Raw genomic sequence first — 234371 nt, 5'->3', positions numbered from 1 at the left:
ATTTTCTTCATTATGTTATGTGTGAGAGTAGTATTGTAGTTATTCAGGATATTATCATCTCTTGACAGATATATGGTAAAAATTTTTGGAAAAAGATGACATATTTGTGTTTTTCTTTAATTCACAAAAGCATTAATCAAATGGCAAAATATTAATTGTAGATGTCTGCACAGGCTATTCATTTGTAATAACTAAAAAATAAAAACAATCAAATGTCTACCTGTAGAGGGCTGATTGAATGAACTATTTCCACATAAGGGAGTACTATACTACCATAAAAAAGAAATGAGTAATATCTTATTTATTGTATGGCATGATGACTTCTAGAATATATTGTCAAGTAATAAAAAGGAAAGTAGAAAAAAGTGTACATATATATTTTTTTAATAGGCTAAATCAAAAACATTTTTTAAAAGGGTACCACTGAGAGAGAAGAGTATGAAAACAATAAGGATAAAAGCTAGATTTCTCAAAATATACCTTTTGGGGTGATTTAGTTTTGTTACCATGTAATCACTTTACATAATAATTAAACATTTGAAATTAAAAGCAGTTCTTAACAAATGAAAGCAAAATTAAATAAATGAATGTAACTACATATCGAATTAGTGGCATAGAGAGAACTAACTCAGGCGACTTTAAACACAGTAATTTGATTGTACAACCTTAAAGGATATACCTTAAGGACAAAAAGGAGCAGAAAAACAATAAAAATAAAAATCCTAAACTTCTCTCAGAAATCAAATTGTCTATGGCAGTGTTGGTGTCGTTATTTTGAGTCTTTTGGGTACGTATTGTGGTATAAAGAAATGGAGAGGCACCTGGGTGGCTCAGTCGGTTAAGCATCCAACTCTTGATTTTGGCTCAGGTCATGACCTCACACTTCGTGAGTTCGAGCCACACATCAGGCTCTGAGCTAACAGCACAGACCTGCTTAGGATTCTCTCTCTCTCCCTCTCTCTGCCCCTTCCCCACTCATGTGTGCTCTCTCTCTCTAAAAACAAAAACAAACAAAAAAACTTAAAAGAAATGTAGTAACAGTGTGGTTATTAGGACTTGGGGTTTTGGAAATGAGGAAAAAGAGACAAAAGGTCAGTTAGATAGAGTTAAATTTAATTTTTAAAAAGCCCTGTAGTCCAGAATTTGAATAGAAAACTATGAGTATATTTTTATTTAAAAAAAATCCAGATATGATACCAAAAACACAGGCAATAAAAAATAATAAATTGTAGTACATCAAAATTAAAAACTATGTGCATCAAAGGACACAACAGGGGTACCTGGGTGGCTCAGTTGGTTAAGCATCTGACTCTTGATTTCAGCTCAGGTCATGATCTCACAGTTCGTGAGTTCAAGCCCCAACTCGGGCTCTGTGCTAACAGTGTGGAGCCTGCCTGGGATTCTCTCTCTCCCTCTCTCTCTGCTCCCACCCCCCCCCCCAAATGAATATATAAACTTTAAAAATATGTATTTAAAAAGGACACAACAGAATGAAAAGGCACCCTATGGAATAGTACAAAATATTTGCAAATAATATATCTGATAAGGGGTTAACATCCAGAATATATGAAGAACTCCTACAGTTCAACACCAAAAAATAAACAACTCAATGAAAAAAGGAGGCAAATAACTTGAACATTTTTCCAGAAAGGATATACAAATGGCCACATGAAAAGATGCTCAACATCAAACCATTAGGGGAATGCAAATTAAAACTGCAATGAGATAACCACCTCACACTCATTAGGATGGCTATTACAAAACAAAAACAAAAACAAAAAAGCAAAAAACAAAACAAAACAGAAAATAACAAGTATGTTGAAGAGTCAAGAAATTAGAATCCTTGTGCACGCACTGTTAGTGGGACTATGAAATGGTGCAGCCCCATGGAAAACAGTGTGGTGATTCTTCAAAAAGTTAAAAATTGAACTAAAAATATGATCCAGCAATTCCATTTCTGGGTTCACACCCAAAAGAATCAAAAGCAAGACTTCAAAAAGATATATCTGTACATCCATGTTCACAGCAGCATTATTCACAATAACCAAAAAGTAGAAACAGCCCAAGTGTTCATCAAAGGATAAATGAATAAACAAAATGTGATATATACTTATAATGGAATATTATTCAGCCTTAAAAAGGAAGGAAATTCTGACAGAAGCTACAACATGGATGAACCTTCCATGAGGTACCTGGGGTAGTCAAATGCATAGAAACAGAAAATAGAATGGCAGTTGCCAGGGGCTGGGGAAAGGGGGTTTGGGGAGTCATTGTTTAATGAGTATGGAGTTTTGGTTCTGCAAGATGCTGAAAGTTCTGGAGATGGATGGTGGTGATGGTTACACAACATTGTGAAATACTTAGTACTACTAAGTACACTTAGTAATGGTTAAGACAGTAATTTTAACCACAATTAAAATTTTTCTAAGCAACGAATCAAATGACTAAAATAAAGAACTGATATTTTATTTTTTAATGTTTATTTATTTATGTTGAGAGAGAGAAAGAGAGAGAGAGAGAGGGAGTGAGCATGGGGGAGGGAAAGAGAGAGAGAGGGAGAGAATGCCAAGCAGGCTCTGCACCACCAGCACAGAGCCTGATGAGGGACTTGAACTCATGAACCATGAGATCATGACCTGAGCCAAAATCAAGAGCCAGACACTCAACTGACTGAGCCACCCAGGTGCCCTGAGAATTTATATTTTAAAAAAGACATTTAAGGGGCACACCAATTTTATAGTATATGGACCTTATTTGAATCCCAATTCAAACAAGTAATACTTTTATGAGGCAAGTAGGAACTTAAATACTGACTGGATACTTGATGATATTAAGAAATTATTGTTGTTTTTTAAGTGTGATAATGATATTGAGGACTTTGCTTTTTGGAGTCGTTTTTGTTTTAATTGAGACTTTGGTTTTATAGAGCAGTTTTAGGTTCACAGCAAAATTGGGGGAGAAGGTACAGAACTTTTCCCTTTATCCCTTGCCCCTACACATGCACAGCTTTCCCCATTACCAACATTCTCCACCAGAGCGGTATATGTTACAACTCACAAAGATATACTGACACATCATAATCACACGGAGTCTGTAGTTCACATAATGGTTCACTCTTGGTGGTGTACCTTCTGTGGATGTTTTACGTATTCTTTTCTAAAATATATACTTTACAGAAGGAATTGTATGACATTTGGGATGTGTCTCAACATAATCTGGGAATGGAGGGAAGTGTGTTGGAGAGTAGATAAGATTGGTAATGAGTTGATAATCGTTGAAACTGACTTAGAGGTACAAGAGGCTTCCTTATGTTATTTTCTCTACTTATGTTTATTCTTGAAATTTCCCATAATAAGCACTTTTTTAAAATGTTTACAATTCTGAAATCTATGTTTATAGTGGTTCATTACACAGAGAAACACATTTCTCTGTGTTTATATAATTTTCATAATATCTACTTTAAAAATCCTTCACCAGAATGATCCATCTATATCCAGTGGTATCACCAATTTTCTTACTACCTCTCCATTGTCTACAGGGCTAAGTGTAAGTTCCCTATGATGACAAATGAAGCCCTCGGTGAGTGGCCCTCTGCTTTGCTGTCCAGCCTGCATTCAGGGCAATGCTAAAGTAATTCGGTTCCTAAATACACAATGCTGTTCATGCCTCTGTGCCTTTTCACATGGTCTTCCTTGTTCCTGGAATGCTCTTCCCTGCTTGTACACCTGACAAACAATTCATCTTCCAAAAACCTCTTCAGGGCTCATGTTCTCTAAAACCTTCCTTTATCATCTCTCACAACTCTTTAGTCAGTTTATATCTTGCTTCATTCCATAAATATCCAATGCAGCTCCCAGAAAAATTATCACTCTACTATTTCTCGGACATGTATAAACATTAATAATCTTCACACAAATTTCATTGCATTATAGTTATTTGATTATGGGGTTGCCCCCCTCACTAGACTATGATAGTATAATGGATGCTTGATAAATATTTATTAAATCAAACTGGCTCCTGCTTCTAAAACTTTTGGGTGACATTGCAAAGAGAAGGCAAGGCTAAAATGAACAAAACCTATTCAATAATTAGAATATTGCTTTTCATACTGTACATCAACAGAGAAAACAAAATAGTCACAAGAACTGATTAAATAGGTAACAAAAGATCTTGTTTCATCTCAGAACACAAAAAAATTCTTCGCAAAGAGCAAATCACTAAGAGTCCAGTCATATTTTTAATGATTATTTAAGTGATTATTTTTAATCACTTCAGAAAACACGGAAAAATCTTAAGCAGAAGTTAATAAGTAGATATTCCTCTCTGTAGATGTGAGAACCTTATTTGGAGGACACCTGAAAGAGAATTTGGCACTCCAAAAGATGTAAAGCACCAATAGTAACATTGGTAACATTTGCAGATTCTCACCATACATTTTAATGATTATTTTAGTAATTCTCCTGTTTCTCTTTTCTTGTTAAGTTTTACTTTTTAAAAATGTATTCACACAAACAATTTAAAGAGCCAGATAAGAATATAAATCATTTCCTACCACCCCTTGACCTTCACCAGTGCTGCTTTCCACCATTTCCTGCTTCATATCAGCACCTCCTTTCTACTCTTGTCAACCGGTTCTTCTGGAATCTACTTCATTTTTGTCCATAATATGCTTATATAAGCACTTTCTTGATTTTTCAGTTTGAGGCACCATTTTTTTAAATTTCCACATAGAAATACAAGGCTTTCTCACACCCAGCCTTCATCCTAACCACACACATATACAAACTTCCTGACCCTCTTCCCTCTTATTATGTGGAATTGGACTTAGACCAGTATTCTGAGGTTCCACTACCATGACTGTGTAAACACTATAGACCACTGGACCATGTAGCATACCAAGACTAGATTTCCCTGGAGTTAACAATAGAATCATTTTCACATTTTCTGAGCTTTCTCTATTCTTATCACTAATCTTCAAACTCTTCTCCCATTTGAATATATCTTCTCTCAATATTATTCAGTACATTAACTTTTCTATCAATGTATCTTCTTAAAGAAGTCTCAAGCCTTCTGATGTTGTCTCCCTATTTAGCTGTTGCAGTGAGGGAAAAAAACTGACTCAAAATTTAAACTGAGATTTTAATATTGCTGAGAACTGCACACAGGAAGGAAGGAGAGGTTCTCCCTAGTCAGTGGCTGGGCATATTCAAATTCCATTTCCTTAACCCATCAAAGTTATAGCTCTTTTTACTCATGAGTACATTCTAAAACGCTCTTGAAAAATTGCCTCATGGCCAGCAGCAGAAGAGGAGCCTATGATGCTCAGGTGGAGAAAATGAGATGTAATGTCACTTAGGAACGTTAGGGAGGGTGGACCTTAGAGTAGTCGAGTTACCAAATTTCAGTAGGCTATGTATTAGTTACTTTTTGCTGTATAACCAATATCCTCAAAACTCAGCGACTTGTGACAATTTATTATCTCACAGTCTCTGTGGGCCATGAATTCAGGAACAGCTCGGCTGGGTGGTTCTGGTTCAGGGTTTCCCTCAAGGCTGCAATCGGGACATCACTGAAGTCTGCAGCCGTATGAAGACTTGAGGATTTTACTCTAAGACAGTCCACACCCGTGGCTGTGGGCAGGAGGTTTTAGTTTCTCCCCACAGGGGCCTCTCCAGGGGCTGCTTCATCATCCTCACAGCCTGGCAGTGAATTCCATCAAAAGGGCAGTCCAGGAGAGAGTGAGAGAAAGGAGGCTGCAACACCTTTTACGGTCCATTCTCTGAAGGCACATATCATCCTTTCCACTTTTTTTCTATTCTTCAGAAGTGAGTCAGTAAGTCCAGCATACAACCAAAGGAGAGAATTCATCTCTACCTCTTGATGGTAGGCATGTCACAGAATCTGGGGATCCATTGTAAAGCCACCACACATTATTTGAAAGAGGTTGCAGTGATTTTTTTTTTTAGCGAAATATTAAAAACTCATAATTTTGTCAAAAATTTGACTTTCTTCCTGTCTAACCCTTGACTAACCCACCCGGGGCTAATCTTGTTATGGAGGGCTGAATTGCCATCATATTTTTTTTTTTTTTTGCCTATTTATTTATTTTGAGGCAGGGGGAGGGACAGAGAGAGAGGGAGAGAGAGAATCCCACGCAGGCTCCGTGTGGTCAGCACAGAGCACAATCTCACAAGGACACCTGAACCCAGTGTTCCAAAATTGCACCATGATGCGCTTCATTGTGGGTCTGTATCCTTCCACTGTACTGATCACTCGATGGAACTCTTCAATCTGGAAATCCGTGTCCTTTCATCTGGGGAAAACATATCGAATTATTTCTTTGGTGATATCTTATTCTATCCTACCTCTTTCTCCTGTTTCTCCTAGAATCTTATTAGTAGGATGACAGATATCTTAGACTAGTTTTCTAATTTTTTTCTTACTTTTCTCTCTTGTCCATCTCTTTATCTCCATCCATACTTCCTGTGAGATTTCCTCCAAGTCTATCTTCCAATCCTTCTACTGAATTTTTAATTTCTGCTGTCATGTTAATCTCCAAGAACTCTTTTGTTCTCCAGTTGTTTTCTTAATACCATTCTATTCTCATTTCATATATGTAATGTCTCCTCTTATATCTCTAAAATCATTATGGTAAGGTTTTTTTTAAGTTTTCTAAAAAATATAATTTCTGCTTCTTCTAAGTAGCCTTTTTCTTTGTTTTGACTTCTGTCTTTCATACTTTTTTCAAATCTCTGCAGATCCTTGGTTAGCCTCTCAAATTGGATAAAATATGAACTTTGGTAGAGTTTGGAGGTTATGGACTACAACATAGGATAATAACTGGGGGGGGGCACTTAAATGTGAATCTTAAAATGTGTTGTTTTATTGAAATATCTTTTCTTGGGCAGTAAGATTTGCTAGATATAGATCCTCTGACCTACTGCCCAGAGAATAAAGGCCTGAATGCCAGTATTCTGGAAACCAGGTTGGGTAAGAAGGCTAGGGGGAAAAAAAATTCGGTATGTACATTTTAGCTTAATTCCCATTTGCTCAATATACTGACTCTGCCTTCAACTAGCCTAGTGTTCCCCAGTTCAGAAATCTCTTCTAGGGGCATCTGGGTAGCTCAGTTGGTTGAGCATCTGAATCTTGATTTCAACTCTCCTGGTTTGTGGGTTTGAGCCCTGTATCAGGCTCTGGGCCGGCAACAGAGCCTACTTCAGATCCTCTGTCTCCCTCTTTCTCTGGCTCTCCCCAGCTCACACTTTCTCTCTCCCAAAAGTAAATAAACATTTTCTTAAATAAATAAATAAACATAGAAATTAATAGAAAAAAATCTGCTCAAAAGACTGTATCTAGAGATTGAAATTGCCATCTTTCTCTAGGTTACAGAGAAGCAGTTGTCCAGCCACTTGGAATGGGGACAGAGATCTGAGGGACCAATTCTTAAAGAAGCTTTCAACCAATGCTGTTTTTTGCCCCCACCACCAGAGGTGACTGGTGCTGCTAATTCCTGAGCTTTTTTTTTTTTTTTTTGACAAATTCCATGGTAAAAATCATTTCATTTCTTTTTTTTTTTTTATTTTTTAAAAATGTTTATTTTCAAGAGAGAGACAGAGTGCAATCATGGGAGGGGCAGAGAGAAAGGGAGACAGAATCTGAAGCAGGCTCCAGACTCTGGGCTGTTAACACAGAGCCCAATGTGGGGCTTGAACTCATGAACTGTGAGATCATGACCTGAGCCGAAGTCAGACACTTAACCAACTGAGCCACCCAGGCACCCCAAAATCATTTCATTTCTTATCTTTCTCAAGTTCTGGCTTGGGATTTAGATTTTTCAGGTCCATTAGGAAAATTGCCATTTACCATCTGCTTTCTAACTTCTAAAAATTGTGTTACTTTCTTCTCTCCTGTTCCCTATTTGCTTTCTGATGTAAAAAAAGATCTCTATACTTTTGTTTTATTGTGGTGGAACACGTACTTTCAAACCAACAATTTTAACCAGAAGTACCTCTTTCAGTTGTCTTTCACTGCCAACAATCATCTTTACCAAGCACTGATTTTAATAAGTGTAAATTGTTCAACCTCAAGTTGGAGTGAGAACATAGAGGACCTGTAATAAAGGTTTAGATTTTAGGAAAATAAAAAACTTTGATAGAAGAGTTTCCTTGTGTACCTGCAGGGAGAGATAGGCAGTTTCTAGCTGGGATAGATGTGATCATGAGGCTGGAAAATTGTGGAATTCTGTTGGTATTAACAGTGGCAAACAGATTTAAAGTTAAAGAATGTGAACTCATTTAATGTTAGTCTTCTTAGGGGCACCTGGGTGACTCAGTTGGTTAAGCATCCGACTTCAGCTCAGGTCATGATCTCAAGGTTTGTGAATTTGAGCCCCACATTGGACTTTGTGCTGACAGCTCAGAGCCTAAAGCCTGCTTCTGATTCTGTGTCTCCCTCTCTGTCTGCCCCTCTCCCACTCACACTCTGTCTATCTCTCTCACTCTCTCTCAAAAGTAAACAAACATAAAAAAATAAAAAATAAATAAAGTTAGTCTTCTTGGATTGCATATGAACTGAATAGGAACAATCATCTCATCAAGAAATCTTGAGCAGAGCTGGGAGCTGAGAAAGGATTTAAGATTATTTTGATTTTTGAGAGGAAAAACATCTGGTTTTGATTTTATGCACTGCCCTCTCTCCAAGCGTTTTTAAGTACCTTTAAAGATGCCTAGACAGATGACGATCTTGTCTCTGTGAAATAAAGCGTCATTTAATGAATCCGGAATGTATCCATCTACTTGTTTGGCCACTGAAATAAGTTGCCCTACAGCTTGACCATGTCTCAGACTTGAGTTTATTCAAGCTGCTATTTTTGGATAGACCATGTGATTTAAGAATACTATGAAGTAAGCCAAACAACAGTTGATTTTCCATCTGCCTCTCATTATCTAAGGTAATGTTTCCCAAACTGTGTTCTGTAGAACATCAGAAACCCAAATTGTTGATGCGTACTCCTTGGAAAAAAATAAACAAACAAACAAACTTTTGTCTATTAAGTTTTGTTTCTTTACTATATGTAAGTAAAATATTAAATATATTTATACAATTATTTTTCTTACTCTATAATCAGCCTTTAAGAAATGCAGTGCCAGAGTGCCTGGGTGGCTCAGTCAGTTAAGCTTCCAACTCTTGATTTCAGCTCAGGTTATGATCTCATGGTTCCTGAGATCAACCCCACGTCAGGCTCTGCCCTGACAGCGTGGAGCTTGCTTGGGATTCTCTCTCTCTCTCTCTCTCTCAATGTCTCAATGTCTCTTTGCTCCTCCCCTGCTCATTCTCTCTCTCTCTCTCTCTCTCTCTCTCTCTCTCTCTATATATATATATATATATATATATATACATATATATATATATACATTAAAAAATAAGATGTTTTATCTCAATAAATTTTAAAAATATTTGGTCTTTCTCAGTTGTTTTTATCAGTTGTGTTGCTGTATTGTGACATTTGTAAGACAATCGGTTTTTTTTTTAAGTCTTCATAAGGCATAAAATCATGCTGAGGAGAGAAAACACAGTTCATATGACACAAAGAGGTATGTGACCACGTGCTACAGTGAGTTTCAGAGGTGAAGTCATTAAGAGTTCAGGGAAAGAAGTTATGTGGACGGATGTCATCGGGGAATGTTTTGAATAGAAAGCGTGATTTGAAAGAGGGCTTGAGGGCGCCTGGTGGCTCAGTTGGTTAAGCCTCTGACTCTTGGTTTCAGCTCAGGTCATGATCTCATGGTTTGTGAGTCTGAGCTCCATGTCAGGTTCTGGACTGCCAGTGCGGAGCCTGCTTGGGATTCTCTCTCTCTCCCTTTCTCTGCCCCTACTCTGAACTCTCTCCCCCGCCCCCCAAAATAAATAAACCTAAAAAAAAAAAAAAAAGAAAGGGGGCTTGAAAGACAGAAAATTATGTGCACGTTCCTACATGTCTCACTAGTATGCCAAGAATGCAAGGCTATGATTGCTTTTTACCCAGGCCATTTCTCAGAGTGTGTTTGCAGCAAGCAACATTGAGAGGTGAAATAGTTTCCCTCTTGGACAAAGAGCAGGCTTGATTACTATTTGTTACACGATGGTGGTACCCCAAGCTCTGTGTTCTCTCAAGTAACATAATCCACTCAGTGTGATGGAATTTGGAGGTGATTAGGTCATAAGGGCAGAGAACTCATTAATGGGATTAGTGCCCTTATATAAGAGACTCCAGAGAGCTCCCTTGTGCCCTCTACCATGTGAGAAGACCCCTATCTATGAAACAGGAAATGGGCACCCACCCGACACGGAATTTGATGATATCTTAATCTTGGACTTCCCAGCCTCCAGAACTGTGAGAAATAAGTTTCTATTGCTCATAAGCCACCCAGTCTACAGTACTTTGTCTCCAGTGACTAAGCTGTTAATCATGGTATTATGAAGACTCCCACACACAGTAGGTATCCTCAATATATGTTTGGATGTTTCTTGAATGACTGAAAATGAATATATTAAGAAGATGATGGTGACCATGAGGGGATTGGTTAATGAGGCCCAAAACTTGACAAGGAGAATTACTTTAAAGTGATTTGCAGAGTTTTAAAAGCAATTTGTAATTATACAATTTCTTTTGAGTATATAAGCTCATTTATCCCTATTAATAATCTTATCAAACCAAGTTTTCTTAAATTAATATTCTCCTAGCAAAAAGAAACGAAAAAAAAACTATCAAAAACGTACTAAAGGCACCATAAAAGAACTCATGTACATACTCACACACACACACATACACATATACTTTTCACCTGACTTTAATTCCACAGTAACATATGCTATTAAGTCTTGGGCATCATTTTTCTAATTCCAGGGCATCTATAGTCTTTTTTTTAAATGTTTTTTAACGTTTTTATTTATTTTTGAGACAGAGACAGAGCATGAGCAGGGGAGGGGCAGAGAGAGAGGGAGACACAGAATCTGAAGCAGGCTCCAGGCTTTGAGCTGTCAGCCCAGAGCCGGACGCGGGGCTCGACGCGGGGCTCGAACTCATGGACTGTGAGATCCTGACCTGAGCCAAAGTCAGACGCTTAACCAACTGAGCCACCCAGGCGCCCCCAGGCCATCTATAGTCTAAAAGGGAGTATCACTTCCTCTTTTTGGAATCAGCATGTTCTTGCCTTCCATTGATTACCCCGGTGTATCCAATGGTCTTGCTCAGTAATCAGTTGATTTAGGCTTTGTAGGGAATGTGTGAGGTGGTTATTCAGTTCATTTAGGGTAAAACCCAAAGCCCTTATTATGGCCCAAATGCTTTTTATGATCTACTGGCTAACTTCTCACCCCTTCCAGTCTCTGCCCAAAGGTGACTTCTCAGTGAGGACAACAACTCTCTAAATTCCAGCATTTCTAATGCCTCTTAGAGTGTTCTCCTTTTTCTTTTTTTCCTCACGGTATTCTTCTCTTCCTTACCTTCAATTATTTGCTTATTTATTATCGTTACTGTTTGTTATCTCTCTCTCCCCTTAGAATGTAAGCCTCACAAAGTCAGGGTCTTTGCTGTTGGTTCATTGATGTATCCCAAGTACCTAGTACATGCTGGAAGCAAAGCAGGCACTAAATAAATATTTGTTAGTCTAAATGAGTGAATAATAATGAAATCATAGAAATCAATAGGAAATATTTGCCCGAATCAATCAATATTTGGGCAAATCAATCAATCAATATTGGGCAAATCAATCAATATTTGCCCAAATATTAAAAAATGGGCAAAAGGCTTAAATAGGCATTTCATAAAAGAGGATATCCAAATGACTAGTAAACCTAGGAAAAGATGCCGAAAACCTTTAATGGTTAGGGAGATGACAATTAAACACACAATGAGAAATACCATTACATACTCACTAGAGTGACAAACAATAAATAATTGGAAATACCAAGTGTGGCAGAGGTGAGAAGCAGTGGGAACCCTCATAGTAGCGTACATTGGTATAACGCTTATGGCAAACATTTGATATTATCTAGCAAACTGGAATATATACATGACCTCATGCTTTCATCTATTCTAGGAACACACCTTGAAGCAACACTTGCACATACCTACCAGAATTCAAATACAGGAACGGTCACTCCAGCATTGCTCACAAGCGCGGGAAATTGGGAGCAAACCAAATGTCCATCAGCAGTTAAATGGATAACCAGATTGTGGTATATTCAGGTAGTAGAATACTATCCAGCAATCAAGACAAATAAGTTGTTCCAGGCATACTATGGATGAATCTATCAAATAAAAGCAAAAAAGATGATAAAACAATTCGTAGAGAACCAATTAGAAAGTGATTTCATTCATACAAAGTTCCAAAACAGACAAAAATAAACATTAATAATTTAGGAATGCGCACATAGGTGGTAAAACTATAAATAAAAATAAGGTAATGAGGGCGCCAGGGTGGCTTAGTTAAGCATCTGACTTCAGTTCAGGTAATGATCTCACAGTTCATGAATTCAAGTCCCACATCGGGCTCTCTACCATCAGCACAGAGCTTGCTTCAGGTCCTCTGTCCCCCTCTCTCTCTGCCCCTCCTCTGCTTGTTCTCTTTTCTCTCTCAAAACTAAATAAACTTAAAAAAAAAAAAAAGTAAGGGAATGATCTCCCCCGCGCCCCCGACCGCCTGCCGCCCACATTTAGGCAGAGAGAGTTCACCCTGTGAAGTGACACTCGGGCAGGTGTTTTCTGTGTTGCTGGAGATGTCCTCTCTCTTTCCCCTCTGTGGCGGTTACGTAGATGTTTACTGTGTAATTATTTTTTTAAATGTACACAAATGTTTCATATACTCTTCTCTATGTTTGATAACACACAATTTTTAAAATGACAATAAATTGCCCAATTTTATAGAGATTTCTTTCATTCAGAAGTTTTTCATGTTTTATTCCTTGTGGCAAAGGATCTTGATAGACAATACCCCTTTTTTGATACAGGTCTCTTTCTTTCGATAAGAATATAATATAATCACTTCCACAGCCCTTATATTGCAATTCACAGGAGATATTTCGTAAGGCGGCAATGAGGAGGAAGGGACAAAATAAGATCAACTACAGGCTTAGCTTTCAGGGCAGACCCAGTTTTGGACACATGGTAAGCACCCAATGGAAGCTTGCTGCTGACTAAATAGGCAGTGGCGGCTGGGGCTGACTCAGGGAGTATTTCTCAATCTTTGTTTTAGGAAGAATTCTTTACAATAGGCCACCTGGTAGGTAAGATGTTGTGAAACTTAGGGTTCCCAGATGTTTTCCAGCCAGAGACATTTGTGGGGACACTGTGTAGACATCTGTCTACAAATGTAGACAGTTGTATATAATTCTGTTTGCAGATGCTCCCTCAGGACTTGCTTCTTTAGTTTGTAGAGCATTGATATTTTGATCTATGGCTTTGGATGGAGCAAAGAGATCATGCCTAATCTTATGAGGCTCTGTAAACTGTATCGTCTTGCCTAACTCAATGCAGTGTGGAGTCATCTCTTAGAACAATATGGTTGTTTTGCAGCAAATATTATTAGCAGATGCTGTGTCTGAATCTCTTCTAAGCTGAAGCCTTTAGGGCAGCATAAAGCCAGGGTGATCATAAAGAATCAGTTGGTGAGCCAGCAAATAAATACAGTTGACCCGTGGACAACACAAATATGAACTGCACAGCTCCACTTGTACACAGATTTTTTCAATACAGTATAATACAGTAAATGTATTTTCTCTTCCTTATGATTTTCTCACTTTATGATTTTCTTTAGATACAGTAAATAATACATATAACATATAAAATGTGTGTTAATCAACTGTTTATGTTATCATGAATGCTTCCAGTCAACACTAGGCTATTCGTACTTAAGTTTTAGGGGAGTCAAGGGTTATACATGGATTTTCGACTGTACGAGGGTCAGCACTTTGAAGCCCCAATTGTTCAAGGATCAACTGTATACACCCAGTGGAGAAATGCTTCGTAAGCCCATGATGTGGCCTGTTTGTGGCTGGACTCCAAGGAGTAGTGTGTCCTACCAAATAGTGGTGACCATGTTCCCACCATGAAATAACTTCTGTGTCCTGATTCCCTATGTTTATTCAAAGTGGTCTCAGGTATCAAGAGTTGCCAAGTTCCTGGATGAGATGAAAAATAGTAGGGGTCACTAAGGACATCTGCATCTTTTCTGCTCACAAGGGCACATGGGCTAAAAAGGGACAAAACTGGCCCAGTAATAAGGACAACAGGTGGCCACTCTGAACCATACTATCCAGACAGGCTCAGTCCACTAACTTTAGTTCTGCCTGCCATTGACTGTATGACCTTGGTCTAGTAATGTAACAACTCCAACCTTCAATTCCTCACTTGTACGTGTGAGTGATGTGTTTTGTGGGTACCTACAACGTTGTAAAAATGAACTGAACAGAAAGATATAAAGCTTCCTGTTGACTGCAAAGCCCTACACCATTGTAAGGGTTCTTTTTAATCTTTTCTAACTACACAGTTAACATTTATTATTCATTACAAAAAACATCCAAAGATCAAAAACACATGAGGTTTTTGTTTGTTTGTTCTGGAGCGGGTTGTTTTTTTTGTTTTTGTTTTTGTTTTTTGGTTTTATGTGGGTTTTTTTGTTTTTTTGTTTTTGTTTTGAGAGAGAGAGAGAGAGCGGGGGAGAGGGGCATAGAAAGAGAGAGAAAGAGAGAGAGAGAGAGAGAGAGAGAGAGAGAGAGAGAGGATCCCAAGTAGGCTCCACACTCAGCATGGAGCCCAATGGGGGCTCAATCCATGACCCTGGAATCATGACTTAAGCCAAAATCAAGAATCAGACGCTCAACTGACTGAGCCACCCAGGTGCCCCCAAAACACATAAGACTTAAAGAAAAACTCCTCTGCCTTATTATTAGTCTTTTGCTTATCTTTATATACTTTATGAATGCATGTGTTTATATATATGTAGGTGTATTTTTTTTAACAAAAAAGGAAGCATAACTCATTTTCTAATTCTAAAAATTCTAATCGGCGGACTTTTTTATGAGAGAAAGTGTTATATAGGGACATGGAACAATGATATTTAATGTGAAAAAGTTGCAGAACCACATTTATAATACGATAATATTTGTGTAGACACAGAGCCTATGGCTTCCTCTGGTAAAACTATATTGCAAAGGAATGAGGTAAGAGTACGTTTTACTTCACATAGTTCTCTATTGTTATCATTTTTTTCTTAAGCATATATACTTGAACAATTAATAAAGACTGTTCAAGAGGAAGTAAACAAAATGGAGACAATATACTATAAGATGTAAGTGCCCATGTTAGACCAGAGGGGGGGAAAAACACTGAAAGAGAAGAATATACAAAAGAAATGGGAAGATGAAATAAAGGAAGCAAAAATAAAGTAAGGATGATACGATTTTCAAAATTATTCATTAGGGAATAGAAAATAAAACTGATCATGTAGTTTCTGCCACTAACCTTCTTATAATATAGACTCACTAACAGGATATTCAGTTCTGCTGACAAGTTCTTTTAAACGATCCTGTGCAACAAAGGGCAAATAGAGCCCAAGACAGAGATCTGTTCAGAGAGGAAGAAGGGCTAAATAGGCCCAGTGCTCAATTCTTTTACAGTTTAAAGTTTTCATATTTTATTTTTTTTAAATGCACAAAACAGCCATAAATTTGGGAGATGTGCAGGAATGACAAGCTAATGTCCCCTGATATTGTCAAGCACCCGACTCTTGATTTCAGCTCAGGTCATGATCTCACAGTTCATGAGTTCGAGCCCTGTATCGTGCAGAGCCTGCTTGGGATCCCCTCTTTCTCCCTCTCTCTCTCTGCCCCTTCCCCCTACCTCTCTTTCTTTCTCTCTCTCTCTCTCAAAAAGAAATAAACTTAAAAAAAATAATTTTGTGGGGTGCCTGGGTGGCTCAGTCGGTTAAGCGTCCGACTTCGGCTCAGGTCATGATGTTACCGCTTGTGGGTTTGAGCCCCGCGTCAGGCTCTGTGCTGATGGCTCAGAGCCTGGAGCCTGCTTCGGATTCTGTGTCTCCCCCTTTCTCTCTGCCCCTCCCCCGCTCACACGCTCTCTGTCTCTCAAAAAATAAATAAACATTAAAAAATAAATAATTTTGTCTACAGATACTGTGGCTCTCAATAAATGTTTCCCTTCTCTCCATTAACAAATCCTGTCATGTCTATGTTCAAAATTTACCTTGACTCTATCCACTTTTGCTATCTTCATCACCATCGACCCACTTCAAATTCACTCCTACCTATTTTCACTGCAGTGGCCTCCTGACGAATCTTTCTGTTTCCATGTTGGCTCTGTCTCTTCCCCCATGCCATTCCTTTTTCCACAAGAAAATCAGAACAGTCTTCCTAAAATGCTCATGGGATGAAAACCAAAACCCTTCGCATGAAATCGAGGACCCGCACCACCTGTCTCTTGCTCCTTTTTTCCAGTCACCTCTAAGGCTTTCAGCTGCGCTCAGATCTTTCTCACCTTAGCCTTTGCCATGCTGTTCCGCAAACTGAAATGCTCTTCCGTTCCTCAGGTTTCAGTTTCTCACAGAGTTCCCAGCCCCCTCCTGTACTCTAAATCAGGCCACAATTGGTATTTCTATATTTACTTGCATGCTATGGGTTTCATCTGACTTCCCTACACTGTCAAAACTGTATAATGACTATACAGGGGCTCAGAACATGATCCTTTCTACTTTTGTGCATATTTGAAATTTACCAAAATAAAGTTTTAAAATCTGCCCTCTGACCCTACAAACTCAAACCAACAGTTAGGCTTGCAATTATCGTTTTCCATATTTTGTATTTTTAAAAAATTGACTTTCCTGTTCATGATAATTTTTTGTTTGTTTAGTACCCACATTAGAGCCGTCAGAGGCGGTATTTTAAAGTTTGAAACGATGTATTATCTTCAAGAAAGTGAATTTGAAACTAACATCAGATAACCTAACAGAAAGGTCAAAAGTTCAATCATTCTTCCGCTGTTTCTGCTACTGTCTCTGCTACTAAAGTCTTTTATTTGACAGCATTCTTATTCAGTAAAAAGGACCCTAAACCAGGGGTGTAAAACTTTTGATCTAGTTCCAGTTTGCCCCTTGGACAGAGTCATTTGACTTTGCTTCCTTTTTCATAACTAATATAATAAATAGGTAAAGTTCTCAATTTTTTATTTGATTTAAAATTGTTTCCACAATTTGAAAAATCGGGAAAAAAAGTCACAAAAATACCAAAGTTTATTTTTTAAAAACGAAGCGATAACTCAAAAGAACTTTCCTCATATCCATTAATAAGGTCATAAGTCAGCAGTAGTGTGCATACCAGGTGTATCCACAAAGCCAAGAATGGGAATCACTGTATCTCCTTCTTTAGATTTGATGCTCTCACTCTTCTCTGTTCTATGAACATACTTGTGCAACATGCTATAGTACTGCTCCTTTGGATTGAAAGTATATAGTGATGAAATTTGCTGCCAGTCTCTAATGCTTGGGGTATTGTACTCCTTCGGATGTGAGCACTCAAAGAAACATTTAACATTCTGTTTGGCCAATTCTGTCGCATGCTCTGTGGCTTGACTCTTAAGGATCTGCTGCTCCTGTTCCAAATAGATTTTCCAAAATTTCAGCTGCAGAAAACTAACTGGAGATAGGCATCGGACGATAGATGTAAAAATCAAAAGGAAGATGATAACAACTGCGATTAGGATCCAGCCCAGCACCTGAGGAAAACACAACAAAACAGCAACTTAGTGACATTTTTTCATAACAAAATTTTAAATCCTTACATAAAGGTTGAACTACTCACAGTTATGCTGATGAACAAGCAACCGTTTTAGGTCTTAGTCTCTTAAGAGAAAGAAGAGACAACCTCCCAAAACGCCTCAACCACTTCACAGGTCATTTTCCAAGTCCCGTCGAGGGCCCAGGGAAAAGCCTACTTACTCGTCACTCGGCTAGAATTCAACACGTGGAATTTCGGCAAATCCAATGAAACAAGCATTCGTTTTCAAGAGTCTCCGGGCTTTATATGCCCAGAAGCAGTGTGGGGCGGGGGCTTTAGAGCCAGGGAGGCCCATTTTATTGTAACAATTCTGCCTTCTTCCGGCCGGACAAACAACTTGATCTGGACTTGGTGTACTGGCTAAAAAGAGAGTAAGCAAGGTAGGACGGGAGCTGAACGGCCAGGCGCGGTATCCGGCACAGAGCAGGTGCCTTCCCTCCTTTTCGTTCGTTTTACTGAAATTGTCGCCGTTCCAGCTTGTCGCCCGGGGTCCCGTGTCTGGGGCGAGGGCACCGGCCCAGCCGGCCCCGCTCCCATCCTCCCAACAGCGTCCAGCGCCCGCGCCTGACCTGAGACTGGGCCTTGAGCTCCTTCAGGAGGTCCTGCGCGTCGGGCGCCCGGGCCTGGTGGCAGGGCGCCAGCGGCAGCTGGGCCTCGCAGGCGGCGTCGCGGCCCCGGCACAGCAGCCGCGCCAGTGGGGCGCTCCCGCTGGCCGCGCACTCGTAGAAGGCGCCCCCGAGCAGCGCCACGGCCACCCAGGTGAGCGGCGCGACGGCGGCGGTGGCGCTGAGCTGCACGCACACCAGGGCGGCCCGCAGCCGCGGCCCGCAGCCCCCGGGGCGGGCGCCGCGCGCGCAGCAGCCGGTCAGCAGGCGCCAGGTGCGCGCGCTCAGCACGTAGCCCAGCAGGAAGAGCGCCAGCGCGGGCACCAGCAGGAAGACCAGGCCGTACGGCAGGTTCCAGGCGGCGCTGCAGGGGCACTGGAACACCGCGACGGAGAACAGGCGCTCCCCGCCCGCCGTCAGGAGCGTCACCAGGCCGTAGCCCAGCGCGCGGGGATGCTGCAGGTGCAAGTTTAGCACCGCCTGAAACTTATCCATGGGCCTCGTGCCGTGGACGGGGCGCCCTGGCCGGGCCCGGATGCTTCTGCCTCTTCACCGCCCTGCACTTTTCACTGCCCTGCGCTTGCAGTGGTTTGGGTGGACTGAGGTCTAGGGCTTCCCACTCTGCGAAGCAGCAGCTTCCGGACAGGGGGAAAGGTCCTCTCCAGGCTCCGTGAGCTTTCGCTTTCTTATTTCAGGCAGAACAGCTGTGGCCAACACACACCCTTGACGTCCGCAGGACCCCTGGTGACTTCTCTCTCGCAGTTCAGGAACCTGACTGAGGATAGACCCCATTCCATTGTTACCTTTGTTTCCCCCCAACTTATAAGAAACTAGGGGGCTTTCCTTGGCATCCTGATTCAATGCAGCTACCCAAATGAAAAGAATACACTTTATTTGGGCAGACAGGAAAACACTCCACCTTCCCTTATTGCAGCCACCCTACTTAGTTCCTAAGCCAACTCCAACTCAGATCAAATGATTACGAAAAAACCTGGTCATTTACAGGAAACATTACTCAAGGACAAATTTTCTAGTTTCTCTTTCATAAGCGAAATCACCACAAAGCCCAGCTCAAGTTCGAGTACCTCCGTGATCTTCTGTTCCCCTCCTGTTCTCCTTCTGGACAGAATCACCAGCATAATTCACAGGGACTTCTCCTCTCATCTCCCACAGGTCGTTAGACTGGATATATTGTATTGACTTCTGCCTCCATTATTCCCCCAGGTATGTGCTAGCATTGGCAGTACTTTGACAAATGTCCAATTTTTGCTCAGTGACCACCAAGTTGATCAGAAGTGGGTGGTGAGGCAGCAGAGACATGGTTATTCAAAAAACACGGATTGAACCCCCAAAATTCCAACTGCTGCCACATCCAACTAACATGTTTCTTCCACCTTTCTCAAAAAGCAGCATTGCTCTGACTCAAACTGTCACCATTTCGGTGAAATTGAGCCATTTTGGTGTGTGGCTCCAGAGTGAGGTGAGAGGTGCTTGAAAGAACATAGGCTTTGGGTCGGGTGCATCGTGTCTGTGCGTGTATTTAATAAGTGCGCCCCTCTGAGACTCTGCATCCCCATTTGTAAAAGCAGAATAGTCCTCACCTTTCAAGATTGTTGAGACAAGTAAATTGAGTAGCATATGTAAAACACCTTTATATATAAGGTGTGCCCGTTAAATGAATTTTTTTTTTTAAATTTTTTAATGTTTATTTATTTTTGAGAGAGAGAGAGAGATAGAGCATGAGTGGGGGGAGGGTCAGGGAGAGAGGGAGACACAGAATCCGAAGCAGGCTCCAGGCTCTGAGCTGTCAGCACAGAGCCCATCGCGGGGCTCGAACTCACGAACCGTGAGATCATGACCTGAGCTGAAGTTGGACGCTTAACCTACTGAGCCACCCAGGCGCCCCGAATGAATGTTTAATGTGAGGGATTGCCTCTTACATCGCAACGCTGGGAAGAGACAACAAATAACTGTGTTGTACATGATTTAAGAATGCGTATTAATGCTCAGTTTTAGACCAAGGATTGTATTCAGTGAGTCGATGATCTTCTCTTGCCTTAGGAGAATTGGTGTGCCCTTTGAGGTCCACCTCACTACAAGGAGGGTATTTGGTTATGGAGTCTGGGTGGACAGGTCATAGTGAACTGGTTACTGTCAGCACCCATCCACCAGGTTTGCCTTATTCACCTGGGAAGAGTAAGTAGGCTAAGGAACCATGTGGACTGTTAGAGAACAGAAAAGAAATGTATTATTCTTTTCTTAGTCCAGCGTGCCTTCTTAGCAACCTCCCAGTACCAGTGCCTGGCCCCAAATCACCATTCCCTAGCATTTTGATGAAGAGCTGTTCTCTCTGTGTGAGTCTTAAGAAGCTACCCCCAGATCACAGTCTAAACTGTCATGCAGGACAGTTGGGGACCATTTCTCTGAGATTAAACCAGGCACTGCTGGGCTCCCTGTAAACTTGCAGCTAAAGTCCGTATTTGAGGCACATCACTTCTTCTATGACTATCATCTCTTTATTCCTACATCTCAAAAAAATTTTTTTTCTCTCCCGTTGTCCTTCAGGTGATTCTTCCCTTTTACTGCTAGACTCTTCTTCACTCCCACCACATGTCTCCTAAAGATGTTGCCTTCCCCCTCCTCGCTTTCCATATATCACCATGAACAAATTCTTTTATATCCACCTTTATGCAGATGGCTTTATCCAAATCTCCCTTACTGTAACCAAACTAAAATGTGCCCCCTCTGTCCTCTTGAGTGAGGTTTATTCTCCCACATTTCTCAAAACAAGGAGGAGGGTTGGCTGGCATTCTCCCATTACAATGTCCAAACCCAGGCTTTTCTGTCATCTTCTAATACTTTATTCTCCACCGAGAGTCAAGCTATTCAGCACAACTTCCTCCTCCCACTTCACTCCTGCCACCCGTGCTCATTCCTTGCATTTATCAAGACTTTCGCATCTGGTGACAGCCTTCCTCGTCTCCCTAGCTCCTGTTATTTAGTCAAGGATTTGGTTTCATATCTTTTTAGTTATGGAAACTTTCATTTTGCTAGTCCCCTATCCGTCTAATTTGTTTATTAACAGTTTATTTGTTCATTTGTTCATTCAGTCGCTCATCTAAAATGTGTAATAAGTCCCCATGATATGATAGGAACTTATAAAAGTGCCTGGTATTATTGGGTACCACAAGGAATAACACAAATAGATACCTTCCTTTCATTGAGCTTATATTAGTGAGGAGATAGATAGAGGAGGCAAGTCTCAAGGGTATGCAAATAATTAAAATGGAATCATGTAGTAGAGAGTCTCCTGAAAAAGCCTTTGTAACGGGAGGACATTTAAGGGTCCATCTGAATGACCAAGGCTCTGGGGTTCAAGGGATCTTGGCATTCTGTGGTTGGAAAGAAAGCCAGAGTGATGGGACATTAAAGGTGAAAAGGAAGTTGGCACATTTTGAGGGCAGAGGTGCAGGTGAATGGTTGTTTACGGGCTTTATAGACCAGAGTATGTGGTTGAGAACCCTGCCCCTGAAACTCATTACAGACTGAGCTGCTTCCTGACCGATTATCCTATCAGCTTGTGTCTCCAAACACTACCTCCTGGGGTTGCCACCACCGTACTCCCCAACTCTGCACTTATTACAGGTTACCGTAATTGTGAGTCTGGGTTCTGCCTGCCAGTCTGAATTTTCTCCCAGAACCAGCAGATGAGTCTAGTACCCTGATATCTATCCCTGCCATCTCTGGAGCAGCGGGTGGTTCTAGTTCTGAGTCTATTGAAGATGGTTCAGCCCTTTATACCCAGTTCCGTTTGGAGAAAGTATTGCTGAGAAGTTCAGTGTTTAGTGGAAATAGAGTAACATCCTAATGGTGTGGAGAGGATTCAAGAATTTTCTCTTGAGAGTAGACTAAATAATATTTGAAAGACCTTTACACTTTGGAAAATCTGTAATTTAACACCAATTTACTTTAGCTTTTAAAAAAATGCATGAGAGATTCTCATGGTAAGCATGTTGGAAAACCAATGGTTATGGGGTTTGTTTTGTCTTGTTTTAACTGTCATACTTTCTTTCTCAGCACTTTCATTGCCACTGTCAGGAATGGGTTTCAGAAACCACAAAAAATTTCATGGAAGAGACAGGAAAAGAAACTCCTGAAAGAATTTCACACTGAATGGAAAAGTCCCTTCTAGTTGTCTTCGAGTGAGCTAGTTCACAAACATTATTCTCTGTAGTCTTCCTGAGAACTCAGACTACTGGTGTGACCCTGCTTGCAATATGACTGCTGGATTCTAGCAATGTGTTGATCCTGGCCCCAAGACCCACCCACGAAAGTAAAGTCAAATCAAAATTTGTCTATATTTTAAGTATCTACCATGTACAAGACAAAACTTTAGATGCCAAAAATAACAAGTAAATTTAGAAAAATCTGACAATCTTAGAGACTACCTTTCTGTGCGCTGTAATTTATGGATTTATTATTTATGTTATGTATTTGAAAATCTTAACCTGATATTATCTGAAGATTTTTGAATGTTTATAAAAGTTCTTCCAGTGGAAGTTTAAAGCAGAAGGAGGGAAAGATCATACCCTTCCCCAGATACAGGATGTCGTTTGTTAAATGGCAATCCCATGACGTTTCAAGTAACCTTTTTACAGATTCTCTTTTTCTTAGCATGAATTTTCTAAACCTGTTACAAAATTTTAAATATTCACAAAATTTTAAATATTCACTGATTCACACACTAAGAATACTTTTTTTTTTTTTTTACAAAAGATGATTATTTTAACCCTGAGGACCTAGATGTGGCCAGTCTTTGTTGGGACCACTGTTGTCATCGTCATCGTCACCATCTAACACCGTAAGTCTATTAAAAGTTCTAGTTTTCCCGCCGTGGTTCTTAGAACCTATGTCTATTAAGGATTTTGGTAAATTAAATTATGTTTTTCCTTTGACTCAAATTATTTCACAGGTGATTTTAATGTGTGCTAGAGTTTCATTGTCAATGGCCACTTACTTACACTTTGCTTCATCCCAAGCCTCAGTTCCCCTGCCATGCCGATTTGGTTTACCAGTTTGCAAACTATGATCAAAGGTTTGGATTTCCAAAGATAATAATGGTGAATCGCAAATAAGATTAAAGGACAAGAATAAAGAAGAAAAGTAATTTAATAGGAGGAAACTTGGGTTTCTTCAAATTATAAATAACATTATCGCAAAGTCTCAAAAAAATTTACGTTAACGGAGAACTTAAAAAGTGTTGTGGAAGGTCTTTCCTAAAAGAATATATCACATGAGGGGCACCTGGCTGGCTCAATTGGTAGAGCATGCTACTCTTGATCTGAGGGTCATGAGTTTAAGCCCCACATTGGGTATAGAGATTACTTAAAAATAATAAGATAGATAAGATAAAAAATAAGTCACATGAAATATGCCACATATTGAAAACACTCACATGTATGCAAATGGAATACCAAGTAAGTGCACATGATTGAGGTAGATCTGTATGTGCTAGTATGGTGAAAAGGCAGAGTTGACATGTTAATTGGGAAAGGTAAACCAAAATTCTGCCTGTCATACATTTGTGTAAAAAAAGGAAAGAAAAAGAAAATGTATATATGTCCCTTTCAGATGTGTACGCTATTCTGCAAGATTAAAAAAATACTGTCAAGGGATGCCTTGATGCCTCAGTTGGTTAAGCATCTGACTGGGGCTCAGGTCATGATCTCACGGTTCGTGGGTTTGAGCCTCACATGAGGCTCTGGGCGATCAGCACAGAGCTCGCTTCAGACCCTCTGTCCCCCTCTCTCTCTGCCCCTCCCCACATCTCTCTCTCTCTCTCAAAAATAAATAAACATTAAAAAAATACTGTCAAATGTTTACCTCTGAGAAGTAATGGAGAGGGTTGGGAATGAATGCAGGGAGAGAGATTGGTTGGATATCTTTCTTCACTGTTTGCCTTTTTTAAAACATGCATATGTTTCTTCTACAATTAAAAAACACTAACATGAAATGTCTTGATCTAATGGAGAATCTCTGAGGAACAAGTCTGGAAAGAGGCTTTTTCACAGGCTCTTCTTTGTCCTTCCTTCTCTGTACACAGGGCTTTTATCAAGGGTTGCTCCCTGAGCCTGGATGCCAATCATTCACCTCTCCTTGGCAAAAGTAATAAATCATAGCGAGAAACTGACTGCTTTTGAAGAATATAGAAGATAAAGAAACTGAGTGTTTGAGAACTGGAAGGTGGCAAAAAGCAGCAGGAGGCGAAGAGGAAAAGATCAAGTGGAAAGGTTGGGATTGGGTGACATTTGTCCAAATTCTGAGGGAAACAAGATGGAAAGACCCATCTGTCTCCTTCAGAGAGGGCTTCCTCTACTCTGTAGAGTCTCCTATGTATCCATTACTGTCACAGAAACAAGGCAGAGAGGAAAGCCAGGTGGTAAAGAAAGGAGGTGGGTGAGAGTTTAGATTGTGGAGCTTTTGAAGGGCAATAGGGAGTTCAGCTTCCAGCAGTTTAGAAACCACTATTGCTTCTTTTAAATGTTGATCCAGACAAGTTTTTCCTGGGTTTCCAGGAGCTACCTGTTTTGCTCTAGCTTCCTTAAAAACCACGTATGTACGGGGGAGAATCCAGAAAACGAATAGTGTTTGGTGAGTTAAGATATTGTTTAATGGAGGCTGGGGACTGCTCCTAACTGAGCAACAGATTTAAGGAAAGAGAAGTGATTCCTAGTAAAAAGAATTCCAATTTATCCCAGGATCTCTTTCCTGGGGGGCTATTATCAAGTTGCAAGAACAGTAAGAAAAGAAATACCATTAAAGCACAACTCTCTTTCCATGGAAGGAGAAGGAAGTTGGGGCAGATATTAGAAAGCACTCTGGGAATTCATTACTGAATTGAAATGGCTTCTCATCTGTACACACTGACAGATAATCTTCAGGGATACTAGAAAACCAGGTTGGAGGGACACCACTGTCTTCTAGATGGAGTCTTGGCTTCTTCCCAGGAACCCCACACTCTCCTTGCTCCAGCTCTGGGAGCTGCATACTCTGCTCCTTTAGGAAGCAACTCTCTCCTCTTTAGGGATTGCTTTTCAATGATGAACATATAGATCATCTTCTCTGTGTCTACATTCTTCTACTAGGCAGCATTTGCATCTTGGGAAATTTGGGTAATACCATAATATCCTGTCTCCAAGACATTTTCTGTTCCTTCGTCCTGTTCATTATAGACAGTGATGTGATCAGAATATGTCCCCCCAAATTCATACATTGAAACCCTAACCCCCAAAAGTGATGGTATTAGTAAGTAGGGCCATTCTGAGGTGTTTAAGTCATGAGAGGTTTTAAGAGTAGGATTAGTGCTCTTATAAAAGAGGCTCCAGAAAGATCCCTAGCTCCTGGGGGGTGGGGATCTCCCAATAGCTATTAAATACTTCAGTGAATTCTTGTGGTTCACTTTACTGTACGGGGACAAGTACATGTAATCTTTCCATTTGCCAGAAGGAAAGGAATGATCATTAGTTCTACTATAGGCTACTCTTTTGTTTCACTCCTCTTCCCACTCCAGAACTCACTAACCTTCTTTCCACCCCTTCTAACCACCCCCCCCCCGCCACAATAAAAACACAAAGAACAAAAAAGCAGAAGTCCAAACATGGAGCTCACAGTCCAGAGTTTGGGTAGTGCATGGTAGTCTCTACATTAGGTCTTCATGTGGCCCCTCTTGGGCTACAGACCCATGAACTCACAGTAATAGATTAATCTGTCCCTCCACAGACAATGTAGAGTGGAGGAACAGGGCCAAAACGAGAAATACTCCATTCTGAAAGGGAAAAATGGAAGCCAGAAGCAGGCACGGATTGACCTCTTATGTTTCTGGGCAAATACCAGAAAGGCCTCTACCCGAAACAAGGCTGTTGAAAAATGTTCCTTGAATCTTGACTCTACCCTCTGGAGAGTCTTCTTATGTTACTGTCCTTGGCCACATACTCAATGAGTATATGCTCTTCTGGGAGCAGACTAGTGTTCTTAGTTCATGTGCTACTTGTACAATGTTGGAAGACCACAAGTCCAGTTGGGTTTATGATTCCTTTGACTGTAAATGTCTCCCCAAATTATTTAGTAAGCTTCTTGTCTCTGATTTCAGTAAAATATGCTTGCCAATACTGTTACAGTTCTTTTCAAAACATAGTTCTCAGATATACTATATGCTTTTGCTTTCTTGCCCCATTCTCTCTCTTCTTCCCTCTGCCCCCACTAATTTGTACATACCTGTCTTTTTCTCTTGCCAGTACAGGTACTCTGAGTAAACATGAGACTATAGTTTTCTGTGGGAAAGCTACACCTTTATTTTGATCTTTCTGTGGCTCTTTGCCAATTGAATACCTTAATTTTATCTTTGCGCCAAAGTTCTGAACTTATTGAGAGGTATTGCCAATAGGTGTAGAAGCCACACTTAATTTGGCCTTTCCATGAGTTTATTTTAATGGACTTGGTCTTCCAAGGCTTTCCCAAATTCTCTCTTTGAGTTTGGTGTCTAAAACCTGTCAGGTTTTCCGGTTTTGCAAGTCCTCATTTTTCTGAAATATTTCTATTCGTTGTTATTTCTTCTTACAAATCAACCAGTTCTTTCTTAAGGTCATAAAGTCTTGCCAAAATGTAGCCAGCAGCCATCAACACACACTAGAAACATTGTTTTCTAATTTTTTCTCCTAGAGCCACATTTTCTTTAGCTATATGTATATATAATCTTTCCAAATTAATGCAGAAGTTCATTTTATCAGCAACCAAATAAGAACTGTGGCCTCACTAGCCTCCATTATCAGCTTCTATGCTGTTCACCACTGGCTTGCTAAACTAACATCACAAATTTTAGGATGGGAAGTGAAACTTTTTCAAGCAATCTAACAATAAGGCATAGAAAAAGTTATTTCCTTTTGGTTGTTGTCTACAGCTGAAGTAAAAAAGAAAAATGCCTCCCTTATTTCATCCTCTTCTGTTTGGGTTTGGGAAGACAGGGGAACAATGGGGCAGATAGCGAGGACGATGACCAATGATTTTTATCATGGAAGTGCCCCACGTCAAATACCAATATTTGGTCCAAACTGGTCATAAGGCTCCCCCAAACTGCAAGGGAAAGGGGGAGTATGGTCCTCTCCTGTGCCTTAAAGGTGAACAGAACTGCACAAACATGAATGCGTGAGGTCTACCGTGCGTTACACGATCAGTTTTTCTAAATTCCCCCATCCACCCCTGAATCTTATTACATATGACAGTTTTATCATCTTTTATTTGCTGCTTACGATTTTTTCCATCTCCCCAACTAGATTATAGGTTTCGTGATGGCGAGATCTAACTCCTCTTTGGTTACACAAGTCTTAGCACAGTACCCAGGACATTATAGGTGTTCAATAAATATCTGTGGGTATAAGGAGTGAATCAATGGATGAATGAATGAATGAATGAATGGGAAGCAGACTTGGATTTTTCTCTTCTCTTACTGCAGAGTCAGCACCATGTGTACTTTGCTCATCTCGGAACTTGAACCGTTCTACAGAGATCACGTCTGTCTGAGCCTGTTGAATTGCCAACCTTGTGATAAACAATAGGTAAACGTATCCAGGGAGAAACAGGGCAACACCAAGGAGACAACAGGGCCATAGGACAGGTTCCAGGTACAGCTGAAGGGCCATCTGGACACCCACTCCCACTCACTTTCGTCAGAGTCACCAAGCACAGTGGGGGGTCAGGGTGGAGCCACAGGCGCTGACAGAGTAGTGACTCCCCCACAACTTCCTCCTTCCTGCCCAGCTCAGCCTGTTTACTCAGCAGACTTGTCTGGTGTAAAGCTCTCATCTTCCCCACAACCGGCCCCATTTCTCCACCACCTTCCCATACCACACATAGCTGTATTTCTTAAGGGAGAGATTTTTCTTTTTACGTTAGCTGTAGACAGCAACCAAAGGTAAATAACAATTTGTCTATATTTTATTATTCGATTCCTTAAAGAGGTTTCACTTCCTTTCTTGGGAGCAGTGAGCCAAGCATGAATAGGTTTTGTGGACACTAAGTCTCAAGTTTGACTGTGACTCCACTTTGGCACTCTACCTGACCTTCTCCGGTAGTGCCGGGCACCTGACTTACCTTATTAAGTTAATTAAAGTTTGGCTACTAATGACACTCTTCCGGTTCTCCTCCTAACTTGGTGGCTGTCCATCTAAGTGTCCTTCCCAGGCTCCTCCTCCAATCATTAATATTGGTAGTCACTAGAATTCAATCCTTTCCACATACACTTCCCGAATAATCTCCTTTTGGTGCACCACTAGCTAGATGTGTGACCTGGGGCAAGTTATTGGCCTCTGTGTGCCTCAGTTCTTTCATCTGTGAAATGAAAATAATAGTATTATGTGCCTCCTTGGGTTGTTGTGAAGATTACATGGGTTGATATAAGTAACATTCTTGTTTTGAATTTTACTAAGTTTTTAATTTTAATTCCAGTGTAGTTAACATACAGTGTTCTATTAGTTTCAGTTGTATGACACAGTAATTTAGTAATTCTATACACTACTCAATACTTATCGTGATAAGGGTACTCTTAATCCTCATCACCTATTTTACTCATCTCCCCACCCACCTCCCATCTGGTAACCATCTGTTTGTTCCCTATAGTTAAGGGTCTGTTTCTTGGGGTACCTGGGTGGCTCAGTTGATTAAGTGTCTCACTCTTGGTTTTAGCTCAGGTCATGATCTCATGACTCGTGAATTCAAGTCCCACATTGGGCTCTGCGCTGACAGCACAGAGCCTGCTTGGGATTCTCTGTCTCCCTCTCTCTCTGCCCCTCCTACCCCCCTCACAGTCTCTCTCTATCTCAAAAATAAATAAACATTTTTTAAAAACTAAGTCTGTTTCTCGGTTTGTCTCTCTCCCTTTTTCCTTTGTTCATTTGTTTTGTTTCTTAAATTTCATGAGTGAAATCATAGGGTATTTGTCTTTCTCTGACTGACTTATTTCTCTTAGTATAATACTCTTTAACTCCATCCATGTCATTGCAAATGGCAAGATTTCATTCTTTTTTTTATGGCTGAATAATATATATTCTATTGTATATAAATATATCACCTCTTCTTTATCCATTCATCTATCAGTGGACACTCGGGCCACTTCCATAATTTGGTTATGGTAAATAATGCTGCAATAAACATAGGGGTGTATGTATCCTTTCAAATTAGGTTTTCATATTCTTTGGGTAAATACTTAGTAGTATGATTACTGGATCACAGTGTAGTCCTATTTTTAAATTTTTGAGGAAACTCCATACTGCTTTCCACAGTGGCTGTACCAGTTTGCATTCCCACCAATGTGCACAAGGGTTTCTTTTTCTCCACATCCTCACCAACACTTGTTGTTTCTTGAGATACATGTAACGTTCTCAGACTAGTGCCAGCCACATGGTAAATGCTCAGAACGTGCTGTCAATTACTTGTTACTCTCTTTTCCCATGGCTTTGACAACCAACTGTATGTTACCATTGCCAAATCCCCATCTCCAGTCCTCCCCTTTCCTAAGTTCTCTATGGGTATTTCTGATTTCCTATAGCAGACATTTTTGCTTATGTCCAGCAATCATCTCAAACCCAAAATAGAACTCATTTTCCCCCAAAACTTACTTTTCCTCCAGAATTCTGATGTCACTTAAGGATACCAGTCTTTCAAGCTGGAAAACTGAGGGTCACCTGTAAGTGCCACTCCATTTCCTGTGCAGCTCGGTGCTGCCCCAGGACCGTCCCTCATGTTGGACCTCTTCTCCACCCTCACTGAAAGTGGACCAGGCCCTTATTCCCTCACTCCACTCTAGCTGATGCCACACGGTCCTATCAGACAGAGTTAGCTTCCTGAAAGAAATCTGATTTAGGCTGGAGAAACTGTTGTGCACATGTGAAAAGTACAAAGTACAAAAGCTCATAGCAGTATTGTTTGTATTAGGAAAAAAACCGGTTTAAAAAAAGTCAATAAGTATCCAACATCGTCACACAGGAGAAATTGCAAAATATTCGAACAGGAGAATGCTATACAGCAGTGTAAATAAATAAACGCTGACACAGCGACAACCAACAAGGATGCATGTTAAAAACATTATGTTGTTGGGCTGTCTGGGTGGCTCAGTCAGTTAAACATCTGAGTTCAGTTCAGGTCATGATCTCGCAGATCGTGAGTTCAAGCCCCATGTCTGCCTCTGTGCTGACAGCTCAGAGCCTGGAGATTGCTTCAGGTTCTGTGTCTCCCTCTCTCTCTCTCTGCCCCTCCTCCCCGCTCTCAAGAAGTAAATATTAACAAAAAATATTTTAAAAAAAACATTATGTTGAGCAAGAAAAATCAAACACAAAGAAAAATTTAAGTATGACTCCATTTATAAAAAGTTCACAAACAGTTAAAATTTTATTTTCTGAGGATGTTTATAAAAGTCATGAAACAGTAAAGAAAAAGAAAGTGTTGAGGAAGAATCACAGACACAATGATTACTGTCTTTGGGGCTTGAACGGGATTATGACTGGGATAGAAAGAAGGGGGAGTGTTCACAAAGTTCTATTTCTATACCAGGGTGAGGGGCACAGAAGTATTTGCTTTATAACTATGCTTTATACAGTATATTTGTTTTACTAGTTTTCTGACTGTGGCTTATGTTTTCTTAACTTATCAGGCAGAAAAAGAAAGAAATACAGTCACATTATTTTCTGGTTGAATATCCTCAATATTCCCATTGTCAAGAGGACAAGTTCTGTATTCCCAGCTATATGGAATCTCTTCCCAGTCCTGTTCCAGACACCTCTGTCCCCTCCATCCCTTGCACCCCAGTTTCCCACAGCGCTGCCCCCTACATTACCTGTACTGACTTATCACAGTGTTCCTCAGTTGTGTCTTTTCATTAGCTCTGCTTGCTACTTGGAATGCCGTTTCTCTGTTCTTCACCTGGCAAACAACTCTCCTCCTTTAATACTTCGTCCAATGTCATGTTTTCATTGAGGCTATCCTTAAGACCCCCAAGTGGAGCTAGTGGTTCTGTTTCCTTGCTCCACACTATTAAATAAATAAATAAGTCTGCAACAGTCCTTACGGTGCCTACTGCAGCAATCCTTTCCAGAATTCTGTCTCCCCTACTAATCTGGGAGCTCCCAGAGGGCCAGGGCCTCTTCGTATTCATCACTGTGTCACTGAGCAAAGTCAGTCATTGCCTGTCCAGCGCTCTTCTCACTCCTGAGGGAGCTCTCACCACATATTAGCTGCCTCTCTTACTTGGCTGTCTCCATTGATCATACAATTTTTGTGAGAATTGAAGTGAGATAGTGGAAAGAACCCAGCACAGTACTTAGGTCATTTTGGTTTTACAGTTAGATTTTATAAAAGATTTTTTTTAGCAGTGGTGACTCAGAAATGTGCTAGAGGGCGCTAGTTCACTGCCATAATAGGCTCTTAGGCTCTATGGGGTGTTCACGTTTGACTTGATCATCTAACAGAGAATCAAAGACAGTTTAGTAAACAAATTATCAGCCATCTTTATTCAGGGAAATAAATGAATACAGTTCAAAAATTTAAGTCTGAAACTTGCTTGAAATTATTTGGGGGAAGAACAATCCAACAGCTGGATTGATGGCATCATAAACTTGTTTTCATCCCTGTTTTGTTTATTCTCCCCAACCAAGGGATGGTCTGACTTACAGTTGGAAATGTCAAAGCAGGCAATGTTGGTTTTGGTGACGCCTTCACCTGTACCAAAGTGAAGAAATGCCAAGCAAGGTGACTCCTTAACTGTGAAATGAAAGGATTGGGCTAGATCATCTGCAGAGTCCTTTCAACTCTAACATTTGGTAATCCACAATTCTGGTTCTGGAAGGAAACAGGCATGATCTCCAGAAATTACAAACATTCAACCAAAAAGTGCCAAAATTCAATCAAAAGTGAAAAAACAATTCTTTAAGTCTTCCAAAACAGGAAGATAAAACAAAACAAAACAAAAAAGTTTCATTCTTTCCTTCCATTGAATGCTGGAGTTTAAAAAGCAGTGTGAGTAACAAGTGATTGGCTGTCTCAAAGATGTATTGATTGTGAAGTATTTTCTAGCTTCTTTTATATCTCCACACCTGTTAATAATTATTTCAGACAAATATTTGTCTTTAAGAGAGGGAGATGAGGTAGACTTCTTTTATATAAAGTATTAGCCAGCCAATATAAGCCAGCATTATAGTTTTACAATGACTTCATTCATTTCAAACAACCTGAAAAACCCACAAACATTTATGAGTAAGAGCAAAATCCAGATAACAATATTAAGGGATGAATATGAAGAAATCAGTAAATAATTTGTTTTTATGTTTATGAAGCATTGCTACTTCATAAGAATCAAAGTGACTCGCAGTTTGGGTGTTAAGATGAGACCAGAAACAAAAAGCAGAAGTCTGATTCTGCACTGATGATATATCTGATGCCCTGTGTAAGCCGTGCTGCAGAATCTTAAACTACGACAAATAGTTGTAATTTCTAGAATATGGGGTTGTCTTTTAGAGGACAAGCCAGGCTGGGATCCGAGAACGTAACGGGGTAAAAATACTGCTCTGGTGGGCAGTGAGGTGCAGGTTCAGAAGGGCATTCGTTACAGTGTTGCTGAAGCATGGGGAAAATCCAACTGTGGCAGAAGATGGGAAAGAGCCCAAGACTGAGCCAGAAGTCAAGAAGAGTAAGGCAGGAGCAAAGGAAAATGGAAAAAAGGCAGCAGGAGAGGGGGAGTGTATACGAGGACCCCCATCCCCACAGATGGGAAAACCTTGCCCAGTGGCAAATCGGACACGTTCAAGATCTGCACCTGGAATGTGGGTGGGCTTCAAGTCTGGATTAAGAAGAAAGGTTGAGACTGGGTAAAGGAAGAAGCCCCAGATATCCTGTGCCTCCACCAGACCAAATGTTCAGAGAACAAACTACCAGCTGAACTTCAAGAGCTGCCTGAGCTATCCCATCAGTACTGGTCAGCGGCGTGAGACAAGGAAGGTACGGTGGCGTGGTCCTGCCCTCCCACCAGTGCCCACTAAAAGTCTCCAAGGGCATCGGTGGAGGAGCATGATCAGGAAGGCTGAGTGACTGGCTGAATTGGACACCTCTGTGCTGGTAACAGCCTAGGTACCTAACCCAGGCAAGGTCTAAGGCATCTGGAGTACCAGCCACGCAGGGGGGAAGCCTTTCACAACTTCCTGAAGGGCTTGGCTGCCCGTGAGCCCCTTGGGCTATGTGCGGCCTCACTGTGGCTCAGGAAGAAATGGACCTTTAAAACCCCAAGAGAAACAAAAAGAATGCTGGCTTCTCTCCACAAGAGCATCAAGACTTTGGGGGAATTGCTACAGGCCGTACCACTGACTGACAGTTGGGGGCACCTCTGGACCTACATGATGAATGCCTACCAAAATGTTGGTTGGCAATCTTGATTACATTTTTTGTTGTGTCACTCTCTGTTACCTTGCACTGTGTGACAGCAAGTTCTGTTCCACAATCCTGGGCTGTGACCAGTGTCCCATCACCCTATACCTAGCACTTTGACATCTTCCCTAAATTAAGCCTGGGAAGTAAGTTCCCCAAGCTAGCCTTAAAACATAACACCCATCCCCAACTTCTTTAAAAACTGCTCTCTGAAGAGGGGTGCCTGCGTGGCTCAGTTGGTTAAGCACCGGGCTCTTGATTTCCACTCAGGTCATGATCTCCTAGTTTGTGAGTTTTAGCCCCGTGTGGGGCTCTGTGCTGACAGTGGGGAGCCTGCTTGGGAATCTCTCTCGTGCACATGCTCTCTCTCTCTCTCTCTCTCTCTCTCTCTCTCTCAAAATAAACTTAAAAAAAAAAAAAAAACCCTGCTCTCTGGAGAAACCTGCACTGTATTTCCCTTCTAAAAATGTGAATCCTTCAACTAGGCTCTTAGAGATACTCAGGTTTCCTTTAAACCCAAAATTTCTCTCTATTTTGGTGGGTTTTTTCTCCTTCTCCTTCTCCTTTTCTCCTCCCCCTCCTCCTCCTCCTTCTTCTTCTCCTCCTCCTCCTCCTCCTCCTTCTCCTTCCCTTCCTCTCCCTTCTCCTTCTCCTCCTCCTCCTCCTTCTTCTACTTCTCCTTCTTCTTCTTTTTGCATTAAACAAAAGCTACTGATGACTTCCTCTGAATTGTCCACTTGAAAATAAAGAGCCATAGTTTAAAAAAATAAGTAAATAAAATACGGGGGTGTCTTTTAGTCTTTTTTTTTTTAATGTTTATTTATTTTTGAGAGAGAGCAAGCAGTGGAGGGACAGAGAGAGGGGGAGACAGAGGATCCAAAATGGGCTCTGCGCTGACAGCAGAGAGCCCGGTGCGGGGGCTCAAACTCTAGAACCTGTGAGATCATGACCTGAGCTGAAGTCACTTAACCTACTGAGCCATCCAGGTGCCCCAAGTCTATCTTATTTTTTAAAGTCTACTTTGACAAAAAAAAAAAAAAAAAAAAAAAAAAAAAAAAAAAAAAAAAAAAAAAAAAAAAAACCCTTTTGTTGCTGTTTTCAGTTTCACAAGATTAAAGGTAGAAACTGCAGTGACACTTTAGTAGTTTTCACATAATTATGCTCATAACTCAATTAATAGTTTAAATTGTTACAATGAGGCATTTTGAACATTTCAAGTATTAGAAGCAAATATTAAAATATTGTTTTACCTTTTTGATTTATTTGGAGAGAAAGAGACAGAGAGAGAGGGAGAGAGAGAGAGAGAGAGAGAGAGAGAGAGAGAGAGAGAGAGAGAATGAATCCCAAGCAGGCTCCTCACTATCAGCACAGAGCCCCATATGGGGCCTGAACTCACGAACCGCACAAGATCATGACCTGAGCCAAAATCAAGAGTTGCCATTTAAATGATGAACCACCCAGGTGCCCCAAAACATTGTTGTATTTTGAGGTTCATAAAATAGTCCATAATGATTTCTGTGCATCTCTAGTCCCATTTCTTAACTTTGCTGAGCCTAGCTTCCTAATTTATAAGATGGGGCTATAGCTTATATCTTTCTTACATCCTTACCGAAGTGGTGTGCAGATGTCTGCAAAATTCCTGCTCTACAGGTCTCAGTAAGATGGCTATTATTATCACTGCTCGCCCATATGCTTTAACATAGTAATGGTGTAAACATGGAGAGGACAGTGTTTTCATGAATTGTGGGCTCTTTATATCCTATTTAAAAATTTTTTTTTCAAATGATTATTTATTTGAGAGAGAGCGAGAGAGAGAGCAGAGGAGGGGCAGAGAGGGAGACACACAATCCGAAGCGGGCTCCAGGCTCTGAGCTGTCAGCACAGAGCCCGACACGGGGCTCAAAACCACGAACCGTGAGATCATGACCTGAGCCGAAGGCGGACACTGAACCGACTGAGCCACCCAGGCGCCCCTCTTTATATCTTATTTTAAAAACAAGACTTATTTTACAGAATTATCAAATGCCCTTTCATTCCCTATTTCTTCCCCTGGCATCCAAATTATTTTTTTAAATAAAAAAATGGCCTCTCCTAAGCAGTAAATTCACAAAGGTCCTCTCACCATCTATAAGACTTTTAAAACATCCACTAAGCAACACAGAAACTCTATTTAGAAGTAGAGAAAACATGCAGTAACTTATATGAGCTCCTCCGCTTGCCAGTTTTCTCCAGGAAGTCCGATGTTCTCCTAGGTGCCCTGGCGTGACTCTCCACGCGTGTAGGTGTGGCTGCAAAGCCAGCTGAATAATCAACCCTCCTGGCCACACTGCCTGCCCACATCCCCTGCACCCACACCACATTGTCCTGTGTTCTCTAGGAAGTCAGCTGTGCTGGCGTCGCCTTGCTTGCTGCATTGCACAATGTCGTGAACTCAAAAGGCATTCTCCTGGGCAATTCCTGAAGCTTAGCAACACTCTGTTGATTACTGGTGGTTTACAACATCCCACACAAATGGTGTGTTATTTTAAGTCGTGCTTTGGCATCTGGGCTTTCTATCCCACTTGGGACCACCACATGTATTACAGCCATAGCGCAGCAGTTCACATCTGTCTTTCTCATGTGGCTTGTCCTGGAGATTGCATTTTAGAACCACCGCATAGCCCAGAGATTTCAACGCTGAAACAGCTCTAGGATCTAGCTGGAGCATCTCTCAGGGCCAAAGTTCACCGCGATGTGGGAGGTTAGTGACGTTAGCTCATTGTACCAGCTGGAGTTCTATATGTTAAGGTCTTCTGAGACTACATTCCATTCATGTATTCCGTCAGTCAGTTCGTCAGATATTGTTTGAATACCATGGATGTGCCAGGCACTGTGTAAGAATCATGTATATACAATGAGCAGGAGGGGCACCTGGGTGGCTCAGCTGGTTGAACATCTGCTTCTTGATTTCAGCTCAGGTCATGATCCCAGGGTCGTGGGATTGAGCCCTGTGTTGGGCTCCCTGCTCAGCATGGGGCCCACTTGAGATTCTTTCTCTCTCTCCTTCTCTCTCTCCCTCTGCCCCTCTCCCCTGCCCCTCCTCTCTCTCTCTCTTTCAAAATAAAAAATAAATAAAAATTAAAAAATAAAAAACACAATGAGCAGGAGACCTAATCACTGCCCTTAAGGTTTGTAGTGTAGTGGGGAAGTCAGAGTAGTGATTTTTATGTTCTCTTTATGTCTTCTAAGTGTGAGGTACCCAAGGGCAATTTTCAGTAATAGTGATGTTTTCAGTTGTTATTTCAATTTATAGTTCAACTTTGATAAAAAGTTCTGTGAATTCATCTTTCAAAATAATCACATTTTCCTTCCTTCAGTCCTTTTTGTATAAGGAACAGAGCTTTAAATATATACAGTGCTCCAAGAATTCTCCTCAGAACTCGAATAAATGGCATGGATACGCTTTGTCACTAAAACAGATTCCTTAGAGAGTGGGGCGAGGGAACTAAGGAATCAAGATTATCTGCATAGGAAGGCAATAAATGAGAATTTCCTGTATTTTACCTGTGGTCTCTTACCCTGGACAAAATTAAAAAGTGGTAAACAACAAATGCTAAAAAGTGAAAAGGAGAAAAGACTGCTAGTATGTCCCCTTCACAGAGAAGGGTAATTCCAATATCCTGTTCTTACACTTTCTTTGAAAGGAAAAGAAGGTGCCTAAACCATTGGAAACTTTTTTTATTCAGAAAATAATTCCTAAATATATACTAAAATCACTTCTCCTTGTTTAATTTGGAAAGTGTGAGCTGACTGAAATGTTTTTAGAAGCTCTTGCCTTAAGAAAATCCACCTTGGGGCGCCTGGGTGGCTCAGTCGGTTAAGCAGCCGACTTCGGCTCAGGTCATGATCTCGCAGTCCGTGAGTTCGAGCGCCGCGTCGGGCTCTGTGCTGACAGCTCAGAGCCTGGAGCCTGTTTCAGATTCTATGTCTCCCTCTTTCTGACCCTCCCCCGTTCATGCTCTGTCTCTCTCTGTCTCAAAAATAAATAAATGTTAAAAAAAAATCCACCTTAAACCAAAGCTTCAAAAGCCCACCCCCAATCATTCGTGTTTCCTTTGGGGCTCACCATTAAAGTCACATGATCCTTCCATGACAAAGTTGCCCTATAACTTCCAGAGACAGCAGGAGGAGGAAGGGGCACCTCTAGTTTTCCCATTTAGAAGGTATTTCAACTGCCTACATTAATCAAAATGCCCATACAATTGGTACTATTTAAAAAATTAAGGGGAGAAATTAAAAAATTAAGGGGAGAGAAGGGGCATCTCCTCTACCCCACTGTCTAATGTTTTTAAATTTTTTTAATGTTTATTTATTTTTGAGAGAGAGAGAGAGAGAGAGAGCAAGCAGGGGAGGGGCAGAGAGAGGGAGACACCGAATCCAAAGCAGGCTCCAGGCTCTGAGCTGTCAGCACAGAGCCCGACGCGGGGCTCGAACTCACAAGCTGTGAGATCATGACCTGAGCCAAAGTTGGACGCTTAACCGGCTGAGCCACCCAGGCACCCATCCCTGTCTAATTTTTTAGTCTTGTTTTCCACTACCCTCCATCGTACACCCTCTACCCCAGCCACACCAATCTATGTGGAGTCACTGAAACAGGCAGGCTGAAAATAGAGGTGGCAGGAAGACTTGGACAATTTCCGAAGCTTATTAAGGGACAGTCAAGAGGATTGGAGCAGAGGTGTGCCAGGCAACTGCGCTCTTCTACAGTAAATGGGACGCAGAGACACATACATCCTGAGGGCCCCTGGACTTATCATCTTTTGACCTATCCTTCCACGAAATATATATCCCTTTGGTCACATGTTTTGCCTGTGAGCTGGATCTTAAATATTCCCTCTCTAGACTTAAAGAGCGAATTATCTCCTACCTATGGAAGGACTGTGCAAAAAACTTCCTATCTCTTCCCTATTGGGTCCATCCCGTGTTGAAGCTAAAGCTGTCTTTCTAAAATGCAAATCTGTGAGGTGTCTGGGTGGCTCAGTCGGTTGAGTGTACAACTTCAGCTCAGGTCATGATCTCACAGTCCGTGGGTTCAAGCCCTGCATTGGGCTCTGTGCTGACAGCTCAGAGCCTACAGCCTGCTTCTGATTCTGTCTCCTTCTTTCTCTGCCCCTCTCCTGCCCATGCTCTGTCTCTTTCTGTCTCTCAAAAAATAATAAATAAATGCTCAAAAAATTTAATGAAAATAAAATGCAAATCTGTCTATTTAAAAAGAAAATCTTTCAATGGTTCTCCATTGCTTGCAGTGATTTCCAACTAGAGGGAAAACTTCCACTAGAGGGAACGGATGGGAAATGGGGCATATGAGCACCACTTCAAGGATTTTTCAAAACCTCACACACACACACACATGCATGGATGTGTGCTATCATTACCTCCCTTCCTTCAAGTCCCCTTAGCCACCCTATCCACACATCCCACCTGGTGAAAATTACTGCCATGTTGGTTCAGTAATAGGCATTGTTTGTATCCCTCAGTTATGCTGAAGCATAAGAAAGGTTGAGGAGCCCTCACTGCAGAATGAAGTCCAAATTCCTTAACATGCCATACAAAGTCCTCTTTACTTCTTTATTTTTTCAAAGTCCACTTTAATATTCTCCCGGCTTTCCATTCCAGTCTCATCTTCAACCACTCCCCATTTCATGCCCTATGAGCCAACCACATCAATCTGCGTCAATTCTTGAAGAAGTCTTGGTTTTTCATACATCTGTTTATGCTATTCCACTTACCAAGAATGCATTTCTCCCCTTACACAGCTAGGGATTTTCCATTTAACCTTCAAAAAGATATCAACAACTGAGGCGCCTGGGCGGCTTAGTCAGTTAAGCGTCTGACTCTTGATTTTGGCTCAGGTCGTGATCTCATGGTTCGTGGGATTAAGCCCCACGTCTGGCTCTGTGCTGACAGCATGGAGCCGGCTTGGGATTCTCTCTCTCTCCCTCTCTCTCTGACCCTCCCCCACTCTCTCTCTCTCTCTCAAAATAAATAAACTTAAAAAAAAAAAGGCACCAACAACTCTATCTACAGCCACAGCCTCTTCCTGGATTCTAGGACCATTTGGGTGTCTAGAAAATATACAAGCTCCTGGACTCACCTCTCCCTGGTTATTTCTCCTGCAGCTGGCCACATCTCCCACTGACTTCTCCCCCTCAAAATCCAAGGCTTTGCTACAATCCGTGAGGGAATGTATAATCAGATCTTGCTTCCCAATATTCTCCCCTTTCCCATTCTGCTCCAGCCACACTGGCCTCCTGTTCTTGAAACACATCAAACACATAGTGACCTCAGGGCCTTTGTAACTTCTGTTCCATCTGGAACACACTTCTCCTAGAAATCTTCCTTTCTTTCAAGTGTCTGCTCATATGTATCACACATGAAACCACTTTTTATAGAATAGTACCAGCTCACCATCACTTTACATCCCTTCCCATTATTCTCCATAATGCTTACCCTACTTGACATATTATATTTTTATTGTGGTTGTTACTTGCCTCTCCCACTCACCCACTCATATCAGAACATAAACTACCCAAGGACCAGGTTCTATTTTGTTGTTCTCTACCAAATTTCTAGCTCCTAAAACAGTACCTGGAACATAGTAGGTGCTCAGTAAAAGTGTGCTGTTGTCATTCTTATTTACCAACTCTCTTAAAAAGTGATATGGTGCTTCCAGTTAAACATACTGGGTTCAATATCAATTTATATCTGTTTCTTTCTGAGACTCCACTAAACTGACAGTAAAAGGATTTTAAAAATGAAAAGGAGAACGGGAGTGGGGACATCAATGGAGCCTACCCTGACCACCCTATTTAAAATTACACCCTTCCCTTCTCAGTCTCAATTACATCCTCCAGCACCTATCATCCTTTAATAGGCTATGTAATTCACTTATAAATTATGCTAATTTGTCAGACCCATCCCTAGAACGTAAGCAACAAGAAGGCAGAATCTTTGTTTCACTAATGTAATATTCTAAGTAATAGAACAGTGCCTTGCACTAAGTGGGTTCTCAAAAAAATAAATAAAAAATAAAAAATAATATATACATATATATATATATATATATATATATATTTGTAGAATGAATTAATGAAAAATGGAATAAGACTGTGGAAGCTGAGAGAAGATGGATGGATGGATGGTAACTAAAGAGGAGGCTGGAATCCAAGCAAGCAAGAGAATGAGGTTGTCAACAGAAATAAGCCAGTTTGCTCTGCAGCACTGCAAGGAGGCTCAGGAATTGGCAGGAGGCACCCCTGATTTGGGGGGGGGGGGAGAAATGCAGTTGGAAGTGGAAAATCCAACCACAGAGCAGGCAGAGGCACACTTGGACTCCAGCAGAAGATGAGGCTTTGCCTCTCCAGAGAGACTGAGAAGAGGGATTCTGAATTAAAGACACAACACAGCTGAGAGTGGAGATGCTGAGCTTAATCAGAGAATAAGTGAGACTTCTAGCTCCCTTCCTCCATGACCTTGAGAACACAGGCAGTTAGGTTTATTAAGCGCTTCCTCCCCCCAGCATCCCTCCGCTGAAGTAACCAGGGAGGAGAGTGGAGACTTTGCTGAAAATTGCTCTGTCGAGGAGAAAACTCAGTAACATTTGGGAAGTCATGGAGCTACGCCATCACAATTTTGAGGAAAAGTTATTTCCAACCTACAGTAGTTGTTGGCCAAGTGATTGATCAAAAGGAGAGAATAAAAATTTTTTTCAGATATGCAAAGGGGCAAGATATTTACCACTCACGTGTTCTTCCTCAGAAATCTCAGGGAGGAGGGGCAACTGGGTGGCTCAGTTAGTTAAGCATCCAACTTCAGCTCAGGTCATGATCTTGTGGTCCTTGGGTTCGAGCCCCACACCAGGCTCTGTGCTGACAGCTCAGAGCCTGGACCCTGCTTCTGATTCTGTATCTCCCTCTCTCTCTGTCCCATCCCCACTTATGCTCTGGCTTTTGCTCTATCTCTAAATTCTCAAAAATGAATGTTAAAAAAAGATATTAATGAAGAAAAAGGAAGCATGAAGTTCAAGCAGCAGAAGATCTACACAGAAAAAGGCACACAGAATCCTCAGAATGATGGAGAAAAGAGATCTGAGCACAACTAACATGTAAGGAGGGCTGGTCCCAAGAACACAAAGGGCTATCCGAATACATAGAGGTGACTGAACATAGAGGGAGGAGAGTCCCACTCCTATTGGAGAAACTGGGAGATGAAATGAAATTGCTTGACAACTAAGCAAATGGAAAAAAGAAATAGTCATTAACCTTGGGGAAACCAAAGTTCTACATGGAAAGAAGCAAGATAGTGCTCCACATGGCTAACCCGCAGGTCCTACTTATCATGGTGGTAAGTATGGAAATGCTGAATGGTGACTTAACCAAAAATTATGATAACTCTGTTAGAAGGTTGGGGGTGAATGAAACAGGTGTGAAGAGAGAGGAGATGGACAAGGGAGCTAAATCCTCTTCTTCACTGGTAAGAAGTTTTAGACCTTATCATAAACAAGGACATAATGGACACAATAGCTAAGACAATCAGAAATTAGTTACTTCTGGAAAGCATGAACCTAGAGTGAAAAACGAGTGGGCAGGATGTGTTTAAAATTACATGCCTTTTGAGGCACCTGGATGGCTCAGCTGATTAAGAGTCTGCCTTTTTTTTTTTTAATTTTTAAAAAATGTTTATTTATTTAGGGAGAGAGAGAGAGAACACGTGTGGGGGAGGGGCAGAGACAGAAAGGAGAGATTCCCAAGCAGGCTCCTTACTGTCAGTGCAGAAGAGCCTGACACAGGGCTGGATCTCACGAACTGTAAGATCATGACTTGAGCTGAAATCAAGAGTCAGACGCTTAACCGATTGAGCCACCCAGGCTCCCCTAAGTGTCCAAGTCTTGATTTCAGCTCAGATCATGGTCTCATGATTCATGAGATCAAGCTCTGTGTTGGGCTCTACACTGACAGTTTGGAGCCTGCTTGGGATTCTTCCTCTCCATCTCTCCCTGCCCCTCCCCCTCTTGCGCTTTTCTGCACTCTCTCAAAATAAACATTTAAAAATAAATAAAAATGCAAGCCTCTTAGTACTATTTTACCTTTTTAATCATGTATGTTTATAACTTGAGGAAAAAATCTAAAACTGAAAAAGAAACCCCCAAAAACCTCTTTCCCCAAAAGAGAGGGAAACTATACAGCCCAGAAGAACAAGAAAGTCACAGTGCAACTTCGACCTTTGTTCTTCAAGTGGTGATGTGTCTGAACCTGTTAAAATAGAGGACCGAAAATTAACTATTTAGACTATGGAGTGGATTGCATGATTCCTTGCAGTCATTTCCTGAGAAATGTCAGCAGTTCATCTGTGTTACAGCATAAAGCAAATAGCTGAAACACTGCTGGGAAAGTATTTATCTTTGCCAGTAAGCTAAACAAGCTGCAGAAACTGACCTCTTCTCAATGTGATCCTAAAGACAGGAGAATCAAGCCAATGGACTTTGCCAACGGAAATGGAATGAGCGCAGGAATAAGCATGACAGGAAGTGAGAGAGAGGAAAGCCCCTTTGCTGAAGACTGTTTCCCCACCTGTAGAATTTGGAGGCACAATCAGATCATCTCAAGTCCCTTTTTTAGCACTAAAGTACAAGTGAGACATTTGCATGCACCTCCCTAACCTCTTTCATTTCCTGGATTAACTAATTGTCTATGGCATAGATGACCATATGTCCTAGTGTTCCCAGAACAGTCTTGGTTTATATCTGTAGTTTGCTCTTCCTTTAACTCTCCAAAGTGCCTAGTTCAGATGATAAATTACATGGGCCTATTCCCCATCATCATATCCATTTTAATCTTGTTTATATTTCTAAGGAAAAACATGAATGTAGTTTTTAACTTACAAATACAACATTTCACAACTTGCTTTCTCTGAAAAATTTGGAGAAATCTCAAATTCCTTTGTGGGCAGTTTTGTAAACTATCAAGATTTTTTTTTTAACAGATTAAATCATAATGTAAATTTTTCTTTCAAAAAAGCATTCAGTGTGCATGATATTCTGTTAAAACTATCAAACTTAGGACATTTGCTACTTCTTTAAAATCATGACTAAATATTCGTGGAAGAATTAATTCAATATTCTAGGCAATACAATAAGTTTTAATCATTAAAACAGTTCCAGAACAAGGCCTGCCACCGACTTTATTAACAATTATAACAATGATCTCAAAAGAATGTTCTTAGTAGATACGTCTCATCCATCTTCATGGCTGTTTGTAAGCTAATCAGTTAACAACCAGGGAATATGCATGTCCCTTCCACTGCACAAAATGTGTATGCTATTAATTCCCAAACTTTTTTTAAGGTTAAGGCTAGAGTCCTGCCAATCCCCTGAAAAACAGCTTACATATTATTCAGTGAACTTGAAATACTCCTTTCAGTGAGCAGCCCTGAAACAGATTCCATAATTGATTACTCCGTTACAAGGGAGATTTAACATTGCTTGGTTTTCTGGGACAAAGAGTTGCTTAGTTTTATTCAAATATGCACTATCCCTGATATAAAACATGTCTCACTATAAAGAGCTGTGATTTGTTTCAGCATTTTCTTTTTTACTTAACCACTTAAGACACTGCCTCTGGAAGTTTCTTTTAAGTGAAATATGAGGTCCAATTAGAAGGGGAAAAAAACCCAGTTAATGAATTTTGCTTCAAGGATGCATGATTACCATATTTTTAAAAATTGCTTAAAAAATGAGCTAATGTGTTAGACTGGGCCATGCTATGATGACTAATTCACTGTCTGCCCTAACCTAACGAAAACAAAAGGAGAGCTGAATCTGGCACTCACTTGCACTTTTAATCCGTATTAGAAAGTATGCCTTGAGTTTTTGGATCTGAGATCAGGTTTGCTTGGTAGCCTCAAAGAGCAATTTTCCCTTTTTTTTTTCTTCCTAAATTTGCTTTTGATCATTTCAGACAATTCATCCTTTTGAATGAAAAACAGAAGAGAGGAATCTTGAATGAGGTTAAGTAAACGGAGAAACTGTCACATAAAGCAAGTTTAAATCCCAGTAACAGCATCCATGCAGGACAAACGGAAGCATTATTCTTTTGAAAACATTATTCTTTTAAACAGTGTGTAATGACATCCTCCCTAGAGACTTCTTCCATGAAAGAAGGAAAAATACTTCCTCAGAAGTCATTTTCTAGATTCCAAGTGTAATGAGTGAAGCACAGTTAAAAGTTAAAACCTGGGTTTACTTTACGTAAGAAGGTTCAAAATTGAACCGCAAAAAAGGTGATTCTAAGAGTTTCTCCATTTCCTTGTTTTCTGTTACTTACTGATATGTCCATGAACAAAAGGGACAAGTAAAAAGACTGCCATTACGATTTTAAACCTACAAATCAGTGCATGCGTTCTTACTGTAAACTTTGAGCTAAGCATATTTTCTGTTTTCAAGGAGGAAATCTGCAAGACTCAACTATGTGGAACGTCAGATAATTTACTCTTAACTTCCCTGGAAGTAGATAATTTTCTTACGCTGAAATATAAACTGTGGAATATGTTTCAAGTACTCTGTGCTCCTGTTACCACCTGAGAACTTAACTAAAATAACTATAGCAAGTTTATGTTTTTAAGTTTGGTATTTAAGTATCAGAAGTTGGCTTTTGTTCCAAATGTTTAAAATAGGATTAGACAACAAAAAGGTACGTAGCAGAGAAAGTACTTCTTTCAATTCAAACACTACTTTATAAGTTTAAGTGATGCATGGTCCAAATAAACAGCTCTCTTCAAAGATTTCAAAACTGTTGCACACACATTTAATGTAATCCAACAATGAAGAAAGACACTATAGATAAATCATAATTATGATGTTTATTTAGCAAAATAAACTTAAAGTTTTCTATTAAAAAAACATAAGAATCATATCCAAACTTTAGCTTCCCCCATCTTCTTTGGTATTGAAATCAATGTTCGGTGTATAAAATATTTTATTCTGAAGTTGAGTCACTGGGTCTATAACAGTTTTCCATATAAGGAAAATAGAAAATTAAATTGCCTGTAACTGTCTTATTTATTGAACAACCAATGGATGCATTATGTGTGTGCAGAGACCAACATCAAGGAAATATTCATTCACTGATGTGTTTTCTACAGAAAAACATATTTCAATTTTTTAATGATCATCTGTCATCATTTTATTATGCTGTCCGAGTAGTAATCCAATATGCAGATCCTGCTGTCACTTCACTGATGAACTACCCTCCAAGGAAGTGAACAGTGCCATCCCAGGACTTAGCAATACTTATTTTTCAACATGATTCCACCATTAAAATTTTTCTGAATTTCTCATTATTGTGGGCTTCAGTCTTTGCCATAAAATAGTATCTGGAAACTGCTAAACATCATTAAATTAATATTAATAAAACCCAACTCTATCTAAATCTTTTTATCTCAAGAAAAAATATTACTTAAAATCAGACTTGTTGTTTCTTCTAAGGGTATTATTATATGCATTGCTAAATTAGCCAAGCCAGTTACTTCCAGAAACACCATGGGACAACCAAGCTACTCTTCTTCCTCTGATAAACCTTTGCCTTTCCAATTCCGATTTCTCCATATCCCTGCTTTCTTGTATGAAAAAATCTTCCCCTTAATTTGTTAAAATGAATCTGAGATAAAAAGTCCAGTAACAAACTAGGGCAATTTTTATTTTTATTTTTTTTTTTGCATAGACTCTTGTGACCACACAACGATCTGGCAACGCATGGCTTTAGCGCTAACACTGTGACTGGGAACAGGACGAGTACAACCACAGTAAAATACAGCTGTCTATGAGAAGGACTGCGTAAAGGCATCTTTGGCCATGCAGGCTCTGGGCCCTCTGGAAATAAGTCAGCTGCATTGCCAACATGACAAAGAAAATAGCGATGTTCAGGATCAGGAATAGTTTGGTATACGAAGCGGAAGGGGCTCTGCTGCGAGTTGTCATCATCCGCGTCTGTCCAAACCGGCCTTTCATCAAGCCCCCGTTTTTGTGTTTCTCATACGTTACATCTGCAAAATCTAAAAGGTCTTTCATCTCTTCATCTTCATCTATGGGCAGTTCTTTCTGTGCTAGAATCTGAGCTTTCTGTCGAATCTTTTTTTCATTGACCTCAATCTGTGCAAAAATATCAGGGACCGCGTCCACAAATTTGTAGCGTTTGCCTGCCCTTCGGTTTTTCTTTGACTTGCTCTGCTGCTGCTGCTGCTGCTGCGATATGGCAAAAATCCTATCAATGGCCTCCTCCGTCTGCCTCTTGTCTGAAAATCTCAGCAGGCGCTCAGCGGTCTTCCTAAAGCTAGCTGTGTTCCGGACTCGGGACAGGATCTGCTTCTCCAGCAGCTGGAACACTGGCTTAAAATGCTGCAGGTTCTGTTCCACAATAGCAGCGTAGTCCTTCACCTCGGGCACAGTGGTGCTCTTGATGGCTGAACTCCGGTCGAACAGAATTTTCTGACGATCTGCAATGACCTGTGCAAAGGCAGACTGTCCCGTGGTCTCTCCTGTCCAAAGGTAAGTGGCGTAGGCATGCTGGCTGGTGGCTACGAACACATCCAGTTGCTGGGAGTCCCCGTGGATGCTGAAACTCTGAACATCTACAGACGGCCCTATAAAGAGGTAAGCGGTCCTGGTGATGGGACTCCGGAGGTGCATGGTGACATTCACGTAGTTTGTCCCGTTGTAGGGATAGCCCCGAGGGTATGTCACTGAAGCAAAGGTTGCTTTCTCACTGTAGCCGGTATCATCCATCCAGTACATTTTGTACAGACCATCCCGTTGCCTGATAAAAGCCCCGTGGACCCCATCTACCACTGTTTCCTCAAAGGGAACATCCACATTGTGGAAGAAGCTTGCAGCGGTCTCCAAGGGGCTGTCCTCTCCCAGGTGTATTTGGTCCACGAGGAGAAGGAGCTGTGGATGAAGGAGGATCAGATTCCTCTGCACGCTCCTCAGATTAAGCTGGGGGTTATAAGCTCCCACACCTTCCCCTCGGATGAAAACCACTCCATTTTTCTCCACTGCTGCAACCACTCTCCCCTGGCAGCTGGCGGCCAGGTCATGCTTGTATTTAGACCATTTTGATGAGCAGTCTTCCGTGACCTGACCCTCCCAGGGAGAAAAGCAGCTCTTTGACACAGCTGGGGAAAACATCAAAACATTGTTGAAGAAGGTGTACTTTGGCCCATAGAGAGCCTCAGTGATGAAAGGCACACCATTGGGAGCAAAAGTAAATGAGTTTTGATCAGGATGCTCGTGCCCGGCATTAAAATTTCTCCATCCTTTGATCCAATCTTTGTATTTGTTTCTGTGGACAATGTCATATATTGCACGGCCCCCCAGTTTTCCTGACTTGAAGGAAAGAAACGATCTATTGATTTCTGCAGGCAGGGCACTTCCGTAAGTCACAACACCCCAGTCTTCAAAATAATGCAACGTAGGGGTGCCAAAATCCGGAGGAGGAACAGATTTCAAGCTGGCATCATACCTGAAAGGATTCATTTTTAAACAATGAAATGGGTTTCTGGTGGAAGTTAAAATAACACATCAGGACTGTGATGCCACTTTGTGACGTGGCTGGAGGAAACAACACAACACTCCCCAGAGGGCCGGCAGTGTATTCTGTATTGGGGACATTTCCGGAAACACCCGTGGATAAGCATGCACAGGGGAGCACCCTTGCTGAATGGGAGAGGAGTACTTCACACCGTGGGATCCTCGGGTTTGAGCCTGAAATGGCTGCTGCTGTTCATACTACAGGGACGTTCTTCACGTAACGATTTCAGAACTGCCATCCAAATGACCAGGGCTCACAGAATTAAGTTCCCATCTAAACTAGTCCAGGGGTGCCTATTCTAGAGAACCCCGTGTTAGGATCTAGACTCTAACAAGCCTCAAGTTGTTAGGAAGTACTGTTCTGTCATGGCTGATATTACTGAAAGTTTGGTAGAGTACTTTCACCCTCTAAAAAAATAGATTTAAATAGAATTGAATTTCACACACTAGATAAAATTTACTACCAATACCACACGTAAGAATGTAAGTGGATGACAGGCGCCTGGGTGGCCCAGCCGGTTAAGTATCTGACTCTGGATCTCAGCTCAGGTCATGATCTTGTGGTTCACGAGTTCGAGCCCCACATCGGGCTCTGTGCTGATGGGATGGAGCCTGCTTAGGATTCTGTCTTTCCTTCTCTCTGCCCCTCCTCCACTTCTGTGCACTCTCTCTCAAAATAAATAAATAAACTTAAAAAAAAAAAAAACGAATGCAAGTGGATGAAATTCAAGAAACTATTAATACCAGGAGATTTATAATTGTGGCTACTAGTGCCTACCTGGACCCACAGGTTTTGTTTTAATCTGCAGATGATGTCATGCATTTTGGACAATAAAAGGCCTCTCGTTTTTTTATTTATGACAAATGCTTATTGTCAAATTTATACAATAATTAACATTAAACTTTCACAGTGATTAAGAACACAGGTTTGTGGCTCAGAGAGGTCCCCAAAGTAATCATAAACAAGACTGTTTGCTTTTGATGATTTGAGATAACATTTCTGACAGGTCTGGATGATTTACTGCTCAAGGGAAGAAAGGCAGGCCTAGATTATTAGCTCTTAGATACTTTTCTCTGAAATGAATCAATCACCAATGGTAGAGTTAATCTTACTGGTGTTTGGTTTTGGCCGTTTTGTCTCTTGTTCTAGAATCTCAGGCCATCAGAAATTGTGTCTCTTTTTAGGTCTAGTTAATAATGTTGACTTAATTATTGTGATTTAACAAATCCAGATACAAGACAAACTGCTAATACTTCTCTGACTTTGGTCACTTTGCATATTCCTATAAATGGCAGAATTTGAACCAAGTGAGATTTAGCATTAATCTGACTCCTAGAGTCAGCTTTATAGGGTTCTCCTGGTCATATATTTAGGGTAAGTGAAATCACATCAAATTACTATTTTATCTGTGACAACAGTCTTTTAAAATGCTGGTTAAAGGATAACCAGTTTTAACTTTATTAATGTCTTTGTCCTCTCTTAATTTTTTAAATTAAAAAAAAAATAATGAAGAGAAGTAGAGCAAACCACAGAAGCTTATCTTGGAGTTGAAAACACATTTCAATAGCTCGAAAAGACATCAAGGATTAATGATTAACCAGTTCCCTGTAATTTTTATTTTAACTTATTGGATGCCAACAATATACTTGGCAGAACTTTAAACAGGAGGCCCTGGCTTCTCTTTCTGGGCTTAAAAGATTAAGGCAAAAAAAATTACATGGTTCTTTTATTATCAAAGTGAAACTGTCAAATACTGTCAAACACTTTTAAATAGTTTTGAAAATTTAGTAACAGCTTTGCTATTAGAAGATTATAATGCTCCATTTACTAAAACAAAACATTTTACTACCTTTATTTATTTATTTCTTTGGTGTGATTGTCGGAGTAAATCCCAGTCTAAATTTTGTGCTTTTCTCTTTATATGATTTCAAAAATGATGGAAATCAAAACATGCACATCTATTAAATATGTGAGCCTAAGACATCTCCCAGTGTGAGAAAATCAAAAACCGCAAACAGTGATGAGATCTTACATGTAAGGAACTGTTTCTAAATGTTTCTAGCAGTGTCAAAGGCTGTGATATGAATTGAAGCTGCAAGGCGGGAGGGGGCATGGAGAAAGGGTTACAAAGTACTTTAGACAGTTGTTCTTTTTAATTGCAATAAACTAGCACCCTGTATCCCCAGGGCCCAATTCCCCCCTCCCGGCCCCCGTAGACAGCCCCACGTGTCATAGCACAATTCCCCCCCTCCCTGCCCCCCTAGACCCACGTGTCATACCAGAGAAATTCTGTGTGAAGAGTGCACCAACGCTGGCCTTTGGATGGTGTTCCTGGACCTTCCACCACACGGTTCCTCCTGATTTGGTCAGCCAGCCAGTTACCACTGCCATTACGCATGACAAATTTATCCAGGAACACTAATTGGCTTTCTGGACCATAAAACCAGTTGTAATTGGAGTCTGCAATAGCCACAGTTCTTTGAAACCCTGGGGTAAGAGGTTTGACAGAATTAAGATAAATGTAAAACTGCATACTCCCATGAAGATCTAAACAATGATTTTTCAATCCTGGTTGCAAATTAGAATCAATTCTGTATCCCGGATTAAAAAACCAAAAACACAATGTCCAGGCTTTACTCCAGCCCAGTTAATCAGAATCCCTCTGAAGCCCTTCCACAAATCCTGTGTACAAGTTTGTGTCTGTTATGTGGCAGCTTATTATTGGTAACAGAAGTGCCATAGTTCCTAATGCGTATGTATACGGCCCCTTTCCTCATTTTCCAATGTCCATGCTACGTGTAATTATATTTGCGTAGACACACAGGCTATCTATCCTCTGGTGCATGGTGAGCTCCAGAACCTGGAATGAACATCAGCCCTCCTACCAACTCAACCCACGTTCTATGCCAAGATAATGACAGAAGGTGCTTCAATCTTGCATCCAATAAAGTGGAAGTGATAAGGTTTAAGGGAGAAACTCCATTTCTATAGGAAGAAAACAATTCCCATAGAAGAGCCTGCTAATACATAATGCTGGAAGTTAGAAAATGCAAAGATCGTACAGGAATAGGTCACCAAAACAAAAGCAGGTAAGACTGGATATGATCCAGGTGTTCCTGAAGAATGGGAGGCAACTCTGAGCCAGACAGGAATAATCGGTACTAGAACAGACATTGTAGAGGGAACAAAAAGAGAAATGCTGTTGAGAACAGACTGACTTTTAACACACAATCCCTTCTAAAAAAGATGCCATGACTGTATTTATATAATTTACAGCTAGTGTTTTCACTTCTACCAGCTTCATAGATGCTACTGCAAATAAGTCTTATGATAAAATGTGACTTCTGAATCTTCTATTAATCTGTGAATTCCCTGCAAGCAGATGATATGCTTTATTTCTCTCTGAATCCCCTGCCTTGTACAATGCCTGGCATGTAGATGTTTAATAAAGATTTGCTGGATTAATTGGCACAAATACATTAATCTTCCTCTTAGAGGTATTTATACTGTCTTCCAGTTTAGGATGCAGTCAGGGACACAGCTCACAGCAGTGATGTGGCTGGCTGTTAGATCTCAGCTCAAATTACAAAGCAGTGAGACCTCTTCAAGATCCCTTGCTTTAGATGGCCTTTGTTTATCAAGATAAACTACAAAACAGACCTCTCCTCCATCTAAGAATATGCAGTGAAACAATAGGGTTCTGAATGTTAAGTCTCAACTAAACTTTAAGAATCTTAGGGTTCTTTTGCTCTGTAGTGTTTTCTAGATGACTAATCCAATAATGGAAGTACTATTCAGTTCATGTGTAAACAACCAGAGCAAAAGATTTAAAGACTGGATTATTTACTAGAGGTCTAGAATCACCATCTAAAAATTGCATTTCACTGGGGTAAAAAAAATCCCCATCCTGATGAAAATCTACATCCTAAACTTTTTCAAACATCTTAGTCTTGTTTAGAAATGAGAGTTATAAGGCTGTCCTAGAAATGAATGCGTTCTTGAATCAAATACATCTGTTTTTAGAGCCAGTTCTCTTAGAAGCCTAAGCTACATAGCAACACAGAATTTAGAAGTTTTATAGCAATTCATTTTTTTTTTACTTTTCAAATGTTTATTTATTTTTGAGTCACACAGAGAGAGAGAGAGACACAGCATGAGCAGGGGAAGGGCAGAAAGAGAGAGAGAGAGAGAGCGAGACAGAATGCAAAGCAGGCTCTAGGCTCTGAGCTGTCAGCACAGAGTCCAACGTGAGGCTCGAACTCACAGACCGTGAGATCATGACCTGAGCCGAAGTCAGACCTGACTGAGTCACCCGGGTGCCCTTACAGCAATTCATTTTTTTATTTTTTATGTAATTTTTTTCAATAAACTGTTTAAAGAAAACACCAAAGCTCCAGCAAATACATAGGTGTAATCTTTCATTTTGAATATATATATATAGTTCGGAAATAAAAAACTAAAAACTAAAAAATGAAAGAGACTCAAGTTATGATCATTCGTCAAGGAAAATTACCATGTAATCATAAATGTTTATATTTTGTGAAGATTCATGAAAAGTAATTTGTATACGTACCCAAGTTTTACATCTACAAAAATAAAAGTACTATGGGGGCTATGAATTGTATCTGATCCATTATGCTCCAAGTTTTAGAGTATGTAAATCACAAATCCTCGCATTAATTCCCCGAATGTTCTGGTGATACATAACTCTTGAATTCTTTGTTTTTTTGACAAAAAGTCTAACCTCAGTATGACTCAAACCTCACATTTCTTCTCCTCATCTAGCCCATTTTCATAATCAGAAACAAACATAATTGCTAATGCTTTCCCACTTTCCCACTTCTGATTCCTCACTGTACCTGGTAGGATAGTTCTATACATAAACGCAAAGTGTTGTTTCAGCCATGGGTGGCCAAAGTGGTTGATATCAAAGTGCCTCTGAACGAGAAACATATACTGGAAGAGGGATCGAGTGGTGTAGCTGCCATAGGCAACTCCTTCATAGAGGGAGCCATCCGTCACCTCTCGGAGCAGGACCAGAGACTTCTCCATGATGGTCAGAACTTGTTTGGTCCATAAGTATGCTTCTTGGAGATACCCTGAAGAATGAAAACACACGGATACAATCACTATGGCTCTAATAAAGCATAAACAAAATTTGGCAAAATGATAGCCGAATAAAACCCTCTGAGTCATCTGGCTAGTTTATATTACAAATGGCATTTTGCAAAACTCATTTATCAACATTACAAACAGCATTCTGCTAATCTAGGTTTGGGTCAGGTCCATGATGTGGGTTAAAAAGTTCTTGAATACAAGTCCCTTATTAAATGAAGATAAACCTTGAAATGAGTACCGCTGTTAAATAAACTGAAACCTCATCACATCTAAGATAACTTTATGTCTATATGTAAAGATCTTGTATATTGAGATTTAATTCAATTTTTCTAAATTAAAAAAAAAAATTTTATTTGTTTTTGAGAGAGACAGAGCGTGAGCGGAGCAGGGGCAGAGAGAGAGGGAGACACAGAGTCCGAAGCAGGCTCCAGGCCCTGAGCTGTCAGCACAGAGCCTGACGTGGGGCTCGAACTCACTAAGTGAGAGATCATGACCTGAGTCGAAGTCGGACATTCAACGGACTGAGCCCCTTGGGCACTCCTTCAAGTTTTTTAAAAACTACTACTTGAAAATATTTTTGAAGCTTAATACTTCATACAACTTGCACCATTATTTTATAGGATTTTTAATAAGCTGCAAATACGATAAAGCCTAAGCAGATAGTCTTCAGTTTGTCCTGTCATTAAAGACAGTTTCTCATTCTTCATGTGCTTTTAGATTCCAGAGGATCTCAAAAGGCAGCACAGCGGGGTAGAGAGACCATTGGAGTGACAATCTAATGGTAAAAATAATCAACTTGGAGTTCTGAACCTACCTAAAATGAGGTCCAAAATTTGGTTCAAGCGCTCAAGCTGTCACATTTTTCAATTTCTGCAACTGAAAATTAAAGGCCTACAAACTTTATAAAATTCTTTTGACTCAAAAATGCTAGTTTTCTATAATTCTTGCAAGGCTAGCATTTTGGTAACAGTAACAACTCACATTTCTAAAACATTTATAATCTCCACAGCACTGAACACAATCTTACTTAATCCTTTTAACAATTCAATTAGGCATTGTTACTCCAAAATTACAGAAAGCTTGCCTTGTTCAAGACCTCTGACACATGACTAAAAGTGAACAGGACTTTGATCTGAACCTAGGTCTTTAGATTTCAGGTTTGTTTTGTTTGCTTATATTTAAAACATAGAACCAGTGAGGATAAAATTAAGCTCATTGCCTCCTGATGTGGATGGAGTTTTGTGGCTTCACCCCACAGACATGTGTGTGATCACCAGTGCCAAACACTGCCACAGCTTACTACATGTGCTGGGGGTGAGGGCTTCCAGGGGCCCCGGGACCACAGACCCCAGCCTAAATCCAAGGTCCCAGGCTATGCAGGACCGGGCTCCCATCTCATGAGGGCAGCACTGTTCTCAGGCTCAGCTTTGCAGAGGTGACTGTTAATTGTACACTGACTCCTCCTATCCAGCTCTACACCTGACATGCCAGTCTTCTGGAGAGTTTTCAGTTTCCATTCTCTAATCATTAGGGTTTAAAATTCCAGGGGTGTCCGGGTGGCTCAGTCAGTTGAGCATCCAACTTCAGCTCAGGTCATGATCTCACAGTTCGAGGACTGCTGGAGCCCCACATCAGGGGCAAAACACGACAGCACAGAGCCTGCTTCGGATTCTCTGTCTCCCTCTCTCTCTGCCCCTCCCCTGCTTGCGTGGTCTCTCTCAAAAATAAATACACATTAAAAAAATAAAAATTCCAGTCATCATCTTTTTCTTCTCCATATCTACCATCTCCAAGTGATGCTTAAAATCAGGCCTGCTAACTGATATCGCATTACCTAGCTTTTCCTTATTTTTTCCTTACAACAACCTTGTTCAGGAGACATGAGGCAATGTCTACCTTTGTAAACTTCAAATCTGTCAATATGAGGCACTGGGATTGTTATTGATGCTATGCTCTGTGTTTATCTACCATCCATATAGACCTTGCCTGGAATGTGCTTCATTATTTTCATTATCCATACACCCTGTCAATCTTTCAAAGTGCTATGAACCTTCTTTAACCCACCTAAAGAAGACTGTTTTCCTGAATTCAAACTTAATACACTCAATTGATATTTAACCATAGCTTCATGGTACCTCTTACTTTATTCTCTGTTGCTATTATAACTATTGCATAATCATTTAAACATTTCACATCTATCTTCTTTGCAACTGATGTGTAAACTGCTTATGTGTGATCTTGCGGTCCCTGTGCACCGAGTTCGAATTCTCCCACTTTTGAGATTTTATGTGAGTCTGCTGAGAACTACCAATACACTAAGCTACCTAGTCAGTATCTACGAGGCTGGTCTGGAGAACGCGGGATTGTTGAAACAGCCTGTGAGGTAGCCCCTAAAGGTAGTGGGTATGCCAACAAAGCCAGGACTGTAAGCCTGATTATTAACTGAGATGTGCAGGGCCAGAGATTTCACCTCTTCGTCTGTCCAATCGTCTCATAAATGTGTACACTGCTGGGGCACCTGAAAGGCTCAGTCGGTTAAGCTTCCGACTTCGGCTCAAGTCACGATCTCACAGTTTGTGAGTTCAAGCCCCGCATCGGGCTCTCTACTATCAGCACAGAGCCCACTTCAGATCCTCTGTCCCCTTCTCCTCTGCCCCTCCCCAGCTGTCTCTCTCTCAAAAATAAACTTAAAAAAAAAAAAAGCGTACACTGCCTATGTGGGGGTTCTGTAAGACTGTATCCCATAGTTCTGAGCAACCAGAACTGTAATCACAAAATAAATGCACAATGAAAACTCCTGCCAGGGGAGAACTACACATTTTGATCCAATCTGAACCAGTATTTTCGATGCCTGCATACTTTCTGGAACAATTTTATCTACCACAAAGAATGAAGAAGTAAGCTCTCTTCCTGCTACTAAAGAACTAAACATTTATATAAAGAAATAACACTATATTGGGCTAAAACCAAGGACCCGGGCTGAGACCTAGCTCATCTTGGGTTCCTTCCACCATTTCATGATGATGTCATTCCACAGGCATTGGGATTTATAAATACTTTGAAGGTTTGCATTTTAATCTTTCATTTTTTAATTAATTAATTAATTAATTAATTTGCATTTTCATCTTTTAAATCTTGTTTGTTTTTGTAAGAGTAGGGGACAAAGGGAGCTAGGATGAAACTCTACCCTCTTAAAGCTTTCCTTAAATTATTATAAATTGAATCTCTATTCCAAGAGAGGCAACAAAATGTAATGGAAAGAGAGTAAACTTTGAGTTTGGCCAGAACTAGGTCCAAATCCCAGCTACCTTATATGGCTAGTGCGATAATTAAATAAAACAGGGAAAAGGATTAGCACGTGTCATATGCTTAGGTAATGTTAGTTTCTTTTCCTCTAAGACTAATTAAAAGTGATGGCTGGTTGGTAAGACAAGGGAGAAAGCTAGACTTGAGGAAATCTGATGTTGGATAATCTACAAAATGCATACTAAATCTCATGGGGAAGTAGTCAAGAGTTCTGTTAGATTTGCCTATTCCAAGTATATATTTAGTATCCTAATAATTCACTGTGATCTTAGGGCTGCTTTTCTTAAATACAGTCTTATTTAATCATTTGTAGACTTTCACAGGTGTTGTAATTAAGTCAGAATTATACAAGCAGAGAAAATGTAATAGCAGCAATTACATAATACATTAATGCAAAGTAGCTATGTGATCCACAAAAGTCACTTCCAAATTTGAGCTAAATGATCTAGATTGGTTGTTTGCAGTCTTTAGAGAAAAAAAGTAGTGTTGTAATGATAGACATCTATTTGCAAAGAACAGTCATTTCAAATAATAAACCACCCACTTAGGTTTTAAAAAGATGAACATATGGGAAGGGAGAAAAATAAAAAGGGAGAGAGAGAAGGAAATCACAAGAGACTCTTAAAGACAGGGAACAAACTGAGGGTTGAAGGAGAGACGTATGTGGGAGACAGATAAGATGGGTGACGGGTATTATGGAAGACAGCACTGGGTGTTATGTTTAAGTGCTGAATCACTAGGTTCTACTCCTGAAACCAATATTATACTGCATGTTAACTAACTACAATTTAAATACAAATTTGAATGAATGAATGAATGAATGAATGAATAAAACTAAAAACTCCATTTATCCAGGATGGCTGTCTTCACTGTCAAAATTCTCTGGGAAAATGAATTTTCACCACTGACGGTGTGCTGTAAGGATATGGCTTGGCACAATCAGAAGCCTTACTTAAATAACCTGCAGGCTAACATAACTAGCAGAAATGAGGAAAGAGATGTGTCTCAATTCTCTAAGGGATGTCCTAGGTATTACTTCATCTCATGAACTTAGTTGGGATCTGACCATGAACATATATACTAAGGCTAGATACAAAAATGCTCTGCTCTCAAGGCAACTGTGACTGATATTGGCTTGGGCATCCCCTCGATTGTGTCCACACGCACCTTGATTCATCAGAACTAGGCTTCCCGTGAGCAAGGCCATGCAGTTGGTGGGTTGGTGATTGTGGAGGTACTGAAATCCCCATCCTCTTCGGTATGAAGTTTCATACATATATCCCGAGACATTGGCAATCACTTCAAGAAACTTCTCCTGCTGTGTCTTACTCAAGTAGTTGTACAAGAAGTCATAGGCAGTGGCAAAACCAACCAGGGAGTGAGCAAGCGGGACTTCATCCCAAGGAGCGTCTTTCACCAGCCTGCAGAGGAAAATCAACCACGTGACTGAGTGCAAGGGTCTTATAGCGTTCATCCCACTTTTCGAGTATCTGTTTCTTAGAAGGAAAGGGCACCACTGAAGACACAATCCAAGAGGTTTAGTGCCTCACAATTAGCTTCCTTCCACTGTAGACACAAGCATAAGGTTCATCTCATGGGAAAATTACAGAACAAATGATTTTTTTTCTCTCAGATTTCTGGCAACATCAAGATGTTGAGAATTTTTACTTTTGACTTTTTACTTTCGACGAGAGGTAGAAGGATATGGTCAAAGAGATCTAAAGCATATAACATGTAGTGGCAGGGCAAAATTCTCAGGAGTACCCATTTCACCAATACTCACCCTCCCCTTTTTACCTGTGTAAGAGGTTCTCAGTTTTATTCTTAGGGCTTCCTTGCCAAACCAGTGGAACATGTACATCCCATCTTATTTCCCATAGGCAGGTCAAGGTGAAGGTATCATAGCCTATGAAATCTAGTTAAAGTGAGTGAAATGAACTGATTCTAACTCAGATTTCTACATCTTGTTCTTTCTCTTAAGATGAACTGCACTGCCTTTAGGTCCTTTGAGTAATAACTTCCAGAGAAATGTAAAAGCTGACCTGTGAAATATGAAACCGTCACTTTCTAGGAAGCCAACTTTCTGCTTAACTTGCTACATTATTCTGCAAGTGTTTTAATACTGTGTGGCCTGCATTACAGAGGAAGCTTTTTAAAAGGGATCTTTCACAATCACAATTCTACAGAACTATCCAGAAAGCCCAAACCATCTCAAGATGTATGTGACTAATCTCTAGGAGAAGGACACAAGTGAAGGAAGTGCTGTACGGTTGGAAGGTTGAAGAAAATTCTTGATTGGGGATTAAATGAAAGCTTAATATTTCTATGCCAGGAACCTCCTGACCTCTTGGCAATCTGGTGAAGCCTCAGCCTCTTAACGCTCTAAAATTCATAAGATAGATTACGTAGGGATATAAGGAAAACTATTACTTTGACATCTAACTATTAATACAGAGTTTTTAAAAATTGTGATCTCTGTGCTTCTTTATTACGGCACTAAAAACCAAGATTTAACAGTAGAGATAGGAACTACCATAATTTATAAGTCGTGACAAGCATAAGCAAGAGTGTCTATAATACCTATAATGGGACACGAAAATATCTCTCTGCAACAAAGTTACAAGTTCTCCCAATATTACTATAGCGGTTACCTATGTACATCATTTGGAAGAAATGCTAAATTTCAGTCAGAGTCCGTGAAAACTAAGATGCAGTATTTCTCCCATGCAAACCCCAGAGATCCCAGGACAAGGATACTTAAAAATGTTCTGAAAGGGGCACCTGAGCAGCTCCGTCAGCTGAGCGGCCAACTCTTGATTTCGGCTCAGGTCATGATCCCAAGATGATGGGTTCAAGCCTCACATCAGGCTCTGGGCTGACCATGGAGCCTGCTTAAGATTCTCTCTCTCTTCACACACACACAAATGTCCTGAGAGACCACTTCCTCTAGACTATAGCCTTCTTTTAGGAGTTTGTATGAAAGACATGATCTTAATGTTGCCTTCTATGGTCACCCTGCAGAATTCCAACTAACAGTATCTCATTTCCCTTTGTCACTTTTTCTGTCCTCTTTGCATTTGTGTATGTATATATGTATGTATGTGTGATTAGGTATGTACATGTACATGTATATGTATGTATACATATACATATGTACATGTATCCTCTACCAGGTGTTAAGTTCTACAAGTGCAGGGTTTTATTTTTGCCTCTGTTGTATTCACTATAGGATCCCTAACCCTACAACAGTGTCTGACACACCGCAGATACTCAGTAAACATTTTTGGAAAAAAAGGAAAAAAGAAGGAATAGGCCTATAAGACCAGGCCACACTGTTAACAGTGAATATGCGATCATCATGAAATCAGGCATCCGGAGAAATCTCTTGGCATTTGATAATTTCAGTGTTTAGTTAGCTGTGGTGATATAGCCTGGTGCTAAACTAACTAAGGTTGATGAGTTTTTTAATCGTTTGGTCACAGACAAAGCAACTAGCATGTACTGGTTGTAAACACACTATGAAGAGTATGAATGAACCCTCCACTTCCAGGGAAAACAACTTATCCTGCAAGCTCACTGTTAGGGAGTTAGGAATACAGTCTTCACTGACTCCTGGTGGTTGCTAAGCAAGCCAGGCAGAGAGTCCAGGCCATTTGTTTCCCAGCCCCTGTCTCTGCGCCATGTCACGATGCATCTATAAACGACAGCATACGTACCTGGCCATGGGAGAGCTGACATCAGTGAACCGCTACCATCGCCCCAATCCTGACACATCTGATTGACCAGGGAACTTATTTTCGTAGATCAAAGAACACTTATTATTATAATTCTCATCCTTCAGGAAGTATTATTATGCAATTTATGAAATTAGGCGAACTATGAAATCTCCAAGATGCCCCCATATACTTGCTTATTCCAGGCAGTTCCCAACTCAACAAAATGCTAGTATACTGACTTTGAAAAAAAGCTGATACCATCCGGCTCATCACTGTATCATTATGAAATCTGACCTGTAAGATTATATTTCTAAAAGGCTGTCTAAATACTTTACCAATACAATTTGACCCAGCCACAGATTCAAAGTGCAATGATGGGAGAGAGCATATTTTACTGTCATGGAAACCAAAGGAAATTTGCTTCTAGCACATGGATAGCAGCAAAGTAACTATCTGATTCAATGTGACTCTCACTACTGGTCAGTAAATCTACTGGAAAAGTTGGTTAAGTGGTGAATCATTAAAAAAAAAAGATACAGGTATTAACTTATGAATTTTACTTCAGCTTAACATATCCATATGTACATACATTCATTAATCTTTTGAAGGTGAGATAAAAGCCTTTTTTTAAAAAACTGTGAGTCTAAAGATTGGTTTCATTGTTCTTTCCTGCAAAGAACACACACAACACATCATCACAATTGCAAGCTTTAGTTTCTTTATAATATAGAAATTAAAGATATTAGTGAAGGAATGCAGAATCCTTCCAGATTTGCATATTTTTCCCTAACCTTTTACAAATCTCATCCACAGTAAATTATATGATAGCAATCTTTTACAGTAAGTCATTCCAAAGCATTTAAGTTAGTTTTAGAAACACTAAGTTTTTTCTTTTTGAACTCCTACTTACTCACATAATATTAAAATTGTATAACTACAAGTATTGATGGCATTGGCATAAAGTCATTTGAGAATACAACTGGTATTTGCAAAAACACTTCACTCTGCTGGTGGGAACAGAGATGAATGGACATAGCAGAGGACAGCTGACCAACCTTGACATTCAGCATTTTGTGAGAGTTGCTGCCAGTTGACACAAGGAATGGAGGCTAATTTCACTGGCGAGTCAGTTAAGAGGAGGGTTAGAAAAATGTTTACTGTAGCCCTCTTGTTATAAACTATACCTTCTTCCCTTACGGGCCAATCTTAAAGTAAGGTCCATGGATCTCCAGGGCCTTAGAGACTCTTTGAGGGAATCCTCAAGTAAAAATTAGTTTCCTGATAATACAAATACGTTATATGCTGACATTTGCACTGATGGTGCCACAGCACTTACAGGTTAAAAACACTGGCACCTTAAGCAAGAGTCCAGCAGAGGTACCAAACTGCTCTAGCAATCCTTGCCTGATTCTGCATACTGTCATGAACTCTAAGCTACACACACAGACACACACACAAGCCAGTTTCACTTAAGAATATTCTTGATAAAGGGGGCACCTGGGCGGCTCAGTCAGTTAAGTGTTTGACTTAGGCTCAGGTCACGATCCCACAGTTTGCAAGTTTGAGCCCCGCTTTGGGCTCTGTGCTGACGGCTTGGAGCCTGCTTGGGATTCTCTGTCTCCCCCGCTCTCTGCCTCTCCCCTGCTTGTGCTCTCTCTCTCCCTCAAAAATAAATAAACATTGGGGCGCCTGGGTGGCGCAGTCGGTTAAGCGTCCGACTTCAGCCAGGTCACGATCTCGCGGTCCGTGAGTTCGAGCCCCGCGTCAGGCTCTGGGCTGATGGCTCGGAGCCTGGAGCCTGTTTCCAATTCTGTGTCTGCCTCTCTCTCTGCCCCTCCCCCGTTCATGCTCTGTCTCTCTCTGTCCCAAAAATAAATAAAAAACGTTGAAAAAAAAAATAAAAAAAAAAATAAATAAACATTAAAAAAAAAATTAAAGAAGGACAGAGAAGATGGCGGCGTAGGAGGACGCGGGGCTCACAGCGCGTCCTGCCGATCACTTAGATTCCACCTACACCTGCCTAAAGAACCCAGAAAACCGCCAGAGGATTAGCAGAAGGGAGTCTCCGGAGTCAAGCGCAGACTAGAGGCCCACGGAAGAGGGTAGGAAGGGCGGCGAGGCGGTGCGCGCTCCACGGACTGGCGGGAGGGAGCCGGGGCGGAGGGGCGGCTCGCCGGCCAAGCAGAGCCCCCGAGTCGGGCTGGCAAAAGCGGAGGGGCCGGACAGACTGTTCCGACAGCAAGCGCGACTTAGCGTCTGGGAGGTCATAAGTTAACAGCTCTGCGCGGAAAGGGGGAAGGCTGGAGGACAAAGGGAGGGAGAGCTGCTGAGCCCCCGGACGGCAGAGCTCAGCTTGGCGGGGAACAAAGGCGCCAGCGCCATCTCCCCCGCCCATCCCCCAGCCAAAATCCCAAAGAGAACCAGTTCCTGCCAGGGAACTTGCTCGCTCCGCGCAAACACCCAACTCTGTGCTTCTGCGGAGCCAAACCTCCGGCAGCGGATCTGACTCCCTCCCGCTGCCACAGGGCCCCTCCTGAAGTGGATCACCTAAGGAGAAGGGAGCTAAGCTGCCCCTCCACCCCCCGTGCACCTTGCCTACCCACCCCAGCTAATACGCCAGATCCCCAGCAACACAAGCCTGGCAGTGTGCAAGTAGCCCAGACGGGACACGCCACCCCACAGTGAATCCCGCCCCTAGGAGAGGGGAAGAGAAGGCACACACCAGTCTGACTGTGGCCCCAGCAGTGGGCTGGGGGCAGACATCGGGTCGGACTGCGGCCCCGCCCACTAACTCCAGTTATACACCACAGCACAGGGGAAGTGCACTGCAGGTCCTCACCACGTCAGGGACTCTCCAAAATGACCAAACGGAAGAATTCCCCTCAGAAGAATCTCCAGGAAATAACAACAGTTAATGAACTGATCCAAAAGGATTTAAATAATATAACAGAAAGTGAATTTAGAATAATAGTCATAAAATTAATCGCTGGGCTTGAAAACAGTATACAGGACAGCAGAGAATCTCTTGCCACAAAGATCGAGGGACTAAGGAACAGTCACGAGGAGTTGAAAAACGCTTTAAACGAAATGCAAAACAAAATGGAAACCACGATGGCTCGGCTTGAAGAGGCAGAGGAGAGAATAGGTGAACTAGAAGATAAAGTTATGGAGAAAGAGGAAGCTGAAAGAAAGAGAGATAAAAAAATCCAGGAGTATGAGGGGAAAATTAGAGAACTAAGTGATACACTAAAAAAAAATAATATACGCATAATTGGTATCCCAGAGGAGGAAGAGAGAGGGAAAGGTGCTGAAGGGGTACTTGAACAAATTATAGCTGAGAACTTCCCTGAACTGGGGAAGGAAAAAGGCATTGAAATCCAAGAGGCACAGAGAACTCCCTTCAGACGTAACTTGAATCGATCTTCTGCACAACATATCATAGTGAAACTGGCAAAATACAAGGATAAAGAGAGAATTCTGAAAGCAGCAAGGGATAAACGTGCCCTCACATATAAAGGGAGACCTATAAGACTCGTGACTGATCTCTCCTTTGAAACTTGGCAGGCCAGAAAGGCTTGGCACGATATCTACAGTGTGCTAAACAGAAAAAATATGCAGCCGAGAATCCTTTATCCAGCAAGTCTGTCATTTAGAATAGAAGGAGAGATAAAGGTCTTCCCAAACAAACAAAAACTGAAGGAATTTGTCACCACGAAACCAGCCCTACAAGAGATCCTAAGGGGGATCCTGTGAGACAAAGTACCAGAGACATCACTACAAGCATAAAACATACAGACATCACAATGACTCTAAACCCATATCTTTCTATAATAACACTGAATGTAAATGGATTAAATGCGCCAACTAAAAGACATAGGGTATCAGAATGGATAAAAAAACAAGACCCATCTATTTGCTGTCTACAAGAGACTCATTTTAGATCTGAGGACACCTTTAGATTGAGAGTGAGGGGATGGAGAACTATTTATCATGCTCCTGGAAGCCAAAAGAAAGCTGGAGTAGCCATACTTATATCAGACAAACTAGACTTTAAATTAAAGGCTGTAACAAGAGATGAAGAAGGGCATTATATAATAATCACAGGGTCTATCCACCAGGAAGAGCTAACTATTATAAATGTCTATGCGCCAAATACCCGAGCCCCCAGATATATAAAACAATTACTCATAAACATAAGCAACCTTATTGATAAGAATGTGGTCATTGCAGGGGACTTTAACACCCCACTTACAGAAATGGATAGATCATCTAGACACACAGTCAATAAAGAAACAAGGGCCCTGAAGGATACATTGGATCAGATGGACTTGACAGATATATTTAGAACTCTGCACCCCAAAGCAACAGAATATACTTTCTTCTCGAGTGCACATGGAACATTCTCCAAGATAGATCATATACTGGGTCACAAAACAGCCCTTCATAAGTTTACAAGAATTGAAATTATACCATGCATACTTTCAGACCACAATGCTATGAAGCTTGAATTCAACCACAGGAAAAAGTCTGGAAAACCTCCAAAAGCATGGAGGTTAAAGAACATCCTACTAACGAATGAGTGGGTCAACCAGGCAATTAGAGAAGAAATTAAAATATATATGGAAACAAACGAAAACGAAAATACAACAATCCAAACGCTTTGGGATGCAGCGAAGGCAGTCCTGAGAGGAAAATACATTGCAATCCAGGCCTATCTCAAGAAACAAGAAAAATCCCAAATACAAAATCTAACAGCACACCTAAAGGAAATAGAAGCAGAACAGCAAAGGCAGCCTAAACCCAGCAGAAGAAGAGAAATAATAAAGATCAGAGCAGAAATAAACAATATAGAATCTAAAAAAACTGTAGAGCAGATCAACGAAACCAAGAGTTGGTTTTTTGAAAAAATAAACAAAATTGACAAACCTCTAGCCAGGCTTCTCAAAAAGAAAAGGGAGATGACCCAAATAGATAAAATCATGAATGAAAATGGAATGATTACAACCAATCCCTCAGAGATACAAACAATTATCAGGGAATACTATGAAAAATTATATGCCAGCAAATTGGACAACCTGGAAGAAATGGACAAATTCCTAAACACCCACACTCTTCCAAAACTCAATCAGGAGGAAATAGAAAGCTTGAACAGACCCATAACCAGCGAAGAAATTGAATCGGTTATCAAAAATCTCCCCACAAATAAGAGTCCAGGACCAGATGGCTTCCCAGGGGAGTTCTACCAGACGTTTAAAGCAGAGATAATACCTATCCTTCTCAAGCTATTCCAAGAAATAGAAAGGGAAGGAAAACTTCCAGACTCATTCTATGAAGCCAGTATTACTTTGATTCCTAAACCAGACAGAGACCCAGTAAAAAAAGAGAACTACAGGCCAATATCCCTGATGAATATGGATGCAAAAATTCTTAATAAGATACTAGCAAATCGAATTCAACAGCATATAAAAAGAATTATTCACCATGATCAAGTGGGATTCATTCCTGGGATGCAGGGCTGGTTCAACATTCGCAAATCGATCAACGTGATACATCACATTAACAAAAAAAAAGAGAAGAACCATATGATCCTGTCAATCGATGCAGAAAAGGCCTTTGACAAAATCCAGCACCCTTTCTTAATAAAAACTCTTGAGAAAGTCGGGATAGAAGGAACATACTTAAAGATCATAAAGGCCATTTATGAAAAGCCCACAGCTAACATCATCCTCAATGGGGAAAAACTGAGAGCTTTTTCCCTGAGATCAGGAACACGACAGGGAATCCCACTCTCACCGCTGTTGTTTAATATAGTGCTGGAAGTTCTAGCATCAGCAATCAGACAACAAAAGGAAATCAAAGGCATCAAAATTGGCAAAGATGAAGTCAAGCTTTCGCTTTTTGCAGATGACATGATATTATACATGGAAAATCCGATAGACTCCACCAAAAGTCTGCTAGAACTGATACATGAATTCAGCAAAGTTGCAGGATACAAAATCAATGTGCAGAAATCAGTTGCATTCTTATACACTAACAATGAAGCAACAGAAAGACAAATGAAGAAACTGATCCCATTCACAATTGCACCAAGAAGCATAAAATACCTAGGAATAAATCTAACCAAAGATGTAAAAGATCTGTATGCTGAAAACTATAGAAAGCTTATGCAGGTAATTGAAGAAGATATAAAGAAATGGAAAGACATTCCCTGCTCATGGATTGGAAGAATAAATATTGTCAAAATGTCAATACTACCCAAAGCTATCTACACATTCAATGCAATCCCAATCAAAATTGCACCAGCATTCTTCTCGAAACTAGAACAAGCAATCCTAAAATTCATATGGAACCACAAAAGGCCCCGAATAGCCAAAGTAATTTTGAAGAAGAAGACCAAAGCAGGAGGCATCACAATCCCAGACTTTAGCCTCTACTACAAAGCTGTCATCATCAAGACAGCATGGTATTGGCATAAAAACAGACACATAGACCAATGGAATAGAATAGAAACCCCAGAACTAGACCCACAAACGTATGGCCAACTCATCTTTGACAAAGCAGGAAAGAACATCCAATGGAAAAAAGACAGTCTCTTTAACAAATGGTGCTGGGAGAACTGGACAGCCACATGCAGAAGGTTGAAACTAGACCACTTTCTCACACCATTCACAAAAATAAACTCAAAATGGATAAAGGACCTGAATGTGAGACAGGAAACCATCAAAACCTTAGAGGAGAAAGCAGGAAAAGACCTCTCTGACCTCAGCCGTAGCAATCTCTTACTCGGCACATCCCCAAAGGCAAGGGAATTAAAAGCAAAAGTGAATTACTGGGACCTTATGAAGATAAAAAGCTTCTGCACAGCAAAGGAAACAACCAACAAAACTAAAAGGCAACCAACGGAATGGGAAAAGATATTTGCAAATGACATATTGGACAAAGGGCTAGTATCCAAAATCTATAAAGAGCTCACCAAACTCCACACCCGAAAAACAAATAACCCAGTGAAGAAATGGGCAGAAAACATGAATAGACACTTCTCTAAAGAAGACATCCGGATGGCCAACAGGCACATGAAAAGATGTTCAACGTCGCTCCTTATCAGGGAAATACAAATCAAAACCACACTCAGATACCACCTCACGCCAGTCAGAGTGGCCAAAATGAAGAAATCAGGAGACTATAGATGCTGGAGAGGATGTGGAGAAACAGGAACCCTCTTGCACTGTTGGTGGGAATGCAAATTGGTGCAGACGCTCTGGAAAGCAGTGTGGAGGTTCCTCAGAAAATTAAAAATAGACCTACCCTATGACCCAGCAATAGCACTGCTAGGAATTTATCCAAGGGATACAGGAGTACTGATGCATAGGGGCACCTGTACCCCAATGTTTATAGCGGCACTCTCAACAATAGCCAAATTATGGAAAGAGCCTAAATGTCCATCAACTGATGAATGGATAAAGAAATTGTGGTTTATATACACAATGGAATACTACGTGGCAATGAGAAAAAATGAAATATGGCCTTTTGTAGCAACATGGATGGAACTGGAGAGTGTGATGCTAAGTGAAATAAGCCATACAGAGAAAGACAGATACCATATGGTTTCACTCTTATGTGGATCCTGAGAAACATAACAGAAACCCATGGGGGAGGGAAAAAAAAAAAAAAAAAAAAGAGGTTAGAGTGGGAGAGAGCCAAAGCATAAGAGACTGTTAAAAACTGAGAACAAACTGAGGGTTGATGGGGGGTGGGAGGGAGGGCAGGGTGGGTGATGGGTATTGAGGAGGGCACCTTTTGGGATGAGCACTGGGTGTTGTATGGAAACCAATTTGACAGTAAATTTCATATATTAAAAAATAAAAAAATTAAAATTAAAATTAAAATTAAAAAAAAATTAAAAAAAGAATATCCTTGATAAAGTGTGAAGATTATTAATTTTATCAAATCTCAAATCTTTGCGTATATCTCTTTTCCATATTCTGTGTGATGAAATGAAAACTATGTAAAAAGCACAGTGGACACCAAAGTGCAGTAACTATCACAATGAAAAGAAACTATGCATTAAGAGCTGAAGTAGCTCCTTTTTTTTTTCCCATGAAACATCATTTTTATGTGAGAAAATGACAAACTGACAAATTGCAATTATTTAGACTTAGGTATTTAAGTGGAAGTTTTCTTGAAGATGAAGAAGCCTGCCGGCTCAAAGAAAATTGAAAGCCTTTGCTGCCAATGACTAAATACGAGCTTCCAAGAGAAAATAAGAATTTTAGAAAACGTGTATCTACTACCATGTGCTTAAGAGTTTACCAATACATAAAAGTTTTTCTGATGAGGTCAGTAATAACAAATGTGATTTATTTTTATACTGTGTAACTAAATACATCAACACTTGGAAGACTGGAATAACTCAGCAAGCAAACATTCAAAATACAAAAGGCAAGATATTATAAAACCATGCACAGATAAAAGATCCCCTGGACGTGCAAAATCTACCAATGGATTATTCTACTAATTAAAAGATGGGAGCTCATTAACATGGCTTCAGATCCCGTACTTTTATGAATCAGAGTCCATTTAAAACCAACTTTTATGCAACGACTACTTGTCAAGTTCTAGTATAGAATCAAAGAATATCCATAATTTTCTGAAAAGATTCTTAAAAACTCTGTCCTTTTCAAGCACATATTGATATGAAGCGGTTGTATTTTCTTCATATATAGAAACCAAAACACCACACTGCGACAGACTGAATACAGTAGGCGTGCAAAATCTGCAAGAATGAGCAACAAAGATCTCTTGTGCTAAATGCTTTGTTTTAAAAAAGTATAGTTCTTTCTTCCTAAAAATATGTTAATGTTAATACAAAATGGACCTCTCACCCTAAAAGGAAAAAAAAATGAACCTTTAAAATGAATGCATACATGTTTTAAATATCTTTCAGCTTTAATTTTTAACATAGTAAATATCAATAGGTATAGTCTTCACAAAGCTCTTTGATGTTTTCATTAATTTTTAAGAGTGTAAAAGAGTTCTGACTCTAAAAAGTTTCTAAAAAGCTGCCTAGACCACTTTCAGAGATAAGTTTAAGTGAATTTATGTGAAACAGAAGGATATGAACACAAAAATGAACTATTAATGGCCTAGGTTGGGGGTATGGTGTTGGTGAGGAGAGGAATAGAGGTTATCAAGATGTGCTGCTTCCATGAATCAAGATGGCTACAAAAGGAAGAAAAGTGGCATAAAAATCTTTCCAAAATGCAATAGCTTCATTGATCCAAATTTTTATAATAGTTTTATATGAACAGACTGCCTCCATTATCATAAACGCCTTTTGAACCATCTATTATGTACAGAGTACAGTGGGCATCCTTAGAAGTCATACTTAAAATTGGACAGTTTACTTGATAAAACGAGTAAAAAGAAGCTTAACAATAATATTGGCATCTATTTTTATTTGTAAAGATTTATGATCAAATGACTGTATTTAAATTTTTTTCTTATAGCTCTAATAGATACATAGTCTTTCAAAATAACCATCTGTGAAAAGATTAACATTTAGTATTACAAGGTTTACAGAATACTCTACTTTTATGCTATTTCATTTACACAAACACTGTTAAGGTAAATGCTTGGAATAACAGAAGTTTGGTGTTTAAAATCTAAGAGGGGTCAAAAAATCACTGATATTTATTTAAATGAATCAATAGTATAGAAAAAATAAATACTAGAAACAATGGGACAACTCGTAACTCCCTTTACAATGTTATTATGGTTATTAGTCCTGTTTTCTAGCACATTTTACAGCCTAACAATTTTATGTCATACTTTTCCATATGTAACTATATCTTGAAGGTCATGATTTGATCCATGGTATAGGCAAATTTATACATTTTTATAAGCATGTTTAAATGAAGCTCTACTGCTTGTTTAGCTTTTACAAAAAGCAGAACTCAAAAACAATCCTTTTTCTCTGAGGTAACATTTAGTTTTATTAACCTATAAAATATTTAGTAAATTCATACAGAAGATTCATGTTAAAAAATCTGGCTTTAGGGGCTTTCGGGTGGCTCAGTCGGTTAAGCATCCAACTTCGGCTCAGGTCATGATCTCACAGTTCACGAGTTCGAGCCCCATGTCAGGCTCTGTGCTGACCCCTCAGAGCCTGGAGCCGGCTTTAGATTCTTTGCCCCTCCCCCGCTCCTGCTCTGTCTGTCTGTCTGTCTCTCTCTCAAAAATAAACATTAAAAAAATTTTCTTTTTATGTTAACAAAATCTGGTTTTAGACACTTGATATTTATAGCAATATAAATTTAAGAAAAATGAAAGAAGCTTTAAAATAATTAGGAATTTAAATGTAGAACATAGCAATGAACACTTCAGAAATTATTCCCAAGGGTAAACTTTACAGGCTGGAGCAGTACCAACTTCACTTTTACCAGCTTCACGGCTGTTGTGTCTACTGTATATTAGCCACACCTCTGCCCACTGTGTGCCCTGGGTCACACCACCCAAATATGCCAAAATAAGGTCAATTCTACCTTAAGATGTAAATTAGTCTATTCACTCTAAAAGCACCCTGAAGACAGTAATCTGACAGAAAGTCATTCAATTTTCAATCAATTGCCTTTGTGTGCTTAGAAACAGCTTCCAATAAGTTAGGAGAGTCATGTAGTACCACTGTTTTTAAAACATGACTAATGGCAGCTGTGATTCATCTTTTTTCCTTCCGTAAGTTAAACATGAAAACTAACTATGAATGTTAAATGTCAGTAATACATTAAATATCGTAAGTTATTCCTATAAAATTAAGCCAAAGGAAGTGGATTTCTAAGCTGTGTGGCCTTGCCTGTGAAGCACATTGGGGCCTCGACAGTGACTTTCCAAGGAGAGCAGAATAAACCTGGAATTTAGAGAGACTTGATGTGGGGGCCTCTGAGTGGGTGGCCAGGTATCCAAGGGGCATATTCAGCTAAATTCTGGCCTGCCTTGGTGTCCATATTCTAAGTGTTTGATCAGGTGGCTAAGAGTGGCATTTGCATCATCAAGCAAAATTCACTATTTATAACTGGGAGGAAACAGAGATGTTGTACTTCATATTAAGCGCATAGCATGTTCCAAGCCCTTTATGTACTTTATTTCATCTAATCTTCAAAACTCACATTAAGTATTACATGTCCATTTTATAAGCTGTAAAAGTAGTATTTAGAGACAGGAAAATTACATGCTTAAGATCACACAGTTAAGGTAAATGGTGGAGCCAAGAATGGCATCCAAGATCATCTGAATCTAGAATCATTTTACTTCTTTGTGAGGAAAAGCACAGTGCTTTTAAGAAAGTCACCAAGTTTGCAATAAGAACCCGGCCAGAAGAAAGTGCTAGTGTTAACACACCTACCAAGAGCCAGGCAGAAGGGCACTTAGGCTGAAACACATTACAGGGTTCCAAGTCCTGCCATTTTCATGACACCAAGGCAGATACAAGGTAAGAAATGTGGGGAAAAAAGGCAGACATTAGAAGAGATACCATGATTCTGTGTCCATATGGTTGCTCAACACCCACCCAAGGAACATGAGATACCAATCATGAAGAATGCCTGAAGCAACTCTTTCTCTCTCCACAGACATCCACTGAGCCTGGGGCTCCCAATATTCTACTCTAGGTACGGTTGGTGAAGGGGATAGTGGGCCTGAACTTGCATGCTCAGAACCTTTAGCCCCTTAAGCAGGACAGGGCTACAATAAACAGAAATGGTCAGTGAGCTTCCTTTTTAACATCTACTTTATTCCCTACTTGGTAAAAAGTATTGCTGGAAGGAATATATATACATTAAGAGATCTTCAGGAAAAATATCTTATCACCCCTAAAAAATAAAAGACATTTTCTCCCACTATCTGTATTTCTATATTCATTAAATTACTAGATTCAGTACAGCAAAACATTACCACTTAATTTCATTTTAAAGATGAGAATTCAGTATCCCAAATTTTAAAATCTAAAATACAAAAATTTAGTTTAGGTTGGCTTCACTCAAGCAGAATATTGAGGAATCACTTATGTGAAAGCAGAAATTAAAGAGAATATTCTTTTTTACTTAAAAAAATATTCTAAATAATGTGTAGAGAAAATTAATTAATTTGAATGTCAAAATATACTAAGCTAAATGAGTAGTGTTGTTAAATGGGAAAAGGCACTGCTATGCCATTATTCCAATGTTTAGTTCACTGACACAAGTCTTAACCAAACATCCAAGTGTGCCATCCAAGCATAATCTATTTAAATAGAATCAAATAGCTTTTATGATTGTAATCCCTTTTAGCTGACCAGTGGGCTAGTATCCAGCCTGGGCTAGTGTCCAGCCTGAAAAGATAAGGGGGAGAAACATGATAGGCAAGATGATTCGAATTTGATAACAAGACCTCTGTTTCATTGGAATGGCAGAGCTCAAAGGACCCTAGTCCTTACCTATCAAATTCTAATGAAAAACTATCAAAGAACCCATTATAATGGAAAAATTGGGAAACCTACAAAGACTAGGAGAGAATAACACAGACTTGCCTATATTGTTCACAAAGTTTATTCGAATGATTTTTGCACATTTAAAAAAGTATCTTTGTATTTTATAAGTAGAAACACACTTATATGTTACATACACATTTATACGTTAACAATGTAAAATATGTTTCAAAGGGTTCAGCAGGACAGCTTATTGCGTCATTGCTTCAGTCAATGACTATGCAAGCATACAATGATCATGTAAGAAACAATGCCTTAAAATTGTCAATTTGATTACAAAAATTAAGCATGCAAGAATAGCCAAGGAGGTCAATTAAAAGAACAATGATGGAGGGTAACTAGCTCTGCAGAGAAGAAAACATGCTCTAAAGCTTCACTAATCAAAACAGAGTGGTGCTGACATATGAACAGAAAGACACACAAATGAAGCAAAACAGAAATGTGGAAATTTGGCACATGATAAAGGTGGCATCAAAAATCAACAGGAAAAAGAAGTATCTTTAAACAAGTTTTTTGGAACAACTGGACAGTCATTTGAAAAAAGATAAAACTGAATCCAAACCTCATGGAATACAACAAAATAAACTCTAAATAAATTAGGCATCTAAATGTAAAATATGAAATCACAGTACTCTTAGAAGAAAAATGGATGAATTCCTTTGTGACCTAAGGAAGGAAAACCTTTCCAACCATGACTCAAAAACAGAAAGCACAGAAAAATAAAGTGATCGTTTTGGCCATATAAAACTTTAAAAAGAACTTTTGCATAGGGGAAAAAAATACCACAAGCAAAGTCAAACACAAATGACAAATTGGGAAAAAATACCTGCATCATATACCTTGAATACAACTACACTTATCCAAACATACAAAAAACTCTTAAAATTAAAAAAAAAAATCATGTCATTAGAAAAATGAACAGAAGACAAGACAGTTAACAAAAAAGAAAGGTAAATATATCTCCCCTCCCAAATTCTCATCTCATAATAAAAGAAATGTAAATGAAATCAACAATAAGGTAACATCCAGATTAGTAAAATATCAAACTATGACAAACACTCTAGTAAAAGCTGTAGAGAAATGAGGTCACTGTCAAAATGCTGTTAGAGGTGCAAAATAGTACAAATCCTATAGGATAGAGTTTAGCAATAATTTAACAAAATTATACAAACATTTTATCTTTTGACCTACTTCTATTACTTACAGAAATACAGCTCCACAAAGACAAAAGCACATATGTATAAGGTTGTTTTCTCAAGGATCGTATGTAATAGGATTCTGATATGGCACATTGTGAACTATGTAAATGTTTCAAATATTTCAAATTAAATATATGTCAAATAAATACTAAAGTGAAATGAATGTTTGGGATTTGATTCAAAACGAAATGAACAAACAGGGCAATATGTTCCCCAAAAGAATGAGATAAATCTCTAGGAAGCAATCTTAATGAAATACAGATGAATGCTTGCCTGATAGAGAGTTTAAAATAATAGTCATAAAGATGTTTACCAAAGTCAGGAGGGCAATGTATGAAATAAGTAAGCATTTCAACAAAAAGAAAATATTAAAAGTACCAAACGGAAATCACAGGGCTGAAAAATATAACAATGAAACTGAAAAATTTGATAGAAGGATTCATCACCAGACTAGCTCAAGTGGAAAAAAGGAACAGTAAACTTAGAGACAGGGTAGTGGAATTCATCCAGCCAGAGAAGAAAAAAAAGAAAAAAAGGAAAGATAGCTTAAGGGACTTAAAGGACACTATGAAGAGGACCAATAGAAACATTATAGGGGTATCAGAAAGAAAAAAGGGAGAAAGGGACAGAAGTTTATTCAAAGAAATAATGGCTAAATTGGGGGAGAAATGAACAGACATCCAGATACAGATAGCTCAAAGGGTTAAAAATGATGAATCTAAAGAGACCCACAAGATACATTTAAATTGTCAAAAATAAAAGATAAAGAAAGAATCAAAAAGCAGCAATAGAAAAGTAAGTCGTTAACATACTTAGGAACCCCCCTAAGACTATGAGCAGATTTATCTGCAGAAACCTTTCAGGTCAGAAGGGAGTGGGATGACATAGTCAAAATGTTTTAATAATAATACTAACAACAACAACAACAACAACAACAACAACAACAACAACAACAACAAAGACCCTGCCAATCAAAAAATACTCTACCCAGCAAAGTCGTCCTTCAGAAATGAAGAGATAAAGCTGACTAAAACAAAAGCTGAAGGAGCTCATCACCACTAACCAGCCTTACAGGAAGTATTAAAGGGAATTCTTCAAGTTGAAACGAATGGATGCTAATTACTAACACGAAGACATAGGAAAGTATAAAACTCACAGGTAAAAATAAATGTACACCCAAATTCAGAATACTCTAATGTTGTAATGGTTGTGAGTAAATCACTTAGAACTTTAGTATAAATTTTAAAAGAACATAAAAAATAATTATATAATAATTTTTTAATAGATGCACAATATTTAAAAATGTAAATGGGGGTAAAGAAATGTAAATTTTGACATCAAAAACATAAAATGTGGTGGGGAAGAGTGTAAAAATGTAGAGCTTTTGAATGTGTTAAAAGTAAAGTTATCAGGGGTGCCTGGGTGGCTCAGTTAAGTGTCCTGACTTCAGCTCAGGTCATAATCTCACTGTTTCAAGTTTGAGCCCACGTCAGGCTCTGTGCTGATGCCTCAAATGGTAACAAGAGACAAAGAAGGTCGATACATAATGATAAAGGAGTCAACTCACCAAGACGATATAACACTTATAAGTATGCACCTAACGTAGAAACACCTAAACGTATAAAGCAAATATTAACAGATCATTAGCAATACAGTAATCAGCAATGAACAGCAATACAGTAATAGTAGGAAATTTCAATACCCCACTTTCAACAATGAATAGATCATCCAGACAAAAAAAAAAATCAGTAAGGAAAATTGTACTTAAACTACACATTAGACCAGATGACTCCACATATGCATCTAGAAAACATTCCATCCAACAGTAACAGAATACACAGTCTTCTCAAGCCCATGTGGAACATTCTCCAGCATAGATCATATGTTAGGTCACAAAACAACTCTTAATAAATTTAAGAAAATTGAAATCATAGTAAGCATCTTTTCTTTTTTTAAATGTTTATTTTTGAAAGAGAGAGAGACAGAGTGTGCATGGGGGAGGGGTGGAGGGAGAGGGAGACACAGAATCCGAAGTGGGCTTCAGGCTCTGAGCTGTTAGCACAGAGCCCGACTCGGGGCTCGAACTCATGGACCATGAGATCATGACCTGAGCCCAAGTCAGATGCTTAAATGACTGAGCCACCCAGGAGCTGGACCAGTAAGCATCTTTTCCAACCACAATGGTATAAAACTGGAAATCAATTATAGATGGAAATTAAACAACATGCTCCTAAGTAACCAGTGAGTTAAAGATGAAAACAAAAGGAAAATAAAAAAACACCTTGAGACAAATAAAAATGGAAACAAAACATACCAAAACATATTGGATACAGCAAAAACTGTTCTAAGAGGGAAGTTCACAGAGGTGCCTAGGTGGCTCAGTTGGTTAAGTGGCCAACTCTTTATTTTGGCTCAGGTCATGATCTCATGGTTCATGAGTTTGAGCCCCACATCAGGCTCTACGCTGACAGTTGTGGGCCTGCTTGGGATTCCCTCTCTCCCTGTTTCTCTGTTCCTCCTCCACTTATGCTCTCTCTTACTCTCTCTTAAAATAAATAAACTTAAAACATTTTTTAAATAAAAATATAAGAGGGAAGTTCACAGCGATAAAAGCCTACACTAAGAAAAAAGAAAGCTCCCCAATAAACAAGCTAACTTTACATCTCAAGGAATTAGAAAAAGAACAAATTAAGTCCAAAATTAATGGACGGATGGAAATAATGAAGATGAGGCAGGAATAAATAAAACAATAAAAAGACCATAGAAAAGATCAATGAAACTAAGAGCCGTTTTTTTTTTTTTTTGAAAAGATAAACAATATTGTCCAACCTTTAGACTAATAAAAAGCAAGGAAGACTCAAAATCAGAAATGATAGATGTTACAACTGATGACACAAAAATACCAAGGCTCATAAGAAATTACTATGAACAGGGTGCCTGGGTGACTCAGTTGGTTAAACGTCAGACTTTGGCACTGGTCACGATCTCAGGGGTTCATGAGTTTGAGTCCCGCATTGGGCTCTGTGCTATACTGACAACTCTAAGCCTGGAGCCTATTCCAGATTCTGTGTGTGTCTCTGTCTCTCTCTGCCCCTCCCCCACCTTTGTCTCTCAAAAATAAACATTAAAGAAATTTTTTTTTAAAGAAATCACTATGAACTATTATACACCAACAAATTAGATAACCTAAAGGAATAGACAAATTCCTAGAAATACACAACCTACCAAGACTGAACCATGAAGAAACAGAAAACCTGAACAGACCAACTAGTAGCAAGGAGATTTAATTAGTAATCAAAAAGCTCTCAGCAAAGAAAAGTCCAGGACTAGATAGTTTCACTGATGAATGCTTCCAAACATTTAAAGAATTGAAACCAATTCTGTTCCAATTCTTTCAAAAAAAAATAAAAGAGAATGGAATACTTCCAAACTCATTTTATGAGGTCAGCGTTAGCCTGATACTAAGGGAAGACAAGAACGTTGTAAAAAAAAGAAAATTATAGTCCAATATCCCTGATGAACATAGATTCAAAAATCCTCAACAAAATATTGGCAAATTGAATCCAATGGCACATTAAAAAGATCATCACCATGACCAAGCAGGATTTATTTTAGGGATGTAGGGATGGCTCAATATGTAAAAATCAATAAATGTGATATACCACATTTACTAAAATGAAGGTAAAAATCATATGACCACTTCAACAGATGAAGAAAAAGCATTTGACTAAATTCAGTATCTTTTTATCATAAAAGTTCAACAAACTGGCTATAAAAGGAACATACCTAAACATAATAAGAGCCATATATGACAAGCCCACAGCTAACATTACACTCAACAGGGAAAAGTTAAAAGCTTTTCCTCTAAGATCAGGTACAAAACAATGATGCCGATTCTCACCATTTTTATTCAATGTAATGTCAGAAGTACTAGCCAGAGCAGGGGTGCCTGGGTGGCTCAGTCAGTTAAGCATCCAACTTCGGCTCAGGTCATGATCTGAGTTGGTGAGTTGGAGCCCCACATTGGGCTCTGTGCTGACTGCGCAGAGCCTGGAGCCAGCTTTGGATCTGTGTTTCCCTCTCTCAGCCCCTTACCCACTCACACTTTGTGTGTGTGTCTTTCTCTCTCAAAAATAAATAAACATTAAAAAAATTAAAAAAAAAAAAAAGAAGTACTAGCCAGAGCAATTAGGCAAACAAAAAAAAAAAAAAAAACAAAAAAAAAGAAGAAAAAGAAAAAAAGAAAGAGTATCCAAATCAGAAGGAAGTAAAGCTGCCTCTATTTAAAGATGACATGATATTATATAAAGGATACTTTATAGGTATCCTTTAGGGATACTTAAGATTCCACCAAAAAAAAAACCCCAAAAAAGCAAAAAAACAAAAAACAAAAAACAAACAAACAAAACAAAACAACCAAACAAATCTGTTAGAACTAATAAGTGAATTAAAGTTGCAAGATACAAAATCAATTTATAAAAATCAGCTGTGTTTCTGTACACTAACAACTATCAGAAAGAGAAATTAAGAAAAACATCTCATTTATAATAGCATCAAAAAATTCTTAGGAATAAATTTAATCAGGTAAGTGATCTCAACACTGAAAATTATAAAACATTGATGAAAGAAATTAAAGAACATACAAATACATGGAGAACTATCCTATGCTCATGAATTGAAATAACTAATATTGTTTAAAATGTCCAAAACCACTCATAGGTTCAATGCAATCCCCATCAAAATTCCAAAGGCATTTTTCACAGAAATAGAAAAAAAAAATCCTAAAATTCATAGGAAACCACAAAAGACTGAATAGACTAAGCAGTCTTGAGAAAGAACAACAAAGCTGGAGGCATCATCACACTTCCTGATTTCAAATAGTATTACAAAGCCACAGTAATCAGACAGTATTGTCCTGGCATAAAAACAGACATATAGACCAATGGAGAATAGAGAGCCCAGAAATAAACCCATGCGTATACAGCAAATTAGTTTCTGACAGAAGAGACAAGAAGATACAATAGGGAAAGAATAGGGTTGAGAAAAATGGATAGCTTCAATGGATGGTGTTGAGAAAACTGGATAGCTTCACGCAAAGGAACTATACTGAATCTCTGTCTTATACTGTACACAAAAATCAACTCAAAATGGATCAAACTTGAACATAAGAACTAACACCATAAAACTACTAGGAAAAAAACAGCAAAAATGCTCTCTGATACCGGTCTTAGTAAGGCTATTTTGGATTTGACACCAAAAGCACAAGCACATAGGACATCAAAACTAAACGCTTCAGAAAAAAAAAAAAAAAAATAGCAAAGGAAACCATCAGCAAAATGAAAAGGCAACCTATGGGATTCAAGAAAATATTTGCAAAATACTTATCTGATAATGGGTTAATATCCAAGATATATAAGGAACTCACACAACTTAAAAAAATAATAATAATAACCCAATTAATAAATGGGCAGAGGAACTGAACAGACATTTTCCCAAACAATGTATAAAAACAGGCAACATGTAAATGAAAAGGTACTCAAATCATTAACCACCAGGAAAATGCAAATCAAAACCACCACGAGACATCACCTTACACCTATTACAATGGCTGTTATCAAAAAGACAAGAGAAAAACGCTGGTGAGGATGTGGAGAAAAGGGAATTTTCCTACACTGCTGGTGGGAATGTAAACTGGTACAGACACATGGAAAATGGAATCGAGTTTCCTCAAAAAATTAAAAACAGAAGTACCCTATGATCTACCAATCCCACTTCTGGGTAAATATGCGAAGGAAACTAAATCAATATCTTGAAGAGATATCTGTACTCCCATGTTTATTGCAGCATTATTCACAATACCCAAGGTATGGAAGCAACCCATGTCCATCAGCAGAGGAATGGATAAAAAAAATTTGACACACACACACACACACACACAAACACACACACACACTCTCACACACAAGAATATTATTTTCAGCCATAAAAAGAAATTTATCATCTGTGACAAGATGGATGAACCTGGAGGACATTAAGTGAAATAATTCGCACAGAGAAAGACAAATACTACATAGTATAACTTATATGTAAAATCTTAAAAAAAAAAAAAGTCAAACTCACAGGAACAGGGTAGAATGATGGTTGCCAGGGTCTAGGGAGCAGGTGAAACAAGGAGAGACTAATAAACAGGTACAAATTTTCAGCTATAATATGAATAAGGTCTGAGGAATTAAAGTGTAACATAGTGACTATGGTTGACACAACTGTGTTGCATAATTGAAATTTGCTAAGAGCGTAGAACTCAAGTGTTCTCATTTTAAAAAAGGTAAATATGTGAGGTGATGGATGTGTTAATTAATTGGATGATGGGTATTTTTCCACAATATATACACATGTCAAATCATCATGTTGTACACCTTAAATACATTACAATTTTACTTTTCAATTATACCTCAATAAAGGTGAAAAATTGAATATGAAATAAAGAATTTTAAGATAAATTAAAAGGTGACAGAATTTGTTACCAGCAAACTTGTGCTAAATGAAATGGTAAAAGATTTCCTTCAGGCTGATGGAAATGATAAATGAAAACCAGACTCTATTCAGAGGAATCAAGAATACCAAAAAGGATAACCATGGGGGCAAATATAAAAAGACATTTTTCTCTAATATTTATATTTATATATGTGTATGGATATTCATTCATTCTAAACTTTTAAGAAAGATGAGTGTCTCTTTGAAGAGAATATAAGTAACAATGTAATGTGAAGTCTGCAACAAATGCAGAAGCATAATATATTATAGGAGCAAAAAGGGGAGGGGAAATAAATAGAATTATACTGCTGTAATGTTTCTACATTTTTTTCTGATGTATAATTTGTATCTTGTAAATAATGTAATTCATAGCAAGCACTGGGGTAACTCAAAGTAGTATAGCTAAAAGCCAAAAGAAACAATAGAATGAAATACTAAAAAATGCCTTACATAAAAGAGGACAGGAGAGGAAAAACAGAGGAACAAAAACAGAAGGGATAAATAGAAAACAAATACCAAGTTAGTACACTTGAACCCAATCATCAATGATTACAGTATATGTAAACAGACAAATCCACCATGTAAAAAGATTGCCAGGCTGTATTTAAAAAAAGCAAAATGGAAACTTACAGATACAACAAACAGATTTTAAGCAAAGGATGAGAAAAGATAAACACTGAGAAAAAATGTGGGAATGGTTATATTAATGTCAATGTAGGCTTTGAGATAAGGAATATGACCAGAAATTAAAAAATATGTTTTATAATGAAAATGTGTTGATTCGCCATGAAAATATAACAATCCCACGTTTATGCACCCTATGAATTGGCCTTCAGAAATATATAAAGCAAAAACTGGCAAAACTAAAGAAAGAAAAAATAGATCTGCAATTGTGGTTGGAGATATTAATACTCTTCTCCTACAGATTGATAGAACAAGAAGGAAAAAACTAGTAAGGATATAAAAGATTTGAACAGCATTACCAACCAACTTAACTGACTTTTTTTTTTTTTTTATTTTAAATAGGCTCCATGCCCAACATGGGGCTTGAAGTCAATACCCTGAGATTAAGAGTCACATGCTTACACTATCAACAATAGTCTAAGTATGGAAAGAGCCCAGATGTCCATTTACTGATGAACTGATACACACACACACACACACACACACACACACACACACACGTATGTATGTATACATACATACATACATACGATGGACTACTACTCGGCAATCAAAAAGAATGAAATCTTACCATTTGCAACAATGTGGATGAACTAGAGTATATTATGCTAAGCAAAATAAGTCAGTCAGAGAAGGACAAATATCATATGATTTCACTCATATGTAGAATTTAAGAAATAAAACAGGTGAACATAGGAGAAGGGAAGCAAAAATAAGACAAAATCAGAGGGAGACAAACCATAAGAGACTCTTTAATACAGAGAATAAACTGAGGGTTGCTGGAGGTGAGGTGAGGAGGGGATGGGCTAAATGGGTGATGGACATTAAGGAGGGCACTTGTTGACATGAGCATTGGGTGTTATATGTAAGTGATGAATCACTAAATTCTCCTCCTGAAGTCATTATTACACTATATGTTAACTAACTTGGATTTAAATTAAAAAATTAAGAAACTTTTTAAAAATGAGAAAGAGTCACATACTCTACCAACCAAGCCAGCAAGGTGCTCCTTAATTGACTTTTATAAAACACTACATCCAACAACTGTAGAAAGCACACACATTCTTTTTTTTTAATTTAATGAAGTTTTTTCATTTTAATTCCAGTATAGTTAACTGAAGTGTTATATTAGTTTCAGGTGTATAATATAGTGATTCAACAATTCTATACATTATTCAATGGTCATCATAACTGTACTCTTAATCCCTATCAACTATTTCACCCATCCCCCTGACCTACCTCCCCTCTGGTAACCTTCAGTTTACTCTCTACAGTTAAAATCTGTTTCTTGGTTTTTCTCTCTCTCTTTTCTTCTTTGCACATTAGTTTCTTAAATGCCACATATGAGTGAAATCATATGGTATTTGTCCTTCCTCACTGACTTATTTCACTAGCATTATACTCTTGAGCTCCATCCATGTTGTTGCAAATGACAAGACCCCACTTTTCTTATGGCTGAATAATATTCTATTTCATACACACACACACACACACACACACACACACACACACCCCACATCCTCCCCAACCGCTCATCCATCATCCATCAATGGACACTTGGGCTGCTTCCATAATTTGATTATTGTAAATATGCTGCAATAAACATCAGGGTGCATGAATTAGTGCTTTTGAACTTTGGGGTGCGATTACTAGGTCATAGGATAGTTTTACTTTTAACTTTTTGAGGAACTTCCATGCTGTTTTCCAGAGTGGCTGCACCAGTTTGCATTCCCACCAACAGTACAGGATGGTTCCTTTTTTCTCCACATCTTCACCAACACTTGTTTTTTCTTGTATTTTTAATTTTAGTCATTCTGACAGATTGAGGTGGTATCTTATTGCTGTTTTGATTTGCATTTCCCTGATGATGAGTGATGCCTAGCATCCTTTCATGTGTCTGTTGGCTATCTGGATGTCTTGTTTGGAGAAATGTTCATATCTTCTGCCCATTTTTTAATTGGATTATTTGGGGTGTTTTGGTGTTGAGTTGTGTAAGTCTGTTATATATTATGGATACTAACCCTTTATTGGATATGTCATTTGCAGTATCTTCTCCCATTCAGTAAATTGCCTTTCAGTTTTGTTGATTGTTTCCTTCAGCTGTGAAGAAGCTTTTTTATTTTGATGTGGTCCCAATTGTTTACTTTGACTTTTATTTCCCTGACCTCAGAAGACATATCTAGAAAACTGTTGCTACAGCCAATGTCAGAGAAATTACTGCCTGTGCTCTCTTTTAGGATTTTTATGGTTTCAGGTCTCACATTTTAGGTCCATGACCCATTTTGAATTTATTTTTGTGTATGGTGAAAGAAAGTGGTCCAGTTTCATTCTTTCACATGTTGCTGTCCAGTTTTCCTAACACCATTTGTTGAAGAGACGGTCTTTTTCCCATTGGATATTCATTCCTCCTTTGTCAAAGATTAATGGACCATATAACTGTAGGTTTATTTCTGGGTTTTCTGTTTTGTTCTATTGATCTGTGTGTCTAAGACCTGTGTGCCAGTATCACACTGTTTTGATGACCACAGCTTTGTAACATAACTTGAAGCCCAGAATTGTGGATTTCAAGCTTTGCTTGAATGCCTCCAGCTTTACTTTTCTTTCTCAAGACTGCTGTGGCTATTCGGGGTCTTCTGGGGCTCCATATAAATTTTAGGACTGTGTGTTCTAGTTCTGTGAAAAATGCTATTGGTATTTTGATAGGGATTGCGTTAAATGTGTTAGACTGCTTTGGGTAGTATAGACATTTTAACAATATTTGTTCTTCCAACCCATGAGCATGGAATGTCTCTCCATTTCTTTGTGTCGTCAATTTCTTTCATTAATATTTTATAGTTTTCAGAGTGCAGACCTTTGACCTCTTTGGTTAAGTTTATTCCTAGGCATTTTATTACTTTTGGTGCAATTGTAAATGGGATTGTTTTCTTAATTTCTCTTTCTGCTGCTTCATTATTAGTGTATAGAAATGCAACAGATTTCTGAACACTGATTTTGTATCCTGTGACTTTACTGAATTTATTTATCAGTTCTTGTAGTATTTTGAGCACACACATTCTTTTAAGGGTACATGGAGTATTCACCAAAACCTACTTAATGCCGGGCTATAAAAACAAGTCTCAATCAATATCAAAGGACTCAAATCATTTTAAGTATGCTTCTGCAACAAAGGCAATAAGAAGATAGCTAAAAGTTGAATGTATATAAAAATCAACCCACTTATTTTTTTTAATTTTTTTTAACATTTTTATTTATTTTTGAGAGAGAGAGAGCAACGAGCGGGGAAGGGACAGAGAGACAGGGAGACACAGAATCCAAAGCAGGCTCTAGGCTCCAAGCTGTCAGCACAGAGCCCGACATGGAGCTCGAACCCACAAACTGTGAGATCATGACCTGAGCCGAAGTCGGACACTCAACCGACTGAGCCTCCCAGGCGCCCCAAAATCAACTCACTTCTAAATAACTCATGGGTCAAAGAACAAATCACAGACAATTATAAATTAGTGCAAAAACAAATGATAATGAGAATAGAATGTATCTGAATTTGGGGGATGCAGCTAATGCAGTCCTTAGAATAAATTTTATGACACTATAAAGTTTATATTAGGAAACAAAAAGGTATAAAATCAATGATCTAAGCTTCCACATTAAGAAGCTAAAAAGGAATTAAATCCAACATTAATAGTAGTAAACAAATAATAAAGACAAAAATCTATGAAATACAAGAGACAAGTAGCAAGAGAAAATCAACCAAGGGAAAATTGACTCTAGAAATACAAATAATTGTTGAATATAGGAAATGAATATGTAAGTAGATATAACTACATAATTCCTTAACTTCTATGCATTTATGAAAGTTTTCAAATTAAGTTCAGAAAAAAACAAAAATTTATAAATGTTGGCTCTGACAGTGACTCATCAGTTATAATAATTGTGTTTATCTTTATATATTTATTTTTCTTCTAAAATTCAATATGAATTTCATGACATACAAAATTAAAAATGTCATCTATTGCAAACATAACATGATACATAACGCTTAAGTACTCCATGACCTAGATTAAAGATCTAAAGATTCTGACATCAAAGTTTCCAAAGGAAAGAGGTGGAACCAAATTGTTATCAACCTTATAGTACATGAAACTTCCTCCCCAACACAAACATAGAATGGATAATCAGCTGTTTAGAACCTGTGGTAGGCAGAACAATGGTCCCCTCAAAGATATCCACATCCTAACTCACAGATGGTGTGATTAAATTAAGGGCTGTGGTGGCAGATTATCCTAGTTTATCAAGATGAACCAAATCCAATCACATGAGTCTTCAAAAACAAAGAACCTTTCCTGGCTGTGGTCATAGAGACATGTGACCAGAGAAAAAAATCAGAGAGATGCGATGTTGCTGGCTTAGAAGATGTAGGAAGGGAGCCAAGAGCAAAGGAATTTATGTGGCCTCTAGAAGCTAGATAAAGCTCATCCCAGAGCCTCCAAAAAAAAATGGAGTCCTACTAACACCTAAATTTTATCCCTGTGAGACCTAAGTCAGAATCTAACCTTATATCTTGTCTTGTGTAAGATAAGTCTGTATTGTTTTAGTCACTATGTTTGTGATTTGTTTCAACCACAACAGGAAACTAATATAAAGCTCCACACATATGAATAGGCAGTCAATTACTACCAGAGACTTAAGGAAATCCCATAATAGGAAAGAAGAGGCCCAGATTAACAAAATGATAAATGCAGCTAGAAAAAATTTTAAAACAAAAAGGAATTCTTGAAAATGAAAAGTAACAGAAAGACAAGCTTAATTAGAAAGGTTAAATGAAAGTTGAAGAAATATCAAGAAACAGAGATATGAGACAATGACATAGAAAACAGAAAAGAACATCAGAGGATTGGTCCTAGAGGTTGAATATCTCACCAAGAAGAGAAGCAAGCAAGCAAGCAAGCAAGCAAGAAAGAGAGAGAGAAAGAAAGAAAAACAAAGAGGAAGAAATCAAACGTATCAAGAAAATTTCCTAGAGCTACAATGCAGGAGTTTCTAGACTGAAAGAGTCCGTCAGGTGCAACAGGACAGGGATGCAAAGAGAACCATTCCAAACCAACACCCAGAATTTCATAACAGTGGTGACAGAAAAGACCCAAAAAAGCCTCAGAGAGAAAAAAAAGTTTCGTTCAAACCATCAAGAATCAGAGTGACATCAGATATCTCAGCAGCACACTAAAAGTTCGAAGACAATGGAACAACACCTTCGAAACTCAGGGAGACAATTTCCAGAGTATAATTCCATACCCAGCCAAGTTACATTCAAGCTGGAGGACAGAATAAACACATGCAGATATGTGAGGCTTCAAAATCTACCTCTCGTGAACACTTTCTCTGGAAACCAATGGAGAATTGCTCCACTAAATGAGGATATGTACCCCAAAAGAAGACAGCACAAGGAATCCAACACAAGATAGAAAAGGAGAACAAATCAACAGCTTTACAGCAGAGCCACATCATCACAAGTCAAAAGGCTCTGGCGGCTACTTCTTCAAGATCAATGGTTAAGAATACAGGCTTCTCCCACCTTTCCAAAGTCTGGATTATGCAACTTTACTTTTACGAAATACCTACATTAGTACGCATTTTTTGCTAGCTGAAGGAAACTTCAAGATTTTCCCTTTGACAAAAAAAAAGTGGAAAAGCGAAAATAGCGTTCAGCACTTGTCTTGTAGCAAGCCATTAGAGGCAGCACACGCCCCAAGCAGCAAGAGTGGCACCACCAGGATCCTTCCCTGGGAACCACACTTGGTATCTCAGCATCCACATGCCAAAACTTGAACTGTGTCTGTGAGCATCTTTGCTTTATTTGGATGTCTTTTGCACATCATTAGCAAGACGTGCCCTAAGTTATCAGAACAGCCTAAGACAGGTTATTTTTTGGGTCTGGGAACACTAAAAAATATTTCCATATAAATTAATGGAACTGGTTCTTTGCTTTATGCCATTCCAGCATAAAGAATTCAGAATTTCATAAAGAATTTCAGATCCTTTTCTACCTGAACATGAGGTTACTCCCATTTATTTATAAACGTTTTTTTAAATTATGTTTATTTATTTTGGGGGGGGAGGGGCAGAGAGAGAGAGAGGGAGACACAGAGTCCAAAGCAGGCTCCAGGCTCTGAGCTGTCAGCACAGAGCCCGACGTGGGGCTCAAACCCACAATCTGTGCGATATGTCCTGAGCCAAAGTCAGATACTTAACTGACTGAACCACCCAGGCACTCCTAGTCCCATTTATTTTAAAGAGCAATCCCCTAATATTCTGGCAACACAACATGCAAAAAAGTAAAGAATTATTTGCAATAGAAAGTTTAAAAAGTAAAGGACACCTTAACAATGGCAAAAACTGTATTCAAATTGCTAAATCTTGTTGCCCTAATGGTAGGAAAATATCAAAACCAAAATGAGGCAGACTTTAAGGTGTTAGGATACATGAAAAGATATTTAACTTTCTCTTATGATTTCCTCAGTAAGGTTAATATTTACTCCAAGTTCCCATTTTTTAATGCTTTGTCAAAATTTTTCTATTTTACAGTATGCCTTTTTAAAGGTTTTATAACAGTAAATGAGCTGTGGCTGATTTTATTCTGGGCACCAATTGGAAACGTGTTGCAGAATTTATTCCACTTAGTGCTGGAAACCTGAAATGTAATCATTAATCACAGATTTGCACTCTTTCCTAATGAATAAAAGATCCTTCCTAATATATTTTAGGAACAAGTACTCTAAACACTCAAAATAAGGAATAAAGAGGCCACCTCACAGAGTGAAACAGTCCCCTCACTGGTGATATTTACGAAGAAGGATATTAAGAAAGGGTTCTCTGAAAAGGAATCATGTTTATCAGAATGTTAGGGAGAGTTTTCAAATCTTAAATCAGAAGCTATTAACAGATTATGAAGTAAATATAATGGGCTATGACCAACACATTTTAGTAGAATTTAATGAAATGGAACAGAATAGAAAACTGTAGAGTGCGAAGCATGACTTAAATGCAAGGGCCAATTCGTGCAACTTTCACTTACATATTTACAAATGTAGAGTTAAAGGTACCTGTGTATTGAGTTGTAATGCCAACATTTTTTTCTTCCTATGCGTCACAATCAGAAAGGTTTGCAAAGGTCTCAGAGGATAAACTCCACACCAAACAAGCAGCTGGCCAGATGCATCCTGCAGGCAGAGAGGACCTGGGCCCAGGGCCTGCTTCAATGGGTGGAGCTTGGTTGAGACCCAGCCTGCCCAGAACACTTTCCAGCACAGGGCCAAGCCAACACTGGGAAATCCCATCGTGAGATCACCAGGAAGGAACCCAGAACACTAGACAAGTTCAGTCGGATTCAAAGTAGAGGGCAGAAGGTACCGTAGGATAAAGGCGGACAGAATACACCACACAGGCACAGGCAGTCAATTCAGGAATGAAAAATAATTTATCACTATGTTTTTCTGCATAGCAAAATGCTTTGTTTTTCCCCAAAGCAATTGTGTTTTGCTTTGAAACCAATTACATTCAAGAGAGACAATGAAATAATGCCTATGAACAGCGGTCGGTACCAATGTTTATTTTATTTCATGTCCTCAAGACACAGTTTAAGTACTTCTTAAAAAGTAATCTGGCAGTAAAGTGGAAAAAGTCACTTTAAGATTTTTCTTTGTGAATCATAACAAATTTGGAAGATGTGCTAGTTCACATGTTGCCAGAAAACAAAATTAATGAATAAACTAAATTTCAATTGTGAGCCAAACTTGTAAACTATAGACAACATGCCATGAGCATTAAACACTCCCAAGTTTTAGATCTAGAGTTACATCATTTTGAAAATACAAGTTGACCCCACCCCAAATGTTGAAAGCAACCACATCCTCTCCATCTTCTGTGACCAGTGACAGGCCATAGTAGAAAAGTAAGAGGAAAAGATTCAAACTGTATTCAGTAATACTTCAAAATCTCTCCCAGGTCAACAAACTCTCTAAGGAAGGTAAAATAGTAAACTCCATCTTTTTCAAAATTATGGCCACAAGTTTAGGGCAGGAAGATATTCAAGTTAATATAAAGTTTTCAGAATATCTCTGGATTTATTCTTTTGTTTTGTTTTTAGTTATTTTCATTTCTTTGCGTGTATTTATTATCTTTTTCCTTTCCCCAGATTTTTTCTTCTAAGAGTGAATTTCCTGTAAATGAATCAACAAAAACGAACTCAAAATTGCTCACTCAATTGTTATAAGCCCAGTGGTTATCCACACGTCCTCAAGAATCTTTTCTTTTTGTTTCTTTAACTTAAAAGAAATTTTTTTTTTAATGTTTATTTATTTTTGAGAGAGAGAGAGACAGAGTGTGAGCTGGGGAAGGAGCAGAGAGAGGGAGACACAGAATCTGAAGCAGGCTCCAGGATCTGAGCTGTCCGCACAGAGCCTGACATGGGGCTCAAACCCATGAACCACGAGATCATGACCTGAGCCAAAATCAAACACTTAACCGACTGAGCCACCCAGGCGCCCCTCTTCCTTTAACTTTAGAACAAAGAGGCCAATCCGCTCCAACTGATGCTTTCCTCCTGCAGTGCCGCCTGTATGATGTTTCATTTTGGTTTCAGCTCCAAAAGAGCAACGTGAAGACACCCAAGTGGCTATAATTCTCCATTAGGGCCTTGCCTTTTCATTCTTCCAATTGTTATTCATTTATTTATTATGGTAGGCCTACTTTAATTACATCTGACCTTCTTTGAACTTTCCTTCTACATTTTTTCTATCATCAACAGAAACTGTATATTGTACTTGAAGCCCATTTTTCTCTTGGAAAAAATCTTTTTTTGTGGTGACATTTTTTTTTAAGTCACAACACTGACGATAAACAGGAAGTGGCTAAAAACATGCTTGAGAGGGGGCGCCTGGGTGGCTCAGTCGGTTGAGCGTCCGACTTCGGCTCAGGTCACGATCTCGCGGTCTGTGAGTTCCAGCCCCGCGTCGGGCTCTGGGCTGATGGCGCAGAGCCTGGAGCCTGCTTCCAATTCTGTGTCTCCCTCTCTCTCTGCCCCTCCCCCGTTCATGCTCTGTCTCTCTCTGTCTCAAAAATAAATAAACGTTAAAAAAAAAAAAAAACATGCTTGAGAGTGGCAAACTCGACTTCTCCTCTTGGGCTCACAGGTGCTTCATACTCAGTATATCTAGAACCAACCTTTTATTGGCATTCTCTAACAGTTCCAAATGTTGCAATCTCACTGAAAGGTCTGGCCATTCTCTCAGCATCCCAGAAAGAAATTCCCCTGTCCTGTCTTCCCATACAGTTGTCAAGTCTTATACACTTGAATTCTTGAGATTTTCTGGAGCCCAGCATTGCTTTCCATTCTCAGAGCCCCTATTCCAGGCTCTCATCTGGATAAACACAAAAGGCCTAACTGGTCTTTCTGGTCTGACCTCTGCAAGCTAGTCTCCACATGTGGCCAGACTCTTCCTAAAACACATATCTGTCACATGGAGAAAAGAGCAGCCCTTTTATGTCCCCTGATGAGAAAACAACCACCACCTACGCTTGTGTCACAGTGATCACAACAGTTGGCTCCAGCTCAGCACCCTGCCGTCAGTTTCAAGAAATACCCAGGGTGAAGGGACTCCTTGAGCATACAATCAGCAACATCCAGACTGCGGGAGGCTGCGTAGATCAAAGGGCCCAGGTTCTTCCACAGATAAATTGTAATAAAAGTAAAGAGATGGTGGAGAAACGGCACATAGAAAAAAGACGAAACCTTTAAAAAATGAGCAAGACTGAAGACTGAACTTGTACCTAGGGAGGCACAACTGAATGAAGTATAACAGAACACGAGTGCACGATGACTGAAGTCAGGGTAAGCTTTGTGGGGACAGCTATGACTTCTCAGCTGTGGAGGCAGCACAGTGCTGCCTTCTCAGGATGGCAGGCAAAGTGCTATTTCTGGGTCTGTGCTGTGGTTACCAGGTAAATTTCCTTCAGTTACCTTATGAAACTACGCACTTGTTCATATGGTATTCTCTTTTATTTTGCACTGAACAGGTTAAAACATGCACACACACAGATTGGACCATGTCACTGCCCTGTTAAAACCCTTCAACGGCCTCACAGTGCTTGTGAGGAAAAGTCCAAGCTCCTTCCTTCACATGGCAGAGGAGGCCTTGTAGCACCTGGCTTCCTACTCAAAGTCTCCACACATGCTAGTCTCCTCCCTACATGACATTTTCATTTCTTCAAAAGCATTCTGCTTTCTTATGTCATGGCCTCTGAACATCAGGGACTTCTGCTTGAAACAATCAAACACACTCTCTTTCCCCTTCACTTGGCTGATTCCTATTTGTCTGCCAGGCCCTAGTGCGAAAGTCTTCCCTGATGCTCTAATGTTGAGTGAAAGTACCTCTCTACCTACCCATTACACACTGTACTTTCCCAGTCACAGCATTTATCATCTGCATTCATATTTGTTCACTAGTGGCTATCTTCCATAGGTCAACAACAAGGCAAGATGTAGAACATGCCCTCAAATTTTCATATCGCCAATCCCTAGCACGATGCCTAGAACAGAATAAGTACACAGTACACATACATAAAATGAATATGTACATATATTTATTATAAATGAAAATTACCTCTGTTGGCATCAACTTATAAGAAAACAAAATATAAGCAAAGTAATAAAGGTAACAACCTTATGCTAGGTAATCTTTCATTAACTCATTTAATGCTCTACTATGACGTATTATATTTATCATCAATTCATAGGTGAGGAAACTGAACCATGAGAGGCCAACTAACATGCTACAGGTCACAGAATCCATAAATGGGATTAGAACACAGGCAGTCGGGCTCCCAGCCCTTGCTCTAATTCCAATAAATTATCACCTCCCACTGCCTAATATCACTACCAAACATTTAGAAGACTGAAGCGGGTGGCTTTAATGGGAAAACAGAAACAAAAACAAAATGCCTACTGAAGTTACCTGATAGGGAACACCCATGAATATTACATACATATTAAGATGCCAGATGCCAAAATTTGAGGACCTGGGGAGAAGAGAATACCAGGTTCGGGAGCACTTCAAAGACCAGGTAATCTGACTCTCCTGGTAAACTATCCACTGAGATGTCAAATCCTGACATACCTTCTACTGGCCTTCAACTGGGCCAAGGAACAATACCTCTGTGATTACAGGCTGATGACACGCAGGCCTGAGGAGCTAAAGTGAGGCAGACAAATAGGAGCACCCACGGTGTACAAGGTACCAAATCTGATGCAAAGATGTATACAGATCCAGGACTTCAGCTCTTGGTAAGCTCAGACTCTCAATAAAAATTCATTCATTCATTCCTTCAGTAGAATTTATTAGCATCTTGGTGATCATATTATAGCTCTCAGGACTCAAAAGTAAAACATGATGATGGTGCTACTCTCATTAAGCCTATGTGCCAGTAGGATAGGCAAACAAATAAAGCAAGAATTACTGGACAGACAAAACATCCTATAAGAAGTCTGCATGGCTCCCTTGGCATATCTGAATCAGTGGAGAAGGTATGGGTAGAAGCTACAGCCCGGGATGTTTCTGGAGAAACACTGTGAGTGGGCTGCATCTTGAAGATATATATTCCTGATCAGAGAACCAAGTAGTAAACAACCCACTTACCATTGCAAACCCACAAGTCACATGAAAATTAATAACTGTGGGATTTGAGAAGGATAACGGGCTAGAGAAAATGTTATGGAGAAAGGAGAAATTAAACTGGATTTTGAAGTCTGGGTAGGGTTGGAGGGGAAGGAGGAAGGAAAGGAACAGATACATCTTTCTGTAGGCAGAAAGACCAACTCAGAGCTGGTTTGTAAACTTACTGCCAGTAGACTAAGGGCAGAGTTGAAAATGCCGGTCCCGTATGATCCAAGTGGACCACGGGGGAGATGCACATCAATGCCTGTCAGTGAAAAGCTTAAAACACTAAAATCACAAAATTCTAGGAAAAATAAGACCAAAAATCTGTAAGCTCTGGACAGGGACATGTTTCATGATGACAATAGGCTGACCTTTTTTTTTTTTTTGACACCTAAAGATATTTTTTCCTGAGAAGCTTACCCACATTCAACAATGACACAAACAACGATAGCAAAATGCAATCACAGAGTGGCAAGAGTGAACAACAGAATAAACGAGGGAGGAGAAAAATGGTGGAGGTAGAGACTAGCAGCGGCAGTGCAGAAGCCACAGGACAGGTGAAAGTGTAAGACACTGAACTTACAGGAGGCCCAAGTATGTACAGTAATAAATACACACAAGATATCCACCAAGGGTATCTCTGAGCCTCTGTGCTGGTTAACCCAGGCAGAGGGCTTTGAAATGCATCTGTCCACATCATTGGCTGATATCAACAGAGACAAAGTGAGACAGATAAGGTAGACAGAAGAAACAGTAACGCCAGAAGACGTGAAAAAGTGAACGATCTTCTCTCTCCCATATTCCCTAACTCATCTGGGCATCGGTGTGCAACCATTTCACCCAAGACAAAAGCCAAGTACCATTTTTTAAAACGTCCCTTTCCTTCCCTTTTTAAATTTTAGTGTGTCTCAGAATCACATGGGGTTGGGGGTGGTTTGGCTGGCTCCAAGAGACGGTGATTCACGGAGTCTGTGTAGGGCCCAGGGATCTTTTTAAGAATACCTATATGTTACCTCATATCAGTCAGAATGGCTAGTGACAAAAAGACAAGAAATATTAAGTGTTGGTGAAGATATGGAGAAAAGAGAACCCTCATGCACTTTTGGTGAGAATGTAGTTTGCTACAGCCACTATGGTAACAGTATGGAGGTTCCTCAAAAAATGAAAAATAAAAATGCCATATGATCAAGTAATTCCACTTCTGGGTATTTACCCAAAGAAAACAAAAATACTTATTCAAAAAGATGTATGTACCTCATGTTTATTCCAGCATTATTTACAATAACCAAGATCGGGAAGCAACCTAAGCGTCCACTGATAGATAAATGGATAAAGAAGATGTGGTGTGTATAGAGACGGAATATTACTCAGCCATAAAAAGAATGAAATCTTGCCATTCTTGACAACATGGATGGATGTAGAGGCTATTATGCTAAGTGAAATAAATCAGACAAAAAAAGACACATGAATAAACAAACACACATACACAAAACAAAAACAGACTCATAAATACAGAGAACTGGTAGGTACCAGAGGGGAAGAATGTGGGGGGGATGGGCAAAATAGGTAAAGGGGATTAAGAGGTACAAACTTCTAGAAATAAAATAGTCACAGGGATGAAAAGTACAGCACAGGGAATATAGTCAATAATATTATAATAACTTCATATGGTGACAGATGGTAACTATACTCCTTGTGGTGAACATTTTATAACATATAGTTGTTATTTGTTGTACAGCTAAAACTAATATAATATTGTATGTCAACTGTACTTCAATTAAAAAAAAACTTGGGGCACCCGAGTGGCTCAGTTGGTTAAGCAGCTGACTTCAGCTCAGGTCATGATCTCACAGTTTGTGGGTTCAGGCCCCACATTAGGCTCTGTGCTGACAGCCTGGAGCCTGCTTCAGATTCTGTGTCTCCCTCTCTCTCTGCCACTCCCCTGGTTGCTCTGTCTCTCAAAAATAAATAAATGTTTAAAAAAAAAACCCTAATCTGTTTGTATATTTGTTATAAATGAATTGGACCTGTAGTATGATTTTTTACAGATATGAAATAGACCATTGTTTAATTTTTCATTTTTTAAGTAGGCTCTGTGTCCAATGTGATGCCCAAACTCATGACCCTAAGATTAAGAGGAAATAAAGACAATTTTTAACTCCCCCTGCCCAAAAAAAGGACATCTATAGAATTCTGATGAAAGAACTACATGGTGAGAAAGTATCTTGTATCCAATCAATCCCTGTGCAGCTTCTCTGTCCTAAGTGTCTTTTAAAATCATTCCTTCTTCTCTCCACCCTCACGGTCCTTTTTTTTTTTTTTTTTTTTTTTTGTTTATTTATTTTGCAAGAGAGGGTGGGGAGAGAGAAAGAGAGAGAGAGAGAGAGAGAGAGAGAAAGAGAAAGAGAGAGAGAGAGAGAGAGAGAAAGAGAAAGAGAAAGAGAAAGAGAAAGAGAAAGAGAAAGAGAAAGAGAAAGAGAAAGAGAAAGAGAAAGAGAAAGAGAAAGAGAAAAAGAGAAAGGAGAGAGAATCCCAAGCAGGCTCTGTGCTGTCAGCACAGAGCCCGATGCAGGGCTCGATCTTGCGAGCTGTGATGTCATGACCTGAGCTGAAATCAAGAGCCAGATGCTTAATCAACTGAGCCACCCAGGTGCCCCTCACCATCCTCACTGTCTTAACTGTGGTCTTCATTTCCTTCCTGGACTAATATTATAAGCTTCTACCTATTTTCCCTCTTCCTGATACCTCCCCCCCAAGCCATCCCACACACAAAGCTAAACCACAGGCTTATGTGGGATAAGCAGTGATCTGGAGGCCCCTGACAATGTCTCCTCCTGCTGTCCCAATGCAGCATATTGACACTGGAAAGGAAAAGGAAAGATGGATGAGGCAGACTGTGTTAAGCATGGCTAAAACATGTTCCCTCAATGGATATGGCAGGAGAGGAAGAAATAAAAAGCCACTCTGAAGATGACTAAGGTAAAATCAACTATTCACTTATAAGAGACTCCACGGGCATACTCACGTCATTATTACTCTCTAGGAGTTAGAAATATCTGTATGGCGTTAGTAAGAACCTAATGTTGGCAAGACCCCCCCCCTCCTTTTTTTTTAAGATTTATTTATTGTTGAGAGAGCATGGGGTGGGGAGGGGCAGAAAGAGGGAGACAGAGGATCCAAAGCGGGCTCTGTACTGACAAGCTGACAGTAGAGAGCCTGACGTGGGGCTCGAACTCATGAACCGCGAGATCGTGACCTGAGCGGAAGTGGGACGCTCAACCGACTGAGCCACCCAGGTGCCTGAAGACCCTACATCTTAAGTAGTATTAAATTGATTGCTATTTTACCTAACAGAGAAAGCCAACTTTTAAAAAAAATGACTATGAAGCATCACTGGAACAGAATACAGACACATGAGCAGCGCTTGTCAATTAACGTTTTCCCTCCAGATAAGGGGCAAGAAATGCAAAAAATTCAAACATCATGCTTGGCAAGTTTTTCATATTAGAAAAATTTAAGCGTCCAGATTGTAAAGACCACATGGACCACTTGTGTTGCCCTGTTTGTATATATGGGGTGAGGAGCACTGACTTAGAGCTCTATCAAAAGATGAACAAGAATTCCTCTGGCCTTAAGCATGGCTCCCTCTGGGAACTCTAAAAGCCCATGTTACACTTAAAAAGGCAAAATGACACTAAAAGGGCAGGAGGGGTAGGAGAGAGAGTCACTCATCACCAATACGGACTCTGAGAGTCAAAAACAAGAAAACCAGAAAAATTGGGATTTCTGCTCACTTGTGTATGATCATAGCTGCTGTAGAACGTCTAAATTTGTTGTTAGAAAGAAGCGTTGTTAAAACTACTTTATCCTCACCAGCAGTTGAAATAATAGGTGGAGAACACTTTGCTTGTGGTGTATCGAACAATCATACCCCAAAGGAGATGCTCGGCTAACCTGCACACCCGACGTCACCTCTCAATTAGCCGCTCTTCACATGATTCCTCCCACCGTAGGTCACCTGACCTCAATCCTTACCCAATGTCTTCGTTTATTATTATACTGGCAACAACCCGCTTATTAAATAGCCTTCAAGAAGAGAATTCCCAGTGGCCAGGTTCCTAACATGTGTTCCTATACATTTTTAAGAATTTGATCATCGGGGAGCCTGGCTGGCTCAGTCAGGAAAGCATGCAACGCTTGGTCTCAGGGTCATGAGTTCAAGCCCCACAATGGGGGTAGAGTTTACTTAAAAAAATAAATAAATAAAATAAATGTAGGCTCTCTTTTATAAAACATCGATCATCAAAAGCCTCATAGTCATCACTTTTAGCCTTCTATTTTCAAGGATCTGAAGTAGGGTAAAAGGGATCACTTCTTTTAGATCACAGAATGAGAAGAACAGAGAAAAAGAGTGGCAAATCGAGAAGGGAAAGGGTAAAAGGAAGGAGAAACAGGAATGACAAAGAGGCAGGAGAACTGAGGGCTGGGTTTTCTGAGAGCCCAACATTTGTTTCCCAGGAATCCAATGGTTTCCAGGTGCATTCTGGGCTAAGCCTCCCAGTCTTCACCACTGTAAAGTCAGGAGAGGAAAACCTGATCTTTTTACTCACAGTGCTGTGGCTGCGCGTGTTGGGACCCAGCTACACCCTCCCCCTTCCTTTGATTCCCAGCCTTACCGAACAACTTAGAAAAGTAAAAAGTCTGCAAAACAGCTGTAGGGAACTGCACTCGGAGCCAGCAGGCCACACGGAGAAAGACAGGCACACACTTCATTTTGGAATGTACAGGAATAAGACTGATTGGTTCATTTCCATATGCCAGAGGCCTTCCTTTCTTTTTTCTTTTTTCCTCTCCTTCATTTTATTATTTTATTTTATTTTATTTTGCAAATACACTCTCGGATATCACTGTCCAGAAGTTGCGATTCATAGGCAAGGATTTAGTACTCAGTCTGTTGCAAATCAAAGTACAATTACTTCTCTGTCCCAAAGTTCAACTTTCTTTGTTTCCCTCACCAGTTCTGATTTCCTGTAGCTGACTGGCTCCAATGCAAGAATGAAGTAATTTCTTTCCTCTGTGATTTATTTTCTGACGATAAGTAAGCAAAAATACTATAAAGAAAGGAAGAAAGCATGATTCAAAATGAATCCTTCTCAAAAACACAACTCCGGAGTGACAGAGCAGGTAAAACGGAGTAGTGTGTATCAAGAAACTTGAGAATCAAGCTGCATGTTCATATCTAAAGATAATAGACTTTTTAGTAAACCTACAGGCCAGGTACATAATGCTAAAAGTTTTACGTGCATTATCTCATTTAATCTCGAGAACTATCTTGCACAGGAAGGCTCATCCACATTTTATAGATGAAGAAACTGAGGTTTCTACAGGGTAAAACACCTGCCAAAGGATGCATGGAGAATAAAATGGCAGGTTTTTAAACCTGTGGAAACCTCAGTTTCTTGCCAGCACTGTTTTGCCTCCAAAGACCACTATGCAAGGCCCGTTCCGCAGGGTGTACAATGCTTAGACAAAAAAGCCTGTTGCCTGGAAATGCACACAGGATCGCTATGTGCTATCAACTAGAGCTGAACAACAAATCCTTTTTGTTACAATCTTATCTTAAATCTCTTTTAAATGCATCCATCTCTTCATGTTATTAAGTAAAATAGGATCAACTTAACTGCGCGTTTCTTAAGCAGTTAAGGATCTGTAGTGTTTTCCAATAATCACGAGTGAGTTTTTTTCTACTTCCTTTGTTTGTTTTTAGATATAGATCCCTGCAAGAACTTCCTAAGGAGTGTAATGGTATCTACTGATCGCTAGCTTGAGTGAGATACACAATGTACAGGGAGCCTGCCCGATACATATACAAAATTCTACTGAAGGATTAAGCTAGACTAGGGGAGAAAAAAGTGGTCTGAGGCTGAACCATACGTCCCTGTATTTCAAGGAACTTCACTTTGGAGATGCTTTATCCAGGGATGCTATGGTATATTCATTCACTGGACAGAAATCTACTTAATGCCATGCTACGAGCTGGAGGATACATGCGTGAGCCAAAGACACAACCCTGCCTTTAACATTAGTCTGGTCTGGCGTAAAAAACAGCACCATGCAAGCAACTCATCACACGTGCACTGTAAGGGTGTTCATGAGATCATTGGGAAGATTCTTCCCCAAAACCCCAGGAGACATTTCTGTCTGGCGCTTGGGTCAAAGGTAGTAGTTCTGTAAAATAACTGATCCGTTTTTGATATCATGGACACCCTACACTTCAGAACTAACGAAGCCTACTCTCTTTGCTGTCGTAAAACGCCAGGCCCACTTTGGCCCACCCATGGTCTGTGAGGGACAACATTTTACAACGGTCTCATTCTTAATTCAGCTGATATCCCCAACCTTTTTCTTTCCCTTTCTTTCTCAGCTACTTCTAATTTCAATCTTATATTTTGTATTTTGTTTCCTCAGTCTTGTGGGAGGAAAGGTATAGTAGAAATAAGTAAATGAAAATATACACATGAAAATTTTAGGAAAGTAGAGTAATATATGCTGACTCCCAAAACTCCAAAAATTGACTTTCTGGATATTTCTTTAAATCCTTACTAACAACTGCTTTTATTTTTTTCCTACCTTAAATTTTAAGCTTCTGGGAGGTGCGGGGGGTACTGATGGAGAATATTTATTTGAAGTCTAGCTGTGTTCTTTTTTTTTTTAAATGCTTATTTATTCATTTATTTTTGGGAGACAGAGACAGAGAACACAAGTGGGCAGAGAGAGAGAATACCAAGCAGACTCCATGCTGTCAGTGCAGAGTCCAGTATGGGGCTCAAATGTGGGGCTCGGACTCACAAACCATGAGGTCCTGACCTCAGCTGAGATCCAGAGTCAGATGAGTAACCAGCTGAGCCACCCAGGCACCCCCTGGCTGTGTTCTTTTTAACTATGTAAGGTCTGAAGGCAGAAAGCAACCATTTATAAATGAGAATACCCCCACAGGCCAATTGACATACACAGAACTTGCTCTAGTGACTAGGTGACACTATATAAAAATTGAATTATACAAAAAATGAATTTACTTTAAGTGAATCAAAATGCATTTCTATTGTTACCAGCTCTAGATTTAGGGTATCAGGTCATTAAGCTTTCTCCAAATGATTTCATATTAAGTTCTTTTTTTTTTTTTTTTTTTTTGAGGTAGGGCGGGGCAGTGAAAGAAGGAGAGAATCTCAAATAGGATCCACGCTCAGTGCAGAGTCGGATGCAAGGCTCGATCCCACAATCATGAGATCATGACCTGAGCAAAATCAAGAGTTGGATGCTTAACCGACTGAGCCACCAGGCGTCCCAAGCTCTCATCAAGCTTTCATCTAATACAGAGCCAACTGCAGCCCAAATTCTAGCTCTCATTTGGAAGATGAGATCTACAGCTGAAAATGATTTGCCACTTTATATAGAGTTTAAAAATGACATCTTTTCAAATTTGCTTTTATTTTAAATTTTTTTTAAACATTTATTTATTTTTGAGAGACAGAGACAGAGCACGAGCAGGACAGGGGCAGGGAGAGAGGGAGACACAGAATCCAAAGCAGGCTCCAGGCTCTGAGCTGTAGCACAGAGTCTGATGCGGGGCTCAAACCCACAAACTATGAGATCATGACCTGAGCTGAAGTCAGACACTTAACCGACTGAGCCACCCAGGGGCCCCTAAATTTGATTTTTAGAACTAAGTTAAGAACAAGCTTAAATTACTCTGCTACTTTTACTACTATGAAGAAGTCAGAAGAACCAAGGAGAGTGTGAGAGAGAATGTGGCATCTCTGCAAAGGCACATACAGCACACAGACAGGACTCATCTTTCTGTGGAGCCCACGCATTGGGGTACTGGGAGACACACGCAAGTATGATGCTAAAAGAAGAAAGAAGTTTTGCACGCTCTTGTTTTTCAATCACTACCACCCTTGGGATCAATCTTTCAGACTCCCTTTGTATTTTATGGTATGCATTATATAAAATGGACACGTAACAGTTATATCAGTATAATTATATTAGTATTATATATTATATCAAATATATAATTATACATAATATTATATATTATATCAGTATAATTAGATAGTTTTTTCCTTTAACTTTTCTTTTACGATGGCCCCAAAGCCTTAAATAAGTGAATATAGAGATGTTACCTTTTAGCTCTTTACCTACAAAATACTCAACTGAAAAATAAACCACATTAAGAAACTTATATGCATGTACACCTCAGATGTACTTCTTCTTAATACCAGATAAAAGACACACCACCATTATGTTCCCCTAAGCCTTCTTCGCTGGCGTTACCTTCAGATTCTTATAGGCATAAGAAAAGGGCCCAGGGGAGCATCACTGAGCATTTTAATGGAACAAGGCCAAAAGGAAAACTTTGTGAATTAAACAGATGTTCTAGTTTAGAAAGTCACTTGAACAATGAGTAAAATCTCCAAATAAATTTCAAACACGGGGGCGCCTGGGTGGCTCAGTCAGTTAAGCGTCCAATCAGGTCATGATCTCACGGTTTGCGGGATCAAGCCCTTGTCAGTGTGTGAGCTGACAGTGCGGAGCCTGCTTGGGATTCTCTCTCTTCCTCTCTCTCTGCTCCTCCACTGCTTGTGCATACTCTCTGCCTCTCAAATTTAAATAAACATTAAACAAACAAACAAACAAGAAAGGGCACCTGGGTGGTTCAGTCGTTAAGTGTCAGCTCTTGACTTCAGCTCAGGTCACGATCTCACGGTTTGTGGGTTCAAGCCCCACATCAGGCTCTGTGCTAACAGTGCAGAGCCAGCTTGGGATTTTCTCTCTCTCCCTCTTTTTCTACCCTTCCCCATCTTGTGTGCGCTCTCTCTCTCTCTCGCTCTCTCTCTCAAAATAAATAAACGTTTTTTAAAAAGAAAAGAAAAACAGCTTTATAGGCAAGTTTTTTTTTTCCTAAATAAAGTATTTAATGGGTGCCATTTTTAACCAATGGCACAATGTCAAATGAGTAATTATAACATTTGATAATATAATCTCATAGTTCAAATATCAAATAAATTTCACACATATTTTGTTTTCTTTCTTGGTGTCAGGAATAGAGTAAAATCAGTTAATTAAAATCAAAATCAGAAACTACTGCATACATGGCTCAATTTTGAAACAAACCAAAAAGAAAGGTTGTTTTCAACCTAAAATATTATAAGCTTCAAAATGATTATACGCACCTAACAACGAATCTTAAAAAGTCAGCTCTGATATGGATTTAACACCAGGTCTTCCGTAATGTTTTTTATTAAGAAATTCCAGAAAACCCTTCAAACTCTATAAGCAAACAGCATTCTTGATGATACTGGCAGAAATTTAGGAAGAATTAAATTTCATTACCATATTGACTGAATTCAGGAAGCTTGCAAATGACCATTTTTCACCCCTGTGATGTGTGGGATATAACTCATCACAGCATTATATGTATTCACTGATTTTTTTCTAAGCATTTAAAAATGAGCTGTCTATAGCCCTATAAAAATGTAGCAGCCTCTGTAATTTTAAAAGGATATTTCATATAATTTGTATTTTTTTGGTGCAATTATACCATGAATATGCATTAAAACACAGTTTAAGTATGCAAGTGATGAATCACAGGAATCTACCCCCAAAACCAAGAGCACATTGTATACACTGTATGTGAGCCAACCTCACAATAAATTATATTAAAAATAAATAAATAAAATAAAAATGTGGTAACAGCAAAAAAGAAAACAAAACAAAAAAAACACAAAAAAACAAAAAACACAGTTCAAGTAAGAATACCCACAGGATCCCTAATCAACTCATTGCCTATCTTTCTGACAGCAGGTAGACACATTCACTATAAACAAATAAAATAAATTTAAGCTAATCAACAAGGAAGTAGTAAGTTTGTTTTCAAATCTTGGAAATCTGAAGTAAATTATTATGTAATTAGAATTCCTCACATAATTACACAACACTGGTTTTCCTAATGTTGGTAGTTCTTGGATAAGTATAGTTTGGTAGTTATTGGATAAGATCTTGTTTATAAATTGCCAGTTAATCCTATCACATTCATTTTTAGCTCCTAATTGTCATAAAATGTAAAGAGATCTTAACTGGCTAAAATCTCTTGTTGGCAAAAGTCTTAACCACTTGGGGCTCAAGCAAAATCTGAAGCCAGATGACCATAATACATGCTTGTTAAACAGGGGGGAAAGAATTCTCAACAATCGAGATGATAGTATTTACTCAATTCAACAAATTATGTTTTCTTTGGCTAGGCTGTAGCTAAATATTTTCCTGCTAACTTTAAACATGGACGTCACTGAGTCTTCTGAAACTGTGGACCATTCATAAGCCGCTGACACAAATAACAAGCAACTCCTCCCCTCCACTCACATACACCTATGTGAAAATCTGGCCTCCGAAATCGCATCTGAGTGAATTCATTTCTTTAAATTACAGAGTTAATACAGTAAGAAGAAAAAGACAAAAATCTACCAACTAGGCTGAGCTGCCATCCTCTCCATGTAGTCTTTGGCCATGTCTCGAGCTTCAATGTTTTCAGGATACAGCACACAGAACATTGCCAAGGCGCCTAGGTTGTTGCCGTAAATTTCATTCCAGCGGGCACTGTAGTCCTTGGGGTCCCAGGGAGGGAGGTACTCCAGGGGGCTGGACAGCATGGTGTGCACGGCCTCGGTAAGCCGGGCGGCAATGTGCTCATGGGAGCCCGCAGCCCTGAGCTGGAGCTCCGCCACCTCGTCCCTGGAAAAGAACAGCATCGGGTGGCTGTCGTAGTGGGCATTGGTGAAGGGAATCATGACTTCTGGGTTCTCGTCGGTGACATAGGCTGACACAAAGCAAAACAAATATATGAAAAACACACTGGGAGCCCCCCGTGTGTGAGTCCTCATCGTGGCATCAGATCTCCAAGTCTCCAAGGCAGCCAAACCATCTTCGAAAGATCCTACATGAGGAAAAAGGAAGAAAAGTATATGTCAACCAGGGGAACATGACCAATAGGAAACACAACCTTGCTTGTATTATGAGGTCTAAATATTTAAAAAATAAAGCTTATGAATTTAGATTTTTTAAAAGAATGCAACAAAAATCTGAACTAGGAAGAGACTTACTAAAACCTAATAATTTAGTCACGGGAATAAAAGGTACAATATAATAGGTAATACGGTCAATGATATTATGATAGCGTTGTATGGTGACAGATGGTAGCTACGTTTGTGGTGAGCACAGCATAATGTCCAAAACTGCCAAATCACTAAGTTGTTCACCTGAAACTAATGTAACACTGTGTCTCAACCATACTTAAATAAAAATAATCTAATTTTATTAATCAATTAAACATGATACATCAGATATATATTCACTGAGGGAAACAGAACTTTGGACTTGGGGAAACCATGTAATATATTTGCTCAAGCAGGGAAGAAAAACTCTCCTTGGTATTTTTCTCATACTTTGTCATACAAAAAAAGTTTAGATTTTATGGTAGTTTTTAGATATTAATATGAAAACCACAGTAACCAAAAGCTGGTGGTGAAATGTTGTCTGGGAATCTGAATGGACATTAGGAAAGAAGAAAAATCCTGTCTTTCCTTCTTTCTTTTTTTAAGTAGGCCTCACCCCCAGTGTGGAGCCCAATGCAGGCCTTGAATTCACGACCCTGAGATCAAGACTTGAGCTCGGATCAAGAGCCGGATGCTTAACCCACTGAGCCACCCAGTCATCCTAATCCTGTCTTTCTTCATATAGGCTCCTTTACTCTGGCCTCTCCCAGCTTCCTAACAATCTGCATTCTAAAGCAGGGATTAGGATCAATACATCTGTAAGAATGTGAGCAGACAAAATATTACGAGTAAGGCTATATTCTCTTTGTGTCAGCAGAAGGTGGGGACTGAGAAGACAAAGCAGGGTAAACCGTCAGCCAAGCCCTTGCAATCCCTGGGCTGACATCAGCCAAGTATGCAGTGAAAGACCAGACAAGGAGCTGCTGGGACTAGAAACTGACAGGCCTTCACTCAGAAAATAAAACCCCAGAATCAAAAGGCTGAAAGAACATGTGTGCATTTTCCCCTTATTATTTGACACCGCTGCCCACTTTTTTATTTTGCACATGGGATTTTGGTATGTCATCCAGTAAGTCAGACATTGAAACCAAGCTCATATTTTCTTAACCACTTAACTTTCTTAAAAACCCTTTTTTCAGTGGCACAGGTTAAAAGAACGTCTTTCAAATACAAGAACATTTAAAAAAAAAAAAAGAGAGAAAAGAAAAAAGAAAACCTCAGCCTAGTCTATGTCCTACATCTGGGATAAAGCAGGCATAAAATCCCCCAGAGGAAAGTCAGGGAATTCTTAAAATTCTTTAGAGGGGAAAGGTTATAGAAAGCAGACCAGAAAAAGACAGTTTTATGTAAATAATGAACAGTAGTTTTCAATTATTAAAGAGAGAAACTGATGGAGAAAAATCAACCTCCCCAGCTGAACACAAACTATTTTTCCAAGGAAAAACTGCCTCATCAAATTCACAAGAAAGAAAACTAAAGATTTAACACACATTGGAGATCAATCCACATTCTCAACTTGCTGTATCTCCAAGAAAAAGGCAATATGGCATCACTTATGGACGCTGCCATTAATTCTAATATTCTTTATATTTCTGAATGTGTTTTAGACTATATGTATGAAATTCAATGGCAGCAATTTTGCAAAGCATTTTAGATGCATTTCAAGAGTAGAACTTGTGATGAATTAAAAAAAAATTGGTATAGCCATGCTAAATAAAATATATAAAATAGAAATAACTCTTGGAATCTACTCATATTATGTCTAGCACCCAAAGATTCACGGCGGCTGGCTAGACCCTTCAAGGTCAGAGGCCTGGCCAAAAGAAATAGTCCTCTGTGGTTATGTCTGAGGAGGGGTGTGGTCTCTGGCAACACAGAGACATGGCTGGGTCTGAAGTCATGCTTAGTCCCCACTGCCCCCACCTCCACTCTGAGGCTTATTTTTTGCTCTTTTTCATTGAATATCCGTGCAAACAATTAAAACAAGAGCCTGCGTATGTTAAATCCCCCAAAGTCTAAGGCTGGATGCAGTTACCAATGCAATTAACACTGTGGAGGTTTTTTAAATTTTTTTTTCAACGTTTTTTATTTATTTTTGGGACAGAGAGAGACAGAGCATGAACGGGGGAGGGGCAGAGAGAGAGGGAGACACAGAATCGGAAACAGGCTCCAGGCTCCGAGCCATCAGCCCAGAGCCTGACGCGGGGCTCGAACTCACGGGCCGCGAGATCGTGACCTGGCTGAAGTCGGACGCTTAACCGACTGCGCCACCCAGGCGCCCCTGTGGAGGTTTTAGGCACCCAGTGTGAAGATGGATTAGGAGTTTTTCCTTTGATGCTTAATTGAAGATCTTCTCTCAACTACTCATTTTTGAATGTGTAGCTCACGTTCTAGGTGTTTGTGAGGTGCTGGATTTTGGAGGGATGGCTAAGAACCCACTGGGAGACTAGAATTTGTCTTAGATCCTACACCAACATTCCCTAAACGTAGCTACAGGCAGATTGGTTTTATTCTCTTCCTCCTCCTGTTATCCATACTATCCTCCTACCCAGGTCCAGAGTTACTGAGGTAGTGGGGCGCTCCAGAGGATCCCTTACAATGTAGGACTCACGATGTGACCCCAGGCACTTCTGCCACATTGCGTCCAGTTACGTAGGTCATGGCTAAGTGTATTTAAACAAGAAGAGTTGCTCCTGAAGCACAGAACCTCATTAAGATGTTGTTTTGGGAATGATGCCATCTCAACATGCCAACTGTTATTGAAAGTTCCCTAGTTATTGCTTCAAATTCACATGCGGGTATGAGGGCAGAAAGGCTGTGAGCTACCTACCACACATTTAAGACATTAATTCTTGTTGGAATACCATGTGGACCAATGCAGAACCCACAGAAATTCCACAGAACAATCACAAAGACTGCCTGAAAAGGACCACAGCGTTCATCGTGTCACAGACTATGTTGCCTTCTTATTACATTGCACTCAACCACCCAGCCTTCGAAGCTCTCCCGGTGATTAAGGCCTTTGTTGACCTATCCAAAGAGTTCATTTCTTCTGTATTTGGCACATCCTTGTATCACATGGAACTATTCTGGTGGTTTATATGCTGTGCCTCACAGAAGGTGGGACCATAGCTTCCTCTTTGTATCACAGGGCTTAACACTGTGCTTGACGAGGAAAAGGCAGCTCCTGATGCTGGCTGAACTGAATTAACCCTTGGGCTTAGGACTGGCAGAGTAGATATCATCACTAAAAATGAGAAAGGAGAAACCTTATTCCCCCTTATTTGAAGCCAAAGCAAGTTTAGAATTTTTCAGAAAAAAATTCTGCTGGGAAACTTATAGAGGAAACAAACTATTTACAAGGCCTAGAAACTCCTGCAGCCTAAAAATAATTTTGAAAGAAAGATAAAAAAGAAAGAAATTAAACCTAATTAAAGCCTAACCCAAACTACTGAGGCTGATAACCTAAAAGGAGACGTCTACCATCTTAAGTCTGTCTAGAAAATTCCATTGAAAAGCCCCTATTTCTAGTCTTTGGGTTTCCTCTTTAAACTTCTACCTTCTGGGGGGCACTTGGGTGGCTCAGGTGGTTAAGCTCTGACCTTAGCTCATGTCATGATCTCACAATTCGTGGGTTCGAGCCCCTCATCAGGCTCTGCATTGACAGCTTGGAGCCTGGAGCCTGCTTCAGATTCTGTGTCTCCTCACTCTCTCTGCCCCATCCCCGACTTGTGTTCTCTGTCTCTCTTCTCTCTCTCTCTCAAAAATAAATACGTATTAAAAAAATTATTTTAATATATATATATTTAAACTTCTACCTTCAGCATTCTGTGTACCACTCTGTGAAGAGTTGGAATAACATGAAAGGAGCATTTCTGAAGATAATTTTAGGTAGACCACAGATGGACAGGTTTTATGCCAACTTATTTCAATGTATGTTAGGAAAAACTATAACTAGTACATCTAACCTGAAGTTTTAACAGCAGATATAAAATTCCTATTTACAACAAATTTAAGTTTAAAAGTTTATATTAAAAAAAAGTAAATAGATAAGGCAAAAATTGTTGAAGGTGATAGCTGAATGACTACTGGAAGATGTTGAAATGCTGAGTAAAACAATGGCCACTGAGTTTACCAGAATGGACAACTCGGGGGCATCTAGGGCGCTCAGTATGTTATGCATCCGACTTTGGCTCAGGTCATGATCTCACAGTTCCTGAATTCGAGCCCCGTGTTGGGCTGTGGGCTGACAGCTCAGAGCACACACACACACGCACACACGCACACACGCACACGCACACACGCACACGCACGCGCGCGCGCACACACACACACACACACACTCATTCACACACAGACACACGCTGGACAAGTCTATACTTTCAGAGGTCTGTGGATGATCTCTCAAGCCATTCTCCCCCAGTTCAGTGTGTTGCAGACACAGCAGAGCACTGTCTCTCCCTTCAATCTTCAGGCTGCATTTGGCCCAGCTCAGAGCATAGCATTTTCAATACGGCAAAATCACGAGCAACCCTCAGCAGGTGCCGCTAATATTTCAGTTTACCCATAGTTCCAATTCTCAGGATAGTTCTGAATGACTCTCCTGAGCCTCATTTCCCCTAAAAGTCTTTCTCTTCTCCTATAACACACTAACTTTCCTTATCCAGCTTTTCTTCCCATTCTTTTGTCTCACTCAACACAGCTCGGAAAGCAAAACATTCCTAAATTTTGACCTGATCAATGACTATAATATACTGTAGTCATTTAAGAATTAACCTGTCACTACCAGATAATTGAGACAGCAATTTAATCATCTCCACCCTGCTTATATCAGTAGCAGTCCAAAGTTTGACATTATGCTTAGGCCAAGCCAACTAACACAACAGGTGTCTAAGAAGATGCCTGAATTCTAATTATTTTAAGTAGGTCCTCACAAAGCAACAATAAGCCTAAAATTATTTTGCTTTAATCCTGGTTCCAACAATCCACTGCAACTGTTATGGTTACTGACACACAGAGAAATTTTGTGTAAAATGCTTTTCACACATTTGATCTTTTACTTTATGATAACTTAATATTACAAACAGTATTTAGAGTTGGTGTCTACTGATACTCTAACAGTATCTTACAGGCAAAACTAGAACCCAATCTCTTAAATGCTAAGCCAACATTCTTTTCTTTAATGAAATTTTTAACAATATTCAGTGACATTAAAAGTTCCATTTTTGCCATCCTTACACAAAGCAAGCACAGAAAGAATATGCTGAGAAGAAAAAGAACTAGAAACTAGACTAGTAACATCGAGTTTCAAAAATGAAGGTTTCCAAATGGTCTGGGACAGTTTATAAATGAAACACATGATGATACAAAAGGTCTTTCAATTTCCTTGGCTTCAGAAAATGTAGAAAGTATAAGGATTGAAGACTGGGATTACCCTGTAGAAAGTAAAACATGTCCCAAATTAAGATGGATTAAAAACACTCTTACATTATGATTAACACCGGGCCTGGAGCTGGGCAGACATGAGTATAAACCCCTGCTCTGCTGTCTGCTAGTTTTGATCAACTGACTCCTGCTCTCAAAGTCTCCATTCTCTCATCCATCAATGATCCCAACTTCACAGAGTGATTAAATATTATGTGATGCACTTCACATAGAACCTGACATGAAGGAAGGGCCCTATAAATAATTTTTCTAATGTTTATTTATTTTTGAGGGTGGGGAGAGAGACAAGGAGACATAATCTGAAACAGGCTCCAGGCTCTGAGCTGTCAGCACAGAGCCTGACACAGGTCTCGAACCCGGGAACTGAGATCATGACCTGAGCCGAAGTCAGACGCTTAACCGACTGAGCCACCAGGCACCCCAGAGCTCTATAAATATTTTTAATAAAAGGGAAGAAGTTTGGGGCATGCAAGGTTATATTAATCCATCCATAAAAGTTTTTTTGAAAGAAAAAGGAGCAAAAGAAGGAGAATCACAGATATTAACTGACTGAGCAAGGTCAAGCGCTTGTTAGAAACTTAGCTGAAACTCAAACACAATGCTCCTGACTCTAACACATATTTCATTAGCTCGCTCAATACTCACTGGAAAAAAATGAATATAACCCTTGAGATTTTTAAGTACTGGGCAGGGGTTTGGCCCTCAAAGAAAAGAATAATGATTAAATAAATGATTATCTGAGTTTGACTGCCTCCCAAGGTCTGTAATTCTTGGTGTATAAAAGGTGACTGCTTCTTACTGTATTCTTTCAAAAGGGCCAGTATATAACAGGGACTAGAAAAGAAAATCTCTGGCTGGGGAGTGTTTCCTAGTAACAAATTTATATGACTGAAGGGATGCGTGAGTACTTGGGAGACATCTGTTGCCACTGCCTGAGTTGATAAGACCCTAACCTCAAGGGTCTGCTGTTGGCTCAGGCAATGTCATCAGTATTCCAGCTGATCATCCTGGGATGTGCTATCTGATGATAATAAAACTAAAACCCTTCTCTCCCAGGATATCAGTGCATTCATTCATAAGAAATACAACCATCAGTCAGATTGGGAGATATTTTCTGACTTCATCAGAAATGTACACAAGGAGTAAAATTATTAGATAATTGCTGGGGGAGAGGCCCTGGGATTGGGGTAACTCAACCAGTCAGGAGCATAATTTGCTTGAAAGGATGCTGTGTTGTCAGCATATATCACAGATGCCCTTGGGATATCATTAAGAACAAAAAATTTTTAATTGAATCATTTAGGAAAGAAGAGCAAAATATACATGTCCCACAGCTCCTGCCACCAAGCCCATCAAGCTCAGCTCAAGAGTACTGGCTCCAGTTTGTTCAAGCCAATGGATGGGCCCAGCAGTCAGTTAGTTACGTGATTAGGACAAATACCTCCCACAGTAGAACTGGATGTGCCCATATCCATGAAGGGCTAAAGCAGTCCTGCTGACCAGACAACAGAACACTCTTCCTTGGAAAATGTATAGACACTGTAGAAGTCAGCAATTCTTTCTCGTGCGTTCTTCCACTGAAAACCAAGTTCCCTCATTTTTAGGCCTCTAATTGGGTTTTAGGCAACTCTGATGCCCTGAGAGCACTAACGTATTGTAACAGAGCCGCACATTTCCCTCTCTGATCTATTTTGGGATTTAACTCTCAGAGAAACCTATTTCCAAGTATTTGAGAAACAACTTGCTGTGGTCTCACACACACTACTCCACTGTTTCCATGGATTTTTGAACTAACGGAATGTACATATTTTTAAGGTTCTCCTTACTTGTCTATTTCAATTTTTATTAAATGTATAATTTGGATAATTTTTTGAAAAATAATTTTACCTCAATATCAAAATAAAACCTTATATGTCCTTCATAAATTTCTGTAGTGAAATAAATCTAACATTATTCTTACATACATCAAATCCTAAGAAAACATATGGTTTTTGTACTATACAATCATTCCCTAAAATTATACTCCCTGATGTGTAAAGCCTATAGACTCAGCCAAAAAAGAAAAATTTAAAAACCAAGGGCTCTTAATCAAATTGAAAGTTCCTTTTACTGAGGGCTTATTGTTTTCCTTATTTAGGATGAAATGAAATATATCTCCCCAAAAAGTCATTTCTAAACAAAAATCCACGATATGAAATTACAGCATATGGAACCTCTAAGAATTTACACGCACTACTGAGGGAGTAATTACAACCCTGAACCCACACAGCAAAACCACACCATGTATAATCATGGCACACATCACCTTCATGCTCAACACTGGAGGAACTTGAAGTTAGGTTTGTAAGTTAAGTGCAGCTCTGTGCAGTCCAACACTGTCCCCAGGAAAGTGTTTGTGAAGATAACACATTTCCTCACAATATAATCTGGACCTCACTTCTTTCTTAGGCCAACAATGATAACTATAACTTTCTTCTGTGAGAATGGTTAACCGAAATTATGTTTAAAATGAAGGCTCCAGATCCCATTCACCAGAGGGCTACTTGAGTAAGTAATTTAGTGGTTCTCAAACTGAAGGCATCATTTAGCAGTAGAGTTCTGTCTGCCTGGTGCACCTTACTACAAAACTAAGAACCATTAAGATCCAGCTTTCGGGGCACCTGGCTGGCTCAGTCGGTAGAGTACGTGACTCTCGATCTCAGAGTTGTGAGTTCAAGCCCCATGATGGGCATAGAGCTTACTTTAAAAAACAAATAAATGAAGGTATTACCTAAATAAGTAAGTGAATAAGTCAGATCCAGCTTTTGAGAGCATGGCTGTCTTACAGAAAATAGAAAGAAAGTAAAATCTGTACTTTCACGGAGGCAAAGTGAAAGCAGGGTAGAGGTGTGGTGGAGGATCTACAAATCACTTGGGAGAACACTAAAGTAGCTAATTTTGCTTACAAAGAGGAAATGAAATGGTTATACTTTTTTAAAAGTTGTACTTATTTAAGTAATCTCTGCATCCATTGTGGGGCTCAAACTCATGACCCTGAGACCAAGAGTTGCATGCTCCTCTGACTGAGCCAGCCAGGAGTCCCCAAACGGTTCTACTTTCTAAGCTATAAGTCAGTTGTAGTTTATCTAGCAGTCTAACAACTGGACATCTTCTAATTGGTACCTCTTCATTACAATTTTGATTTTCTTTAAACAAAATTTTTTTTAACGTTCATTTAATTTTGAGAGAGAGAGAGAGAGAGAGAGAGAGAGTGCGAGCAGAAGAGGGGCAGAGAGAGAGGGAGACACAGAATCTGAAGCAGGCTCCAGGCTCTGAGCTGTCAGCACAGAGCCCAACGCAGGGCTTGAACTCATGAACCATGAGATCATGACCTGAGCCCAAGTTGGACACTTAACCAACTGAGCTACCCAGGCACCCCTTGATTGATTTTAATGATGGTATTGGAATGCCATGTCCTACAGTATTTTCAGAACTTTTTACTCTGACACTATTTTCAGAATAATATAATGCTGAGTATAATTAACTGTATTTCTTTTTGGTATTCCAAAACTTTTAAGAAGTAGTAACTTATGAACATGAAGTTTTCCAATGCACTTTTTTCCACAACTGGAATATCCATGTAGGGGCTGAGAATTACTTGTAAACATTAATTAATTAACTCAGTTATGTATTGAGCACCTATTAAATCAAAGAACCATCCTAGGCATGGGGTAAAAACTAAACAAGACGGGTGCCCAGGTGGCTCAGTTGGTTGAGTCACTGACTCTTGATTTGGGTTGGGGTCACGATTCCCGCGTTGTGGGATCAATCCCCACACCAGGCTCTGCACTGAGTGTGGAGTCTGCTTAACATTCTCTCTCTTTCAGGGCACCTACGTGGCTCAGTCGGTTGAGCTGTGAGTTCAAGCCCTGCATCAGGCTCACTGTTGTCAGTGCAGACCCCACTTCAGATCCTCTGTCCCCCTCTCTCACTGTCCCTCCCCTGCTTGTGCTCTCTCTCTCTCTCAAAAATAAATAAACATTAAAAAAAGATTCTCTCTCCCTCCTCTGCCCCTCTCCCCGCTGCTCACATACTCTCTCTTTCCAAAAAAAAACAAAAAACAAAAAACAAACCAAAAAAATGTAAACAAGAAAAACTATGCTCTTCACTTAATAACTATAGGATAAAAATCTAAGAAAATGATGTTTCTGAGTTGTGTTTTTTTAACTTCAGAGCTTATATTACTCTGACAATAAAGATGAATAGAATTCTCCCTTAGTCCAACATAATTTATTTAACTGATTATTGACTATACCTGGTCCAAAAAGAAAAAAAAAAATCTTTTTTTTTTCCAAAATTTTTCTCAACAGTAAGTAATCAAAGCTTTCCTGGAAGGGTATGAAAAACCACCTATGGCCTTCCCAGCAATAGCTTTAACCATGAAAACACTCTTTTCTGGCATTACTAGCTAAAAATATAAAGCATAGAAAGGAAGATAAAGATACCGAAGCCCATGGCTGAATGCAACTGCTTATAGCTTCAAATAACAATTAAACTAAACCATAAATACTCATGAAAACTAAAATACAATTTTTCTTCTTGCCATAGATTGATGACGGCAGACTGGTGAGGTGGCTAAGAGGGGTATCAGAGTGGCCTTGGTTTACTGCTCTGTGACTCTGGACAAGTCAACTATAACTATCTAAAAACCTAGTCCCTTATTTCAAATGAAGATAAAAATAGTATTTGTGTCATATAACAGTTGGGAGATTAAATAACACCTATAAAGCATTTACCACTTTCTGGTAAGAGTTCCCCCAAAATACTTGTCCATCACCATTCACCTCAGAACGTGATTAGTGGCTGAGCACCTGGGTGGCTCAGTCATTAAGCATTTGACTGGCTCAGATCATGATCTCACAGTTCGTGAGTTCAAGTCCCACATCGGGTGTGCTCGAGCCCTGCTTAGGGTGAGCTTGAGCCCCGTTTCAGGTGAGCCCCACTACTCTCTCTCTCCTCCTCCCTCTCTCTTTCTGCCCTCCTGGTATATTCTCTTTCTCTCTCTCTCTCAATCTGGCTTTCGCTCACTTGCACCTTCTCTCTCTCTCTCAAAAAAAAAAAAAAAAGGAAAGAACATGATTGGTGGCTGTGGGCACAAGTTGGAACCAGACTTCCAAGGTCTGAATGAATCCCAGCACCACCACAGCCCTAGCTATGCCCCTGTTTTCTCTTCTGTAAACTGGATAATACCTTCCTCATAGGGTTTCTGTGATCTTTAAGTAGCTGATTTACTTAAAACATTAAAAGGGTGTCTAGGATTTAGGAGGTGTTCTGTAAGTGCTAGCAGTCATCATCTTCTTATCGATGAGACTGCCAAGGTCAGTCCAACTGAGAGAGAGCAAGGGGGCCATGACAGCAGGAGGAAACGCTCACAGAACTAACACACGAAGAATGTTATTTTTAAAATAGGTACAATGCATTGTGTGTTCAGAATCTTGCAGAGTCATCAGGAGCCTAAAAATATCAAAATATTTTGACAAATATAAAGTATGTGAAGCCAAGAGGTTTCTCCTTCCTGCTCAACTGCACATTTACAATTTTTAGGCGACATATTCCAAGTAACTGAACATATCTGAGAAGAAAAGAAATCTTCAAATCTAACACAATTTCTTCATCAACCAATATTTATATAGAGAGATAAAGCTTACAGATATACCATAATGACACATGTGTTTACAGTCAGAAAAACACCCTAAACATAGAAACCCCAGTCTTGATGAAATTTAAAAGATGAAAAGAATCACTTCTAAACCTAAATACAACTTCAAAAATCTGATGTTTGATTGAAATACATTTTCTACTTCCCTTAAATGGCAATATGCATTAACTTTCAGTTGATAATGTAATTCCTTGAATTTGTGGATAAAACTACCTTTAATTCTGTGACCAACGCTCCCCTTTGATTTTTAGGTATGTGACTTCCTTTCTTACCATTTGTGATGGTTAATTTTATATGTCAACTTGACTGGCCATTTCTGGATCGTCTGTGATGGGGTTTCCACGAAAGTTAGCATTTGAGTAGACCAAGTAAACGAGACTGTTCTCTTTGATGTGGCTGAGCCTCGGTCAATCCACTGAGGGTCTGAACCGAACAAAAAGGTAGAGGAAGGGAGAATTCATTCTCATTCGTGTGCACACTCGCTCTCCTGCTCTCTTGTCTGCCCGCCTGCCTGAGCTGGGCCATCAGCCTTCTCCTGTCCCTGGACTGGGGTTGCACAACCAGCCTTCCTCGGCTCCAGCTTGCAGACAGCAGTTCATGGAACTTCTCCAGAGTTGAATGAACCAATTCCTCTGCCTCGACATTAACTTCAGGGCTACCTTCTTCCTTTCCACCTCTTCCCTGATCTTAGTCAATACCACATGTACCTGCAGGTTCATTCTTCTAGTAAACTTCTGTATCTGCAAACTTCTGTGGAATGAGTCATGACATCAATTATAGATTCTCAGGCTAAGTACCACAAAACACATTTAACCTCTCACGTGTAATCTACTTAGTTTCACTCATTTATGAATTTAGCTAAGACTGTATATTTTGGGTATGTCCTTATATCATTCTCCTCCAAGATCAGGTCCTAGAGGTTTACCCTCTAATGATAATGACTCTAAGAAACACTAATACCATGTTCAAAGCCCTACCACACTATGCAGGAATGGGTTAACTCAATAGGCCTGCTGCTCAAACCCTACAAAATTTCTAAGAAAGGCCTGTCTTCAGGATTGGCCCTTGTCTGGCTCATAGGAGATGAGCTCTGAGCCTTTGTAATATTTTGCCTGATAAAAAGCCTTTGTATACCTGAGGCCTCAGGCCATCTAGTACCAGCATGACCAGATGGTTTGTACTAACAATGTGACTTATGACAAACTCCTATCTTTGCTCTGAGGGGCTAGAGTCTGAAGAGCCGAAGTCAGCCAAGCCGGTACTGCACGTCTACATGACTGGACCCCAAGCTGGGGTGAGCTTCCCTGGCTGGCAACACTTTGCACCTGCTGTCCCATACTGTTGCCAGAGTACAACTCCACTGAGAGAGGACACCTGGAAGCCTGTGCCTGGTGTCTCCTAGACTTTGCCCCATGTACCATGTCCCTTTGCTGATTTTAATCTGTATCTTTGGCTTTGTTAAACCATATTCATGATTAAAACAGCTTCTTGTGAGTACTTTCTAGTGGATCACTGGGCCCAATGGTGGTCAGCGGGAAGCCCCCACCCAACCTTCTTTTTAGTCCTATCATCTAAATTCCCATTAGAATCATGAAAGTCTTGCCACACACTTTGCCCCATTAGAAAATGTGGTGATACTCTTCACCAAATCTTCTTTTTCACTCAACTTTTGCTGATTTTTTCTCCCCAGGAAAATGATTCTGTCTCTGTCCAAGGATGTTGCCGTTGAAGCACAGGACACAGCAGAATATACAGTGTTGTACTTACAGACCGCCTGAAAGCTTTAGGTAGTATCTAAAAAAAGAAATACACAGGGGCGCCTGGGTGGCTCAGTCAGTTGAACATCGGACTTCGGTTCAGGTCATGATCTTGCGGTTCGTGAGTTCGAACCCCGCATCAGGCTCTGTGCTAATAGCTCAGAGCCTGGAGCCCGCTTTGGATTCTGTCTCCCACTCTCTCAGGCCCTACCCTGTTCACACTGTCTGTCTCTCTCTCTCCAAAATAAATATTTAAAAATATTAAAAAAAAAAAAAAAACGAAATACACATAAGTTAGGCAAAAAGCTTAAAAGAATTCCATGGGAAAATAATTTGCTGGCATCAAACCCATAATTCCAGCATAATCAAAATTAAAATTTCATTTACTGGATACGTATATACATTCATGAATATGTCTACTGAGTATATACTGCAGAGTGATGTTTTTCTCGCTATATTTAAAGTTCTTTTTCATTCCTTACTTATATTCAAGCACTCTTCAATTTTTCCAACCTTCAAATACTCACCAATGACAAAATTTAATTTTTTCTTTTTACTGCCTTTCACATTCTCAACCATTTTTATATGTACTTTTTTTGATTCTCATTTTTGTCTCACAGATCATAGTTCTTTGGCACCAAAATCCCTGAGTACTTTCCAAATGTCCTCTCATGAATCATAATCAAAACTCAGAATACCACAGACTTGGTCTGTGAAACAATGATACATACATGTAATTAACCCAAAGATGCAGGCACTGTCTTCTCAGGACTTGCCCATCTCAGTTATTGGCAACCAATCCTGCCAGCAATTCAGGCCCAAACTCCCGCTCCTTCCCTTACCTACTCTGTCTCTATGTTTAAACCATCAGCCAATTTTGTTGACTCCATCCTCAAAATATACCCAGAATCCAGACACTTTCGCCACTGCCATAATGCCTAAGCCACACCATGTCTTGCCTGAATCACTGCAAAAGCTTCCAAACTAGTCTGCCTGACTTCACCCTTACCTCCCAATGGCCATTCTTAACACAGGAGCCAGAGCCATCCTTGTTCGATCACAATTCAGATTATGTCACTGCTCCATTTAAAACCCTCCAACGGCTTCCCCATCATTCAGAGTAAGAACCAAAGTGCTTACAATTGCTCTCAAGATACAACATGGCCTGGCCCCATTGCCTCTCTGCCTTCACAACCTACAGCTCTTTCTCTCTTTCCCCATTCTAGCCATGTGGCATCCTTGCTCTTCTGGTACACATGGGACACGCTCCCTCCTCGGCATCTGTGTGCTTGTTCTTTCTGCTTAGAACGCTACCCCCAGATATCTACATGGCTTGCTCTCTCACCTCCTTTAAGTTTTTGTTCAATGTCACCTTCTCAGTGAGGTTCGCTGTGTTCATTTTATTTAAGTCAATCATCACCATCCCCTAACTCCCTTCCGGGTTTTATTTTTTCTTTATAGCACTAATAATCTTCTAATCTACCATATAATTTACTTATTTCTTTTATGTGCCTAGCTCCTCCCTCTAGAATTAAGCTCCAGGGGATCACTTTGCTTCCTGCTATATCCCTAACACCTAGAAGAGTGCCCAGCTCTTAAGAAACATGCAAAGATCATTTACTGAATAGATTAACGTGTCAAGATGTAAACCTCTAAAAACTGAGGGATAATTATGTATATAATCATATAACTATACAAACATAACTACATATAGAGAAGTGATAAAATTCTTTGTGTACCAAGACAAACCCTTTGGAGGTAAAATGTACTACAACCTTGACCCTTTCAAGGTTACGCAGGGCAATGATTACGGTTTACTGACAGCTGGCACCATAGTCGCTGCCTTCTCAACCCTCCCTTGAGCACAAAGCTCACACTATAAGTGAGAGGTACTGCTGTGCCCCTAAGTCTTGCCACGTCCTTGTTAAGGTGCCTGGCCCACCTCAGATCTCACTCCTCACCCAGAGGATCTCATTTGGTTTCCCAACAGTCCATGGATGGTTTGCATGGGTTTTTCTCAGAGCCTTTTTCTAAACGCCACCTCAAAACTTTCAGCCCATTTTACATGGGGTTAGACATTCCACCACTTTTCCCATCCACTCCTGCCCAGACCGGGCAGGCCTCTCCTTCCACTGGCTAGTTGTCTTGGTGCTAAGACTTTCACTGAGGTTGTTCTGTTTTGAAATTTAGAGTGATTCCCTTCATGTCCCTCCTTTTAACTATATTCCCAAAGATGATTATTATTATTATTTAATGGTTTGGTCTAAGGGCTTTATTAGTGCTATTTACAAATAAAAAAAAATTTCCTGTACTGCTGACGTTTCTTTTATCTGGAGAATTTAAAAGAATAAAGATGCTTTCTAATGAATTATTATTTCTTGTACACTTATACCACTCCTGTTATTTTGTGCTAAATATCTTATTATGGTGAGTTTCTATAGATATATAAAGTGTTACTGCTAGGAAACAATCTTTAAGGAAAAGAAAAGCTTTACTAAACTGCTGGAGACTCTGATAACTGGGCAGAAAAGAATATGCACTGGCCACTGATCCACAGGCCAAAAAAAAAAGTGTCCTGCCAGAAATACCCCAAGTCAGAGCCTATAATATGGCCAGATATTTAACATTTGTGTCTGTACGTCCAAGGTCATGCATGCTTAACTGGATATCTTGGTGAATATACAGTTGACTTGACTGTCTACATTTCATACTATCTTTAGCATCTGGGAATCTGGCCCCATTCTCCACATCTCCTAATCTACGCATATGCCTCTCATATCTGCCCTACCCATTTCACCCAATCTTGCTCACAGCCAGGTCCCACCTAGCTGTTTCTTTTGGTCAAACCTGATGGCATTCTCTTCGTTGAGCTGGATGCTGGAGAAAACTCCTTTTGTACTAATCTCATTTTGTAAACTTTCTTCTCAGGTCTAGTCCTAAATGAATGTGGAGGCTAGATGACCACTTGTCAGGCAATTCCTGAGTTAAATGAGGCAGGGGAGGGGGACCAGGTGTTCATTCTACCTCAATCCCAACTATAAACCTGAGGCATCAACTTCTATCTTACCTCTGCATATCTACCCACTCACTCATCTCCAGTCGACTCTTTAGTAAAATCCTTGCTGTTGATACTGTGGATTTTTGCCCCTTTCCAAAAGTATTCACTTCTTCCTTTATCACCTATACTTTGGGACAGTGATATATCTTTCAAATTTATAGGGAAGACTGAAATTATCCAGTGCAAGTATAATGTCCCTAAACTTATCTCTAATCCCCAAATGCAAAGAAGTCACAGAGACTGCCATGCTGAGAAGAAGAAAGAAATGCAAAAGATCCTTTCAGAAGACAGGGACATATTGATATCCCAAGGCTCTTTGTGACATGTGCATCACTGTGACTATTCAGGGAATGGTGCAGGTCTAAGGCAAAGAGGAGACAGAAGAGCCAATGAAAGCCTGTTGTTTCTCATATAGACCTACAGATTCTTCCCCTTTCCCACAATCCTTTTGGCACACCATGGTCACCGTATGGTAGACTCAAAAGATCTGACTTGGAATCTGTTATGAGTTGAACCATGTCTTCTAAACGTTCACTAAGTAAAAGTCCTAATCCCCAGCACCTCAGAATGTGACCTTATTTGGAAACAGGGTTGTTGCAGATACAATTAAGATAAGGTCATACTGGAGTAGAATGGGCTCCTAATGCAATATGACTGGTATTTTTTAAAAAATAGGAAATTTGGAGACAGAGAGACACACAGGGAGAATGCCACATGACGATGAAGGTAGAGATAGGAGTGAAGTACTGCCAAGTCTAGGAACACCAAAGATTGACAGGAACCACCAGAAGCTAGCAGAAAGCCGTGGAATAGAGAGGCTCTTCCATGGCCTTCGCAGGAACCAAACGGATCAACACCTTGATTCTGGCCTTCTAGCCTCTAGAATTGTGAGACGATAAATTTCTGTTGTGAAAGCCACTCAGAAGCACTTTGTTACAGCAGCTCTACCAAACTAACATACAGTCCTAGCTCCACAATTCTCTCATTTCTAAAGTGGAGGTCGTATTTCTTATATCTGAACCAGAGGCTGCTATAAACAATAAATATATATAGCGCTTACCAAATGCCAGGAACCATGTTAAGTATTTCACATGGCTTAACTCATTTAATCTCACCACAGCCCATAATGTAGATACTAATATCATCCTCTTTTTACAGATGAGGAAACTGAGGCATAGGTGGTTGAGTACATTACCCAAGGTCACATAGAAAGCGAAGGAGCTGAGAGAGAAACCCACAGTCTGACCATACTACCTACAAAACAAGTATCTTTGTAAACTACAAAATTCCTTATAAATTAAAGAATCACCATTATACCACTTTCCTACTCAAGAGCCTCTATTCCAACAACAAAACAAACAAATTTCTCATGCAAGAGCTTCCATAACCTAACACTTACCTACCTTCATTTTATCACTCATTTCTTCCCTATACAAATTCTCTCTTCACACTTACCTGCTCTTCCTTGAGTACAACTCACATTTTGTTCTTTATTCCCACTATCACTCTCTTTCATGGGGCTCCCCCTCTGTGCTGCTCCACACCCGACCTCTTTTCTTTTTCAAAGAACACAAGGTTCTTGATGAAGCCTTCCCTGGCAACTCCATCCATAAGTGGTCTCCCCTGTGGCCTCATACCTGCATTGTTCAATATTCTTTGAGAAATCAGAAATAATGCCAGCCAAGAAGATGCTTACACCATCTTAGAAGATGGCAAAAGAAATAAAATTTTTACACACACACCACTAAAATAAAAAGGAGGATGTATGCAAGAGAATGACAAACTACTACTGAGATTTAGAGAAGTTAGCACATCTGGCTAGGGTGGAGAAAGAAGGATGTACTGAGAAGGGGGTACCTGAATTGGACCTAAAAAGGTGTCAATAAAAATGTCTATAGCTTTATATGTGTTTACTAATGTATGCATTTAGTACTAATTGGTCCTTTCCTATAGTGTCATGTACCACTGACTACATGCAATACGACCTTCAAGAAGTACTTGTGGAAAACAATGAAAGAGTAGGTGCAGAATGAAGAAAGGAAAGAGAATGTTATAGGAGAAGTGAACTCCCACGCTTCTCCCATGTTCTCCCCAACCTTCTCCTTTCTCAGCCACTCCCTTTCTCTGCTGACTCCTCTTCCAGTGCTGTGGTTCAGCTGCCCTGTTTATGATGCTTTCTCCCTTCCCCTTTTTGGCATAAAGTCCCCTGAGGCCCAATGCATTCTCTGCTCCTAGATGCGTATTCTCTGCCCGTGTAATCCTACAGCTCTCTCCTTCCTGCAATTCTGCTGCATCCATTCGGCCCTTTCAGCACTTAGTTGTTCTCATAAAGTTTCATACTTGATTATCCTTCTCCAACCAGGTTTTATAGCTCCCCAAGGCTGGAAACCCATGTCATATTTATTTTGTATGTTTCCCCTCTTTGCCTCCACACAGACGTCCCTTCAAACACAGAAGTACCTGGCAAATACTTGCTGAATGACTAAACCCTTTCAGTATTTCTATCGCTAAAGTATAATGCTCTTTCATCTAACTCTCCAGGTTCAAAAGTACACTGGAAGAAGTTATATATCAAAGCATTCATTCCCAAGTAACACAGACTTATCTCTTCTAAAACTTGCAATCACTGAACCAAACTTCAGTGGCTTCGCCAACAACAAAAAAAAAGGTGTAGGCACACAAAGAAGGATCTGTTATATAACCACCCTGATGCTGCCAGCTCAATTCAGCTTCTTTAGGCACAGGATTTATCATTTTATGGCAATTTAGTAGTATAAATACTATACACATTGCTTCCCCAAGAAAGAGATACTGAGTGGACAAACTTAACCTGAAACTTGGAAGATGAAATCCAACAAGTAGAAGTGAAATTGAATTTGTAAAGTTCCCACGTTCCTACAGCAGATACTCAAAATACTATTAGTTAATTTGAATCTTATATGGAATAATTCTATACAAGTCACAGTAAGTCTAAAAATGTTAACGGTGAAAATCCTAGAACTCAAACATAGCACATGGTTATTAACATGTGATGAATCCAATCTGAACAATGCTGATTTTCTCAGAGGAAACAGAGGTGCTTAAAATTTCACACCAGTGTTTAAAAACATTTTTTAATGTTTATTTATTTTTGAGAGAGAGAGAGACAGACAGACAGAGTGCCAGCGGGGGAGGGGCAGAGAGAGAGAGGGGAGACACAGATTCTGAAGCAGGCTCCAGGCTCTGAGCTGTCAGCACAGAACCGAACACGGGGCTCAAACTCAACCAACGTGAGATCATGACCTGAGGCGAAGTAGGACACTTAACTGACTAAGCCACCCAGGCACCCCTAAATTTCACACTAATGTTTAAGAAAGGACAAATTGGGAGTATTGCATAAAAGCAACAGATTGATTCTTATTTTGCTCTCTACTTCTACTGGGTTTCTCAGTAGAATCAATAGGCTCTAACTTGTGGAAGACTTAAAAGTAAAGATTAAGGAGGGAGAGAAGAAATTAACCTTACCACCAAAGGGGCCAGCAAAAAGACACTTGCACCTAAGATAACTCTGCAGGTTTTTCAGTGCTTCCAAGAATCAGAGTTTTCTTTGAAAAGGGTCATGGTGAAAACATTTCAAAACTGCTTTAAAACCATGGGCTGTAAAAGTAAGTTGAAACACTTAATTCCAATTGCCTAAGACACTGACTTTGCTGGGCTTCACTTCTTGCCCAGTGACCCAATAATGGCTGAGAGTGCTTTTTCCAACACCTAACGTTGCATCCAAATGAACCTGCTTTTAAGATAATTACATCTTAAGTACTAATTTTAATATCGAGAAAAAACAGAACCACCGGCCTGACACCACAGAATCAATTCTCTTGGAGATTCTATCTTCCTAAAGAAAAATGAAGTTCACATTCTGTTTTTATAAATACCATTATTATTTTTAACCATAAATACTGTAATAAGAAGTCTGGTAAATGAGAAAAGTTTCCAGACTCTTTCTGACATAGGCAACCTCTGTATTTTGACCAAATAACTGATGAATGCCCCATATGTTCCTGTGGCCACTACTGACAGTCTAGTTATACTATAAAAAATGGAGCAGAAAAACAGAAAAGATATTACTGAAAATCCCAAATGGAATACTAGAGTCTGATGCCAAAATCTTTTAAGGTTTTCTAGATTAAAAAAGAAGTGTGGGGAAAACTGACCTGTTTGGGGGAGAACAGATTAAGCAGAGAGAAGAGGAATTTTCAGATATTATAATGTGTACCTGAAAAAGGCTGCGGGACTCTTCCACATGATCAACATTTAGCCAGTGAGCAAATACTTTGTTCTAACAAACAAAAATGCTAAGTAGAAACTATGAAGGCAACTTGTGTTTCAAACACAAAAACTGACCATTTCTTCTATCTTCCTATACTTAAATCCTTTTTAATTCCTATGATTTTCATATCCAGATGAGCCAAACTCATAAATTTAGAACCTGAGAAGACAAAAGCTAATATCCCTCCAGGACAGCCTCACTTAAATCTTTCTAAACACAGAAAAACTCAAAGGCCTCCTTCAGAAAGCCATTCTAAAGGTTAAAACATTCAGAAAAACTTCCCTGTATTTAGCATAAATCCCTCTTGATGCTTGCTGTAAGTCGATTTCCTCTATTTTTTCTTCAGGGAAGATGGAAAACAGCTGTTCAACATTCCCTTTCAGGCTACTTTTTCCTTCCGGCCAGGCCCATTCCCCCCCAGGGAGAAGTGTAAACACTACAGGTGATTCCAAAATGCAGCTGGCCCCCAGGCTGCATGGTTGGTGAGTCTGGCCCCTTTTGTACCTCCTGGAATGATATCATTAAACAGCAAAGGCCCCAAGAAAAGTTCTTCACTAGAATTTGTGGAATTCTAGAAATCCATTACTTACAGTCTATTCTCAGTAGACTCTAACAATAAAAGTGCTGTTCAAGAAGAAAGAATTACAGTCAGAACTGTGAAGAAGGTAAGCAGTATTGTCCCGCAGCCAGGCTGTCTTCACTACTGCTCTACCGGTTGTGTCAGGGTGCTGAGTGTACCTTGGCAGGGGACACTTTTAAAGTACTTGGTGATTTTTATCATGCAATTCTTGAGTTTCTTGCCACTGACGCAACTTTCTGGATGCAAGCTAACTTTAGCAATGCAATAACCCTTTCCATACTTCAATCTAAGGGAGTACCCTAATTTTTTAAAATTTAATTTAAGGAAGCTCCACATCCAACGTGGGGCTTGAACTCACAGCCCTCAGATCAGAAGTCACACTCTCTACCGACTGAGCCAGCCAGGCGCCTAAGGGAGTATCCTAAATCAAAGTGTCAATCTGTAGTCTGTTACTTTTGTAAATCAGTAATTCCTGCTAGATTCACAACATAATCTGGAGATTACTATGTTTTACACTAAAATTTATATAACCAACCTAATGTTTTTACCTCCCACTTCATGAATTGCTAACAAATACCCCCATTTTTCTTGCAATAGCCATTAGACTCCCAACAGTAAAGCCAGTATATGGCCTGTGTACTTCATCAATAAAAATATTATAGACCCACAAGCTTGGTAAGCCCATTTCCTTTACAAATTCCTTTTAAGAGTTATGAAATGCTGATTCAACTTTGTTGTGGTATAACATCTGCATGCATTAAGTGCCTTTTGCTTAGTAGCTAAGTTTGTTACACATGAGAAAAATGCAGAAGCATTGATTTAATCAACAAATACAAATTTACAACGCTAAGCCATCTGCGTATGCAATGAATATTTCAAATAGAAAGATTTCAATGACAGCAATTTAACTGATTGCGGACCTATTCAATTTCTATTAAAAGAGCAATGTGTACCATTTTAAACACACACAGGGAATCCTACTAGGTTTATCTTGCTACTTTTTTCACATTAACTGGGGGAAAGAGAGGCACTATTAATTCCTTAAATAATATGAAAAAACTTTGGTGGGGTTGGGGGGCACCTGGGTGGCTCAGTCTGATGTCTGCTCAGGTCATGATCTCACAGTTCATGGGTTTGAGCTCCACATCAGGCTCTCTGCTGTCAGCATGGAGCCTGCTTCAGATCCTCTGTCCCCTCCATCGCTCTCTGCCCCTCCCCTACTGGTTCTCTCTCTCTTTCTTTCTTTCAAAAGAAATAATAAACTTAAAAAAAATCTTTTTTGGCATGCAGACATATACGTTCAGTTGCAAACTCTCTCTGACCCTGTCTAGTACAAAGCAGATGGACACAAATAACCTACAGTGGATACGTCATGTATATGTTAATTAACTGTATATATGCCTTCTATTTTTTAAAAACAGGACCATACTTACCTGATGGTTATAACCATTCCCAAATATAAAATGTCAAACAAACTACACTTATTATCAGTATGTTTATAGTTCTACATATTACTGAAGAGGCAAATTCTGTTCTTTCAGGAATTGTTTACTAACATTTGATGACACCAAGTTCATGCTTACAGAATCTCTCAAAGGAGTTGAAACAACTAGAAGGAAATCCAGTGGTAATCTTAACACACATTAAAACTCACAGTGTTATTCTGAATTAAGAACTGAACAAACTATTTTATTCAAGAAATAAACAGATGGCTTCAACTCTCTTTTCTTCTCTTGCCAAATTAAAATCATTCCCTTTTCTCCTTTGTGATCTCCACCAGGCTCTGCGAACACTCTGCCTCCTGCAGGTTTATACTCTTCTGGGCGTCTGAAAGAGGATCTGGATTCCACACCCTCAACAGGCTGGAGCTTGCCTTGAGAGGCAGGAGCAAGCCACGCCATGGGTAAAGCACCCAAAGACCTGAAGTCAGCTAATGAGGACTGAGCGGTGAGCCTAGGGCTCTGCAGGAATTCGAGAATTAGAAGAGAATTCCATTCCCACAATGGAATCCTTACAAAGCCCAGAGTGGAAGTGGAGGGAGCTGTAGGAAGGGGATCTGTAAAAGGCCAGTGTACAGAAGTCTGGAAAGCGCATAAGCATTTGACAGGAGCTGACAGTCCCTGGACAGTAGTGAGTAGTAAAGGAGATAATAAACTAGATCTGTAGGAAAATGAAATGTAAGAGTCTTTAATAACATGCACTTGGAGTCATAAAGGAGCAAAGCAGAATTAAATGCGCAACATAGTTTCCTCTCATATTTAAGGTAGACCACTAATTACTTGTAAAATGATTGACAAGTCTCTTACCCTCACAGTACTTCCATTTCCACACCCCTAAAATGAGGATAAGACACCTGCTCTATATCACTCCCCATTTCCACTACGCTAAAATATGAAAATATAAGATGTGAAAAAAATTTTAAAGTACTAAGCGATTTTTAAATGCAAGTATTAGTATAGCCATATGATCTATCAGGGACTCTTCCGTTCCTTCAATTGTCTACACACATATGAATTTGTAAGCAAGAATTTATTAATCCTAATGGCCCCTCTTGACCTAATATATTCCACTACTTTGAATCTTTTCTGTAACACTTCTCCACTGCGAGCTAACCAAACCAATCTTCTATACGAGACCAGAAGTTCCTAAACACTAAGTTTAGATGGGCCAGAATATGGGACTGAGTTTATTCGGTAACAGATTTTCTTCAAAGAACAATTACTTCAATTAAAGATATTATCCACTTAATGCAGAGTTTAATTTTTAAAAGGGAATTTCCTCTTAGAATTGGGCATTAGAGTTGGCAAGACTTTTTGAAATTCATCCATTTCCAATTATTGCTGTCACCAAATGGACGCATGGATCAGTGCCTCAGGAATCTGGGATTTTTAATCTCTATTTCCTATTCTGCCACTACTAACTCACCAGATGAATTGCATGGGGGAAATAATTTCTCTTTATGGTGCTCTGGGCTTATACACTTGCCTAATTGCTGTGTTGGGCACTGATTCTAGGTTTAGAGAATTTTATTGTGTCATCCAAACATCTGCTGGTAATTTGGTGACCCCCAGTTAGGGGAAGATAATGTAATTCCAAGATGAGAAAACCCTAAGGCATCAGTAACAAGAACTGTTCTGTCCTCTGTTTGCACACACTCCTTCAGAAGGCTGATGCCCATCAAACCTCATCACGTGCCCTACCCAATCCTTCAGAATAGTAAAGGTCCAGCCCCTTTCAGTACATGAAATACCAATATCCACCATGATGATGTTCTTCACCTCCTCAGAGACCTGCCACAAACACATCCCAGGACAATAACAGTATTTCTCTGTTTCACTGGGGAGGAAGGGTTGAAAAAGAGTAAGAATACCAATTATATTTTAGACTCAAACATGCTAATGGTTAAGTAATACTTCATATATGCTGTAATGATGAAATGCTAGTCTTTTACTAGTTCTTTACCCCCTTTGAAAACATTGATTACTGATATACTGAAATGCAAATTTAAATATTTTATCCTTTATTCCTTTCCAATCATTGCTGTAATTGTAATACTGAATGGGAATAATGTAATATCATTCACACAACACAGTGTGATCCAAAGCAGTACAAATAAATACCAAAATAATCCACTAAAGAGTACATTAAGATATATATAAATATTTTATTATGTAATTGCAGAATGCATTTTCACCTATGATACAAAACACTTTTTCAGAAATTAAATAATCTTTAAAAAAAAAGCACAGCAGGGGAGGGTGCCTCGGTGGCTCAGTTAGCTGAGTGTCTGACTCTTGATTTTGGCTCAGGTCATGATCCCAGGGTCATGGGATCAAGACCCACATCAGGCTCAGTGCTGAATGTGGTGCCTGCTTGGGATTCTTCCTCTCCTTCACTCAAGGGCAAGCATACACACACACACTCTCTCTCTCTCTCATTCTCTAACTAAAATAAATAACAGACAAACAAAAACAAGTACTGGAGGAGGAAGGACATCTGTAAAGTTAAGAACTTCATGGATGACCACCATGTCCCCTCCAGGCAGCACTGCAAGATACTGAGTAGCCAGACCACAAATCTCATTGAAAACCTGTATTTGCTAATCTGTGGACTAATTTTATAAATACTAAAGTAGTTGCTCACATAAATGTTAGTCACTATAATGGTCCTGACCTCATGTGGCCAACCCAGCTGACTTCTCACCAGGTGTCTGCCCACACTAGGCCCCTAACCTCAGAGGGAAGAACATTAAACAGCTTTCACCCAGCAGAACCAGCAAAATCCTAATAATCCTCAGGGTGGCAAAGGCCTATACTGTGTTTGTTGCAAATTTCCCTTTTTGTCCAAATTCCTTTTTTTTTTTTTTTGAGAACTCCCTTTTATTTGATGACTGTACTATCAATAGTTATTAATCTGAATGTAAAAATGTACTTTGCAGGCCACTGTTTTTATTTAATTAACCAAAAATTGATGAAACTGATACTGACATGAAATGCCCATCAATGGACAATGAAACTTCCCAAGCTCAAACTCTCAGATGCTTTTTATTTATGTTTTCTCCCTTCCCACGTTGGAAGCTTCAGGAGGATCAGGGCAGTTTCTTATACATCTCTGTATATCCCCTCAATTACCAGCAGTGTCTTGCACTTTTTGCTGTACTCACACAAAGGGGTCACTAGATGCTGGAGGCATTAAATTTCATCTTTTCTCCATTTATACTAAAACACATCTAACCTACACACTTCATAAAAGGACTTGTGCCTGTATGGTGAACTTGAAAGAAAAAAGTTAACACATGACAGACAAATGGTCAGATAATCCTGTATTTTATTCTTTCATGAGCATTACATTTTTGTGATCCCATTTTGGGAGTACTGTCTGAACATTCTACCAAATATTGCACATATAGCATTTCAGAGGTTATCACTTACTAAGACATTAAAAAAAAAAAAAAAAGAAGAAGAGGACTCCCGAAAAATTAAATGCTGTCAAAATTCTAATTGAGAACGTCCATTCTCAAATTTAATGTATCATTAACTAAGCCATGACTAACAACAACAAATTTAAGAACTTCATTACACGAAGATCCCTAGAAATTAAAAGTGTCACTTCCTGACCTAAGGAATTCCAGGTAAAGTAGGCTCACCTCCTGCTTTTAAGCAGTGGATTTGGTTTCAACCTTTAATGCCAGCCGGCCAGCCTAAGCGGAGGCTGCTGCCTCAAATGAGCGATGAAAACGAGAAAGTTCTTGGGTCACAAACTTAGCTCGGATTCCAGCCGCGACAGATCTCGAGCCCATGTGGCATTGCTTACAGAGCTTCCCAGCCTGTGAGTCAGGCGTCCCACCACCACCACCACCACCACCAGGAGCTGCCTGCGAGTGAGGTTTACCCACAATTTCTCCCGGTTCGGGGGAGCCAAGCGGCGCTGGAATCCAGCATCTGGGGGGGGGGGGGCGGGGGGCGCTCGGGACAGGCTCCCCGGGCTTCCACAGCCGCACAGAGAGGCTACCCGCGCCGGGGTCCGCACACACGACAATCACCAACCCCTCCCCAACTAGCAGGGCACGCAGGGAAAGCAGGGCGCGAGGCTGTGCCACCCAGCTGGCCGAAGAAGCTGGAGCCCCGTGGGCTGGCCGGGCAATCGCGGCGCCGAGGCACCGAAAGCGATCTCGGGGTCCTCACCGTGCGCCGACTCTGCGCTGGGCGCTCAAGGGCTGGGAAGGGGCTAGGAGCTGCCCGGACGCGGGAAGCCCACGGCGCCGGCTCCACGCCTCGCGCGCCCTCCAGCAGCCCAGCAGCGCAGGGCCCGGGCGCGCAGCCCGCGCCGCTCCGCGCGGGGCAGGGGACGTGGCTTTCCGCCTCCCGCCGGCACCCTACGACCCGCCCGAGACCCCGGAAGAAAGATGAGCCGCGCGGGGCCCAGAACGGCGACCGCCGCCGCCCCTCCGCTTACCGCTCCCCGCCGCGGCTTCGTCCTCCCGGGCGTCGCCTCCCCAGCCTCGGCCCCGGCTCCGCGGCCCCCTCACACCACGGCGCCCGGGCCCCCCGGCGCCCTCTGAGCCGAGCCCTCAGCGCGCCCGCAGCGCCTCGGGTGCCGGTGGGCGCCGCGCCACGGGATGCGCCGCTTCAGCCTCGGGCGGCGCTACTGCGAGCCGAGCGGGCGGGTGGGTGAGGGGTGTGGGCGAAGGAGGAGGAGGAGGGCGGGACGCGGCGGGCGCTGAGGCTCGGCTAGAGGGAGGAAACCGCAACGTCACCCGAACCCGGGGAGGCGAGATGGGGAGGGGGAAACGGGGACCCCCTTCCCCGCCGGACCCCGACCTCCGGCCCGCCCTCTTTCTTCTCCGCTCCTCCTCTCCTGGGACTCGCGGCTCGGCGCTGAGTTCGGCCTTCCCCTCCACTGGGGCCCCAACTCCAGGCACCCCTGCCTTGCCGGGCCTCTTTGGCTCCAACTTGCTCTCGTTTCTAAGTGACCCACACGTTTCGGGTTCGACTCTGGAATCGCCCCGAACAGAAAGATACTTTTGGAGGCCCAGAGGGGAGGAGCTGATGCTTCCGTCCAGCCCGGGGAAGGAAATCGAGGAAAACGCGGAGAACCTTGCTTACCCGGGCTGTTGCCCACTCCCTCCCCTTCTCCACAACAGTTACTCCTCCTTTCCTCCAGCATTTGGTTTTACTCTCAGGAGTAAGGGAGGAAATCACCTACTTAGACGCAGTTCTCCCCTTTAACTGCACTAACGATCTTAAGATCACTAAAGCCGAAAGCACTGAACCCCGCAAACTGAACGGATTTTAATCATCAAAGGTAAAGGGGTCAGGGACAGAGCAGTTGTATGCAGTTTTTACTTTATCGCCCAGGCCCGCATGGCGGGGAGAGGGAGGGAGTAGGAAGGAGAGGACAGAGATCTCTTATCCAACAGTTTTTCAGGTGGAGGATTTATAACCTTAGTAGTAGTAGTCGTCGTCGTCGTCGTCGTCGTCACAATCCCCCTTGGAGAAGTTTCCACTCTTTTCTTAAAGCAGCCACTGAGCGCAGCCTGGTCTAACCTGGCTCCAGGGAGGTGTTCTAAATGACCTAAGGCCTAACTTGCTTCCCTCCGTATTAGCGTGTAATCAAACCTACCAGAGCCAGGCTGTACAAAAGTGACAGATGTTTACCCATTCATTAGAATTGGAGATGTTTTACCTGAGAGCAGTGTCTTTTCTTCGTTCACTTCCAAGTGCTTTGTTTGAGCTCTAAAGGGCCACCTCCATTTCCCCTGTCCTCGCAGGTTCTCAAGACCTTCAGAGAAGTTTCCACCAGGCCACGTTAGGAAAAAAAGTGGATGTCTCCTCTTATGCTTCTCTTTTTCAGAAAATGCATATGAAGAGAGATTACTTACCAACAGGTCAAGAGGAAGTGGTTTTATTAAATTTTTAAATGTTCACACAGGTAAACCACTGTTTTGCATAAACTTCCAAAAGGTTTAAAGGTGACCTGTGGGGCTGAGGAGAAAGGACTTTCTAATTTAGATCTGGCTGTAATCTGGTTTAAATGCTTATCTTGCAGTTTCCTATCAGAGGACTTAGAAAACTGACTGCAGAGCTTCAGTTTCCTCATCTGTAATGTAGAGATACAATCCCTCCATTGAACCGTTATACCGAGGATACAATAAAAATAGCTAATATTTGAGAGTTACGACATGCCAGACACTGTGCTAAGGGATTTAAATGTATTAATTCAATTATTAGGATTAATTGTGAAAGTGCCTAGCTGTAAAAGGTAATCCAGAAGTTAATCTCCACTGATCTTCTCAAACTTGGGAGACACTTCAGAAAAAGCATCTGGTTTGATTTATTTAATTTCTCAACAAAGTAGTCATCTAGTTCAGTGTGTTTCCGACCTAGATCATTAAATTAGCAGAGGGGCTTTGATAAAAATACTTTTTTAATGAGGGCTCCATACCAAACCAATAAATCAGAATCTCTAGGGGTAGTATCTAAGCATAGGCATTTAAAATCTCTTCCCAGGTAATCATAATGTGCAACCAGGATTTAGAACTCTTCAAAAGTGTCAGTACCCGTTGTCATTTGCTCCCCTCTTCACCCCCAGTTTTGCCTTCAATTGATTGGAATCTGTTTCTGGATAACATCTACTCTTGCAAAGCCTGCCCCACACCCCCCACCCCATACAACAGGCCTCAAAGATCTGCCATTCTGGTGTTTTCCAGGAAGCATCTGGCACATCAGTTCCACAGAAGAGTGCTTCAGTGTGCCTAGGTACCTACCAACTCCATCAGCTCTTCCTCATCCTTTCTGAAAAGCTCTTGGAAGGCAGTTTCTTTTGTCATCGTCCCTCTCAAAATGTGACCCCAACAATAAATGCAAGGTTTCATCCCAAATAACACAGAGTAAAAAAATGGTTAATGGCTTTGTTCTAATTAACGGTATTTCCTCAAGTAAATCCTGTGGGCTCATATGGCAGCAGTATTACCCTGATGACTCCTATATTACAATCCACTAAAATTCTGAAGCAGTCGTCTTTTTCACAACTGCCCAGAAACACACCTTCCTGACCTATACTCATTATTGCTGGTGTTCATCACTTAACATGTGATTGATTCCATTAAGTTCGATTGTGCTAAGTCAGGCCTCTTCTTCTAGCTTGTTGACATGTTGAATATCACTGATGTAATTGAGTAATTCTACCTTCCAATTTTGTCTTCTGCAAATTCGGTCTGTGTGCCGTGTCATCATTCAAGTCCTCATTCCCAGGCACTTTCCACTGCCAACTGACACTGAATCAGCACGCTGTTGATGAATATTCTCATCAATGGAGAATCCATGTGTTAATTATATTTTCTTTTGTCGTCCCAGAGCAGCAGCTAACGTGCATGTGTGTGTGGTGTCTTTGTGGAAATTAGTAAAAGTTACCCACCCTTACCCAGGCCAACAGATTAGGAAAAAGCAATTTCCACCACCCAGATACAGCTTAAACAACAGATGTGTTTTGTCTATTAGATGTCCTTGCTCTACTGGTGTAGCAATATTGTCAAAAAAAGGAAACAACTACTTAGTGAATTCTTGTTAACTTCTGGATTTCTTCCTTTTCTAAGTGCCCAGATACCATTTAAGAATTGGTTTATTAATTTTGTTCAAGATCTGTAAAAAGCCCCTTGTCTTGGCTTCAGGAATCTCACGGCTTCTTTTTTGAAAATTGGAACTCTACTTCTCCATCTCCAGTCCTTTACTGTTCATCTCTCTCTGTGCTGATTTGAGATGAAAGTGATTATTTACAAACTCTTGGCTGAGATGTAATTTTTGGAGACGAGAAGTTAAGCTTTATAGAACTAGGTTATTTCCTCACAGATTCTTCACCTAAGTTTTCAAACTTTTCCAATGTTCATTTCACTCTTTCGGTTAAAGGATTATTTTTTTCATGATAAAGAAGAAAAAAGGAATGAGTTCTGTTTGTCATCTATCTCGAGTAGGTGCATTCCTTCTATGTTCTTTTTGTCTGAACAAAACAAAAAATATATATAAACAAAATAAACTATATATATTTTTCTCCTTAGTTTATTTTTGGCTCTAGCCTAATGGACCCCAATTTTATGGGGCTGTTAAAAGTACATGGTTTATGTTCTCTTGTTTAATTCATTAAACTGAAATTTGCCCTTTAGGTTTTACTAACCAGCCAGCTGGTCCGTGACTGTACAATTGCCTCAGTCCTTGAAATGCTTCTTTTTTTCCTCCCTGAGGCCAAATTAATCTATTTGTAAAACCGCCTTATCCTACACCTAAAAGATTCATCCTTGAGTCACTGAAAAGGTATGATCATTTTGGTTTGCTCCAGCCTGACTGCACTTGAGGTATACTTAGTAATAGTCTTCAGTTCCCCATTTCTGAGCATTCAGTCCTGGCCAAGACACCCACCAGATGTTTTCTCCAACCCCCCATACTCAGGCCTGCAGTCTCCCTGACTTGTCCAGTGCCAACCTGCCCCTCTCCATTACCTAGACTGTTCTCTTGCTACTGCTTCACCTCTAGATGACTCAAGCTTCCTGAACTTAGTTTTCATCAGTAAAACAAAACATTTACCTATGTTATTAATCATAACTGAGTGGCACCTTCTCCATCCTCAGTCACAATTTAAGGCTTTTATATATAATTCTTCTTCAGGTACGTATCTCCTGGCTTCACAATCTTCTAATAGATGAAGTATGCCAGCCACTTCCATACGTATCTCATTTTACCCTCACAGGCATTGATGTCAGCATTACTATGCCCATTTGAGTGGAAACAGGCTCAGAAAGTGGAAGTGAATTTCCCAAGCTATAAATGGCTCAGACCACATAGGATTAAGTTTTCTGGTGTCAAATACAGGCTCTTTCCACTAAATCCTTTGACCTGTACTAACTTCATATCTAAAACCCCACTTACGGTTTGAATGTCCTCAGGTGAAAGTTTTTCTCCATTCTCAACCGACTTTTGAAATAGATGATTTTTATATCACTGATTTGTTTTAAACCACCCACAGTGTCCCATACACCTACTAAGTTACAGCACTATTCTCTGAAATTAAACAAATGATTATTGATACTTGCCACATGAATGACTGAAATTAAGTTTATTTTTTTGAGTCATGAAAAGAACCAAAAGTAGTTTAAGTATTTAATATTTTTCTTAAGCATGGCTTTTGAGAACTACAAAGAATGTTTAGAGTTTAGAAAGTTTAGAAAATGGATGTTTATTGAGGCTTGATTTAATTTGGTGATTCCTTATAGCAGGAGCTTGGACAGTATTTAATCTTCTTCTTTTTACCAAACTCTGGCTTCTTCTAGAAAAGTGCAGTTAAGGAAGAATTGCCTTAAGAAGGTTCTATTTATTTCTAAGTACTATTGTTGGAAATGCAGCCTGGGGAAGTAATACTTGATTTCAGTATTGGCTGAACTAGTTTAGTTGTTTTCAGATTGTTTCAAGTTTCTGCTGCCCAAGTACTAAAAAATAATAAAATACAATGAAACATTTAACAGCTAGGCTATTCAGGACTTTGTCTTCTGCCAATGAGATTAACTGTATTAAGCAAAGAAAATCTTGGCTGTTTTGCATTTATAGTATCTTTCAGATGATCTTTTGGGTAATAGGAATAATTGCCAGTTTGCTGATGTTAAACCTAAATATGTAATCCAACGACATTTTCTATACCTTTTTTCTAACCTAACTCCAAAGAACAGATTGTTTCCTCTAGTTCTAGTTTTTATCATTTTTATAAATAATGCCATTTTGGAGTGGCCATTTTTGCTCTTCGTGGCCAAATGGAAAAATACTGGTGTTTTTAAAACATGCTAAAACAGCAAAATTTAAAAACCCAACTAAAGTCTAACAGAGAACCAGCATTTCTTAGAAGCACTAATCATCTATGCAAGAAAGAGGAACACTTGGAATAATCATATGTCAACCCTTTCATTTTCCAAAGAAACTGAGGTTAGCATAGGTGGTGATTGCCAGTTCCTGCTAATTACCGGTAGAGATGGGAAAAGAAGTCAGGCCTCCTGGTTCCTGGTTATGTGTTCTTTTTCCCACTTCTCTCTGCTGCATCATTGGCCAAGAAAATGTAACTAACTTCTCCTTTTGAGGTTCTTGTATTCTACATGAGCTGTGGCAATTTATTTAAAATTTTGATTTTGCATTCTTTCTATTAACAAAATGTGGATGCACAAGGAAAAATAAGCTTTATTTTTGGAGAAAATCAAATGTCTACTCAAATATAAATATAAATGGATGGCACCCTTTGTTTAAGCATTGTTAAACTAGATGCTGTATGTTACATTTCCCACTGACAAGTGGGTGAAATATGCTCATCACCACCTACTTAACAATTGCTATCTAACCAAGTTCCTGGCCTTGAGGTGAGATCCTCAATAAAGTTTAACCTCAGTAAAGTTTTACCTCAATAAAGTTTGAGTCATTTATCCTCATTACCTCACTATACCTGGAATTTTTAAGGCATTCAAAAGTTTTAACAAACTTTCATGTTTTTATTGCATGAACCAATTGTCTACATTTCCTGCTATTATACAAGAAGGATAATGCTAGATGGCAATGTTTCTATTCATAGTAGGCAGATTACCACTACAGTGTGAAGATCAGCCACATGTATGTACATCTATACACATATGTGTATACATAATGCACACACACACATTTTATGATCAGTCATTAAGCATGTGTCAACAAATAGCAACTATTATGGAACACAGAACACAGAATACAACATTCTTGGATTGTACTGCAACGAAAAAGCCACTTACAGTGAATCTGCCTGAATTAAACAAATTAAAGTTGTTTGGGGGAAATGAATGGGTCAATGCTGGAAATGGAGAGTGTTGAGTTCTAGGACTAAATCTTTCACAATCCAGCATATGACCCCAGAAGAAATTTTTTCTCCTCCTACAAATCTGGAAAATTCAGCAATAGCATACATGATAACTAGGGCAAACCGCTTAACCTCTTTGAGTCTCGGTGTCCTTAGCTGTAAGTTAAAGCAATTGGCCTTGATCAGTGGTTCTCAGTCCTGTTTATATATCAGAACCACCCAGGAAACATTAAAAAATAATAACGTCCTGCACTACCCTCAGACAAATTGAAACAGAATTCCTGAGGGATGTGGCTTATGCTAGTAGTACTCCAAATGTGGTCTAAGGACCACCAGCATCAGCATTACTTGGTATATTAGTCAGTTTGGGCTGCCACAACAAAATGCTATAAACTGTGTGTCTTAAACAAGAGAAGTTTATTTCTCACAGTTTGTGGAGGCTAGAAAGTCCAAGATCAAGGTGCTGGCAAGTTCAGTTTCTGAGGGAGCTCTCTTTCGGTTTTCTCACATGTGTCCTCATGTGGCCTTTCCTTGGGGCATGCATGTATAGAAAGAGCTCTTTCTCTCTTCTTCTAAGGCCAATACTCCTATGGGATTATGACCCCACCTTTATGACCTCATATAAAGGTAATTTTCAAAGGTAATTCAGGTTAATTTATTTTTCTTTATATTTTTTTCTTTATTATTTGTATTATATTACAGTATTGTAATCATTTTTATATGAATATTTTTGGGTTGGAATTAATTTTTGGAATTAATCATCTGAGTTTCCATTATTTCTTATGGGGAAATTCGCTTTGATATACAAGTGCTTTAGATTACAAGCATGTTTCTGGAACAAGTTATGCACACAAACCAAGGTTTTACTGTATTTAGAAAATCTCATAAAGGTCATTCAACCATATAAATAAAGGAACTATGAGTATTTCTTAGTATTAAAACTTATGTTCTGAGTTATATAATTTTAAATTCTCTTTTGATACGAGGACATAAATGGCTAAAACTGTAGATGCCACTTCACTCACAAACTTATAATAATAGTTGTATACAAATGAAGTTTTAAAATATCTCAAATCACCAGAGGTATGACCAGTGAATTTAATTATGTCAGCACAAAAGTTAGCACATAAAAGTAGAAAACACAACCCCTTGATATTTTTTCTTTTCTCTTCCAGGCACATGAAACAGTTAAAAACTCAACAGTTAAAAACTTCAAACTCATCAGAGAGAGACAAGTAACTAACGAATGAAAACTAAAAATCTCCATAATAGTCCTAGGGTTTAATAGGAGAGTTATTAAGAATAGTATTTGAGGGACACCTGGGTGGCTCAGTCAGTTAAGCATCTGACTTCAGCTCAGGTCATGATCTCACAGTTTGTGAGTTTAAGATTCGCATTGGGTTCCATGCTAACAGCTTAGAGCCTAGAGCCTGCTTCAGATTCTGTCTCTGTCTCTCTGCTCCTTCCCCACTCGTGCTCTCTCTCTCTCAAAAATAAATAAAGATTAAAAAAAATATTTGAGTAGTTGGCTTAATTAGAATTCTGTTCTGATAAGGCTAAGGTGGGAACATTTCCTTTTTTTTTTTAATGTTTATTTATTTTGAGAGAGAATACACATGGCCGGGGGGGGGGGGCACAGAGAGAGAATCCCAAGCAGACTCCACACTTTCACTAACCATGAGATCATGACCTGAGCCGAAATCAAGAGTCAGACACTTAACCCAGACACTTAACCGACTGAGCCACTCAGGAACCCTGATGGCAACATTTTCACACATATGAATATGTTAAATATCCATAGTGGTGGTCACAAAGCAACTGGAGAGTTAACATCAAACTGATCCATCTACTCTGAAATCCATACTCTGTTGGAAGGGGGCTAATGGTGTCACCTCTGTTTACAAGTCCTTCAAACACTAGCTTTCAAAGATTTTCTGCATCTTTAAATAAGTAAACATTACCAGGGAAATTATAAGTAAAATGCTAGAGTACATGTCGAAATGTAACTTTCTTTCCAAATGCAGATACAGGATAATATTCCTTCTCTATAAGCAAGTTTTTAAGTAAAACATAATTTGGTAGCGAGTTGTTTGAAAACAATGCTGCCACATGAATTCTGCTTTTATTGGATGCTGCTAAGAATGAACATGGCCTCACAATTTAACCTAAGAGATCTTGCTTCACAAGTCAAAGATATCATTTTATGAGGAAAGCAAGCTATATTAACACTTAGAACCACAGACAAGCTGAGATTAACCAATGCTTAAGGGAACAGGAAATATTATGGAATTTTGATTTGTAATAATATTGCAAAACTACCAGCCGTTTCCACTTAACTACATGACCTGTTATATATACTGTATTGAAATGAAAGATCTGTATCACAGTTTCTATTTTGAGTGTGAAAGAATAGTACTAACTTTTACATGTCCCTGACCTATCAGATGTCATTCTCTGAAAGCTAAGAAGCTTCTGAATGCCACTAATATGAAAACAGTATTTACTACATATAGGAAACAAAACCTATGACTATAGTAGCCAAACTAAAATTATAAATAGGAAGATATATTTAAATTTGATCATGATGGCTTACAACTACTGAAATCCACAAACTGATAACAATGGTTATTTTTAAATTTTTTAACGTTTATTTTTAAGAAACAGAGAGAGACAGAGCATGAGCATGGGAGGGGCAGAGAGAAGGCGAGACACAGAATCCGAAGCAGGCTCCAGGCTCTGAGCTGTCAGCACAGAGCCCGACTTGGGGCTCAAACTCACAAACTGTGAGATCATGACCTGAGCCGGAGTCGGCTTCTCAACTGACTGAGCCACCCAGGTGCCCCAACAATGGTTATTTTCAAATTGTATTTTACTACTAGGAAGCTGAGCAAAATATACTGTTCATATTCAGTGAGGAAATTGTTAAAATACCATTCTAAACATAAAATTTTGTTTTTATTGCAAGAAGCATCGTCAGAACTGTATGTATTTTGTTAGTTCAGAAATCCATAAGCAAGTCTTATTTGCCAGCTTTACCAGAAACTGAAGCAGAATATGCCTGTGGCTTTCTTTTCCCAATAAGCAGAATAAATGTAATGAAGGATAAGTCAGAAAATGTAAGTAATTTTTGGCCTCCATATTTGTAGGTAATTTTTGTTGCTTTGATATTGAGATGGCAAATGATAGCTCAATTATTCTGGATCAACAATTTAAAAAGTACCATATTCTATATCCTGAGTGGGTGAGTGAAGTGTCAGAACTGTATAGGGAAGCAATATTTCTCATGATACCTTCTCCTTCTGCTTTTACATATTAGAAAGTTTTCACTTTAAATTTTTGTTAATGGTTTGGTAGTCCTGCTCAGAAGTATAAACAAGTCTCATTGGCTACTGATCTCCAAGCACATGCTTGAGGTATGATACATGAAAGACAGTATCGGCACAGGTGCCCAAACTTTTCTACAACATTTTTCATTTAATGCACTGTTGACAGTCTGTTCCCATCAAGGCAAGCCTTTTGAGGAGCTGACATTCTATTTGCCTCTTCTGCTGGATGGCATCGGTGGGGAGGAACATCAGCCAGGTTTGGCCCAGAGAACGTGGAGCCATCCAGGCAAAGGCCTCTGATAATTCATCAAAATGTCTAGAAGACTTAGTAATACCTCCTCTTTGTATGTCTCTACCCATAGCTTTAAAAGGCAAAAAAACAATATAGGAGTTGTGGGAGGAAGAGGTTGTGAAAGAAGGATGTCATCGCACCAGCAAACTTACAGGAAGTCTTCCCCTATTCAGTCTATCAAGAAATCCTAAGATTGTTACAAAGTCTAATAATCTATTTCTGATAGTTCCCCTGAGGCGGATTTTCCTCATGATTTTTAAAAATTTATTTAATTATTTTGAGAGAGAGAGAGGGGGGAAGAGAGAGAGAGAGAGAGAGAGAGAGAGAGAGAGAGAGAGAGAGAGAATGAATCCCAAGTGGGCTCCCTACTGTCAGCACAGACCCGGATGTAGGGCTCGAACTCACAAACTGGGAGATCATGACCTGAGCCAAAACCAAGAGTCAGACGCTTAATTGACAGAGCCACCCAAGCACTCCTCTTCAAGTTTTTTGTTTGTTTGTTTGTTTGTTTGTTTGTTTTGGAGAGTGTGAGCAGGAGAGGGACAGAGAGTGGGGGACAGAGGATCTGAAGTGGGCTCTGTGCTGACAGGCCGACAGCAGCAAGCCGGATGTGGGGCTCCAACTCCTGAACTGGGAGATCAAGACCTGAGTCAGAGTCTGGCACTCAACCAACCGAGCTACCCAGGTGCCCCAAGCTTTTTTAAAGCTAAAAACTAATACAGATATACAGATGATAGACAGTAGATGATAGACAGATGATAAAGATATATACATAGATATGTATAAAACAAAGGTCTAGAAACCAATATTTATATTTTTCTGTTTTAGTGTATTTCATTTAAAAACAGATTCTGGTTGACAAATAGATTTCAAGACCAACTAAATAGATTGCAACTTGTAGCTTAAAAACACTGCACTGGGCGTATCCTGTATGTGAAGAAAATATCTTTCATGTTTACTTTTAGAGTTTAAGGGTACAGGCCTCTAAGAAATATGAAACTGAAACAAAGTCTTCTGAATTCTTTCCAACTCTAGTAAATCTGGCCATTAAACACATAGGAAGATACCTTGATGCTTTACCCAAACAAGAAGACAAATTTGCTTAAAAACAAATACCGTGTGGCATTTAGAAGCCTACTCATACTGGCTGGAAGAGAAGGAAACAGTGGTAAATAGGTAAGGTTTAAAGGGCCTTTATGATTTTCCCAAGGGCCACATAGATCTAACAGGAAGATTATGTATTTGTGAAGCACACCAATAAATTGTGCAAGAGTTAGAGCTGTAAGTCACCTGGGGTTCCCTACAGCCTAGAAATCATTCAATTCATCAAATGAGAACTTCATCAAATGACAAGATCCACCTGGATGATCATGAGTCATCAGTTCTTGCCACTGGGAAAGATACTTCCAAAGACACCTCATCCCAGACTGTACCCCCATATTCCCTCACTACCTCATCTCCGGTTTTTAGTAACTAAAGAATAGCTCTTCCCCTTGACAAAGCTAGAGACTTAAAAACTCTTCTCACCTCCTCCATTTATAAATAATTGTATGGTAGTATGGTGATGATATTGTGATCTCTAAACATGTCATCTATTGATTATTATTTTCATTCTTTTCATTGAGTAAATATGTTTATGGCCAGAAAGAATCAGCAGCAGTAAAAGACTCCTGTAAGCGATGAGAGAAAGAGGGTCATGATCAGAAAGTTTTGCTACATTCGATACAGACAGGACTTTGGAGTCAGGCAAGGAAGACTCTCCTGCCTTCTGCCAGAGGCAAGAATTCAACTAGACAGTAAAAGTACTGAAACTAGAAATTTTTTTGTGACCTAGGCCTGAGAAATCCTGAAACCAGATTTATTCACATATTCTTATTTATGTGGGGCATTTTAATTTATCAGTGACTTGGGTTGATTATTCTATAAATTCTATACTTGACAGCTAAGCTTAAATCTAAGGAATCCAGAAGGATATACATCAAAATGCAAAGACCTCCGCCAGGTATTTCTTTTCATCTTCACTCACTTTGACACACATAAATGGATTTTCATACATTTTGGACTCATACATACATGGATCTCAACAGACTTGGAATCATCCAGGGAAGTAGATCCCTGGAATGTACCATTGAGAACAGCAAATATTCCTATGGGGGTCGGGGAGGAGGATTCTAGAAATATTTTGGATGCTACCAATAATATTATTTTCTTAAAATTCTCAAATTTTTTATTAAAGGATGAGAGAAAAGGAAAAAATAGTTTTTGCCTTTTAGAAAAAGTCTTATACAAGCAAGTCTCTGCTGATGCCATGTAAAAAACAACTTGTTTTTATGTCTAAAGGGCAAGAGCCAGGGAGTGGCTCACCACCCATCAGCACTTGACCCTTCTGAAGAACGAACTAGCACCGGAGAAGGAAAGAGAAGAAACACTGTGTTGTGGATGCCAGAGAAAACCAGGATGTAATAGACATTGGGGGGAAAACATTATTAAGGAATTTCTAAAGTTCACACTTCTTAATTAGCTAGACAGTTTTTGTTTGTTTGTTAGTTTTTTGAGCCATACTTTGGAAAAATACCAAGACCTCACTAAAACCACAGTTCCGTGTAGAGTCAAAACTAGAAATTAATGTGAGATGGTGAAAAGAGGAGATAGTAACTTAAGGCCAAAATGTGACTCTTTAGTAATGAATTTTGGAAGCACTACCTATGCAGACAGGAGCCCATGAGCAGAGACTGCAATAGAGGCTATGGATGGTGAAACTTTCTATGCACCAGACTTACAGGAACCCTGAAACACTCAGTATAGCTACTGCAGCCAAACACAAGCAGCAGGGGAGAGAGAAGTTAGCACTGGACAGGGATCCAGGTATATGGGATTCAGGAACATCCTGGCTCTGCCATCAATTAAGGTGACCTAAATAAGTCACTTCAAAAAAAATAAATAAAATAAGTCACTTCACCCACCTGGGTGCCAGTATCCTCATTTATGAAACGAAAGGGTTGTATCATCTACAAGAGTCCTTGAACTTTAGAATTTTATGACTCAAAATTCCTGAGCCATGGGACAAATGACTTCCAGATCAGAACTATCCAGCAGAAATATAATGCAAGCCACATACGTAATTTTAAAAGTTTAGTAGCTACATTAAAATATGCAAAGTGGGGGGGGGTGGCTCAGTCAGTTAAGCGTCCAACCTGGGCTCACGTCATGATCTCACACTTCATGGGTTTGAGCCCTGAGTCAGGCTCTGTGCTGACAGCTTGGAGCCTGGAGCCTGCTTTGGATTCTGTCTCACTCTCTCTCTGCCCCTCTCCCACTCGTACTCTATCTCTCTATATCAAAAATAAATAAACATTAAAAGAATTAAAATAAAAGGGGAGGGGTGCCTGGCTGGTTCAGTCAGTAAAGTATGAGACTCCTCATCTTGGGATTGTAAATTTGACCCCACATTGGGTGTAGAGATTACTTAAAGTAAAATCTTAATAAAAAAAATCACAACACTTTTGTGATGTCGTCTATGTACAATAAATAAATAAATGGGAACAGGTGAAATAAGATTTTATAAAATTTTTGCACGACCCAGTATGTTCAAAATATTGTTATGTCAACATGTCTTTGGGAGAGCCTGGGTGGTTCAGTCATTAGGCATCCAATTCTTGATTTCAGTTTGGGTCATGATCTTGCAGTGTGTGAGATTGAGCCCCTAGTCGGTCTCTGCACTGACAGTGAGAAGCCTGCTTAGGATTCTGTCTCTCCCTCTCTCTCTGTCCCTTCCCTGCTCATACTCTCTCTCTCTCTCTCTCTCTCTCTCTCTCTCTCTCTCTCTCTCTCAAAGTAAATAAATGAATGAATGAATGAATAAATTTAAATGTCTTTGAAGTCTCCAAGTATCCGCCCACACTTCAACTGCTCAAAAGCCATACATAGCTAGTGGCTAGCATCTACCATACGGGACAGCACTACTCTAGACAGTAGTGTAAAGTTCACAAGGTGAGAGCAGGAGCTACATTTCTCTTTGATGCTCTGGGCCATGGTTCCCTGGCTATTCACCAACATTACTGGAGGAACTTAAAACAATATTTCTGAGCCCACCCTGTTCCTTGGGCATGAGTCATATCTTAGGAGAATCTCACCAGATAAATCTGCTGCTGTGCAGCCAGTTCATGCCAGTCTGCAAGGTAATGTTTGAAAATCTCTTTACTGACCGAAGGAAGCCTTCATGCTGTTCAGAGGTGGGTAGAATAAAGGAAGCAGTGGTCATGTGGCTCGTATCCTCTCCAGAGAGGCTCCAGATAGTTATCAGAGGACTATCTTCTGTGTATTCAGTGGGATGGAAGATTTCAACACTCGTCTTGATAGCATAGAGTGCTTTTAGTTATTAAAGGCTGTCAAACTTTTTCAAGTTAAAATGTACTAAAGAACAATGAGCTGATGCTGCAAAACAAAGAAGGCCAAGTGTGGGGTGTGTCAAGCTGAAGACTTGATGGAGCTGCAGCTGTAACTACACAACTTTTTTTGAGCCCATTGAACGTTTCTGTGTACATTAGTTGCCCTCAACGGAGGACTGATTCTCACCCTCTAGGTGTCTTTAGTTGAGTGGTAACCGAGCAGTTGAGAAAACTTATCAAAGTGAAGAGTCCCATACTTTCATTTTACTGACATGAAAAAAAAAATAGGTGTATGTATTAGAAGTCTCCCTTCTAGACTCCCATAATCATTTAAGCATGGACAAAAGAGGCTACTATATTCAAAAAACAGATACATTGAAATAAGCTGGTTGACTGAGCTCTAGCCAATGTTATCCCAAAGGGAAAAGAAAGGGGTCTTAAATGTAGACGAGGGTATTTGTGGCTTAACTGGAGGAGAAGGTTGGAAACTATCAGCCAGAAGATAATAGAAGAGACCAAAATGGTGACATAGGAGAACCCAGCCTCCTTCCCCACCTCCCCCCGGCCAACAAAGATCAACAATTAGACAGCTATCTACAAACAAAATGAGTTCTAGGAGAGCTCTGGAGTTAACTAAAGAAACTTTGGCAACATAGTGGAACAGAAAACCTGAAAACTCACAAGAACAGAATGAAGACAGCTTCATTTTTCCTGCATCATTCCATCCACCAGCCAGCACTGTTCATGAACCAAGAGGGAACTTCCCAGGTAGAAAGAGTTCCCTTTGTCAGGAAAGGGATAGTGGGGTGAACAACAAGCTTACCCAGTCTTTTGGAACACTACACGAAGATCCTGCTTTGGTTTCACTCCACCCAGACCGCGCAGCTGAGAGAGAGACAGCTAGGAATGAAGAAGGAAAGCAGGCGCTGCCATTAGCAGCTATTCAACAGGAGCAGTCACAGTTCACAGGAACCTGATCTGCAGACAAATGCAGCAGATTTTGCTACTGAAAAAATGAACGGCCAGCACAGATGCAACAGAACCCTTGTGGATTTTGCCAACTCTCATCCCACAGGTGTTCTCATTTGTTGATGCCAGCCAGCTGAGACCCTCTGCCCTCCTCCTTCCCCTGCCACACTCCCATCAGAGCCCGGAACTACACCAACAACCAGCCCAGGCCTCTACAGCTGCAAGAGTGCAAGACACCAGCAGAAACCCCCACAGCTGACCCCCACTGCCGTGTGCACAAAGTTAGCCGCTCTAACTGTGCACTTACACACAACGGCCTGACAACTGTCCCTGACCTCAACTGCAGTGTGCATACCCAGGGAGACCTCCTGGAGCCACAGGAGGATAAGCTGACAGCTAGGGCCTCCACACCGTAGCTTGTGGGCCCACATCAGGCCCTGTCTTTTGTCCTAGCTTCTCCACTGTGTTTCCTGCAGCTGGCCCCTCCAATTATGCACCTGTATGCCCCTGGATCAATCCCCATCATCAACCTCCCCTGCAGGCACAAGTGTAGGGGGCAATTGTGCAACCACAGGAGAGCACACCCAGAACCAGAGCCCCTGCAGATGCCCCAGCCAATGCTGCCTGCCTCCCCAGACCCCCCCATGTGTATGTCTGCAACCAACTTCTGCCACTGCACAGGCACCTGCAGCTGGCCCCTGTAGCAGACTCTGTGCCCATCACCAGCTCCAGCTGCCACTTCTGCCTGCCCTGCTCCCTAGCCACTGGATCTGGAAGCCATTGAGAACCCTAACAACCTTTGCAGCCACTATGGACTACTGCTGTGCTTACTAAGCATCATATATTTGTCAACACTGTGGACCCCAGTAGCCTGAGCCAAAGAGACATCATGTATCCTCCTACCCCCAACACAGTGCTGTCACATGCCTTCACACTTGGTGCCCAGTACCAGCAGACCTGGGATCACAATATGCTCCAGTGTGCCCCACCCACAGGTGAAAGTTTTCCCTTAATGAAGTCAGTCCATAATATCTGGAAGAGTGCTGCAGACAATGAGTCTGGAGTTCTTTCTTGTCCAGCAAGAGAGAGAATGCAGAATTGAATACAAGAGAGGCTAATGTCCAGGAGGAGGCAAAAGCCCAGAACAGGGGTTTCATCTCCGTATTTATTGAGCTCAAGATCTTACACACGTGGTGAACGTGAAGAAAACAATCAGATAATCATTAACTTGTGTGTGTAAGAAGCACAGGGTCTGGAGGGCAAGTGGAGTTTGAAGTGATCAAAGTATATTGGCACCAGATGGAAAATAGTTTCCCGCAGGTGATATAACAAGTTACTCGTGATCCCATTACAATATCTCACTAACTAACCTTGGGTGCTTTTGTCCTGTGGTGGCAGCTTTTTTCCTAAGCTTTTTTAACCCATTTATGTAAGTATAAGGAATTCTTGAAACTATTTCCCCACAGAAGAGGTGACTGTTTCTTCAAATGCATAGATACCTACACAAGGCTACAGAGATCACATAGAATCAGGGACAAATGATTCCACTAAAGGAATACAGTAGAACCCTTAGTAACTGGCTCCCCAAAAATAGAGATCCAGGGATTTCCCAACACAGAATTTAAAATAATTGTCCTAAAGGTGCTCAGAGATCTACAAGAGGATACTGGAAGAAAATGTAATAATATCAGGAAACAATACATGAACAAAATGAGAAGTTCAAAGAAGAGATATAAAACATTTTAAAAAAGAAGAAATTTTACAGCTGAAGAATACAGTGACTGCACTGAAGGACTGGATAGAGAGTTTCAGCAGCAGAGTTGACCAAGAAGAGAGAATCAATGATCTACAAAACAGATCAGTCAAATGATCTAATGAGAGAAGAAAAAGAAAAAGAAAAAAAAACAAGAATGAAGAAAGCCTATGGGCCTTATAGAGCATGATTCCAAGAACAATGTTTGCATAATTGGAGTCCCAGAAGGAGAAGACAGGGAGCAAGGGGTAGAAAGCTTATTTAAAGGAATAATGGCTGAGAACATCCCAAACCTGGGGAGAGATGTGGATATCCAAGTTCATGAAGCTAATTGGTCATCTCAAAAATGTAAATCCTAAACAATCTTCTCCAAGGCACATTATAATAAAACTGTCTAAAATTAAAGACAAGTAAAGAATTCTAACGGCATCAAGAGAAAAGTAATTTATCTCATACAAGGGAAAAACTGTCAGCAGATTTCTAAGCAGAGATTTTGCAGTCAGGAGAGAATGGGATGATATATTCCAAGTACTAAAAGAAAGAAACTGTTGATGAGAATACTTTATCTGGTGAAACTGTCCTTCAGAATGAAGGTGAGATAGACTTTCCCTAACAAACAAAAGCTGAAAGAGTTCATTACCATTTAAGAGAAACGGTGAAAGAAGTGGATACACAATATAAAAAGAGGTAGGGGTGCCTGGGTGGCTCAGTCAGGTAGGTATCTGACTTAGGCTCAGGTCATGATCTCACAGTTCATGAGTTCAAGCCCCACATCAGGCTCTGTGCTAACAGTGTAGAGCCTACTTCAGATCATCTTTCCCCCTCTCTCTGACCCTACCTTGCTCATGCACACTTTTCTTTCTCAGAAATAAATAAACATTAAAAAAATAAATAAGTAATAAAATAAAAAGAGGTAAATTGTAACATCAAAAACATAAAAGAAAGACAGTAAATGGGCATAGTTCTTGTATGTGATCAAAGTTAAGTTGCTATTAGCATAAAATAGATTGTTACATCTATAAGATTTAAAAAAAATTTTTTTTAATGTTTATTTTTGAGAGAGAGGGAGAAACAGAGTGCGAGTGGGGGAGGATCAGAGAAAGAGGGAGACACAGAATCCAAAGTAGGCTCCAGGCTCCAAGCTGTCAGCACAGAGCCCGATACGGGGCTCAAACTCATGAAACGTGAGATCATGATGTGAGCCCAAGTTGGATGCTTAACCGACTGAGCCACCCAGGCATCCCTATCTATAAGATGTTTTATGTAGACTTTATGGTAATCACAAAGTAAGAACATAATAGATTCACAAAAGGTAAGAAGAGAATCAACGCATACCATTATGGAAAATCATCACTTCACAAAGGAAGGCAGCAAGAGAGGAAGAAAGGAACAAGGGAACTACAAAACACCAGAAAACAGCAAGATGGCATTAGTAAGTCCTTACCTATCAATTATTCTAAATATAAATGGATTGAGTTCTCCAATCAAAAGACCTACAGAGGCATGTCAGCTATATTTCAATAATAAAAAGTAAAAAAAAAAAAAAAAGACTTACAGAGTCTGGATGGATAAAAAAACAGACCCAATCATTTGCTGCCTACAAGAGACTCGCTTCAGCTTTAAGAACACATGTAGGTTCAAAGTGAAGGGATAGAAAGAGATATTTCATGCAAATGGAAACCAACACAAAGCAGGGGTAGATATACTTTTATCAGACAAAATAGACTGTAAGCCAAAAATAGTAACAAGAGACAGAGAATATCATTATATAATGATAAAGGAGTCAATTCATCGAGAAGATATAACAATCATTAATATATAGTATCCAACATTGAAGCACGTAAATATATTAAGCAAATACTAACAGATCTGAAGGGAGGACAGACAATAATACAATAATAGTAGGGGATTTTAATACCCCACTTTCAACAATAGGTAATTAACAGATGGAAAATCAACAACAAAAACTTTAGATTAGACCCATACTTTAGACCAAATAGACCTAACATATACAGAACATTCCATCCAACAGCATCAGAAAACATATTCTACTGAAGTACCCACAGAAGATTCTCTAGGATAGATTATATGATAGGTCACAAAACAAGTCTTAGCAACTTTCAGAAATCTGAAATCACACCAAGTATCTTTTCCAACCATAATGGTTGGAAACTAGAAATTAATAACGGGAGAAAAGTTGAAAAATTCACAAATTTATAGAAATTAAACAACACACTCATGAACAACCAATGGGTCAAAGAAGAAATCAAAAGAGAAATAAAAAAAATCTCAAAACAAGCAAAAATGAAAATGCTACATATCTATGTAAAACCTATGGTATGCTGCAAAAGTAGTTTTAACCTACATTAAGAAAAAAGAAAAATCCTAAATAAACATGCTAACTTTAAACTTCAAGGACTAGAAAAAGAAAAACAAAGCCCTAAATTAGCAGAAGGAAGGAAATAACAAAGAGCAGAAAGAAATGAAACAAAGAACAGAAAAACAATAGGAAAGATCAATGACAATGGTTTTTCAAAAAACCATTCATAAAATTGATAGACTAAGGACTAGACTAAGAAACCAGTCTGGCAAATTAGACAAAATTAGGGGGGAGAGTGGGGGTGAAAGGGCGGGGTGGAAGAGAGAGAGAGAACTCAAATGAATAAAATTGGAAATGAAATAGAAGATACTACAACTGACACCACAGAAATACATAGGATCATTAGACAACTATGAACAATTATAGGCCAACGAATTGAATAACTTAGAAGAAATGGATAAATTCCTGGAAACTTACAACCTACCAAGACTGAATCATGAAGAAACAGAAAATCTGAAGAAACCAATAATGAGTAAGGAGTTTAAATCAGCAATCAAAACCCCTCAATGAAGAAAATCCCAGGACCAGTTGGTTTCAGTGGTTAATGCCACCAAACATTTAAAGAAAAATTAATGCCAGAAAAATATCATCCTTTCCTGGAGTGGAAAGAGTGAGTTTCTTGAACTACTTCCCATTCTGACAGAGTTCTGACTGAAGTTCTTATAAGGTTTTATTGTACAGCAATACCATGAATTTCTTGGCTCCCTTATTATATAAACTCTCCATCCATCCTTAAAATAACTTAACACTTTTGAGACATCACGAAAAGAGGAACTCTGTTTCTTGCAACCAAAAGAGCCTGGTTTGAGAATAATAGCCAATCCCTAGAGTGGTGGTAAGGTCTACCACAGGTTTGTGTGGTCTAACACGTAAATAGCACATAGCTTTAAGAACAGGCTTTCAAGAAATAAAAATTTATTTATTGGTTGGAAATAAAATATTTTCCAACCTTAAACATATTTTTTAAAAGGGATTTTGGGGGCGCCTGGGTGGCTCAGTCGGTTAAGCAGCCGACTTCGGCTCAGGTCATGATCTCGCGGTCCGTGAGTTCGAGCCCCGCGTCGGGCTCTGTGCTGACAGCTCAGAGCCTGGAGCCTGTTTCAGATTCTGTGTCTCCCTCTCTCTCTCTGACCCTCCCCCGTTCATGCTCTGTCTCTCTCTGTCTCAAAAATAAACGTTAAAAAAAAAAGTTTAAAAAAAATAAATAAAAAAAATAAAAGGGATTTTGACCATTAAATTTATGTACTTTGGGTCAACATTTATGCAATGAATCCCCCAATCCTTGCCTTACATCTCAAGGACAAATGTGAGGAAGGAGACTCTCTGTTCCTGTGTAGACTGCACTAAATATTATCTTCATTCTCTTTAAGAGAACTAGATACCAGGAAATATTACCTCCAAATATTGCTGCAGACACAGGTGTATTATTTGAAAGCTATCTTAAGTCTAGAAAATGATGCTATGTCACTCTTTAAAAGCAGATAACCATTATGATTCTGCTGCTTACATCTACTCTAAAACCTTTTCTAAGAATTTTTATAGGTGGCCTATGAGTATGTTTAGACTGACCATAAGATAATTACTTAAAATAGTAATTATCAACTTATTTTACATTAGCTTAAAATTCACCAAAAGCAGCCATCTTCACAGACAAGCTCTCATTAAATAAGCCCCCTATCTATCTTTATGTCACAATGGTAGGTGTCCTGTGGCTAGAGAGAGATCTCTGTTCAACAGCTAAACAACTTATTTGCTCTATAACCTCAGGGAAATTGTTTAGCCTCCCTAAATCTCATCTTTCCTGGGGACATTAATGCACATCTTTCAAGGTTATGAGGATTAAACACGAAGAATGTAAAGTGTTAGACAATGCCAGACAGAGTAAACGCTCAAAGGTAGCAATTACTGTTAATGAAGCAAAGACTATGTAAATATATTATCGATAGACACTTATAAGACTTTCTGGAAATTAAGAAGGACTTCATGAAGAAAGATGTTTATTCCTAGTAACTATCCATGACACAAACAGATTTATTTGGAATACTACAAAGGAAAAGATCCCTAAATTTTCCACCCAATATTACCTAACACTCACATACTCATACACAAATATGCACAATTCTGCCCCACCACCACCCTTAGTAGTCTTTTAATTTCTCCAGAGGAAAAGTAGGACATAAAGTTCCTTCTGTTAAACCACAAATTAGAGGTCATCATCAGTTCATTTGGAAAAACATCCATCAGTGTTTATACAAACTCAGACTCACGTACATATATACTTCCATGTACACACATACATATTTGCTCATATGTGTATTTGAACTATAAATTAGTAAAGATCTTGATTTTAGTATTTAACTAACATAAACAAATGAGCTGGTGGGGAACCCCAAGCACTTATCATGACGACAAAACTCATGTCTCTGGCTTATGCTTAACTGTCCCTGATGCAGTTGTCTGACAAACACATTCCACATTTCCACAGATCATTCTGAAAAAGAAAGAGAGGAACAGACAGATTGGGGGTGGGGGTGGGCTGTGAGGAGGAGGCCAGGAGGAGAAGGAGGAGGAGGAGGTTGGAGGAGGAGGCAGAGAGGCAGGATGTGAGAAATGAAGGGGTAGGAAAGAGGAAAGAAAGGAGGGAAAAAAAGAAGATTGCATGTGTGAGGCATGTATGTGGGTTAGCTTGGCAAACCAGGTCAGTTTTGGGAAGCCAATTTTTCGCCCACCCAAAGCTTGCCCAGACTTGCCCCAAGGCTATGTTGCAAAACAGGTAGTAATTTCTCTGCCAGGGATATTATTGGAATGAGTGGAGTCCCAGACCTGACTAATGTTTTTCTTCTTGGCCCTCTTACTTCTTGAGCACAACATCTGAGGCTGTCGTGGTTTGACGCGCACTCCTCAAAGCATCCCAAAGTTCCTGCTTTATATGTCTCAATTCTTTGATATTTACCACCCAGTTCAAGAGCTACTGACCTCTGCTCTACATAATGTTAACCCTGTGGATGTTAAGTCTTTGGCTTAAGAACAACCATTCCAAACACAGTTACCTCCATGCAGAGTCTAGAAATTAGGATTGATGACCCATGCCAATTCAGTACCATATTGAGAGATTCCTCTAGGGCAGATACTTCATCATTTTAAACTGCTGTGTTTGGGGAGCTCTTGTGATTGAGAGAAGAATGGTTCTGACTGGTCACTTCATTTGAACTGACCTTTAGATATAATAACAGGATAAAGTAAGTCTGAATGGATTGGTTGTGCCAGGGAAGCTACGTGTAGATAGATAATAGATTTGCTCAAGGTAACATTCAGTAAGGCACCACTATGTATTCATACTAATTCCAAGAATGTATAAACACCTAAAATCATAAAATGTTACGGCTGGACATCTAGTTTAACCCTTTCATTTTACATATTTACAGACAGAATTGAGGTCTGGGGATTTTAATTAACTTTTCCTAGATGGTAGGAGAGACTGGAATGAAATTTGGTTACAGTCTCACGGAAACTAAGTGTAACCAAGGAGGTTACAGACAATTAGTAAAGGTTTAATGATGGGACTTAAAGTTCTCATAAACTAAAAAGTAGCGCTCTGAATAGGAGAAATGAAGCCACTAGAAGCATACATTATAAAATATGAGAGACAACGCTCCAGGTTTCACCAGAGTTGAGATGAACATTCCTCAAGATCTTTGTCTCCATTCATAGCTCACCAGCTACGTATTTTATGTTTGTATTTGATTACAAAGTCAAATTCTAAATGCCATAAAATTAGAGTTGGAATACACCGAATGATACAGAATACTATTCTAATCAGCAAAGACTTCATTTGAATTAAACTGATAAACTTGAGTTTCTAAAATTACATACTTGAGGACACTGGATTCATGAAAAATAATCCAAGATAGTCAATAATCCTAATTTTCCCTCTCTTTGTGGAATGCTATTAAAAGCTGCAGTTTATATAGCTATTTGATGAGGCAAAAATAATGAGTTATTAATAAATAACAAACACCACTATAAAATATAATAGAATATAGTTATGACACAACCAAAGAATATAATGTAAGAAGCTGCAAAAATAGTTCTTAAGAATTTAAATATCAGTAAGGTTACTAATTTATTAGATTTCCTAAATAAAAAACAAAAGTTTTAAGATGTGAAATGAAGTACCAGGTTTATTTTTCATCTTCTACCATACTCAAACAGACCCTTTGTTTTCTCTCACGGGTACCAGCAAGGGTTACTCTGTGGCTGCCAGGAGATCTGGGTATGGGATAGCCAAACTGAGATCAGATGACTGTTCTGTTAAAATAAGCGTTCTGAGACTGTGGATTCATGAGACTGAGGATTCAGCAAGAGGAAAAACATTCACATCTCTGCTGTAGAAAAGTTATTAATGGTGTTAAGTATTTTGAAGAAAGAGAAAGCTAGGCAACTAACTTTGAGTTCAATCACAACAAAATTTTCTATTAAGCTCAGTATAAAAACAAACGGTAGTATCAATAATATAAGCCAATTTCAGTAGCTTTTAACAAATGAACAAACATTCTTTTCTAAGACTATAAGCTCTGTGTAAAATAATACCATGCAGAACAAAGACTGGAATATTTCATGAAACACAGTGACTTTCAAGACTTTTTTTTCTGAAAGGAAGATATGCCGGGGAAATCATTATGCAATGAAAATTTATCTTCATCATGTATAACTTCACACAAAAATACCCAAATATTGCTCTAGTTTTTTTCCCTACTTGGAGGCAGATTATATGTGTACATGCAGTGTACATTTAGTGGAAATACATGTTTGGAACATAACTCCTCTTTGAGAATACCATCACAACAGTGAGGACCTGCCTGATATTTAGAGAGCCATAAACTTTGCTCTTTAAGGCATCGTTTTAAATAATGTAGTTAACAATTGAATAGAACACAATGCCTGACTGGATTTTTTGCACCCTCCGAGAACAAACAATTGTGTCAGGGGTTTGTCCTTGAGAAAATGTGGATAGAAGCTCAAAATGGGATTTGCAGATTGGTTTATCCAGGGTTCTCTGGCATAAACTTTTATGATACAAAAAGGAGAGATGCCAAGTGCCTTTCTCTGAAGAATGAGTTCTGATACAATTATGCTTCTTTAAGTGAGGTTTACTGCCACAGGAGTTAGAGAGTAGAAGGTTTCTCTTCTGTGAGAAGTAGTAAGTAGCTCTTGGAATAATGTAGAATGGTACTACATTGACCTGCAAAACTATTCCTCAACCATACCCTCTTCAATAGTTTTTATTAAGGCATCTGAAATGGCCTGATCACTTTTCAGTTTTCTTATTATTTTATTCCTTTATGACACACAAATCACTTTGAAATAGAGAAAAAATAAAACATAAAATTTGAAAGTAAAGTATGAAACCTCTTTCCAAAATGCAGTTATAAAGTTAGATAAAATTGACAAAACCAATCATTTCAGCACTCTGAAAATCAACCAAAGGTATACAACAATTTGAGAAGTGTTTAGGCTGGAAATTTTGGGAAGTGTTTAGGCTGCTGAATTTGGAGTAAGAATAAAGAGCATGTGGCATTCTGGTCTAGAGCTTCTCTCCATCCCCTGTTGCCTCCTCAGTAAGGACAGAGGTTTTGTAGAGGCAGGGGAGGCCATAAGGACTGGCAACTTCTCTTGTCAGGGTAAGTGTGAGCTCACTCAATTTGGAGTGGTGGGAGAGAACCACTCCCAAGACCATTATTAGTAGAAGTAATGATTTCTTAGGTGGGTGAACAGAGAGAGCCAACAGCTCTACTAGTCTGAGGCTGTGGTCACTGTTGAGGCATATTCCTGTCTGTGTATATGTGGAGAGCAGAGAGGGCCCGAGCTAGTCACCCATTCCTGGCCAACCCTGGAGCTGTGTACATGCACAGCGGAGACAGGAAAAGGCCCACTGGAAAGTAAAAGCTGAAGTTGAGCAGACTTGAAAATAGCCTAAACTTAAAAAAAATTTTTTTTTTTTTTTTGAGAGAGAGAGCACAGGTGTGTGTGCAAGTGGGTAAGGGGCACAGAGGATCTAAAGCGGGCTCTGAGCGGACAGCAGAGAGCCCCATGCCTGACTCACACTCATGAACTATGAGATCATGGCCTGAGCTAAAGTCAGACACTTCACCAAATGAGCCACCCGGGCACCCCCAAAAATAGCCTGAACTTTCATTGAGCTCCCCTACTCACACAGAGATCCATTGACAGAGGACAGAGACCTTACTGGCTCAACATGTTGAGCACAACCTGTCAAATCACTAAGTCGAGCAGACACAGGGAAACCAGGCTTAAGAAATAAAAGCAACTGTGTGTGTGTGTGTGTGTATGTGTATGTGTGTATAAATAATACTATATATACACATATGTGTGTATACTGATATGCAGATATAATGTATATATGTATATAAATAAAGCTCTGCTAAGTTAAAAAATAGAGATATACATATATATATGACATATATAATACACAGATATATATATCATATCTGGAGACATTAGCACATGCAAATGGTAGAGGAGAAAAATTACATAAATTTAGTTCAGGCAAGTTACTAAACTAGCAAACAAGAATCAACAACAACAATAACTTTCTAAAGTAAACAATAAATAAATAAATAAATAAATAAAGCAATGAATCTAGACAATATGCTGTTTAATACGTCCAGTTTCAACTAAATAATTATGAAGTATGCAAAGAAACAAGAATGTATAACCCATATTCAGAAAATAAAGCAGTCAATATAAATAGTCTCTGGTTTAAAAAAAAAGTCTCTGGTTGTCCCCAAATCCCAAAAGTTGGATTTTGTAGACAAAAAAATACAAAGCACTTATTTTAAAAATCAGCTATTTAATTCAGAGAACTAAAGTAAACCATGTTTTAAGAATTGAAGGAAAGTATTACAGCAATGAATCAACATAGAAATTATCAGTAAGGTGGCAGAAATTAGAAAAAAGAATGAAATGCATATTCTGGATTTGAAAACCAAAATGAAACATTTACTAGAAGGACTCAATATCAGATTCAAGATTACAGAGTTAAAAATCAGTGAACCTGAAGACAGATCAGTAGAAATGATCCAAGCTGAAGAACATAGACCTTAGAACAATGTATCCATTTAATGGGAGTTAACCAAGAAAAGAAAAACGAGGAGGCAGAAAAAATATTTGAAAAAATAATGACTGAAAACTTACCACATTTGATTAAAAACATTAATCTGCTTATCCAAGAGGCTCAATGAACCCCAAGTAAATAAATTTGCATTAAACTCTCCTCCCTGGCTTTCTGTGATTGTGTACTCTCATGCTTCCATGACTGCTCCTTCCTTGTATACTTTTCTTTCTCAATCCTTTTTTTTTTTTGCCGTGTGTGTATATGTAAGTGTATTTTGAAATCCCATGAAACTCTTATTTTTCTATATCACATACTCTCACATAGAAATTCCATCCATTTTTTGGGGCACCTGGGTGGCTCAGTCAGTTGAGAGTCCAACTTGGGCTCAGGTCATGATCACATGGTTTGTGGGTTTGAGCCCTGCATCGGGCTCTGTGCTGACAGCTCAGAGCCTGGTGCCTGCTTTGGATTCTGTGTCTCCCTCTCTCTCTCTCTCTGCCCCTCCCCTGCTTGTGCTCTCTCTCTCAAAAAATAAACACTTAAAAAAAAAAAAAATAAATTCTATCCATTTTCACAGACTATCAGTAAAAAGACTATTGACTCTTACAACCAGATTGTCCTGTTAAATACCTCTTCTTGGATATTTCACCAGTCTACTGACTGCAGAAGAGAAATTCTTCTGTAGTACCATATTTCCATAATAGTATTAGCACTAAGAGTGGGAAACAGGAAACCTGAAACCTCAGTTGCCTTTGATTTTCCTTCTCCCCCAACTTTACTCAGTTGCCAAGCTCTGACAATTCTACTGACAATTTTCTTCTTATTATTCATTTCCAATAATACTACTTCCCTAGTTTAGGATTTCATTGATTCCTCACCCAGACTGATGTTACAGCAATAACTGGTTTTCATGACCTTGTTTTCTTCTTTCTTTAATCCATCCAAAATATAGTATTCAGGTTGATATTCTTAAAACCCAACTCTGATCATTTCACTCCCTGTTAAAATGACAACAAAATGATAGTTTCCCATGGCTCAAAAAATAAAATCTGAGTTTGTTAACAGAACATTGCTTTTAAAATAATTTTTTTAATGTTTATTTATTTTTTAGAGGGACAGAGAGAGCATGGCGGGGGATGGGAAGAGAGAGAGGGAGACACAGAATCCAAAGCAGGCTCCAGGCTCTGAATTGTCACCACAGAGCCGGACGTGGGGCTCAAAGTGAGATCGTGACGTGAGCTGAAGCTGGAGGCTTAACCAACTGAGCCACCCAGGCGCCCAACAGAACATTGCTTTTTAAATTGTATTTAGCACTTCCCTTCACCAACCTAAAACTCCAGCTGTGAAAAAAAAATTGGAGACTTTCTCCAATTCAACATAAATAAGTTTTAAAAAGAAGAAAGAAAGGGAAAAAATGGGAAAAAAGATAATTACTTGTGGGTGGGTACATGTTCCCTGACAACTTGTAAATGTTCTAAGATTTAACATTATGTAAGCTCTTGGAAGTGTAGAGTGGCCACATCAGCTATGGGAGATGAAAAGTCCAGGACACGTGGCCATGGAATATGGCAAGCAGATGGACAGGATTGGGGTGGAGGAGATCACACCCTGGACTTTTTCAGCCAGTTCAAGACCAGAAGACAAACTACTTTATCTACTGAGAAAAACCATGTTAGTAGTAAATGGATACAGATGAATAGAGATTCGAGTACAGGGTGCATGAGAAAAATAAAACAAAGATTACAGCAAACATTTCTGAAATACTGTTTTGCTATTTGGAACCACAGAGGAACTTGCAGTTCCAGATGGACGTGAGCAAGGATGTCTGGGCAAGCCCTCAGCAGTCCAGAGACCCTTGACAGTAGGAAGCTGGAGACTCTTGATGAACTGGCATGAAGCTGCTTTGTTTTTATAAACATGTTGCTGCCTGTACAGTATTTTGCTGGAAAATGGAAAAAGCTTTCTATTACTCTACAGCTTTGTGAATAGAGTAAGCTACATGAATTTTGCAAATTAGGTAACAAAAACTCTGCAGGTTGGGTGTGGGTCAAATTGTTTAGCTAAGCTTTCCACTCACTCTGTACTCATGCCAAAGGTAATCTTTGGTTCAGTTTCTGAATTATAATGAATTCTAAATTCATATGATCCAAATTTAAAACATTTCACTATGAAAGAATGCATATTAATTAACGATAAATAGAGTCAAAAAGGAAGGTTAATTGGGACACCAGAGATGTGAAGTATGACAAGAGTTTTGTTACAGGAAGGAACTCATGACTTTTATTCTTTGTGGTTTTTGTTATTTCTCTCACCAGACAGAATCAAGGTAAGTGCAAAATTTCTGCTGGAGTTTCTAAAGGTCTTCAAAGTTATATCAAATTTCATAATATCCTACAAAACTGCCAAAAGTGTTATTGAATGCAGGAGTAAAAAGTCTACATAAATCAAGGCAGACTTAATTTATATTTAAGGTTCTCAGAGCCATTTCTAAAAAACCAAATCACACAGGTCATTTTTGCTAATAGCCATTAAGAAGTGTGTCAAACCATTTTACTCTATTTATCTGAAATCTCAGATTTCATAACATAATTTTTCTTTCTTTTTTTATTTGAGAGAGAGAGAGAGAGAAAGAGAGAGAGAGAGAGAGAATGTGTGTGAGTCGGGGAGAGGGGCAGAAGAAGAGAGAATCTTAAGCAGGCTCCATGCTTAGTGTGGAGTCTGACACAGGGCTTGACCCCACAACCCTGGGAACATGACCTGAGCTGAAATCAACAATCTGATGCTCAACCAACTGAGCCACCCAGGTGCCCCATAGTTTTTCTAAATCTTTGGTCTTTATTTGACCCAGACCCTCTGTAATCATCAGTAATAATAATGCTTTTCAATTTTTAACTCTGTGATTAGAGATTTTCTCATTTTAAATGATGAATACTATTGCAAAATTTAGCTAAAGTAAATCCTGCACAAAGCAACTTTTCTTATATATGTTTTCTTCATGTATACAAGGTACTATACCATGGCTGTGAGGAGCAAGGGTTCTGGAGCCAGATCCTTTAGATTTATGTACAAGCTCTACCACTTACCAGCTGTGTGACATCAAACAAATATTTATTATCTGTGCCTCAGTTTCCTTATCTGTAAAACAGGGGTAATGATAGTATTTATGACTCATAGGGCTATTGCTTTAAAAAAGATAAAATGTAAACATGGGCATTATCAGTATATCACTATCATGAGCTATTCTCATTATAGTTATAAATATTAATACATATGTATCAGTCATTAATATTTTGCAACAAAGATTATGAAATTAGCCTAAAATATATAGTCAGATATTTGGGGCACAATATAATTATATTAACATAATTTAATGTTTTTCATTCTTTAAAACATGCAAACAAATACAGCAGACCACATGTCAATCAGGTAGGTGGCATTCTGTATTAGTTTTAAAATAATGTGTATTTTTAAAACAATTTTTAGGAATTATAACTATTACATTCAAATGAGCAAGTCTTTACCCAAAATTAACTCCATCACATTATTTAGCATCTTGCAGGCTTGTATATCATTCTTCCATTCAATTTCTTAGATTTTGTCTAGGCCATCATGATCCTTTTCAATAGGGTATACTTTCTGTTACTATACTGCAAGATTTGTACTTTTAGATTTTTATTTTATAAAAGAGATTTATTATTGAATAAAATTCCTCTTGGATTCCAAAGGAGTTGACATCTCAATACAAATATACAACAGGGATGTTCATATGCTGACCATAATTCTGAGAAGATCTTTATGATTAAGTACACACAGAGAGAAGAAAACAATACTATCAGCAAAGAGAGCTATATTCTCTGGACATAGTTTATGAAACTTGGGCAGTGTGTGAAGTAAGTGAGCCACAGGAAGTGAAACTGTGAATTACATCAAATGAAAAAATGAGGTAGAATCGTTATCTTTCAGAATGCGATTTGGCTTTGGGGCTCCTGGGTGGCTCAGTTGGTTGAGCATCTGACTCCTGATTTCAGCCCAAGTCATGATCTCACAGTTCATGAGATGGAAGTTCACGCTGGGCTCTGCATTCACAGCACTGAGCATGCTTGGGATTCTCTCTCCCTCACTCTCTGCCGCTCCTCCCCCCCCCCCCCAACAAACAAAGAAACAAACAAATGTGATTTGGCTTTAATGCTGCTGGAAGGCAGCAGTGATTTCAAGCTTTCTTTAAAAAGGTTAAAATGGGAATTTAACCACAGAATCAAGATGTTGAGTATATAAGCTCATTCATTCATTCAACAGATATATGTGTGATACACTGGGAATAATAAAGACACAAAGATAAGAGCTTGCCCTCAAAAATATTAGAATCTAATAGTGACAGATAAATGCATAAACAGATTAGTACAGTAATGTTCACTAAAGTAAGACGAATTTAATAAACCAGCTAGGATGGAGAGCAATATAAAGAAATGAACTTCTTTCACATTTCTTTTTTCTAAATTGCATTGTCTTACCTCTGGGTAAGGAGCAAAAGGGATTGAGTAATATAATTTGAGCGATATTTCTTAATTGGTAAATAGAAAAAAATTATACATTTATTTTTTTTTAAAAAAAAGATGGTAGCATTTTAAAATGATGCTTTTATAGATACTCTGAAAAGAACATGAGGAGTTGGAAAGACCTGATTTAGATGCTGGCATTTCCACTTAATAGATTTATAGATTTATTAAATATCTTGGACTTTCCTGAGGCTCACTTTTCTTATTTGTAAACTAAAAATGATACCTACTCTGAAGGACAGTTAAGATACAACATAGATCAGTAGTTGCTGCTTGAATTGATATGAAAACATGTTAATTCCATTCTCTTTTTATGGACAATTTACTAATTTTCATCTTAATAGTGAATGAGAATTCCTGTTGCTCCACATCTGCACCCATACTTGGGATTGTTGGTATTTTTAATTTTAGCTCTTCTGGAAAAAACCTAGTGGTATTTAACTGTAGCTTTACTTCACATTTAATTTAATTTGCATTTCCCTGATTACTAAAGAAATTATAGACGTTTCTTATATTTTTGGCAGTCGGGATATCCTTTTTGTGTGTACGTGTGTAAAAAGGCTGTTCTTCTTTAATTTTTATTATTTTTAATTTAAAAAACATTTTTTAAAATTTATTTTTGAGAGAGACAAAGAGCATGAGCAGGGGAGAGACAGAGAGAGGCAGAAACACAGAATCTGAAGTAGGTTCCAGGCTCTGAGCTGTCAGCACAGAGCCCGACAAGGGGCTCAAACTCACCAACTGTGAGATCATGACCTGAGCCTAAGTCAGCCACTTAACCGACTGAGCCACTCAGCGCCTCTAAAATGCCTGTTCTAATGTTTTGCTTATTTTTCATTTGGGTTGTTTTATACACTGATTTGCAGATATTCTGTTTAATGTTTATTTATTTTTGAGACAGAGAGAGAAAGAGCGAGCGTGAGCAGGGGAGGGGCAGAGAGAGGGAGACAGAGGATCTGAAGCAGGCTTCAACCCTGACAGCTGAGAACCTGATATGAGGCTCGAACTCACGAACCCTGAGATCATGACCTGAGCCGAAGTAGGATGCTTAACACCCTGAGCCACCCAGGGGCCCTGCAGATATTCTTTATATATATGCTGGATATTAGACTCTGATATGTAATATATTTTTTCCTTTAAGTTTATTTATTTTGAAAGAGAGAGAGCACACATGTGCAAGGGAGGGGCAGAGAGTGAGGGAGAGAGAGAGAGTATCCACAGCAGACTCCCCACTATCAGCCTAGAGCCCAATGTGGGGCTCGAATACTCAAACATGAGATCGTGACCTGAGCCGAAATCAAGAGTCAGACGCTTAACTGACTGAGCCACCCAGGCACCCCTGTAGTATATTTTTCTACCCTGTAGCTTGACTACAAGTAATTAAAGGTGTCTTTTGATAAAATGGAAATTTAAAAGTTCTTAGTTTTAGCATGGTCTAATTATCCTTTTGTTGGTCCTTTTGTGTCCTATTTAATATATAAAGAGGTTATTTCAAAGGTGAGTTTTTCTGGACCCTGGTTTTTTTTCAATGATCTTTTTGTTTAATCTTACACCAATACTACACTGTCTTAATTATTATAGACATACAATAAGTATTAATATCCATTAAAGATTATTCTACCTCTTCTCTCCTATTCAAAAGTATCTTGTCTGGGGGCACCTGGGTGGCTCAGTCGGTTAAGCATCCGACTTTGGCTTAGGTCATGATCTCATAGTTCATGAGTTTGAGCTCCACATCAGGCTCTGTGCTGACAGCTCAGAGCCTGAAGCCTACTTCTGATTTTGTGTCTCCCTCTCCCTCTGCCCCTCCCCCACTCGCTCTCTCAAAAATACGTAAACATTTAAAAAAATTTTTTTAATTATAAAAAAAAACCCTCAAAAGTGTCCTGTCTGTACCTGGTCCTCTGAATTTTCATATATATGTACATATTTAGAATGTCTTCAAGTTCCTTTCTCTCTCTGTCATGCACAGATAGGGTTAATCACACATACAAACCTAGTAGGATTTTGATTGCAATTTTATTGAATTTAAAGCTCAGTTTCAATAATATTCACATTTTAAATGCTGAGTTGTCCAATATATGAGTGTGGTAAAGGCTTGCATTAGTGTTTTTTAGTATCTCTCAGGAGTGTCTTATGTTTCACAATTTTTAAATATTTATTCCTCGGTTTTAAATATTTTTATACTATTGTACATTTTTTTTGTTTTATTTTCTGTTGTTATCAGTCATAGAAATGCAATTAAAATTTTTTTAATGTTTATTTATTTTTGAGAGACAGAGAGACAGAGAGACAGAACATGAGATCATGCCCTGAGCCGAAGTCGGATGCTCAACCAACTGAGCCACCCAGGTGCCCCTAGAAATGCAATTTTTGAAATATATAGTTGTTAAATTCATTTAATTCTATCTGTAGAATCTTTGGCATTTTCTACATAGATAGGTCACATTAAATAATAGCAGTTTTACGTTTTTTTAAATTCTTTTTCTTTCCTTACCACAGTGACTAGGACCTCCAGTATAAGGCTGAGCAGAAGTGGTGATAATTCTCATACATGTCTTATTCCTAATCTCAGAGGTAAAGCTTTCTGTGGTGACTGCTATTAGTGTTTTACAGATATCCTCTATGAAAGAAATTCTTTTCTTAGTTTGCCAAAAGTTGTATGTTGACCAGAAACAAATGCTGACTTTAAGCAACTACTTTTCCAGAAAGATGATCAAACAATCTTCCCTTTATTCTGTTAAATTCTAATTGGTTTTCCAATGTTAAACTAACACTGCATAATTACAACAAACTCAATTTACGTGTGACATATTATCACTTGTACATATTGTTGGGTTAGCTGACATTAAGAATTTTTGGGGTGTCTGGGTGGCTCAGTTAAGCCTCTGACTTCAGCTCAGGTCATGATCTCTTGGTCTGTGAGTTCAAGCCCTACATCAGGCTCTGTGCTGATATCTCAGAGCCTGAAGCCTGCTTCAGAGTCTGTGTTTCCCTCTCTCTGTCTCTCCCTCCCTCTCTCTCTCTCAAAAATAAATAAATATAAAAAAATTTTTTTTTTTCAGTTTTTTCAGCAATAATAATGAAATGAAATAACTAACAATGATTACATCCAGAAAAGCAATGCAGTGACAATTTTCCTTTATTAAATTTTACATATAAAACAGAACTAGTAAAAAATTAATAAAATGCAAGAAATACAGTTTTAATACTTTTAAAGTACATTAATTTTTTTAAAACAGGAGAAAAATATTTATACCTACATATTGGTCTGCCATGGTGATGAATAATTCCATTGTGGTTTCTGGCTTTGAAAGTTCACTTCCACAAATTTGTCAATGGTATTATTGTCAAACTGATCTTCATATATTCATAGTCAATAGAATCAGTATATAGTATATACCTGGTCTGTCAATCCATTCACACTAATAGTTGATTGAAGAACCCTTTTTACTTATTTTAATTTCATATGTTTCTCTCACATGAAGAGAGATATAGAAATAGAAAGCTTTCAAATAAGGTTGTTTATCAGAGATTCATAAAAATCCCATTTCATAGTAAATTCAAGAAATTGTCCAAGTCTTTGTTCTCTGGGATTCATGTATTTCAAATGTTTCTGCAGTTGAAAATTTCCACTAAAACACCTTCACCAGAAATTTCATCATAAATTTCTATTATATTTGGTAAAATTCCCCCACAGCTTGTAATGTTTGTAAATTATTTGAGCTTCCTTCAGGTTCAGTTCATATCTCTAACCCTATGTACTGTGTAATCCTGAGTTTAAACACAGATTCAAAATAAACAATTATACCAGAGTGATTATGAAAATAAAAAACAGAAGTTGGTTGCTTATTCTTGAAATAAAAGTGTAGGGACACCTGGGTGGCTCAGTCGGTTGAGCGGCCGACTTCGGCTCAGGTCATGATCTCGCGGTCCGTGAGTTCGAGCCCCGCGTCGGGCTCTGTGCTGACCGACCAGCGCCTGGAGCCTGTTTCAGATTCTGTGTCTCCCTCTCTCTGACCCTCCCCTGTTCATGCTCAGTCTCTCTCTGTCTCAAAAATAAATAAACGTTAAAAAAAAAATTAAAAAAAAAAAAAAAGAAATAAAAGTGTAGCTGAGTTCACCTGTAGGGGAGTTGGAATTACTTCCATATAGAATACAATGTTTATTGAAGAATAAGTCATAGAAAAGGTAAGGGCACCTGGGTGGCTCAGTCGGTTAAGCGTCCAACTCTTGATTTCAGTTCAGGTCATGTTCTCACAGTTCATGGTATCAAACCCCACATCAGGCTCCATGCTGCCAGTGGAGCATGCTTGGGATTCTCTCCCTCTCTCTCTGCCCCTCCCCGGCTTGCACATGCTGTCTCTCAAAATACGTAAACTTTAAAAACATGGTAATTTTCAACTTACATATGTATAATTACATTTCAGTAAGTGCACCAGGTGTTTAGAACTTAAACCTACAGAAGATTGCTTTTTCAGACACGAGTAGTATCACTGGCATTGCTTAGAATTGTCAGTGCATAGTATTAATATAAGCAGACAGACTTTTACTATTATTTTATTTTATTCCTTTAAAATTTTCTGCACACAACGCACTCCTTTACCGCCTATACTAGTAGGGGTAGACCACTGCCACCATTCCATCCTTGGTATACCTCTGTCCGGATGAGAAAAATAATGAGGGAAGCTGAAAAGAAACATTCATTTTCTTCTAACAAGCAGGCCAAAGAGTCTTCTGGAATTAAGAGATGCCAAGTAATTACAAGAATAATGAAGTGGTTTGTTGATTTATTTCTGGAAATATTCATTAAAAATACAAATTGCATTCACTTTTGCTCCTGCACTAGGCTTGTTAAATCATTACAATGTGCGTCATTTTTGTTTATCTGCCATCACTGGCAGTGCAGTAAAAGAACTTGTTCTAATGTCATGGAGTGGATAACCAACTGAATACCAAGATTAAAAAGTTTGGTAAGGCAGACAAACCTCAGAAGTACCATTTAAGGTATTTTCTGGCCTTATCTGACACGTTTAGCCCCTTATTGCAAATTGAAGGGAGGAGAAGTCATGCTGTTCAATAAATGTGCATCCTTCCGGATCTGGAAAGAAAATGTTCTGAGAAATGTAATTAAATTTGGGGTGAATCATAACGTGAATCTTAATAGGCTGCAGCAAATGTCAAGCTTCTGGTTCACAGTTTAAAAAAGAAAAAAATTACTTCAGATATGGTAAAATTCCAACATCCTAAGAACGTAGTACTGCAGAAATTGTAGTAAGTAAAAATAACTGGAAAGCAGCATTAAATCTTGAAATGAAAATGACTACATCTTATATGATTTTTACGCTTTACCAACAAATTTGGTTGAAAGAAATAAACATCTTTCCTACCGGTCACAAAATAAATAGAAGAAATGCCCATTTGGTGTTTCCTGTTTGGTTCTGTTGGTGGGACTAATATTTCCTCCTGCTCTAACAATTGAGGATGTTCATGTTCTTGACCCCTCCACAGGGAAGCAGGAAAAAATCTGAACTCTGATGACTCTGTGTACTTCTGGCTTTGATGTGCTGCTCTGGCCTCTGTGGTAGAAGTGCCCTGTGCAGAGGAACAGAGCTGAACTTGTATTAAAAGCAGCGAAAATGGCAATTAAAGGTTTGATGTTTAGCAGTTGCATCTGTAAGTTTACTTGTGTAAGACTGTAACTTCTGTAGTAACACACTTAATGGTTTTAACTGCTCGCAAAGTTAGGCAGATAAAATATACAATAAGGCATTTTCTTTTTTTTTAATATAATTTATTGTCAAATTGGCTAATATACAGTGTGTAAAGTGTGCTCTTGGTTTTTGGGGTAGATTCCCATGGTTCATAGCTTATATACAACACCCAGTGCTCATCCCAACAAGTGCCCTCCTAAATGCCCATCACCCATTTCCCCTTCCTCTTCATCCCATCCCCCATCAACCCTCAGTTTGTTCTCTGTATTTAAGAGTCTCTTATGGTTTGCCTCCCTCCTTCTCTGTAACTGGTTTTTTTTCCCCTTGCCTTCTCCGATAGTCTTCTGTTAAGTTTCTCAAGACCCATATACAAGTGAAAACATATGATCTCTGTCTTTCTCTGACTGACTTATTTCACTCAGCATAATACCTCCCAGTTCCATCCACGTTGTTGCAAATGGCCAGATTTCATTCTCAATGCCAAGTAGTATCCCATTGTATATGTAAACCACATCTTCTTTATCCATTCATCAGTTGATGGACATTTAGGCTCTTTCCATAATTTGGCTATTGTTGAAACTGCTGCTATAAACATTGGGGTACATGTGCCCCTATGAATCAGCACTCCTGTAACCTATTTTTAATTTTTTGAGGAATCACCACACTGTTTCCAGAGCAGCTGCACCGGTTTGCATTCCCACCAACAGAGCAAGAGGGTTCCCATTTCTCCATATCCTCGCCAGCATCTGTTGTTTCCTGAGTTGTTAATTTTAGCCACTCTGAGCGGTGTGAGGTGGTGTCTCAGTGTGGTTTTGATTTGTATTTCCCTAATGAGGAGTGACACTGAACATCTTTTCAGGTGTCTGTTGGCCATTTGGATGTCGTCTTTGGAAAAGCGTCTATTCATGTCTTCTGCCCATTTCTTCACTGGATTATTTGTTTTTTGGGTGTTGAGTTTCTTAAGTTCTTTATAAGTTTTGGATACTAACCCTTTATGTGATATGTCATTTGCAGATATCTTTTCCCATTCCATTCATTAGTTGCCTTTTAGTTTTGTTAATTGTTTCTTTTTCAGTACAGAAGTTTTTTTTATCTTGATGAGGTCCTAATAGTTCATTTTTGCTTTTAATTCCTACAATAAGGCATTTTCTAAAAGATATGTAAAAATGGCCAATGAAGTAGTAAGCATATAGCAATAATGGGCCCATTGATAACAGAATATTTAAAGGGAACATTTTGGAGTCAACTATTATTATAATGCTTTGAAGTCTTAAACTCCAAATACCTTATAATCCCAATGATTTCTATCCCTTGGATGCCAGCTGTGGTTCTAGCAAATCATTTGCCTGAGATCCTGACAAGAAAATCCATCCTCCTTCAACTCTAGCTTTTCTGAAACCCCAAAATGATAATGGTTCAGGTTCTCAGGGTTCAGACCCTCCCAAGGTCATGTCTGAGAGCTCAAAAACTCATTTCAACCTTGTCTGTTAACCTAATCCTCCTCTTCCTTATGTATTTGTTCACCTTGTGATGGAAGAGAGGGAGAAATCCATGAAACATTTATTTTAATTTTCTACTAGGAAATAATCCCACAAAGTCTCTGACTCACCTCTTTTTGTACTTAAGGGCCAATCGATTACTCTTTGTGATGTGCTGGGTAACTGAGAAAAATGGAGTCTGTTTTGGAGAAGGATGGTACTATTATCAGCTAACGATACCTTCCCCTGACTTTTCCCTGTTCTTTTCTTTCCTTACTGTCTACACTGTAAACCCTTTTAGAATCCATTAATTTCCCTTTTGCAGAAACCCATCCATTTTCCCCAGAAGGCATGCATATTTGAGGATCACACAAGTGACCCCCAACGTCAGCCTCAAGGCTACAGTTTAGACAACGTGAAATGTCATGAACTCTACTGCCTGACTGTAATCATTTTGCAAAGTTTATGGTAACATTTTGATTTGGGCTTTCCCTCTTTATAGACTGTTCTAATGGAATGGATTTAGGAACATATATTTATTTTTTCACCTCTTGAGTGATTTTTATGCTTCATTTTGCTCTTACACGTTATTTCCCTCATTCAGATTTCTATATATTTTACTTTTCTTTCCATGAAGTCTTCCTCCTAATTGATACTCTGCAGCTCAGCAGTAAGCTTTAGGGAGCACCCAAAATCTTCACATTTGACAAACGAAGAGAGAATATAACAGTGTTCTTGGCCAAGTAAAAGAGACATGGAGTTAGGAGTGTAGTGAGTCAGGATTTGGCCTCCGCAGCATCAGCTAAACTATCCCTACACTGGATAGTTTAGCCACAGCACTGGATGAAAATACATGGCAATGAAGAGGGACAATGGTCACACAGGGTTATGTTGGCACCCTTTACATATTATCAGCAAGATCTAAAGAAGGACACTGACATGAAGATCACAGTAACTGCCAAAAGATTTCATCACTCTTGGCACAAGTTGCCCCATGATATTTCAAACATAAAGGTCTTTCTTTCAAAGAAAGAGCTGAAGAGAACCCTTACCTCAGATTTTCCTTTTTTCTCTGTAGGCTCTTATTCCTCAGGCTTCTGCTTTCTCTCCTCTGAGCTCCTCCAGGATGAGGCCTCTCTCCCCGTTACTATAGTAATGGGTCAGGAAAATATCTGAATACATGCTGCAAAGTTAGTCAGTAAATTATAAATGGGTTACACATTTAAAAAGGCAGAGGGGCACCTGGGTGGTTCAGTCATTTAAGCACTCAACTCTTGATTTCAGGTCAGGTCATGATTTCACGGTTTGTGGGAGCAAGTCCCCTGTCAGGCTCCATACTGACATGTGGAGCCTGCTTGGGATTCTCTATCTGCCCCTTCCCTGCTCGCATGCAAGCATGCTCTCTCTCTCTCTCTCAGAAGAAATAAATCAACATTTTAAAAAAATAAATAAAAAGGCATAATTGTAAATCAGAGAGTAGTGGTCTTCACACAGAAGGCAGAAGGAAATTACACAACACACATCAGAGCATCAGAATGTGACAAACAAAAGTTGTATAAACATCTTACCTTTGCGGGAGTCCATCTACCTACCCCAGTTGCTATACAGGGCACTAGGCTCTATGAAAATGATAAAAGGTACAAGACATTTGGGGATGAAGGCAAGGTAGAAATTACAAATTATTTTATACAATTTATCCAAGAAAACAAGAGAGAAAACCCGTATGTTTACAACTTAGCTTGCCTCTTGAACTAAAAAGCTAATGGGATTTTGGTGATGGCTTATTCTAGCAGTCCTTACCCAGGGGGACACATCACAACTTGTGACAGACATTTTCAGAAACATGCCTGGCCTTACCCTAGGCCTGGTAAAATAACTGAGAGTGAGGCCTTGGGACTTTGCAAAAATTAGGCAACTAGTGTCTCAGTCTTCTGGGTTTTCCTTTTGCATAAAAATCCACCTCTTTCCAGTGACTTGTGAGTTTGGGAGCTTTGGTGTCTGAAGGACTCCTCTGATGCCACTAAACGTGATTCTGGGATAGCAACATATGGCCCTAGACTTTTTCAGGTGACCTCCCCCGCCCCCAAGAGGGTTGTTTCCCATCCTAGGTGAGCAGTTAAACTCTGCTGCTTCCAAAACCACATAATACTGGAACAGGTGGTACTTGTGCCTACTTGGTCTCCAACTGTCATGCGAAGAGGTCACGGGCACTCATTATTATGGCCTCATGGTGCAAACATGAAATGGAATAAATTTAGAGAAAACTTAAAAGCAGACAAGTAGGAGAGCACACACAATCGCCTGAGCCTTCATTACCCACAATTTAGGTCAGGCAGACAAGGACTGCATGCACCCTCAGAAGGATGATACTGGCCCCTAGAATCCACCACCCATTGACAGGGATAGGAAAGGGGAGGGCAGTGAACATCTATGTAAGGGCACAGTCAAATTATCAGTCTGTTCTTTACTTGAGCTCAAGCTGATTGAGTTAAAAATTGGCAGGTGCCCAACAAAGCCACACTCTCTTTGTGCTATATATATATATATATATATATATATATGGCACTGTATGTAATCCTCAATCCTCACAGTGTCTTGACATTTCCACAGCTACAGACCCTGCAACTGTGTTCTTCCATGTCTGCCGTGATTTCCCTGTCCTTTCGACTGATGAAAACTTGAGACTCACAGAGTCAACCTAAACAGCTATTAGGGGTGTAGTTAGGATTACAGCCTGAGTTTGACTCCGAAACTCATATTCTAGCCATAAATCCAAACCACCAACTCCCAGCGGGTTACTCGTTCCCAGATATCAAAGCAGTCCAGGGAAAATAGGCAAAATATCTTTATTTCCCTGATTAGGCCTGCTATTGCACTTACCTCAGAGTCAGGCCAAAACTAAGGAAAATCTGCCCACTTACCACTGGCAAGATGATTAAGTAAGATATAAATTCACATCGAAATGATGGTGGAATTAGTTGGGAAGGCCAACAGCAGACATGGCTTTGGGACCTGTATTTCTTGTATGTAAGAAAATCCCTTTGTGGGCTGGAGATAAGCAGTGTAAGGGAAATCTACTGACTGCTGAGTTCATACATAAGGTAACTCTTACTGACTCTTGTTGGAGAGTCAGGGACAGTCATGATTAAATTGAGATGAGAAGAAGGAGTAGGAGTTAGCTGTATGAAAAGGGAGGAACTGAACGTCAAGTGCAAAGGCCTATGAACAGGAAAGAGAAGAAGCTAAGAGTTCACCAACATGTTTGGGGTGAAGAAGCTGATGTGGAACCAATCAAAAGTTGAGGCTGTGAGGTAAGGGCCAGATCATGCAGAGCCTTACAGGCCATGTTAAAGATACTGTATATAATCTAAGGACCATAAGAAGACATTGTAGGATTTTAAGGAGGTCCAGGATATGATCAGATTCACATTTCATATTCCCCATTTTCTCTCCTCATTTCCTGTCCCAGGCTTTTACTCTAATAAATTTCTTGTACATTTAATCCTGAATTAGCATCTGCTTCTTGGAGAATCCATGCCAACATAACTCACAGAACTTTTTAGAAGTAAATGAGTTAAGGTATGTGTATTATACTTTTTAAAAGAGGGGGTTTCTCAATCAATTTCACGGACATCTGTTAAATATATTCTTTACTGTAATTAGTTTTAGGATCTCGAAGTCACCTACAGGACAACCAGAGACCATCTTTCTGGGATAGCTGTTGTTTCAGGTCATTTAGCACCATGTTCCATTGCATTGCTGTGGTAAAGATTATCTCATGACTTGAAGGAATAATGAGTCATCAAAAAGTATTTTTAAAAAATTCTGCTTATCTAGTAGAGTTTGGATCATTAATTAAAAGCTATGAAAAACAAATTTCCCGAAGTCCAGTTCCAGGAGAGGGTCAGGCTATCTATCCATTTATTGTTAGACACAGATATCTGAAAAAGAAGCATAATTTTGAAATTATTATTTTAATAAAAAGGATAACATTTTCTATCAGAACATTCCTTATTACTGCTACTTTTCCACAAGACATACAGTATATTCTACATACTACAGAGCATTTAGACAAATGGTTAAATCACTAAATTGTGGAACCACTGATTTTATTTTATTATTATTATTATTATTATTATTTTAAATATAATTTATTGTCAAGTTAGCTAACATATAGTGTATACAGTGCTCTTGACTTTGGGAGTAGATTCCCATGATTTATCGCTTACAAAAACACCCAGTGTTCATCCCAACAAGTGCCCTCCTAAATGCTCATCACCAATTTTCCCCTCTCCACCCGCACCCATCCACCCTCGTTTGTTCTCTGTATTTAAGAGTCTCTTATGGTTTACCTCCCTCTCTGTTTGAAACTATTTTTTCCTCCTTCCCTTCTCCCATGGTCTTCTGCTAAGTTTCTCAATTTCCACATATGAGTGAAAACATATGATATCTGTCCTTCTCTGACTGACTTATTTCACTTAGCATAATACCTTCCAGCTCCATCCACATTGCTGCAAATGGCCAGATTTCATTCTTTCTTATTGCCAAGTAGTATTCCATTGTATACATAAACCACATCTTGTTTATCCATTCATCAGTTGATGGACATTTGGGCTCTTTTCATAATTTGGCTATTGTTGATAGTGTTGCTATAAACATTGGGGTACATGTGCCCCTATGAATCAGCACTCCTGTATCCTTTAGATAAATTCCTAGTAGTGCTATTGCTGGGTTGCAGGGTAATTTTACGTTTAAGTTTTTGAGGAACCTCCACACTGTTTTCCAGAATGGCTGCACCAGTTTGTATTCCCACTGACAGTGCAAGAGGGTTCCCATTTCTCCATATCCTCACCAGCATCTGTTGTTTCCTGAGTTGTTAATTTTAGCCACTCTGAGCAGTGAGGTGGTACCTCACTGCGGTTTTGATTTGTATTTCCCTGATGATGAGCAATGTTGAGCATCTTTTCATGTGTTTTTTGGCCATTTGGATGTCTTCTTTGGAAAAGTGTCTATTCATGCCTTCTGCCCATTTCTTCACTGGATTATTTGTTTTTTGGGTGTTGAGTTTGGTAAGGTCTTTATAGATTTTGGATACTAACCCTTTATGCAATATGTCATTTGCAAATATCTTCTCCCATTCTGTCGGTTGCCTTTTAGTTTTGTTGACTGTTTCCTTTGCAGTGCAGGAGTTTTATCTTGATGAGGTCCCAATAGTTCATTTTTGCTTTTAATTCCCTTGCCTTCAGAGACATGTTAAGTAAGAAGTTGCTGCAGCTGAGGTCAAATAGATTGTTGTCTTGTTTTCTCCTCTAGGGTTTTGATGGTTTTCTGTCTCACATTTAGGACAGACAGCATATTCTACATACTACAGAGCATTTAGGCAAACGGTTAAATTACTAAATTGTGAAACCACTGATTTCAAATCACATAGATTATTATTAGTTAATTATCAGTCAAAGATGCAGCCCCAAAGGGCCAACTTCTAACACATAGGCCAGGGCCATCTTGCTTATGCATGCATGGTGGACACTGCAGGAGTGGTGACCTCAACACCAGAGCCCCCCCCCCCCCCGCCCCAAGTTCCAGGAAGCTCACAGCCCTTGGTCCTAAGCCATGGAGACGTCTTGCCCAGAGGGCCTGAACTGTCTGGGGACCAAAAACTGCTTGATGACCCCCCCAAGACTGGAAAGGCAGCAGCAACCATCTGGAGCACAGGGCTGTCCTCAGTATCTCGTGTTACAGAGAGAAATAGATGACCTTAAAGAGCAACTTGTGGCCATGCAGTCCCTGACTGACAAGTTCCAGACCCTTTGAAGCTGAGCCCAGCATCTTTGTACAAGAGGAGCAGCTAGTATCTTGGAAGCCAGAGATCCAGGGAGCTGTGGACAAGCTGGTTCCTTCCTGTTTGACCTCAGCCAGGGCTTCTTCTCCATTCTTTTGCACCCTTCCCACCCCAGTTCACAGCAATTTCAAAATAAAATACCTCTCATGTTAAAAACAAAAAACAGAAAAACTCTAGTTATGAATCAGAGGCCAATTCTATGTAACATTTAGGATTAGTTGGAAAGTCTTTATAGAAAGATCCATAAAACTCAGCCATGAACTCAGCCATGAGCCAGAACAAGAACCTAACTCAGAAGCAGATTTTGGTCTTCCTGTCTTCCATTTGCCCTTCTGTTTTGTTTTGTTTTGTTTTTTAGCCTCAGTCTGAGCTCCTTTCAGAATAAATTTCTGAGATTTATAATATTAAGAAATTTACTGGGATAAACTTCAAGCATTGATTCTCTACCTCAGATGCAAATTTAGTTCATTTGGGAATTTTGGGATGAAATGGAGTGACTCCAGACCCACTAAAGGGGAATCAGAGTATTTGATGGAAGATAGTGGGGAGCTGTAGGGATCTGTATTTTTTAAAGCACCAGATATAACTGATGTGAAACAGCATTATGAGCCATAGCTTTGGAAGCCATCAATTGTCTAATTTCATGCAGTATAACACAGTGCTGCTGTGGGTTATATCTCCAGAGCACGGGTTCTGGAGATAAACAGTCTGGGCTCAATTCCTAAGTCTGCCTTTTACTAGCTTTGTGAGCATGAGTAAATTACTTAATTTCTGTACTTGATTTATTCAACATCCAATGTATATTTGTTGAGTGCCAGGCCCTGTTCTAAAAGTATACCAGTGGAAATTCCTACCCTGGGGACATTATTTACCATCTAGAACAAAGAGACTTACAGAACAATAACAATGTAATATTTTTAAAATATATATATTTGAAGATTATAAGATAATAGGGCGGAAAAGCAGGGTAGGGGTATTGAGAGTATGTGTGTGTTGGATCTTCCACACTCACAGAGTTGTTGTGAAGGCGGAACAGATTTTACATGTAAGGTGGTTAGAACAGTGCCTGGCACATAATGTTCAGTAAGTACTATGGACTATTCCCTTATTTTACCAATGAGGAAACTGATACTCAGAGAAGTGGAGGAATCTGTCCAAGTAAGTAAGACAGGAGGTGAATCAGGCCCCACGCTACCCGTGCCTCACCCACCTCAACTCACCCCTACAGGCATTTCAGTCTGGGGCTAGAAGACAGATGCTAGAACAATGGGGCCAGAGCCTACCTTTTTTTTTTTTTCTTTTTCTTTAAATGTTTATTTATCTTTGAGAGAGAGACAAAGACAGAACTGGAGCAGGGGAGGGGCAGAGAGAGAGGGAGACAAAGAATCCCAAGCACAGAGCCTACCTCTTGACACAGATTCCTGTTCCTGAATGTGGCTCTTGCTGGTGCCATACATCAGAAGCAAATATTGCTAAATGTTACTTTTATTTGGCATCCCTGAAGACAGGGATAAGACAAAAGGCTAAAGGAACACACCTTGTGTGTAACTCTAGCCAACTCCTTAAGTGTCTTTATACTATAATAGTCATATAAGGGGTATCTACTGGTCTCCATGTACATCACGAATAGGTAAACAATGGCTAAGGAAAAAGCTAAAAGGAAACTATAAAATGCATTTTTATACAATATAATAATTATTATTAAAAACTTCCCTTAGGGGCGCCTGGGTGGGTTGGTTGGTTGGGCAGCTGACTTTGACTCAGGCCATGATCTCACAGCTCGTGAGTTCAAGACCGTGTTGGGCCCTGTGCTGACAGCTCAGAGCCTGGATCCTGCTTCAGATTCTGTGCTTCCCTCTCTCTCTGCCCCTCCCCGGCTCACGCTCTGTCTCTGTCTCTCAAAAATAAACATTTAAAAAAAATTTTGTTTAATTTCCTTTAGAAATGGTACTATCGTGTGATTTAAAAAAATCTGATAATTTCTCCCAATATATTTAGGCCAAAGCATTATTTTAAAGCATTCCTGGAGTCTGATGGAACTTAGAAAGCTTACAAGCAGATAAGTCAGGAAAACAATAATTAAAGCCAATTTTTGGTAAAAATGTGTTATTGGAATAACTTATCTGAGCTAAAGTCCTATGAAATGTCCAAATAATTCCTCTAACCCTTTCTTAGAATGACTAACATTTGTTTGAGTTACAAAATAACTATGAAGATTAAAACCCGTATGAGTGACTAAGCTCAAACTTGTTCCCATGACCCTCGTGTCTAAAAAAAAAAGAGAGAGAGAGAGAAAGGAAAAACTGAATTCAAATTTAATTAAAAATTAAATCTGAGGTTGAGTAAAGGAAGGAGCTATCACTTTAAATATGTTGCAATCCATACTAGAACCTAAATGAAAAATGTAATTTGCTCTGTTAAGAGTCTTGCCTTATGATAATACAGCAAAATCTTCTTTTATCCTTATTGTGAGAGCAGATGGACCGGAAAGGAGAAAGACAAAACAGTAAACCTTGATTTAGGATAAGAGATTAAATTGACATAAAAAAAAAAATGGAAAAAGGAAATCATTAAGGCAGTGGCTAAGAGCCTTGAAAGAAAAGATAAGTACAGTGTAAACTGATGTAAACAGCAGAGAAAATTGCTCTGTGAATAAGAGGGTTTAATTTTATGTATAATACATTTTTTAAAAAATTTTCTCTCTGAGTTTATTTATTTATTTTGAGAGAGATGGGGAGAGAGAGAATCCCAAGCAGGCTCCACATTGTCAGCACAGAGCCTGATGTAGGGCTCAAACTCACAAACCGTGAGATCATGACCTGAGCCGAAATCAAAAGCCAGACATTTAACTAACTGAGCCACTCAGGAGCCCCAAGGATAGTGAGCTCTAAATCTCTTATAATAGTCAAAATAGTAAGCACACTAAATGACTAGAGGACTAGCATGTTTGTGACCTTAACGCTAAAAGAGTTAAAAATCTCTACTTTATAAGAAAGCAATGACTAAATCATTTGATTAAAAACACCCAACTCTAATAGTTCTCAAAATTTAGAATGTCCCTTATATGCATGACTATTGGGTATTTTCATATTTGAGCTAAGCAAAGGTGAATGTGTTCATATATAGTATATCTATTACCTGAAACCACACAGAATGGCAAATGTAGGATTCACATGACAGATGATGAATAGGTAACTGACTTTTATTTTACAGTGTGTGTACTCCAAATGACATGTATAATGACTAAGCATGTAAAAAGTTATTTTCTGGACCATTCCTTAAAAAAGAAGAGTTATGTGTGTGGAGGTTGGGGAGTAGGGAATAAATATTTATGGATATATATATCCATATATATGGTGATATATACATCTAAACAATAGATGTATATGTCATGTAATACAATAGATCATTCTAATTTTACTTAATTTAATCTTAATATCTTAATAATCTTAATTATGAGATAATATGAATAAGCTCAATTTACCAATGAGTGTTCTAAACAAAATGAAAAGTTTTAGTAAAAGCAATATTCAGATATTTTAATTACCTATCAGTTTCTTATTTTGTTCTCCTGATATATAAAGTATTAATCATAAGAGCTACTATTTATTGAGTATCTACTATGTTCATAATTTACATATATTTTTCATTTTCAAAACAACCCCACAGAGGGGCACCTCGGTGGCTCAGTTGGCTAAGCATCTGACTCTTGATTTCAGCTCAGGTCACGATCTCTCAGTTCTTGCATTTGAGCCGTGCCTCGGGCTCTGCAGTGACAGTGTGGAGCCTACTTAGGATTCTCTCCCTGTCTCTCTCTCTCTCTCTCTCAAAATAAATGGAAAGAAAACCCCAGAGAAAGATAGACACACACACACACACACACACACACACACACACACACACACAAGGAGGGACAGATCAAGTTCTATGTGACTTTATACATTTACAAGATTTATAAATGGCTTAAAGGATTTAAGCCACAGGGTGCCTGGTGTAGAGTGTACTTAAAAAAAAAAAAGAAAAAAAGACTTAAGCCAAGCTTTGAAACAAAAACAAGGGCCTTGTATAGAAAAAAATATTTCTTCTCAAGTAGGCTCCACACCCAAAGTGGGGAAACACCAACTGAAATAGCCAGGCACTCCAAGAAAAAATATTTTTAATAAAAGATCAGTTGGAGTGAAGGTAACAAACAAATGGAAACCAAGATTCCTACTGCTGTTTAACTTGGTACTACCTAAAGAAAAATTATTCATAATTTATTAATAACAGTACTTCATAAAAAAAAAATTTCTCCATTAGCGTAGGTATGCTTTATCATCTAGTTCATGTTCATCTAGTACATGAAGGAAAGTATTTTTTTCCAGAGTAACAGTTTTCAATTAAATGCATTCAACATTCTTTACTAAGATATTCTTTTGAGGTTACTGAAATCCATCATTTACAATATAGGAACAGGCAGGCAGGGCTATATTCAATACCTCTGCTTGATTAGAAACTGAGGCTCACTGTGGCTCTCTCTGTCAAATGCTAAAATCAACTTGTCACAAATTCAAGTAAAGTAGCAATGAATCCAAGCTCAAACAGTAGGGTTAATGAATGACTAAAGTGGTCAGGTTCAGATTCTGGTTCATTCATTCAGCAAGCCTGGAATCCAGTGGGTCAGGCACTGTGTTGAAGACAGAAAGATAAAGCACACAGATGCTACCCTTAGGATTCACTTCCCAGTGGGTGAGAAAGATCCATCAGCAACCCAACATAAGAAAGAGTCCTAAATGCTATATTTTATCTCTATGCAAAGTGTTGCCAAAAAAAAAGCAGACGTTAGTCTGCTCAGGCTGCCATAACAAAATACCATAGACTGCATAGTTTAAAAAAAAAGAAATGTATATTTTCATAGTTCTGGAGGCTGAGAAGTCCAAGATAAAGATGCTAGCAGGTTGGGTCCTGGTGAGAACTCTTTTCCTGATTTGCAGATGGCTACCAGATTCTTGCTGTGTCCTCACATGGCAGAGAGAGCAAGCTCTCTGGTGTCTCTTCTTATAAGGGCACTAATCACATCATGAGGGTCCCGCCCATGATGAACTCATTTTACTCTACCTCCCAAAGGCCCCATCTCCAAATACTACCACATTGGGAGTTAGGGCTTTAACATATGGATTTTAGGAAATGCAAAATTTAGTGCATAGTGGGAGGGAATGTTAACTCTGCAGAGAGTTGTAGAGGAGGGTGTTGCAAAGGAAGTGACTCCTGAGCTTGGTCTCAAAGCAGGCATGGGAGGTTACCAGCAGAGGAGCAGGAAGGGCACACCATGCAGAAAGGACAGCAGAAATAAAACACAGGAGAAGGAACAAATTGTGATCATTTCAGCATGATAGAGTAAAAAATACCTCTAAGGAAAGGAAAGAATAAGGTAGAAAAACTAAGTTGGGACCAGATTATAGAAAGTTCTTGAGTCTGATACTGAGAAGCTTAAAATTTCTTTACACGGGGCTGTGGAAAGCTGCTGAAATTGTATGTGTATGTATGTGTGTGTATGTGTGTGTGTGTTATAATAAAAATGAATGAAAGAAATTTTTAATGTTTATTTATTTTTGAGAGACAGAGAGAGATACAGCATGAGTGTGGGGGGTAGGGCAGAGAGAGAGGGAGACACAGAATCCGAAGCAGGTTCCAGGCTCTGAGCTGTCAGCACAGAGCCCAATGCAGGGCTCCAACTCACGGACTGCAAGATCATGACCTGAGCCTAAGTCAGACACTTAACCGACTGAGCCACCCATGCGCCTCTATACTAAAAATGAATTTTGAGAAGTTTTTTATGTTGAAACAATTTCAAACCTACATAATAGTTGCAAGAATAGTACAAAAATTCCTATATTCTCTTTACCCAGATTTACCAATTGTTACTATTTTGCCACATTTGCTTTATTATCCTCTACCTATAGCATGTATATTATTTACATAGACAGATACAAATGGACAGATATGGATATGCATGTGTATACACACATGCACATTTTTTAAAAGTTATTTTTCAATGTTTTTAAATTTATTTTTGAGACAGAGAGAGACAGAGCATGAGCAGGGGAGGGGCAGAGAGAGGGAGACACAGATTCCAAAGCGGGCTCCAGGCTCTGAGCTGTCAGCACAGAGCCCGACGTGGGGCTTGAACTCACGGAGTGAGAGATCATGACCTGAGCTGAAGTCAGATGTTCAACCGACTGAGCCAGCCAGGCACCCCCACACACGTGCACATTTTAATACACATTTTATTTTTTCTGAACTAGTTGAGAGTAGGTTCACACATTAAGTCCTTTTTTTTCTTTCTTCCTTTCCTTCCTTCCTTCCTTCCTCCTTCCTTCCTTCCTCCTTCCTTCCTTCTCTTTCTTTTTGAGAGAGACAGAGAGAGAGAGAACAAGTGGGGAGGAGGGGCAGAGAGAGAGACACACACAGAATCCGAAGCAGGCTCCAGGCTCTGGGCTGTCAGCACAGAGGCAGACGCAGGGCTCAAACCCGTGAACCGTGAGATCATGACCTGAGCCAAAGTCAGACGCTTAACCACTGAGCCACCTAGGCGCCCCAAATTCCTTTACCCTTTAATAATTCAGTGTGTATTTTTCAGGAATAAAGACATTCTCTTTTATTACCATGTTACAGGCATCAAATTCAGGAAACACTGATATAATATTTTTATTACAATTTTATCAACTTTGTAACAATGACCTTCATACTATGACAGCTTTTTTGTGTGTGTGTGTAGGACGAAATCCAGGATTGTGTATTGCATTTCATTCTTTTGTACTGTAGTCTCTTTTAATCTGAAATGTTCCCCAGCCTTTATTTTTCATAATATCAATATTTTTAAAATACAGTGAGAATTTTCAAAACAAATAGTATGTTAAAAAATACATTACTCTTATTCTTACTTTTAGAGTTTATTTATTTATTTTGAGAGAGAGCATGCATGAGCAGGGCAGGAATAGAGAGAGGGAGATAGAGAATCCCAAGCAGGTTCCCCGCTGTCAGCATAGAGCCCAATGTGGGGCTCGATGTGGGACTAGATCCACAAACTATGAAATCATGACCTGAGATGAAATCAAGAGTCAGAGGCTTAACCGACTGAGCCACCCAGGTGCCCCCCAAAATACATTACTATTGAAAAATGAGTAAGGTCAGCAAGAAAGAGATTGATGGATAAGAAAGGGCATAGAATATAAGGGAAAGAGAGTCCAGACTGAACCAGGTGAAATGATGAAACCCTCACAGGATAGGAGAGAAGGGCACGCATGTAGCAGACTTGAACAGCATTTAGGACAGATTATCTGTGAAATGTAAAGGAAGTGAAAATTTGATTCTAACTTGGGACATTTAATGGATGGTGATAAGGATTATAATATAATAGATTTTGATTTTTGTTTGGTTTTAGGTTGAAGAAGGATAACCAGTTGTTTTTTAATGCTGAGCAGATCTGTAATGTTGGAAACAAGACACAGAGCTTAGGTGAAATGTCTAAAATGTCTAAAATAGGGAAGGATTACCTAAAGAAGATAAACCTAAACAACCTACCTTCTGCTTATCTTTCTACTCCCCAACTGAGCCCTGAGCACAGCAGATATTTAATAAGGATTGTAGACCTACAACCATCTCTTAGAAGCCTAAGGAAAATACCTAGGAATAAATCTAACCAAAGAGGTGAAAAATATATACACTGAAAACTATAGAAAACTTATGAAAGAAATTGATACCAAAAAAAATGGAAAAAGATTCCATGCTCCTGGATAGGAAGAACAAATATTGTTAAAATGTCAATACTACCCAAAGCAATCTACATATTCAATGCAATCCCTATCAAAGTAACACCAGCATTCTTCACAGAGCTAGAACAAATAATCTTAAAATTTGTATGGAACCAGAAAAGACCCCGAATAGCCAAAGCAATCTTGAAAAACAAAACCAAAGCAGGAGGCATCACAATCCCAGACTTTAAGCTATACTACAAAGCTGATATCATCAAGACAGTATGGTACTGGCACAAGAACAGACACTCAGATTAATGGAACAGAATAGAGAACCCTGAAATGAACCCACAAATGTATGGACAACTAATCTTTGACAAAGCAGGAAAGAATATCCAATGGAATAAAGACAGTGTCTTCAGCAAGTGGTGCTGGGAAAACTGGACAGCAACGTGCAGAATAAACCTGGACCACTTTCTTACACTATACACAAAAATAAACTCAAAGTGGATGAAAGACCTCAATGTAAGACAGGAAGCCATCAAAATCCTCGAGGAGAAAGCAGGCAAATACCTCTTTGATCTTGCCTGCAGCAACTTCTCACTCAACACATCTCCAGAGGCAAGGAAAACAAAAGCAAAAATGAACTATTGGGACCTCACCAAAATAAAAAGTTTCTGCACAGCGAGGGAAACAATCAGCAAAACTAAAAGGCAACTGACAGAATGGGAGAAGATATTTGCAAATGACATATCAGATAAAGGTTTAATATCCAAAATCTATAAAGAAGTTATCAAACTCAACACCCAAAAAACAAATAATCCAGTGAAGAAATGGGCAAAAGACATGAATAGACACTTCTCCAAAGAAGACATCCAGGTGGCCAACCGACACATGAAAAAATGCTCAACATCATTCATCCTCAGGGAAATACAAATCAAAATCACAATGAGATACCACCTTACACCTGTCAGAATGGCTAACATTAACAACTTGGGCAACAACAGATGTTGGCAAGGATGCGGAGAAAGAGGATCTCTTTTGCATTGCAGGTGGGAATGCAAGCTGGTGCAGCCACTCTGGAAAACAGTATGGAGGTTCCTCAAAAAACTAAAAATGGAACTACCCTATGACCCAGCAATTGCACTACTAGGCATTTATCCACGGGATACAGGTGTGCTGTTTCAAAGGGACACATGCACCCCATGTTTATAGCAGCACTATCAGCAATAGCCAAAGTATGGAAAGAGCCCAAATGTCCATCGATGGATGAATGGATAAAGAACAAGTGGTATATATATACAATGGAGTATTACTTGGCAATCAAAAAGAATGAAATCTTGCCATCTGCAACTACATGGATGGAACGGGAGGATATTATGCTAAGTGAAATTAGCCAGAGAAAGACAAAAATCATATGAGTCACTCATATGAGGACTTTAACAGACAAAACAGATGAACGTAAGGGAAAGGAAACAAAAATAATATAAAAACAGGAAGGGGGACAAAACAGAAGAGACTCATACATATGGAGAAAAAAAAAAGGAAGCCTAAGGAAAAGACAAGGGGTGGCCAAGTTTCCTTCCAGGCAAAGGAGGGCTGGGAAGAATCTGGGGATTTCCCTGCAGTGCCTGGCTAGCTCAGTCAGTGCAACATGCAATTCTTGATCTCTGGGGTTGTGAGTTTCAGCCCCACGTTGGGTGTGGGGATTACTTAAAAATAAAATCTTAAAAAAAGAAAAAAAGAATTGAGGAGCCCCTGGGTCAGCAAACCAGGACATCTCCTCCTCTGCTGCTGATAATCAGTCAAACAGGAATTAACAGGGTGTCAGAAGCACACAGTGCTTTGTACCAGGTCCGCAATCCCTCATCCAGAATTTCCAAACCCAAAAAACTTTGAAAACTATTTTTGTATCTCATCTGGCAGCAAAATCTGACCTGAATTGATCTGAGGCTTTTGATGGTGTTTCTTTATTCCACTTACTGTGCATATTCATACATTTCTCTGCATGCCTATTAATGTGTTTGATAACAAGTGCTGTCTCAAAACTCACTGGGGTAATACTTAATACGCACCCTAACTATCTCCTTTCTAAAATCCCAAAAATTCTGAATTTTAAACTCATGGGACTGTAGAGATTTCAGATAAGGAAATATGGAAGTATATTTGAAAAGTTGGGTAACTATTACCTTCACAACCTAGACTGACACCTTTAAATGAACATTTCACTCATGAAAAGTGTCCCTAGGCTTTGGCATCTTACATGTGGAACTAAAGAGAAAGCCTTCATTTGGCCTGTTCTGACTCATTGTCCATTTCAGCATCTTTGGCTCTTTGATTCATTCTGTCCCTCAGCATCCATTACAGACCTGGCCCACCACTGAATCCAAAGCCCTCACTCTTCTTCTGGATATGGCTTTTGCTATTTGATCTCTGACCCTCCTGAACCATAACTTCCTCCAAGAATAGAGCTTACCATGGGGCGCCTGGGTGGTTCAATCAGTTAAGTGTCCGACTTCAGCTCAGGTCATGATCTCACATCTGTGAGTTCAAGCCTCATGCTGGGCTATGTGCAGACAGCTCAGAGCCTGGAACCTACTTAGGATTCTGTGTCTCCCACTCTCTCTGCCCCTCTCCCACTCACACTCTGTCTCTCTCTCTCAAAAATAAATAAAGCATTAAAAAAAAAAAAAAGAATAGAGCTTACCCGTCCCCTTTCCCCTGCCAGTCCTTCCCTACCCTCACTGTGCTGTGCCCTATGAGACTCATCTCTTGCACCTGTGCCCTGCTGACCTGCCCCATATCCTGGGAGGCAGGGAAGTAGGCAAAAAAGGAAATCAGACCAGCCAGCCATTCAACCATCCAGTTGGCCATTGGTTAGCTAATCAGTTATTCATTCATTCACAAAATCTATATTGAAAATCCTAAGTACCTGAAGTATAGCAATTAACAGGCATATTTGATGTCATCATTGAGTTTACAGTCTAGCAAGGGAAACAGGTAATAAATAATTAACTACAACTGTAGTAAGTGCTACAAATGGAGATGCAGAGTGAAGTGAGAATGTTCAAGGGGATGGGAGAGAAGGGGCCTAATCTAGTACAGAGGTTCAAAGAATGAATGTGGAAGCCACATTGGATATTCTTTCCTGCTTTGTCAAAGGAGAAGAGGTTGCCTGCTCTCTCTCTCTTTATGTTCCCCCATACATCCGTTCTAAAACCATTCAACCTGACTACCTCAGTAGTAGAACCACCATTCCACAACGAAAGAATGCTCTCTTAGCACCTTGCTCCATATTTTGTGTTTGAATAGTATACAAAAATCACAGTTGGAATGATTTCACCTTTAAGTTTGTTGTCCATAAATGTTATTTAAACTCTTAAGGAAAGATGGCCATGAAGTTTGCATTAAGAGTCATTAACGCCCACCCCCTCCCTAGGTGGCTCAGTTGGTTAAGCATCTGACTCTTCATTTCGGCTTGGGTCATGATCTCACGGTTCGTAGTGAATTTGAGCCCCGAGTCTGGCTCTGCACTGACAGTGTGGAGCCTGCTTGGAATTCTCTCTCTCTCCCTATCTCTCTCTGCCCCTACCTGACTTGTGCTGTCTCTCTCTCTCTCAAAATAAATAAATAAACTTAAAAAAAAAGAATCATAATCGTATGTTATCATGATTCTTCACTTAAATAGAGCAGAATTTACTCTGGCTTACTTCCATACTCCAAGACTTTTATGCTGCCTGCTGGCATTAGGAACACTGCTGGAATTCATTCTTGAACAGAACTTTTCCTGAACTGAAACTCTACACTAAAAAGCAGTGAAGAAAACTTGTTACCATTCATTTATTTTGGACTTAGATTCAAAGGGTAGGAGGAATGGGGGAAGGACAATAGTTCTTTGACACCAGTTAGAAGAAGGCCAAAAAATCCCTCATTAGACTTGATAGCCTGAGGCAGAATAGGAAAGCAATTAGGCAAAGTATATCTTTAGCAGGAGGGGAAAGATAAGATAAATATAGTCATGAAGCATATTAAGCCCTTGCCAACTATTATACATAGTCTCTCTGAATTCTAAAATTTCCCAGGTCTTCACTACTCTGAAATTTTATCAAGAGTGGCAAAATTATATATTCAGAAGATAAATGAATGTGTACATTTGAAGTTGGGCTTTTTTCTTTTTGTTTTCGTATCTGTATGAAAATAATATTCAAATATGGAAGGAAATGAGTATTACATACTAAGCACTGTTTAGTGTGCCAAAAATAGTAACAGCCACCTAAAATGTACTACTTGAAACTTACTGTTCAAATATGACTCTATTATTTCCAATTGTTCGTCTAATTGTGACTTCGGATCCCAAAAGATTACAGCAACCTCTGAAAGTACAAATTTAGTAGTTTAGTGCCTGAATAAAGTCTCTTTCTGGAAGGCGTGAAGGTCTGTCTTTTCTTTATTCTCCAAATACTATACACATCTTCCTAACAAAAATTTACAATTTTTTTTTCTGGACTAAGATTTGTGAGTAACTGCCAAATTTAAAAAATAGTTTGAACAAAAGCATATTATTAGCAGACTGGCAGTTTATTAAAATTCCACAACTGTATTTCCATCTAATGTTCCACATTATCCTTGCCTACAGCCAACCATCACCAAAACTAGCAACCTCAGAAAACAGACAAGTGTGTTCAGTAACTTTCTTTTAGACCATACTAATTTTACTGGGTCAACTTCAGTTCACAATATACTGTGGAATTAGCCATTTCAACATTAATAACTAAAAGATGTGCACTGAAAGATTATCTTGGCCCTCTTATGTTAGAAAAAAAAAAAGTTGTGACTAGTTTGTTCAAGTTTTGAAATCCTATTTGGTACAAGTTGAGTGATAGGAACCTCCCTCATCTCCCTCTCTGTCTCTATAACTCTATCTAGTCTGTATCTCTCTGGATCTATATATTTTGTATGATGTCCTCTGTGCTTAGAATGCCTGACTCATTTAGGAGAAAGAAAGCAACCGCCCATATTCTAAAGTAGCTTAAACACATTCTGCCAGGGCTGCTGCCTTAGCTAAAAGACTAAATACAACCCTGGAGAAAAGCCCCAAGTAAAAATGATAACATCCCCAGACGATTAAAGCAGTTTAGAATTTTGTGTTTATTTCTTCTTCCTAAAAAATCTTGATGGCCAACCAGTTACACATCAAAAATCCTTCCAGAACTTGGGTTACTATACATTTGTAACTATACTCAGAACTCTGTGTTTACCCACCTCTCCACTACCCACAAACGTGGCACACATTTCTTCTGCTTTTTTCTTTTTTTTCTTTTTCACTCTGTTTGCCATTAAAGCCAGGAATTCAAAAATGAGGAAGTTCTGAAGGGCAGACTCTACAAAACTGACCTAACTAGGGTTATATTCTTAAAACTTTTGGCCCAGGATTGCCTAATATATTCTAGTTATAATAGTTGTAAGATTTAGGAGTTCAAATTCTATGAAACTCAAAATCAGGAATGATTTTTTTTTTCTTTCCTTTTCTAAGGAATGGGAATTTACCTTTCAGGATGAGAGAATTTACCTACATTTTTAGTTTACCATGCCTTTGGGGCATTTTGTTTCCTAATAGCTTTCTAAACTCATACATAACTTGGTTTTCAACAATATTTTAATGTTTATTTATTTTTGAGAGAGAGAGAAAGAGAGCACATGAGCTCAAGTGGGGGGGGGGGGTACAGAGAGAGAGAGGGAGACACAGAATCCGAAGCAGGCTCCAGGCTCTGAGCTGTCAGCACAGAGCCTGACGCAGGGCACAAACCCATGAACCGGGAGATCATGACCTGAGCCACTGGGGGGGGGGGGGGGGGGGGGGGGGAGGATTAACCTACTGAGCCACCCAGGCACTCCAATTATAGATAACTTTTAATTGACTCAAATTATTTTTAAAACCACTAGAGAGAGAAACTGCTAACTGTTCCTCCATACTCAGTCCTCTCTTCTTCCTCTTGAATTTTAGGTGAGCACAAAACAGCATTAGCTAGAGACTAATTTCTCTCTGCCTCCCTTGTATACCAAGTTTTACCATTGGCATGTGAGTGAATATGACTGTGGAATTTTCAGGCCAAATTAAAAAACTGTTTGCCTTTACTTCCTCTTTCCCCATATATTTGTTACTCAATAATACTTGATAATTATTACCTACTTTATGAAAATTGATACCATCCTGGGAAGAGAAAAGCTAGTAAAAACTGTCCTCATGTTTAACTTGTCCTCATGTTTCTAAACTAAGAAGGAGAAGTAAATTCACAAATAAATAAAACAAAGTAAAACAAAACAAGTAATGATAATAGATAAACAAACAATGGTAAGGGTTCAAAAGAGAAAGGAGACTTGTGTTTACACTGGGCCCACCCACAGAATAGAGAAAATCTCCCTATCTCAAAGTCAGCTGATTAGCAATCTTAACTTTTTCTTGTCATGCAATATTATATTCACAGATTCCAAAGGTTAGTATGTGGATATCTTTGGGATGCCATTATTCTGCCTATCACATATAATCTCATTTAATCCTTGTAACAGATTTATGATTTTGGTACTAGTGTTACTCTATAGATAAGAAATGAAGGAATAGAAAGATTAAGTGATTTACCATGATTATTACCAAGCCAGTAAGTGGCAGATCAGAAATGAAAACTCAAATATTTTTTACTCCAGGGCCCAAACTCTGGCAAAGTGACCAAAAATCCAGTCACTTTAAAGTGACCAATAATTCAGTGTTAAAATCTGTCAGTCCCAAGGGCATCTGCCTGGCTCAGTTGGTTAAGCATACGACTTCGGCTCAGGTCATGATCTCATGGTTCAAGAATTCAAGCCCCACATGGAGCGCTCTGTGGTCAGCACAGAGCCTGCTTTGGATCCTCTGCCCTCCTCTCTCTCTGCCCCTCCCCTGCTTGTGTGCTCTCTCTCTTTTTCTCAACAATAAATAAACATAAAAAACAAATAAACAAACAAAAACAACAAACCACCAAAAACCTGTCAGTCCCAGGTTACTGACCAGTTTTAAAGCTGAATTTCCCAAGCCAGGAAAACCCCTCTGAGTCAGGCAAACCAGGATGGTTAATCACCACATCTGCACATTTAACCCAAGTCCCTATTACAATAGTTTAGTGAGAATTTTATATTAAAAGTCTGGTACTCATAGATGACAACTAAATTCTAGAGGGCTCCATCGTCGTGGGAGATGGTGCTTTATGAGGCACAGAGATGGCAAAGAAACTCTGCCTCTTCCTCCAGGTTAACTTTTCCCTGGTTTTGAAAGAGGACTTCAACTACCACTTTGACCTCAATATGTTCTTTCTAATTGATTAAGTTCTTCTTTCCAGTTTATATTTCACTCAAGCAAAAGACCCTGCAGGCAAAGAATCCCCAGTGGGAATTGAAACTATCCCCTCAACCAACAGGGACTTCCCTGAGCCAGCAAGACCCCGTCCAAGACAACGATGCCCTGATTTTTACTGCCCACCTGAATGTACCCACCAATCTTTGTCCCATTTACCTTATGTAAACTTGGAATTTTACATTGGAAACTTTTGGCATTTTGAAGACAGTCTTTGAGAGGCTAGTCCATTGGCCTCACTGAAACAAATTCCTTTCTTGTGTCACCACCACTTGTTTCTCTGCCTTTGGATTTTGTCAGCAGTGAGTGGCCAAACCTGGTCTGTTTGGGACCCCTGGAGCCAGGTGCTCTTCTATGCCTACAACCCAGCTGTAGTTTGATAAAAAGATACATTTGCTGAAGATGGTCCAGATAATTTACTCTAAGAAGATTCACAAGTAGGACTTTGAAAGAAGATGGGAAAACACACTTGAGGTGGAAATGCAGTCTGGCTGTATATGTAACAAAACAAAAAAAATCCTAAAAAGATTACCTATTAAAGGTCCTATGGCTCACAGTAATTAATTATTTATAATTCACTAAAATTAGTGTCTTCGAACTTTTTTAAATGTTTTCTCTATTTTTGAGAGAGACAGACAGACACAGGGCACGCATGGGGAGTGGCAGAGAGAAAGGGAGACACAGAATCTGAAGCAGGCTCCGAGCTGTCAGTATAGAACCGACAGGGGGCTCAAACTCACAAACCATGAGATTGTGATCTGAGCCAAAGTTGGTCGCTTACCCTACTGAGCTACCCAGATGCCTCTACCAAACTTATTGTCTTAAATTGAGTTCCCAGAGAAACTGACCCTGGGACAGGGATTGGAGTGCACTTTATTTAGGGGGTGATTCCAAGAGGTATTTGTAGGGACCGGGAAAGAGAAGGAAGGGAGGAAGATAGTGGATGATGATGAGCAGGTTACTGATAAGGACAGCTGGATTGCTGATAATGGACAAGGTTACTGATAATGGACAGATCCAATTGGGGCCTTTGAGAAGATGGTGTAGGACATACATCAGGGTTGTTCTCCACTGCAAAGGTGAGGAAGTTGGGATGCTTATCCTCCAGCTCCCTAGCATTCTAGCCAGGAAGTAGAAAACCTTCACCATGAACTGAAGCAGTGAATGCCAAAGGGATATGGGCAGAGCCCAAACAGTTCTAATTCATCTATTCAAATCATTTCCTGAGTCTTACCACTTCTCACAATTTCTGCAGTGACAACCCTAGTCCAAACCACCACTGCGGCAGCTTCCTCATTGGTTTCCTTGCCTCCACTCTTCCTCCCCACCCAAACCCCTACAAAATAGCCCAAATGCCTTTTCCAAAGCATAAATCCAATTATGTCACCCCCACCCTAGCAAAAACTCAGACCAGCTAGAATCTAGCTTCCTCATAGCCTCCAAAGCCTCACATGGTCTGACTCCCCCATCTCTCTGATCTTACCTCCTAAGTAAAGCTTGTTCACTACTTAGCTATCTACTCTTCTTTTTGTTGATGAGACTTGTCTCAGTCTTTGCTCTTTGGTTCCTCTGTTTACAATGCTTTTCCCAGTGGATCACCTTCCCACAATTCAGGTGTAACTCAAATATCACCTCCACACAAAGGCCCTTTCTTATTTATTACCTTAGGCCCTGTCATTCTTTTCACTGACTTTCTTAGAGCAATTATTGGTCCCTCAAAATATCGTTTTATATGTTTTCAAATTTATTGTCTCTCTCTGAACACTAGAATGTAAACTCCTAAAGGGCAGTGATGTGTATGTCTTGTTCAAAGCTATATTCCCAGTACCTAGGAATTTCAGAAATATTTTTTACTAAAAAAAAAAAAAAAAAAAAAAAAGTTTCCAAGATGGATGAGATTGAATGGAAGAGCTTATCTGTCTTGAATACTGTAAATGTAACTTCAATACACCATGTTTATTATTGGTTTACAAAAGCCATGAAGAAATGGTTTGCTAAGCAAAAGCAAAATTCATGAGATTATGAAAAATTTTTTCATCAGTGGCGTCCCAATTAAGGAAGTTCTACTTTCAACGAGGTTTCAAAGGATAATGTTCCAGCTATTTTTAGAATGGAAATAAAATGACAACTTGCAATTTTCTTTTTCCCCTTAAGTAAATGTATTTATAGCTTTTGGATTAAAATTATTCTCTTCCAGGTCTTAGCCATTGTGTTAAACAATAGCTAAAACTAACAGTATCAAAAACCACATTAACCAACTTCCAGGAAGTAAATCATTGCTCTTTGAAAACCTAGACAGCTCTACTTTATCTAAATCTTTAAATTAAGGCTGTTATTTTTTATTTGCTATATTGTGGTTCCTGTTTTTCTGTCCTATTGTTGACTAATTTAGATATTGTATCACATCTCATCTTATAAAGACCCAATTAATAACTTGGAATGAAGTCGGCAAACTTTAAAAATAGAAAAAAATAAACGCACACCATCAGAGTTCAATAGGACACTGATAACAGAACACAATACTCTACAGTCTCAAAGTCCTTCAAATACAGCCCAACCCACATTCCAGCCTTCTTCCTTCCGTTCCCTTCCCCCTGCTCCCCACCAGCTACCCCATTTTGTCTACACTTGTTACACAGGCAGGCTTCCTCCTTCCTGTCTGCCTTTGCCTGGGTTGTTCCCCAGCCTGTCTCCCATCTTGCCCACATCCTCTACACTCACACCTTTCTTCCCAGCTCAAGTCTCCTTCTTTTAGGAAGCTCTTTCCAAACTCAGACACTTGCTGGGTCTTTATTCCTATGCTCAGTGTTCAGATTATACTTGGTAAAATATGCCTAACATTCCTATTTTCAAGCTGCAGTGTAATGATTTATGTCCAAATCATCATCCATCCTGCTGGGCAATCTCTGAAGGCAAGAATGGCATCTATCCTGGAATCCTCAACTCTTACCATACTCAATACAGGTAATGCCCTCTCAGTGGTTGATGAATATTCTACTCATTTCGACATACCTCAGGGTTCTAAGAGGGTATGTTCTGCATGTTATTTTGCTCTGCAGTGATAATTGGTAATGGAGATGGGGCGGGGGGAGGGATTGGAGGAGACACTTGTTATGTCCATGTCTCCTCTTTTTCCCTCTGTTCTCCCTTCTGGAGTCAAGATGGGACAGCAGCTAGATGAAGAGACTGGACTGAGGTTCTGACACCTTATGTGTCATTTTATGTGACACCTTTGACCCCAGGACTCAGGTATCATCTTGCAGGGCTTTTCTCAGACTTAACTCTTTTTACAAATTCCTCTCTCATCTACTCTCCCTTTCAAGAGTCATTGTACCCTCAAGCTTTCTAAGTTCCCTAATAGGGCTTTCCCATTTTCCTTGACTCTTCTATACATACATCTAGACCCCAAAATTACTTAAATATATGAATATAGGATCCTTTCTATTTTAAAAGCATGTTATCTCCAATGAAATTCTAATAAGTAAACTATTTTTAACATAAAAGCTAGCTGTTTTTACTAATTCCAGCAACCCTGCATCTAAGCCTTACATATAAAATAACTTTTTATAAAAAGTATACATATTTATTAACTATTCACTAATACTAACTTGCATATTATGACCTTTAAATTTTTTTTAGTGTTTATTTTTGAGAGAGAGAGACAGAGCGTGAGTAGGGGAGGACAGAGAAAGAGGGAGACACAGAATCTGAAGTAGGCTGCAGGCACCAAGGTGTCCACACAGAGCGTGATGCAGGGCTCAAACTCGTGAACCATGAGATCATGAGCTGAGCTGAAGTCAGATGTTCAACTGACTGAGCCACCCAGGCGCCCCTTATGACCTTTAATTTTAAGTGTCAACTTGACTCTGGTGTCCAGATTAAACATTCTGGGTATGTCTGGGACGGGTTTTCCAGAAGAGATTAGCATTTGAATGATGAACTCAATAGATTGAATAGATTGCCTCCCCCAGGTAGGTAGGCTTTATCCAATCCACAATCAGCAGAGAAAGAAGGAATTCACCCCTTTTTCCTGCCTCACTGAGTGAACTGGGACATCTCACATTTTCTCCAGCTTGGGGACTGGGATTTACACTATCTGCTCCGTGGGTCTCAGGCCTTCAGATTCAGACTAAAGTACACCACTGGCTTTCCCAAGTCTCTAGTTTGTAGATAGAGTAGATCATGGGACTTCTCAGCTTCCATAATCACATGAAGCAATTCATCAAAATAAATCTCCATATGTATATCTACATCTATATCTACCTCCTATTGTTTCCCTGAAGAACACTGACTAACACAGATTTTAAAAATATACTTTCATAACAGAAATAGAAATAAATCCCCAAGGTCAATTGAGCTAGAAGCTCAATTTTTAAAGCAATACTCCACAATACAGAACTTCACCTCAATAAATTAAGTTTGATTGCATTTCAGGTGTTTTAAATAATTCTTTAACCTAATATTGGGCTTACCACAGAGACTTCAGGGGGAAAAAAAAAAGTCTTAATCACCTTGAACTCAATATCACATTTTGAGCAAATGTTTTTGCTTCAACTTTTGAATACCAATCCAAAATTTTTCAAAGCAAATGTGTTAGTTTGTATTGTTTTCTTCTTTTGAGTGAATACTAAACTCTGTATTTGACCAAGTAAAGTCCAATTGTTTCATCATTGTATGAGAGGGTTTTCTTTAATGTTTGTTTAAAAAAATATTTTAAATTCAAAGTGTAAAAGTCAGCGGCGTCTGGGTGGCTCAGTTGGTGAGTGTCCAACTCTAGATCTTGGCTCAGATCATGATCTCATGGCTCGTGGGTCTCTCTCTCTCTCTCTCTCTCTGCCCCTCCCTTGCTCCTGTTCTGTCTCTCAAACTAAATTAATAAGCTTAAAAAGAAATATTTTTTTAAAGAGACAGGTGGAGCACAAGCGGGGGAGGGGCAGAGAAAGAGGGAGACACAGAATCTGAAGCAGGCTCTAGGCTCTGAGCTGTCAGCACAGAGCCCCACACAGGCCTCGAACTTGTGAACTGCGAGATCATAACCTGACCTGAAGTTAGAAGCTTAGCTGACTGAGCCACCCAGGCGCCCCTAAAAAAATTTTTCTTAAAGTGTAAAATTCATTTTAATGTAAACAGCTCTCTAAAATTGTAGTCAACAAAAAGTTAAAGCCTTCTTCCTCTTTCCCATCTCCAATACCCTGGAGACCAGTTTTGCTGGGCACACATATTTATCCCAGTAAATAGGGGACTTCCTTCAACCCCACTTCTCCTTACAAACTTTCTTCCTTCAACTCAACATCTCCCTGAATATATCCTCTAGTCAGTCTCCCTTTCTGAACTGCCAATTATGAAAGAACTTGCTTATGCTATTTATACTTTCTTCATTTCTCATTCATTCTTCAACTCTGGAACCATCTCTCCTTCTACTCTTCTGAAACTGCTCTCACTAAAGACACCATGCCCACACAGCTACCCAATTCAGGAACTTTTCTTCCCAGTCTTTGTCTCACTTGATACGGCTGCATCCCCTGAACCCTAGGGTCCTGAAGTCCATGCCTCCCTTGCCTTCTGGGACAACACTCTTCTGGTTCTTCTGTTGTTACAGGTGGGTGGGAGAGACGCTGGTCCTTGCTTCACAGAGTCGAAGAATGAAATCTCAGGGACAGCAGAGAGTGAGCAAAGTGACAGAGTTTATTGAGTGAAAGTACAAAGCTCCCCAGAGTGAGAGGGGTCCCAACTGGGTTGCCACCAAGGATTTCTGTTCCTGACCTACTGGGAACTTATCAGGAACTGAATAATAGTTTATGAGACTCTATTTATGGCGCCTAGAATGGGCAGGTTCTGGAATGGGTTTACCCTTTTTTTTCCAAAACCCATCTGCAGCAATAGCTTCACACCTGCATTTGCAGCTGTGGGGGGGGGAGGGGGGTGTTGGGTGGACTCCTCAAGGAGTAGGATGGCCAAGGGCCTCTTCATGAGCCTTGAATTGAAGCCTAGGGGGTGGCCAGGTGGAGCCATCATAGGCACAATCAGCCTCCCCAAAGGTCCTTTACCTATCCCTGCCTACTGTTAACTCCTTCCCTAATCACTATCACTAATGGCTACTTTTCAATTCCTCTGTTTGTCCCACTTCACCTGTCTCTCTCATGTCAGTGTTCCACAGATTTCTACTCTTGGGTCTCCTTTCTTCTCTTCTGTCTTTCTGGGTACTCATCCACTATGATAGCTTCAACTATCACCTACACCTTAATGACTTCCAAATCTATCTGTAGACCCTTGTGTCAATGAGACTAATGCCATCGTGGACAAATTTGCCATGATGACCTTTCTGTTACTGGAAACCTTCTTGAGCACACTCCCCTCTCCCTTCTTTTGTTCGGTCACACCCTTAATTATACTGTCACAGCAGAACATTCCTCATCTGCCCTGGAGATATGACTATTCTAAACTGTTCTCCTCTTGAGTAGTCCCTCAATCTGTACTCCCAGGCTCCAGGGCTATAAAAGCAGGTCTCAAGGGAGGTGGGATTGTGGAGATCTTCTCGTCTTGTAGCAGCCCAAGACATGCTTCTATCCATATGTCCCTTTAACAAACCACATCCTGTCAAGCTGGATTGTCAGCCTTTTTCTTTGGTCTGCTGGTTCCTTTGGCCTTTGCAGGTTATTTGCATATATCTTTTACAGAACAACCCTACTCTTCTCCTGATCTACAAAGGCCCAAATTTATTTTCCAGTATTTCTAATGGGCTGCCCCAGATTCACAATGAAACTCTCCTTGGGACGCCTGGGTGGCTCAGTAGGTTGAGCATCTGACTCTTGATCCGAGGGTCATCATGGAGCCCTGTGTCAGGCTCCATGCTGAGGGTGAAGTCTGCTTAAGATTCTCTCTCTCTCTTTCTACCTCTGCCTCTCTCCCCTGCTCATTGTTCTCTTTCTCCCTCTCTTAAAAAAAAAAAAAAAAAAAATTAAGAAAAAACAAAAAGAAACTCTCCTTGCCTATAATTGAACTTATGATCTCTTCCCTCCCATAATAACCAGACTGTAACCTGATCTTTTTCCTATATTCCATAGCTCACTCACATTTCCACCCATCCCTGTTGTCCAGACTGAAACAAATCAATCTTCCTCAACTCTTCTCCAATATTCATAACTAGTATTTCAATAAATACTTCTCTGAAACATTCTGTTCTGTCAATACCACATTTCTAAAGATACTTTCATCAACCTTTGCTTGAATTATTACAACACTCAAAACTAATTTCCTAGTCTTTATTCATACAACCTTCAAGCCATTTTTCATATTGCAATCAATTAATGTCATTTTCTGACACAACCATGTCAGTCCCATTTTAATACCTCCAATATCCTCTAATATAGGATTTTAAAATGCATATATAATTACATATTAAACACCTAAAATAATAACTCTTTCACACACATAAGGCCCTTAGACATCAGATTCGATTTTATCTAACCATCACCGCCCACTAATTGTTCTTTTAGCCATTCCTCAAGCTGTCTGGGCTCCTGCTTGCCATCTGGGTCTTTGCTCAGGGTGTTTCATCAGCATTTAATCAGCAATTTCACTGGGGTTGAACTGTGAAAATTTTCTCTCTTCCGGAGAGAAGTAAGCAGTTAAGATGATCCTTCTGTTTTTTAAATCAGGGAAGTTTCCAATATGGGTAGATGATATGTTAAATGGGAAGGATGCAGATTTCCTCTCTCTTCTTAGGATGAGTTAGAAACAAATATTTCCAAATTGGACTTAATGTATTTCATGATAACAAACTTTTTATTTTCAAAATTTCCTCCTGAGTATAGAACAGTAAAATCTAGTGAAATATTTATTGGCTAGAGCTCTTTTATCCTTGAGTTCATTCATCAGCAACTGAAATCTCTGAACCCCAAGTGTAAGAATCTGGAAATGCTGTTAAGTTAGAAATATTAGCGGTAGTAGGAGGTATTTTTTCTTAAATCTGTCTCACATTTAATAAATGCTTCCACTGAGGGCACTTGTCTCCTAAAAGCCATAAGTTCTGTTTAGATTAATATACTGAAGTTCCCACGGCTGTATAAGTTAGCCTTCAATGTGGAATCATTCAATCAAGGTAGCCAACGTTGCATAAGAATCCTCTGGGTGCTACTGAATACACAAACCCTGGAAAAAGAAGTTATCAGGAGTCCTTGAGTTCCCTGGTTACTGTCAAAGATTTCAAGAAATCAAAAGGCAACATGGCATAGTAGAGAGAGCTTTGAAGTTAGGCAAATTGGGTTTATATCCACACTCCATTAATTACTAGCTATGTAACTTTCAGCAAGTCACTTGACCTCTCTGAGATTCCCTCATCTGTATAATAAGGTGAATTCTACCTATGTCATAGAGGGGATGAGAAAATTTCTATTAATGGCCAAATGAATGAATCATGGTCTCTTTCCAAATCAACTTTTCACATTTTAAAAACAGACATGCATAGAATAGCTTGCTTCCAAACCAAAGGAAATTGTAATATAGTATTAGAGCCAAGGAAGTCACAAATCAGAGTTCTCAGCCTAACAGATGAAGTGTTATAACAATCAAATATCAAGTTAGATACTATAATATGAATTTTTCACATTGAATTAATTTTTATGTGGAAAGTGGTAAATGACTTAGATGAAACCTGTTTTAAAACAAGAGGGCTGGTTTTTGTTTTTGTTTTTATCATGAGAGTCTGACTATTGTAAAAATGTTTTTGACCTTGGGACTGTACCAAAAACAAAATTACTAATATTTTTGTAAGATTACATATGAACTCCAGAGTTCTAATGAATAGGGCAACACAAATTCATGGGAACAATATTTAAAGGATTTAACTATTTATCTAAACTTCATACTATCTATAAAATGCACAGAAATATTTTCCCTTGGATGAGATTTCTTAACCTTAGGATTTTGAGATGCTTCCAAATATAAAATTAAATGGACATTAAATGGCTTGATTGTCCACTTTTGGTATTGTACTAAACAATCACTATGACTCACAGTGATGTAAAAGTCTATGAAATTATTTTCATTAATTGTTTCACATTTGTTATTTTCATTTATAAATTTTTTCACTTTACTAAAAGTACAGTAGGGGTTTGTCCCACCAAGCATACATTTTATTGGTTATTTAAATGACTAACATAGGGGTGCCTGGACGGCTCAGTTGGTTAAGCGTCAGACTTTGGCTCAGATCATGATCTCATGGTCGTGGGTTCAAGCCCTGTGTCAGGCTCTGTGCTGACAGCTCAGACAGCACAGAACCTGGAGCCTGCTTTGGATTCTGTGTGTCTCTCTCTCCCCTCCCCTGCTCATGATCTGTCTCTCTCTGTCTCTGAAAAATAAACGTTAAAAAAAAAAATTGTTTTAAATGACTAACCTAATTACACAAGTTACTTAACTAATGCTTCCTGCATTTGATTTAGCTTCATTCTTCTCTCTGAAGTAATGGCTCACTTTTGTAAATAATTTTAATCAGTAAGTTTTATAGTGAAGTAACATAATATTTAGATTGTCTTTTTGATATCACATGAGCCAGCAGATAAATACTTCTAGTGAAAATACTAACTCCCATTATAAATGCACACAATTTTTGCTCCAAAAAATGCTAACTGAATACATGAATTTTAATAATCAATTTTCTTTTACCCTTAAGGCCTTTATAAAATATAGGCCTGCAATCTCTGTGGTATGGCATTTTAGTTCTAACAAGCCTCCAAGATTCTGTATGTCTCATATGTTAGTGTTGTCTAATAGAACTTTCTGCCATGCATGGTCCAACAGAGTGGCTACTAGCCAGATGTTGCTACTGAGCTCTTACAATGTGGTTAGTTCATCAGACTGATGAACTGAATTTTTAATTTTAATTAATTTAAATTCAAATAGCCATATGTGGCTGTAATGGACAGTGCAGGTCTAGAATGTATGTTGAAATAGCTGGAACAGTAAACAAGTGTGATCACTATACCCTCATCCCGACTTCTTTTTCATGTTGTTCCATTATTACATATAGTAGGACACAAAACAAGTGTCGTTTCCTGGATGAAGCTTTTATTGACCACTCTAATACACACGGATGTCTTTCTTGTCTGAATCCTAAACACAACTGCTTTATAAATGAATTTAGTGCCTGACTGTAACTTGCACAATAGTTTAATTTTCATATATGTAAGTTTTAGTATAAAACATTACAAATAATACTATCAGCTTTTATTCATTGACAGCTAACAGTGCTAAACATTTTACACATATCTTATTTCATCTTCATAAGAGGCTGGTATAGTGTGTATTATAGTCTCCAACATATGAGGAAACTGGCTCAGAGAGTAGAAGCGACTTGTCTGGGTTAAACAGCTAGTGAGTGGCCTAGCTGGAACTTGAAACCAGGTCCATGACTCTAGTCTACAGAGGTAGAGACCTTGTTGGGAGTAGGCGGGGTCATTTGAGATATTTAGGCTTGATTTGATTATTGGAAGCCATCATAACAAATCTAAGCCCCATATGAGAAAACTACTTTGCCACAATTACAGCTTAATAGGAGTAAAAATTTCAATTCAATTTAAATTACAAGAGTATTTCATTTATAGTGAAAGAAAATTCCAAAGACATGTCATTTTCTTAAAGACCAGTTGCTCCCTCTAGTGAAAAATCAATGGTAATTCCATAACCACTAAGTAACAGATTCTAAGTAGATGTACCTTCCTTTGGCATGCCTTAGAAATCTGTGCAGGTGGATTTTGGTTATTAAAAAGAATGTTATTGACTTCCATTAGGTAGGGTCAGGAATGCTATATACCTACAATCCTCAACAATAAAAAAATTGTCCCACTTCAGAGAGGGAAAACTACCTATATTTACTTATGTAAGCCTTCAGTTTAACATCATTTTACATGCAAAAACAAAATATGTTTGCACTATTTTACTGTGCAATGGATTTTCCAGGAAGTAAACTATGGCATTTCATCTAACTCAAGACATTATAAATTATAAAACACAGTATTACTTAAATATCATGAAGAAAAGACAGAAAAAAACTACTGCTGCTAAAATTATGACACAATGCAGTTATACATAATTTTTACTTTATCTTTAAAAAGCTCTTTTTTTTAAGTTTTATTTATTTAAGTGATCTCCACACCCAATGTGGGGCTTGAAGTCATGACCCTGAGATCAAGACTCAGTTGCTCTACCAACTGAGCCAGCCAGGAGCACCTAAAAGCTCTTTTAGACTTATTTAGACATAATCAAACATCACACTTGGATATATATATAAAAGAAAAAACAAAAACAAAATAAACTGTTCAGATATTTCTAAAATGTCTTCATATTCAGAAAGCTTTCTGCAACAGTTTTTGACTCAGAATTGTCAGTATCCGTGTTTTTCCAAACAATATTATTCTCTCTTCTCTCAACTATGTTGATGATGCTATATTTCTTAAAGGAGTGCTCAACTCTTATATCTAGGATTTTCTTTAAAGCCACAGACACCAGTTATTAGGTTTTGATGTTGGCACTTTTTTGAGCCTTCCAAAGATACTGATGGAAAGTTTTCAAACAACAACCAGTGGCTGTAACCCTTCTTCAGATGGTTTTGAAAGTTGTCCAAAATGAAATCAGTAACAACAACCAAGTTCTCACGTGCTCAGGCAATGACAGTTAACATGTCATGAATGACACCTGGCTCACAGTGCTTATGACCCATTCTGATTACAGAAATGTGAAAATATATTTCTTACAATGGAAGAAATGTGAAGCCAGGGCAATCAAGGAGAACTCACACAGCTCATAAAACATTTTTAGGAATTCAGAGCAGGAAGATTAATGAGTCCATGTACAGGAAAGTTGCCCTTAGGAGAAGTGAGGGGAAATGTAGCAGTTTTTATGCATGACCTTGGTTAAGTTAGTTAACCTCTCAGAGTTATTGTTTCCTCTTTTATAAAATTTGACAATTTAACGCACGTAAAATGCCTGGCACATTCTAAAGCAAGATAGGTTTGTGATGGGGTCTTAGAGAATGAACAGTATCTGCCTAAAAAGAGAATATTTCAGTTAGCAAGATAACTCTGTCTTGTAAAAGAGATACATAGTCTTTTTGAGACTGTAGATTCAAAAAGATAAGGAAAAACTTCCACAAGTAAGAGCCACAAGTAATATTATTAATATATCAAGTACAATATTCTGTAGCAAATAGTAAGCATCAAGCACATGAGGCTTGATGCAGACTGAAATCATAAAGAGTTCCTTCTTCTGTGTAAAGATTCTTTCTAAAAAAACAAAAGTGGCACAAAATACATAAATCTGCTTTTCCCTCTTAATCCTTGTTTCTCACTAGACCTTCTCTTATTCAAAAGTGATCATAACCTGGACTCTCCATCTTCTATAATGATCATCACAATCATTTCCGTACTGTGACTTTCAGACAAGTAAAAGAAATTTAAGTTTTTCCTCACTTTCTGTATATTTTCAATCAAATATCCCATACTATGGCTTTTCCAGATGTACTAACAGTAAGAGAAGGAAAGGTTCCTCCACAGTGTCTCAACACTATCTGGAGAAATTACACTCACTAGAATCCTTATTACATTACATGCACCATCTCTGATTGAAGGCTTTCCTAACATTATCAGAGCACTAATTAAATACACTTGCAGAAATCATAACAGTGCCTTTGACAAATAAAGCACATCTAGTACTGGTGAAAGCCTGGCAATAGTCTTCTGCTTAAAAATAGAAGTTTTCACTTAGTATAAGTTTTCACTTTAGGGGGTGCCAGTGTGGCTCAGTCAGTTAAGCATCTTAACTTTTGATTTCAGCTCAGGTTATGATCTCACAGTAGTGAAATGGAGCCCCATGTAGGGCTCTTCGTGGACAACGTGGAGCCTGCTTAGGGTTCTCTCTCTGTCTCTTTGTCCCTCTCCCCTGCTCGTGCACTCACTCTCTCACAAAAATAAATAGATGAACATTAAAAAAAAATTTCCACTTAGGCTGGAGAAACTGTATTCTGTCCATTTGTTCCTCTATTCAACATTCTAGTAGTGTAACACTGTGCAAGGCAGTGTGCTAGGCACTAGTTAAACAGTAGTAAACAAAACTCTGACTGTCCTTGGAGTTCACAGTCTTCTCAAATACCTTTTGTGGTAGGTTTTAGCTTTAGTTTTCTTTCTGGGTGTTGCCTAATTCTGGTCTCAATAACCAAAAAGAGGCTCAGGATATGATACATCACAGCTGTTGGGCAGGAGGCAGGACCTCAGAGGAAGCGATGGGCAAGGTTGAAGGAGCTGCTGCTAGGAAAAACAGGACACACACAGAGATGCAACCAAACCTCAATCCAAGGAGTATTCATTTCATATTGCTTTAGTAACATATTACCACAGACTTAATAGCTGAAAACCACACAAATTAATTTTTGCATAGTTCTGGAGGTGAGACATCATCAAGATATTGGCAGTGCTGCATTCCTTTGAAGGCTCTACAGGAGAATCTATTTCCTTACCTTTCCAGCTTCTGGACGCTGCCTTTATTCCTTGGATCCTGGTTCCTTCTGCCATCTTCAAAGCCAGCAGCAGAGCATCTTCACATCTCTTTCTTTTTTTCTCACTTCTGCTTTGATTGTCACATATTCTCAGACTGATACTCCTAACTCCTTTTTATGAGGACTCTTGTAATTCCATGGCACCCACCTGGATAATTCAGTGTAATCATCCCATCTGCAGATCCTCAACCTAATCATATCTGCAAAGTCCTTTTTGCCACATAAGATAACATATCCATAGGTTCTGAAGATTAGGAAGTGAACATCTTTGGGGGCTATTATTAGGCAAAGCAACAAGGAAAAAATGTTTGCCTTCTTTACACCTTGAGTCAACTAACTGCACACAGGCATTCTGCAAGTTTGTTTTCTACTTCAAGACCATCTTGATTATCCATTTTAATGAGCTTTTCTTTATAAAAATGTTGGTGGGTAGTCCCCCACTGGTATTTCTCTGAAGCCTTGTAGCTCTCTAACACATTTTCCTCACAAGTCAACAAACTAAAAACTAGAGACACTGACATCCCTCTTAAATCAAGTCTATGAACTGACTGCCATGAATACATACTTCATTAGGGCCTTTTGCGGAACTAAATTCGTTAACAGATTAATAGTTTATGGGGCTGAAAACAGCTTTTCTAATTTTCTGCAGTGAGGGGTCATGGAGCAAGAGACAGCTAATTGACCCTGGCTTAATTCCTGCAGACATTATGTATCACAGACTCTTCTTTGATGCATATTATAAATTTAGAACTACCAAGGAATACTATGCATCACTTTGGTGGTAAAACGCTGAGTAGTTTTCTCCCACTAATGTTAGAGGTTGGAGTTGATACTTTCATGTCATTTCTACTGGAGAAAAGAGAAACAAATTGCTATTCATCTCAGTTTAAAAATAAAAAGATTTTTGTTTCTGCCCACTATGGGGTAACAGTGAAGAGATCTATCTTCCTGTCTAAAAAATACATCTGCAGACGCGGTAAAACGTCATGTTTTCAGACAACAGTGTAGTGCTGTGATCGCTACCAGTACCCCAGCTTACATGCTGCAGGCAGTTTCCAGATGCCTGGAGTGCCCTCACTGCCTTCAGTCTCTGAGTCCGAAATACATTTATGCACATAAGTCAAATTACTGCTTCACCCTCCTAAATCCATACAAGTAAAATTAAAGGCAACAAGCTGGGACGGCAAGCAGAGGCGGAGCAAGCAGCCAGTTCTCGCGTTCTGGCGAGATCCACGGCCCTGACGTCACCCTCGCAGAGGCTCTCGCGGGACTTCAGGGTGGGTGGCGCGAGCCGCCGGCTTAGGAGGGGGCGTTGTCTGTGAGCAAAACAGCCGTTAATCTGTTGTTGGTCAGGCTGCTGCTAACATGAGCGGCCAGGATGGAGCTGAGACGTCCCCTCTTCCGCAAACCCGCAGTCTCACGACTCTCGGCCGTACCCCAGGAGACCCCGACCCGCACCAGTGTCTGAAGCTCCGTGAGGCAACCGAGGCGTCACAGGTGATGGCGGAGCCGGGTGAGGGAAGCTTGGAGACTGTCGCGCTCCCACCGCCTCAGCTTCCAGAGGAAGCCTTCCACGCCTCCGCGGGCTGTGGCCAAACTCCCCAGATCCGAGGCGGTGGGGATCGAGGTTTCGTAGAGACCGAAGCCGGTCGGGCGGAGGCCCCGCCTCTAACGGAAGGCCTGGAAGCTGGGTCTGTGTCCGTGGCAACGGACCACAGCTTGAAAAATGGCTGTCGGAGTGGAGAGCCGGGCGGCCCAGGTGGGGAGAAGCCCCCAGGAACCTGTGTTGCAGAGAGGTCGGGGTCTGAGGTGTTGGAAGAGGTGAAGGCCAGTGAAGTGGAGACAGAAAAGTGCACCGTTTTCTCGGTAGCAGTGGATGAAGCGGTGAAGAAGGGAGTGAAGGAAGAGGACACGGTGGAGAAGGAAGGAGTGAAGGAGGAGGAGGTGGTGGAGCAGAAGATGGAGATAGAGAAGCAAGTAGGGGAAGAAATAGAAATGATGGAGGAAAATAGAGTGGTAGAGGAGGTGAAGGAGGAAGCGGGGCTCCGACCCTTGAATATGGATCTTCGCATGAACCCCCTGGAAGCCATCCAGCTGGAACTGGACACTGTGAATGCTCAGGCTGACAGAGCCTTTCAACAACTGGAGCAGAAATTTGGGCGCATGCGTCGCCACTACCTGGAGAGGAGGAACTACATCATTCAGAATATCCCGGGCTTCTGGGTGACTGCCTTTCGGAACCACCCCCAGTTGTCCCCCATGATTAGGGGCCAAGATGCCGAGATGTTAAGATACATAACCAATTTGGAGGTGAAGGAGCTCAGACACCCCAGAACTGGCTGCAAGTTCAAGTTCTTCTTTCGAAGAAACCCCTACTTCAGAAACAAGCTTATTGTCAAAGAATATGAGGTCAGAGCCTCTGGCCGAGTGGTGTCTCTTTCCACTCCAATCATATGGCGCCGGGGCCATGAACCCCAGTCCTTCATTCGCAGGAACCAAGATGTCGTCTGCAATTTCTTCACCTGGTTTTCAGACCATAGCCTTCCAGAGTCTGACAAGATTGCTGAAATTATCAAAGAGGACTTGTGGCCCAATCCACTGCAGTATTACCTGTTGCGTGAAGGAGTCCGTAGAGCCAGACGTCGCCCAATAAGAGAGCCTGTAGAGATCCCCAGGCCCTTTGGATTCCAGTCTGGTTAATCTCTGCCTTTGGAATTACTGCACAAGGTCCCTACTACCCCTTGCTGGACTTGTGCTTGGATAACAAGAAATGGGTATGCCTTCTACCTTTTTTTTTCTTTTTTTTTCTTTTTTCCCCCTGACATTTTTACAACCTCTTCCTCTGGACAGTTTTCTCAACCTCGAGATTGAGACTTTCAAGACCTTGCTCCTCCATTTCCACATGGCCTTCCTGCTATTCTGCATTACTGTCACATGCTGCATGGTCATGATTCACATCACTCCTAAGCCAAGCAAATGATGCTGTAAATTGCACTGCCTTTATCTGCACTGCATGGACCCTGTTTGTTCCTAGGGCTTTTTGACTCTTTCCACCTGGAATTCTAACTTTGCCTAGGAGCCCATTCTACCCATTTTGCTCTGCAGTATAGGCAGACAATTGTGGGGCATTAATGATATCAAGAGAGCAGCAGTGGGCCAGTTGGTCCGATTTATGTGAGACTGTGGCTCTTCTTGTACCTCTAGTCACCTACTGCTTACTACTGGCTATGCCCACCCACCTTGGGCTACTACCTACTGGATGAATACCTTGCAGATCACTGTCAGCCCCACTGTGGTCTCGTTTCTTTTAAACAAGAATCCCTAGAGCTGGTGATGGACCCAGATTTCCTGCCAGCACACAAGACCCTTCCATTCCTTTCCCAAAAGACATCCTTGATTCCTCACCCCCTCTCTCCTCTCCCTTCATGATCCAGAACCCGACTGTCAGGCAAGTAGTTAAGGTGACAAGTTAAGACTTTATTCTTATGGCAAGAGTAAGGATGGTGTCCATTCCAAGTACCAGGCTTTCTCAGCCTCAACTAGTAAATTCACACAAAACCTAGGTATACCTCTTTGTGCCTCTTCTCCTTGCCCTGAACATGGTTAAGTGCCAGGGTGGTAGTACACTTTCTCCCTGTCTGCCTCTTGTCTCTTAAAGAAAAAAAAAATGATAGCTCAAAAGTAGGCCTTCTGGTTTAATTTAGCTTTAGCTCTTCATGATTTCCAGGGACAGGTTGTCCTGTAAAAGACTGCTAGAGCCTTATTTCCCTCTGCATTCTTCCCCATCCTCCACTCCCTTTAGCGACACCTAGAGGGTTTAAAAGGAGATGGATCTAGATGAAATGAAGTGATATCTAGTTCATAGTCATGGAAGAACTAGAGCTTTTGATGGGTGCTCTAAGCGGGGGAAACAGCAGACGACAACAGGTGAAAATGAGCAAGATAAAAATTGGGCCTAAGATTAAGACTGGCTTGGCAGAGCCTTCAAGGAAAAGGTTCTTTTTTCTATCAGTGGTAATGGGAGGAGGAATACTTTTTCTCAGGATTTCCTTGGGAGAATTGAGTGTTAAATGTGTTGCTTAGAGAAGAATACTTTAAAGAAACAAAGCAACTTTGGGTGCTTTCTGTTCTTTTCATTTTGTTGTTTCATTTTCTGTTGTTTTCGTTTACGTGGAAGATTAGTACTATGGTTTTTTTTTTCACTAGTGTTTAGTAAAATAACATTTTCTGTTTCTGCTTAATGGGAAAACTGAGCTGTACAGGCTTTCTTTTTGCTTTCAATTGGGAACATTTGGAAAAATAACAATTTTATTTTCCTGTAATATATAGAGACTTAATATGAGTTTCAACTTCTTGTTTCTGTTAAAAATGTATTCTTAGAAATATAATTTGAGTAACTTGGTTTTGTCAGATTCTGAAGACTGGAAATTGTTGTCTTCATGGAAAAATAACCTACAAAAAATGTTTGACTTGATTGTCTTTCTTGGTAACTTACCCTGGTAACAACTTGGTAAATGATGTGTCTCTTTTCCTAAATATCATAAATACTTGTGAGATTGCTCTTTCAAACTGGAAATGTACCATTGGGATATTTGTCTTTCTGTATATGCATCGTGGTAAAATAAAAGCATGTTACTGTGCTAGATTTCTTTTTTTTCCACCCTGCCCATAAACGAGTGAAGAAATTGTTCAAAATAATAACAGATTATGGAATTATTAAAATTCTAAAAATGGATACAACAGACATTATCCCAGAAGTAAGAAACTAGGGCACACTGCTCTGTACCTTGCAAGGTTGGGAGGGTTGTTGCTGTTGTTTTGCTTTAGTTCACAATTGCAAGTGCTTACTCATGATGTCACTTTTTTCCATATAGCTTGTGCAGCACCACCACTCCCTTCACTTCCTTAAAGCTTCCATTTCTATATCTGTCAATGATATTCTCGTGTCATTCGGGTTCTTTTTATTTGCTTGTGCATTTAATAAGCAAACAGAGTTTCTGTCATAAGTGATAAACCCTTCTCATACTTTTTCAGCTGTAAAACTTGTTCATTCTTTTCTTCAAACCTCCCCACCTTCTATTTGTGTCAAAATTTTCAAGGCCTGATAACTCTTCTGCCTTAACAGTTCTTCTGTTCCCTTTAGGGTAGATGAAATATTTCAAGTACTTGGTGTACTTACAGGGACTTACTGTTCTAGAAAATAACACATAATTTGTTAACAGTGAATTCCACAAATATTTATCAAGGCATTCTGTCAGACTTCAGAAGGTAACAAAAAGAAGATAAAGTCATTCCCTTTATTGTTAAAAATTGGGGGAAGGGGAGCCTAGGTGGCTCAGTTAGTTAAGCATCTGACTTTGGCTCAGGTCATGATCTTATGGTTCATGAGTTCAAGCCCTGCTTTGGGCTCTGTGCTGACAGCTCAGGGCCCGGAGCCTGCTTTGGATTCTGTGTCTCCCTCTTTCTCTGCTCTTCCCCCCGCTCATGCTCTGTCCCTCTCCTTCAAAAATAAATAAACATTAAAAAAAAATAATAATAAAGTAGTCCCCTTGGGTTGCCTGGGTGGCTCAGATGGTTACGTGTCTGACTCTTGATTTCACCTCAGGTCTTTATCTCAGGGTTGTGAGTTCAAGCCCTGCATTATGCTCTGCTGGATGTGAAGCCTACTTAAAAAAAAAAAAAAATTAATAAAGAATAAAGTAGTCCCTTAACAAAAAAGAAAAAAAAAGTAAACCCTTAACATTTACGACCAATAGCTTCATATTCTTCTAGAATAAAATGTTTTGTATTTTTGGTTTACAGATGTACATGAAGCTCAGAAAATAAAATTCAGTCATCAGCTATACCATTTTGTGTATGTTAACATAGGCTCTAAATTTTAACAATTGGCCAGGCAACAGAAAAAAAAATCTGAATATAGCATTGTACCAAGTCAATTCAATGCTCACCACTTGAAGCATATTTTATTTTTGGAAATTAGTGTAGCCTTGCAGTACAATCTTGCAGCAATTATTATTTTGTATTGGCTATTACATTAAGGGCTATATGGGATAGTAAAGTGAAGGTTGTCCTTGCAATTGAGGAACTTAAGTCTCATTGAGGAGGGAGTATCTTTTCTTGAATGTTTCCTCTTCAGCAAATTCACATACTCAAACCAGTCATGTGCACAAGAAAACTCAGGATTAACGTGGCAAAGAGAAGGTGTCAGAGATGATCAGGATTGTCCCTTCAGGACCAACTTTCCCTCCCTCAGTGTTAAATATATAATTGAAGTCCTAGACTATGGATGTGACAGATAACAATATTTATGCATTCACTATATATATGGGAGCTATTTCATTTGTGAGCAGTACTTTCTCCATGTTTGCTTGAAGTGCTTTGTTTTAGCTCTGAAGGGCCACTTTAATCCATTTCCTCTGACCTCAGGGGTTCTCAAGACTTACAGAAGAGTTTCTGTCAGGCCACATTAGGAAAAAATGTCTACTTTTTGGCTTCACTTTTTCAGGATTTATAGTTAATGTCATTTTTTTGAGACCAGGTCAGGAAGAGATTTCTTCTTCTATTAAAATAAAATTCTATTAAAATAAAAAGGGCCACTTAGGTAGGCTGCTAATTTTTTTTATAAATCCACAGATGTCTTACTAGTGGCCAAAATAAATACCTTCTCTGAGTCTTGGTTTCCTTGTCCATCATGCAGGGATGATAATACCTATATTATAAGCTAGTATTCTCCCAGGATGTATTTGGAGAATGTCAATATAAGGTTGTAGAGGGGATAACAGCATACATTTGGGAGTTTACTATTTGCCAGGCACTGCGCTAAAAGATTCCAAGCATTAACATAGTTAATACAGGTTAGAGTGTGAAAATGCCAAGCACAATGCCTGGCATATAATATGTGGTAAATATTAATTTCCATTTACCTTCTTCTCCATTTTAACTTCGCATTTAATTTACATCCAGACAACTATCTAGCCTAATATTTCTCAAAGTTGACTGTCCATTATAAATGGCTGGGGAGCTTGGTAAAAAATTCCAGGCTCTACCCCCAAACCAGTTAAATTAGACACTAAGGTACAGACATATTTGAGAATCATGGATAACCTTTCCTTGGACTCAAGGGAGGGAATACCCACTCCCTTCCCAGTTTTGTTAAATTTATTCAGAAATATATTGCCTTATAACATGCAGGTATTATAAAGGACTGGGCATATAGTAGGGTCTCAGCACCTCTGCTCCATATTTTGACCCCTGGAGTCTTGCAGGATGTAATTAGCCTGATTCCACAAATGAATTAAGTACTTGAAGGTCATCATCCTATCCCTCCCCTCAACACCCTCCCCTCCCCCACCAACCTGGCTATATATATATATTCCTTCAATGTTCCTTATCCATTGTGAATGCAAATAAACAAGATTCATTATGCTTATATTTTTCCTAAAGTCAGGTGCTCCAAACTGAACAATGTAACATCCAAATAACAGAATAGAAAGAACAGAATGGGATTTTTTTTTTTTTTTAAGAGAGCACATGAGCAGGGGAAAGGGACAGAGAGAGAAAGAATCTCAAGCAGGATCCATGCTCCGTGAGGAGCCTGATGCAGGGCTTGATCTCATGACCATGAGATCATGACCTGAGTGGAAATCAAGAGTCAGATGCTCAACCGACTGAGCCACCCAGGTGCCCTGAATAGGATTATTACTGCTTATATTCTGCATAGTATATTTCTTTGAATGGATCTTAAGAGAACATTAGCTTTTGGGGCAGCAATATTACCCTTTCACTCCTAATAAGATTAAAATTTACCAAACCCTTAAATTTTAAAGCATTCCTGTGCTGCTGAATTAGGTTTTTTCATGTTACACTTTATTTTTTATTTTATTTTTTTTTAAGTTTATTTATTTTGAGAATGAGAGAAAGCGCAAGCAGGGGAAGGGCAGAGAAAGAGGAAAGAACAAGAATCCCAAGCTCCATGCTATCAGCACAGAGCCTGACGCACCAAACCCATGAACCACGAGAACATGACCTGAGCTGAATTCGGACGCCTAACTGATTGAGCCACCCAGGCACCCCATTCATGTTACGCTTTATTGAAGTTTGTTTCCAACAGTTTACATGTATCTATATTAATTTTTATTCTATTAAATTAGTCTAATTCTTTTAACCTATTTGCATTTGGAGGATCATTAATTATTTCTAATGAGTAATTTTACCCCCTAATTTCACGTCATTTACAAATCTGGTCTGTAGCCAGGTCACTGTTGAAGTTCTCCCAGAAAGCTTCCTTTCAGAGTGACGCAGTATCTTTAGGATCTTTGTACAAACTATGGATCTACCTACTCCCTTCTCCCCCTCCCCCCACCTCCCCCCCCAATGCCCACCACACATACATTTTAACTTTCTCCTAGGGCATCAGCAAGCACACTTGGTACCTCTTCAGAAATCAGGTAATTAATTAGCCCCCTCCATGCTTAGGGATGAGAAAGTGTGCCATTCCTCCCAGATGCAGTCCTAATAACTGATACACTTTGTCTTTCAAATTCCCCTGTCAAAAAAGGAAACAACTTCTTAGTAATCTTTTTACTTTCACTCTTTTTTTTTTTAATGGCAGTATTACTATTTTGATATTACTGTTACAACTGTGGGTATGAAACTTTTCAAATCAAAAAGTTGGAGAAATATTTAAAATGTTGTACAGCTTATTTTCATCAGTTGTCAAAAATAGAAAAAATATATTACAAAAGTACACAAATAAAAGTAAAATTGATAATCTTGATCAATTTCCATCAAGGTAATAATAATACTCATATTTAAAGATTGTTTTATAATTGGAGACTATAGGAGGCAAGTAGGAAGCACATATTATTGTGAAGAGTTACCAGTGATGTTGGGTTACTTCCTACAGCTCTGGATAGACCCAATTAGGACGCTGCCCCAAAATAACCACTTAACCTAGAAACTTAAAACTTATTTTGAGATTCATGAACTCCTCTACAAAATTCTAGAAATATGAGCCTTCTTATTCAGGGCTTGATTTCAGCACACATTTCTTGAGGTCCACTAATAGAGTAAAGGTTTGCATTGCAGAATCAGCCATGGCAACTGGATGCATGATTCCATACATGTAAGCCTTTGAATGTGTGACAGTAACTTCATTTCCAAGTCTTCATGTCTTTAAGATTCAACCTCTGATTCTAGAATTCATGGCAGTTTAGTATTGGGAAATGAGTGTGTTCTCCATTTGCTTTCTAGTCAGCATACATATCCAGCTTGAATCCATTTGCGTTTTCTTGACCATATTAATAGTGGCTAACACTGAGTGACAGATATTTAATCTTTACCACCTCACTGTTGTTTTTGCCTTAGCCCTCTCTCTTTGCTCATTTAAGTCACCAAAGATGTTACCTAAAAGTAGTTTTTCTTCTGTTTTTGGAATTTGTCATTGTTTTCTTTATTAAAGTATAATTTATATACAGCACAAGAATGTTCATAGCAGTTTTATAACAGCTCAAAACTAGACACAAACCAATGTCCATCACAAGTGAATGAATAAATTATGGTGTATTCATACAATGGAACATGACTCAGCAACAAGAAGGAACAAACTACTGATCATGCAACAATTTCAGAATCATTGGTCAATGAAAGATGTCAGACAAGAGAGTGCATACTATGTAATTCCATATATGTGAAGTTGGATAGCATGGAAAACTTATCTATGGTGATAGAAATCCAAAGAGTGGTTCCCTCAGGGTTAGTAATGAGAAAGAAACATGAGCCAACTGTTGGGTGATAGTAATGCTGGATTCGGCTGATGATAACACAGATTTATCTATTTGTCAAAACTTGTCAAGTTGTACAATCAAGATCCATGCATTTTAGTGTAAGTTATAACCTCATTAAATAACAGACTTAAAATTATTGTCATCAATTCAAAAAATGGAATTCTATTTGCCCATTTCTGCTATTTTTACTTTTCTTCAGTGCTTAAATACAAGTTGTTGACTCTACTTGTATGACCTTGTTTGCAAGTTCTTATTGCTGTATAATTTCATTTCTAATCCCAAATTTTAGGATTACTTTTTTTTTTTTTTTGGTTACTTTACACCTTCAATTCTGGGCAAAAGTTGATCTCTCTAGAGATTTCCTTAACATACAAACTAAGAGGCTGTCATCCTCTGGTCACTGAAGAAGTTGAATCTGCTCATATTGACCTGTAAGTAGTACTCATATACTTATTCAATAATAATCTCCGTGTTTCCCTTTTCATTTCTGCAAATTTAGATGTCTACAAGATGATTCTCTGACCTTCTTTACTTGGACCCTTCTCTCTGACTCCAGCTTCAACTTACCAGTCTCTATTACCCTAACACAGCAGATTGTGAAGGGTGGCCCCCAGAAAAGCATCGTGAGACTCACCTGAATCTTGTTAGAAATGCAAATACAAGAACCCCACTCCTTCTCTATAGACTCAAACTCTGGAAGTAGAGTCTAGCAACTGTAGTTTAACTAGCAATCCAGGTAATTCTGATGCATACTAATGTTTGGGAATCATTGCCCTAAACCCCATTGCTGTTCTTGCTTTATCTCTCAGTTTCCTGAATTCAGTTCTCATTATAAAAACAAAACAAGGGGCGCCTGGGTGGTTCAGTTGGTTCCACGACTGACTCTGGCTCAGGTCATGGTCTCGCGGTTTGAGTTTGAGCCCCGTGTTGGGCTCTGTGCTGCCAATTCAGAGCCTGGAGCCTGCTTCAAATTCTGTCTCTCCTTCTCTCTCTGCCCTCTCCCTCTCACACACTCTCTCTCGCTTTCAAAAAATAAACAATATTAAAAAAGTTTAAAAACAAAACAAGATATTTACCTATATTCTTTTTTTTTAAATTTTTTTTTTAACGTTTATTTATTTTTGAGACAGAGAGAGACAGAGCATGAATGGGGGAGGGTCAGAGAGAGAGGGAGACACAGAATCTGAAATAGGCTCCAGGCTCTGAGCTGTCAGCACAGAGCCCGACGCGGGGCTCGAACTCACGGACCGCGAGATCATGACCTGAGCCGAAGTCGGACGCTTAACCGACTGAGCCACCCAGGCACCCCAATATTTACCTATATTCTTAATGACATTTGAGTTCTCTACCCCACGGAGTCACAATTTGAGCCTCAGGTATCTAATTCTGCTCCAAGTACACACCTCTGTCTTCAAAGTCTTCTCAGCAGATTGTTAGAAATATCAGGAATTTCCATGTATGCTCTCATTTTACATGTGTAATCCTACAGTTTTTGTATCACTATCCCCATATGATAGGGAAATAGAAGCTTAGCAAATTGAAGTGTATTAATTTAGATATAAGTAACACAGGTTGTATTCAGTTAGGGTTCTTATTTCAAGCTAGGGCACATCTCACCATATTGCAGCAACCTGTAATTTTAGCATAAAGACATTTAAATCCTAATTAAGTATAAATAGGTTAGCTTTAATATTCCCAATCTATTCATGAATGGCTTTCAAAAGGGATGTATTTATTTATCTTTATATATCTGTTCATTTATCTTTATATATGTTAAATAATATAGGTTTTCTAAGCTCCATCAGATTATAACTGTTTCCTATATTTAAAAATGCAATTCTTGATACTTACTGTCTGAATTAAACTGCTTGGTTTTACTTTCCTTCAGAAGAACAGAGTTAGCCAAAGTAGTTCAAATGTTTTAATATCTTTCCGGAATTTGCTGAGATGTAGACAGAACTGTCATTATCACTATGAAATGCAAAGAATGTGTATTTATTGAGGTTTGAGTCAATTGGGTGATTACTTATAACAGCACTTCATACTTAATTGTTATCCTCTTAACCAAGCTCTAACTTCTCTTAGCACAATAAAGAGTTGTGTTGAGATGAGTCTAGTACACGGTAGTCTAGGTGCTGTTGTAATCAATCATTTTAAGTAATGGTCAAACTTCTCCAAGTTTACTCTGAGGTCAATTTTGATGAATCCTCTCCAATTAGCTATTAAAAGCATAGATTTCATGTAACTAATTTTTAAAAATTATTTTATAAAGTCTTTAAAATAATATTATGTGAAAAAAAATGTGGTGAAGCATTTTATTTTAGTGCCAGCAAAACATTTTTTTCCTATGAACTGGAAATACCATATATCTAAAATCATTTAGAAGTAACTGGAACAAAGGCACCTGGCTGGCTGAGTCAGAAGAGCATGTGATTCTTGATCTCAGGGTTGTGAGTTCGAGCCCCACAGTGGGTGTACAGATTACTCAAAAATAAAATCTTTAAAAAAAAGTAACTGGAACACAGTGGACAAGTATTATTACTATGTCCCAGTGTTTTATATCTTTTTCATGTTATTCAAATTGTATCCTACATGGTCCAATTCAACTCTCCTTTCTTTCACTTACTGCTCCATTATTTATGGATGTCTTTCATCTTTGAACTTCTATACACTTACAGTTTTATAACAGAATTTGACATTGATTTTATGTTGTCTGCACTACAGTCTATTTCATGTAGGTAAATCTTAGCATAAAAATAATAAAAATTATCAAGTCAGCTTTTATTTACTGAAAGCCATTGGGATGAACACTTTGCAAATATTTCATCTTCCTAACAGTTCTGTAACTTAAGTTTTATTATATTCATTCCATATTTGAGGAGCTTATGGCTCAGAGAAGTCAAGTGACCTGCTCAAACTGAACTGCCTGTATGTGGCACAACTGAGACATGAAGCCAGAACTGTCCGATTCCAATGTATGCTCTTTACCCAGTATACTACAGAAATATAGTTTCCCAGTTCTCTACAGAAATAGGGTCAATAGGAAGAGATTTATATGAGGAAATGGCTCATGTGATTAGGGAGGTCTACTGAGCAGTGTCACAATCTGCCACATGCAAGCTGGAAACCCAGGAAAGCTGAGTGATGTAGTATAATTCCAGTCTGAGTCCTAAGGCCTAAGAACCAAGTGAGCTGATGGTGTAAAGACCAGTCAAAGGCAGTAGAAGACTCATGTCCTAGCTCAAGTACTCAGGGAGGAAGCAAAAGAGGCAAATTCCTCCTTTTCTCTACCTTTTTGTTCTATCTAGGCCCTCAACGGACTGGATGATGCCCACCCATGTTGGGAAGGGCAATCTACTTTCTTGAGTCCACCAATTCAAATGCTAATTCCACAAACACCCTCACAGACACATTCAGAAATAATACTTAGTCTGGGCACCCCTGGCCCAGTCAAATCGACACATAAAATTACCTATCACACTCAGCATACAAAGGTATGAGGTCATTCAGGTCACAGACTTTGTCTCTGATTTCTCTAATGATTGAGGAAAGCAACACTATATAATCTTGTTTTTTGGCTAAATATTATCATGGGAGGCATCATAACTAAATGAGCTTGTCTGAGAAAATTTTAATTTTGTAACAGTGATAGCTTAAGTATAATAAAGATTATGATTCAATTCTAATAGTATACACAGCATAAAACATACGTTGAAAATTCATGCCACAGTTGTTTTATGAATGTATGGTATATAAAATTATGATAAATATTCTCTTCAGAGAAGTTTAATTTTTTTTTTTCCAGAGCAGTTTTAACTTTAACCTAAAAGGCTGACAAACTAGTCAGATTATCATTTTAAAGACTACTTTCTCCCTCTAGTGACCAGGAATGAGAATACCATGTCATATTCACAGGCATTTAAAAAACTGATTATCAATGTATATGTGTACTTCCCCCTATGGTGTCTGGGAAATTTGCCAGCTATTTTGATTATTACAATGGATGCAGGTGAGACTGGTATTCATTAGGGACAATAGGGATGCTAGATCCTGCAGTGTGGAGAACAGTGCCCCATATAAAGTAATTATCCAGTGTTAAACATATAGATTAAAAATATATTAATTATTATTTAAGCCTAGAGCCTAGCACCATTTTACATATGAAGACATTTTGCACTGTTTTATTTTTATTTATTTATTGTTATTTTTTAAGTAAACTCTACCCCCAACATGGGGCTTGAACTCAAGACCCTGAGATCAAGAGTTGCATATTCTACCAGCTGAGGCAGCCAGGCACACCCCTCACCTCCCTGCACTGTGTTAAACACTGCATTTTTTGAAAGCAACTTATTTCATCTACTCTTAAACACTGCTTGTAAGATACATCGTTATCTAACACTAAGAATGAAAACAATTGCCAGTTAAACTCTGACACAAAGCTTTCTAATGCTTATAATTTTTATTTTATCCACAATCAACAGAGTGAAAAGGCAACCTATAGAATGGGAGAAAATATTTGCAAACTATATATCTGAAAAGGTTAATCTCCAAAATATATAAGGAACTAGTGATTCTATAGGTATAGCCACCTAACTACTTCATCATGTCATTTAGTACAGGCATGCCCAACCATTTATAAATTAAAATAGATATTTTAAGAATTATTTCCCTTTTGTTTTTCCTTGATATTACAACCAAGATGTTATATTAATTTTAAAAAAATTGGGGTTCCTGGCTGGCCCAGTCAGAAGAGTATGTGACTGACTGTTGATCCAGGGGGTCATGAGTTTGAGTCCCACGTTGGGTGTAGAGATGACTTAAACTAAAAAAATAAATTTAAATGATGGTACACTATTTGTGAATTTCAAGAAAGAAAAAAGGAGTTATAAAATATTCATTATAAGGAATGTTTTTCTTCTAATTTTTTTTAAAGTTTATTCACTTTTGAGAGATAGAGACAGGGTGTGAGTGGTGGAGGGGCAAAGAGGGAGACACAGAATCCGAAGCAGGCTCCAGGCTCTGAGCTGTCAGCATAGAGCCTGATGCGGGGCTCAAACTCATGAACCATGAGATCATGAGCTGAGCCAAAGTTGGATGCTCAACCAACTGAGCCACCCAGGCACCCCAGAATGTTTTCTATTCTTCTAGAAAGTTTCCTACAAGCTCAATTTGATTGCCCCTGTCTCAATAATTCTGCTGTTCCCATGGCTGGGTTCATGGGTCCCATAACTGGTGTAATGCTCTGCTGTGCCATCTTCAAAGTCTCAATAAATTTTGAACAAGGAGCCCCACATTTGTACTTTGCACAGGCTTGCATATGACATAGTGGTCTTGACCACAACCAACAGAAATAATCATCTCTGGCTTTGAAGTAACACATCTTTACATTTTCAAAGTGCTTTCACATCTGTTATCTTTTTTGATCTTCACAATTAAGCAGTTAGAAAAGGAGAGAAAGTGGTAGAGAAGATACACCTTGAAGTCAGAATAGGCTTCAGTACAAATCTAGACTCTGCAGTAATCTTAAACTAGTGATATAATTTCTCTCATCTTCCCCTTCCTTTTCTGTAAAACAGCAGTACCACCTGTCATATGAAAGTTGATGTGATAATTATGTAAAATAACATAAAGCACATGGTAGACACTGAATAAGTTTTTCTCCTTTTAGCTCTTCTCTGTCCCCCAACTCCCAATTTGCAAAATACAAAAATTGAAACTAAGACGTTTAAATGATCTGTTAAATGTGTTAATCTGGGTCCTCTGAAGAGCAGAAGTCAAGCTGGGATTAAATGTGCAAAGATATTACTAGGGGAAATGACTGTGAGTGAAATGGGGAGGGGCCCAGAAAAAAGATGGAAGAAACTTTTGACCAGGAAGCACGTCTGACTGAATGAAAAGAAGAGCAAGAGAAAGTTGGGTGAAGTGGTCTAGACTCCTGTGCCATCCAGGGAAGATTCACGAGGCCATTGAGGAGTCCTTGAGTCAGCCCGGGTCAGTGGTCAGCTGAGTCCCGCAGTTTTTAGGAATGGTTTTACCTTATGTATTCTAGCCACACTCAGTCTTGGCTGGAGCAGCTCACAGGAGGTATGGCCTGAATGCAAGCAAAGCAGGCTACAGATTTCAGGGTACAGGATTCAGGCCCTTGGACGTTATTCTTCCTGTATTTGGAGGGCTGTAAGGTGCATCTTCATGGCCACCACATTAATCTCCACACTGAGATGGTGCCAAAGCCAGAGGCAATTTGCCAATTAATATATGTCTTACCACGAGTGAGTTAACTTTCTGTGATTCCTGTGTCCTTGTTTATGAAGTTAAATGTATTAAAATGCCTAATGCAACCTTGACTCTTACCTGCAAGAAATTCAATTAGCTCGGCATCTTCTTTGAATGTGAAGTTAGTTGTTCTTCAGCCATTGTTCTCCCAAAAAGTAGGACGGCTTTCTGTTGGAATTGGCAAGTCTACCTGGCTCTGGACACATGGAGTCTGTCTGCTAAAGATGCCTTCGTCCTGTCTGAGGAAGAGAAACATTTCCATAGAATGCCTCTGTTGCTGCTCAACTCAACTCTGGGCTTTGGAGCCCAGGAGAGGTGACCCATTCAGTCAGAGAGCCATAACTCCTTCCATACATTAAGGGTCATTTAGGGGAAATTGTTTGAAAATCAAGTATCTTTTGGCTGTAATGGTCCATGAAATAATTATTTTTTTATTTTTAATTTTTCCATGAAATAAGTTTTAAAGACAAGAAGGAAAAAACACATGGAGATGGGGGTGAGGGTGGAGGAAAGAAAGCAACTTATAAGGAAGGTTCACCTATGTAGAGTGTTGACCCACTACTCTGAGAAGTGAATAAAGATGGGTTGGGTGATCTTATTATTCCCATTTTTTTTTAAAGTAGGCTCTACAACCAATGTGAGGCTTGAGCTCACTACCCCGAGACCAAGAGTTACGTGCTCCTCTGGCTGAGCCAGCCAGGTGCCCCTTATTCTTCCCATTTTCGAAATGTGGAAATGAGATTTTAAAAAGTCAAACCACTTGCCCAAATTTCCATTGCTCGTTAAGGCAGAGCTGGAACTCCAGCCCATATCTTTTGCCCTCCTCTAGTAAGACTAGGTCTACACAATACCAATAAAAAAAACAAATGAACAAAGGGAATGTTACATTTGATGGATGGAGAACTGCTGACGTAGGGCACTGAATCGTGAATTCCTGTTTCTCCTTTTATTTTTTATTTTTTTTTATAATTTTTTTTTAACGTTTATTTATTTTTGAGACAGGAGAGACAGCATGAACGGGGGAGGGTCAGAGAGAGAGGGAGACACAGAATCTGCAACAGGCTCTGAGCTGTCAGCACAGAGCCTGATGTGGGGCTCGAACTCACGGACCGCAAGATCATGACCTGAGCCGAAGTCGGATGCTTAACCGACTGAGCCACCCAGGGGCCCCCCTGTTTCTCCTTTTAATAACTGGGTGCTTCCCCAACAATTGTTAGTATTTTTCTGGATGGGCAGAGGGGAATAGGAAGAAAAGATTTAACATTAAATTGAGATGGTCATATGGTCTTATTTCTAAGAAAGTACCTTTGCATTTTATACATTGTGTAGAACTGCAGGACGATATAATGAATGAGTGCACGGTTCTTGAGTCAGATTACCTGGTTTCAGCTTGTGGCTCTATATTGCTGCTGTATGACCTTGGATAAGCAACTCAGTTTCTCTTTGCTTGAGTTCCTTCTGAGGTAATGTAAAATGGAGGTCATAATATTATTACCTCACAGGGTTGTTCTGAGGATTAAAAGAGATAGCACATTTAGAAGACACTAAATAAATGTAGGCCAAAATGAATATAGAACCAGAAACCATGTCGCTCTGAAAAAAGAAAAAAACTTGCTGTTCAAGAGCAATAACAGTGGATGTTTCCTAAGTTTTCCAGTGTTTACTATATACTTTAGTAAAGTCATTCCTGTTTGACTATATTAGTTTATTTTTGAACTTTTGTTAAAGTCCGTGTCCTGTGGCAAATGTACCTTCTAGTTTTTCACGACATTTTCTGCAAATGCTTTTTCATACAATCATGTTACTGATATATCTTTTTTTCTGTAGTGAGGTTTATTGCCAATTGCCATTAGAACAGTCTCTGTTGTGTACCAAAAAATCCTATATTCTAATATGCAAATCAAATGATTCCTATTTATAATACATATATCTATTCAACTCAAAATGAAATGCTAGCAGAGTCATATTATTCACTTTGGTAAAACCTTTTAAAATTTACATTTAAATCAAATCATCACAGGGGCGCCTGGGTGGCTCAGTCGGTTAAGCATCCGACTTCAGCTCAGGTCACGATCTCACGCTCCGTGAGTTCGAGCCCCGCGTCGGGCTCTGGGCTGATGGCTCAGAACCTGGAGCCTGCTTCCGATTCTGTGTCTCCCTCTCTCTCTGCTCCTCCCCCATTCATGCTCTGTCTCTCTCTGTCTCAAAAATAAAAAAAACGTTAAAAAAAATTAAATAAAAAAAAATAAAAATAAAAAAAATAAATCAAATCATCACATTTCATTAAAATGTTCAATGAAATAGTCACTGTAGATGCCAAGGATGAAGCCACTATACAGCCATCCTTGTCCAGCTGGGATGAGGAGACTGATCTGCATAAAGCAACCAAGAGAGTCAAAGACAGAAGGTAAGTACTAAATTGGGTGGCAAAGGTCACAGAGCTATAGGACTGTCAGAATGATAAGGGAAGGTTATGCGTAGGAGATAGGAGGAGGCAATTTGCCAATTAATATATGTCTTACCACGAGTGAGTTAACTTTCTGTGATTCCTCTGTCCTTGTTTATGAAATTAAATGCATTAAAATGCCTAATGCAATCTTCCCGAGATAGGCTTGAATGGAGTTTCAAGAATGGGCAGGCTATTATTAGTGGAAAATGATCGCAATGACAAGAACAATCAAAGCTATGGACAGGGACGTTTCAAGTAGTGGAGGTAAAAATCTTTCTAAAAATTTGGTATATACAACAAGAGAAAAAAGTACACAGGTAGTAGCCTCAGGTAATTTTATAATTTTCTGTTGCAAATAGCAAATTCTTTCTTCTATGGCAAAGGAACTTTCATTCAGCATTTGCTCTTCTCTGCTTCTTGGCTCAGGTTATAATCCTAGAGAATTAATCCTCCCACAGTACAAAGACTCTTTAAGAAAGGAAACAAGGCAGAATAGTGTCAAAGAGTGACTCAAAGTCACAAAGTCACTTAATGATAGCACATTGCTTACTAATTGATTTCACCCCACAGAGGCAAAATAGGATTTATTAAAAGAGGAAAAAAAAGGAGAGAAAAATCATTGTAGTCTGAGAAGAGTGAATCTTGTTTGCACAATTTTTGTGGGATATCTGATTAGTTGGCAGCAGTCAATTTGGACAGTCTGTCCTTGAGTAGGCTGACTAGGGGTACAAAAATATCTTAATTGTTTACGAATTCTCTTGCAAACCTTTGTGAGCTAAACTATGAAGCTGCAGGGCAAGGTGTTTCCCTTTAATGTCAGTGTCTTTTGCATCAACACCTCATTCTTAGTTGTACTGGGTCTGCACTACTTCCCTCCAGTCTCCTACCTGCTGCTGCTTGTTTCTAAATCCGTTTCCCCACATGCTTCCTTTTCACTGGATCCTCTTCTGAGTCCCAATTTCAAAGTGATCATAATCTGGGGGCTCTGTAGTGGAGTTTCTATTACAAAGAATTATAATCAGGGGCGCCTGGGTGGCTCAGTCGGTTAAGCGTCCGACTTCTGCTCAGGTCATGATCTCGTGGTCCGTGACTTCGAGCCCCGCGTCGGGCTCTGTGCTGACAGCTCAGAGCCTGGAGCCTGTTTCAGATTCTGTGTCTCCCTCTCTCTCTGCCCCTTCCCTGTTCACGCTCTGTGTCTCTCTCTCAAAAATAAATAAACGTTAAAAAAAAAAAAAGAATTATAATCATTTTTCTAATATGAATTTAAGATGTTAAACAAAAATATGCAAAATTTAAGTTTTCCTTCACTCTTGCATTTTTCTAAGGACTAACACCAGTGTTTTCATACTCCAACAAACAAAACAACACATAGCACAGTATCGACATCACTAGCAGATGAATTGTATGAGCTGACTTGAATAGACAAATTTTAAGTAAATACTTTAACATTAACATTTTAAATGTTACTTAAAATATTTTAATTTGGACAAGTAATAGTTTCAGTGCCTGCAAACAGTTGATTATTGCTTCTGCCCTGCAGTAAATTATAACAGGGGCATATTTTGGCAAATATTTGCTGGCTTCATGCCCACATGCATTATAAAGCAGGAACTCCTTTTAGATTAGGATTACAGCCTAAGGATAAGCAACATATATTATGTACAATTGTGGAAATTAAAATCTCCTGAGATCACATCTTTTTCAGAAATGCTTAACGGCTAAATTTGCATGCTCACGCGATGTCACTTCTAAGTAAGGAAAATACATTTGCTACTTATATTAGTTAAAAGGGATGAGGAAATATTGTCCAATCACTTCATAGGTATTGGCCAAAGTACATAAACAAATTGAAATAATCATTTTGTCTTGTTAGGATGAGAGAAACTTCCCTTACAATTGCTCCTAATTTTTTAAATCATCGCTTAACAGAGCAACACTTTTCTTAAAAATCAAACTCTGCTCATCTTAATTCTTTGATAATAGTCACGAATCTGTACATTAAAAAAGGCAGGCAGGCGCCTCGTTAGCGCAGTAGGTAGCACTCAGTCTCATAAAAAAGGCACGCAGGTGAATTGCTGACTCCTCCTTACCATCCACGAACGGCCCTCTGAGCTGATGAACTTGGACCATAACCTTTCTTACCTTTTAAGTAAATATTTTAAGAGAAAAATTAATTGCATAGGTGTCTTAGAAATACATACAGAGCCTTAGAAATGCACACTGACACAGTTCTCACATGTTCGAGTTTGGTCTGCACCCAATCACGTAAATCAAATCTTTTCCAGAGAGACGAAATTCATCTATTTTATAACACAAAGACAAAGGCATACCCTTGACTGACGTAATCATTAGGTTCAGCGAATTCTCGCGCGACGTGAAGATGCTGCTGCCGTGACGTCACCAGTTGCCATAGCAGCATCCTCCAGAGTGGAAAAGAGGGGTGGTGCGACAAGCGGATTGGGGCGGAGCGCGGCTTCTGCAGAGGACAAGGGACGCTCTGCTCCTGCGGATCTGACTTCTACCAAAATGAGCACCCTGGATGAGGGCAGCAACCCTCCTGTCGCTAAAGACTGCGGCGTAGCTACTGCCGACGATGCCCCAGGACATCCGGACCTAAACCAGTGCCGGGGCGAGGAAACCGAGGCGACCCAGGTGATGGCGGACACAGGTGAGGAGGGCATCTCGGAGACCGCCGCGGAGGCAGGCGCCCCCGAGAGCCCCGCGAGCTGTGCCCCCGTGTTCCGCGTTCGAGTTTTTGGGAGCCGCAGCCGTGTAGCGACCAAATCGGGCCAGAAAGAGGGTCTCCCTCCGACGGAAGGCTTGGCAGCAGCCTCTGCTTCAGCCTCCCCCGCGGTAGCAACCGACAATAGCCAGGAAAATGGCTGTCAGCGTAGAGAGCCGCGGGGCCCTGCTGGGGAGAAAGCTCTAGAAGCCTGTGGCGCAGGGGGGTTGGGGTCTCAGATGATGCCTGGGGCGAAGGCCAAGGAAATGACGACAAAAAAGTGCGCCGTTTCAGCGGCAACGGAAAAGGAGGGAGTAGCGGAGGAGGTGGTGGAGGAAAAGAAGGTGATGCAGAAGGAAAAAAAGGTGGTAGGAGGAGTGAAAGAGGAGTCACGGGCCAAGGCCCCGAAGATCAATAACTGCATGGATTCCCTGGAGGCCATCGATCAGGAGCTGTCAAATGTAAATGCCCAGGCTGACAGGGCCTTCCTTCAGCTGGAGCGCAAGTTTGGCCGGATGCGAAGGCTCCATATGCAGCGCAGAAGTTTCATTATCCAAAATATCCCAGGTTTCTGGGTCACTGCCTTTCGGAACCACCCCCAGCTGTCACCTATGATCAGTGGCCAAGATGAAGACATGATGAGGTACATGATCAATTTGGAGGTGGAGGAGCTTAAACACCCCAGAGCAGGCTGCAAATTCAAGTTCATCTTTCAGAGCAACCCCTATTTCCGAAATGAGGGGCTCGTCAAAGAATATGAGCGCAGATCCTCTGGCCGGGTGGTGTCTCTTTCCACTCCAATCCGCTGGCACAGGGGCCAAGACCCCCAGTCACATATCCACAGGAATCGGGAAGGAAACACTATCCCCAGTTTCTTCAACTGGTTCTCAGATCACAGCCTTCTAGAATTCGACAGGATTGCTGAGATTATCAAAGCAGAACTGTGGCCCAATCCCCTACAGTACTACCTGATGGGCGAAGGGCCTCGCCGAGGAATTCGAGACCCAGCAAGGCAGCCCGTGGAGAGCCCCAGGTCCTTCAGGTTCCAGTCTGGCTAAGCGCTGCCCTTGTGAGAAGCTCCTGCACAAGTCTCCCACCACCTCCCCTTGAACCTTTGCTTAGCCAACAGCATGCAGTCTTCTATCTGCTTTCTCTTCACACTGAACTATTTTGTCCTTTGGTTCTCCTAAATCTTCAACAGTCATTTGCAAGATTGACTCTTACATGTTTGTGTTCCTCTTCCTCTGGACCTTCATGCTCTTCTGTATCCTGTTACATGTTCAAGTGCATGGCGTTGCACTGCTTCTATGCCAAGCACATGATGCTGTAGATAGGCACTGCCTTCCTTTGCATGCCTTGGGTCCTGTCTATGACCATGGTCTTCTCCTAGTTTTTTAAGTGGTTCTCCACCACAAAGAAGCTTGCAGTACCTTTGCAAATAACTAGCTGGACTTCATACTTTATGCTGACTGTCCTCCTGATAACCATGTATTCTATGGCAAATTCTTTGAGTTTCACCGCTGCAAGATGAAACTACTCTAGATGATGCCAACCATCAACACAAACTGGACGTTTCTAGCTACCACTAACTGGTTCCCAGCTGCCTCCCTGGGCCTGTGCTATCCACCCTGCTGGCTATCTGGCAGAATAAGGGGGCTAGTGGGTGGCTACAAGGCATGAGTGAGGTAACAGATGAGAGGTTTTCAGTGTTATTGCATCTTCTTTTCACTCTGCTTTGTGACCAGGTACTGGTGAGTATGAGGGTTGGTGCTATGGCCCACACAAACCTGTTCTCACCCTTCTGGATGAGCTTTGCATAGGCACCATTGCCTGCCTCCTCAGCAACTGACCGTGGACTTAAGCTCCCAGGCAGCACACAGGGAACTCTGCCTCAATCCCCTTGTGCCATCAAATGGTTACCTATAAACCCAATTGGCTGTGGGGCAGGTTGCACAGTCATATGTGATAGTGCCCAAAGCAAGGCTGGAAGGGGTTCACTTCCAGCAGTTAGCCTTTCTGAGCTGGAGTCAACAAACCACCCTTAATCAGATAGTTTTGTTAGGTATCCCCTTCTCTAACTCCTGCACTCATTCTGAGCATGATAAAGTTGCCAGGGTGGGGGCACCGAGGGAAAGGTGTTCCTGGTGTGTGTGGCCTGTTCTGCATCTTTTTGTCTCTTTCCTCCACCCCCACCCCCTTGTTCTCTCCCCCACTTCCCTCTCCTCTGAAGCAGACAGGAAACAACACTGGCAAAGCGGGCTTTTTGTTTAATTTTCTCTACCCTTGATGGTGTCCAAAGAGAGAAAGGTACTGTACAATAGACTCCACATGTCTTCTTGTGCTCTTCTGCCCTCAAGCCTCCACCCTACTTCCTTTAGTAAGGTCTAAAAGTTTCAAAGGGAGACCTGTAGGTTATTTAGTTATGAGCAGTGTTCTTTTGGGCCAATTTTGACAACCCCACCTTTTCCCTGTCCACTTACCAAAATCTGTGTGTTTCTTGAGTTTAGTTAGAGAAGCAGGGAGGAAAGACAGAAGGGCCTCACAGTGATGGATTCAAGGCAGATGCAGGGAAGGTTGTGATGTAAAGCGGCCAAACTTAGTTTCACTCCACTTTCCTAAACATGGAAATTTTGGTGGGGGTGGCCTTGACCACTTAGAAATAACCCCAAGGCAGCATTTTGAGGGTCACCTCTATTCTCTGTACTATTTTGTTACTGCTCGCATGGCCCAGGGGCCTCCATCCTGTTGTCTGGCCTTCTTGGCTTTCAGGCTTCAGTTTCCCTATTTCCTTCCCTGCTTCTCTCCCAACAGATGAGGGAGCAGGCTGCAGTGTACATTGTGGGAGATGCCAAAGTTCCTCCCTGGGGATGTGTGGAGCTTGTTTGGATTTCCAGGACAGGTTCCAGTAGGTGGGACAGCAGTGTATCAGGGCTATTACTTGGGTGGTATATGGTAATGGTAAGGACTACCTGCTTTCTCCTTTTTGAAGGCCTTGCCCTAAGTTCCATGAGTGCTTGGGAGGTCTGGGTACAGCAGTGGGGAGGGTGCTCTAGGCTGCGGGAAGTGAGAGCCCAGAAACCAAAATGAACCAAGTAGTCTTGGAACGGCACAGGAAGGATGAACCCTGCAGCTTTGGGAATGGAGGGAGAGGCCCCTGAAGCTTTTCCTAGGAGAGGTGGGAGAATCAAAGTGGTTGATGTTTAAAAAGGATACTTAGAGGAGTTTTCCCTAACTCCCTTGAATTCACCAGTAGATTTTTGTCTAAAATGCAAAAATGCAAGTCTGGATGTTTTCTCTCTGTTATTATAGGAGTGATCTTTTCTGTATAGAAGATTAATGGTATATGCTCATTATTTCACTGTGTTTGAGTAAAATCCTATTAATTCCTTTCTCTATTTTTGCTTGCTGGCGAAATTGACATTTACAGGCCTGCTTTTTGCTTATAATTGAGAATATGTGCAAAAATATCAAACTTGTTTCCTGTGCAGTATGAAACCTGTGAATATTCGTTAATATATCAGCTTGTTCTGGTCTGTCTTCATATATAGCTCTATTCTTAGAAATATAATTTGAATGTGATCCTTGAAATTTTGCAAATTGTTGCTGTGTCTTGTGAAAGTAATTTCAAAAAGAAAACCAATTCTTTTGTTTTGATATTTCTTGCCCTAATAGTAATGTTGTACTTGAATTTTATGTTCCTAACCAGTGTAAGTATTTGTAGAATTGCTCTGTCAAAGTAAACAAGGATCGTTAAGTACTTTATTAGTCTTCTTCTGTGTGCTCAAAGGAAAAATAAAAGTCTGTCACTCTGCTGTGTTTCTTGTTTTCACCAAAAAAATAACAATAAAGTTCTGTGTGTCTAGGCTAATGAAAGGTTGGGAAATCATTAAAGTTATCAAGTTGTCACCATAAGCATTGTCCTGAAGCTTTATAAAAAAAAAGCCACAGAATTTCTAAGATTTTTTTTACTAGGAAAATGGTAAATAAGAAGCCTAACTAACTGGATGCTCATGGACTTAATTTTTCCTTGTTCAACCAGTGTAGTTTTGGAGGGTAATTGAAGCACCACTGAATTTTCAGTGGAAAGCTTTTTTTTTTTTTTTTTTTTCTTTTTAAGTTTTTAATTCCAGTTAACATACAGTGTTATATTAGTTTCAGGTATGCACTATATTGTATATGTATGTGATTGAACAACTCCATATATCACCCAGTGCTGATCACAAGTGCAGTACTTAATTTCCATCATTTATTTAACCCATCCTCCCACCCACCATTGGTAATCATCACTTGTTCTCTATAAGAGTCTGTTTCTTGATTTGTCTCTTTTTTTTACCCCCTTGTTTTATTCCTTAAATTTCACATATGAGTGAAATAATGGTATTTGTCTTTCTCTGACTCAATTTCACTTACTGTAAAACTTTTTTTTTAATTTTTTTTTTAAAATGTTTTATTTATTCTTGAAAGAGAGAGAGAGACGGCATGAGCGAGGGAGGGGCAGAGAGAGGGACACAGAATCCAAAGCAGACTCCAGGCTCTGAGCTGTGAACACAGAGCCCGATGTGGGGCTCAAACTCACGAGCCGTCAGATCATGACCTGAGCCGAAGTTAGATGCTCAACCAACTGAGCCGCCCTGGCGCCCCATGGAAAGCTATTCTTAATACACCATTCTTATTTGCTATATTTATGTTAACTGATTCTTAGTGCGCTTAAGATAGACTTTGGAAAAATTAATCATTGTGTATTCTGTTAGGTGCTTCTTAATTTCTTTGCTACTACAGTGTGGTGCTTTAAAAAGAAAGAATAACAAAATTGTTACTGACATATAGTGTCTAGAAACAAATGATCTCAGACATCCCAATCTCAATTACCAGTAATGTTTCGCTGTTCAGCAGCTATTACATGAAGGTTTGGGAAATAAATACTTCTGCATTCTCTGGAGTTGAGAGGGCTATGGATATTGCAAGGTTTGTGAAAATGAATGACCAAATATTTTTAGCCATCTAAACAAAAATTTGACATAAACGGCCCAGAATTACTACTAAATAGACTTGCTAATTCTTGGTGCAATTCATACTTGGAAGTTTTACTTGATATAGTTTTTCTAGGCCTGGAGAAGTTTTAAGTTTTAGAGAGCTAACTCTATATCCATTTTAAACCTAAATTTTCCTTTAGTGTGTTCATTTTATCCTTAATTCAGTGATTGATTTTTTTTCTGCATTGTCAATCGCCTGTTTTCAAGCATTATCTCTTTTATCCTGTTCTGGACATAGTTGGAAAATAATATTTTTGTTGCTCTTGGTTTATTATCAGCTTTAACCAGTAGTATTCCTCTTGCCAGTAGGTTGGTGCCACTCATTTGTTAGATTATCATGATTTCTGTTCTGTTTAATAAAATTAGACTCAATTAGACATTATGTAGGTTTCACTTACCAGGTAACTGGTTTGCTCCTATATCACTGCTTCATTTCTTTTCACTGCCTTTTCTTTCTCAGTTCTAAACCCAAATTGTCCCTTATGCAGACCTCCACATCAGTTGAGAGGTTTTCTTGTCCTCTCTTCACCGAAGAAGTATCATTTGGTCTGCTCAGGCCATATTGCCCTGATCGTAAGGTCATACTTCATAATTTCCCTGCACCCCACATAACAGAATCTCCTTGGGCATTCTTGTCCATTTCTGGGTATTCAGCTTAGACCAGACAATAACAAAAGGCTTCTCTAACTTTCCTTACTCAGGGTCCCTTCACATTACTCCTGTTGCTGCTACCGCTTCTTTATCTCCAGTTTCTGTAATCAGTTTTAAATAAAAACAAACAAAAATTACCTGGATTCTTATTGAATTCCCTGCTCCACAGAGTCACAGTTTGAGGCTTGGATACCGGATTTGCATCAGATACACCTCCTCTGGTTTGACAATCTGAAGAAATCTGAGTTCTGTCAGGTACATACATTTGTGTTCTCATGTTACTTTCATAATCCTGACACAAGTTTTACTATCTCGAGAGTGAAGAAAAGTTGAAGTAACAACAACAACAAAATGAAGTAAGTGTGCCTAAAATGCAAGTCATACAGACGTATTTTTTATTTCTAGCCTAGAGTATCTTTCACTGTTACCACAGCCATCTAAATTTGGCATAAAACAAAACAAAACCTGATTTACATGAATAATCAGGACTTGTTAAAGGTTATTCTTAATCCATTCGTGAATGGTCCTTTGAAAAGGGGTACTTTATTCAGATTAAAACCCTACTGAAATTTACATATGCAATCTTGGTGATTGCTGCAAAAATGAATGAAATTAGGTTTGTTGCCTTCCTTAAAGGGAGTAAATGCACCAAAAGGATTTTAAATATTATACTTCTGGAATTTAATTGCTAGGAACTCTAAGGAAATGTTACATTTTTATTAAATTTAGAGAATGAGTATTTTTTAATTGATCCAACACGGTGATTGGTTTTAACAGGAATTTTGTAATTTATTTCTTCTATAATTTTTAAGATTTTGTTTTTAATTTTAAAAACATGGGCTCACTTGGCCCCAAGATCAAGAATCTCATGCTCTACCCACTGGGCCAGCCAGGCGCCCCATTCTTCTCTTTATTAAACTTTATTAAGCCTTTTTTTAAACCAAGAAAGTGCCAAGTCCAAACTACCAAGAAAGTAAAATAAAGTGTTTTTTTATTTAAGACTCTGGGAACAGGTGCATGGTAAAAGAACCTATCAAGCAGACTATCTGATATAATTGCCATTCCAAGTAATGACCCAGCTTCTCTCAGTAGGCATAGAGACCTCATGTCCCGTTAAGTTTACTTGGAGCAGTTTTCATGATTCCTTTTCCATTTTGGTTTCCTCAGCACCAGAGGGAAATTTGTTAAGTATTCAAAGTGAACATTTGAACTTGAATATAAAGAAAGGGTAGACCCGCTTACTGATGACTTTAGTGTATGTGGCTTCCAAGAAGAGTAGACTTCATTATACATTTTAGGACTCCTGTGATTCTTGGTTCTCTACTCTCCCAGGTAAGTTCTATGTTATAGATCTTTGTTTTTGTTTGTTTTGTTTTGAAAGTGAACATGAGCAGGGGAATGGCGGAGGAAGAGTGAAAGAGAATCTTAAGTAAGCTTCATACCCAGTGTGGAGCCTGATGCTGGACTCGATCTCACGACCTTGAGATCAGGGCCTGAGCTAAAATCTAGAGTCAGATGCTTCACTGACTGGGCCAGCTGGTACCCCATAGATCTTGTTTTAATATTTTTTACTAGCTTATGTTACTTTAGGCCAGAGTCTGTGTTCTTCATTTCTAATCCCAGCATGGTGTGACTGTGAAATTGAAGTGTGATTTTAGACTAAGAATTTGTCCCAATCTACATCTAATGTTGGAAGACTTTTGTCAGTCAACTAAAGGCACGAATTTTGGGGTGAAAGTTGGGCTAATGTACAGACTGTTCCTTAGTAACAAAATTTTTGAGCAAGTATGTTAATTTAACCTCTGTCAATTTCAATGTCCTTATCTATAAAATTTTAATAATTATACACCTTGTATGGTTGCTGTAAGGAATAAGTAAGGAAGATGAAGTAACCTGCTGAAGAGTTAGCACTCATTACCATTTTTTTTTTTTACCATTATTTCTGAGGATGACTCTAGAGACCAACAAGAGACACCTTTTTGCATTCACCCTATGTGGACTAGACCAGGCCCACAGATTTTCAAGGGCAGCACAGGGGGTGAGTTAACTCTTGAAAATATCCCAGTCTTTAACTAATCTGGAAGTCAATTCTTACGATAACCTTGTTCTCAAGAGCCTGAGAAGAGGTTAAGGGAATGTCATTGTAACATTTAAGGAGAAGCTATCTATCCATGTGATTCTAACATAGAGTCAAGGTTATTATATCCAAAGAGATAGTCTGACATTCCATTTTATGGTTATATAAAATAACCATATAGATTTGATTTTCATTCAAGCCAGTTCAATTGTGTGTATACATGTGTTTATACATGTATGTATGTGTATATATGTATGTATTTGCTTTAAATACATACATTTAAAGTTGTTGGATATGAAAACTGGTGGGGAAATAATACCTGATTACAAGTTAAAAAAACTCAGAAGTACAACTGGTCCTTGAACAATGGGGATTAGGGCCCCCTCCCCCATGCATGGTCAAAAATCCATGTGTAATGTTTGATTCCCCCCAAACTTCACTACTAATAGCCTACTGTTAACTGGAAGCCTTACTGATAACATTAACACATATTCTATATATGTGTTATACACTATATTTTTATAATAAAGCAAGCTAGGAAAAGTTAAAATCATAAGGAAAATACATTTACAGTACTGTATCAAGAAAAATTTGCTGTAAGTGGACCTATACAGTTCAGACCCATGTATTTCAAGAGTCAACTTTAGTTAATTTTAGATTGCAATTCACTGTTTAGTTGAAGTCTCTGTTACCTCAGTATTTCACACGCCAAATTCTGACAAACTGTGACCACTGTGTCATTCAGATCTTTCTTCTGCTGATGAGGTCAACAGTTGCCAGGAAAGAAAATCTCCAATCCCTTGCATTTATTCATAGTCATTAAAAAAAAATTTTTTTTTAAGTATACTTATTTATTTTGAGAGAGAGAGAGAGAGAGAGAGAGAGAGAATGAATGAATGAAAGAGTGTGTGAGCCAGGGAGGGACAGGGAGAGAGAATCCCAAGCAGGCTTTGTACTGTAGCACGGAGCCTGACGCTGGACTCAAACTCATGAGCCAGGAGATCATGACCTGAGCCGAAATCAAGAGTTGGACACTTAACTGACTGAGCCACACAGGCACCCCTGTAATTATCTTTTTAGATGAATAATGTTGGCCTGTATGCTAACATTAAACTTAAGTCCTCTGCCCATTTACACAACTTTCTTGCTTTCTTCATTTAACTTTATTAAAAATATACAGCTTTTCTTCTCTCATATCTTCAACTTTTATAGTGCCATTTTTTACTATTTTTACTTTTCTTACCTATTAGAAACACTGGCACTATTTATTTATTTAT

The 234371-nt window shown here is 39.5% G+C and overlaps 4 protein-coding genes, 3 long non-coding RNA genes and 1 pseudogene across 18 annotated transcripts; 5 read left to right on the top strand and 3 right to left on the bottom strand.

The window, feature by feature from the left end:
* Window positions 1-6127: 6127 nt before the first annotated feature.
* On the bottom strand, window positions 6128-19326 carry CALHM6 (calcium homeostasis modulator family member 6). Of its 3 annotated transcripts, XR_006217830.1 has the most exons (4): window positions 18399-19326; window positions 17371-17767; window positions 12119-12294; window positions 6128-6313 (listed from the first exon to the last, which is right to left on the bottom strand). XR_006217830.1 is itself a non-coding variant. In XM_042987049.1 (3 exons), the coding sequence occupies exons 1-3, from the start codon at window positions 18927-18929 to the stop codon at window positions 12194-12196; spliced, it is 1029 nt and encodes a 342-aa protein (XP_042842983.1). In that variant the 5' UTR covers window positions 18930-19326; the 3' UTR covers window positions 12070-12193. The 3 variants fall into 3 exon arrangements, 2 of the variants coding, with proteins under 2 accessions (XP_042842983.1, XP_042842984.1); XM_042987049.1 differs by lacking the exon at window positions 6128-6313 and having other exon boundaries at window positions 12070-12294; XM_042987050.1 differs by lacking the exons at window positions 6128-6313; window positions 12119-12294 and having other exon boundaries at window positions 17268-17767.
* Window positions 10222-29087, top strand: LOC107179300. 4 transcript variants are annotated; one of them, XR_006217831.1, is made up of 6 exons: window positions 10222-10477; window positions 19608-19658; window positions 22512-22767; window positions 23211-23295; window positions 24538-24724; window positions 27943-29087. It is a non-coding gene; the product is annotated as an uncharacterized LOC107179300 (long non-coding RNA). The 4 variants fall into 4 exon arrangements; XR_006217832.1 differs by lacking the exon at window positions 10222-10477 and adding an exon at window positions 18850-18896; XR_006217833.1 differs by lacking the exon at window positions 22512-22767.
* Window positions 29088-32765: 3678 nt separating this feature from the next.
* Window positions 32766-34016, top strand: LOC102957654 (annotated as a pseudogene).
* An 11815-nt stretch (window positions 34017-45831) lies between these two features.
* On the bottom strand, window positions 45832-132197 carry DSE (dermatan sulfate epimerase). 6 transcript variants are annotated; one of them, XM_042987045.1, is made up of 6 exons: window positions 132100-132197; window positions 103821-104289; window positions 58109-58362; window positions 53377-53616; window positions 50797-51004; window positions 45832-48448 (listed from the first exon to the last, which is right to left on the bottom strand). In XM_042987045.1, exons 2-6 carry the CDS (start codon window positions 104234-104236, stop codon window positions 46696-46698), a joined length of 2871 nt encoding a protein of 956 aa, XP_042842979.1. In that variant the 5' UTR covers window positions 104237-104289; window positions 132100-132197; the 3' UTR covers window positions 45832-46695. The 6 variants fall into 6 exon arrangements, with proteins under 6 accessions (XP_042842979.1, XP_042842978.1, XP_042842977.1 ...); XM_042987044.1 differs by lacking the exon at window positions 132100-132197 and adding an exon at window positions 131210-131417; XM_042987043.1 differs by lacking the exon at window positions 132100-132197 and adding an exon at window positions 111294-111421.
* On the top strand, window positions 131431-144184 carry LOC122238719. 2 transcript variants are annotated; one of them, XR_006217829.1, is made up of 5 exons: window positions 131431-132058; window positions 132608-132685; window positions 142262-142402; window positions 143169-143228; window positions 143567-144184. It is a non-coding gene; the product is annotated as an uncharacterized LOC122238719 (long non-coding RNA). The 2 variants fall into 2 exon arrangements; XR_006217828.1 differs by lacking the exon at window positions 132608-132685.
* A 61206-nt stretch (window positions 144185-205390) lies between these two features.
* TSPYL1 (TSPY like 1) lies at window positions 205391-208744 on the top strand. Its single transcript, XM_007078703.3, has one exon. The coding sequence runs from the start codon at window positions 205470-205472 to the stop codon at window positions 206802-206804; it is 1335 nt and encodes a 444-aa protein (XP_007078765.1). The 5' UTR covers window positions 205391-205469; the 3' UTR covers window positions 206805-208744.
* Window positions 208745-212128: 3384 nt separating this feature from the next.
* On the bottom strand, window positions 212129-223683 carry LOC102950963. The gene is made up of 5 exons (XR_006217827.1): window positions 223499-223683; window positions 221542-221671; window positions 220241-220401; window positions 215741-215860; window positions 212129-212649 (listed from the first exon to the last, which is right to left on the bottom strand). It is a non-coding gene; the product is annotated as an uncharacterized LOC102950963 (long non-coding RNA).
* A 1342-nt stretch (window positions 223684-225025) lies between these two features.
* On the top strand, window positions 225026-229148 carry TSPYL4 (TSPY like 4). The gene has a single exon (XM_007078704.3). It carries the CDS (start codon window positions 225138-225140, stop codon window positions 226389-226391), a length of 1254 nt encoding a protein of 417 aa, XP_007078766.1. The 5' UTR covers window positions 225026-225137; the 3' UTR covers window positions 226392-229148.
* The last annotated feature ends 5223 nt before the right edge of the window (window positions 229149-234371 follow it).

Source organism: Panthera tigris, chromosome B2, assembly GCF_018350195.1.
Source record: "Panthera tigris isolate Pti1 chromosome B2, P.tigris_Pti1_mat1.1, whole genome shotgun sequence".
Lineage (NCBI taxonomy): Eukaryota > Metazoa > Chordata > Mammalia > Carnivora > Felidae > Panthera > Panthera tigris.
Note: the sequence above shows the minus strand (reverse complement) of the source record. Positions and strands in the feature narration are given on the sequence as shown.

What these genes read in the sequence shown, in the direction of transcription:
- DSE (XM_042987043.1), bottom strand. Translation starts at nt 111,327, where the DNA reads ATGGATATGGGCACATCCAGTTCTACTGTGGGAG. An exon ending in GTATAGAACTATCCTACCAG is followed by an intron (nt 51,005 to 53,376) that starts GTACAGTGAGGA and finishes CTCTTACCCCAG; the next exon opens with GGTTTCAAAGAACTGTGGCT. An exon ending in CTTCACACAGAATTTCTCTG is followed by an intron (nt 48,449 to 50,796) that starts GTATGACACGTG and finishes GAATCCTTTCAG; the next exon opens with GTATGATGCCAGCTTGAAAT.
- TSPYL4 (XM_007078704.3), top strand. Translation starts at nt 225,138, where the DNA reads ATGAGCACCCTGGATGAGGGCAGCAACCCTCCTGTCGCTAAAGACTGC.
- TSPYL1 (XM_007078703.3), top strand. Translation starts at nt 205,470, where the DNA reads ATGAGCGGCCAGGATGGAGCTGAGACGTCCCCTCTTCCGCAAACCCGC.
- CALHM6 (XM_042987049.1), bottom strand. Translation starts at nt 18,929, where the DNA reads ATGGATAAGTTTCAGGCGGTGCTAAACTTGCACCTGCAGCATCCCCGC. An exon ending in AGCTCAAGGCCCAGTCTCAG is followed by an intron (nt 17,768 to 18,398) that starts GTCAGGCGCGGG and finishes TGTTTTCCTCAG; the next exon opens with GTGCTGGGCTGGATCCTAAT. An exon ending in TGGCTTTGTGGATACACCTG is followed by an intron (nt 12,295 to 17,370) that starts GTATGCACACTA and finishes TTTATTTGATAG; the next exon opens with ATTCATCCATAGTATGCCTG.